Below are 258746 nucleotides of genomic sequence, written 5' to 3'. Positions count from 1 at the left end.
ACCCCCCCGACCCCCCGCCCCTCGCGTTTTCACGGATCCTCCCGAAAGTTTGGGAGCGCGGCGGGGGGAGCGGGGAGGGCCGGCCCGGGGGAGCGGCCCCGTGCGGGGCTGGGCGGGCCGGGGGTCCCCGAGGGTCCCCGAGGGTCCCCTCTGCGGGCGAAACGCTGCGTTTCATTGTTACGGTGCTGCTTTTTGTTGGCTTTTAAACCTTATTTTTCATGTTCTGTTGGTCGCGGCTCTTTGCCCTCGGTGCCCTTTATTTCCCTTCCTTTCATTTTTATTTATTTGATTTTTTGCCCTGCTCCAGCCTCCCCTCCGCAGCGGTGCCGCGGTGCTGACGTGGAGCTGGAGAGGAATGATTCCCAAAAGGAATTTTTGCAGTGCTGGCTGTGTCTCGTGCCCTTCCCCGGCGGTTTTCCAGCCCTGTCCCGGTGCAGGTTTGGGCTCATTTCACCCCATTTTCCAGCAGCCCCGCACGCGTCCCGGCGTTTCTCCCAGGCCCCTCTATCCCAGTCTCTCCAGAGGCTTTGGCGGCTCCCGGGACTCGCGGTGGGCTCTGGCAGAGCTGGAAAAGCCCAGTTTGCTGCTGGGGAGGCGGCTGTGCCAGCCGGCTACGCCCCAGCCGCTGCCTCCAGTGGGACAGGTGAACGTGAGGGTTACCAGCAATCCCAGAATTCCAGAATCATGGAATGGCTTGGGAGGGACCTTAAAGCCCATCCAGTTCCAGCCGTGCTGAGGGCAGCGATGCCAGATCAGTACAGAGGCAAAGCAAGGCAGACCTGAGGAATAAAAATAAACCTGGAATTGCAGGAATTTGCTGTGGGGCTGCAGGAGCAGAGAGCATCCTTTGGATGTATTTTCAGTTTGGGATCTCTGGGTAAACACCTCGGGAAGGTTTCCTTGGCTTCCTGTCAGTCAGAGCTCAGCCTGGGGCATTGCAGCTTGGGAGCACATTAGGATTTTATTGCATTTAATTTCTCCACCCTCACCTCTGCAAAAGAAACATGATTATTATTGTTTTATTTCTGCTGTTCCTGACAGCAGTCCAGGGTCAAATCTCAGACCTACCTCTCTGCTTCTGGGATAATCTGATCAGGGGGTTCACAGTGGGTGTTTTTAAGGCGATTCTCTCTGGCTGCACAGATTATTTTAAAAACAACTGAAATCTTCTATTAAAAAAAGCCAGGGCAGTAACCAAAGTGTTTTTTTCCAGGACACGTGTGTAGGGAGGACTGTGTCCTGGTTTGGCCTCCCTCAGGATGCTCTCTGGAGCCTGGCATGAGGCCTGGCAGAGCTGGGAGGGGGTTTGGGAGGTGCTGGCTCTCACTTCAAGGTGGCCAAACCTGACCACCCTGGAGACGAGAAATCTGGGAAGCTGCAGGGCTGGGATCGAGGAGGTGCCGGGGTCAGACCTGCCTGTCCTAGGGATTCTAGCCAAGGGAGATGTGTGGTTTTCCTGCTCTGGTGAGCTGGTACATTTAAGCGACATTTTGGTCGCTGGATTTTGGAATGGAGGGAGAGCTTGGAGGCTGCTCCAGCTGGTGATGGAGCCCTGAGCCCCCGGTGCCTTCAGCTCTGCCCCTTCCGCTGCCGTGTCCTCACTGTGCCCTCTCCCTGTGCCCAGGTCGGCGGTGATGTGTCCATCCCTGCGCCCCGCGCGCCGCGCTCCCAAAGCCGCTTCCAGCTAGATCCAGGGCCGCCCGCTGCCATGGAAACGGGCAGCCCGGAGGAGCGGGACGGAGGGGACCAGCGGCGGCAGGAGGGCGGGGACGCCCCTCCCGACAGCGCCAACGGCTCCGTGGTGGCCGCCGAGCCGCAGCAGCCGCCCCCCGGCAAGCTGAGGAAAACGGCCTTCAAGCTGTTCGGGGGCAAGCGGAGCATCTGCACCCTGCCCAGCTTCTTCGGCGGCCGCGGCAAGAAGGGGCTCAGCAAGTGCAAGACCCACGACGGGCTGAGCAGCGCCGCCTGTGACAGGGGCGGTGCCGCACGGCCGGACAGCCCCGCGGAGGGCGGCAGGGATGGGCAGCCCGGCCCCCTGCCCGGCTCCCGCAGCGCCCAGCTGGCCGTGGACACCGGCGCCAGGGGGGATTTGGGCCAGCAGGATGGCTCTCCCCCCGGGAGCATCGAGGGCTGTGACAAAAAGCCCAACGGGGAGAAATCCTCCGTCCCCAGACCCAAGAAAGGGCTGAAAGGGTTTTTCAACAGCATCCGGCGCCACCGGAAGAGCAAGGCTGCCGAGAGTGAGAAGGCAGAGCTCCCCGAGTGGAGTGGGGACACGGAGGAGGCTGGGAATGCTCCTGGAGTGGCAGTGGAGAGCCAAGGGGCCGTGGAGGGCAGGGGAGCAGGGCCAGTCCCTGAGGCCACAGCCGGCCCAGGGGACTCAGGGGTTGACTCCAGCTGTGGGGAGGCCACCGAGCCCACGGGCTCCGCAGCTGATGGAGGCACCTCCGAGGGCGACACGGTGGCCGTGCCGGGGAACGGGGACGTTCCAGATACAAAATCAGAGGCTGAGGCTGCTGCCTGCGCTGAGTTTGACCGTGAGAGTTTGCTGCTGGCCTTCCACCCTGACTTCATGGACGGTGAGCCTCCCTGCCTGCACTCCGGGGAGCTGCTGAGCCTCATGCTGGGGGACGTCACCTCCCTGAAGAGCTTCGACTCGCTGACGGGCTGTGGGGACGACATCGCCGAGCCCGACATCGCCGAGAGCAGCATCTCGGTGGAGCGCAGCCGCGACGCCGCCAAGCGCAGCTCCTGCCTCGTCACCTACCAGGGCGGCGGCGAGGAGATGGCCATCCCTGAGGAGGCTGAGGAGTACCTGCAGCAGGTGTGGGACAGCGGCGTGCCGGGGGACAGGAGCTACGGGGCCCAGGTGTCCAGCAGCAGCCTGGAGACGCACGCCTCTCACGAGGCCGACGCCCACCCCTACATGGGGGATGCCATGGATGGTGTTGACCTCCTGACGCCCCAGAGTGACCAGCAGGAGTCTGCCCCAAACAGTGACGAAGGGTATTATGATTCTACCACGCCAGGGCCGGAGGATGAGACTGGAGAGGAGCTCAAGAAGGACCGGCTGCCCCGGGATAGCTACAGCGGCGATGCACTTTACGAGTTTGACGCCCTGATGAGCCCCTCTCACGGGGAGGAATCCCTGTTCGAGGGCAAAGTCCCACGCCAGGGCATCTTCAGCTACTTCATGGACTTCTGCCTCCCTGCGGAGAAGAGCCTGATCCAGCAGATGATGGATCAGAAAAGAGGGCTGATGGAAACTGAAGAAGAGGGGATTGCAGCCATTCAGAAAGAGCTGCTGTACTGGGAGCTGCAGAGGGAGCCGCTCCTGAAACGCCTGGATGTCTCCAGCAAGGAGAAGTGTCCCCGGGAAAAGCAGTGCAATGAATGTAAAACCAGAGCAGCCAGCTCCATTGGCAAGAGTCAGAGCGGCCTTGGGGGTGAGCAGGTGGCCTCGCACACCCCAGGCCGGGCTGTCAATGGTGGGGTTGCAGTGGCTAGGGCTGAAAATCCAGAGTGGAGGGATTTTCCAGGGACTCTGTGTCTGGAAAACTGTTACAACAGCCAAAAAGCCCCCGGAAGTTGCCTTATTCAGCTCACAAAGAACAACCCGGGGTTCGATGCAGACCTGGACTGTGGGATGTTTGGGGACTCCCTCCACGGCAGCGCGGCCCCAGCCAAGGCAGGGATGTTCCCTGGGTTCCGGCTGCCGGAGCAGGAGCACGGCGGCGGAGCAGAGCCCAGCCCCGGCGAGCCCCAGGTGGGCAGCGAGCCCGAGCATGCCGTGAGCTTCTCGCAGGCTCTGGTGGAGTTCGCCAGCAGCGGGACCCTCTTCTCCAGCCTCTCTGAGAGCCTGGGGAGCTCGGCCTCCAGCTCGTCCTTCACCCAGAACCTCCCCGCCCTCCCCACCATGGTCACCTTTGACGTGGTGGACGTGGAGCAGGACGGGGAAGGGGAGTGTGAGCAGCACGCGGAGCTGACCGCGGGCGAGGACATCGCCGAGGCCTTTGAAGATGGCTACGGACAGAAAGAGTCCTTAGCTGAATGTGACGAGAGAATGTCCCTTGGCTTCTCCCCGGGCTCCTTCCAGAGCTGCAACTGGGGGGTGGCCAGCCTGCCCCGCCACCTGCGCCTGCACGGGCTGAGCCCCTCCATGCCCGCGCCGCTCTCCGTGGACCGGAGGAGCCGCTCGCTGGACACGGAGAGCCTGGAGTTCGAGCTGGCCGAGCCGCAGCGGGCCCGGAGCGGCCCCCAGCCCTGCCGGCTCTGGGCCAGGCACGAAGCTGGCAGGAAGGACTCTGCTGGAGCCAGGAGGAGCAGGAGCAAGGAGGAGGGTGAGCTGGTGGCTCCCGAGGGTGGCTTGAGCTGGCCGGGCCTGCGGCACCTCCAGCACGGCCCCGACGCGGCTCCCGGCGGGATGGAGCTCTGGGACTTTGCCCCGGCGGGCGCTGTCGAGAGCGTCTGGGAGCCATCGGAGCTGCCAGACACCGTGACCCCTTTCCTGCCCGTCTCCCGCGGCACCGGGGAGGCTCCGGAGCGGCGGCCCCAGGAGCCAGAGCTGAGCAGGCACGCGCTCCGGCCCTCCAACCTCCCCCTGCAGCCCGAGGCCAGGCGCGCCCGGGAGCCGGCCGCCTCCTTCCGCTACCACGGGGACGTCCCCAAGCTGTCCCGCCTGGTACCCCTGGGAGAAGCAGAGCTGCCCCCGAGCTTTGGCTTCGCCTGCTCCCCGGAGCACCGCGCCAGGGGCAAACCTGTGGGCATCGCCCAGGGTGTGCCACAGCATCCCGGGAATGGCAGCGGGGACAGCGAGAGCCCGGAGCGCTGCACCGAGCCCCTCAAGGGCAGGGCCACCCCGGGGCACGGCGCCTGCCGTGGCACCGGGTGCAGTGTCACTGACGCTGAGTAGCTGCAGGAATGTCACCGTGTCACCCGGCTGGGGGGCTGCAGGAACGTCACCGTGTCACCCGGCTGGGGGGCTGCAGGAATGTCACCGTGTCACCGAGGCGAAGCTATCTGCAAGAATGTCACTGTCACCAAGCCAAAAGGCTGCAGGAATGTCACCGTGCTGAGGCTGCTCTGGGCAGGGCTGAAAGGGGAGCAAAGGGAGGAAGAAAGCCAGGAGCAGTCTGGGGAGGACTTGAGTTTGAGCTGGGCTGATGCTCCTCTCCTGCAGCCATCCGTGGCCTTGCCCTGTGGATGCTCTGGAGGCAGCTTGGAGCTGCCTCCAGGATTCCTTCATCACCACTGAGGCACTTTCTGGTTTTCCAGCCCTCTCCAACACCAGGTGCAGCAGCAGCCCCTGGCAGAAGCTGGGGATGGACCCGTTGCTGGTGTGGCAGGTTGGGGTTTGTGCAGGACTGGGGCTGGGGGAACAGGCCTTGGGCAGAGTTTTGAGGGAAATGGGGCTGTTTTCCTCTTCTGGGTGAAAGGTTTTGGTTCAGACTCGCTTTGAATGTCTTCCAGCCCGGGCTCGGTGTGGGGAGCTGGGAGGAAGGGTGCTGCTTGTTCCAGAGCAAGGATGGGGCAAGGCAGCTGGAAAGGGGAACTTAGCAGCAACGTTTTTATTTATTTGATTTGTCCTTGCCCCAAAGGAAAGCAGGAGCTTTTGTGTGCGTGCTGATAATGTTCTCCAGGTCTAGTTTCAGTTTGCTCAGAGAGATGTGCTGTCCATGGTGTCCCTTTGAAGAACAAAGTGTTGGTCCCTTCTTTGTTGTGGTCTGTTCACGGTGCAGAATTCCTGGTGGAAACCTTTCCCGTGCTTTGTCCTGGGCTCCTGGCCTCTCCAGGGCCGTGGGGACAGGGATGAGGCCTTTGAAATAAGCTAAATTTGCATCATGCCTGTAGCTGTGAAGTGGCAGATGATGTTACTTTCTCAAAAGGAAGCTTTGTGGCTTTTTAATTTAATTTTATTATTTTAAGGTTGTTTTCTTTGCATAAGCCCACAGGAGGAAGGTTTTGTGATCCTTGGAATTTGGGATGGACCGCAGCTACATTGGGCTTCACTCCTCCTGTCTGGAGGGAACAGAAAGCCTGGAAGCTGCTGGAAGTTGGGGATTTTATGTCTCTTTGAAGGAACATGGAGGAGGGACACAGGCTGAGGGCACAGACTTTGTCCTGTGAGCTCCTGTGACATCTGTTCCAGGCTCCTGGTCCCCTCTGTGATCCCAAACCCTCTCTGCTCTGGTCCAAACCCCCATCCCATGACACAAAGCTGCTTCCCTGTCCTAGCTGTGTGTTCTGAGTTAATTCCATTACCAGTGATTTTTGTTTTCCCCCACCTCATTGCCCTTTCTCTGTTTTTCTTTGCAGCAGAGTTTGTAGCATAAAAAAAAAAATCCCGATGTGGAATTTTGGAGTTCTACCACATTTGTGGAGTGAGGGATGGCTCTGCTTGGGCCAGACTGGGTTTTCCTGTGAGCCCTGCCCTGCTGGGTCACCCTCCTGCTGCTCTCCTGCTCCACAAGGATGTGGCTCCATCAGCTGCTCCCTGCATCCCTGGATCTCCGGGCACAAGGAGCTGCTTTGGGTTTGATGGGTTTTTCCCCCCAAGCAAAATGAGATCTTCATATTCCTTTTGAGAAAAGGTTCCTCCTGCCCTGTCCTTGGCTGGCTGGGGAGGAGCAGGGAGAGGCAGGGCAGCCTTGGTTCAGCCCCTGTGTGTGATGTGATTTTCCTGCCGAGGCAGAGCAGATCCATCTGTGCATCCATGGGCTCAAACTTGAATTTTTCCATATTTTCCTGCCAGCCCTGCTGCAGGGAGTTCACAGGAACCTGCTGTGCCATGGTTCTTTCTCCTCATCCCTCTGGGACACCAGAGAGGATTTCCTGGGACCCCCCTGGCTCTTGGTGCCACTGCCACTCCCAGAAGGGACAATGTGAGCCAGGGGAAGGTGCCCTGGCTGGGGGTTGTCTCCCCTTGTTAGCACAGCTGCTAATGAACGTGGGGTATCCCTCCCTGGAGCAGGGCCAGGGCAGCTCTGTGCCCATCTCACCCCACTCCCAGCACACAAACCACGGGCACACCCTGCTGGGGACCCTGCAGGGACATTGCCACCCCCTCGTGCCCCTGGCTGGGTTCAGTCCCTGTTCCCTTTCCTTTCAGCGTCTCACCAAAGGCATCTCAGGGGTTCCAGGCTCTGGAGCTTTGTTCAGCCAAAGCTGGGAATGTCTTGGTGCTAAATGAATGTTCCAGGTGTCCCTGGGATCCTGGGGCTGGCTGCAGGTACGAGGTGGGGACGTTCAGTGGGAGCAATACAGCCAAGGCTTGCTAATCTGACTTTATACCAAAGGTTTCTCCTCTTAATTCGATGGGAATTCAATGAGGCAAATATCTCTGGAATTCAAATGAGTTTTCCTAATGCAGTTTAGTCACTAATTTGCTGGATTATTGGCAGATTCTGCCCCATTAACCAAAAGAAATTGGAATTTCTAGTGCAGTAATTCAGCCTGTAAATGATCACTGCAGTAGGGATTGGATTTCACTGCCTGCTGAGCCACTCTTCCCAAAAAAACCCCACTTGTGATCCATGGGAACAAAGCTGGGCTGGAGCTGGGTCAGTCCAACACTGCCTTACCTGAGGAGCTCACATCTGGGGCTGGTCACTGGGGCTTCTTGTGCAAAAGGGCTTCCCAACCAGAAACCAGTCAGAAAAGTCAGGAACAGCAGAATGTTCAGAATATTTAGGAAAAACGTGAGGAATTCACCTGTTCCTTGCAGGGGAGGGAGGGGCTGGGGCTGTGCAGCTGTGATGGAACCACTGCCACTGGGGTCAGCTGTGTTGCATTCTGGGGACTTGGGGGTTTTCTTTCGTTTATTTGTTTTTATACACATAAGGAAATGGTCGATTTTCTCTATTTTTGTATAGTTTTGCATTTTATAATCATGGGGAAGTTTTACAGACTGTTCTTTTACTCGTGTCTTGTCTTTCCAAGTGGTGTGGTTTGCTTTTGCCATGGATAAAAGGCATTCCTGCTGCTGCCCACATCCCACCCTGCTCCCTGGGAATGTGCTGGGGGCTCTTCCCACCCCCCAGCCCCTCACAAACACACTTTGCACACACTTGAGACGTCCTTAACCCTCCTCTGTCACACTCAGCTGTCTGCTTTTCAGCGTTGTTTTTAATCTGAATGTGTGGATTTTGGTGATTTCTCCCTCCAAGTGTTGTAAAAAGCCCACAGCTTTCAGCTGAGGCTTTTCCTGCTGTCTGCTGATGTTATTTTATCTCAGACTGGGGCTTTTCTTCAGTCCTGTGCAGGAGATGCTGTTGGCTGGTGCATGGAAATGCTCTTGGACAGGTTTCCTGTCCCCTTGGTGCTCCCTGGCTGGGATGGGAGCTGGAATTTCACCCTGGTGCCTGAGGATTGCTCCTGAAATAATCCTGGGATTACCAGGGCTCCCCACCTTCTCCTCATTCCCTTCTCCAGGGAGCTCAGCCCTGTGCTCTGCATCACTAAAACATCTCCCTGGAGTGACACTGCCTTGAACTTCAGGATCAGAGGAGAGGAGAGCTTCTGGAATGCTAAAATCCAGCCCAAAGCAGATTTTCCTCCCCTTTTTCCCCAGCAGAGGTGGCAATTGTCACTGATTTGGCTCTGCAGAGATTTTTTTGGTTTTTTTTGTCTTCTAATTAATAACTTGTCACCTGATGGTGCTTTTCAGAGTTTCTCTGGGTTGGGTTTGCCCCATTCCCCACAGGGATGGACGGGAAGGTTTTTCACTGAACATTCCTGGGGCACTCAGACCCACCTTCCACATTCCCTCTGCCCTGGAATTCTGGGCTTCCTCCTCTCCAGCTGGGGCCTCCTGCTCATCTCACCCACACTGAGTCACCCCAAAGCTCCATTTGGGTGAAGTGAGGAATTCAAATCCCAAAAAGCCTCTCAGCTGTAAGGAAATAATGAATTAGCCCTTGTATTGGCTGCCCCGCCCTGCTGCCAGGCTGGCAGCTCCTCCCAGGTGACCAACCTGGCTGAATTTGGGGTTTTTTGTTTCCTTCCTGCTCTCATTGCTACTAGTCCTTTCAAGTTTTTAATGTATTGATTGTGTTTTAAAATGAATGTTCCTTTCACTGAATTCTAATGAATAAAGTGCAGATTTTTAGAGAACATTGGATTGCACTGGTGCTTTGGTGTTTTGGTGCTTATTTTATCCTTGATTTAGTGTTTTTCTTTCCCTTCCTCTTTGTTGGTTATTTGCCAGTGAGGTGGAATTTTCCACGGGAGAGGGCAACAGAGACCCTTTGGAACAGGATAAGGCTCCTCGAACCCTCATGACATGAACCCTGGAAATTATCCATCCTTTAAGGCTCCAAGGCAGATTTTCCCTCTTCTCTGGGCTCCTGGACAGGGAGCAGAGATTCCCTGGCTGGGACATGCCTGGGATGCCAGGGAAGGGCTGGCAGGGATGGTTTTACCTTGGATCCTGCTCAATATGTTCCTCAGGTGCTTCTCAGCATTTCCAAACGCATTGGAAGACCCAGGAGAGGATTCCTGCCCTCCCCTCCTGCTCTCCCCGGGCAGAGATGGAATTTGTGAGAAGCTGTAATTATCTGGAGAGCCTGATGAGCCTGATGAGCCTGGGTGAGGCTGTGTCCTTTCCCTCTGCCCCCTGGTGATCCCGGCCATCCCCAGGCTGGAGGAGGGCAGAGCTGTGCCCTGAGCCTTGCCAGCCTCTCCTGCTGCCCTCCCTCCCAAACCTTCCACTTTCCCAAAGCCTCTGGAAATCCCGATTTTCCATCAGGGCTCCCTCTCTGCTCCCTCTCCATCCCCGGTGCTGCACCGTGGGGGATTTTCCCCTTCCCAGCCTGGTTCATTTTGGAATCAGGCCCTGCCATGGTTCTGCTCCTGCACCAGCTGTGGCTGAGCAGCTGCAGGAAAACCTCCCTTGAGGGCCTGCAGACACTCCTGGGGCACCCAAGGAGCTTCCCACACCCCAGGGCCAGCCTCCCCCTGTGACCCCACAGAGGGCTCAGGGCTGCCCCCGCCCAGCTCTCCCCTCCAGCAGAGCTGCTGCTTAATAGATTTTAGTATTTATTGATGAATATATAACCAGTATGTAATTTATAATATATAAAATATAATCAACATTATATAGAATATAATCAGTATACATATGAGAATCAATATCTTATTTATATTTATAAATAATACTATTTCTAATATATAATCAATATATGTATTTATAATTACATATATTTATATATGTACGTTTAAAATATTTTAATATTTATACATAATAAATATTTATATAAAAATATAAAATTATATATAACTATATATTTTTATTTATATATATATTTTTAATATTTAAATATATATGCTTTTAAGTATATTTTAATGTTTATTTCACTATATTGTTTTCTGCTGCATTTCAGCTGTGAATAACCCCCCTCATGGCCCTGGAAAAGCCTCCAGCAGCTCCCAAAGCTCTGGTGCAGAGGGTGTGGCTTCTCCTTTGGGGTTAAACGAGGTTGGCGTGGCCCAGGAGCAGCTTGGACTGTGACACTCGTGTTTGTCACAGCTCTGGTGGCTTTTACCCGACCGGGGCTGGGGGGTGGCAGCTCCATCCCTGCTGTGTCCCCAAGAGCCCTCCCAGGGGAGCTCTGCTGTCACCTCCGCAGCGTGGGGACAGCGAGGGACAAATGATCCCGTGGGATGGGGCTCCGAACAGCCCTGGCTGGGCTGAGGGAGGAGAGAGCTGCCCAGGCAGGAGCTGGGGGAGCAGCTCCGCCGATTTCTTCATTTGGGGGAAGAGTCTGGGGGCAATCAGCTGGGAAAATGACACCTGGGGCTGGGTCAGCACTGCCAAGGCTGGAAAACTCTGCCAGAGGAGCCAAAAAAGCTGTGGGAAGGGGTGAGCGTGGTGTGCCTGGGTCATGAGCTCAGAATTCAGGCTTCAAACTCCCCCTCCGGAGCTGTGATCCCATCCAGCCTCCCTGCAGCCTGCCGGGCTGTTATTCCAGGCATCCCAAACGCCTCCTGGCTGGAAGAACACTCCCCACGGCCCCGAGGTTCCCTTTCCACATCCACGCTGGGGGCTGAGCCCGCAAGAGCTGCACGGGCGCTTTGTCCCGAGGGGATGGCACAGCCGGGATTCCCTGCCAGGGCCGGGCTTACCCGGGGATGCTGGCTCATGCCAGGCCGTGGGTAATGCCCTGTTTTCCGTGGTGCCACAGGAATATCCCCTTGGCTGCACCCCAGCTCTGGCAGGGATGGATGCAGGGAATACAGGAGATGGATTTCACCTTATTTGTCACCCTGGAGTGTTTTCTCCTTCCCCCAGCACCTCCCCACTGCTGCACGTGGCAGTGGGGCGTTGATAATGATGAGGACAGCGGGATCAGCTCTTGGGATGGCCCGTCCCGCAGGGAACGCTTCAAACCCCAGCTCTAATTGCCTCCTTGTAAACACAAATTGACTCGTTTGCTGCAAACTAATTCCTGCAGACAAAACCTGGCTGGAAGTCACTTGTCATCGCAGGAATGTATCTCACACTTTGAAGTGTTGCTTTTTTTCTCCCCTTTTTTTCTCCAAAGTGATTTGAAAAGCGCCGACACAACAGCTCTGCTCTGTGAGGGAACACGAGGGGTTTGTGGCACTGCCAGGGTCCTCAGGCTGCCATGGCCCGGGGACCTTTGTGTCACCTGCCACCCCTGGGGCAACTGGTTTGGTTCCTTCCCTATTCCCATGGATCGAGTGGAGCTTGTCCATCCCATCCCATCCCATCCCATCCCATCCCATCCCATCCCATCCCATCCCATCCCATATTTATGGTGTCAGTTCCCAGCTGGTGGCTCCCACTGGCTCAGGACAGTCTGGGACACTGTCCTGGGGACACAGCAATGTCCCCCCCTCCCCGTTTTTTGGGGTTCCTGTGTCCCCCAGCTCAGCCCCAAGGTCCAAGCCCAGGGCAGGCACCAGCCCCGGGTGCCACATCCCCACAGTGGCTCCATGCTGGAGGATTATTTCTAATCCCTCTATTTTTAGAACAATGCTGAAATCTGTTTAATGCTGGAGGGATTTGGGAGAGAAAAAGACAAACAACAAAGAAAGAAGAGTAATTTTCTTTCTGATGCAGGAGCTGTCAGTGAAGGGGGTTTGGGGTTTTTTGTTTTGTTTTTTGGGACGATGTCTCTTTGCTGAGTCTTACCTGTCTGCCAGAAGGGAGGAGGGAAGGAGGAATTGAGCCTTAAGGAAAAGCTCTGAGGGGTCGTCCTGGCTGTTGTGGGCATGGAAAATTTCACAGCAGCAGTAGCAGCAGGGCCAGGTCATCCTGCTCCCCAAAACCTGGAGCTGGCCAGGCTTTCCCCGGGCAGGGGATCCCCGGGTGGGGCAGGCACAGAGCTCAGAGCTCCTCTGCTCCATGCATGGAAAGGAGCAGGAGAGGACCCGGGCGAGCTCAGCTTTTGGGAATATCCTTGGGGAACACCGAGGGGAGGGGCTGCCGGGGCTGGGACCGTCCCCTGCCCACCCTGAGGGCCTGGTGACCAAACCCCAGCTCTCCGGGGATCTCCCGGGGATCATCCATCCATCTGCGGAATCCGGGGCCAGCTTTGGTGCTGGGCTGACCTCTAAGGGAGAGCTCCCATATTGCAGCTCGTGGAATCCAGAATCTCAGAAGGGCTGGGATGAGAAAGCTTTATTAAAGCTTTATTAAAGCCCATCCAAGGGCAGGGACACCTTCCCCTGTCCCAGGTGCTCCCAGCCCCATCCAGCCTGGCCTTGGGCACTGCCAGGATCCAGGGGCAGCCACAGCTGCTCTGGGAAACCTGTGCCAGGGCCTGCCCACCCTGCCAGGGAACAATTCCTGCCCAAGAGCCCGTCTAAATCTCTCCTCTTTTAGTTTAAAACTGTTCCACTTTGTTCTGTTACTATGTCCAGTGCTGAGCTGGGTCTCCCCAAAATTCCCCTGGGGCAGCCGGGGCCCCTGGAGCACTTTTTGGGGACATGACAGGGGAAAACACAGAGATGAGCCAGAGCTCCACATCCCCTCAGTGCCCTGAGCCTTCAGCATCAACAGCTCCAAATCACAACCCAGGGTGAGGGTTGTGACACCCTGGGGACACGCTGAGAGGACAGGAGCTGCCAGAGGGCAGGGCTGGATGGGATACTGGGAATTAGGAATTGTTCCCTGGCAGGGTGGGCAGCCCTGGCACAGGTGCCCAGAGCAGCTGGGGCTGCCCCTGGCTCCCTGGCAGTGCCCAAGGCCAGGCTGGACACTGGGAGCAGCCTGGGACAGTGGGAGGTGTCCCTGCCATGGCAGGGGTGGCACTGGATGGGCTTTGAGGTCCTCCCAACCCAAATCAGTCATTCTGTGACCCTGGAGGGGTTTGGTGCCACCTGAATTGGCACCTGGGTGTGAGGGGACTGCAGGTGCTGGGAGCTGTGGGGGTTTGTGGGGTCCCACACCATGAGGGGACCCTGGGTGCCAAATCTTTGTGACTCCACAGGGCCTGGGAGCAGCAGGCACAGCCAGCACGGCAGCATGCCCAGCTCCTGTGCCCCAGGGATGTGTGCAAGGGGTAACAGTGGGCTTGTTAGCTAAGGAGACAGAAGAGGCTGAGAAGGAAGAAGCAGCTGATAAGGAGTGTTCTCTAAGGTTGTAATTAAGGAGACTAAGAGAAGTGGGGAATTAAAGAAAGATAAGAGAACTTTGCAGCTGGGTGAAGTATTTTTAGAAAGTTAGCTGAAGTTACTTTTTTATTTTATTAATGGTGTTATGTTCATTTATTGTGGCTAACAGTTAAGGTAGAAGTAGTATAAACAATTAGTGTATAAAAAGCCAGCTATGTTTGATAATAAAGAGTTGTTATCTGAGACTGCTTGTGCTCTACAACAGGGGTGGGCACTTTGGGTCACTGCCTTTGGGGGAGAGCTGCAACCTGCGCTGTGTCACAGCCCCCGACAGCCCCAGACAGGGACACTGCTGACCCTGCCCCCAGCACAGCTGCTTTGTGCTCTTGGGCGTGGTTCACGGTTATTGTGGTTTTATCCCCTCTGGAGCCAGGTTGGTTCTGATGCAGAGCCGGTGGCAGGTCCCATGGGGATGGGGAATGTCATCCCACCCCAAAGCCCCGGGGTGGGCACCACAGCCCCGCCGAGCCCCCTCCCCTGCTGCCAGCCCCCAGTGTGGAACTGGGAGTGTGCAAACAGCCACAGCCCAGGGTCAGGCAGGGAACTTTGGGCTCCTGGTGCCCGGCACAGCCCGCAGTGGAAGCGGGGCAGGAGCTGCCCCTGCCGGCACCGCCTTCCCGGGTGTTTCCTCCCTGCAAAAGAGAAAATCCTGTTTTCCAAAGGAGGGCGGGCTGGGACACGGAGTGCCCGAGGCAGGGCGGGCTCGCACCGACGGGAGGGAGCTCCGAGGGGCTGGAAAATCCCAGCCGGGATTTGGTGTCCGGGCACTGCCCGTGGGTAATGAGGGATGGTTCCATGCAGAAACTTGCCAAAAAAACCCCACAAGTAAATGAGGGGCTGTGTTCCTCAAGGAACTGCTGGAAAAGGCCACGGAACCCCCTGGAGCCGGGCTGGGAGAGCTGGGGGTGCTCACCTGGACAGGAGAAGCTCCAGGGAGAGCTCAGAGCCCTGCCAGGCCTGAAGGGCTCCAGGACAGCTGGAGAGGGATTTGGGGGTTTAAGCACTGGTTCCAGAGCAGGAAGCAGTGATGGAAATCTCCCTGGGCTCTCCAGGGCTGGACAGGTCACTGTGTGAAGGTCAGGATGGTCTGGGTGGGACCTGGAGCCTCCCTGGAAGCCCTGGCAGTGATTTATGGGGAGCACTTTGAAATTAAGGAATGCCAAAGGCAAAAGAGACAAATCTGATTAAAAAGTGATTGAGGCTGAGTCTGAAAAACAGGACTAGAGGAAAGAATTCCTACAAAGAGACTTTCCTGCAGGGTCAGCCTGGGGAAAGGGCTTGGGCCCCTGTGAGGGCTGGGGAGAGCCACAGTGACCCCAACAGTGGCCAGGCTCTCCGTGAGCCCCATCTTGCATCATCTCATCCTTTCCTTGGTCATGGCATCTCTCCCTCCTTCCCCACAGGATGCCTTTGGAGCCAGCAGCCCCTGGGGCACGGAGAGCCCTGAGCAGCCTCACCTGGGAGCACACCCAGGGACCCGAGCACATCTCAGGCCAGCCTGGCTCTCCAGCCCTCCCTGGGCTCCAGACTCATGGATGAGTTAATTCCCAGCCTCATCCTCTCTGCTGTGCCCTGCGTGCCCTGGGCCACCTTCCCTGTCCTGCTCAGGTACCGTGGGGCCAGTGCTGGGGGAGTCAGCCCTGCTGCCCTCCAGTGACCCTTGGTGTCAGCCCTGCTGCCCTCAGATGTCCCCAAAGCCCCTGGGGGCTGTCCTGGGGCCAGGCCGGGCTGCAGCAGGGATGCACAAGGGCAGGAGGGTGCCAGGGATGCCCCAACCTCTCCCAGGGGCCCCGAGCCTGGCTCCTGGCCGAGGAGGGCTCTCTCCTGTTCCTCACCCTTTGGGCAAGCACAGGAGCATTCCTGGGCACTACCTGGCATCTCCCAAAGGTGGGCACTGATTTTCCACCACCCTTTCCCTGCTCCCCTCTGCTCCCTGTGGGATTTCTCCTTCAGTTCCTTTTCAGAAGTTTGGCTCTGCTCTGATTTGTTTGGGTTTGGTTTTTTTTTTTCCCACCTTGGGAATACCCCACCCACCACAGAGGGGCTTTGGAAGCTGCTCCCTCTGGAGCTGTGCTGGGACCCTCTCCAGTCCTCTGGGAGCTGGGACAGATCCTGCTGGGACAGATCCTGCTGGGACAAATCCTGCTGGGACAATCCCACCGGGGCAAACCTCACCTGGGGTCCATGCTGAGGCCTCGGTGCTGGGAAGAGCTGGTGTTTCCTCCCACAGACCCAGGTGGGATTTGGCACAACTCCTGTGGCAGCTCCCACACGTTTCCAGCACCTCTGAGGACCTTCCTCCTCCTCCTCCTCCTCCTCCTCCTCCTCCTCCTCCTGCTCTCGGTCACTGCCGTGGGACAGTGACGTGTGAGGCTGTTCTAGCTTTGATCTGGAGGTTTGTTCTGTTTGATCTGAGCTGTTTGATCTGATTCCTCCCCCCACACTCTGCTGCAGCTTTCCCTGAGCTTTTGTGCAAGCCAGGGAAGTTATTCCATGTGCCAAGGATGTGCTGTTATCTCCCATCTCCTTTTGGATAAACGATTTGTTTATAATAATAAGGTGCCTCTTGGTGTGAAACCAGGGGGAAAAAGTAAAATCTGGAAGTGAGCCAGGCCCAGGGAAGGAGGAGTGCTGCTTTCTGTTGTTGTTCTTCCAGAGCAGCCCCAAGAGCCAGCCTAGAACAGAAACTCCCCGGCGTGTGCCTGTAGATTTTCATCAAGGTGACACTTGGAGCTGGGAAGTGCCAATGTTGGGGTGCCTGGAGCAGAGCTGGGCTGTGCTGCTCCTATTCCACATCCCAAATGTGCCTCCTGCCCCCTGCTCAGGTGCCTGGGGAGGATGGCACAGCTCAGCTTCCCTGGCCCAGCTCTGAGGCCCCTCTGGCATGGGGTTGTTGCACTTTGCTGAGCTCCATTTGAGAAAATCCCCCAGTTTTGACCCAAAGCAGCATCAGCTCAGGCATTTCTGGAGGCTGGAGCAAGCTGCAGCTCTGCAGGGCCCTTCCCTGGCTGAGCAAGGATGGATTTGGGATTGGGCACGGTGCCCTGGGTGTTTTAGTGGCACACCTCACCTGTCAGCCCCTGTGCAGCCCATTCTCCTCCTCCTGAATCCTCTTATACCCTTGAATACCCTGGGAATGTTTTTTGCTTTCACACACATCTTCAGCTCCTTGTTTTGGGAGTTCTGAGGCTCGTGAGACACCTGTGCCCTGAGGGAAGGGTATGCACTGAGACCTGGAACGCTGGTTCATCCAGGGGAGGCTCACCTCTGCTTTTCCACTGAACAAAACCTGCCCCACCATTTTCTGGGACCTGGGACTGGGGGACACTGAGCTCTGTGAGCAGGAGAGCTGCAGTGGCCACAGAACAGAGGCTGTGACCAGGAGATTTTGGGACCAGGCTGATTTATGGACATGACAGCACAGCAGGGAATGGTGAAGCCAAGGTTCCCAGGGGTGTTCTTTGTGCCTCGGGGTGTGTCACCACCACAGCTCCACACTGGGGGCTGCATCTCCCCCTGCCTGGGGTGAGAGGGAGCTGGGGATGGTTCCTGAGAGGAGCCCCTGAGGGAGCTGGGGGTGCTCACCTGGAGAAAAGGAGACCCAGGGGTGCCCTCCTCACTGTGCACAGCTCCTGGAAGGTGCCTGTGCTCAGCTGGGGCTGGGCTCTGTCTGCAGCAGCACTGACACAGCCAGAGCACACAGCCTGCAGCTGTGCCAGGGGAAATAGGGGCTGGATATCAGGGAAAAGTTTTTCACATAAAGGGTGATAAAGTTCTGGAATGGCTGCCCGGGGAGGTGGTGCAGTCCCCATCCCTGGGTGTGTGTAACAAAGCCTGGATGTGGCACTGGGGGCCAGGGTTTAGCTGAGGTGCTGGGGCTGGGCTGGACTGGATGATCTCAAAGGTCTCTTCCAACCCAGTGGTTCTGTGAATTCTGGGGATGGGATGGGACAGGATAACCATCCTGCTGGATGAGGGAGCTCCATCCATCCCCTGCAGCCACCCTGGATGCTCCTGGAGCAGCTTAGCAGGTCCTTCCCTCCACAAGGCTTTCCTGGGGATTGTGGCTCCGTTTCCCATTCCAGGAGGAGCTGTCAGGGCTCCAGGAAACCCTTCCAAGGTCTGGCTGGGAGTGGTCGTGCTGCTGCTGTGGTGTTTGAGTTTGCTCAGGGGAGAGCCAGGGCTGGAAGCTGTGGGGCAGGAACCTCCCCAAACACGAGGTGCAGGATTTGCAGAGGGTATTTGGCAGCTGAGGGTGCTTTCCAGGGTGGCTGGGAGACTCCCCATTGCTCTGAAGGCTTTTATTTGAAATTAGGTGTTTTCTGCATTGTGGGTTTTACCTCCAGCAGAATCTCCAGAGCAGTAGTAGGTGAAACTCTGTAGTTTCAGAGTAGGCTGGATAAATAAAATTATTTATTTCATGCTTAAAACCAGCTGCAATATATTTCAGGGTGCTGGGACCCTCCATTCTCCCCTCTTTTCCCTGCTGGAGCCGCACCACTGCAGAGCCCCCGGAGGAGATGGATCCTTGGGGGATATTTCGGGGATCCGGAGGTGAAAGGGCTCTTTGCCAGCATTCCGGTGTGTTTGCCACCTCTCTGCAGCTCCCCGGAGCTGGCCGTGCCCGTGTCCCTGGCCGGGCAGGGCTGTCCCGGTGCTGCTGCAGAGGCAGAGCGTGAGTCAGGCTGCAGAAATCCGCCCCGGGCAGCTCCCGCTCCTCCTCGGCAGCCCGTGCCCATCTGCAGCGGGCACGCCGGGACTGGTTCGGGCAGAGCTGGGTCAGGGCTTGGCACCCCCGGCTCGGGGAGCGGGGCTGCGGAGAGCCCGGGGGGCTCTGCTCGGGCTCCCCCCGCTGCTTCCAGCTCCAAGCCCAGCCCGGCTCGGGGGGATCCCACAAACGCCATCCCCTGTGCCTGGAGGCTTTGGGATGAGCGTGCCAGGAGGGTGTCCCTGGAGAAACGTGTCCTCACAGGGAGGGCAGCGAAGATGGACACCGAGGTGGGGAAATGGGGATTTGGGTCCCCCCGAGGTGGGGAAATGGGGATTTGCGTCCCCTCGAGGTGGGGAAATGGGGATTTGGGTCCCCCCGAGGTGGGGAAATGGGGATTTGGGTCCCCCCGTGTCACCAGGGGTGACTTTGCTGCCTCCTCTGTGCTCCTTCTGCCCTTCTGGGTGCCAGCACCGTTTGCTCTGCAAACTCAGGAGAGCACAGCTCCCTCCTCCCCAGAGAGAAATGAGCTCGCTCGCAGGAGGTTTGATGTGAAAAGTGCCAGCACCCCGGGCTGGGGGAGCAGGGAGGGCGTGGGTGTTCCCCTGCTCTTCCTCAGGGCTGGTTCCTGAGCTGCCTGCAGGGCAGCCGCAGGGATGTGGCTCAGAGAGCAGATCCCACCAGGACCAGCCCTCCCGGACACGGAGGGGTGTCAGGGCAGGCCCGGGCTCCCGCAGCCCCGGGCACAGCCCTCACCCACCCTGTGCTATTAATAACCCCGTGAGGCTGCCGGGCCGGAGCACAGGGAGGAAATGAAGTTAATACATGGAAATGTTTCCTTGTTTTCCCACTTGCTGCTCGGGGCTGGCCTGCTGCTCCCTGTCACTCTGGGGCTGGGCGCTGCTTCTGGGAGAGCCCAGCTGGGGAAGCTGTGCCGAAGAACGGGGATGCCGGGGGCACAGGAGGGAAAAGGACTGTTGGGTGTTAGAAACAGGGAGAGGGCTGTTCCTTGGGGTGAAGGGGGGAAAGGCGCCTTTCCTTGTGGATGTGGGGCCAGTCCCGTGCGGGATGTGGAGCCGGAGAAGGAGCCGGGCTGTGCGGGGCCGGGCGATGCTCCGTGACAGCCCCGCCGCCTTCCCGGCCGGCAAATCCCTTCCTGCAGCCAGGGGCACGGCTGGGCCCTGCTCCGGCCCGGCCAAACCCCCGCAGCCCCCTCCCGGGCTATTCCTGCCCTTCTCCAGGTGCACGCTCTCCCGGGGATGCCGCTGTCCCGGGGGATGTCCCTGTCCCGGGGGATGTTTTCCCGGGGGATGCCGCTGTCCTGAGGGATGCTGTCCCGGGGGATGCTGGCCCGGGGGATGCCGCTGGCCCGGGGATGCCGCTGGCCCGGGGATGCCGCTGTCCCGGGGATGCCGCTGGCCCGGGGGATGCTGGCCCGGGGGATGCCGCTGTCCCGGCGGCTCGGGGCTCAGCCCCAGCTCTGCCCCCAGGCACACCTCGAGGCTCCACCTCGGCAAGGAGCAGCTTCTCCCGCAAATCCCAAAGCCCTCGGCGTGGGGCGGGTTCGGGGATGCGCTGACTCCCGGGCTGTTTGTTGTCTGCTCCTCTGCCGGCTGGTTTCTCGTTAAGGCAAGATCCTCCTCAGCGTGTTCCTGGCTGGAGCAGAGCCAAAGGACGGAGCTGGAGCCGAGGACCCGCTCTGGGCTGGAAGGAGACCCCTGCAGTGGGGGCACACCTGAAGAAACCCCCACAGATGGAGCAGCACATCGGTCCTGCAAAGCCGGGCACGAGAAACGGGGACACCAGGGAACACATCCTGCAAACTCCCTGCTGAGTTACGGAGAACCAGCAGGAATTGCAGCAGGAAGGATCTCCTGGAAGCAGAGCAGCCCCAGGGCTGTGCCCCACGCTCAGCTCTCCCCCTTTCCCCCAGGTTTCCCTCCTGAGCTGATTTCCTGCCGCGGTTTGCGGTGTGGGCGCTGCTGAGGCTCCTGCTGGTGCAGGGATGCGCTCCCAGGCTCCTTCCCCTCCCGAAACCATTACCCCTGCACAGGAGGAACAAGCAAAGCCCAGGGCAGGGACAGGAGCCACCCCTGGATTGATCCTGGCTGGGTGCAGGAGCACAATGAGCCCTCATTACAGCACCCATTAATGAGCGGGTTTGCTAATGAGCTGAGCTTTTCTCTGCCCCATCCTGCGGCCACTAAAACGTTAAAAGGAGGAAAAACCAGTCTCTATCTCCTGCTGTGGGTGGGCCTGCCTTGCCTTATGTCATTTCGGGAAACCGAGCCCTGGGTGATGGTGCCAGTGCCGGGTGAGGGCAGCATCCCCTGCACCCCCTCCCCGGGGCTGGAGCCACGGGGCTGAGCTTTATTTAAAACCGGTACTAAATCTGCTCCTGGGCCCTGAGATGTGTGTGCATCCCTGTCCCCCAGCTGGCCTCACACCCTGGTGCCTAAAGCTGGCCCCCGAGCTCATCAGGGCCAGCACACGCAGCCCGTGGGCCACTCAATGAATTAATTGGGGGCTCGGAAGGTGGGTGCTGGGCTAATCCACGCCGTGCCTGTCTCCTTTGAGCCCACTCACCACCAGCACCTGAATTTAGGCCTCCCGTGCCCAGTTACAGGCGTTTGTCCATGCTGAGAGCCGGGGGAGCACCCGAAACACGGCGAGCTGGGACATGGGCCGGTTTGGGAGGTGCTTTTTGGGTTGGACTCCCTAGGGGGGGTCAGAGGGAGTTCCTGGGATTCCCTGCCTGGATCAGGGTGTGGCATCCAAGCAAAACTCAGCCTGTGCCCACCTGGGAGTTGGGTTTGATGCCCAGCTGAGGTGGGTGGTGCTGGGCCCAGCTGTCCTGCCTGAGCTAAAACGATTTGAACTGAATGTAATAGAAAAGGAAAGAGACAAGAAACTGCTGGGACCTAATGAAGGTGAGAACTAAGGAATATATTGGGAGTGTGGAAGTGCTGAGCCCTTCTGGGCAGGGACAGGAGCCTGCAGCACCTGGTCTGAATTAAAAATGAGGATGAAGGCGTCCCTGAGCTGGTGTTTTCATGGATTTCAGGGCACACACCCTGTATGGAGAGGTGTGAGAGTGAGTTGGGAGTGGCAGGGGCTGCAGTGGATGGGATGGGATGGCACTGTGGGTCCCTGCCCTGGGCACCCACCAGCAGAAGCTCATCAAGAGCCATTTTTATCAGCCTGGGTGTTTTGCGAGCCACTCCTGACTGGACCCAGCTGTGAATCTGCACCCCTGCCGAGGTCTCCTGGCCAAGGCAGCTGCAGCTCTGCAGGGCTGAGCTCCTCCCAGGCACCCCGGCAGAGAGTGTGGGGGTGTTTTAATCACATTTAATCACATTTTCTGACTCCTCCATCACTGCAGAAACGTTGTTTGGGTTTCCAAGAGGCTGCTAATTCCTAATCACCCTTGTTTTGTGTTTTTTGCGCTTCAGAGATATTTCAGGAGCCGTGTTGGGATGGCCTTGGGTGGGGGGGTTATGTCCTTGGATGGCTCTGGAAGCAAAACGTCTGCTGGGGGAGAGGTGGGGAGGGAGGAAGGGGCAGTGGCTGGGAGGGCACCCCAAGGGCTGTGGGCCTGTCTGCTGGGTCATGTTTAAAACTTCAGGCTTGGTGCATCATCAAAGCTGGGGTTTGGGGGAAGAAAGGGCTGGGGGTTGTGAGGTGTTACCCTCAGCCATCTGGGCACGTCAGTGTTGCTGCCCCTGGATTTTGTGCTAATTGTGATTTTTCTTTTTCTTTCTTTTTTAAAAAATGTATCCAGAGGTTTTCTTCAAGCCCAGCTTAGGCAGCTGTGTGACCCCCTCAGATTCTCAGCTTTCCTGGAAAAGGGAGCTTTTAGCTACTTCCCCTGAGGAGGAAAACAGGAGATGACACCACTGAATGATGTTCCAAGTGGGAATATTAAACGCAGTGTGGAGCAGAGCCCCCGTTTCCCCAGTCCCAGGTGTCTGACCCCAGGACAGCAGCTCTGGGGGTGCTTCCCGTGGTGCCAGGTGTTTTTGGGATGGGAAGGGGGCTGGATGTGCCCCCTGTGTGCCCCAGCAGGGCTGAGCTGTCCCTGGGACACCCCTGAGCCTCGAACGCTGCCCTGCCTCGACGCTGCTCCATCAGATGCTGGGTCCTGGGAGGAGCTGGGATGGAAGTTTGCCCCTCAGATGAACTCCCCATCAGTGGGTAATGGCACAGAAAGTTAAGGAGTTTCTTGCTGCCCCTGATGAATTTAAAGTGTTTTCTTTGGCTTTGATGCCAAACCGTTGAAACCAGCAGAAAAGCAGGAGGAAAACTCTGCACTCGTGTTGCTCCAAGGAATGATTGATTTGATGCTCCCAATTACACTTAATTGTGGTTATCCCATTAACAACAGCCTCGTTCTGTGGCACACACCTGCCTCTCCATGGGAAACACTGTTAACATCCCTTAAAACACCAATTACACGTGATGGAAAAGCAGCAATTAAATCCACTAAGCCTTGTCCAAATAATTATTTCATTTCCCTGTAATATTTTTAATGTTACAAAGGCAGTTTCTTCAAAGCAATTCTTTTATTTGTGTGATCTCCTATTTATCCATGTGGGAACATGGGTGGAGAGCAGGCCTGGGTTTGCAGGGGTTTGTGGAGAGGGGGATGCATGGTTAGGGTGGCAAAACTCTCATTTTAAGTTTTCACTGTTCAAAAAATGCGTGGATGTGGCATTTGGGGACATGGGTAAGTGGTGGCCTTGGCAGTGCTGGGGGAATGTTGCACACAGTGGTCTGAGAGGGCTTTTGCAGCCTTCGGGATCCCATGGCTCCGTGGGGAAGGGGCTGGAACGTTCTCAGGTGTTTCTGCTTTCAAGCCGTGATCTGAAGCACCTGGCCAGCCCCAAACGAGCTGGGTTTGCAGGTGGGTCTGTGGCTGGGTAGAAGGTCTCCTCTCCAGCAGGGGAAAGAAAGGATCTTCCTCCCCAAGACAGGGAACAAGAGAAGCTTGAAAAAAGATAATGGAGTTAGAGGAACTCCATTTGGGAATCAGAACTCTGGATAAAATCGAGGTAAATTTAATTCCCGCCATGTGAGCTGCTCAGTAGCGATGGAAGAGCCGCTGTTGGGTGCCCCGAGTGTGCCTGAGCAAGGCAAGGTGTCCTCTTGTCCCCGTGGAAGGGACCTCGGGGATGCTGTGGTTCCAGCCCCGGGCCCTCGGTGCCGGGGCCGCGTGGGACGGGCCGGGGCCGCGCTTCCTCCGATTGTTCTCCCCGCCGGAGCGGGGCGGGGACACGGCGGGGACACAGCGGGGACAGCGACCCCCGAGCGCTGCGTGCGGGCATCGCCCCCAGCCCCGCGCAGCTCCGGCGGGACAGCGCGGCCGGGCCGGGCCTGCCGGGGCTCCCGGGCCGGGGCCGGCGGGGAGCGCCCGGCGCGGCCGGGAGGGCGGCGGGAGCGGCTCCCGGAGCGGGGCTGCTCTCTGCCTTTGCCTTTCAACTCGAGTCCCTCTCAGGAGCGCGCACCTTCGGGCGCTTTTACTTTTTTATTTTATTATTCTTTCTGGTATTTTAAAACTTTTTTTTTTTATTTTTTAAGATTTTGGGTTTTTTTAAACATTTCAACTTTCCGACGCCAGCGCGGAGTTTTGCCCTGATCGCCGGGACCGCGTGAGCGTGCGGTGCCGAGGCCATGCGGTGAGCCAGGTAAGAGCGGGGCTGGCCCCGGGACCCCCGACCCCCGTCCCGGGCTGGGGCTGCCCCCGGAGCCGCGGCTTCCATGAGAGTGAAGGGTCGCATCCCTCCTCTTTGTGCTCCGACCCCATAAACACGTCCCACCCTCGCGCAGGTACCTGCAGGACAAACCCTCCTGTCCCCCAGAACGGTCCCAAAGCCGCGAAGTTCGGATTAGTTTCGCAAAACCTCCCTTTTTTTATAGAACATCACGTGGGAATCTTTTCTTTGTTGGGGCTTTTGGGCTGTGTTGGAGCTGCTGAGGAAGCACCAGCTCGAAGCTGAGCGGGGCAGTTCCTGCCGCGGGCCCGGCGCTGGGTTTGTTTTCCGCCGCGTGTGTCGGAATGGAGCGGTCTGAGCCGGGGCTGCAGCCGTGTGAGCTCCCCAGGAGCTGGGTCGCTGCTCGCCCAGGGTGATTCCGGGCGCGTTTGAGTCCGGGGGAACATTTCTGTGGGCTCTGGTGGGAGTTCCGCAATTGGGAGCGTTCCCTTATTGCTGGTTTTAGTGCTCTTGGAGACGCTGACGGAGAGAAAGTCTCACTCAGCTGTTCACGGAGCCTGGCCGCAGGGTCCCTGCTCCCACCTCCACCTTGGTGGCTTGGTTTTACACCTGAACATTTATGAGATGCGAGATTTCAAAATGCGGGGATTAATGGCTGATACCACCTCCCTGCTCCTCCCTCGGGTTTCGTTATAGAACAAGGCACGGCTCCTTCCCCGAGTGACGCCAGATCCCGGCTCCGGCTCCGTGCTCCGGCGGGACGGGTGCGGTGCCCGGCACAGCCCGGAGCCCACGGGGCTGCCTGCCCGCAGCCCATTCACCCTCGCTCTGCCGGCTCCAAACCTGCTGCAGCTGTTGAAATCAAGTATTTGTGGAATGCTGCTCACTCCCTGCTCGGTATCGTCTCTGATTGGCTTTGGGGAAAGTAAAATTGCCAAATTTAGGTCTGTTACAGTAAGTGCTGGAGCAGGTGCTTTGCTGGAGCTCCTGCCCAGAGGGTTTGGGTGCCCTGCTCCAGTGCTGGCAGGACGGCTCGTTCCAGTGGCTTTTGGTGCCTCATTGTCTGGATAGGGACTGGGAGTGAATTTCTGCTGTGCCGCCTCGTTTTCCTGGAATTAATGTGATTTCTGTACATTGAAAGGAGAGCTGACCAGGTGTTAGTGCTGGGGGGAGAGGGGACACCGTGCTGCCCCTCATCCGTGGTGTCCAGGGAAGTTACAGACTCAGAGCCACCCTGTGTCCCCACGTGTGACACTGAGGTGCCCACTGTGGCCTCAGCGAGGGCTCTGTCCTTCAGAGGGGTGACAGTGACCTCGCTGCCTTGCTCTCCTGCTGCACAGGGAGTTGTGCCAGAGCTCAGGAGCTTGTCCAGGTGGGACTCCCAGGGGCTCTGCGTGGTGCCATCACGGGCACAGGTGCAGAGGGATGGTCCCAGAGAAGAAGCCGCTGGTGGGGAGGAGGAAGAGGCAGGTGCATCATCACAGGGGGAGGAAAAATGCATCCCCTCCTTGGGATGCAGCTGGAAGTGCTGCAGAAAGGTCTGCTTTGGAAAGATGAACTAAAAGCCACAGGTGAAACAAGTTTCTGGTCTTTTGCTCCATTTTTGGTGCATCCCACACTTGTTTTAAAGGTTATTTCTTCCATCCTTGTTCCCAAGCTCTGGAGGCTCCTGCCCGCTGTTACTGCTCCTTTTCCTGAGTGCTCGTTGCTCTCAGCCATCCTGCTCAGTGGGTTTTTGTTCTCTCCAGCTTGCAAGCTCCTCTGAAACTTCCAGGTGAAGTTCGAGTTTGCTTTTCCATTTACCTTACTAAGCCTCAGCAATAGTCTGGGACATGCCAATGATCCGAGCTGGGGAGCTGAAAACCCCACAGTTAATTACTGGAGCCCAGTGGCACTTGGAAGTTTTTTCTCCCTGTATTCCTGCTCCTTTGTTTGTGTGTGGTGATCCCAAAGACTTCCCCATTTTTTGCACTGATATCAGCTGATTTAATAAAATTCCTTTGCCTCAGGATGGGTGGGAGCAGCTCCCATCCCCACCCCTCATGGGCCAGGTTCCTGCTGGCACCATGAGCCAGCGATGGCACCACGTGTGCTGCCCGTGGCCCCCTGCCAGCCTTGTTTCAGGGCAGGAGTGTCACCAACTCGCATTTTTGTGGGGTGTTTTTTATAAAAAGTTTGTTGTATTTGGCCTTCTTGCTCCCAGCACGCAATAGCTGTGGGAAGGAGGTTATTTCTGGGTTGGTGCTGACATTGGGACACAGTATTAATTTTCCGTTAAATGACAGATTTATTGGAGTTTTCTTCATCTGCACGGTCTGACCTGAAAACCTGAGTTGGAATTTGCCAGAAGGGGGCATTTTGCAAACATCACAAAGGATTTTGGTGGCAGGGAGATGGGCAGGGTGAGCTTGGCTGGAGGATTAGGCAGCGATGCGTGTCTGGGAACTGCGGAGTTTTGGGGAAAATTCTTGTGCAAATAAACACTAAGAAATGAATTTTGGGTCATGTAGGGCTGAGGGCTGAGTCCCAGTGCAGGCCAGCTCCCAGTCCCAGTGCAGGCCAGCTCCCAGTGCAGCCTGCTGGCTCCAAGTAGTTGGTAAAATAAGAAATTGTGGAGTAGCCTTAGATTTTTTTCCGCCCAAGGAAGCTCTTTAAAAATGTCTTTTCCAGTTATCTCCCAGTAATTGTTTCGTGCTGTAGGTTGAGCTCTGAGAGCTCTGGTGTTCTTGCATGAGGTTTCCCTGCTGTTCCTCTCTGGAGAGAGGGTGTGGAGCTCACAGCTCTGCGTTCCCTCTGCTGGAAGTGATGCTGAGCTGCCCACTGCTCGTCCTGCCCAGTAAAGCCAGTCCTTCTCTGTGGCACACCAGGAGCTGTGCTGGGCTCTGGGGTTGGGTTTTGTGGGGGTATGTGTTGGATTTGGGGTCCCAGGCAGTGTGTGCTTTCCAGCCTCACCAGCTCTGTCCTTGCCTCTTCTGTCCCCACCCCAAACCCAGAGCCCTTCTTAATCCTGGCATCGGGGCTTGGCTTTCTCTGCCCTTCAACATTTCCCTGCTGCAGGGGGCATTGTAAAGGCTGCTTGGGGTCAGCCCTGCCCTGGTGCCCACAGCCTTGGCTGGTGGGAGCTGCTGCGTGGGTGGGATCCTTGTCCTCTCTTCAGCCCTGGGGAGACAGGGCAGAGGCAAATTAGGGGAGCTGATGGAAGAAATGGGGTGAAAACCTTGTTTCTGTTTCCGTGGTTCCCTCTTTGATGTGCCAGTTGCTGGATTCCAGTTTGTGTGCTAAATCCAGCAGGAAGGGACTGAATTTGGGCACTTGAGTTCGTTTCAGGAGGTCTTATGGAGGTGCTGGAGCATCCCCAGTTCAGGATTTTGCTAAACCAGGCTCAGGTGCCATCGCCCATTTCCTGAGCTTTTTCCTTCTGCAGTAAATGCTGATCTCTCTGCACATTGAGAGCGATGGGCTTCCTGGGGTGCCGGGGAAGGTGTGCAGAAATAAAACCAAATCTTAAAAACACCTTCCTGCTACTCCTTCCTTCTTCCCAGGCTTGATTTCTCTCCCAGTTTCTTCCCTTTCTCCTCCTCGGAGATGCAGGGAGATGGAGAGTGGTGGCTGTGGCCTGCTCATCACACCTTGGCTCTGCCCCTCCTTCCTTCTCAGGGTGTTCCTTGCACTCTCCCCGTGCTCCAGCCTGGGATCACCCACCATTCCTGCTGTGCTGTAGGAGCTTGTCCTTGGCTTTTCTCAGGGTTTGGGGCTGTGCTGATCCCTCGTTCCAGATAGAAGCTCCAACACTGGAGCATTTTGGCTGCCGTTGCTGCCTCTTGTGCTCGATGCCATCAGCAGCTCTGTCTTTGCTACACCTGTGCCATCTTTCCAGGAGAGATGGAGACATTTCCATGAGCCTCCCAAACCCCAGCCTGCTCTGTGCTGCTTTCCCAGGCACTGCAGGATAAGAAACATCCATGAGAGAAAAGCCAGGTCCAGATGTTGCAAGAGGCTGCTGTGGTAATGGATTATCCCAGCCATTCCCGGCCTGCATGGCTCCCGTTCCAAGCCACCCGTGTGGTTTTTTCCCTTCTTCCCAGGCTGGGCTCTGTTGTGGTGCTTTCCCTGTGGCCAGAGGAGCATCCCAGCACGGGCAGGAGCCTGGAGGAGCTGCCGTGACGCCGCGTTCCCGTGGCAGAGCTTTCCCAGGGTGTTTTCTGCCGGGAGCTGGCGCGCGCCGCCGCACAGGAAATTCTGGTTGCACCATTATTGCAGAGCCTATTGTTTGGGGCAAGGGCAGGATTCGGGCTTGCTCACATCCTCCAGTGTCTCGCTGTGCTGAAAGGATGTGGTGGGGTAGCCAGGGCTGCAGGAGGAGCATAAAGCTCCGAGCTGGGTTTGTGCAGGGTTCATGCTTAGCCCAGATCCCTGTGTTTCTGACCAAACCCGCCCCTCTGCTTTTCCATGGGGAACCTCGGGCTTAAGGAAGACTTGGAGTGAGGATTTAGCAGGACACAGTCCCTTGTTGCAGCTGGCAGCGTGTCACTGCTCAGCCTGTCTGTGCATGGTGTGTGGTGGACACCTTGTGTAGCCAGGTGGGGTGGAGCGGGCGCACTCTGAGGTTGTCACATCAGGAGTTGGGGGTACAGAACCCACCGAGCGTGCCTTGGGGATGGCAGCACGCGTGGGCTGGCTCTGGGGTGTGTGCAGGCAGGCAGAGCACGTGGCAGCTCTGTTTTCACCTGCCACAGCCTCGTGGTGTGACCGGGGCCGCCTGTTCACCTGGCCGTGCCTCAGTTCTTATCGGGGTGTTGGGGTGAGCTGCTCTGCCCGTGTGTGCTTTCGCTTTGCCTTTCCCCCTGCACCAATCCTTGTGGCTTAGATGGTTGGCAGTGATAGCTGCCTTTCCCAGGCTGGGCTCTGCGGGTTGCAGAAGCGGCTCCTCACTCACCCGTGTGAGCCACAGCTCCTTTCAGGCTGCCTGGGATGTTTTGGCTGCCGGCAGGAGCAGGAGGATCCCAAAGCTTTGTTGTCCAGGCTGTGCAGGGATGGCTGCTCACCCTCCTCGGGTTTTTCATTCCCTTTTGGCTGCCATCCCAGAAGAGGAAAGGCACCAAAGCAGGGCGGGTGTAAAGAGCCAAGCTGCACGTGTGACATTCCTGCCCTGCTGCACGCCGGGGCAGAATTCAGCGTGGAGGTTCCCAGTGCTTGTCCTGAGGCAGAATTCAGCTTGGAGGTTCCCAGTGCTTGTGCTGAGGCAGAATTCAGCGTGGAGGTTCCCAGTGCTTGTCCTGAGGCAGAATTCAGTGTGGAGGTTCCCAGGGCTTTGTCCTGAGCTTCTCCTGCCCCAGTGGAGGCCTGGGCAGGCTGTGCTGGGTTTGTGGAGGAGGGTGGCTGAGCTGGCACAGAAAGGGACCCAAGCAGCCTCTGTGCCGTGCCCGTGCTGCCACGTGCCTGGCAGAGGGACGGGGAGCCTGGCAGCAGCTGTCCTGTGTCCCCCAGCTGAACAAGCCACGCTGGCAGGGGCTGCAGCTCATCTGCTGCTGCTGCTGCTCTCACGCTGGCACAGGGCAGCAGCTGATGCCGTCCTGCTGCCACTGGGCTGGCATTGTCTGCCAGGGCCTCCTGCACACTCGGGGCTTGTTTGAGAGAGCCGTTAATCAGTTTAAAGCTGCCCCGTGTCACTCGTGGCTGGGAGAAGTGCCTATTGTGTGAGGGAACAGCAGCGCCGTGTGCGCGGCTGTCCCGGCACGGGAGCTGTGTCACTGGGGGGAGGTCACATCTCCTGCTGGCCCATGGTGGCACAGAACCTCCAGAGAGGGGCTTTGGCCGGGCACTTGGGCTCCACCACAACACCCTCTGGCCCCCTTTGGCAAGGCTGGGGCAGGGGTGGCATGGAGGTGCTGGAGCATCCCCAGTTCAGGATTGTGCTAAACTGTGCTTAGGGTCCTGCCTGAGCTCGGCTCTGCAGCTGAGAGTGGGAGGAGGAGGAGGAGAGCATTCACCAGGTCTTTGAGCAGTGAGAGGTGTTGGGTTTGCACTGCATGGGTGCTTCTCATCAGGCAACCCCAGGGGCTGTTACCATCTTCCCATCCCTCCCGTGCATTGTAGGGAGCTGGACAACGTTCCTGGGTGCAGAGCACATCCTAAAGTGGGTTTCCAGCCCGTGTGCTGGAGCTGGGAAAGGCTGTGGCAGCTGTGACAGCAGGAGAGCAGCACAGCCCGTGTCCCTCTGCTGTCACCCTGGGAGCATCCATCTGCAGATAACAGGGAAAGCTGGGACAAGCAGCTCAGGGAGATGTCCTGGCATTCCACAGAGTGCCCTGTGCTGCATGGTGTGGGTGATGGCAGCAGGGTGAGCATGGCCCCATGGTGTGGGTGATGGCAGCAGCGTCAGTGTTGCCCCAGGGTGTGGGTGATGGCCCCAGTGGGTGATGGCAGCAGGGTCAGTGTTGCCTCAGGGTGTGGGTGATGGCCCCATGGTGTCCGTGATGGCAGCAGGGTCAGTGTTGCCCCATGGTGTGGGAATGCTGAGCGTGGCTGGGGTGGGTGCCTGGGAGCCCAGCTGAGCCTGGGGGATGCTCTCTGCACCCTGTGCTCGCTCTCTCTCTGTGTTTTCCAGGGAAATTTCACACACCACTGGCTGATGAGTTGACTTTATGTGGTGTAAGTCCTGCCAAAACAATTTCTTCCTGTTATTGCTGCTCCAGTTTTAGAGAAGTGATAAGAGCCTTTTGCAGGGACCTGGTTTCTCCCAGGGGCTCTGTTGCTCTGGGCTGGGAGCTTTGAGCAGCAGTTGCTGGGGTGACTTTCCCTCAGTCCTTCAGTTAAATTTCAGAGTTAGATTTAGTTAAATGATTTAAGGAATGCCTGAGTATAGTCTGTGTAGGATCTCTCCACAGCCAGATGGATCTGGTTCATTTTGGGTGATGTTTCCTATGAATTATCTCTTCAGTTGCTCATGGAGGTGGTTAATGAAGGGCAAAACCTTGGAGACAAGGCTTGTGCTCAAATGAGAGCTGAGACAGTGTGAGGCTGTGTTTGGATCTGGATTGGAGTCGTGGGACCATGCCAGGTTGCAGCCCTGGTGCCTTCAGCTGACAGTTCCTCTTGGCACACCATTTTGTTTCCAGTCCTGCAAAGGCAGATTTTTAAGGCCAGACCTTAAATATTCCAATGGGAATGGGGGTGTATCTTAAACCCCCTTCTGTTCAGTTTTTAATTTGTTTTGAGTGAACAAATTGAATATAAAGCCACCAGAAATACAGAATCCTAGAATGGTTTGGGTTGGAAGGGACCTTAAAGAACATCTTGTTCCAGGCCCTGGATGGGCAGGAACGCCTTCCTCTGCAAGGTTTGGAGGGCTGCAGCGTGGGCCTGTGCCAGGCAGTGCTGGATCAGCTGTGGTGACTCAAGATAAAGGAATAATTCCGGGTTTCCCAGTGGCAAACAGAGCTGGGAGGGCTCCGGCCGCCGCGGCGCAATCGGGAGTGAGCAGGCTGCACTCCTGTTCCTGAGAGAGGTGCTGGGAGAAGGGAAAACAGGAAAAAAGGCACTTAGTCATGGGCTGAGGTGCTGCCCCTCTCTCAGGGCGGCAGGGCTGTCCCAGCACCTCAGGTGTAGGGGGTGAGGGAAATGGGGGCCACAAAAGCCCCTTGTGAATTTGAGCCTCAAGGATTCTGCCAGGAGGGAGGGAGCTGAACTCTTCAGCTGGGCTGTCCACAGGAGCCTCTGGCCAGGTCTGATGCTGGGAACTGTGTAAATGAGTTGGTGCTTGCAAACAGGGATCCTGCAGAAGGGATCTGCTGCAGCAAGAGCCAAATCTTCACTTCTGACCCTTCAGGGATTGATGTTTTCCTGCCTTGGGATCAGCAGCAGTGCCTTGGAAAAATTCTCCAAGGGCAGGAACTGCTCTGTGGCCTCTCTCTGGTCTAGAACTGGTCCCTGTGACTTCTTGCCATAAAAATTAAAGCCAAGTATTTAAATAAACTCTTGTAAAGATAATTAGTTGCATTAGGTAGAAATATTTGTATAAAATGGAAGTAAATAAATGACATAACCCAGCCCATGTTTGACACAGCTAGAAGCAATTTTTTCCAAGACACAGATTATTCCATAATTATTCCTTAATGAAATTCTTGCCTCTTTTCTCTGAAAGATTTGCCCTTGTCCAGGGCACAGGAGGAAGCAGCAGGTCATACAGAAGTTACATGATGCAGGCTGGCATGTTCATACTCCTTGAAGCTCCTCTGTGATCAGTGGGTTCTGCACCCATAAAGGATGAGGGCAATGCCACAAAAATGCCTGTAGGGAATACAGGGAGTCCATTCCTGTGATTTCAGGCTGGAACGTTGTGTGTGATAATTACTCTGTAATCTTTCCAGGCACCTTGCTTTGATTCCTGGAGAGTCTCACCTTTATTTACAGCTACAGCATGTGTTAATTAAGACAGTCGAACAAGAAGAATTTTATTTTGGGAAGAGCTTTACTGCAGAGTGCTGCAGGACAACTCCATGGAATGTGGATTGATGCCGGATGCTCCTTGAGGCACTGCTCAGAAGATCCCAAGCATTGCCCATCTTCCCTCAAACACACAAAAGGAGGTGGAACTTTGTCTGGAAGCAGGAAGGAGCCATGGATTTAGGTTGGAGGGCCTTCCCTGGTTCTTTCTGTCCCCTCTGCTGAATGAGGATAACGCACACGGCAAGAAGGAATACTGAGATCCCTAATCTGAGTTTAGTTTAGGCACCTAAATACATGCTGGCATGTGTCAGTGGGAAATCTGATTTTGGTGTTAAAGGTACAACTTTCCCTCTGGTCATGCCTCAGGCTTTAGCGTTTCTATTTTTCAGATTCTGAGCTGCTTTAGTGTGTGGGTCTGGGCTTCACATTAGGGGATGGTGAGCTCTGCACAGAGCAGGGAGACAAAACAATTCCTGCTCTAGCTGGGGACCAAGGACAAATGATCCAAATTCAGGCCCAAGAGCACAAACAATGTGGACCGAAGAGAGAAAAAGAGCAAGGATGGGACTTCATAACCTAAAGCTGTAACTGAACAATTAACTGCAATCTGCAAATGGAGCAGAACTGATAAAAGTGAGAAATGCTGTGACCGATCAGGGATTTTTGTGCCCATTTTGGTTCATCTTGGGTGCAGCCCTGGCTGGGCTCTTGTGCTGCCCAAGGTGCATCCATTGAGCCTTTTAATAAATCCCTGCTTTATTCTTTAGCTCCATGTAGTCTGTGTTGTAGGGCAGCCTGCACAAGGCATCACTGGGAGGGGATGGGTTAGTGGTGTCTGGGAGCATTTCCTGAGCGTGCAGGAGGGTTTCTAGAGTAGCATCAGTCTGGGACAGGATCTTCTGCAGAGTGCAGCCAAGTAGCCTTCAGAGCCTGCTGTTAATCTGCTCTTTTGCTGCTGGTAGAGGGTTGGGGTTCAGCCTCACATGGCTTAAATTGAGATTTCTAATTGTGGAGGTGTGGGGACACCTCATTTGAAGCTGGATAAATAACAGTTGGGTTTGGTCTGGTGGCTGTGGAGCTGCATTGCTGTAGAGATGGGTCAGAACTTTGTGTTCCTGAGATGGAATTGACCCACAAGGATCACTCCTGGTCCTGCACAGGACAACCCTCAAAATCACCAATGAATTTCTCTCTTCCTTTGCTCCTTCTCTGCTTGTACCCCTAGTGGAGGGGCAGCTTGGGAGGGAAGTTCAGCACAGGCTTCTGCCAGGGTTGGAACAAATGAAACAAGGGTGGTGCCCTGGATGTGAGGTCACAGAGGTTTCAGTGGAATTCATTGATTTTTGTTTGGTACTTCATTCCTGCCCTCCTGGAGCTGTCCTGTCACCCCTGGGGGCTGTGGGGCAGAGGGTCACTGCCTGCCCTGTGTTTCTGTGTCCACAGGCAGGACTGAAGCAGCCACCTGCCCTTTGCCAGGGATGGCTCCTTGCAGCCCTCCCAGCTGCTCTGTCTTTCAGGGAGATTATTTGTGGCACGCTCAGTCAGGTTTCTTGATTTTCTTGCTGCAGGTAGTTGTGAAACAGCAGCTGTTCTGCAAGTGCCACTGCTGGGCTGGCACTCGCTTGCCTGCTCCTGTGGGGAGGAGGGAGAGTGAATTAAGGGCAGACAAGAAAAAGAGGGATTAAAGTCAATAGAAGATCCCTCTTCTTCTGTGGGAATTGAGTTTTCTCAGGTTTTCTGCTGGACATGCCCTTTAATGTTTTTTGTTGTTGTTGAAGCATGTCTGTTGTTTCCTCTGAAGGAAGAAGGGGTCACTTTTTCCACACTGCTGACGTGAGCTGTGAATCACAGTGGTTTTGGGAAGGTGCTGTCACTGGGACCAGTCACCTGTCAGAATATTTGCTGCCTTCACCCCGACGTCCTGAGGCATTTTGCAGCCCGTGTGCCAAAGGGTTGGGTATGAGCACAGCTCAGAATGCACTTCTGATGCCTCTCCAGGGGGATGGGCAGGAAGGATTGGCTCCTTAAAGGTTTGGGTTTTCAGGCAGTGCTGTAGCCTGTGGATGGGAGGTGATTTTACTACAGGAAGGAAATGTGTCAGCACGTAGCGAAGATCCAGCACAAGGCCTGGAAGCCAAGGGGGTTTTGCCTTGGTGCTCCAGCCACAAGAAAGGCACAACTCTGGAGGGACATGCAGAGCTGAGCAGGTTTTTTGGATGCTGACAGTGCTGGGGAGCTCCTGACAGTGCTGCCCTGCCTGTGCAGGCACGTGGAGCTGCGTGGGAGTTCCTGCAGCAGCTGAGCAGGGTTTGAAACCCAGCACTGAGGAAACACCAGCTGGGGTGCCCTGGCTCACTGCACCCTCCACAGGGTGCACATCCCTGCAGAACTCATGTTCTTGTCTTTTCTGTGGATTTGCAGCCTCGTGCCTGGCTGCTGTGGAGCTCCAGGGCTTTCCAGAGCTGGGGAAGTGTATTGCTGCTGCTCAGCATTGGCTGAACACTGTCTGCTATAAAGAATTTAGGTTTGTGTGACATGAGCTGGCAAATGAAGATGTTGTTTTTTGCTTGGTGGCAATGTTTGGATATCCACGCTGTGCAATTTCCTGCAGAAACTAGATATTGCCTGCACGTGTTCCCAGACTCTTTGTGTTTAAAGCCTGGCTGAAGCTGCAGGTGTGCTGGGTTCATTCCTGGATGTGCACCTCAGAGGGGATGGGCACTTTCAGGGTGACTGGTCCTGTCCTCCCCTGCCTATAGCTTTTGTACAGACCTTTGCCACACAGGACAATAAATTTGTTTGCTGTTGAAAAGGAGTTGTTGGAGGGACTATAGAATATACAGAATACAGAAAAGGTGCCTCATTCTCAGAACACAGCCCCCAGCTCCTTGTAAAAGGATTCAGGGTTTGTTCCATAAACAGCTCCAGGGCTTTCCAGAGCTGGGGAAGTGTATTGCTGCTGCTCAGCATTGGCTGAACACTGTCTGCTATAAAGAATTTAGGTTTGTGTGACATGAGCTGGCAAATGAAGATGTTGTTTTTTGCTTGGTGGCAATGTTTGGATATCCACGCTGTGCAATTTCCTGCAGAAACTAGATATTGCCTGCACGTGTTCCCAGACTCTTTGTGTTTAAAGCCTGGCTGAAGCTGCAGGTGTGCTGGGTTCATTCCTGGATGTGCACCTCAGAGGGGATGGGCACTTTCAGGGTGACTGGTCCTGTCCTCCCCTGCCTATAGCTTTTGTACAGACCTTTGCCACACAGGACAATAAATTTGTTTGCTGTTGAAAAGGAGTTGTTGGAGGGACTATAGAATATACAGAATACAGAAAAGGGTGAAATAGAAAGGTGCCTAATTCTCAGAACACAGTCCCCAGCTCCTTGTAAAAAGAAACGGGGACAAAGGGAACCTTTAGCTGCTCCTGCTCTGCTGAGTTCTGATCCCTGATGAAATGGGGTGAGCCCCCTTGGGGAGAGCAGGGTGGGCAGGCAGGGGGGACACGGCTGTGTGGCCACCTGTGCCTGCTCAGCCCCATCCCTGGGCAGGGCAGGAGGTGAGAAGCTCATCAGCAGTGATGCTAATTGGGTGCATTGCTGGCTCCCTGCGTGGCTGGAGTGTGGCTGGCTCTGAGCAGGGAGCAGGCCCTGGAGGGTGAGCAATGGGAGCTGAGAGCCCCTTTGGCAGGACAGAGCCCTGCTGGGGACACGGGCACGGCCAGCAGGGGCTGTGCTCCCGTCCCTTCCCCTCAGCTGCTCTAGTGTCCCTGTGGGATGGTCCTGGTGGGCTGGCCTTGGTCAGCTCTGGATTTGAAGCCTTGGGCTGGGAGATGAACAGCTGGGCCAGGCTGGGATGCACAAATGCAGGATAACTCAGCGACAGCAGCATTCCCACCAAGGCATTGCCCACCCACCCAGCTGTAGTTCCTGCAGGGCATCGCTGTGTGCCAGCCTGGGCTCAGTGGGTGCTGCTGGCTGCTGTGCAGTGCCTCTGGGTACAGATAAGAGTGAGTTCTGGTTGTTGCTGTTGAGGAGGAGAGCAGCAGAAAGGTGTCAGCCTGTCTAGGAGGCACCTTGTGACTTTGGAGTGTTCGGCACCAAACCTTGTGAGGAAAAAGTAAGGTACAGGCAGGTGTCAAACTACTAAAAGTTGTCTGTTGGACCCCTAAAAGGGCTTTTCTGGGGTGAAAAGCTCCAGCCTGAGAGTAGGCCAGGCATATGGCAGTCACTGTGGTTTTCTAGAAACACCAGAGCAGTTTTTTCCTGTGCCTAAAGGCAGTTTAGTGCAAGGCCACCAGGCTTCCTGAGCTGGACATCCCAGAGTGCTGCGATGGACAGAGGCACAGCAGGTGTCATTGGCCTCTTTGGGGCATCACGCCTTCCAACAGCCAGAAACTGGGCTGATTTTATGGAAAAACAGTGCAGAAGACTCTTCAAGGAATTGTTTGCTGCCGAGGGCAAAGACACTTGTACACTTGGTACCTGGGCTCTAAAGTGAGACTTGTCACCAGTTTCAAAGCAGGGCAGGGAGATACCTCACCAGTACTCCAAAGGCTGTGCTGGATGAGATGGGTTTTCCACAATGAGGTGCCTGGGGAGCTGAGAGCCAAGCAGCACCTGCCCACCCCTGTGCTTGTGTGGTTGTGTCCAGCTGCTCTGAGGGAAAGGGGAAAGGGGGACAAGGGTAAATTCCACCCATGCAGCTGCCTGAGAGGAACAGGTCACTTGGGATCTGTTTGGAGGTAGAAAGAGGGCTGGAAATGAGACAATGAAGTGGAGGTAAGGTGTTCTTTGACATCACCAGGGCCACATCAGGGAGTTGCTGAGTAACCTGCTGAAATAATCCCTGAAAATGTTTGAGCAGAGCGGGTTGCTGCCTGTGCTCCGAGTCTGTGCATGTGAATTTGGGGCTGGCGTTGGCACCCAGCTCTTTGTTTCTAATCCCGAGCTGAATGTGCTGAACCTACATTAGCACAGAATCCCAGACTGGGAGGTCTGTAACTATGGCAGTGTTCTCCAAACGTGACCCTCTGCTCCTCATCTCAGCGCTGGCATCGACGGGTGCCGTGGAAGGTGGCACTCCTTTCTTCCAGTAGTAATTCCATGTCAGAGAGGAAATATAAATAAACTCCCCAAACAAAAGGAGCAAGGAAAAAATAATTCTTTCAAACATTTGAGCAGGAACAATAGGGTAGGATATGCACTCTCTGGGGAGGGCTAGTGGCTGAAACCGATAGGAGCACAGTGCTGCCTTGGTCTGTGCCTAGCTGGGCTCAGCGAGGATTATTTATAGCAAATGTTATGGCAGAAGCATGTGTGACCTGCAGGCTCCCAGCGAGGGGAAGAGCTTTCCTGTGCTGTCTCTGGGATACAATAGACAATTATTTAGACACTATCTTTGTCTCAAGATATAAACAATTAAACGCTGGCTACTGATTTCTGCTCTGATGTTCAGACCGTGCTTTCTTGCTTAGGGGTTTGTGGAGAAGGCAAGGACTTCTCCACAAGCAAGAAATGTCACAGCTGTAAAATTCCTGAAGCATCTCTACCAAACTGACTAATTGGGAATGCAGAGTAGTGTCACAAGCACCACGAAGTTGTTGCTTCCCAAAGGATGGCAGCCAGTGGTTCAGTGTTGTTCAGCTGACATTAATGGGGTGTGGATGGGTGTAGACCCTTGAATCTGCCTGTTCCATTGTGTTTTGGCTCATCACTATGGTATTAAAGTACCTACAGCTGCTGCTGGATAGTAATTAAATGTTCTTACATGTAATTAACTACTTTCAACTGACTACTGAACAGCTTAAATAATCTACATGTAATGGCCGATATTTTGGTGTTAGAATGGTGACAGTTGGTGCCAAAGAGCTGGAGAGGTTGGGAAAACTGTTATTGTGCATCAAAACAACCTTGTGCTGGCAGGCGACTTCTTCAGGCTCCCTCCTTTTCCTGGCTGCCAGAATCAGTAGGGTCCTTTTGGATCCCTTCAGGACTCACCTCGGGTTTATTTTCTGTAGAGCAGAAGAATTTAGAATTGCGAAAAAGGGAAAATGTGTAGGGTGCTGCTGCTGTGGCTCAGTGGGCAGAGGGTGAATCTGGATCAGCAGTGGGGATCTGGAGGAACATTTAGCACAGGTGCAGTGCCAGAGGTGTGTGGGCTTTTTGAGAGGCTTGGTCTGAAATCCACCTTTAGCAAGAGCAGATCTCTTATGTTCATGATTTAATTCCAGTTGTACTCCAGGGATTTTATATTTCTGTGTTTTTATCTGGAGCTTCTGCTCAGCTTTGCAGAGGAGCTAGCTGCTGGCTCTCTCCTTCCCTGTGTGTGTAAAGCTGATCCTGGCTTGGTGTAAGGTTTTATTTAGTGCTCTGTGTGCTGCAGAGGTGCCCTGTTCAGCTGCCTGGCACCTCCCTGCAGTGCCAGCCCATCTCCAGTGTGGAGCTGTGGTGTTTGCAGTGAGCTGCTCCCTGCCTGGCAGCGCCAGCACCGGCCCAGCTTGTCTGACAGATGCAGTGGAGCAGCTCTCTCTCCCCCTCGGCCGCAGGCAAAATGAGTCTCCTGCTCTAATTTCATTGTGTTTAGCCATCTCACAAACTCTAAAGCTCCCTGAAATGGGAAGGAAGTAATGTTTAAATTATACATGAGTGAACTGATTTACTCAGCCTGAAGTTTTGAGTTCCGTCCTTATAAATACAGGGCTGGAGCTATCAGTCTGTGCATCCATCCGTCTGCCTGGTGAAGATTGAATTAGCAGGAGCACAAATGCAGATCCAGGCCTGTAAAAGCTTTGGCTTAAACCAGTGCAAACCATGTGGGGCAGATGCTGCTGCCACAGGGAACGTGTCGTGTTTTCCTGGGGTTATCTTGTCTGGTAGTCTGCCCTCAGTGATACAGGAGACTATTGCTGCAGGGTCCCTTCTGCCACTGGCAAGTGGTTGCCCCTGGAAATATTTAAAAAGTGTGTGGATGTGACACTTAAGGACATGGTTTAGTGGTCACCATGGTGGTGGTGCTGGGTTGATGGTTGGAATCAATCTTGGAGGTTTTATCAACTTTAATGATTCTATGATTCTAAAACTCAGTGTTTTGATAATGTCTGTCCACTCCTGACTGGGAAGGGATTCAGACTGCTCCTCTGTCTGTCTCCTGCTCCTAGTGGAGGGTTTAGCTTCCTGTGGAAGGGATTTTGCAGAGCATGTGAAACGCTGGTTCAATTCTCTGGTCGCTTCCTATGGCCACCAGCCCCACTCCTTGGGGAGCCCAGTGCCGGAAAGTCGTAACTGCGCTCGCTGATGGCCTGGAGATCCCTTTTGCAGATGTTTCACCCAGGTCTCTCCTTCCACCTCGACTGAAATAAATGAACAATCAAGCTGCAGTGCTGCCATGCCTGGCCGGGGCCCAGCAGCACACCGTCCTCCTTGACCCAGAAACAGAGAATGCTGGATTTTTGTAGGGGCTGCATTGGTTTGTGGGATGGGGATCTGCTGGCAGGGATCTGCAAGGTGGGCAGGGACTTGATCATCAGGCTGCATCCTCAGGGTGGGCTCTGTGACCAAACACAGCTCTGCCCTTGGTCCTTGGATATGGCACCCAGCAAGTCTGAAATATCTGTGGAGACAAACAGAAAGGGGGAGAAGTCATGATTCTCTCCCTATTTGTTTGACCTAAATACACTGAAGTAACTGTACCCCCATGAAAGAGATAATTTCCTGACGCTGGAGAGCTTAACATCTGTTTCCTCCCATTTTTTTTCAGTGGTAGAACATGGTAACGGAAGAACTGGCGGGGTTTTCTTTCCTCTTTTTCTTTTGTATAGCAAGAGGCGCTGCATGCTTGGGCTAAATACGCTCTCCGAGAGCAGACAGGTTTCTCTCAAGGGTTATATGATCATTTGTTCTCTATTTTCTCTCCTTCCTGCCTCCCCCCGCCCCTCCTGGAGAGGAGCGGATACAGCGAAGCCCAGGCAGGACTTCCTTAGCTCAGCCATGCCTTCTGGCAGGCTGCGCCGCGTGCCCTCTCCCTGTCACCCCCCTTCCCCGAGAAACAATGGCCAAAGGCTCCTTCTTGTTTGTTATTTTGGATCCTGCAGAGGAAGAGCCGAGTGGAAGATCGTGTCCCCGGGGGCCCTCGGTGCATTCCAGCTCTGGCAGCGCCCGGCGAGGCTGTCGGCGCCTGGGCCGGGCCAGGCCGGGCCTTTCGCTCCGGCCCTGTGGGGCTGGGAGGGACCCTGCGTTTGGGAGCAAATGTAGCACTGCTGAGAGGTGACAGGAGAGGGATGGAGAGCCTTGCTGGGGTGTCTGGGGTTGCTGCTCCACAGTGAGTGCAGATCCTGTCCTTGGAACATCCAGCACAGTGCGGTTTGTCACAGTGCCAGGAGGAGCTGGGCTTTTCTACTGCCTGCTTTGAACCCCTCAGCCTCTCCTTTGCACATGGGGGCAGTGAGCCTCAGACCCTCTCTGCCTCTGGCTCCAGGATGACCTTGGGTCTCTCCAGGTGCTCTGAGCCGGTGGCTCTGTGGAGGAGAGCACAGCGTCTGGCACGTGATCCTGTCTAGGCTGCCCCAAGGGCAACCTCACCACCAATTTCCTCTTTCTTCCCTTCAAAGGTTTATTGTTTCTCAGGGCCCCAGTCAAAATAAAATCTTTCAGGTCACTTGATAGAAGGGATTTACCATTTGCCTAGAACCTGGAATATGCATGCTCCAGAATCCCACAGCACCAGGGGATCCTGGAAGCACAGAACCTTTCTGGGTTGGAAGGAACCTTTGAAACCATCTCGTTCCACCCCCTGCCATGGGCAGGGACATCTTCCATTATCCCAGGCTGCTCCAAGCCCAGTCCAGCTTGGCCTTGGACACTGCCAGGGATTCAGGGGCGGCCACAGCTTCTCTGAGCAGCCTTTGCCAGTGCCCTTCTAGTGCTTCAGAGCACTAAATATATTTTTTAAAAAAGTTACTTCTGCTTGTTGCTCCAAACCTGCAGAGATCTGAAGAAGATTTCAGGGATTATGTGAATATCGCCTGGCAAACAGCCTGAACTGTGTGCTGTTAAATGAGCAGTTTCTTTCCATCATTCAGGCCTCTTGAGGAAACTCAGCCTGGATCATGCTAATCCTAATTTCCTAATTGATGCTTCTTTTCTAGTAGGTCTTGCCACCCTGCTGCCTTTGGACCTGGTGTCGTGGTTTAACCTGGTTAAACAGCCTGGTTTTGCTCTGCTTGTGGATAACTTGTGTAGGGCAGCTCAGCAGCAGGAGATTGCCCATGGAAAGTGTCACTCCCTGAGGGGTGGCTTGTGACAGCCCTGATTGCTTGGGCCTGATTCAGTGTCCTTCAAGTCTCTGAGAGCTGTCACCTTCAGTGGGTGTTCCCTGGGCCTGTACTGTTATTTCTGCTATCTGCTAAATCACAGACACTGAGAAGGAGCAAAATTGCTCTTACTCCCACCTGTATCACGCAGGAAGAGCCTGTTGCCAAGGGAATGTTGTGCAACCACGAGTGAGATACAGAGCACCTATTTCTTTCTTAGAGATTGGGATAGCGCAAAAAATATGGAAAGAATTTGGAGGGGGAACCATGGCTGTAGATACAGATGTTTGTGTAACACACCTGGTGCCCTTGGCTGGGGACTTTATTAATCTCAGTTTATTCACCCCCCTCAGTGACCTGGGAAAGGAAAGTGAATTTTCAGAATGAAGGCTGCTGCTTTTGTGATGAGAAGAGCAGGGCAAGGCAGGGACCCACACAGCCCCTGTGCACTGGAGCTGTTGGCAGTGTTTGCTTGATAGCTGGAGTTTTATAAAAACATTTCCCCCTCCAGGTGAGATTCTGTGTGTTTTGGAGAGCAAACACACGAGCCTTTGGTCTCCAAACCTGGCTGAGCCACCGTCCTTAGGCTCAGGTAATCTGAGGGCAGTGGAAAAGGCGGGAGGGAATTGTTTTCTGTGGTTAAAGCCCTGCTTTAAGTGATGGTAGTCCCAGCTCAGCTGCTGGGTGGTGACTTGCTACAACTTGACATCTGCAACTGGAGCTCAAGGAAGGGAAAAATAAACATGTGGTTGACAAGTGGTGTAGTTTTCTGACTAATAGCTGTTCCCACAGCATTTCTTCAAAACCTCTTTCCCCTGCACTCCAGAAAGGTGAGCTGTGGTTCATCAGACACTCTCAGGGCTGCTTTCCTCTGTACTCAAATTTTATTTTGTCATGATGGGCCTAAATTCCCCCAAGGCCGTGTGATTTGGTTGGAAAAGCCACCTTTGGCCTGCTTGGCTGGTGGGAAGCACAGGTTGCCCCAGGCAGCTGCTGCAGGTGTTTGCACAGCGGTGGGTGCTGCTTCAGCAGGCAGTACAGCAGAGCAGATTTTGGCTCCTGCTCAGGGAAGACTGAAGGAAGCTGGCTGAAATTTGCCTCGCGGGTGGGAGGTTTGCTCTGGGTGAGGCAGTGCCAGTCCTGGGGCTGGAGCTGGCTTGGGGCAGTGCTGGACTGTGGGCACTGAGGAGGCTCTGCTGGGACTTGGCTCCTGCCAAGGTCAGCCTGTGGTTTTGATGCCTGAAGTTTTAGCTTTCATGTTTTCCAGATTCTGTACTGCATTAGGATAGAACTCTGAACTTCATATAAAGTGTCAGCAAGTTCTCCTCACTGTTCAGTCAGACAAAACAATCCTTTTCCAGCCCCAGAACCAAGGACACCATTGCAGCTTCAGCCCCAAAAAGTATGAACAGCAGGGAATTGAGGAGAGCAAATTGGGAGGGTGAGACTGCATCACCTGGAGCTGGAATTGAACAATTAACCCCAACATGGAAATGGACCAAAACTTACAAAAGTGTGAAAAGTCATTACTTAGGGTCCATCTTGGGTGTAGCCCTGGCTGGGCTCTTGCACTGCCCAGGGTGTATCCTGTGAAGGCCTTTTAATAAATCCCTTTTAATAAATTTCTTTAACACCGTCCAGCCTCTGCTCTAGGAGCCTCTCAAGGCATCAGTTTCAGTGTGTGCAGTCCTTCAGGTGTGACTGGGGGGAATTCAAACATCAACAAGGTGATTTTGAAGATGAGGAGAGGTTCAGGTGAGGCTGTGGTGGGAGATGGAGAGGAGGAACCAAACACTGGTCACAGAATGGGTCTCTTCCCTGCTTAGAGTGCTCGGGTCTGGCTTCATGGTGGCAGCTCTGATTTACATCTGCTTTAAACCTGCTTAAAAAAAAATACAACCCCCACATATTTAATTTTAAAGCCACCGATGTGCCCTGTGATTCTGGATTCTGTTGCTTCTCTGGGGAGGGCTGTGCAGGATCTGTCCCTTCTTATGAGCTCTCTTGCCTGCCACATGAGGAACAGCCTGTCTCCTCTGTGCTAGCATCCCTCCAAAGACTTCACAGGCAAGCCTCTTCCCTTTGAATCTTCTTTCCTCATGCAGGATCCACCCAGCCAAAAACAATAAAACATAAAACTGGAAAGAGAAAACAAACAAAAAATGAGGACCATTTGTGATTTCTGTCTTTTGCTGCCAGTTGCCAGTTGGCTGCACAACTTGAAACGACTGAAGTGCTTTTTTTTTTTTTCCGCCCCCACCACTCCTTCCATCCCATTCCAGCGTGTTAGTCTTTAAGTTGCAGCAGGAATGTCTGGGAATAACTCACATCTCAAAGCAACAGCCTGAGAAGTGAGGAGCTGGTCTCCTCCTCAGGCACCAGATGGAGGAACTGTCCTGCTCAACCCTTGGTTTTTGGGAACAAAGGCTTCTGTGGTCTCTGCAGGGACCCATGGCAACACAGCTCCAGCATGAATTTCTGCTGCAGGCTTTAAATGGAGGCAGGTGCTGAGGCCCAGAAGTGCCTGGGGAAGGCAGTGCCTGTATTAAAACCTCCATGGTGGTGGGTACAGGAGGCTGGGTAAAGAGACAGCTAGAGCAGAGCAGGGCAGCGTGTGGAGCATCAGCTCTGAGCTGGGCTGGGTAACTGGGGTGTGACTGCGGGTGCCCTCTGAGCTCTGGGGCTGCACGGGGTGTGGGGCAGTGGTGGCTGGGCTGGGGAGCTGCGGGGTGTATCTGGCAGTGGGCATTTAGGGTGTGTAATTGTAGGGTGTGTTTGGCTGTATCCAGTGATGCTGTGCAGCTGAGGGGTGTATTTGGCAATGCACATTTAGGCTATGTCACTGTGGGGTGTATTTAGCAGTGTTCCATCAGGATGTGTAACTGTGGGGTATATTTGGCTGTATCCAGTGATGTTGTGTTGCTCTGGGATGTATTTGGCAGTGCACATTTAGGTTGTGTCATTGAGGGGTGTATTTGACTCCATACACTCAGGTTGTGTGATTGTGGGGTGTACTTGGTTGTATTCCATCAGGAAATGTAACTGTGGGGTGTGTTTGGCAGTGCCCATTTAGGCTGTGTCACTGTGGGGTGTGTTTGGCAGTGCCCATTTAGGCTGTGTCACTGTGGGGTGTGTTTGGCAGTGCCCATTTAGGCTGTGTCACTGTGGGGTGTGTTTGGCAGTGCCCATTTAGGCTGTGCCACCATGGGATGTGTTTGGCAGTGCCCATTTAGGCTGTGTCACCGTGGGGTGTGTTGGGCACAGGCAGTGCCACTAGGGTCTTCACCACAGCCCTGAGCAGAGCCAGCAGCACCTCACATGGTTAATAAACGGCAAAAATGGCCAGGAGGAGTGAAGAGGGGATGAAAAGCAGGTGAGAAGCAGCTCTGTGAGCTCTGAGGCTGGTGCAGATGGTGAGGATGAGGTGCTGGACAGGAGGGTGATCCCTGGCAGGAGCTGTGGCCTGTGCAGGCCCCACGCAGCACCAGGTTCTCCTGATGGGAGTGGGCCCTGTGATGGCTCCACAAGGCAGGAATGGGACCTCTGGAGGCTCTGCACAGGAGCAGGGGGATGTGCCCAGTAGGAATTGTAGCCTGTGGAGCTGATCCCTGGCAAAAATTGTAGCGAGTGGAGGCCCCATGGGAGCAGGTGCTGCTGACAGGAGCCGTGGCCTGTGAAGGCCCCACGGGAGCCTGGGATAAGCGTGAGAAGGAAGGACAACTGTTGTGTCCCAACCATACCTGTCCCAGTTCCCAATCCGCCTGCACCCCTTGGTGGGAGGTAGATCCCTCGGAAGATGGGGAAGTTGAGCCTTGGTGGGTGGGGGTAAGACACTGTGTCAGTCTAATCTTTGTTTCTCATGATCCAGATCACTTGGCGATTCATCAGACTGCCAGGGATTGGAAAGAGGTCACTGTATTTTTATAGCAGCCCATCAGCTTTTTCATCTTATTTCCCCCCTTGCCTCAGGTGGACAGCACAGTGAGTGGACGTCTGGCAGCCCACCACAGCAGCAAACACTCATTTCTGCTACCCTAAGCACAGCTGCTGCCAAAAATGCTTGGCACAAGCCCTGTGGAAGGGCTCATGGAAAGCCAGATGACTGTTGTCCATAAAATAGAGGGGTGCTGGTTGTTTCTCTTGGCTGTGCTCTGCTCCTGTGGTGCCTCTGCCATCCCGGGGGGTCTCACAGGTTGTCCCTTGTTAGAGGCAGACATGGTGGCAAGTAGAAACAGACTTGTTTGACTGAATGCAGGGGTCATGAGATGCCCAGGGCAGTAGCTGCTGCATTAGTAACCTTAGTTTTACCAGGAATAGCAAGTTTAAATGTTAAACTGTTCACAGTGCTAGTGTGGCTCTCCTGCTGCCTGGGGGAAAGTGGAGAGTTTCTCCATTGTCAAGCCCTTGTCTTGGGGACTCTCTATTTCTGTCTTCTTCCTCCAAAGAGTAGGATTGGAAATGGAGGGAATTTTACCCCGTTGTGTGCCTGACGTGTAGTTCTGCTTTCTAGACACCAAACCCAGGACCAGCAGATGCAGCCCCAGGAAGCTGTAATACTGAGACAGGGCAGATGTGTTCCAGGGGAAGGGAAGCTTTAGGAGCTGAGCAGGAGTTCAGCTGTATTCCCACAGCTGCTTCATAGTGGTTCCCATTGCTGCTCCAGATGGGGGAACTGGATTTTTAATCCTGTCCACTGGAACTCACTTGAGGGGAACACGTTTTTTGTAGTATTGAGTGGTGGCCAAGCAGCTTTCATTGAGCAGACTAGTGCCAGGAGGGATTCCCAGGCTGGTGCCATCATGACAGTATGAAAAACCTGGCTTGGATATTCCATGAGTTTTCTGACGTTGTGGTATTTTAGAGTCGCTTTGCTTCCAGGAGAAAGCGCATCCTGACTTTTCTTTGAATGGCTGCCTGGAGAGACTGGGCTGTTGGGAGCATGGTGCCAGTTCCTGGCAGATGGGGATGGTGGAGGTGATAGTGACATGTGCAGGGGCACTGACTGGAATTTCCTCTCTCCTCTCTGCCATGAATCTCCTCTCTGCATTTCGAGTCTCCTCAGCTTGCAAAATGAAGATGTGATTCACGGGATTCTGAGCATACTTTGTGGTAACTTTATTAGTGCAGGAAGTTTATTTGTGGTCACTGAATGTTCAGTCATTGAAAGCAGAATTAAGTAGCTTTAAAATTTATATGGTTTGGAAGCAAAATTTCAGCCTCCCTGGAATCAATGGGGAAAACCACCAGCACCACCACTGGGATAAGGTTTGACTTGTGATGCTTTAAGAAATGTGTCTTCTAAAAGTTTTCTGCTCTAATTGCATTCCTTTGTTCTTTTCCCTCAAAGTCTTGTGAAGAAAGCAATCTGAGGACCATGCATCCATGACTCCTGGAACCAGCCTGTGAGCCAGGGCGATGGAAGTTCTAGAGGGCCTCCAGCGTACTGCTTCCGTGAGCATTCCCAATGGATGTGCCAACAGGATTTTCCAAGGAAACATGGAGGGAGGGAGCACTGATGCCTTGGAGGCCTGTGGTGCCGAGCACTGCACCTCTGGCGACGCAATCCCCAGTGAGCAGGAGGAAACACACAGGTATAAGAAGACAACCAAGGGCAGCCGGATCTGGAATTTCGTCAGACGAAGGAAAGGACTCTCTACGAATAAAGACAGGCCCCAGTCCATGATTCTGCTGGGAGTTGCCTCTGAGGCATCAGAATTAAAAAAGCCATCCTTCATGGACAGGGTACGCTCATCAAAAAAGGGAAGATCCTCCAGGACACCCAAGAACGTGGATGTGAGAGCATCCAGAGTGCAGGATGTGTGTGACCCCGAGGAGGACCTGCACGGCAGTGGGCAGAGAGCTGTGTACAGGGTTAGGAAGCTGGGCGATGGCCGGAGGCCCTCCCGCCACTCGTACGCGGGGTACATCGAGGATTTGGACTCTTCTTTTGAGGACATAGAGCTGAACATCAGCATTCCTGAACTCGATGCCACTGAAAGTAAATGTCTCAGGGATGTCAGTGGCAGATTACACGGCGAGGATAATGATGGTAACTGCCACAGAACACCGGCCAGGAAGAGCGAGTCTTTGAATTTTGAACACGTTAAGAGTCCTGCAATTACAGAAGGGGACAATCAAAAGAGGTGTGCTGTGCTCCCACAGGAGAGCAGGAGAGGAAGGAGCTCTGATGTCTGGAGCTATCTGAAAGGAATTTCATTAGCTAGCAAAGATAATTCAAAGCTCCCAGATCAAAGGGCTGAAACCAATTTCCAGAACTTAGAAAATACAACTGATCATTCTGCTTCTTACTTTGACTTTGATACGAGATGTGAGGAAAATCTCAGCCAGCGAAAAAAATCAAACGGTGCTGCCAAAGCCACTCACTTTGGGGGTGTTGTGAGGTTCTTAACCAGCGTGGCCGAGGCAGCGAGGCGGCTGCGAGGTTCTTCGAGGGCGTTTTCCCCCGATGAGAAGAGGCCTCAGCGCAGTTTCCGGGGCCGCAGGCAGGATGTGGCCTCCCCCAAAGAGGGCTTGGTTATTGAGAATGAGAACGCGAAGGCCTTCTGCACGGTGGGAGCCTGTCTGCAGTCCCCAGATTCAGGCACGTGGGAGAACCTGAGCTTTGAGAGTTTGGCAGGGAAGGAGCCTGTGCAGCCCTGCAAAACTGCAGATGGGCTGAAAGGCGTTGGTTCCTCTGGCCTGGACAGTGGCCACGACAGGCTTAATGAAACCTCACCTTCTCCCTTTGGGCCAGAACCATCCATGTCCCACCTGTTGGAGCTTGCAGATGGCTCCTTCACTGAGATGAACAGCAAAGACCTCTCTGAGGATCTGGTTGAACTTCCACAGACGACTCTGGCTGAACCAATTGAGGACTTGGGCATTACTCCAGAGAAGACCCAGGTCATGGTCGGGGACTTGCCACCTTCTCATGATCTTCCCATGAATAGTCTGGATACTGTGGACCTGAGCTGTTCTCCAGCTGCCAGTGGGGACTTTGCTGCAGAAACTGAAGTGCAGACTCACCTTCCACAGGCATCACCGACTAAATTTGATTCTGGGGATGTGGCTTGTGCCCCAGTGATTGCTAAAGACACGGATCCATCTCCAGCAGTTGCTCAGGAGCTTTCAGAGATAGAACTGGATAATCAGGACTTGAGCAATCCTGAGCTGCCTTTGCCAAACTTGTCTGGAAGTGAGCTGGAGTTTCAAGACACTGGCAGTGCCCTGGAGAGGGTCGTGGGCAGGGACCTGGCACCTTCTCCTGATCTTCCTGTCAGTAATCTGGATGCTGCAGGCCTGGGCCGCTCTCCAGCTGCTCATGGTGCCTTTCCTGCAGTGACTGAGGCTCAGGCCCACCTTCCACAGGCATCACTGACTAAACTTGTTACTGAGGACATGGCTTGTGCCCCAGTGGTTGCTAAAGACATGGATCCATCTCCAGCTGCAGCTCAGGAAATTTCAAGGACAGAACTGGATAATCAGGACTTGAGAAACCCTGAGCTGCCTTTGCAGGACTTGTTGGGAGGTGAGCTGGGGATTCAGGACTCGGGCAGTACTCCAGAGACATCACAGGTTGTGGGCAGCGATGTGCCACCTTCTCCTGATCTTCCTGTGAATAAGCTGGATACTGTGGATTTGGACCATTCCCCAGCTGCCAGTGGTGACTTCTCTGCAGCACCTGAGGCTCTGATCCACCTTCCCCAGGCAGCTGTGACTGAGGAGATCCAAGACACTGTCACGGGCAGGGACCTGACACCTTCTCACGACATTCCTGAGAATATTCTGGATGCTGCGGACATGGGCTGTTCCGCAGTTGCCGACGTGGACTTTTCTGTAGTGACTTTTTTAAAGTGTTCCACAGTGAAAAGGCAGGGTTTGGAACAGCCTGGTGGCCGCATTAAAAAGCGGGGAACCGCTTCATTTGTGGAACAGAACTCTGTGGAGGTCATGGACCGAGTGGATGAGTTTGACTGCAGCACGGAGTGCAGGCCCTTCCAGGTGCATGTCTCGAGGATTGTCTCTTCTGGACGCCTCAAAAATGGAAAGGTAAGAGCAGCTTTGTAAGGTTTGCAAAATGACCATGCTGTTGTACATCTCAAAAAGCTGGTTTGCACTGGAAAGCATTTTTTTACATCCCTAATTGGGATTTGCAGCTACAGAAGGTTGTTCTGTGGATAGTGGACACAGCTCTTAGATCAGTCTGAGTCTGACCTCTTAAACCTCCAGCTCCTAAGACTCTTCATGTGCATCCGTGTCTCTTGAAGAGGGTGTAGCAGTTTATGTATTCCTAGACACTAGCTTTAGTTTTTTTCTTCTATTCATTTAGGTTGATTTGAAGTAGAAGCTCCTAAGAAGAGGGATTTTAGCAAACTGAGAGTTTTTAAGCGTGCTGTGGGCAGACAGAACTCAGCAGTTGCTCTTCGACCTCTGTGTTTTCTTACCTTAAAGAGTTGTGGGAGTGATGGGGTGGGTGATGAATGAGAGGTGGGCAATTCTAGCGGCTCCAGTCATGGCAGGATGTTCCTGTCTGGTACAAGCAAGTCTTTAAAAGCTCTTAAAATCCTCAAAACATGTAAGTATTTTCAACTAGGTTCTGGGTGTTAAAAGTCTGTCTTGTCCAGCTTATTGCTACGAAACCTCAGAAGTCCTGTGGAGCCAGTGTGAAGCCCAGCTTTAGGGTTCTTTTGGATACCTGCTGGTTAGCTGAGACTGAAATGAGGACTTTTTCTTTTTTCAAGGTGCCAGGTAGAAAAATAAGGTTGATTTGTGAAGAAACTTTCTCTTTTCCTATTGGGTTTTGAGAGACAAGAGATATTCCAGAGGTGGTGACACTGTTGGCTGTTGGAAAAGGAGTTGCAGTAACTTCTGAGCCAAGAGGGGAAGTGTTTGAAAATTGGCAGCAGATTAGAAATGCTGGGGGAAAAAATCTGAACTTCTGACTCGCAGCTAAAACAGGCAGCAGTATTGTTAGTTATTCCTGGTTTTGTTTTACTGCTGTTTCTGTGTGATACAAAGAGTTACTGAAGCTCTCTGTGTAATCCCAGGCACTCCAGAGAAGTGAGTAGTGGTTGGTCACTTCTTGGGGTTTCTGGAAGAAACATTTTTAGGAGGAGTTTGAGAGGGCTGTGGTTTGATATCCCTTCCCAGGGACCAAGCTGAAAGTATTCTGGACAGGAGCAAGATGAGAGTGGCACGAAAGGATGGAGTGGAGCAGAGGGGAATACCAGCACTCTTCTCCTGGAGCAGCCACAATGCTGCTGGGAGGGCAGGGCCTGCCTGGCTGGCCCCAGCGCTCTCAGGGCACAACCCCAGCGCTCTCCCAGCTCAGCTGTGTGAACAGGAGATGCCCTAAGTCCCAGCTCAGCTGTTGCAGCTTACTAACCAAGAAATTTAAATATGGTACTTGAGATAACTGGACAGGAAGCCTCCCCCGAGTTCCCGTGGAGGGTGGCGATAGCACACGGCCTCGTGGCTTCCTCTGCCAGGGAGGGCTGGCTGCCTCCTGGGCAAGGGGGAGGGAAAGCACACAGCCCAGCTGGGTTCTGGACACCTCCTGCACGCCAGGAACTCCTGCTGCAGGTTTGGCAGTGCGCAGATCCCGGGTGGTGGCACCAAACCCAGAGCAATGGGAGGCTGAAGGAGGGATCTCCTGGGCAGGAACAGCCCTGGAGAGTCTGCCAGCAGCTCCAGTAACAAATGACCTGAGATACCCCAGGGATTTGCTCGCCTGTCTCCCATCAGGGAGCGGCACTCGGAAACACTTTACCAAAAATAAACATGGAAGAGGAGTAACTTCAGCCTGAGCGTGACAGCAGCAGCAAACTCCAGCCTCTTATTGTTTTAGGGCTCAGTCCATCTCTTTGCTGGCACCTGTTTCTCAGGACAGACACTGGCCCTGCTGCCTCCACTCCAGGCTGCTCTGATTAACTGCAGGATTTATATTTCAAGGGAAGTGCTCAACCACAGGCAGGAGAAGGTGCTGCCAGGACGGGGTGGCTTGGCCAGGCCAGCTGCTCTGAGCAAGTTCCCAGCAGTTTTACAGTGTGTGAGCAGAGTAGGGCAGAAAGCATTTCCCAAACAACTTAAACATTATCCCAAGAAAAGCATAAAAGTGCCTGTTCCCACAGAGGCTCTTGTGGGGAGATGGTGTGAGAAACAGGCTGGTGTAGCACAAGGGATGCTGGAGTGGGATTTAGGGGATGATCTGTACATTGGTTCTGTCAGTAAGTAAATCTGTTTAGTTGTATCTGCAATTAATACACCTGGTTTTTGCTTTCCTGGTGTTGTCTTTTAAAATTCTAATGTCTTTGGGCAGGAGCTGAGTGATGATATGGTCAAGTAGTTTGGTAGGATTTGATCCTGGTGCTTTAAAGGAAATAGCATTGCAGCAGCATTTAATAAAAGCAGATGCAGAAAAGTAGAAAAGCACATCCCTGATAGTTGCTTTCAGATCCCATCCCAAATTCTCATGTGTTCTGAGAACTTGTGAAACAGTGGAGATAAAATGTGTTGAAGAATTGGAAGAACAGTAAAGGTCAAAACAAATTGTCCATGGGAAATGCATTACTCCATTCACACTGCTGCAGCTCTGGAGTCACAGTGCCATCCTTACTCTGAGACATGGAGTAAAAGATGGCATGGAGGTTTCACTAGTTCTTGGACAGAGTTTCCATTTTCCATGACTCTGCTGAAGTGAATTATCCTCCTCCAACCTCTAAAAACACCACAGCATCCCAGCAGGGAAACTGCTGCTGCAGGAAGTCAGGCATAGCCCCAGGAGTTGTCTTTGAGCATTTCCAGTAGCTTGAGATGATGTTTGGATGGAAAGCAGCTTTGATACCATGTATTTTGCAATTCCAGCCTTCCATCAGGGTTCCAGACTGGCTGGTGTGTCCATGGACAGGGTTTGTGGGTGATTTGATACCTCCTTTGCAGTGACATGAGGCAAGAATGCAAAATAGGCATCTGAATTCATATTTCAGGTATCAGTTTGGAGTTTTTAGGACATAGAAACAAGTGTCAGGTTTATTTCTGGCAGAGAGGTCTGCCATAGAGTGAGGTCCCTGCTTGTCCCAGGGCCGTGACCAGGAGCATCTCGGAGCCTCCGGGCTCGTGTCACCCTCGCAGTGGCAGAGCTGAGGCTTTCACCGCAGTCTTTCTGTGCCCTCTGCTGGCTTGCTTGGGAAATAAGAGGTTATTTGGATGGACCAGAAAGTCGAATCTTTTCCTTGGGATTCAGAATTTTATCTCCAAGGGGTTTGCAGGCTGCAGCTTGCTTCTGGCTGTTCTGCACCAGCCCCCAGTTGGGTTTGTGAGGCCGTTTCTGGGGGAAGTGGGATTGCCAGAAGTGTGAAAATGAGATTTCTACAGGCTTGTCAGCCTTGGCAAAAGCTGTGTGTCCCATAGGATGAGGTGCCGTGCTGATGGGGTGCTGGGTTTGGTTTCAGAGCTCTGTAAGGGGCCGTGTGCTCAAACTCCTGCGTCACTGCAGATGTTTCCCCAGAACAGTGTTGAGGGTATTCCTCTGAGTCCTGGCCTCGGATCCAAACTGTCCCCGTGGCACAAAGGCTGTTCCTGGTGCAGTGTGCTGCTGCTCCAAGTGGCCCACACGGATATGGGTGCTGTCAGGGCCGTAGGAGGTTGTGGGGGTTCCCATGCCATAGCTGCTCCGTGTGGGAACGCGGGAGCCTCTCGCTGCGGTGGGTCCGACTGGAAGCGCAGCGTTGCTGATTCGCCTGAGTGTGCGCACGCCAGGGGATGGGTTTGCAGATCTGCTGCCTGATAGCTGGGGCAGAGCTCAGATCCTCCCACAGCTTTGGGTTTGGCTGTAGTGCAGCTCCAAGTGCCTTTTCACAAGAGGAAGATCCAGCAAAGTTCCCTTTTCTGTCTGTGTTTGAGGAGAAATTGCAGGTGATGCCCATAGTGACTTTTAGCTTGAGATTGGTTTATTGTGGGAGCAGCTGCAGAGATAGGATTGCTGAGGGGATTTTTCCCTTTCCTCCCACTGCTGAATGGCACTGACCAGGAAGCAGTATCTGGGAGAGTTGATCTTCAGAACTTTCTTCATCTCCTGGTTATTCAGCTCCTGGGTTGTGTCTTAGCCTGCTGTAACAAAAGACTTAATAGTCCTTCCAGATTAAGAAATAGTACTTCACTTTCTATATCCTGCTGTTGCCAAAAGAGTGCTGTATTCCTGTCTGCAGTGAGGTGCAATTTACTTGCAGAATGAAGATTTTGGGTATTTATGGCTTTTAATATGGTTGTGTCTGACAATCATTTTATTTTTAGAGGAGACAAAACCTCTAAAGCCTATCTGCAAGCTGTGCAGATTCTTGTATTCATAATAACCAGGAGGTGCTAGCAAAATCTTGAATTAAAGCCTATATTTAGTGCTATCTATAGTGGGGTAGGGTTTTTTGGGAAGCGTATTTTTAACATTGTCAGGGAAAGGCAGGTTGAGTTTGCAAAGCTGATAGGCTTTGCATGTATATAGAACCAGCATGGAACACATGGATAATTCAGTTTTCCACATGCTTTCTTTAAACACATGGTGTGCCTTTCCTTTATCCCATTCCTGGCCTCAAAAATTAAACCAGGGCATCAGAGTAGGGATGGGAAGGAGCACCTCTAGGCAGTATGCTAAAGGGACTCTGTGTTGAAAATTCCCTGGATGGAAGGTTTTCTTTGCCTTTTACCTCCTCCCAGCTGCTTTCCAGCCAAGAGAAGTGTACTGCCTCACTGGCTGTGATGCTGGTGCTGGGGGATGGAGCCTTAATTCATCCACAGCTTTCTTCTGGGGTAATTACAGCCTGTCTGCTTTGTTCTTCATCTGTAAATGAAAATAACAGCACATAAGTGAAAATGAGCTGCTGGAGTCTTGAGGATGGATCCACCAAACCATCCCAGGCACTCAGTTATTAGCAGGCTCCTGGAAGTGTGACAAATACACATCTGTGATTGAGCCTGGAAACCTCTTAGAGAGGAACACCTCCTGTTTGCTGCCCTTGACCGTTGTCAAATGATTTTTCTTCTGATTTCTTGACTCTAAGATTATACACAAGACTTCCATGGTGTCACATGTCACAGAGAATAAAATGAAAAATAGGAGTTTGAATTGTGATGTTTTTAAAAAGAACATTCCATTCTGCAAAATGTCATGGTACAGTTGTCATTTTCAGGAACTTTTCATCCTGGAATAGAATAATAAAAGTTGGAGTGGGGAAAACACCAACATTTTCCTCCACTTAGCTGTAAATGCCAATTCTTTGGATTAGTGTTAGCAAACATTAAGGTATAACTGAGGTATTTAACCATTTTTTGGGTGCCTCAATCAATTGCAGCTGTTCTAGTCAAGTAAATATTTTGTAGGCTATAGATGCAAGGACATGTCTGGTTAGCTGTTGCTATCAGTGAGCTGCCAACCTGTTTGGCTGCTCTTTGCTGTTCCTTGGAAGCCGCCAGCCCTTGCTGGTACAGGGTCCTCAGCACCAGCTAATCCTTTTCTGTGTATGCTCCTGCTGGGGCTTGGGAATGGGAGGGCAGCCTTGCTCCCAAAATGCAGAGCAGCGAGGGGGTCTCCATCAGGATCACTCCCAGAAGTTCCTGGGACACTCAGTGCCACTGGAAGCGTTGGGCCCAAAGCTGTACAAGGTCTGAGCCCCTTGCAATGGGGGCTACACACCAGGGCCAGCAGGTCCTGACCTTGCAGTCAGAAATGCACCGAGTGCAGACTGCAGCGGGCTGTGCCGTGGTCATTCTGTGTATTATTGTATGTCCTGCGCTTGCTTTGCCTGAGATTTGAGTGCTGTTAGTGAAATCGTTCTGTGGCCCTTCTCTTGGCAGCCGACGTCTCACCGCGCGCAGCCGTGCCCCCAGGCAGAGCCCTTCAAGGCGCTGGTGGAGCGCTGCCGCTCGGAGCCGCTCTCGCAGAGCACCCCCATGGGGCTGGACCAGCTGGGAGGGCGCATGCAGCACCTGCTCCGCAGACGTGGTGAGTGCTTCTTCTCTGCCACCTTGGCTTCTTGGTGTCACCCATGCTCCAGAGCTGTGGTGAGTGCTTCTTCTCTGCCACCTTGGCTTTTTGGGGTCACCCATGCTGCAGAGCCATGGTGAGAGCCTCTTCTCTGCCAGCTTGGCTTTTTGGTGTCACCCATGCTGCAGAGCCATGGTGAGAGCCTCTTCTCTGCCAGCTTTGCTTTTTGGTGTCACCCATGCTGCACAGCCATGGTGAGAGCCTCTTCTCTGCCAGCTTGGCTTTTTGGGGTCACCCATGCTCCAGAGCTGTGGTGAGTGCTTCTTCTCTGCCACCTTGGCTTTTTGGGGTCACCCATGCTCCAGAGCTATGGTGAGTGCCTATTCTCTGCCACCTTGGCTTTTTGGGGTCACCCATGCTCCAGAGCCGTGGTGAGTGCCTCTTCTCTGTCACCTTGGCTTTTTGGGGTCACCCATGCTGCAGAGCCATGGTGAGAGCCTCTTCTCTGCCAGCTTGGCTTTTTGGGGTCACCCATGCTGCAGAGCCATGGTGAGAGCCTATTCTCTGTCACCTTGGCTTTTCGGTGTCACCGATGCTGCAGAGCCGTGGTGAGTGCCTCTTCTCTGCCAGCTTTGCTTCTTGGTGTCACCCATGCTCCACAGCCATGGTGAGAGCCTCTTCTCTGCCACCTTGGCTTTTTGGTGTCACCCATGCTGCAGAGCCATGGTGAGAGCCTCTTCTCTGCCAGCTTTGCTTTCTGAGTGTCACCCATGCTGCAGAGGCAGCCAAGGGCAGCAGGGGTGGAAGAGTCAGGAATGTGGTTTGCATCTGTGCTGGTTACATCCCTGATGCCAGGTGAGGGAGCTCTGAGAGCCGCATGCTGAGGAGTTCCTTGCTGGCTAACAGGATCTTCTTGTGGACGGTGTGTTTGTGAAATAAGGCTGTTTTCTCTCTCTGATGTCTCTGAACACATTCCTGTAATCTGATTATAAGAGGATGAACAGGGGTAGGCACATGAGGTGTAAAAGCTGTTCAGTAACTGCTGTGTGAGTTTATGTTTGGTGGTTTTCTCCTGAATTTCTGTCCTCTAAGAATCCTCCGTGGTGAGTATTCACTGAGTACTCACTGTTTGGAGGTGGTGAGTGATGATGAATACTGAGATCACAGCTCAAGTCTGATGTTTGTTTGGAAACACAAGAAGTGAACGGTGTTTTCCTCTTGTGCTTGGGTACTTTTAATGATGAAGGAGGGAGTCTCATGAGCCAAAGACTGGGATGACCTCTCTGCATTTGTCCTGCTCACAGTGACACCAGAGAGAGCACTGTGGAATGCATTTGCTGGCAGGGTCTCGTGCTGGCAGGTAAATTGGCTGATGGCTGAATAGATGACATCATTTTATGAACCTCCTAATTAAAAAGATTGATAATGAGAGAAGGGAAATGATTTCCTGAAGGGCCACTGCTGGCACGAAGGGTCCTGTGATTTAGTGATGGGCGAGCACGGAAGCGCTGCCAGGTTGTGCTGGCATCGCTTGGGAGCACTCCGGGGATCCGGGCGGCTGATGGATGGTGGCAGCACATCAGGGTTCAGAAGAGCTGGGCAGGATAAGGCCAATTAGCTGCCTGTGCTGTTAATTGATGGCTCTGCTGCTGGGGTGCAATGGTTCCCAGCACAGGGGGTCACACAGCCCCTCACAGTGAGCATTCCCTGTTTGCATGCTGCTCCATCCATCGCCTCCTCCTGCTGGAACCAGCCCCGTGCTGCAGCCTGGCTCTCCAAGAGTCTCCAAAGTGAAACGTGGGCTGCTAAAAATAGCAGCAGGCTGCCTGCATCAGCATTGAGGAAATAGGTCTCAGTGCAATCTCTCTCCCAACAACGCTGGAGGAAAACCAGGATGGCTGCCCAGCCAGCCTGCAGCTGCATCCCAGCCCTGCAGCTGCATCCCAGCCCTGCAGCTGCATCCCAGCCCTGCAGCTGCATCCCAGCCCTGCTGCTGCATCCCAGCCCTGCAGCTGCATCCCAGCCCTGCTGCGCTCCAGCCTGGGCAGGGCAGAGCCCCCACCTGTTTGGTTTGGGGGTCTCCTCTCTCCCAAAGCATGGAACCATTTAGTCTGGTCTCAAACCCCTCAGGACTGACACAGCCTGAAACCTCTGCCTGGTGGGAGGTGCGTCAGGAGATAGAAATTGAGCGTTTTGCATCTTTCAGGGAAGAATTCCAGAATGTGGCTTTTTTCTGTAGATCTTTGCTCCGTGACTGGGATGAGGAGCTCCAGGTGGTGGGAGCAGCTGTGGGGATGCATGTACCACATATGTGCACTGCCTGGATCACATGTACCTGTGCTAGCAGCTGCTCTGGGGGCACCAGTGGTGCTCAGCTCTGTTTCCTTCCCTCCAGCCCAGGGGATGTGAAGAGCCTGATGGAAGAAGGGATTAAAATTTAAGCTTGCTAAATGTGGGAGGGAAAACTCTGGTCTCATACATAATGGCAGCTTCACCCCAAAAAGAGACAGATAGGATGTGGAGCTGAACATTTCGGTTGACTGGAAAAGTAGAGCTCATTTGCCTCTTTTTCACAAGCTGCTGTGTGCCTGGGTAGTGCCATCTGCAAGGCCAGCCTGGGGTCTGCTGTGAGTGGTATCACTCAAAGCTAGACCAAAACTGCATCTCTGAGGGCTTGGTCTGAAATGCTGGGGGTGAGAACCAGCCCAGTTTCCTTAAAAAAACAGCTTTTATGGCCTTACCCATTTCTGGTTTGCGTGTAAATTGGAGGAGCTGTTTCATTTCCAAGGCCTGGAAAGGTCCAAGATCCACTCACCTATGGACCATGGAGAGTGTGCAGCTGGGATTGCTGCAGGTGCTGCTGCTGGAGCAGTTGGGACCCAGGGAGCTGCTGCCCTGGGCACAGTGCTGCGGGCTGGTGAGGGTCTCCTGCTCCTGGAGCTCCTGGCAGAGCATCCTGGCTCCACACCCAGTTGGGCTGACCCCACGCTGGGATGTGGCTCCCGGCTCTGCCTTTTCGTAGTATCCAAGCTGCACTATTTCTCTTGCATCCCAAGAGCACTGAATAAAGCACCTAAATATACTCTGTGCTCTCTTTTTCTAAAGGAGAGGTTGAATGAGTCTCTTGCAAACAATTTTGTTTCTTTCATTTAAAAGAACAGCCTCCGCCCCCAGCCTGAGCTAAAGCACAGCATTTATCTTTTGTCATTCCTTTTTATTTTTTTGTTCCCGTGGATTTTCTCCTGGCAGCTGAGAACGAGCAGGCTTCAAAGACCCTGAAGGTGCGCGGGAACTGCAGGAACGGTGGCCGTCGGTGGAACCTCTTCAAGCCTGGAGCTGAGAAGCTGCAGATCGGTCGGGTAAGGAGCTGTGTGCAACGTGCCCTTGCCTGCTTCAGGGCTGGCATTTGCCTGCACTGGGCTTTGTGTTTATAGCAATATGCCTGACTAACAGCTTCCTCAATCCCTGGGTCCTTCAGCCACAGATGGGGATGGTTTTGGTTTGGTATTATTTGGTAGCAATAAAAGCTCAGGTGCACTGTGTTTTCCCCAAATCAGTGTCCCTTCCATGTGTAGCAGAGGCTGTTGGACTGGCACTGGGCCTCCTGTGGCTGAGTGCTCCTTGCAGGTGGAGGGAACTGTGACGTTTCCCATCGCCTTCAGATCTGCTCCGTGGTTTTGATGGGTTTATTTTTTCTCCTTCCTTTTTTAGCCCTGTGTCCTTTGGGTTTGGTGCTGCTCCCAGCACCATCTCGGTAACAAATTCATGTCACTGCTTCTTTCCCAAAGTGTTTTGCAGGTATAGGCACAATCCACTTGGTTCTTTTTTTGGTGAATGATGCTTCTAGTGGGGGAAGTAAAAACTGTTGTGGGCCTGGGGATGTTCGTGTTTTCCTCTGGGAAAAATTCAGAAAAGATGGCAAAAATGGTATAATTTAATATGTTTTCTTGCTTGGGTGGGGGTTGGTATTTTTGCTGTGCCCTGTATTTGAAGTCTGGAGGCTTTGGTTATTTCATGGTCTTGTTTGGGATTTGTAGTACTCATGTCTGGTTTCAGTGGTACCCAACAGATCTGGGTTGTCCCCAAACCCAACAGATTTCCCATCCTGCAGTGTGATGCAGGCAGAGTTTTCCTCTGAGTATGGCAGAAGAGGTTTAGCCCTTGTAGTTCTTGTAGGGCACAGGAACAAAGGATGGTGTGGGAGCCAGGAATTTCCCTGCTGGAGTGGAGAGGGGAGCTGACCTTTTCTTGTGTCTCTGTGGCTCTTTCCTGCCCCACTGCTGTTCTTCCTCACCAGACCTTTCTTGTATCCCTTTCCCCTTTGATATTTGATGAGCTGCCTTCCTGAAATGTGATTTCCAGGGGGTCCCTGGCCTCTGTGTGTGCTGTTCCATCACAGTAAGTTGGCAGTGAGTGATGCTGACTTCGCCCTCCTCCTTGTGCTGGGTGTTGCTTTCCAGGGAACACATGCAGGGATGGACTGCTGGATTTTTGGTCACTTGTGACTTTCTGGAATTCCATCTTGCATCACTTCTGTTTTCTTTGCTGAGTTGTTATGGGCTGAGGTACAAAGGCAGAGGAGAGATAGACAAGGAGTTCAGCTCTTCTTTTTCTCCTCCTTCCCTTTGGGTCCTGCCTCACTGCCGAGACATGAGCTGCTCCTTTCAACTCAGGAAAGCTGTTCTGGTTTCAGACAAGCTGAACATCTAAAGCTTTGAACAAAGTTTTCCTGGAAGATGAAATGATCCCTCAATAAAGCTGTTTGTCCTTGGGGCCAGGATAAAGGCAGGTGACTGCAGAGCAGCAGGGCAGTGAAATATCCTGTTGTGCAGTGTGCAAGCCCTGCCTTGGAGTGTCTCAGGTGTGTTATCCATGAGCTGGGTCCCTGTTCAGGGTCTGCTACTGACCAGTGCATGGATGGATTTGGTCCCTAATTAATCACTTTATTACACCTTAGTTAACCACTTTATTAATTCTTTAAGAGGAGCCTTTGCAGCTTTCGTAGCTGTCCTGGAGGCCCTCCTGGAAGCCAAGGTGCTGTTTTAACACAAAATTGCTCCTAAATTATCTGTGCCCTGAGCATCCTAAAGCCAGGCCTGTTTCAGATTGCAAACAGAGCCCAGATTGCATCAGAGACCCTTAGAGAAGCTGTGAAAAACTGAAACCTCAGCAAACAAGCACCCTGCTGAAGTTTGGGAAAGGGTAGCCAAGAAAGTGCTTCTCGTGTGGTGATAGCTGGGAAGGATGTGGAGCTGGAAAGGGAAGTGAGCTGCTCGTGACCCCAGGGATCTGTGGGTGCTGTTTGACTCACGGCCGTGCCAAAGACCTGTGGCCCCCTGAGGCAGAGAATTGGGTTTGGGGAGGTCTGTTCAGCTGGTTTTTAAATCATGGCAAGCAGGCAGCTCTGAAACCTTTGGTTTATAAATCAGAGGTGCTGTGCAAGTGCTGCAGGAGCAGGATACAGAAATGTGGCTCACAACAGCAGTGCTGGAAAACTCATCTGTCACCTCTGCTCCTAGCTCAGTGAAGATCTACAGGGCTGCACTTCACCTCTTGGCCAGAAAGATGTTTCTGCTCTGGCAAGATGTGTACATTTGGGGTGAGATTTGTGGGCCTGGGTGTCTTTTGTCAGGTGCTTTCATTGACAGCTGACACCAGTGAGGTGGCAGAGCAGTGCAGAAAGGAGGGATTTATCCTTACGAGAAGGAGTATCTGAAATCTGGGCACAAGCTGAAGAAGTTTTTTATGGAGTAGATAAGTTTATTGTTCTACTTTGAAGGTGGGAATAGGAAACTGAAGCACTGGAGAGTGGTACATGTGGAGCCATACAGTGCTTTTTTTTAAGTTTATCTCCTAATTTAAGAATCAAGTAAAAATAAATAAGGTCAGACTTCTAAAAGTTTTCAGTCTTTAATTTTTTTCCAGGGTACACTCTTCAGCCTGGAGAAAACTCTGTGTTGAAGCAGTTCATGTGCAGAGCATTTTGATTTAGCACTTAGATCACTTAGAGCCATTTGCTTTTATGGGAGCAGTTTGGCACAATCAAGACCAACTTGCAGGAGACCTCAAGGTGCCCTGAACTGCAGGCTTTGTTGCAGCAGAGATCACAGAGTGCCCTGAAAGGCTGCCCTGACAGCACCCTCAGCATCTCTCCTGCCTCTGATTTACCCTCCGGCAGGTCCTGCCAGCTGGGATGTGGCTGATCCTGGAGCAGGGGGAGCAGTGAGCTCCTTCCTGCAGCTCCAGAGCAGTGCTGGGAGATGTCTGATGGATGTCAGAAACAGAGGGTGACAGTCGCACCCTGACCCAAATCACTGGCCTCTGCTGCCCCTTGTGAGGGAACTTTTTGCTTCTTGTTAGCTGCCCAGTTAAAATCATCTCAGCCTTTTCCAGACAGATGCTCTGGGGATGTGCTCCAGGAGGAATCACAGAGCCACCAGGCTGGAAAAGACCTTTAACATTGAGTCCAACCCATGCCCCAACATCTCAACTGAACCATGGCACTGAGTGCCACATCCAACCTTTTTTTTTAAAGAAGGAAGATTCAGGCCTTCCTGAAATGGGAAGCCTCCTCTCAATGTGTGTTAATTCTCTCTGTCTGTAATTTCCATCCTTTAGAGATGACTGCAGCCATTCCTGTCCTCTGCTCCTTCCCTCCCTTCCTGCCCTGTGTACTTGTGTACCAGGGACTAAAGCCCAAATTTATATGCTGGAGGAAGCCAGTGTTAATTAGCTAGACTGGAAACTTTGCATGAGAGGAGCTTCTTTGACATCCCCTATACTAATAATAGGCAGGCCTGCTGTGCAGAGGTGTTGAATATTCACAAAAGCCACCCCCCAGCCTGTCCTTTCTCCTCTGGACGTCAGGAGCTCTTTCCAGAGCCTGGTGGGGGGTTGCCAGAGCGATGATGGTGGATGTGCCAGTCTGCAGCTCCCCAGAGCTAAATCCCCACTGGCTGTGTTTATGAGGAATAGGAAATTCAGGCAACGTGCAGCCTGCAGGAGAACAGAGTGAAGGGGAAGTTGATTTGGGTGAGAGTGCTGTTTGATATTCAGGGCCAGCTCTCCTGCCTGCTATTTTTATCCTCTCACATAGTGCTGAGTGGGCAGTTTGGGCAGAGGGGGGATTTTTTTCCCTTTGCCAAGTGTTCTGCTCTGTGTTCCTGTGTACTTGGGCAGGAAGGGGGTTGTGCTGGGGCTCCTGGGCTGCAGCATCCTGGGACGTGAGTGGGATGTGATCTCAGCCAGATTTTGGAGCCCCCTGTGTCCCCGGGAACAGGCTGGGAGAAAAGCACAGTCCTAAGGCTTTCCTGGTGCTAATTAGTTTAAATATCAGTGTGGTGCTACAAGAGGTTTATGTGCATGTATGGAGGGCTGCCAGGAAAACAAACCCTCACTGAATCTCTCTTCCCTCATCTTAAACATTGAGTATTTCTGCTGGCAGGGTATGTCTGAGCCATATATTTTATATCTTGATAAACCTATTCTGTTGCTCTACTTAGCAGTGCTCTGAAGTCTTTATGGAGTTGGTTGTTTTTAATATATTTAGCCATTTATAAATGTTTTTTACAAGTTCTGAAAAACTCACTGTGCTGTTGCTCAAATAAATCAAAATTGGCTTGCTCATTCGAGGTGGAGACAGGGATTGAGCTGCAGAATATTGCAGTGCTGTGATCCAGCTCCATCTGTCTGCACGAGGAGTGCCCAGGCAGGGTCCCTGCACCCCTGGCTGCAGCACTTCAGCCTTTTCAGCACCTGAGCTGTGTCTGATCTGCTGGGTCTGGGAGCTGAGTGTGAGCTGCAGGTCAGCCCTGAGCCCATCTGCATCCCTCTGGCATGAACGGGCCTGCTCTGGGCTCCCTCCCCAGGGACTGCCATGTGGAGCACTGCAAAGCACACAGTGGGAAGCCTGGAACCAGAAATGAGTGCTATTTCCAACCTTACCATGCTCTGGGTATTTAGAAAAGCATTCAGAATGCTGTGGTTTTGTGCATAACCCCTGGTGACTTAGGTGTTCCTCCAGCAGTGCCATAACCCAGGTGTTCCCCAGCACTCCTGGGGACAAACAGGGCCTCAGTGACTCTGAACCTTGCAGGAAGGAGAAGTTTGAAATGACAAACAGTCACCTTTGAGTTGTGGGTTTATGTGCTGGGCAGCACAAGAGAGATTTGAAGTTCCAGACTCCTCAGCCCTTCAGCAGTTATGTATAAGTCTATATTAAGAAGAATCTCAGCTTCCAGTTCGTGATGGTTTTTATAGTGCCATTGAACCTCGGGGTGTCTCTGTGCAGCTGCAGGTGGTAGGTACTGCATCCTACATGGCATTAACTGTGTGCAGTGGTGACTGTACATAATCACTTCTATACTTCAAATGGAGCTCTCAGCCTAACTTTAAATAGCACTTTGGAATGGCTCCTTTTTCCTATTGCTCAGTAGTTCCACCTTGATTGCTCTGCTCCAACTCATTACTCAGCTCTGTCGCCGTGTTTCACTCTGGGATATGGTTTATACAAAAGAAGCTTTAATGTAAACTCAATTTGTGTTGCATTGCTAAAACCTTAATGACATTTTGCTTGGCAGCACTATAGACTCTGTGGTTTGCCCTTCCCCAGTGCACTGTGTTCCCAATAAACGAAAGGCCGTGGTAGGTGTAGCATGAAAAATCCCTGAGTAAATATTGGAACAAATGCTTTTGTAGTGCTTCCTAAGCCCTGGCTGTGCTTGTGATTCCAGGCCACTGTGGTGTCACCTGTGTTTAGCTGAAAAGGAGCTAAATTTGGGAAGGACAGGCAAAAGCACAGGTCAGAGCTCCAAAATGTCTTCTGTAGCTGCTGAGATTGGGTTTTGAGATGCATCAGGTTTGAGATGCATGCCAGAAGTGCTGCGGGAGTCACAAGGTGGATGGATACACCCCGGAGGTCACCAGGGATGGTGGGGAGTGGTTGTGTGTGGCTCCCTGGACTCAGAGATGAGCTCTGGGTGCTTCACTGCATCACCAGCCTGACACAGCCCAGGGCAATTCCCTCGGGATCCTGGAGAGGCAGGAGCAGCATCCAGCTCCTGTGAGGAGCTCTGTGGTCCCACAGTGTCCAGAGCACTGCTTTGGCTCTGTTGATGACCTGGAAGGAACATCTGGGACCATCCCCTTTGGTGTTCACCCCAAGCTGTTCAATGGGATGATCCTCATGCAGCTTGGAGGGGGTGTGTTCATAAACCCAAATCCAGAGCACCTGCACACACTGCTGAGGTGCTGGCACTTGGAAATTTGGGCTCACAGAGAAACTGCAGCTGCTCTGAGTTTTGCTCTGCCCTTGGCATTCAAGAAGTTGAAGTGGATTTGGTAACACGCTGTCCCTAGTACCAAAGGTAGGAATAAAGGGTCTAATTTTGTCCCTGGTTTTGTTCTGCAGATTTATGGAGGTTTTCACATGTGAATTGAACTGGGATATTGACCCAACACTGTGCTTGTACTTGGAGGAGTATGAAATGAACAGGATAAGAGGCTGCAGAGGGGACTTGGGTATTATCAGTGCAGTCACACGGCCTGCAGTGAGCTCCTCGATGGGGCAGGGAAAGCTTCATCTCTTAATGGACTGCACAGAATACAGAGAATAATTCCCCTCATAAATCTCTTTCAGTCTCTAATATCTAGGGAAATAAATTATCCTGTTGTCCAAAAACCTTGAGAGATCAGTCTTTTCTGGACAAGAACAGCCATTTCATGGTAGCTCTGCTGTGCTAGGTTCAGGGATTGACTGGAAAGGAGAGGGAATAACAACTGGCTGCAGTGCTGCTGTTCCCAGTGTGAAATCCCATTTGCCACCCAGGACCAAGACAGGCTGTGCAGCAGCACGTGCAGGGAGCATCCTCTGGGGACTGGAAGGCTGCAGGGATTGCACCTCTGTGAAGCACACAGACACAGCACAGCTCTTGTGGCCAGTAGGGACCACTTTTGGGGGGCCTTTGGCTCCTGGCCTTGGAGCACTCTTGCCCTCAGCAGTGGGTTTAACCCCCGAGTGTGGAGAGCTGCTTGGGCACAGGTTGCTTCCCAGGTGAAGCTGATTTTCCTGCAAATCTCTGAGCTCAGCCAGTGCTGTCTTTGCCCCAGCTTGCTGGCACTCCTGGTGTTGGGGTCCCCTGCAGGGCTGTCCCCAGGGATGCTGTGTGTCATCTGGGGAGAGACAGGGAAGCAGAACAATTGCTGCAAGCCAGCAAGGGGCTGCTGCAAGCTGCAGCTGGAGTGGGATGCCCAGGAAGAAGCTTCAAGAGGGATGAGTCCCCATGGGATGAGTCCCTTTCCACCCCTCCTTGTGCAAGGACTTCACCTAAAAGCAGGAGTGACTCCAGTGCTTGGTGTGGTGGGTGCTCCTTAGCTCTGCTTCTTGACACCTTTCCAAATTTTGAGGTGGGTTTAACCTTGCCTGCAGAAACAAACATGCCCCACTCCAGTCAGGAAGGGATTTGTCTGTCTTTTAGAGGGGACTTGCTGTGCTCTGGGGGTACTTGGTGTGTCTGAGGTGCTCAGATGTGACAGCAGATGTGTCAAATCAGTGTCACCATGGTGCTGGGAGGGGACTGAGTTGGGCAGTGAGCAGCACAGTGCAAGCAGGGCCAGGTGTCTTCCAGGCACCTGAACAGGCTGCAGGCAGGAGAAGTCCTCCAGCAAGCAGGAGAACGGACAAAGGTAAATGGAAGTGTTTGGAGCCTTCTGAATGGCAGTGATGCCATGGGGTGCCCTGGCCATGCTGGGTGTTCTGGACTGCTGACCTAGAACAGAGACTGGACAGAGTTAAATAATAAAGTAGGGATTTATTAGGAGGCTTCAATAGATCTGCTTTGAGCAGCACAAGAGCCCAGCCAGGGCTACACCCAAGATTAACCAAAGTGGTCACAAAATAGATGACTGGTTACAGGGTCTCACACTTGTGTAAGTTTTGGTCTATTAATATATTGGAGGTAATTGTCCAATTACAGCTGTAGCTCATGAAGTTTTATCTTTCTTGTTTTTCTCTCTTTGGTCTACTGTTTGTGTTTTTGGGCTTGAGATGTGGATCAGTTGTGTTTGGGTTTCTAGCTAGAGCAGGAATTGTTTTGTCTCCCTGCTCTGTGCAGAGAGCTCTCCATCCCCTAATATGAAGCCCAAACCCACACACTAAAGCAGCACAGAATCTGAAAAATGTAAAAGCTCAGACCTGAGGCATCAGTGGCACAGGCAGTGCTGGCAGCAGCTGTGCTGGGGCATTGCCTTTGCCTTGGGAGTGGAAGCTGTGTGTACCACTGCTGGCTCCAGCAGCTCTGGAGATTCCCCAGGACAGGCCTGGGCTCGGCACTGGGGGCCTCCATCCCACAGTGACCCCCTGGAAGGTTGAGACACCAAAGCAGAGCTCTGTGAACATTCGTTTGGCATTTTGTTGCCATCAGAGCTGCTGCATCGTGTGCTGTTGGGTGTTTGCCTGGTGCTTGCTCTGTGATTCCCTGCTGGAACACAGCACAGCACAAAGCTGTCCTTCCAGTGCAGGCTAAGAAAGATATTCCTGGCCTCTCCTCCCATCCCTGGCAGCTCAGGGATTTGTGCAGGTGAGAAATTCCTGCCTAGCAATGAGGAGGGAGAGCTCACAGGCTCTGTCCCTGCCCTTCACTGTGGCTGGGCTCTCAGGGGTGAGCTGCTCGTGTCACTTCCCCCCTTAGCCATGACCTTGGGACTCCACACCTTCATTGCTCTGGGGCTTCCCTGGAGTCACTGAGTGTGGGAAGTGGGAAATGAAATGCCTCAAGCCCTCTTCATGTTGGATGGAGGGGTGGCTGAGGCGGAGGGATGAGGGGGGACCGCAAAGGGAGATGTCCCAAGTGGACCTGAGCAATCATCCTGCCCAAATGTGGAGTTCTTGCTTGGGCAGCACCATCCTGGGAGTGAAGGAAGAACCTGGTACTTTCCAAACATCATCTGCTAAAACTAACATGGCTAATTCCTCTGGCTCATTTGGCTCTGCAGACTAGGACAGTGTTCATCCCACCTTTACAGTGTTTTGCAGTGACAAAGTTCTTGTAGAAATGGATTTTGTCCCTCTTTTCCCAGGAGTTGGGACTTGGACAAGAAGAACCAGCAGTTGGAACCTTCTGTTTGCAGGATTTATTTCCATCCATGCTTTATTTGAGCCATCTCTTTCTTTTCTAAGATATCTCACATTTTATTTTTAATACTGGACAAATACCAAATATTCCTCAAGAGAGATCTGTGATTGCAGCTCAGTTCTGACAGTTGAGAATAGTCCAACCAACGTACTTGCCTCATCTGAAATGCTGCTATTTTGAGCTGTGCTTTTGTTTTTAGCCATCAGTGATAAGTTTGCATTTCCTGTGGATGATATTTTGGGTTGACGTGAATTGTTAAGGCCCCACTGTGTAAAATGGTTTTCTTCCTGTGTGACTTCAGGCTTGTCTTTTCTGGTTTGATACCCTCATCCAAACCAGAAGCAGAATTAAATCCTCACATCCCAGCTGGTCATCACTAAATAATTTGTATTACATCTTGCTGAAGCATTTTATAAGTGATGCTGCAGGAAGGCTTATTTCCTGTATGAGTATCTCACATTTTATTTTTAATACTGGACAAATACCAAATATTCCTCAAGAGAGATCTGTGATTGCAGCTCAGTTCTGACAGTTGAGAATAGTCCAACCAACGTACTTGCCTCATCTGAAATGCTGCTATTTTGAGCTGTGCTTTTGTTTTTAGCCATCAGTGATAAGTTTGCATTTCCTGTGGATGATATTTTGGGTTGACGTGAATTGTTAAGGCCCCACTGTGTAAAATGGTTTTCTTCCTGTGTGACTTCAGGCTTGTCTTTTCTGGTTTGATACCCTCATCCAAACCAGAAGCAGAATTAAATCCTCACATCCCAGCTGGTCATCACTAAATAATTTGTATTACATCTTGCTGAAGCATTTTATAAGTGATGCTGCAGGAAGGCTTAATTCCTGTTTTGGGGTTTTTTTGGGTTTTTTTTTTCTTTTCCTTTATTTTGGACTTAAGATAAAGACAAACTGAACTTTGCAGGCACTTATTTGGAATCAGACATTTTCCAGCAATTATTTTGCAAACTATTAGAGCGGCAGATCATGAGGTGGGAACCCAGTTATGCAAACAAAGCCACGTCACTCTTGGCCAAAAATAGCTTCAGTACATGTGCAATAAGGTGGAAACGAAGGCCTTTGGTGTACACAGAGCAAACAGTGAGCGAGGCAAGAGGGGAAGCTGCAGCTTTATGTTTAGAGCCTCTCATGTTTAGAGCAAAGTGTGTTTTCCAGAGACAAGCAGAGTGTTGGTGCTTGTAATGTCAGTGGGGTGGGAGTTATTCCCTTCCTTACAGATGAAGGGAATGAGGGTTTGGGAGATGGCACTCTGGTCCCAGGGGTGTTGGTAATTTTAATATCCATGTCCCAGGCAGAGCATGAAGAAATGCTGAAGGAAAGTTAAAAAATGTTCCCTTTCCTTCCTCTGCTCAGGCCATCCCCAGCACGGGGAAAACCTGGTCCTTGCTGTGTTCCCCTGGGATTCTGCCTTCACATCTCATGCAGAGATGCTGCCTGGCCTTGAGTCTTCATCTCCTTTCATTTCAGCCTCCTCCAGCACTGCAGTGCCCTAAATAATTTTGAGATCACCCCAGTGGCTGTTTGCTGTGTACAGGGATTTGCTGCCTGGGAGTTTTCTGGGTGTTTGCAGCAGGGCTGGGGTCTGGCTTCCTTTACAGTGCTGCAAGTTCCTCTCTACCAGGCTTAACATAATCTTGTACCATGAGCACCCCAGCTCCCTTTGCAGTGATGTGGTTAATTGCAGTTTGTTATCAAGCTGTTAGGAGATGGTTTTGGGCCAAGAGAGGAGATACAGCAGGAGCTTGGCTATGGAAAATGCAGCTGTAGGTGTGCAGATGTAGCTTCCATTGGATTAAAGCCTCCTTTTTATGAAGACTTGCAATTTCTTATCTCCCAATACTTTTCTGGGATGAGGCAGAAGGGGGCTGTAAAGTTGAGCAGAGGCTTGATGCCTTCTGTAATGGGCAGAGTGATTCCCAGGCTCATTCCCTATTCTTCACTCACAGTTTTTGTCTCAATTAGAAATTGTGTTCAAATTATCTCTGTATTCATCCAGAACTGCAAGTGCCTATCAGAACATCTTAGTGCCTTCAGCTGGGATTCTCTACTGCTGCTCCCCCTCTTTCCAAAGGTGTACACAAAGCTTTACTCCTGCCACAATTCCCAAACACAGGATTTTATTGCTCAGGTCTCCCCTCCAAGTTTTGTTACAGGTTTCAAGGTTTGCCTGGAGTGTTTTCCACACAGGATTCCCGTGCATGTTGCTGCTTAGGTTGTGCCCGTGGAATGTTGCTGAATTCCAAAATAGCTGAACATCAGCATGCACAGCTACACAGAGAGGGGAGATTAGTGCTGATTTATTGGCCTGTCAATTAAAGAGGAGCATGAGGATTGTCACTGCATGGCTGAGATGAAGTGTTGTGGTGGCAGCAAAAGATCAGCTTTCTTCAACCTAGCTGCTGGTTCCTATACATTTCTGTTTAATTAAAGTGTTCCTGCATCCTGCACTCCTCAACATTAATTCGGAGATGTATTTTGAACCAGTGCCAGGGGAATACATTGTTATGGCATCCTCTTTCCACATCTATTAGCAGGAAGGGGATAATTGAGGAAATCTCACACAGATTTAATTGGGGACTCGGGGCAGGAGTGGGGAGGGGGAGAAACACAAGGCAGAAGTAGGTCAGAAGTTGGGTAACTCTGCCTTGGCACGGAGCAGTGAGCAGAGCTGCTGGAGGCACCGTGGGGCTGCTGCTGCTGGGGGTGCCCAGGGAGTGCAGGGGTGCCACAGGAGCTGCCCCCCAAATGAGTCTGTAGTGTCCTGCAGGTCTGGGCAGCTCTGCCAGGGGCGCTGATCCCTCAGGGATTTGTGTGGGATGGGTAAGGAATGGCGGCTGGGGCAGCATTTTGCAGTTTTAAACTCTGATCTGGAAGGGGAACTGCTGCCTGTGCCGAGGTGGGGAGCAGGGTCCTGGCAGGAATGAGCTGGGGGAAGCAGAGTTCTGTCAGGGATGAGCCCAGGGGAGCAGGGTCCTGTCAGGGATGAGCCCAGGGAAGCAGGGTCCTGTCAGGGATGAGCCCAGGGGAGCAGGGTCCTGTCAGGGATGAGCCCTGGGGAGCAGGGTCCTGTCAGGGATGAGCCCTGGGAAGCCGGGTCCTGTCAGGGATGAGCCCTGGGAAGCAGGGTCCTGTCAGGGATGAGCCCAGGGGCGCAGGGTCCTGGCAGGGATGAGCTGGGGGAAGCAGGGTCCTGGCAGGGCCGAGCATCCTTGAGGGGGTGTGGAAGCTTGGTGTGGGAAGTGGCAGGAAGGCAGCAGGGGGGAAGCAGCCCAGCCTGGAGAGTGGCAGGCTCTGGTGACTCTAGCAGCTCGTTTCTGGTGTTTGCCAGCCCGCCCTGCAGCAGGCTGGGTGTGGGCAGGGCTGGGTTAGAGCCCCACAAACAGCAGACAGTCACAGCAAATGGGGCTGGTTTTTAAATGTAATTTTGCTGACTCACTGTGTGGCACAGGAAAACTCCCAACTGCACTTGGGCATTCCCATCCCTGGCAGGGACAGCTCAGCACAGCCTCCGCTCATCCCAGTTTCTCACACAGAGCTGCTGGGTACAAGATGTTTTTGGTTTGTGCCCTTGGGGTTGTGCTGCTCAAGGCATCCGTGTCCCTTGGGGATTTCTGGTGGCTAGAGGGAAGCCCAGCACTGCTGGGAGGTGAGCTCTGGCCCTGCTGGCTGGGATTACTGTGCCCAGGGGTGCTCCAGGAGCAGGAAGAGGCTGCTGCAGGGTGCTCTGGGAGCAGAGGATGGCCAGGAGCAGAACTGGTCTCGGGAAGAGGCAAGAGGAGGGGATTTTGTCAGTCTGTCCCTGAGTGCAGGGAGAGCTCGGAGCTGGGCCCAGCAGTGGCACCAGAGGAACGGGCAGGGAGTGATCCCAGAGAGTTCCACCTGGACACAAGCAAGAAATTCTCCCCTCTGCAGGTGCTGGAGCCCTGACTGCCCAGAGAGTTTCCTCCCTGGGGATGCTCCAGTGCAGTGCTGTGCTCTGGGATGGCCCTGCTGGAGCAGGGAGTGGGAGCAGAGCCCTCTGTGGTCCCTTTGAGCCTGACCCACGTTGAGATGCCATGAACCAGGAGCACTTTGCCATTGTCCCCATAACTGGAGCTGGGTAATTCCATGCTGGTGCCTTCTGCAGGCCTGGCCCTGGGGTTTTGCTGCAGGCTGGAGGCAGAGCAGCCCATGGAGGAGTGTCCATGCTGAGTGTTGGGTTGAACAAAGCTTGTGGCACCACTTGGGGTTGGCTCTGTTTTGAGCTTGTGCAAACAATGAGAAGCAGCATTTGCCCTCAAGAGCCCACAATGCAAACACAAACACTTTCTAACAGACAAAACATGAGGAAAAAAGAGTTTTAATTACAAATCTTGACGTTGAATATTTTTACTGGCTTTCCTGAAAGCCTCTTCCATCAGCATTGCCAAGCTGAAGCATCAACAAATACAGTTCTGGCTTAGAAATTGGTGTAATTAGGAACTGCAAACACACAGAAAAGGGTGGGGGCTATTTACCTCTGTTTTTTGAGCTTGAGGGAGGCTCTTCTCAAGCTTTTACATCCAGTCACACAGAGCAGAAATATTTTCAGCTTGTATTAAGGTTAATAAAAAAAGAAAAATGATTCTCACAATAGCAGCAGGTCAGAGGCTGTTTCTCAGGCTGCACCGTGGGGCAAAGCCCTTGTGCCACTCAGGGCTGTGGCTGCCATGCTTCCCTGCCAAGTTTTTGGGTTTATTCCCTCCTTCCTGCTTTCTAGGATTGTCCCCCGCTGCAGGGTGCTGCTGGGATGGGTAACCTGTGCATTTTCTCTGGCATGAGTTTTCCTCTCCTGTTGTAAAACCCACTGGGGCTGCAGATGTGCCGGCTTGTGCTGGAACAGAATGTACAAAATATCCACTCCTCAAGGACTTGGCTTTGTGTACTCCAGTGGCTGATGTCAGAGCATGGAAAAGGTCTTGTTTTCTCCACAAATCTTTATTCTTAATGTGCATTCGAGACAGAGAAGCAGAAAAGTGTGTTCTTCTAAACCTAAGTTAAGAAGCTTGTTCAATTTTTAAACAGTTACATAAAGCCATCAAAGTCTGACAGGAGAGAGATGCAAGTTGGTGCAAAAGAAAATGGGAAAAAGAAGCTGAAATGGAGTGTTAAACTAATTCCCCCAGGCTTATACCTAAAACAGCCTTAACTCATCAATGAACCTGCTCTTGTGCTTTCATTTTTTCCCTTCCTTTCTCATTTTTTCCTCTTTCTTGCCAGCTGTGGTCTTCATGTTGCTGAACCCTGGCTAAGTGTGAATGCTTCTTGAGCCAACACTGCTGCTTTTACCAGCCAGTTCTGGGTCCAGATGAGCATTTCTGTGCTGCTCTCGAGGACACAAACCTGTGGACATGAGTGGTGGGAATGGGGCCTGGCTGAAGCACAGGAAGGGGTCCTGGGCTCCTGACTGCTCAGCAGCCAGGCCTGGGTGAGATTCCCTGGTTTTGCTGCTGCTCAGTGAACATTTGGGATACTCAAGCCTTGGTGGGGAGCAAGTGCTGCCTAGACCCATGGCTCAAAGCCAGCTGAGCCTTCCCCAAAAGATCTGCCAGTTCCTGATGGAGGCTTTTTGTCAGTGGAAGAGGAATTTGGAGGGTTAGCACACTGAGCTTGATGCAGGGATCTCTCTGAGCGCTGGTGAGGAGGAGTTTGGGGCCCATTCATGGGAGTCACATTTCCCCTTCCCAAGGGAAGAAGGAGGGATGGCCTGGAGGGACAGCACTGCAGTCACACTGTATGAGTCCCTCAATCAAATCTACCTGGGAGAGAGCACAAGGAACAGCAATCACACAAAGCCTGGGTGCTGTTCCTGCCCTCAGTAGTTTGGATGCAGCTGGAGTTGAGTCCCTTTGGCTCTGTGCTGTCCATGGACCTACACTGGGCATTCCCAGGGGCTCTGGGCACAGCAGCCTGCACTGGCACGGGGGGAGATGCTGGAGGAGCTCAGCTCATGCCTTGGCTGGGCTGTCACAGGATGGGAAGAAGAATTTCTTTGGAGTTCAGAGTCAGGAGTTCACCTGCTGCCTGTGAGGGTTCTGAAGCACAGCCGTGGGCATCAGACCCAGGTCTGACCTCACACCTGGTTTTCTTGGCCACTGATTCGACTGGAGCACTGAGGTTCCTCTCTGACTCAGAGGATGGAAGGGCTCTTTGCCTGCATTCTCTGGATTCCATTTCCTCATCTTTAAAGTTTAATGAGCTTCAGTTCTGTTGTTGGCTCTGATAGTGTTTGTCACTGCCTTTACCAGAGCAGGATTGGAGTCTGAGCAGCTCCCCGGCACCCCTTGACCATTTTCTCCCAGATACTTCCATAGAATCCCAGAATGGTTTGGGTTGGAAGGGGCCTTAAAGATTCCACCCTCTGCCCTGGTCAGGGCCACCTTCCTCTGTCCCAGGCTGCTCCAAGCCCCAGTGTCCAACCTGGCCTTGAGCGCTTCAGGGATCCAGGGGCAGCCACAGCTCCTCAGGGAGTTCTATCCCAGCACCTCCCCACCTTCTCAGGGAACAGTTTCTTCACTCTTCATTAGACAGAAGATATTCATGAAGGGCTACAGGATCACACCTCTCTGGATAATGCATAAAGACGTTGCAGGTCCTTGAGTAATATTAATCTATTTATATCTACTACCCTGATCCTAGAAATCCATTATAGCAGGTCCTGTCTAGACATGATCAAGGACATACTTTCAACTGCCATTATTTTTTGATAGCATTAATATTCAAGCAGGTCTTTGTCTTAAGAAATGTCTTCTGAAAGCTGCAGTCATTGAGGAAATTCATGGAGAATACAAAGCAGTCCTGTGACAGAAAGGATCTCACCTCCCAGAAGGATCCACACAGGGTGCCTGGAACAGCTGCTCTCGCAGAGCTTTTCACCCCAGTGACTCTGAGCCATCATTCCTGTGAGGCTCAAGAGGCAAATGAAACTCAGAAAAGCCTGATGATTTCCTTCAGGTCATGGAGGAAATGAATTGGAGGAAATGAATTACCTGCTCTCCACTGCTGCCCTCTCTGTAGGTTATGAGCCTTTTTATTCAGGCCTTGGCATTTCTGAGGTCGCATTCAATCTGGAGAACCTGGCTTTGGTTAACCCCAGCCACTCACCTCCCTCACACCTGCTGAGAAGGAGCTGCTCAGCTGAAAATAGCTCCCACAGCGTGGTTGTGCCACTGAATCTTCAGGGAGCCACAGTTCAGTGGTGCTTGGCTGGAACTGGGAGCTCTGGTTTGCTGCTCTTGGGAGAGGGGAGCACAGGTGGGAGCCAGGAATCTCTGAGAGAATCTTCCTTACATGAAGAAGCTTTTGTCAGAGTGGATGCAGGATGCATCACCTTTCTCATGCACAACAATGCTGTGGTCTCTGAGAAGGATTCCTAGAGAAAGCAGCCGGGAAAAAAAATGCTTAAAATTCAAGGTTTGCATCAGAAGCCTGTCCTTTAAAGAATGAGTAGCGTTGGAGACTCCCAAGTGCTCTCTGTAAATTGCAGTGTTTCCTTCCTGTGTTTGAGCAGTGCCTGCACCTCCTCTGAGCATTCCCCAAGCTGCAGGACATCAGTGTTTACTTTAGGGTCCCTGACTCTGTGGCTCCAGCCTCAAGGTCTGACAAAAAAATTAAAAAAAAAAAATCTGTTTTCAGCACATTCAGAGCACGAAAGCTTCTGTGTTTTCTGTGCTTGTGAAGAGCTACCCCTGTGTCTGCATGGCAGGGTCCCAAAGGCACTGCCTGGGGTGGGAGGACTGTGCTGAAGGTCTCAGTGGTGAAAAACAAGCTGTAAGAATTTTTTTTCTCTTGCCTTCTCGTCACAGGTTGGGAAAACTTCCCTCCTCTCATGCCCAGGTCACTGTGTTGTGTTAGAGCTGCCACCTTGCACTGCTGAGGTGGCTGCAGTTCAGGGATAAATAAAGTGCTTTTCACAGTTCTGGGGGATTCTTTGGCATGCCAGTATGGAAACACAAGGAATTGTCATTAGAAAAGCTCAAAATATTTCTGCTCACACGGCCTCAGGTAAAGGACTAATAAGGAAGATGGGTCACAAGGGAGCCAGTTTTGGTATAATTAAATCCAGTGGTGTTTGCTGACACATGAAACAGAAATATTTTATCTACTCAATGTGGGTGCATTCGCTGCTCAGTCAAAAATCATGGAATCCTGCCGGGTCTGCCTCACAGCCTGTCCTGCTTTCAAACACCACAGGTGTTCCTCATGCTGCTCCTGGGATCTCCATTTGTCTCCTCCTTTCTTTTTCTTGATGTTAAGAGGAAAAGGAGAAGTGTCGGGACACAGTTTTGTGGTCCCAGTAATTGTTGAAGCATCAGCAGTCATAAAGAAGAAGAGTCTAAATGAAATGTGTTTCCTTTCCTGCTGGGGCTCAGCTTATCCACTTTGTCACCTGAACTTCCAAGTATCCATCAGTTAAGAGGATGGAGATTTGCATAATTAGTGTTTTTGAGGTACCTTCTGAAATGCAGGAGAAGAACTCTTAGGTGTCTCAGCTCTTATCTAATGAGGTGCTGACAAAGAGGTATCCATGGAGACATCCATTATGAGGCACTGCTCTGAAATTGGTTCTTTCCAATGCCTGTTAAAATGCCAAAGGGTTTTCTTGAGCATAATTTATACCATTTCTTTGCTTCATTTGCAAACAAAAACTGTTATGCCTGAATATGATGAGAACCGTAATTTTTAAAATTAGGTTTGCAAGCTGTAATTAAGAAGCAGGGATAGGAGTTGATTGGGAGGAAGATGCTGAGGATTTTAAGGTATCCTACACTGTATTGATCTTGGAGATCTGCAAAGGGCCAGGCCAGGAAGTCTGCAGCCCTTTTGGTGAGGAGAGGTGCTGAGCATCCCCTGCAGCCTCGTGGAGCTGCGGGTGAGCAAATTCCACTCCTCCAAACGGGTCCATCCAAGCTTGGTTTGAAAAGCCAGGTGTCTGCTAAGGAAGGCAGGAGCCTCCTCTGAAATGGAAAATGTAAACCCCTTTGCTCTGAATTATTATAATTTTGAAATTAAGGGGCTCTCTGGCAAAGATATGGGAGCAGGAATAACAGTTCTTTATTAGGGAAGAAAAGTAAAATTAAATAAATAATGCAGTAATATAAAATACCACTGCCAGAGTCAGACCAGGCCCTGAGCCCCTGTGGGTCAGGGTGGTGGCTCAGCCCCATCCCATGGGGGCTCAGCCCTCCTGCAGTGCCAGCTGTGCTTCTGCTGGAGCAGGGATCCTGCACAAGGGGGGAGTTTTCCTCTGCAGCTCCAGGGCTGCTGGAGATGGGCCTGGTGCTCCTCTGGGAATGCAGGGCAGGAGAAAGCTGCTCCTGTGGGAATGCAGGGCAGGAGAAAGCTGCTCCTCTGGGAATGCAGGGCAGGAGAAAGCTGCTCCTCTGGGAATGCAGGGGGCAGAGGCTGCTGTGCTGTCCCAGGCTCAGATTGTATCCAGGTAGGAATGCTTGGCTCCTGCCCTGGGCGGAGCATCTCCCCATGGGATGCTGGAATTTGATCAGCCCTGCAGGGACACTCCCTGGCCATGGACAGCAGAGATCTGCTGGAGGGAGGATTGGCTGTGGAGAGAGAAAGAAAACTGCCCCATGAACAACAGATAACTGCCCTGTCAGATAGGAACAGAATACACACCCCCAATTCCAACCTAAGACATGCATGCAGATGTTTTCCTGTGAGGAGGGCCCCCAAACATCCTCCAGGGACTCCATGGCCCTTCCTGAGGGGCTGGAGTGGTGTGGCTTCAGTCATTGGCTCCTGGGGCATGCCAGCGTGGTGGGAATGAGGGAATTGTTCAGGTGGGGAAATAATCCCTGTTTCTGCAAGCTTGGCAAAGTGGAGAGCCAGGGGATCACAGCAGTGTTGCAGAGCTGTATTTTCTTGAATTTCTTCTCTCTACTCCCCTCTCTGCCATTGCTCCACTCAGCACTTTGCACTTCCACAGCTCCTTCCAGGCTTGGAAAAAATGTTTGAGGAAATCTGTGGGCTGTGGCTTTCCTGCTGCAAGCCTGGAGTTCCAACCTTCGTGTGTCAGACACCATTCCAGGCTTTCCCAGTGTGGGGTTTGGGATCCTGACACTGCACAGGATTTGTGTAGATCTCTTATCTGTTGTTACAGCAATATGCTGTTAAAAAAAAAAAAAGGCTCCAACTCCACCCTTTCTCCTTGCCTTTCCTGTTTTCTTGGAGGGTGAAAATAGGAGCTTATAGAATCCTGCATGTCTGACTTGGTTATTTATAGCTTGAAGCTGTTGGGGTTTATTTTTGAGTTCAGCTAATGGGTTATTCTTTGTTGGAGCTGTGAAAAGGATTGAAAAAATCTACAAAATATTAGAAAACAGACTGAAGTGCTGATTAAGGTATGTGCACACTCCTTCTCTGATCCCTGATTCTGTGTCCATATGAATACCTGAAGTTGTGTGTTCATTAAAGAATAAATCTCAGTCCCTAAAGCAGGAGGATTCTCCCAAAGGGAAATCTGGCCCGTGGTTTAGGCAGCATTAACTGCTGTGTGCAGCTCACACTGTGCTGCTTGCTTATGTAAGGAATCTAATTGTCAGCACACCCTTTGAAGGCTTTCACTGGAATTTGGGGCTGGAATTGTGCTCCTGGCAGCTCAGGCAGGGCAGGGCAGCCCCATCACCTCTACGTGGCTGCTGCAGATCCACATTCCACCAAACCCAGCAGGAGGAGTGGCTGAGATGGTCCTGCAGGGGTCTGGAGAAGGTGCGATGGGTTGTTCAGCATGGAGTTGCAGCATCTCAGTATTTGCACAGAAGGAAGATGGGTTCCTCATGGACACCTGGATAGGTTCTTTCCCCAGGGATTCAGGGCACTCCTGGATAACTGAGCTGAGAATGAGGAGATAACGGATTGACAATTAGGATATTGGCTCAAAGAGAGGTCACAGCCTAAAACTTCACCTTTCTCTGTCACCTCAGCATTCCCTCCCTCTCCCTCCTGAAGTTGAGGTTTGCTGGGCAGCCCTCAAACCCTGGAAATTTGCCAGGCTCCAGGAACTGGTGCCTCAGGTGAATCATTTCAGGCTGTGGTTGATGAACTGTGCTCTCTGTGCTGCCTTGGAGGGGTCCCTAAACAATAACCAAGAGAAGCGAGTCTAAATAATGGGCAGCTTAAATTCATCTTGGAGTGATCTGTTGCCCTGTGTTTCTCTGTTTCTCTCTGTGGAAATTTGCTGGGGCTCTACCAGCTAATTTGGCTGGATAGCATGAGGTGAGGCACCTGGAATTGAGCTGCCTGCTCAGGCATGGCCGTTGTGGAGCAGTCCAGCAGCTGGAAAGATCTGGAGAAAATTAAGTGAACAGCTGCACGCCTCTGGCAACGGGAGCTGTGGGGAGAGTGGCACCGGGATCAGGGAAGAGACAACTCCAGCACCTTTTCTGCATAAAGTGATTGCAAGGGTTGTTCAGAGAGTGTTTGCTGGTGAAATTAATACCCACAAGCCAAGTTATTTATTTATTTTGGTGTTCATGTCAAAGGAGTGGGAAGTGGGGCCAGGGGAAAAAGGCACTTGGCTGTTGAGGAAAACCAGAAAAGATCTGAGCATTTTGGGGCATTTGGAAGAGCTGGGCTTTTCTTTTCTGGCAGTCCCCTTTCAGCACAGACTGGAGCATCCGTTCTGTTATCTGAGCTATCAGAATATTCAAGTTGCTGTGGGTAACACAGACTTAAGTGGAAAAACAAAACTGCAAAACCAGCCACTTCTGCCAGTAGATTTCAGCCTGACATCAGTCTGAGGCTGGCACTTTGGATACTGAGCAGGGAGAGGGAGGAGGGCTGGTGGAGCTGGTTTTGTGCTGAGCAGGAATTCTGGAAGCTTGGAGGAACTGCAGCATCCCAGATCTTTAAATACAGTCTGACAAAATTCTCAGTGGGGAGCTCCCCCTACGCCAAAGCAGAGCCGGTGTCACCTCTGCTGTGCTCCTTCCCTCTCCATCCCTGCGGATGCTGTGGCTGCGAGGGCTTTGATGTGCAGATCCAGTGACGCATGTTTCAGTCCCTAATCACAGCCTGCATGGTTTTGGAATAGGGTGAATATTCAGGGTGAATATTCAGGGCTCTCCGGATTGTACTCCAAAGGCAGCAGGAGGGAGGGAAAGGGGGCACTGGAGTGGGTGGGAGAGTTTGGGTGAGGGGGAGCAGCAGAATGTCACTGGAGACCCCTCTGGGGTGGTCCCTTGCTGTTCTGCAGCTCTGCAGTTGTCTGGTTGCAGGAATACTCTGCAGAGTTGAGAAAAAGGACATTTCATGGTGGTTTCCCCATCCCTGCAGCACTGCCAGCCTCAAGCATTCGTGAGTCCTGAGTCAGCCCTCACCACCTACCCCCAAATTATAACACTGAGGGGGAAAATTGCATCTTTGTTCTGAGAGGAAATAAAAGGAATATGTTAGTTTGGGGTTCTTTCTCCACAGTGGCCTTTGGGCTGGAGTTGTGTTGGTTTGGCTCATGTGTCTCAGTCCTGTGCTTCCCTGCCTTGGGTTTTGTTCACATCAGGTTCGTGCAGGCTGGTGGCACTTGAGCGAAAGGAATTAAAAATCAGCACTTGGGAAATACAGGAGTTTTAGGGGATCCATGACTTGAGCCAGGCTTCAAAACCTGTCATACCCTGAGACCCCCAGGCAGAGTCAGGTGCTGGCAGAGCTCTGCTGGGAGCACCCTGTGCTGGTAAAAGACTCAAATAACCAGACTGAGATTTCGACTGCGAGGCAGAGAATAACTGAAGATCTGTGGGTTTGCTTGAGGCCCTTGATATCTTCTATGGATTAGTCAGACAGAAGTGTCAGGACTAGATGTACCACAAGGCAAGGTGCTGTGTTCATCACAGGAGAGATCCCTCTGCCTGCCTTCAGCTCCAATCTGCAGCCACTATTATTTTTTGACCCTGAGGAGTGTGCCACTATTATTTTTTAACCCCAAGGAGTGTGGCAGAAGTGCTGGTTTGGCACTGGGCTGTGGAGCACCTTGCAGGGGTAAGATAGCTCCCTGTTGTCCTGCAAATCTGTCCACAAAGACAGCAGATAGCAGATTTTTTGACCCTTAGTGCTGCTTGTTGCCTGAGCTCACATTTTCCACAGGACTGGCACAGCAGGGGCTGAGCAGATTCTTGTTGCCAACATCCCAGAGTGTGTGGCTTTGCTCCCCCAGCTCCAGTGGCACGGGAAAAGGGATTTTCCTTCCCTGCTCAGTGCCCTTCTGCAGCACCAGCTGATGGCTCATCTGTCTCTCACCAGCTCGGCAGCACTGAGTGGGGTTTATGTCCCACTTGTGGCTAATGTTAATTTAGAACCTCTTTTCTCTCTCTGGCAGCTTCTGATTTGGAAATGAAGCTAATAGCATTTCAGGTAATTTAAAGACTCTGTATGGGAGTGCATGCCTGGTGGGAATGTGCAGCAGGTAGTTTCCCACATAAAGAAGGTGAAAGGCCTTTGTGAAGGCTGGAAATTTCCTCTGCTTTCAAAACAAGCTTCTCATCCAAAAATAGCAGCGAGCTGATAGCTTGGCTTCTCCTTATTTATTAGCAGCAGATACTGCTGATAGATGCAGAGAGTTGTTTGGAGGAGTGATGTGCACCAGGGCACCGAGGTACCTTGCTGATTGCTGATCCAAATCAGACACTCATCACAGGATCAGATCCACGCATCTCTTGTGGGATTCCCAGGCCTGCTCCCATTGCAGGGAGAATGCAGCAGTGACAAGCTGTTACTGCTCTCAGCTGTCCAAATCAGCAAGGGAAAAATCCACCCAAAAAGCTCCTTTCTTGTGTAATAGTGATTAGCTCCCAGACCCAGGCAGGCAGATGTTCCCTGTCTGCATGGGAGGGTTGTGCAGGAATTGGGCCAGGGGCAAATCAGCAAGGGAAAAATCCACCCAAAAAGCTCCTTTCTTGTGTAATAGTGATTAGCTCCCAGACCCTGTCTGCATGGGAGGGTTGTACAGGAATTGGGCCAGGGGGTGGATTTTGAGTTTTGGGGCCCATTCGGGAAAATCTACATCCTTCCACTGCAGAATTGTGCAGTTTGTAGGAGTATAAAAGTGAGTGAAACCAGGCTTGTGTTCTGAACAAAGGTGCCTTTCCCCAGTGCCAGCACTGCCTGTGTAGCCTCTGCTGTTCCTGGGGCTGAGGTCAGGGCAGCATCCCAGAGCTGGTGTGCTGTTATCTCCATGGACAAACACTGAAGCACTGGAAGTGCTGCTGTGCTTCCTCGGGGGTTTTTTTGGGGTGATATCCACGTTTTGCTGTGGGGTGTTGCCTTCCTTGGCTGCTTTTGGGGGAATGAGGGACACAGCACTGAGAAATTCAGAATGTGGTGTGGAGTGAGCCCACCCTGCTCACAGTGTGGTAGAACTTCCTCTCCTGGCTCCCTGTGCATGGATATGGGATAGAGTGTGGCCATGGATACAGGATATGGCCATGGATATAGCAGGGAGCAGGGCCATGGATACAGGATACGGCCATGGATATAGGAGGGAGCAGGGCCATGGATATAGGATGGAGCAGGGCCATGGATATAGGGTATGGCCATGCATATAGGGTAGGGCCATGGATATAGGGTATGGCCATGGATACAGGAGAGAGCAGGGCCATGGATATAGGGTATGGCCATGCATATAGGGTATGGCCATGGATATAGGATATGGCCATGGATACAGGAGAGAGCTGGACTCTGCAGACAAAGGGACAGATCCTGTCTGCGTGCCAAGCCAAGAGCACACCTCCCATCTAATGGGATCCCCAAATATTCCTTCTACCCCTGTTGGATGTCCTGTGGTTAATGACTGTTTTTGTCATCGTTAACATCATCCCTTTCCACAAACAGCAATTCCTCACACTCTCTCATGTGGCTCCTGGAAAAGTTCTTTGTGTCTAGTGGTCTTTTATTTTCCATTTCCTCTAGCTCCCTGTTTTTTTAGCTGATAAAACAAAGCACCCTCCTAAATTCCTGTAATTACAGTCATCCAAGCAGGCACATTCAGGATGGGCTTAATAAGGCCACAATGTGTCAAGTCTTTCATGGAATCATTCAGGTTAGAAAAAGCCTCCAGGTTCATCAAGTCCAACTTTTGTTTCTGAGAAAGAGGGAAATAAAGTCCTTTAGTAGTTCAGTACACTTTATGACTATTTCTGTGTAATTTGCAAAGCATTAAAGCCAGGCCTGGTGGCGGCCCAAAAAGGCAGAATGCAGTCATGAAAATGGAACCAAATTATGCAATTATGCAGTTCCCTACTGTTATCCAGCTCCTTGAAAATGAAGCATCCAGGAGGAAATTTAACTCGTGGTTTTTGATGCTCTAACCTAGTTGTAGCAGGACTTTTGCAAAGCAGGAGTTGACTCACTTCATTTCCATTTGTTGTGGAGTTGGGTCTTTGCCTCTCCTGGCCAAGGTGAACCAAGAGTGAACACTGAACCATCAGGTGATTTATAGTTTAGAAATTAAAGAAATGGCTGTACAGAAAGGGTAGCAGTAATTTCATCCCAGGGATCCCACGTTCAGGACTGTGTGGTGGGAGCAGAAAAGGGGATGGCAGGAGCCAAACACACCTGGTAGCCCAGAGATGACACTGGAGCTCAGGGTTCCACTGCAGGGCTGCTGGGCTTTGGGTCGAACCCACCTTTGTCTCTTTGGGCAGCAGAAAATCTGCAAATGCCCCCTCAGTTCCCTGAACCCCCTGGGGATGTGCAGTGAGGGGAACGCAGAGAGTTCCACCCCACTGCTCCCCCCGGGCCTGCAGTGCTGTGTGCTCAGGAAGGTGAGTTAGGAGGAGCCACTTGAGCTGGCCAGAGCTTCTTCCTGCCTTATCTAATTCGGAGAAGGCCCAAAGCCAGCCGAGTATCAGCTTTGGCTGATGTGCATCACTGCTGTCCCCTCTGCCAGTGGGTGTCACAGCTGACCCAAGGGCTCTGCCCAGGCCCTCCAGCAAGGGACAGCTGGAGGCTCCTGAAGCCAACAACAGACAGGCTGGAGGAATAAAACCTGCAGCTGCACAGACAGGCTGTTTCATCACCTTTGTTCTCTTTTTAGCCACCTAACTATTCCTGGAAGAGCTAATATTAGCTCCCCCATCTATTTCTTAGAAGCTGGGAAAACATGAATCCGATTGCATGTCCTGGTTTCCAGGTGAACTGCTGGCTGCTCGGTGCAGTGGGCTCTGAAAACCCTCACAAGCTCTTGCATCACCAGCTCTTGGTGTGGGGAGCCATTGAAATCTGTGCTTGTGGAAGTGGCAGCATGAGAAGGATGAAAATTGTTGAGCACTGTGTTTAATCCTAGCAGTACTGTTTGGGAGGCACGTCCCATGCCAGCCCCAGCCGGGCACAGAGAGCTGTGGAACACGCTGGTTTCATCCTGCTGCACACAAGCAGGTCCTGAGATGCTTTTAGTCAAGGCTTGGTGCTAAAAGTCAGAGTTTTGGCAGGGTATTTAATCAGGATTTGCCAGCTTGTCTTGTCATAAAGCTCCTGTGCCGTGCCTTTGTGTTGGGATGCTAAAGGGCAGATCAGAGACAGGGAAGGCAGAGTGGGAATGTCTTGCAGAGGTTGGGGTTTGTTCCCTGAGTGCCATCCATGCTGATTGCAGGGAAGGGATGATCCTGCTCCCTGCTCCCTGCCCCTGCAGGCTCTGCGTGGGGCCTGGCAGGTGTGTGTGCTCCTGCTGCTTGTGCACGTCACAGTTAAAAAAAGCCTTTTTGTCAGGCAGACCCAGGTCAAGATGAACTGTGCTGTGCTCCCGAGCTGTCGTGTTGCTGGGGAGAGAGGGGAGTGAGCAGACCTTTGCCTCTGCATCCCTCTGGCTCCTGGGGAGGTGGAAGGACTCCGTGTGGAAGGGGGGATGTGTTGTTCTGGGGTTGAGGGAAGGAAGCGAGGGCTGATGACACTTCCCCAGAACCCATGGGCTGTGACTGGGGCTGCCCTGGGTGCAGAGGGACTGCTGGGACTGCAGCAGCAGCACAGCCTGGCCATGTCTCTGCCCCTGGGCTGGCCGTGGCTCCATCAGGATGTGTCTGTGCTGGCAGCAGCGCTGGAATGCTCAGGGAATATTCAGGGAGCCCCCACTGCATGCAGAGAGCACCAAACCCAGGGCAGGCATGGACAGAGCCATCCTTGCTGCCTGAAGAAAGGCTGGGCTTCTCCCAGGAGGGTGTGAGCTCAGGGGAAGGAAGGTGCTTCTCCTAATGAGTGAATCACCAGTGGCAGTCAGGAGCAGAGGTTTTAATTAAACAGCTCCTGAGAGCTGCACCTTGAAAAACACCGTGTGTGGCATCCCTTGGTGAGCAGTTGGCATCAGAGCCACCTGAGGCACGGGGATCCATTCTCAAGGACTCTGTAAAACCAGCTAAATAATTAAAACTAATAATAATAATGAAAAAAAAAAACCCCTGACAACTCCAATGTTTAAAAATTCAACGTTTTGATGAAATATTAAATGCTAATTATTTCCTTGCACTTGTGCTGGCACTGCTTCTCTTGATGTTGGCAGTTTAGCATCACATAGCAGTAATTGGAGTGTATTGTCAGCTTTTGTGTTACATTTACCACCCAGGCCCCAAACCCAACACTCCTAAAGCCTCTGTTTGATTTTAAGTGTTGAATACTTTGAAGTCTGCTTTAGTGGATTGGTCCTACTGCTGTGAATACCAGAGCCAGCTGGCTAAATGGCTGTTGAAAAATGCCCTGTGCTCCCTGTGAGGAGCTGCCAGTGTGATTTCAGTAGTGAGCACAGAGAGATGGGCTCAATCCATACACCAGGCACTAAATGAAATGCAAAATGAGAGGGCAAAAGGATATTTGGAAAGCATTTTATGGCTTTCATGTTTTATGTGTCATTTTAATTTCTACTCAGTGTGGTTGGATTAATTATTTGATATAAAAAAAAGGTGTTGAACTTGGCTCAAGGTGGGCAGATGGAAGACATGACTGGCAAGGGAAACTGCTGCATAAATTCCTTTGTTTACCTGCTTTCCTTTCTGTGCAAGGATATATCAGTGCCTTGGCTTTTTGGAATGTGGAGGGGGCACAAGGTGTGGATAGAATCAGTAGAATCATAAAATCACAGAACTGCTGAGCTTGGAAGGTGATGCAGTCCAACCTGTTGTTTGAAGACTCCAGTTTTTTGAAACTGGAGAAATGGTTGCATTTGAGGTATTTGTCCTGCTGTTTTATTGTCTCAGAGATATTCAGGCAGCTTTCATGGACAAAGAAAGCTTTTTTTCCCTCCCACCATATGAGTTTATGAATATTCTGTTCTGGCAGGCAGTTCCAGCTGGGATTTCCAAAGCAGGCAGGAGATGCACATGAATGCACATCTGGGAATAAGAGCAAGAGCCTCGTTGAAGGAGAAGGATTTGTTGCTTTGTTGGGATGTGCCTTGTTAAAGGCACCTCTCAGCTCTGGAGGAGCAGCTCCAGAAGACACCACAGAGTGGGAGAGGCATGGGAGCCCAGGTGCTTTGGGATTCCCAAAGCTTGGCTCAGAGTTTGGATTGTGGGACATGTTTTCAGCCTGGAAGTTGAACATTGAAGGTTGACACTAAATCTGAGCTCTTGGGGAGGCAGCAGAGGCTCTGGGTGAGGATTCACAGTCAGCTCTTGCCACTGTGCCCAGCACACCAGGAGCAGCAGCCCCAGCTGGTGTCACTGCACCAGGCAGGGGGAATGGGGTGTGCTGCTCTCCACATTGATGGGGAAAATGCTTCTCAAAGGGTGAAGAAGCAGTGGTTTATTCTGGGAACCCTCAGTGGGGATGGCACAGGCAGGGCAGATGGCAGCCTCTCTCTGATGGGAGTGGTGGTGCCTCCTGTGCAGATGCCCCAGTGCCAATACCTGTGCCCAGGTGGGACTGGGAGAGCTCCGGGGGCACATCTGCATGTGCAGGAGCACTGCAGCTGCCGTGCTGGGTTCCTGAGGAGGGGTGTGCCCTCAGGAGGGGTGGGCTCCTGCCATGGCTGGGGGTCTCTGGGATGGCAGGGGTGAGGAATGGCCTGGCTTTGCTGCTCCTGGGGTTGGTCTCTCACAGCCCTGACCATGAAGAGTGCAGGGAGGCTTCTGCTGGGGGGCTTATCCAGTACCTGCTTTGGAGTCTGGGAGTGATTAAATTAGCATCTCTAGCCAACTCTAAATTCACTGGTAACTTCTAAAAGCACAGACAATTAGCAGACTCAGTGGGAGAAGCAATTTAATGTGCTGCCAGCCTGTGTTTCAGTGGACTGTATGAATATAGCAGAGGTGCTTTCCCAGCAAGCTTCACATACCCTGAGTTTGCAGGGTTCAGTAATCCTCCTGAACTCCAGAAAGCACTAACCTCCTTCAGGGAACAAATAAAGCAGGTGGGCAAAAAAAAAAAAAGGGAATTTTATCAAGGATAAATGGCCCTGTTGTTCCTGCCAGTGTGCTCAGAGCAGCTCCAGTCACTGATCCTCAGGGAGCTTTGCGGGTACCTTGGTGGGTCAGACCCACAAACCTCTGGGACTGGCACTGCCAGGAGTCCTGCTGGATGTATTCCCTAGGGAATGTCCCTGCTGGCACCATTGCCCATCCTGGATTGCTGAACCAAGAGCCACTGGGTGGGCAATGCAGCGTTTTGGGGGTTTGCAGTAAATCCAAATGTAAAACTGCTGCTGGAGGCAGTGGCACCACAGTGTCCAACAAGACATCTGCCCATTTTCTCCTCTTTACTCATCATTAACCCTGCAGGGACAGGCCAATGGTCATCCAGGCTTTTGCTGAATGATTTCCTTAAGGGCTGTTTGGGCATTTTCCATTGTGGTTTTTGGTCAGAAAGTCAGATTTCCAATGAATTTTTGTTTTCATTCTGCTATCTGGAAGTTTCTCCCTTCTTTTTGAGAGTGAAAGCTCAAATAGAAAAATCAGAAAGTTATAAAGCTCTGAACTGTAATCAAGTCTCCACACTTCGCTTTCAGGTGAAAATTTTCTTCAGAAAGCTCATTTAAAAAAATAAACAAAAGAAACCCTCCACAAACAAAGGCAGCTTTAATATATGTGAATGTTTTGTGCAAAAGCCACAATTTAGTGATCAGCTCTGTGCTGGCTGGGGCACAATGGATGTTTGAGTGCTCTTTACTTTGGGGCTTAACCTATTGTAGGGTTTTCTGTGGGCTGCCATGAATGGCAGCCCTCAACAGCCAGCTCTGTTTCAGTGAAAGAGAAAGGGGATATTGTAATTTCTGCAAATGAGTGGAAAATGACTGGAGTGCAAAATCTCTTGCAGGATTGAGCATTAAAATTATTACAAAGAAGTGAATGCTTGAAGAGCACTAAAGCTCAGCCCCTCTGCCTGGGCTGGTTTGTGTGGGCTCAGAGTTAATGGGGGCAGAGAACTCCTGGGGTGTCCCGGGGGTTGGCCCCATCAGGGGTGGGGAAGCAGAGCTGTTAATGGTGTTAAAAATAACACTGAAATACAAGAGAAGTGAAGGGCAGGGGAGAACAGAAAAAGAAAAAAACTCTTTCTGGAGGGAGAGCTCATAATGAGCCATTTTCCCTCTCCATGCATTTGTTGGGTTTTTTTAGCCATCAAGTCCAAAATATTCTGGGAAGTTTATGTATCACCAGGAAACAGAGGCTGAGCATCCAGTAAAGAATGAAAGAATGTGGCTGTGAATGGAACAACAACTGGCAGGCCACGAGGACTGAGCCTAAATATCAAATCCAGGCTTGCTGTTCTGATTGTGAGGTGTACAGGGAAAGCTGGAGGAGTTTTCTGTGCCTTTATGACAGAAATGCCCGTGCATTAGTGAGGGATTAGAGTAATTCAGAGGCACAGAGGAAGCTCCACCCTCCTTCCTCTCCATGGACTGCATGGGAGTGATGGCTGCAGGCTGCCCTGGAGCAGAGGCTGGACAGAGCTAAAGAATAAAGCAAGGATTTATTAAAAGGATCTCCTCCATGGATGCACCTTGGGCAGCACAAGAGCCCAGCCAGGGCTGCACCCAAGGTGAACCAAAATGGTCCCAAAATCCTCGACCGTTCATGGGGTCTCTCACTTTGATCAGTTCTGCTCCATTTGCAGATTGGGGTTAATTGTCCAATTCCAGCTCCAGCCCCTGCAGTCCCATCCTTCTTGTTTTTCTCTCTTCAGTCCACATTGTTTGTGCTCTTGGGCCTGAATTTGGATCATTTGTCCTTGGTCCCCAGCTGGAGCAGGAATTGTTTTGTCTCCCTGCTCTGTGCAGAGAGCTCACCATCCCATAATATGAAGCCCAGACCCTTAAGCAGCACAGAATCTGAAAAATATACAAACTAAACCCTGAGGCATCAGGATCAGTGTGTTCTTAATGCAGGAGACTCCATCAAATTCCCTTTCTGGCAGAGCTGACACCTGAGGCATTCCTATAAATCGGAGGTACCAGCATCAAGGATTCCTGATCCCAAAGTTGTGCTCAGCCAGACACCAAGTGGGACATTAATATAAATAACTGAGGTTATTAATAGAACCCAGCAGCCAACATATGGCTGTGTAGTGGAAGCAGAGTATAGCATAAGCCACACATCCCTTTTTAAGAACATGCATTCACACCTTTCCCTTCACACAGGATATTTTTGGGATGCCTCCACAGTTAGTCTGCTCTCCCCAACAGGCTATTTTTATCTCCTCACAACATGGCTTAGTTAAGAAAAATGGTGTTTTAGCAACAATTCTGTACATTTCCAACCCACTCCTTTCCAAAATAACCCCACCCCAGCAGATGCAGGTGGGAAATGGCAGTGGAGTGCTTGGATCAGCACCAGGCAGGGGAATTTTCTGGCTGCATTTCCAGCCTCGGGCACAGCTCAGCTGAGCCGTGTTGTGCTTTTCATGGATTTCAAATGCCATTATAGGGCCCATCTGGCAGAGTGCAAGCAGGCAAGGGCCACACTCCCATCATTTATCTCAGCATCTCTTGAATTCTGGCTTGGTTTTTTCACAGCTGAGACTTGAAGGAGTCTCGGGGATTGTCTTTAGCCATGTGAGCTGCTTGTGTTTCCATCAGCTTGAGCTTTGGGGGAGAATCTCAGCACCTGATCTTGTAGCCTTACCTGGCTTACACAAAAAACCTTGATTTCTTTGTTGAGGGACTGTACGTCCATCTGTATTTTGTGCAAATTGAGGGTAAACCACAAAATCTGTTCTTGTAGGTGGAAGGCAGGGAAATTTCCAGTGGCTGCCTGTATCACTTATTTTTCATGCCACATTCTTAACGTGGTTCAGATTGGCAGTTTACAGGAATTGCAGGCTCAGGGGCGTGAGGACACTCATCCTGCCTGCCAGCATCCCTTTCTAAGAGCCTGGGAAGATTAGTGCAGCGTGGATTTTTCCCATGTTGAAGTTTATAAGGATGAAAAGCTCCGTGTGGAATATATCTGTGCAACTTCAGTGGCAAAAATTGCTAAGCATGTTATATATAGATAGAAAAGTGCCTTCTTCAGGGACTGCCACAGACGGCTCCTGAGATAGCTAAGCAGACAAGTAAATAGTAAAATATGGGTATATTTAGCACTCCAGAAGGCGATGGATGGTGTTCAGGCTTCACATCACACACGGGCTCTTAAAGACTTTACCTCTTTGTAATCCCTTGTAGTCAGCACTGATGTGGTGGTACATTTGGGACCTAATTACAAGCTCCACTGCCAATCCAAGTACCAAATGGTGAAGGACAGTTTTGGAAGGAAAAACCAGAGGCATCCTGACTCATGGATCATGAGTAGCAGGGAAGGAGAGACAGGAAAAGGCCGACACGGTTTAATGGGATTTGGATTAAATGTGGTTTAATGGGATTTGGGTGTAATTGTGGGTTTGAATCCCTGCCTGCCTCTCTGGTTCATGCAGGCACTGCTTGGGTGGATGTATCCTGATTTGCATCCACTTCAAAAATCACACTGGAGTGCCTGTGGTCAAACTGGGGATCTGATTTCACAGAGGCCCCTGCCAGGCTTGTCACAGCACATCCCCCTGGGGTAGTGGGAGAGCAGTGCCTGAAACCATGGCCGGAGAGCCACAGGGGTTGTGGGAGGCTCTGGTAACCTTTCCCACGTGAATTCAGAACCAGGTTTTCCTTCTGGATGTTTTTTTTTTTTCTTCTGAATGTATTTTCCTTATGGAATTTTTTTCCTGTTTGTGTCAAGTTTGAGGCCTTCCCACTTCAAACTCCCCCTCTTTTCCTGAGGCTGTTGAAAAGATTCAGGTGTGTTTCTGTCTGCCATGCCAGCCTGGAAAAAACTGCAGAGAATATTTGCAAGTGTTATCTTTGAATCAAACCCACCACCTCGCTTGGATAGCATCCATCTCCTCTTTCTTCCCTTCTTCCTGGCCTTTTGTAAGAAGGTTTCTGTTGTTGTTGAGGATATTCATCCACGTTCATACCCACACACAAATTCTGTGGTGATGTAATGGTGCATTATTGACAGAGAGCCTTGGGATTTTTAGCTAAAATACATGAAATGGCAGAGCTGTATTGCAGGTAGTGGAAAGGAGCTGTGTTGAACTCGTTTTGATGTTGCTGTCTTCCTTCCAGGGATGCTGTTCTCCTAAAACCAGCACTTGTTATTGCAGATTAAGGTCCTGGACCCTGCTAGCTGTCCTTAGAAGAAAGCTTATGTGGGAACAAGTCCCACCATTACCATAGCTGGGGTAACCACAGCACCAAATCTGGGAAGCTCAGGTGTGGTGCAGAGCTTGGTGTTTCTTTAAAATCCTTCACAAACCATTTATTGGGGAGCTTTTCGTCCTGTGTCAAACTGAGTTACGCCTTGGTTTGTCTCACTGGTGTCTCCGTGCCTCTCTGGGTGCCTTTTTGTGTCTCGTGCTTCCCCACAAGCTCGGAGCGTTGTAAGGAATGAGCAGAGCTGGCAGCCTGGCTGCTTGGGGTGGCACGGTGACAGTAATTCCGAGTAGCTCTCGGGTGTTCCTGGCAGTGGGGCAGGAACGAGGAGCAGCCTGGTGAAGCGGGGACACCGCCGGGGATGCAGACGGGCAGGGAGTGGTGCAGTAACCCACAGGAGCCTGCTGGAAGCGGGGCAACCCCGGCCCCTCACAGTGCTCAGGGCAGTCACCACGGCACAGGGCTTGTCCCTTTTCTGGGCTGGCTCCCTGGGGCTCTGGGGGACAGGCAGCCCAGCACAACCCCCTTGTTCCCACAGATTGCAGGGTCATGTTCCGTCCCCTTCATTTCCAAGCCGCCAGCCACTAGAGGGAGAGAATGCCACATATTTATGGCTTCGTTTGAGCCTAAGGATGTGTTTGATGAAGGAATTCACCACGGCTTGCCAGGCACCCCAAAGCTGGGTTTAACCCCTTCATTTCCCCGGGGTAGTTTTATAACTGCTCCTGAGACCTCGGCTGGTGCACGACCTCAGGCTGATACACTCTGGGAGCTGTTGGGTGATTCCCTGGCCGTGTTTTACACCGTGTATTTGTGTTTTACACCGTGTATTTGTGTTTTACGCCGTGTATTTGTGTTTTACACCCTGTGTTTGTGTTTTACACCGTGTATTTGTGTTTTACGCCCTGTATTTGTGTTTTACACCGTGTATTTGTGTTTTACACCCTGTATTTGTGTTTTACACCGTATATTTGTGTTTTGCACCCTGTATTTGTGTTTTACACCCTGTATTTGTGTTCTACGCCCTATATTTGTGTCGAGCACACCTGCTGTGAGATGGCTTGGTGGGGACACCTGTGGCTGTGCTGGGTGTGCTGCCTGCCCGTGTTCCCCAGCACACAAATCCCTTCCCTTCACCCAGCAGACCTCAGCCCATGGCCTCTTCCTCTGCTGGAATCCAGCAGGCCCAAGGGGCATCTGCCTTCATTTGGAATGAAAGCATCCAGGCAGTAATTGTTGTAGGCAGATGAGTTGTACCAATTTGAAAGGACACCAGCAAGGAGCTGTGGGCTGAGCGGAGGGAGCAGGGCTGGGAGCTTTAAGAAGGCAGTGTCAGAAAGTGAATTTTATACTCTTTAAAAGAGAGGCAAGATTGAAACTTTCCTTTGTAGATTGAGCCCAGTGGGGAGGACCTGTGGAAGTCTGAGGAGGGGACAGTGGGATTTGGAGGGGTCTGGAAAAGTAGCTGGGAGTGAAAGCAGCACATTGAGTGGTTTGGAGAGCCACAGCCCTGGGTCTGCAGTGCTGTGTGTCAGGGGAATTCACATCCCTCTGCACATGGTGCGTGGGAAAGAGAAAATCTCTTTGCTTTGCTTTTGATTCCACAGGGTGACTCAAGGCAAGGCTCTCTCAGAAGGGAAGCCTCACGATGCTTTAGCAGCCTGAAGTACTGAAAGAGAGCATTTCTTTGGGAAATGTTCCTGGCCCTAAAGTGAATAGTTCCAGTTAATAGAGAGGCTCAGCAAAGAGGTTTCCTTAGGCTGATGGAGCATCCATGCAGATGATGCCCCGGCTCAAGAAGCTCTCCTGGTGAGGTTGGGGCTGGTCTCAGCTGCTCCTTTCCCCTCCTGTTTGTCTTGGGCAGATGTGCCCTGGCTGGCACAGCTGAGGGCAGGCACAGCGGAGCAGGGAGGGAAATGCACAGGAGGGCACTAGAAACCTTGAGATTGACCTGACCCAGGCACACTGGAAAAATGGGCACGTAGGGACTAAATGTACATCACCCTGGTGAAAACACTCCTCATTGTCCTGGGTGTCCATCCCTGGCCAGCCCCCACTTGGAGCTGAGGTTGGGCTGCTCCAGGAGCCCTCCCTGCTCTACTCTGTGCTCCTCCCTGCCCCCCTGGGGCTCCCACACATCCTGGTAACTCAGACTGACTGAGGCCATGAAAACAGGGCTGCGAGCTGAGCTGCTTCAGCGCAGCATCCAGGGCCAGGGGTCACAGCTTGAATTAAATAACAGAGCGAGAGGAGTGCTGAGTGAATGTGAAAGGCTCCTCGATGGCTCCCTGCATTCCAATCCACTGTGGCCATAAATACCAGCTGCTTGTTAAGCCCTCACCTGCCTGGTGGAGATGGGAGGTCGTGGGGGACCAGCCTCCTTGCCTTGTGCTTTGCTGCTGGAGAGCCAAGCTGTAAGGTTGGTTTTGAGGCAGGAATCTTGTGAGTTTGAGTGGGAGCTGTGCCGTGCCTGGATCAGGCTGTGCCAGTTCACTGCTGTGCTTTCCATGGCAGGAAAACCTCTTCTGTCCAGGGCTTTGTGTGGATGTGTGGGTGTAGGACCAGGCAGCTCAGGTGTGGGTCTGGCTGTTGGTTTGGGACCGGCAGGAGCTCAGGTGTGGGTCTGGCTGTTGGTTTGGGACCGGCAGGAGCTCAGGTGTGGGTCTGGCTGTTGGTTTGGGAAGAGGGCAGGAGCTCAGGTGTGGGTCTGGCTGTTGGTTTGGGACAGGCAGGAGCTCAGCTGTGGGTCTGGCTGTTGGTTTTGGAAGAGGGCAGGAGCTCAGGTGTGGGTCTGGCTGTTGGTTTGGGACCAGCTGGAGCTCAGGTGTGGGTCTGGCTGTTGGTTTGGGACCGGCAGGAGCTCAGGTGTGGGTCTGGCTGTTGGTTTTGGAAGAGGGCAGGAGCTCAGGTGTGGGTCTGGCTGTTGGTTTTGGAAGAGGGCAGGGCTCTGAGAGCCCCCAGGCCATGAGACAGGGCCGTGCTGAGGGCCCTGCAGGCTCCACCCTGGGCTCCTGCATGGAGTGTCCCTCTAGGCACCAGGGAGGAGCACAGCCTCAGGGTTTATGGATTTGCCAGTCCCTTGTGACCTCAAAATGCATGACCCAGGGCAGCATTTATTGTTTCCCGTCAATCTTCTCACAAACAGCAATGCTAAGCTCTAGTTTTCTTTAAAAATATGTATCTTTTTTGGCTGCAGATCTCTTAGTAGACAAATGAAATGAATTTATATATGAGCATTGTGCTGCTTGTAAAGCCCTTTCAGTTTCAAATTTAGTTTTATTCCTTTTTTAATCTCCATAGGATTTTCCCTAAATAAGCAGAACTAGGGCAGTGCTAGTGACAGATGGATATAAAGAAGACTTGGATGCTGGAGAGACTGTACTGGGCTTGGGGATCTGAACTGGGGTGCTTTCCTCATCACCCAAGCAGTTTAATTTGTCTGCAGGCTGTTAATTTTCACCTCTAAAGCAGAGGGCATGGCAACAGAGAGTGTTCCTTGGCAACAGACTCCTCGGGTTCATTAAAGCAGAGGTGGGAGGTTTGCAAATGGAAAAAGTTGAAGGATATTAGCAAATCAAATGGGTTGAGGCATGAGGAGTCTTGTCAGTCAGGCGGGGGTGACAGGAGAAGGAATAGTAAACAACATGCAAACCATCTTGAAGGAGGTATTTTGGAAGGAGGCAGATCCAGGATTTGCCTGTTTTCCAGCCTTCCCAAGGGCAGGATGGACTGGAGAGGGCTGGGAGGAACCTCTGTGTGTCTGGCAGACTGTGGGCAGTGAACTGAAGAGGTTCCTTCATTAAAAAATTGCTTTTTACAAACAGGTTTCCAAACTGTGGTTTCCCAGTTGGAAAGGGCTTTTATAAAAGTTCCAGTTTGTTTTGATCCTCTCCAAAACTGAAGCTGGCATTTTGTTGGTAAAATCCCACAAGAAGCCCTTTGAGGGGAGTCTGTGGGAGCGTGGCCATGCCCAATCCATGCCCAATCCATGCCCTCCCTCCTTCCCCGTGGAGCAGGCTTTGTGTGCCACACACCTCTGCCTGGAGCCAGATGGGGGCTGTTTGCACTGTGACTGCTAAATATAAATATTGCAATTAATTAATAATGCCCGATGCACATCATTAAATTAGAAATAACTCGAGTTTGTACCAGAATACAGAGTGTGCATACAACTGATCAGACTGGAGAGGGGTTTGGAGCAGGGGGAGACAGCTTTGGGCCGCCCTGCCTGTCCCTGCCAGTGGCCACTGAGTCCCCTTGGGAGGTCAGGGGAAGCCCCTGGCTCTCAGGTAGTGATGTCTCTCCCTTGCCGTGGTAAACAGCCAGGTCCCAGTCACATCCATCAGAGCAAAGCATTCCAGGCACTTGTTCCAGTCCTGTGGTTCCATGATTCTATAATTTATGACTGAAACTATCTTTGTGTCAGAGTTAGTTCAGGAGGACACTCGTATCTGGGCTTCTGAATATGTCATCTCCTATTAAAGAACAAACAAACTCCCTTGTAATGTACCATAAATAATAATAATACTTTGCAAGAGCCCGAAGCGCTGTGTTATTGCTGTGCTAATCAGGGAGGCACTGGGCCATTAGGAGAGCATTCCATGGGGTTTGGGCTTTTTTTCCTGCAGGAAGGTACGTGTTTCATAGCTGTGTAGCGTGGCTGATTGGTTTATAAAGCCAGGCTGGATAATTCCTAGTAGAGGTTAGACAAATTCCCCTCCTTTCTCATTAATTAACCTGTAGGATTTGGTGCCTGTTCTTTGCAGTTCAATAGAGACAATGACTGCAGGAACATATTTGTGCTCTCTGATATGGAATGAAGAACATCTGCCTTGTGCAGCAGTGAAATACCAGCGTGTGGCAGGGCTCTCCAAAGGGCACTGCCAGCCTCTCCTGCCTCAGCGAGGAAATTCCTGAGCTGAAATTTCAGTGGGGAGGTGCTGGCTGGGGGATGTTGTCCAGTGCAGCATCGTAGCTGGGGAGGGAAGGCAGAGGGTGAAACGCAAAAGAAGGGAAATCCCCTCATGAAAACAGCAGCAGGGTGGAGGAAAAAGCATTTTGGCAAAAGTTCCCACATCCAGAGAGTGCTTTAGAGCAAAACTCCTCCAGTGGGATTAAGGAAGGGAGGCCTTGAAGATCTAAAGGAGATTTCAGTGGTGATGTGGTAACACAATAGCAGGAAGAGAAAAGGAGAGGCAGGTGAAATCCTGCAGTGCTGCTCTCAGACTGCAGGAAAAGGAACCTTCATGTTTGGGATCCCAGGGCTGTGTTGTGGGTGTCTCAAAGCAGGGCTCTGCTCCCTAAAGCTGCCCTGCAATACTGAGAATAGTGGTGGGAGAGCAGGGCGGGTTCTGGGAGGATTGGACTGGAGATTGGATTGCAGTGGGAATGTTGGTAAAGTCTCCTGTGCGGCATTGCCATGACTCCAGATGTGTTGCATGAGGCACAAGGATGGAGGTTATTTTTGCTGTTTCACTGGGATGTGATACTGAGTGTCCTCCTGCTCATACCCAGTTGCTTGGCTTTTGAGTGGCTCTCCAGCTGCAGGGAATGAGGAGAAAATAAGGCCCACGTGGAAAAGTGGCATGAATCTGATAATTTAGGCAGTCACTGCTACTGCAGAGATATTCACTGCCCCTTCACTTCTCTGCTCCCCTGGGAGGTTCTTGCTCCATTTTTGGTGTCACTGGCAGTCACAGGGAGACTCCAGACTGGACTGGGCAGTCTTAGGGTGGAGCACACCAGCTGATTTTGGTCCTTATTCTGGAGAGAGAAATTTTTGGAGGCTGTGACAGGTCAAATATGACCAGCCCACTGCTCTGCTGAGACTGACTGGGACATTGTGTTATTGATGAACAATCCTGGAGTTCTTCCCAGGGATTTCCTCCTGAGTGATCCCCCGGACAAACCACCTGAGCAAAGCCTCATCCCTGCCAGCCCAGTGGGATGTGCTCACACACGTGGCAGAAATCCCATTTGTTTGCAGCCTAAATCTCAGGTCAGGAGCCTGCAGTGCAAGCTCTGTGCCCAAGCACCACACACTGAAAGCTGCCTCTGTTTCCCTGTGGGCAGTGTGGGTTTTCCTACCAGAGCAGTGCCCGTGGCACAATCCCACAGTGCTCTGTGACTCACACCCAGCTCGGGGGTGTTCCTGGCACTATTCCATGGCTGGTGTGTGCTGGGTGGGCACACAGCCCACTGTGCCCTCAGTTGTGCTGGGCTGCGGCATCCCCTGGCACACCTGGCACAGGAGCCACCACATGGTGCCCTTCCCTGGAAGATGCTTTCTTCCACTGTGGGGAAGTGGAGAATCAGAGAGTCACTGAATATCCTGAGCTGGAAGGAGCCCACAGGGATCACCAGAGCCCAGCTCCTGGCCCTGCACAGGACCCAGAAGAAGCTCACAGGTGGCTTTTCCCTGCTCCCCCTGCTCTGGCAGGGACTCTGGGCTTGGTCCCCTGCCCGCTGGCTGCCTGCAGAGCACTTTGCATTGACAATGAGGCAGCAGAGGTGCATTTTCTTGGCAGGGAAATGCAGCTGGGTTCTCTCTGAGGTTCCCTGTGCCAGAGAGAACGGCTGCCCCAGTGCTCTGGGCAGGATGGGGACTGTGTGCAGCCTGCTGCCCATTCAGAGATTTGGCTGATCTTGGGGCATTCTTGCCTTTCAGCACCTTTGCAGGGAGAAAGAACCAACCTGGCAGCTCTTGGTTTGCTTCTCAAATCAGCTTGGTGTAAACAAGGAAACAGTGGAATATGAGCCTTACTGACAGGGCTGACCAGCAGGAGAGAAACTGGGATCATTCTGCTCGTGTGTAACAGTCCTCCACAGAAATTGTCCTCCTCCTCCTCCAGATCCACACTCCCAGTTAGAGCAACAGGGTGGGATGTGCCAGACAAATCCCTTTCCCTTGGCACTGCCGGTGTAACTTTGACCTAAGTCAGTGGAGTTACTGGGAGGATGCAGAGCATGGTTTAAAGCTGATCTTGTGCTTCAGAGGGTCCTTGTTGTATTCTCTGTGTGTGTGGTGACAACAGGGCAGATCTCATTTGGTATTTCCTGGTAGAAAAATATTTACCCTTCAGTTAGAGAAAGCCTGATCATTGCTTTGTTTTCAGTGCAAGTTTCTGAGGGAAGCAATGTCCACACAGGATGTCTGTCTGTCTGTCTGTCTGTCAGTCAGTTCTGCTGTCCCAGCTCTCCCAGGCCCTGCAGGTTTTGAATCGGTTGGTGAGGCTGTGCTGGCTGTGTCTGACATCCCAAACAGGTGAGGTGCCTGTGAGATCTGAATTCCAGGCTGCACAAAGCCATGGCCATCACCTGCTGCAGGAGATGGGGCTCTCCCCAGAGAGGTCCCTGATTGACAACACACTCCAGAGTGGCTGTCAGAGGTGGGATTTTCCAACCAGAGCCCTCCTGTGGATGTAAATAACTTTTCTGGTGTTTCTGTCACTCGAAACTTAGGCAGAATTCCAAAGTTTGGACAGCTATAAGCATTTGCCTCCTGACTCCTTCTTTTGTCAGCCATCTCTGGGAATAATGATGGCTGTCAGTGCCTGTGCAAAAGGTGATGGGATATGGCTTGATGGAACTGGAGCAGGCTGGGTGGGGCCCCAGCAGTGCAGAGATGCTGGGCAGCATCCCTTCAGTCCTGCCTGCACTTCTGGTCTGTCCTATTTCAATAAATAAGTGAAGACACCTAAGCTCTGATCCTGCTGAGTGGCACAGGACCAGCAGAAAGTGGCAGTCACGAGGAGCTGCGTGTTGTTCCCTGACTCAAAATCTCCAGCTGCAGGAAAAATGTTGACTCCTCCAGAGGCCAGGAGCGGGAGATCCAAATGCCCTTCTGCCCTTGAGGCGTGGAGAAAAAACCCTTGCAAACACAACCCTAAATCCTCTGCAGATGTAACTAAGGAGATTGGAGCTCGTGCACAGATTCTGCAGCATCCTGTGTGTGGATCCAGCATGTCCAGTGTCCCCAGTGTCCTGCCCGTGCCCAGAGCACGCTGCCAGCCATTCCCCACGTTGTCTCCACTGTTCCTACCTGCCCTCTCCTGTCCCTGAAGCCAGCTGCACACTCAGCTGCCAAAGAGGGGATTTTGGGAATATTGGCGGGGCATTTTCCTGTACTCAGGGGTGTGTCAGTCCTTCTGCGGGCTGCCCCTTCCTGTGGGCACCGAGCCCCGGGATGGCGGCAGGGGCTGCGCCACGGGCGCCGTGAGCGGCCTCGGCCGGGCGCTGGCAGCGCCGTGTCTGTCCCACCATGGGCAGAACCATGTCGACGTGCGTGTCCCAGCTGGAGGATCCGCCAGGATTCAGCCCCGTTCCCAGTTGGCTCTACACATCCCATATGCTGCCGCCGCCTCTTCTAACCAGCGCCAGACACCGCGAGCTCCTCTCCCTCGACGTGGTGGGTGGCCGGATCGATGAGCAACGCTTAACGAGTGTGTTTGCTTTCCTAACTGTGCAGCTGTGGCCAGAAAGTGGGGGAAATCCGGGGCAGCAGGCAGGGGATGAGCAGGCGGAGAGGGGAGCAGGGTGCGGGTGCTGGGGGAGGATCACCCCGGGCAGGTGCAGCGCTGCGTTGGGCTGGGCTGGGCCGGGAGCTTTGCTTTCAGTGGGAAGGGGACTCATCCTTCTTCGTGTGCAGAGCAGAATGAGAACCTGCTGCCCTTTGAACGTCAGCAAAATCCCCAGCCCTTGCTGAGCGTGGAGCATGTGCTGGCTCTGCAGAGCTGGCGTCCTGCAGCGCTGGGGCCGAGGGTGACCGGCCACCGGCAGGAGGGCACGGGGTGCCCGGGGCGCTGGGTGCCTGCGGGGACCCTCCCCAAGTTCGCATGGCTCCCCCCTCCCTCCCCTCCCTTCCACTCCCCTCCCCTCCTGCAGAGTTTCAAAGCACGGCAGGAAAAAAAAAAGAAAAAGGACATCCCCCTCCCCTCAAATCCCTCGGTCCGTGACTGAAATAAATAAGCACAATCCCAGGTAGTGAGGAGGCTGCTAATAACGTGCTCCTGACAGGCACGGGATTGCCGGGCTGAGGGATGGCTGACTGAAAGCTCCAGGCTAGGGTGGGGGTGGGGGGCTTCTTTTTTTTCCTGCCAGCTCTCGCCAGGCAGTAGGGATTTTTTTTCTTCCCCTCCCTGATAATAAGGACATCATCAGAAGCAAGATGCAGTGGCTAAGGGATGGAACAGGAATGGTGAGTTCAGGTAGCTATGTCTTTCTCTTTTCCTCTTATTGCAGTACTTTGGCAGGGAAATGATCCTCCGTCCTATCTCCTGACTCCTCCTTTACTCCCTGTCCTTGAAACCATTGATCACTCTGTAGCCATTTTATAGACTCCGCATTCCCAAACTGCTGAGCAAAAGAAGGAATTAAAGGGAAGGAAGGAAGGAGGGTGGGCATGCCTCGGGGCGTGGGAGGGGGCTCCGCAGGGCGAGCCGGTGGGTTCGGGGGGGGAAGCAGAGGGTTTGCCCGGTTGCCCGGCTGTGGGGTGTGCGGTGGGAGAGCCCTGGAGGAGAGGAGTGCCGGCCCAGGGCTGGCTGCTGCCGGGGCAGCCGGCACCTGTCAGCCGTGCCCCCGCCGGATGATGAGTTGCGGTGCGGGGGGAGCCCGGTGTGCCGAGCCCTGGCCGCGCCTGCAGCAGCCTGGCAGACACTCCTCGGGCTCGGCAGAGCCACCGAGCACCGCCAGCCCCGCCAGGGCAGCTCCTGCCGCCCTGCGAGCCGAGCCGAGCCGAGCCGGCTCGGAGCGCTGCGGGTGCCGGGGGAAGCGGGGAAGTTCCCCAGCGCAGCAGGGCCCCCCCGTCTCATTGAGAAACTTGCCCGGGAAGCGCTGCGGGTGTTCTGAGCCGCTCCTCCCGCCCCAGCTCTCCCCCTTGCCCAGCCCGCCTTGCACTGGCATTTCCCGCACGCACCGAGCGGGGCTGGGCTCTGCAGGCGCTGTTGGATTTGCCCTTGCCGGCGCTCCCCGTGCTGCGGGAGGCTCGGGCATCCCTGCGGGTGCTCCCGCCCCGGCTCCGCTCGGGCTCGGGCCGAGCTGGCGTCACCCGGCTCAGCCCCCGCGTTCCGGCTCCGGGGGCACCGGCAGATGCTGCTGGCAGCGGGGAGCCTTTGGGAGGGATCGCTGCCCGCTCTCCTGCTGCCCTCCCTCCATCCCCTCCCCGCTCCTCACACACACCGGCCCGGGGCTTTGTGCTCCCGGGGCTCCGCGGTGCTGGCAGTGCCATGTGCTGTGTTTGTTTGGGGTCCTGTTTAAGGCTTGTCTGCCACCCAGCAGCACCTCGGGGGCTTTGCATCCGGAGGGATGGGAGTCCTTCCTCTGTCCTCCTTGTCCCGCACTGTGCCCCTCTCCGCCCCCCGTGTCAGGGATAAAAAGTGGTGTCGGGGAGCCGGGTGAGGCTCCTGCCTCCCTTTCCCTCTTTTCCCAGGGGGCCGCTGAGCCCCGCCGGGCAGGGGCTGGGCATGCTGCAGGACGAAGTGTTTTTTAATTGATACAGCACAGGACTTGACACTTTCTTGCCCTCGTCTTCCCAGATCCCTTCCTTGCTGCCGGCTGTGTTACTCTCTTCTCATTAGTCTAATCTTTGCTTTCTCTTTGAGAGAAATTACAGTGGTTACTGTAGGATGTAATAGAAGATATTTTTTGGGGAAAGTAAAACTCCATTAGTTGATTTTGAAGCAGGAATTTCCCAATATTGCTCCTTCTAACAAGGGAAAAATAAAAGAGCTGTGCTTTCTGTATTTCATACAGCAGTTCAGCAGCCTCAGCAGTGTTTGGAGATACTCCACATATCTCCAGATACCTGAAAATAAAAAATTATTTCAAAGCAGCAAAGTGAAGCTGAACCAAATAAGAGAAATCCAGCAGAGATGTTTGCAGTCCCTGGTGGTGAGGAGTCTGTTTCCCTGGGCATGGGTGGCCCGAGGGTTCAGGGGCTCCTGCCCTTGGAGCACAGGGGTATTGGGAGCACCTAAAGCCAAGGTCCTGCCAATGCTTGGTCCCTACAAGTTCTGCTCCTTTAGCAAGACAAGATGTGGTGGTCCAGATGTGCTGGCCAAGTGCCAGTGTGGATAGCAGTATTCCCTCCAATGCAGATTTTTCTTGCTGTCCCCACTGGTAAGTTATTTGAAATTCTAGTACTTCAGATGTTGATCATTTGGTGGACTGTGCTAAACAAGTGAGTTATTCCACACCAGGAGTAGCTGAATTTAAGTAATTCAGTGGGAATATCATCACCTCAGTCTGCTGGCTAAAACGTACCGTGGAACCAGCTCTGCTCCTGAGTGAAGGTTGGCTGCTGTGTTCACACAGCCTCCCGTGCCCTGCACAACCTCAGCCTTTCATCCAGAGCATCACTGGACCCATTTCCATGGGCACTGAGTCTCTGTTACGGTTTTTCACCCCTCTTTTTTTACTCCAATATTATTTTCTCTGTGCTGCTAAATTCCAGCAACATACATCTATTCTGGCAGCATCCCTGGACTTTGTTCTGCTCAGGCACATTGGTCAAACCTGGATTTATCCTGGTTTCTCCCAAATTCTGCACAGCACTGATTTATTCCAAATGCTGTTTTCTGTTGTTCTCAGCTTGGCTTCAAGACTCAGATCTGCTCCATTTCAGAGTTACTCATCTTTAAGAAGCGTGTCACTAATGCTTTACAAGTGATAGTACCTTTTGTTCTTGTGGCAGGTGTTTTTTTCCCCAAATCAGCCCCTAAACCCAAGCTACTATTCCATAATATTAAGCTGTCGGAGCTTCTTTTTTCCCCGCTTTGCATGTGCTGCTTCCCATTTTTTAAACAATTAATCTTTTGCCAATTATGCTGGCATCCCACGGGGGTGTTTTCCATGCTTCACTGGTACCACGTTGCTAAACTCTCTAGTATCTGTTCCTAACCTAGAAAAATTCAACTAATTGTCATTGGTAGTGATGAGAATCAATCTGCACATCTGAGCAGTGTGTGAGTGCAATGATTATTTGGTCTGGCATTCTTCAGAGGGTATTGATCCTGCATGGTAATCAAATGAGTTGGATTAAATCAGGACAAAATACAGCCTCTTCTGGAACAGTTTTTTATCTGACAAGGGCAGAGTTTTTTTCCCCAAGTCTTTTACTGTATTGCAAGTAACACAAGTGTGAATCTTCCATGGTATTTCCTCACAAAGGGTCTCTTTTTGGTTTAATGTTGTGCCTGTGACAGTCCAGGTGAGTGCAGCCATCACCTTCAATAGGTGCAGTCCCAGCTTTTTTCTTTTACAGCCATAATAGTGATATTTTTACACTGCCTGTTGTTGAAATACTTAAAATCAAACCGCTGTTGATATTTATTTTCAATTTCTCTTGTAAGCAAAAAGTAAACTCTTGTAAATCATCATAACCTAAAATATGGTGAAAATGAATTCAGTGAATCAAAGGGCCAAATGCTGCAAGTGGTGGAGATGCCCTGAGTGGGGAGGTCAGCAGCATTTTTCCTCACTGATTGTGAGGAAAAAGTGGATTCTTTTCCACTTGTCAGTCTGAGAATCACAGGGTATTGGAGGCACAAAGTACTCTTTGCACTCTGTAATACTAAAAATCTCAATGCGAAGTCTGGAAAAGAGAAGTAGGAAAAAAACAGTTTGGGTTTGACTTTCGTTTTTGAAAGTTTGGATAAGCAAAAGCAGCTGCTGGAGATCAGCCAGGCTGGGGCAGGATGGAAAGAAGAGCTTGTGGTATCCAGGCCTTAGGGAAAAACGGGAGTGAAGAGGCCCAGAGCAGTTTTCCAGCAGAGATCAAAGGGAACAGGGAGTGCTGGCTGCTGCTGGAGCAGTCCCAGGCAAGCTCCTGAGTGCTGTGGGTGTCCTGCAGAGGATGCTGCCTGCTCTCCATGCCCTGTGGCCTCAGCACGGAGGGCTTTTCCAGCAGACTGGGAAGTTTGGAAGTTTGTTCCTGTTCATGCAGGTCTCCTGTCACTGGAAGTTGGTGCTTGGCTTGCCTGAGCTCTGCATGCAGTGGAGAATTCTGTGGGTGCTGCACGGCCATGGAGCCCTCAAAGCCCCAGGTCCATCCCACCAAATGCAATTCTTTGTGGCATTTTTCTTACATAGTTGCTGTTCACTTTTCCATTTCTCTCCCACTCTGGGGCTGCTTTAACCTTTCAGTTGCAGCTCCTGCTAGTGCTGCTATACCAAATGTCCAGGTTAAGAAGGAGCTGATGTTGTGGTAAATAAAAATGTTTGATAAATCCGTGCTCCATGCTGATGATTGTCCTTGTGTCAGTCCCAGGAGGGGCTGGGAGGAGGCCTGGCTCCATTTCCATGGAGTTCCCACCTGCTGGATAAGGGACACACCGATAACTGCTCTGTCTCTTGACATACATCAGGGATGTCTGGAAAACCCTGGGAGGGTGCCATAGGCATAGGAAGCAGGATTTCGTGGAGCTCTGAGCAGGCTGTGCTTGCTGGGAAGCCACACACCCCATGTGGTCACCATGTCCATCTGTCCCTCCTGCTCAGGGTTTGTGTTTGAGCACCGCAGCCTTTGCAAACCACAACGGTTTTTAACTGCTGAGAACCTGATTTCCTTGTATCTCATCAAAGGGTTTTTCTTTTTTTGAACACTTCTTGAAAAATCTCTGAAATGCTTCAAGCTGACATCTTAATGTATTTATGACATTAGCTGCTTCTGCTCTGGAATGGTTGCTCTGAATCTCTTTGAGCCTGGCTGTTATTTTGAACATGACTAATTCCCTGAGTGACTAAGCTCTTAGATAATAGGAAAAATTCATCAAGTTATCTCGGGCTCCAATAGATTCTATTGTTATGAAAAGACAACTTATGAAAAAAAAAATAAAGATGCTTATTATGTAATATGGGCAGGGAGAGGAAAGGCGAGTGTTGGTAGGGACTGGCCCAAGTGCCGTGTTTGGGAAAGGCAGGAGTGCAGGCTCAGGCTGTGGCATCTCCAGCTTAACCTGGATGAGAAGTAAAGAACTCCTTGACTGGAGCTCTGGTGACTCCCACTGAAGCCAAGGAGTTGTGCTCTTGCACAGAAATGTGTTCAGTGTTATCCCAAACCCTTCCTCCCCGTTCTGCCACGCTGCAGAATTCCTTGGATGTGACCCAGGATAATGCTGGGCACGCAGTGAATTGCACCACACCTTCTCTGCCAGGTTGTTTCAGACAGCACCTGAAGCACTCAGCACTCCTGCAGGGCCGTGTTCCAGGCAGCACAGCAAACCTCAGCTCCATCCCACTGGATTTTCCCCTTGGTGCTGCTGATCCCCAGCACAGAACTGCCCGAGTGCTGCTTGGAGCAGCCAGCAAAGTACCAGGCACCTTCTTGTGCCTGTTGTGTGCAGCTGTGTCCCACACAGGGGGGATTGTCCCTGTGATCCCTCACAGCCGGGGTCCCTCTGGCCCAGCCAGTGTCCCCGTGGCTGTCACACATTGTCACGAGCTGCAGGAGGGCAGCGCTGCCCGTTCCTGGAAGGCAGCAGCCTGTGCTCACTCTCACTGCAAAGAATCCCACTGAGCTGGGAGAGGGAATGGAGCCTACTGGCATCCACCTGCCTCACTTGGAGAAAGGAAAAAAAAAGTACAGAAAGGCTCTAAAGTTCATTTTAATGCTGATATTGCTGATAAAAACGAGTGCGCTATGTTCTATTCATACACCTACTGCTATCCATCTGGAATTCCTACTTCATTAGGTTGGCTTGCACTGTTTGCTTCATTAAAGGAGTGCCAGATTCAATAGGCTGTTCCCTCTCCTTTTTTTGGGAGGCAGAGCGAGGGGGAGAAAACGATTTATATGAAACACATCCAATTCTCTGGGTTAATTTGTGTGAAGAACATGAGACCCATGGGTCAGCTTCTTAATGAGATGGTTTTTCCTTTTCTCAGTGGCTTGACAAGGAGAAACCCAGGGAAGCCAGAGGCAGGTGTCACCAGAGGGGGGTGAGGAGGCTGCAGGGAGCTCTGGCCGATTGCTTTTTGTCCTCATTCCCTTGCAGGTGCTGAAATGCACCTTTGATTTTCATGCCAAAGAGATTCCCTGTGCCTGTGCAGCTGAATTTCTCTGGGTGACACTGACCCTGAATTCAGAATTTACTTTCTAGCATGTAATATTTTTTTTTTCACACAGCACTTTGCTCAGACATGTGCTGATGTGAAGATTCTGCAGTTTAATGTCAGAGTGCCTGGAGGGAGCACTTGTCTTCCCCCAAGAAATGGACCTGGCTTGCATTTTTCTGCAGTTTGGGCTTTGCTTTCTTTGCCTTTTTCCAGGCTCAACAGTGAGCCCAAAAGCTGAGAAACAAAATTAAGGAGTAAAGGTCTCTGTGTTCCTTTAGGCCAGGGGCTGAGGTTTTTTCAGAGAGCTTACATAAGGTTGAGCATCTGAATTGGATGGGTCCTTTTCAACAGAACTTGCTCGGCCCCTGAAGTCTTTCTCTGTGACCAGGGTAATTGGTGTTACCACATCTGATTTCTGCAGAATTTGAGGGGGGTTTATTTTCCTTTTCACCATTGGGAATCTGAAGATGCTTCTGGAGTGTGCAGTAGATGCAAAGAGAGCAGAAAGCACTCGCAACACCATTGCCAGGGGCAGGAGATTTTAGTCTGCCTTAATGCTTTAAGTTCAAGTCAACTTAAAAATAGAAGATTTGTTGTTGTCAGTGCAATCCAGAGGAGCACAATGGAGTCAGCCCCCCCAGCCAGGCTCTCTGTGCCATTTCAGCATGGTCTGTGTAGTGTCCCAGGAGCTGTGGCACTGGTTCCATGGGGACATCGCTGCTGTGGCTCAGCTGCTGCCTGTCTCTGGGTGAAATTCTTGTGGGTTTTTTTTCATGGAATGCTTGGAGCAGTGACCTGGAGATGCTCAGGTCCTTCCCCATGGTCTCTGAGCTTTGTGCAGCTCTTGGCCAGGTGGTCATGCAGGTGCAGCTGAATTCAACCTCCAGCAGTGCTCTGTGTGCTCTAAACATTGCAGAAGGGGGTTTAGAAACTTAATTCCTTCTATTTCCAGCACTCCCAGCCTTGCCACGAGGGCATCTTCCCTGCTCTCTCCCACATCCACCTTCTCTCCCACTTTGTTGCTTTGCTGGCTCTCAGCTTATGCAGTCCTTTAGAGAGAGGAAATTACTGGAAAAAAGTCCCAAGTTCATGTGGACAGTGAGGAAGCTTTCCATTTGAGGGATGGAGTGGACAGGCAAGGAACTGAGGGTGACTGGAAAGTTGATTTTTCACAGTCAAAATCAGGCCCAAGTCCAAGTCTTTACAAGTATTGCTCCATTTTGTGGTTTGAGTAAGGAATTTTAAGTGTTTGGGGATTTTTAAAGCTTCCCATGAAGCCATTCCGTAAACATACAAGATTGTGGAGATTCCTGAGGGAAAAATCTGCCCTTTGCAGCAGCTCTGCAGCTCACAGGCTGGTGCCTCCCATCTGGCCTAGGATGGAAAAGAGGGCTCTGTCAGGCAGTCCGTGAAGAGAAAGGAAAAAGAGGCAACTCCCAGATTAAGGAAATCCTCCTTTTTGGAACAGCAAATCATAATCTCACTGGCCTTTAATCTCTGAAACCCCAAGCTTAATTCCTGCCTAGATTTAGAAAAAAAAAATAATTTAATGGTTTTCTTATAATCTCTGCTGGAGTCTGTGAGTCACCCCCATGGTATCCAGTGCCACAGCAGCGTTTGTGAGCACCCAGTGTGGGACACTGGGAATGGAGGAGCAGGAGCCCCCACATCCCTGGGAACCATCCCTGGGTGCCATCCCTGTGTGCCATCCCTGGGTACCATCCCTGGGTACCATCCCTGGGTGCCATCCCTGTGTGCCATCCCTGGGTACCATCCCTGGGTGCCATCCCTGGGTGCCATCCCTGGGTGCCATCCCTGGGTGCCATCTCTGGGAACCATCCCTGGGAATGGAGGAGCAGGAGCCCCCACATCCCTGGGACCCATCCCTGGGAATGGAGGAGCAGGAGCCCCCACATCCCTGGGAACCATCCCTGGGTGCCATCCCTGGGTGCCATCCCTGTGTGCCATCCCTGGGTGCCATTTCTGGGAACCATCCCTGGGAATGGAGGAGCAGGTGCTCACACATCCCTGGGTACCACGGCTGCCTGTTCTTTCTTGGGGGCAGGATTAATTCAGATGGAAAGTTTAAATTTCCCTCCTGGTGCCACAGAGCTCTGGGGTGGGGCCTGTCCTCTAGGTGGGAGCACAAAGGAGCTGAAGCAGTTTGGGGCTGACAGTCACCAGCAGTGTTTTCCCCTTGGCCATGGATTTCATCCATCCAGACCAATTTTATTCCTGCTCAGAATCATGAGCCACACTGCTTTGTGTGAAATTTCCCCCAGTTCACTGAAACCTATCTCCTTTGGCCAAATGGTAGCAGATTTGGGCTCCTCTTGTTCCATCCCAGAGCCCTGCCACACCGTTTCCTACAGTGGCATGGCCAGAATTTTCTGGTTAGTTAAGGTTAAGAGTTTTGTGGCTTGTTTTCCCAGTTAATAGAAAGTGGAGCTGGTGTGTTGGGACAGGACCCTGCTTCTCACAGTCAATTGGAATTGTTTGTGATGGACTAGAGCCCTGACCAGTCTAAAGCAAACCCAGCAGGGTACAAGTCCTTGCTACAGGAGCATCTGAGTGCCTCTCAGGAGTCTGTCTGATTTACATCGTGTGTGTGATTTTACATTTCTTCCTGTCAAGCTTCAGTTAGTTTTAACAGTAGGAAACACAACACAGTGAAAACATGATCTTCCTTTTTAATTATGACACAATCTTTAGTCTGAGTTTCCTCTTCCAAGGTTAGGCATCTAAAATAAGATACTCCACTCTGCCTGTCCAGGATTGGAGGCCGTTACTGCACAGGGATCGACAGCAGGACAGGGAGTTGGAGCTGACACCGTGCACAGCCCCTCGCCCCTGCGCTGTCCTGGCACCTCATGATGGGGGCACCCGGGCCGTGTCCCTTCACGGGGGAGCTGTAAACATTCCAGCCCCTAATCCTGGCTGCCGAGTGCGAGCCGTGTTTGCCGAGCTGCGAGGAGTGGGATGTGCTAATTACTGGAGCCATCCATTGGAGGGAGACGTGCTCCCGAGGCTGAGCGCGGTGCGTTCCGCACGGGAGCGTTCGGCATCATCCGTTGCCTTGGCTCGCTCCGAAATTGCTGTCCTGTGATTAATGCCAGTGTAGGGCCGCTCTGTTTGCTGTTCGGGTGTCCAGAATCCCCTGTCCCGTGGCCGTGTCCATCGGAGGGGTGCGGGTGCGAGGCGGGATGGGAGCGGAGCCCCGGCTCCTCCCCGGCTGCTGTCCCTCGGCAGCGGTGCTGAAATTCCAGCCTCCCTCCTCGTCCTCGCTGTTCTGCATCGCCAACCGTGCTCCCCAGAGCTCCCGAAGCCCTCCCTGTGCACCGAGGGATGCGTGTTTTATGTAACTGGTACAAATCTCCCCCTTCCTCGTTTCGCTCTGTGCAGAACCTTACACCAAACTTCCAGGAAGAATTCCATGAAGTTCAACTTCCCCGTGGTTTTATGTAAAACCCTGCTGTGTAGGTGTGCTTTATCAGGAAGGCTTCTGAGAGAAGGTACCATCCATTTTCGTAGTAAAATTAACATTTAGTGCACGCAGAAGGCATGGGAAATTATATAAAGCAGCAAGTACTGTTGGGAATACTGCGAATATGATTTAAATAGAAGCTTCTCTGCAGTAAATGTGTGCTGCTGTTACACACAGAGAGCCTCCTCTGGAGCCCCAAATCTGTCTTTGGGTGAGGTGAGGCACCCGGGGCTTTGCTGCCTGGTCGTTTAGGGGGCGTTGGACCTGGGGAGGGGATGCTGCGGCTGAGCCTCCCGGGGTGCAGCATTCCCGGGGTGCAGCATCCCCGAGGTGCAGCATCCCCCGGGTTCCCGTGCAGCATCCCCGAGGTGCAGTATTCCCGGGGTGCAGCATCCCCTGGGTGCAGCATTCCCGGGGTGCAGCATTCCCGGGGTGCAGCATCCCCGAGGTGCAGTATTCCCGGGGTGCAGCATCCCCTGGGTGCAGCATTCCCGGGGTGCATAATTCCCGGGGTGCAGCATCCCCTGGGTGCAGCATTCCCGGGGTGCATCATTCCCGGGGTGCAGCATTCCCGGGGTGCAGCATCCCCGAGGTGCAGTATTCCCGGGGTGCAGCATCCCCTGGGTGCAGCATTCCCGGGGTGCAGCATCCCCGAGGTGCAGCATCCCCCGGGTTCCCCAGGGCAGGCAGCACAGCAGTGGGGTCCCCACAGCCCCCCGTGGCTCCCCTGGTGGGTTTCGGGGCCGGCAGCTCAGGAGGGGCTGGCTGCGTGGCTGTGTGGCTCTGTTTGCAATCCGTGCCCTCCCCCGCGCTCTGAGTGGCTCGGCTCTTGCAGAATGCCAGCCCCAGCGCTGCCAGGCTTGGTGCTGGCGGTGAAACGCTCCCGTTGGGCTCCGGAAGTGGTTAGTGAGCATGTGTGAGGTGTGCACCTTTGTTCTGGAGGTTTCCCAGCCTCTGCTGCTCCCCCTGCCCAGCTTTGGCTCCCCTGGCTCCGTGCAAAGCCCCCGGGCTTCTGCCTTGAAACCTCGCTGGCACTTCCAGGAGACAGAGCCAGGGATGGGCTGTGCCTGCTGAGGGTCCCCAGGCTCTGGGCGGGTGTGGAGCAGCAGAACATCTCCACTGGGCTGCTTCTAACATTTCCTCTGGGCTCCACACCCGTGCTCCCTCTGTGCTCACTGCAGTTTAGAGGAAAAGATAAACTGGCCATAAAATCCCTCTGAATTCAGGCTGGTTGTGTGTTTTGGGGAAGTCGTTGCTGCTTCTGAGATTGAAACTGGAATTTCCTGGCTGTTTTTGTAAGTTCAGGTTTATGTTTTGGAAAATTGCCTGTGTTGTTTTGGGAAAGGATGGTAGCAATAATAATAAATATTCCACATCTATTACGTGTTGGAACTAAACGATCTCCAAGGTCCCTTCCAACCCGCATCACTCATTCTATGTTTGCTATTCTGATTAGTCTAAAATTACATCAGACAGACTGGCTATCCTAAAAATGGATCCTTGATAGAAAATGCAGGTTTGGAAGCTGGGGATGAGGCAGATCCATCACCTGGATCCAGGCATGTGTGCTAACAGGGCAGCCTGGGGCAGCTTTAAAGCAGCTTCCTGTGATTTTAGAGGTGAAAAAGGGCTTTTCACTGCCCTCCTGAATGAGAAACTCCCTTCCTGGATGGAGCAGTGGCCTCAGATGCTGGACGGAGCCTCTGGCTGGGACTTACCACCCAAAATAAAGCACCTAAGGAACCCAAACTGTTCTTGTTGCTTATGCTGCTCAACACAACCCAGCCTCTGCGTCTGCAAATGCATCACAGCCTGCGTGTGCTCAGAGCTGGTCAGAAGTGAGCAGGATGGTGCTGCCTGAGTGTTGGTCTGGCACAAACCACTGGGTCTGAGTGGATGGTGTCTTCTTTGATGGTGGTTGGGGTGGATACAGGACCCTGCTGTTTTTGAGGGAGCCCTCTTGGCAAAGAAAGGAAATGAAACCAAGCCTTGCATGAAACAGCTGGGTTTGGTGTTGGTGCGAGTGCTGAGCTGGGGCAGCAGCATCACCCCCTGCCCTTCCCAGGGAGGACCCTGCAGGACAGGCTGCCCCTTGGTGGTGGGGCTGAGCTTCAAGCATGAAGCTGGCCAGGTTTGGACATGAAAGTGCTCCCCAGCTCTCCCCGTGTGCTGCAGGAGAACAAACCAGGTGCTGTGTGGTGCCTGTTGGCCTCATGTCTGTGTGGGAGCGTTCGGAGGCGCAGCTTTCCTGGAAGGTGCTGTGCTCAGCCCCCGGATGCACATTTTAGTGCATTATGCATATGCATTGGCAGCATTTCTATATTTGTCTTTGTCTGGAAAATCATTTGCTTTTTCCAGCTGAGTGTATCTGGTCTGTGTGCATTGTGATGGCTCTCTGAGGTACCTGCTGGTTCTGGGAGCTAAGATTGGGGTTTGGGATAGCACCTGGCACCTGGACCATAAACCCTGAGTGTGTGTGTGTGTGATTTTAATGTAGGAATAAGCATTTCTGCCTGCTGCAGAAGGAATAAAGGTCCTCCATCTGTCGTCCCCCCCTTTTATAGATCTCTGTCTGTAGAGTCAGAATTCAGTTTAACTCTTAGCTGGAGACAGTGCTGAGGGGAGAGCTTACAGGATTCGTGATGGCAGAACGATTGCACAGACCTAAACCGTGATTCCCCCTGCCCAACTCCCACATTTCAGGCTCACAGCGAATTCCCAGGTTACCACGAGTTGCCTTTTTGTTCTTTTGGCCGCTTTGCTCCTGCTCCCTTCCCCTCTCCGAGCGGCTCCCAGCAGCAGCGGCTCTCGGGCTGTGTTTTCCAGGGAAGCTGGGCGCTTCCAGGGCAGCCGCATCCCGGGGCGGTGCGGTGCGGAGCGGAGCGGGATGTGCGCGGCTCGGAGCGCTCGGAGCCGCCTCGGAGCCGCCTGGGAGCCGCCTCGGAGCCGCCTCGGAGCCGCCTCGGAGCCGCCTCGGAGCCGGAGCATCCGCGCCGGCTCGGGATTGCGGGCAGAGCCGCGGCTGCGTGGCGCTCGCTGTCACGGCGGGCGGAAGCCTCGCGTATTTATGGAGCCAGCGCTTCCTTCTGCGTTTGAGTGACAGCCAGGATGCCGTCGCTGCCTGGTCACCGGAGCTGATTAGTATGCGCCAGGGTCCGCCTCGCTCCGAGGGATGCAGCCGCAGCAGCTTGCAGAGCTGTCACACTCACACGGGCTCCGTATCTGCACTGGCTTGACGAATTAAAAAGCGAGCCAGCCAGCGAGAGAGAGACCCGGAGAGAGAGGGGGGACGAGACAGAGAGAGAAGCTTGCAGACAGCGCTCGCTCTTTTCCTAAAGGAAGGATTTTGCATCCCGAGTGCTCACTGGTTGTGATGATGCTTCACTTAGCGGGCTCAGAATGAGCTAGAGACAGCAGATAGGGGAGAAACTAAAGGCAGAGCACAAAGCATTACGAACCAACCCAAAACCAGGAACAGTTTTCTCCTCTATTCTAGCATGGTGGATGTATGGACAGTCTTACAGAGCAGAGGTTGACTTCTCCAAATCTGCCAGCCCCACACCTCGAACACTACAGTGTTCTGCATTGCACCATGACCTTGGATGTTCAAACGGTGGTCGTTTTTGCAGTGATTGTGGTGCTATTGCTTGTGAATGTCATACTCATGTTCTTCCTGGGCACTCGTTAAATGGATTTTTTCTCCTGAGCTGTTGGGGGCTACTACTACCACTAGCAATTCAACAAGAGAGCACGAGCGGGAGAGAGAGAGAGAGAAAGGCGAGAGAGAGAGAGAAAGAGAGAGAGAGAATTTCTTACTGAGGGGGGAATCGCGTTGAGCTTCAACATGGCCTCGCTGTGATATGTATGACGTTGGTATTATTATCTCTCCCTAAATCTTTTGTCATGTCTTGTCTTTTAAGTATGCCTGTAAGTGTAGCTGCTTTTGCCGGGGTTTTAAATGTGATAAATAATAATAGCGATGATCCAGCGCTCCGTGGTTCTGTGCTAGCGAGACAGAGCTGTGCTTCTTTAGGCAGCAGCAAAGTGAAAATGATCTGTCTGTGGTGAGCACTGGCTGTGTTGTTTTGCTTTCCTTTGAAATAGAGGCTCAAGTTAATAATAAGTCATTTTGTGTGCGATTTCTAGCAAGCAGTTAATGTGCAATGTCTGTGAGAGTAACCATGTAGGTGCCAGGTGAGAGGTGCTGCTGTGTGCAATGGAATCGAGCTGTGGGCATTTTTTGGGGGGGGGAGGGTGGTGTTTGAGAAATCCTATTAAAGGATTAAATCTTTGCTAAAATAACATTCAGCCACAAAAAAAAAAAAAAAAAAAAAAAGAAAAAAGAAAAATTCTACTTAATTCTACTTACTGTATTTATCTGTGTTGCCTTGATGATCTGATTTGATTTCTGAAGATTCATCTCCAAAGCCTCCAAATTCTATGTCCACACTGATGTAACCCAGCTCCTTTCTTTAGAGATGTGAGAGGCACCAAAACATAACCTGCTGGGTTTTTATCCTGGTTGTACGTGGTTTCTGTCTCTGCAAATTGGGAAGGAAAGATCAAAGGGAGAAAGGGCAATGCAAGCTTTGTTTTTCTTTGCTAAAGCAACAGATACGGAGGGGTTGGGTTTTGCTTTGATTTTCTAGAGATCTGATTTTTGCTTGCTTTTCTTTTTTTCATGTGTGTGTGTATTTATAAAATTTTGGGGAATGTATCTAAGAAAAATCTCTGCCCACCTCAAGGATAACGAGCTTTTGAGATGGGTTGCTTCGGGTGACTTTATTTACATTGATTTTCTGGAAAATGAAGTGCTAAGTTGTGTATTATGGGCTTGCTGGAAAGGTGTCCAGCAGTTAGAGGTGCTTCTAGCCCGAAAATGCAATGTTTACAGCTTGGAAGCAGGGCTGGCTGGGGGCTCCAGTGGCAGCACGAGAAGTTTGGAGAGAATACGAAGGGAATGTCTGGAAAGAGTAATGCCTTTGCCTCTGGAAAATATGTCTCTGTTTTGTGCTTCTGTTAGAGGTCTTAGGGATTTTTTAAATATATTATTTCACCCTCCATAAAAATCAGAATAGCTTAAAACAAAGAAAAATATCAGTTTGAAAATGTTTTAATCTTTGCTGATGGTCACTGGAATTTTATTGCCTTGATAATGTGATTAGTTGATGCTTATTCCAGCTGTCTATTATTTATTTGATGTCCTCTGAAAAAAAAATAATAATGTAACTGGTAGATAAAGACAAAGCTGGAGGTTACAGATGGAGACATGGAGTTATTTCCCAGAGGGGGTTTGTGTGCTGGGAGTTAAATGCTGAGCAGGGCTCGGGAGCCAATGGCTTTTCCATGGTGCCGTGACTGGAAACGGAATTAAATCCTGCAAATTTGGCACTTTCAAAGAGCTTTTAGCTCTAAATAAAAGAGAAAAAGGATTTCCCCTGCGTTCCAGGGTGGGAACAATCGTCCCCAAAAGTGTTAGGGGGCAGGAGCCTGTTTTAGTGGAGAGGAAGGGCAGGAGCCAGGGATCCAAGCCCAGGAAGATGCTCCTGTGCCTGCTGGCTCCGTTCGCTCCCTTCACTTGTAGCTATCTGCAAGAGGTACCTGCTTCACTTCGCAGGAGACTGAGTCAATCTTCTTCCCTAAAATAACTGGTGAATTAAATTGATGCTGACGATGGTTTGGGTTGTTAAACAGCTCCAATTTGCTCTATTTGCCTGTTGGCCATCCTGTATCATTAGTTTTATAGGTTGCAGAATCTCCTGGAAAGGTAATAAATGAGCTGAGATCACCATGGAGAGGGGATTGATCAAACAGCAGCCAAAATCATCCTTTCAGGGGAACAGCCGTGAGCAACAAAGGGATTTGGAGGAGAAAGGGTGGAAAAATGAGCAAAAACCCAACCCCAAAACTGACCAGCGAGTTACAGTGGGCCATGGCTGTGCCTGAATGTTTATTTTCTCAGGGCTCTCTGGCACTAAGGTTTACCTTTCAATATGATTTCTACGAGGAATGCCCAGTGCCTGCCGCAGTTTCCTGGGCGCATTCCTTGATCCAGAGCTCGTACTCCTGTGGAGATATTTGGGAATTGTGCATGTTGGGTGCTGGATGTTCCTGCTGTGCCCCCCGGCTCCTTCTGCAGTGCCCCTGTGCTTCCATCCCTGGGGGGCTCTGCTGGGGCTGCATGGGGAGGACGGGGATTGTGCACGCTCAGCTGGGAGGGAGCGCCGGGAGCCGAGTTCTTCCCGGCACGGAACGTGCTTGGGAGAATTCCTGTGATTTTATTACAACTTTTTGCCTTTTATCCTCCTGAAGGCTGGTGGAGTTAAAGCAGGAAAGTTAATGCAGAGCAATAGGAAAGTTGGCAGCAGCAAACTTTGTTATTGTAGCAGCTCCGTTCTCGTTATCTCGGGCTTCCTCCTGGAATTTTGGGGGAAAAGAGAGGAAATGAGAGGTGAAATAGTGAGCGCGGGCTGCTTGTTTCGCTTGGTCTCTGTCTCCCACCCCAGGCCTCAGTGGCCACCTCTCCAGCCCTGCCCCAGCCCCAGCTGTGTATTTTGGCAGCTGCAGTTTGGCATTTCCAGGCGTGCAGGAGCCCCTCTGTCCTGCCGAGCTGGGCACAGCGGCTCAGCCCACGGTGGGCACCGGAGCACTGCCAGTCCCTGCTGGATCCCTGTGCCCCTAAGGGACAGTGCCTGCAGCGTTCTGGGTGGCATTTGCCTGCTGTGAAATTCCCTGGGATTGGAGCTTTCCATGTCCCGGAGCTCCGTGGGACCATCGGGGTCACGCTCGGGTCTCAGGGGGTGCTTCAGCCCCCTGGCTACCCCGGGTTTCTTCACCTTCCTGGGGATGCTCAGACCCAGGGATGAGGCAGAGGGATCATTCCTTTAGAGGAATCAAAGTGCTGACGCTCTGGAAAATACAGCCCCAAAGGAAAAAAATACAAATTTGTCTGCAGAAAGCTTATTTGTGATGCATATAATCTGTTTCAGTGCTTCTGCTGCGTGTTTGCTGAGGCTGGGTGATGGGAGACCTGCCTTGCTGTTGTCTGCTTAAGCAGGATTCAATGTTATTTGCCACAGGATTCATGAAAATGCCTCTGCCTGTATCATAGCAACCCCGTTTCCCACAGTCCATAAAAAGTCCATTCCTCCCGAGCAGCAATCCGCCGTGTTAAAGATTCAGGCACCCTCCTCGGCATGGGGAAAGGGCGATGTGCCCCTCTCCGGGTGCTTCCCTGAGAGCTTAAGTGTGGGGATGATCCCGGCTTGTCCTGCCTGCGCGGCTCTTTAATGCTCTTGCTTTAAGGCAGATAAAGTGCTTTCCTTTGGGGTTTCTAAAGGCTTCCTCCCCCACCCTGGCTAACCCACCTCTGTTTAAAACCTCACATGACAAGTTGGAGGGGATGGGACAGCTCCGAGGTCCGTGACGCGGTGGCTCTGCCCTGTCCTGCCATTTGGCTTTTCCCCCGGGATGGCAGCAGCGCAGCCCCGGCTCTGGCTGGGTAGGGAGTGAAGATCTGCCCCGATGCCAGCCCTTCTGTGGGAATGCAGAGGTGCTTTCTCAGCCCTAGATGACTGTTATTAAGAGCTGCATGTTCACCTGACTCCTGCCCCCATCTGTTTGCATAATGTGGTTATATTTCTTTTTGGATCAGGTATTCAGTACACAGCCCAGCTGCTGTGTATAATGTCTGAAGGAAAATTGCCAAAAATCCATGTAAGTTTTTTGGTTGGCTTTTTTTTTTTTTTTTGTAGTTGTTTAGTTTTGGTTTTTTTGGGGGGTTTTTTTTTGGTTGCTTTAGTTTCAATTTGTGACTAGAACCCCTGTTCTGTGTTGTCATTTCATTTTGCTGTTGGTTTGTGTGTTCAGCTGGAGTGCTCCGTGTGCCGTGCCTGCCTGCATGTGTGTCCGTGTGCTCCGTGTTGGAATGATGATCTCTCTCCTGTGTGTTACATTTCCTCTGTGCATTTTCTCTGCTGGGTGTGTGCTCAGTATGTCTCTCCCAGTGAAATGTTGGGAGAGATATTCTGGTAAAACGCAAGGATTTGTCTCGGAGCTGCGGAGTCTCCAATGAGGAGAAGTTGGGAAGCTTGAGGAAAACTCCCAAATGTTAATAATTGTGTAAGAATTGTCCTGTTTGAGGAGGATGCTTGTGCAGGGGTTCCAGGGCTGGCAGAGGATAGTTCTGCCGGCTCCTGGCTTTGCCACTGATTTACTGTATGGCCTTGGGCGCGTTCCTTTGTTCCTTTGTTGCCTTGTGGCTTCTCTTTTCCATCTGGGATAGAGGAATATCACACAGCACTGAGGTGTAGCCATGCCTGATGCTCTCCTGTGTGTCCCCATTCTGGCTGGGGGACAGTGCAGTGCAGGTAGGGGACGTGTGTGTGTGCCCATGTCAGCCCAGCTCTGCCTACCTGGCTTTTCCCTGTTGGAGCTGTTGTAGACAGCAGGAGCTGTGGTGATTGATGCTTCCCACTAAAAATAGATGCTCCTGGAGGAAGAGCTGCTGGAGGAACCGTGATTTATTGTCTTTATTTTATTAGTTGTGGTTGAATTTCTTTCCTGAGTGGAAATGAGTCTTAATCTGCAAGCACCGACAGACGGCTGGGGTGGTTTTAACCAGCAAAGGGCCCTGTGGCCTCTGCTCCTTATTCCTGGTTTTCCTGGGAGTTACTCTGGCATTGTCAGAAACCCCACCTTGATAATGGGCAGGAAGCCCCCAGAGCTGTGCTGGTGGGGACTCTGCTGGGCAGCCTGAGAGCTTCACCACCTGAATTAAAGAGAATTTTGGGGGATGAAGGGAGTGCACGCATGCAAGGATTTAAAGAATTAGGTCTGGATCTCAATTGACTCTAGTTTATCCGCAGGGATATAATTTCATAGGAGTGTGCTGCTTTGGGGAGCTCCCCCTCGTGCTATCACAGAGCTGGGGAAACTGAGGCACACAGTGATTGCAGAATGGCACATTTTGGGATGGGGGTTAGTGGGGCTGGGATCTGGAGCAGGATGCAGGGCTGTCAGTGGGGGAGGGTGTTGGGCACCGTGTTTGGGTCTGCCTTGTTCGTTTTTCTGCAGACCTTGCCGTGGGGCAGTGTCGGGGCCAGGCTGGTGCCGGGCGCTGTGGGCTGAGGCTGCGTTTGGGGGCTTTTGGAGCCGGGAGCAGCCGAGAGTGGCCGTGCCCATGTGAAGGGCCATGTGGCTCAGCGCCTGCCCCTTCCTTTGCATCAGCTGAGACATATATAACACAACGTATGGGCTGCTGGCAGCCGGCGTGCGGCTATTTTCGGCTGCATCCGCGCCTCGGCGGGGCCGGGGCCGCGCTCAGTCTCCAGGGACGAGCTGTTCCCCTGGCCCTTCCCCTCCTGCAGGACCTGTCCGGGCTGTGCAGGGCAGGCACTGAGCCTTGTGGGCGCTGGGGACAGCCGGCAGCGTGCCCTGGGTGCCAGGGAGGCAGAGCAGGCTCAATAAGTAGCATCACCCCGGTTAAAGCAGCCCGGCTCTTTGTTCTCCCTTTTTGTCCCTGGATAAAGGTGGATTTCTAGGCTGGGCTCTGTGGTGAGATGAGCCGTGTGTGCTCCAGTGTCCTCCTGTCCTTCTGGAGCGGGGCTGTCACCGCCCGGGGCTCTGTGCCGTGCCGGGGGGACTGAGGCTGGAATGTCCTTCCCGCTGCTCCTGCTTGGGCAAGCAGCGAGCCTGGCTGTCCTGTTGTCTGCCAGGGCTCTGTCCCCAGCCCTGCTCCCCTCTGTCCCGCCGGGAGTGCTGGGGACAGTGTCTGCTTTGCAGGGATGTAGAGAGCCCGCAGCCTCGCCGGGTATCCCGCAAACCCCTGGGTGCTACTGGCTGGGTTTGTTCACTCCCGCTACTCGGGATGTCTGCCCCAAAGTTTCCGAAATGTTAAGCTGCTGCTGGTGCCGGTTTTGGGGGTTCTGAGCCCCTGCACGGGAGCTCAGAGCTGTGAGAGTGGCTGCAGCTCACGCTGAGATGCGGGAAAAGGAATCAGCCCAGCTCCGAGGGCTTGGAAAGCAGGAAGGAAGGAATTGTGGATGGAACTGTTCCCTTGTCACCGAGCAAATGCAGTCTGGCCTCAGCTACACGAGCAGGAGTGCACAGCAAACCCCTAAGGATCCGTCTTCTATCCCAATAGGAGCGGGTTAATTTGCTGGGCATTTCTGGGGAAAAGTTTTGCCAGATTAAATTGTTCCATTTGACAAAAGCATCAGCTCTTGCTGGCTTTACCAGAAAACAAGGTTTTTTCAAAGCATTTCTGTGGACCTCATTCCCCTGCTATTTCTGCAGCCCCACTCCCCTGTATTGTGTTCAGTAAATCTGACAAGGTTCTCTCAGTACGTCGTGCACTGAAGTTTCTGTTCTGATACCAAATTTAGGGAAGGCTTGTTATCTACAGTTCTTTTTTCCTGGCTTGATAAGGTGCTGATTAATTTAATGCAACTCTCTTTCCTTATCTAGTTGAGCTTCAGTCAGTTTTAGTATAATCTTGAAAAAGCGTGATCAATCTTTAATGTTTGTTTTTAAGGTTTATTCCAAAGCCTTTTAGGCGTGCTGGATGTTCGTTCTTTTGTGAAGTTGTACGAGAATTAAGTTAAAAAGTAACAATTATAAAACCAGTTTTGAATGCAGATGAAACATTTTAAAGTTGCTCTAAAACAAGAAAGAGCAGTTGGCTGTGATGAAGTTTCGGGTGTTAAAATAGAATTGTTTTAATGCTGGTGCTGGCTGCGTAAGGCAGGGAATATCAACAGAGCCCTTGTATGGGGATGAGGATGATGCAGGCCTGAAGGAGACGGCCTGTACCCTCTCCAGAGGTGTGTGTAAGGTGAGGAGGGACTGGGGCACTGTCCCCTGTCCCTGTGTGGGGAATTGCCCCTGAGCACACAGGCACGAGGCGCAGGCAGTGCATGAAACGGGGCTGTCATCGGTGCAGAGCTTCTGCCGTGATGTGGTGATCAGGGGCTGACACCTGCATAGATTTTCAGTCTCCTCTGGTCCAGGGGAGATGGATTTCTGTTCCAATGCCCAGCAGCAGATCGATCCAATCTCCTGGATACTGAGAGTTTTGCAGAATTGTCAAAAAGTCTTTCCTAAGGAATTAAAAGTGCACCCAGGCATGAAGCAGAGGAGCTAAACCTCCCAAACCTGCAGGCTGGCAACAAATTTGCTTAAGACTAACGGGCTGCCTTAGATTTAGAAATATTCAGGCAGGAGAAGCCTGGCTTCTTCAGTGCACACACAGAGCCTGGAAAGTGTGTTCCCAGGCACTAACAGGAGCCAGGCTGTAGATTTATGGAATCCAGGAGCACTGGCCCTGCTGCCCCCAGCACCCCTCTGCAGGGGTGGGTGCTGCTGAGCCGCGTGCTGAGGCCAGCCCTGCTGTCCCTCGCAGCCCACTGCCATTTGCAGATTGTCACCGTGCCCCAGCTGCCACAGAGCCCATGTTCCCAGCTGATTTGCAGCTCAGTACGAGTCTGTGTCTGGTCCCCAGAGCCCAGGTTTGGCTGGAGGTTGTCGGCAGCGCGTGCTCGGTGCTTCTCCCTTTGCTGTCTCCCTCCCTGGCTTCCCTGTCCCTGGTCCCTCCTGCTCTGTGGTAGAGTTGCTGTGCTTTGCCCCAGAAAGCAGTGCTGCTTTAATCTGTGTTTTCCAGCAGCTGCCAGGCTGTCCCTGTCCCTCCTCCCCACACATGTCGGGGCACACACATGTGAACACGCATGTGCAGGCAGTGCTGCACCTCCCTGTGGGTCACTCTGGACATGGGCAGGGAAACCTATGGATTAAAACACATGTGCATATGTTTTCCTTCCCAGATATATTTTGGAAAATATGAGTCAGCAGCAGCAGCAGCAGCAGCAGCAGCCGGCAAGAACATATTACATAATCTCTGGGAGCCAAGAAAGCCTTGCAGTTTATTAGGAGGGAGGCTTTCTGCAAGCAGCAGCTTTCACCATCATTTTGGGGCCACACATTGGCCCGGGCCCCTCGGTCAGTGGCCTCATTTCTATAGTATCCTCTTGTGTGCAATGCAAGGAAGCAATCCAAGCAGCCTTGGGTTTTGTTATATTTTTAAACCCCCCAGTACTGGTAGAATCTCAGGGCTGTGCTGTTGGTAACGACTTCTCGTTCCTTAACATGTTCTCCTGCACAGAGTCTGTGATTTTCCTTTTTGGTTCCCCCCACTCCCCACCTCCTGCTGTTTTCTCTCAAATCTCAGCACTGAGAGAAATGGCACATGAGTGCAGCTGGAAATAGCTGCTGCCCCCTCCACCTCCCCTCTGCTCACGGCCACCCACCTCCTCCACCTACTCCCAAATGGGAGAGTGAAGTCAACAGCCACTTTTAGCCCCGGGCTGCTGCTCCTCGGCTCTCCTCCTCTCCCTCGCCCTGCGTGCCCTGCCCACACAGGATTCAGAAGGGCTTCGTCACCGTTTGAAGGCTCCTGCAGCTGGATGAGCACTTGTCTGGTCCCGTTGGCACGGGGGGATCTGTGCTGGAGCATCAAGGATGACAGGGATGTGCAGTTTGCTCCGTGCTGGCCGGGCAGGGAGGGGGAGCAGGAGGAGGTATGGACACGCAGGGGAGCACAAAGGAAAATCCAAGGAAGTCAGACAGCAGGAATGTCAGGGGTTTGAATCCTGGGCACACCCGTGTGAGCCTTGGCACGGGCAGGGATGGGAGCAGCAGGCATGGAGCCCTGCACGGCGGGCGGGTGCTCTCAGCTCTCCACGGTGCTGCATCCTTGCTCCTCCATCTCTAATGCCAGCCTTAATTCCAGGCTGCTCATGGAATCCCTGTATTCCTGCAGGATGCCTGGGAAGCCTGGGAGGGGAATGGGCGTTAGCAGAGTGAAAGGAAAGGAAGGAAAGGCCTTGTTTGTTTTTAATTTGCCCGATGAAAGCAATAGGTTTTGAGCCACTTTGATCTCTCAGGGCAGTGCAAACGCTTTTGCAGTGGCTGAGCCAGTGGGTGCCTTTCAAGCAAAGAGAAAGCTCAGTTGTGGTTTTCTGATATCAAAGCCTTCCCAAGGAGGCTGAAAATTGCCGTGCTGGCTGGGAGCAGGAGTGCAGGCAGCTCCGTGCCCTGGCTGGGACAGTGTGTGAGCCACTGGCTGCAGAGCACCTCGAGAGGCACAGCAGTTGGTGTGACAGAATAATCTGTTTATCCAGAGCACTCTGTCTTCACCCCCATTAGCTCTTGAGTTTCTGGTGTTTGGAGACAAAAGTATGTAAATCTTCTGTATTTTTAAAACCACAAAAGTCTGTGTTACAATCAGAAATTCTAACGAGCTTAGCAGAGGGGATGGGCTTTTCTGTCCACCATCCATCAGGTGGTGGACCATATTTTATTGAAAAGCCTGGTTTGAGCTGTGTCTGCCTGGTGTTTGGAGCAACTGGGGAATGATGGGGCCCTCCAAGGGCTGGGGTCTGGGGGAACTGCCCCCCATTCCCCACCTCTTGCTGCCAGGGTGATGCTGCAGGGGCTGTTTCATCTTTCTACGTCTTTGTTTCTCTTTCTGTAAAATGCACAGAAGGAAATTGCCCTTTCCTGTTCAAGGGTTTGGCAAGTGAGGATGAAAAGTGCTGTGTTGGAGGCAGGTGGGATTGGAGCAGATGGATGAAAAATGCCTCTCACCCTCTGGGGCTTTGCGGGGGCCCCTGGCAGAGCAGAGCTCCCATCCAGGAGCTCCCTGCTTTAATTTAAAGCAACATCTTGAATTCCACCCGAGATCCCAACAGTGATGTCAGCAGGGCTCCACCAAAGATTCATTTGGCCTCAAATATTTTGCATGTGCAGCGTCAGAGCTCAGCCTTCTGTTTTTGCAGCTAGAGAAGAGCTCTGCACCTCGTTAGAGCCTTCAATAATAATACACTTGCTCTCTGTTATTAATTCATCTAAATGAGGCTTTTTTGTTTCTCTAAGCCTTTTGTGGTATTTCTGTGCTGTCAAGAAATTAATCTGCATTAAGCAGAAATACCTCAGTAAAACCAGGAGCTTTGGAGTAGCTGTTCAGCCTCTTGTGGCTAAGCTCTGGGGCAGAACCACTTGGGGTATCCACAATTCCCACCCCAAAGCCAGCAAGAGGAGCCAGGAGAGGCTCATGGTGCACAAAAGAATGGCACAAAAGGCACCCAAGGCAGCCCAGCCATGCTCTGGATGCTGGCATGGCCTGGAAGTGCTGTCTCTGACTGAGTGACACGAGCTCACATCTTAATTCCCAAATCTCTTTGAGCTTCTGGGTTTGGCCATCCTCTCCCAAAAGGAGGATTGTTCCCTGGGGCATTTTCCCTCCTGTTCTGTCAGGACAGGCAGGACATGTCTGTAGTGATTGTCTCAGCTGGTCAGGGAAGACTTCTGCTTCTCCTTTGAACAGGTATCCCACAGCTGGAAACATCTCCCCATCCCTGCAGTGGGTTTTGCTGCCCTTTCTGCCTCTTTGTTTCTCCTGCAGACAGTTTTACCTTTGCAGGGTTTTTCCAACTCAGGTTGAAACTCAAGCGATAATAACACTTGACATTCTTCATCCCGGCATCTTAAAAATCTTTTCTGAAGTTTTAAAGCCTTTAAAGCCTTTGTGCTGTATAAATACTTGAGTACTTCTTCTATTTTTAAATGAAAATGGTGCCTGAAAACCCTCAAAAGTCAAATGAAGATCAAAGGCTTGGGAATACCAGCAGCTCTCTGTATTATTCACAGCAGCTCAGGACTGAGGTTGTGTTGGCTAAGTGCAAAGGGACTGCCGTGCTCATAATGATGCAATCATGGAATTATGGAATGGTTTGGGGTGGAATGGACCTTAAAGCTCATCCCATTCCAGCCCCTGCCCGGGCAGGGACACCTCCTGCTATCCCAGGTTGCTCTAAGCCCCATCCCAGTGAGCATTTCTAGGGATCCAGGGGCAGCCACAGCTTCTTTGGGCACCCTGTGCCAGAGCCTGCCCACCTTGCAGGGAAAGATTTAGGATTTCTTCCCAATATCCCATCTAAACCTGCTCTCTTTCATTGGTCTCTAGTTAATCTGTCCCACCTACTCTGTAGAACTCAGCCTTGGTGTTCAGGAGAGCTGGGCTTGGTGTCTGACATTGCTGCTGCTGCCTGGATGGAAATCCCATGTTCTGTCATCTTGTTTGAAAACTAGAGAAATCTAGAGAGACCTAGAGGAGGGCTCTGCACCTCGTCCATGCCAGTGCAGGAATGGCCAGCAAAGGGCTGGAGCAGGGATAATGGCAGCTCTGCCCTTTTCAGGGCAGCTGGCCTGGCTTTACAAGGTTTTCAGCAAAGTAAATCTCTTTTCCTGCAGCCCAGCCTTCCTCACCGTTTTCCTCCCTCCCTGTGGCTTCTGAGCAGGAATCAGGACAATAGATGGAAATTGGTGTCCTGGAGGCATGTGACAAGGGGATCCTGTGGGCTCAGGGCAGCTTACAAAAGAATTGCCTCTGATAAATGCTCCGAGATTTCTGTGGGTTTGCTCAGCAGCTGCAGTCGGGGCTCACAGTGGGGATTTTTACCACTGCCCAGGGAATTGTTCCAGGGCTGTGTGAGCCACCAGCAGCAGCATCCTTGCTGGAATAAAAGGTAAAAATGGATGCAGAGCAATTTGGCCAGAAGAAGAGTGGAAAGAAAAAAAAGTTAAGATCCAAGGAGTGGCTGTTGAAATGCAAAAGGATCTAGAAAGCAAAGATGCAAAAATGAAATCAGAAGCGGAAATGAATGATGTTTTTCCAGTATTGTGTAACTCATTTTAATTGCAATCCATCTAGAAATCTATTTGAGGCAAGAAATCAATGCAGAATTGTAGAGCAAAGCATTGGCCTTCCAGATGTTTGCAGCTTTCTGGATTGTTATTTTCAGCTTCCTCCCACAGTTTATTTGAGTCCCTCCTTCCTGGCAGTGGCCAGGGGAAGATGTCTCCTGTTGTGTGGCAGGTGGGCAGTGAGGGCTGTCCTGGGGCTTCCTGCTCTGAGTTTGCCTCTTGTTGTGTCTTGAGGAACACTCTGGAGTGGTTTTGGTGCTGGGAACAGGGTGTTGGAATGTGGAAGCCCCAGGTGTCTGTAGGATCACCCCAAATCTCCCAGGCATGCCTGAGGGGTCAGGGCAGGCTGTTGTCCCCTCACAGGGAGTTTCCCTGGGCAGGAATTCTGTGTGAGTGGTGGAGCTGGGGCCATGCTGTGCTTTTCTCTCTGACCAGCTCCTTTAACTGCACAGGATGAGGTCCTGTAACACAGGCATGGGAGCTGCCTCATCTTCTGGAAGTTCCTTTCACTGAACGGATTTTCCCAGTTTAAGAGACTGGTGAAAGTCCATCAGCACTCAAGGCTTCTGCTAATTCGGCAGAATTAAGTCCTGACTTTCACAGATGTCATCCATGTCATTCCCAGCAGTCTCCTGAAAGGCCAGCATGACATTTCTCTTGGATTTGGTGGCATTTGTGAGGGGTGTTGTACCTTGTCTCTGGTCCATCCTCAGCGTTGGGGGCTGCTGAGGATGCCTTGCTTTGAATCCAGTTTTGCTAGGGCCTTGTGGAGACTGCCCAGGGATGTGTCTGGGCAGAGATGGGGCTGCAGGAGGATCCCTGTGCTCCTGGAGGGAGGGAGGCTGTGCTGCCATGGCCTTTGGAGTGTCCCTTTGCTCTGCTCCTGCCTCTTGTCCTGCCTGGAGATGGAGTCGGGCAGTGAGGCAAGGACAGAGTTCCCCAGGAGGCAGCCAGGCTCCTCAAAGATCACACAGCAGCTTCACAGCCAGGTGAGACAGCAATCCAGGGAGCAGCTGAGCTTCCTGACAGCCAGACACTCGCATTCCCCACAGGATGGCCCAAAAGCAGTGGAGTCCAGGTGTGGAATTCATCTTCACCTCCCTCCTGGCTTCCAAGCGTGTCCCCCTCACCGTGCCACTCCCAGGCTGTCACTGCAGGGTGTTAAATGTGTTTGTGTTTAGAATACTGGCTTGGAGCAGCAGAGAGAAATGGGAACAGAGTTTGGAGCAGGTTAGGATGAGTTGGGATGAATCTGAGGGGATTGCATCCAAAGGAACCATCCTCAGTCTGGGAGGAAGGCAGGGAAAGGGAAGATACAGATTTTCCAAATCGAGAGTGCAGCTGGAAGAGGGCAAAGGATACAATGCAGGAGGTAAAACTAAGAATAGAGGAGTGTGTTATAAAGGGAAATCTGGGGCTGGAGGTCAGGACAAATTAGAACATGCAGAAAATGTACTCCACTAGGCCATGAATTTGTATTTCTGGAAAATAACTGAAGTATCTTCACGTGGGACAGTTCTCATGGGATGAGAGAAAATATCAGAACAGGTTTTCAAAGAGACAGTCTTTCTTTGGCCTGTGAGCGGAACAGAGGGTTCAGATCTGTTTTTTGCAGCCCAGAGCCCCTTGAATTCTGAGAGGCACAGCTTTTCTGCAGGCACCTCTGGCAGCACAGCTTGATGGAGGGGCAGCACCAGCAGGATATGCCCAAAATAGAGTTTATTCTGATGATAATTGCAGAGAGGGGCAGCAAATCTCCCCAGGACAGATGGAGTCAGGAGTAGAAGGGCTCTGGGAATGGGCTGTGGGTGAGCTCTAGCAGGGGAAGGCAGTGTTTTGTTGTTATTACCTGGAGTGGATCTAAGCCTTTAACAGATGGGGGGATTTGTCAGTTTGGCTGTGCTGGAAAACTGGGCAGTGGAGCCATCCATCCATCCATCCATCGATCCATCCACCCATCCATCATCCATCCATGCATCATCCATCCATCCATCATCCTTCCATCCATCCATCCATCCATCGATCCATCCACCCATCCATCATCCATCCATGCATCATCCATCCATCCATCATCCTTCCATCCATCCATCCATCCATCGATCCATCCACCCATCCATCATCCATCCATGCATCATCCATCCATCCATCATCCTTCCATCCATCCATCCATCCATCGATCCATCCACCCATCCATCATCCATCCATGCATCATCCATCCATCCATCATCCTTCCATCCATCCATCCATCCATCGATCCATCCACCCATCCATCATCCATCCATGCATCATCCATCCATCCATCATCCTTCCATCCATCCATCCATCCATCGATCCATCCACCCATCCATCATCCATCCATGCATCATCCATCCATCCATCATCCTTCCATCCATCCATCCATCCATCGATCCATCCACCCATCCATCATCCATCCATGCATCATCCATCCATCCATCATCCTTCCATCCATCCATCCATCCATCGATCCATCCACCCATCCATCATCCATCCATGCATCATCCATCCATCCATCATCCTTCCATCCATCCATCCATCCATCGATCCATCCACCCATCCATCATCCATCCATGCATCATCCATCCATCCATCATCCTTCCATCCATCCATCCATCCATCGATCCATCCACCCATCCATCATCCATCCATGCATCATCCATCCATCCATCATCCTTCCATCCATCCATCCATCCATCGATCCATCCACCCATCCATCATCCATCCATGCATCATCCATCCATCCATCATCCTTCCATCCATCCATCCATCCATCGATCCATCCACCCATCCATCATCCATCCATGCATCATCCATCCATCCATCCTCCATCCATCATCCATCCATCCATCCTGGCTGCAGTGTCCCGTGGCCAGCAGTGCTTTGGGGACCTGCTGGACTGCAGGTCAGGGTTTGCTTTGCTGGTGCTTTGGTGCAGACTGTGGTTAGAGGTGCCAGGACCTGCACATAAGTCTTGGGTTTGGCACTGGTCCTAGAGAAGGAGAAACGAGTGAGATCCTGCAGATGAGTGTGTGGATTATTCCTTTGAGAAGATGGACAGAGGTGGATTGGCTGCAGGAGCAGGGTTTGTCTTGGCAGTCAGCGGCTGCCCCAAGCCCTCCTGGTGTGTGTGGTGTGGCCAGAAGTGCTCCGGATTTATGGATGACCTTAGGAAGCACAGGCAGCGCTGGGGAAGCTGGGGTGCTGCAGAGACAAGGCCACAGAGTCTTATCTGTGTCCAGCAGCTTCAAGGTCTGATTTTTTAAAAGGCTCCTGAATTTATTACCAAGAGCACTGAATTCTTCTTCTGACATAAAATAGGCCTTAATTCTTAGATAATTCTGTTGCATCCTGTGCTACTTATTCAGAGCCTCTCCCCACCTGGTGTTGGTGCATAAATACAGAACAGACTTCCCCCCCATTTTCTCTCCCTGCAGTAGCTCCAGCCATTTTAAATCTGTGAGCTGGAACTCCAGGGATCTTGCTCATCCTGATGGACCTAAAAGTGGAGCACACAAGGGACATTCTGGGAGTTTGGCCATGAGCCCAAGACCTTTAAAATCATGAACCAGATTCTTGGTTAACTAAGACTTCAGTGCTTTCCAATGTGTTAGGAAGTCACAAGATTTTTTCAGCCATCAGGTTTTAATTTTTTTAAAAATTAAAATTAACAGTCCTACACTGTCCTGCATTGACATAAGATATACAAATAATGTCAATTACTCCACTTTCAGGAGAATCCTTTTGAAATAAAATTAAATATGTAGCCAGCTTGTGGAGACAAACATAAAGGTTTAGTTTCTTTGGAGTCTGTATTAATGAATATGGCCAGGCATTTGTAAGCTGCTTTCTACACACACTTGCTATCCATCCACCCCAAGAAAAGGCTGGTTTTTACTACCTGATGTATTTATAAGCTAAAAGTATAAAAATTCTACAGGCTGTTACGTGTTGCAAACACACACAGTGTGAGCACAACATTGGGGGTCCCAGGGCAGTAAAGGTGACCCTCTGCGCATGCAGGCAGTGGGTTTGGACCCCAAATCAGTGGTTTGGACACCTGGGCTCTCGGGTGGCTCCTTTGGGCAGGTTTGTTGCACGTCCAGACGGAGCTGGCTGCTCCCAGATTCCCACGGAGATGCTCGCATCCACTCTGACTCACATCCATGGCATTTTATTGTTGGGTTGAAGACTGTCTAAAAATTCCCTGGCATTTCTCCAGAGAGAGTGCCAGCAGCCCTTAAACTCAACTCATTTCCTTTCCATCAAACCACGGAGCTCATCAATAGCAATCCCAGGCTCCAGCAGGGAACTCGGAGGTGGGTGGGATTTGCCACCCTCCACAGCCTGGTGGTAAATAGGTCATTACCAACACAACAGCAGGAATAAAGCACAGAGGAGCAATTTGGAGAGGGAGAAATGATGGTCCTTTCCCTTTGGTAGCAGGTATTTTTTGCTGGTGCCAGCAGAATAATTTAGGGAATTTTTGCAGTTTATGGAATCAATGAACAGCATCTTATCGTAGGTTTGTTTCTGGGGATTGACAAATGCTCAGGTGCTTTTGCACCTCTGTGGTTGCTGTTATTAACTAATGGGAGCTTAAAAAAAAAGTTGAAGCCCAGGAGCTCTCTGCAGACTGGAACTCTTACCAGCTCATTGGGGCCTTTTCCCAGCAAGTTGCCCTCCCTTTTTTTCCATCAGGAATGTCACATATGATAGAGGGACTCAAAGGGGCCAGTTTTACCTTTAAAGTCTAGGTTTAATTTTTTTTTCTGTTAAAAAAAATGTGTTTCGACAGTTTGTCACATCGGCTCAGCCTGCCACGTCGTGGGCAGTGAAGTGTTAGGAAGGAAGAGCAGAAAGTATTTTGATGAAGGATCAAGTCAGCTCACTAATGTTTTTTGAACATCTCCTGTGTTGACCTTGGTCCGCACAGACACCCGCCCGCTCCTGCAGCTCTCCTGGCTCTGGGAGAGCTTCTGGAGGTGCTGAGGAATTGCCAGGCAGGGCTTGGGGAGATGGCAGGAAAAGTTCTTGCTTTGCAGCAGAGGCATTTGCCAGCTTCTCCCGAAGCCTCCATCCTGTGTTTATTTTGGAGCTGAGGAGGAGGGAAGGAGGGAGGGAGGCATCATCATCCTTTTGGTAGCTATGGAGAGTGGGGAGGGCAAAATCTTGGAGCACAAGAGCCCCCAGATCTCCACGCTCAGCTTCCAGAAAAGCCCAGCCCAGTCCCTCCTGTTGGGCTTGTTTTTATCACCAGACAAACATTTAATTATTTTACCTTCACACTGCCGCTGAATCAACTGAGAGAACTACAAAAGATAATGCACTTCTATTTTTACATCTTACACTAATGAAGCTCAGGCTGGAATTTTCCCCTGCACGATTGGCTGGAACGGGAGAGGAAAAATTCCGAGGGAGAGGAGGAGGGAGCGAGACGCTCAGCATTTAGCAGCGAGCATGGCTGTGGTTGGAGCAAACCTGCAGCACTCCAAACAGCGCTGGGAAGTGAGGAGAGCAGCATTTTATCCCTCTGCAAGGATCACAGAGGATGCTTCTCCGTGGTGAGGGATGGATGGAGGCAGTGACACTCCAGGACAGCGCTGCTGGCTCTGCTTTCTTGGCAGGGCTGAGCACCAGGGCTGGGCTGCCCCCCTTCCCCCAGCCCCCAGCCTGGGCTCACTTGCTCCCTGGAAAACATCCCCTGGGACTTGGCAGGAGCCGGGTGCTCCATCAGAAGTTCATGAATATGTTGGGTTGGAGCCACACGGCTGTGTGCTGCCTGCTGGGAGCACCAGCACTGGGACAGGGTGGAGCAGGCTACATCAGAGAGAGTGAAAAATGTGCGGGGGCTGTAACATCAGTGGGAGGCAGGTGCTTGGGGCTGGCCTGTGGTGACACGTTCATCTGAGGTGGCACGATGGCTGTGACCCATGGCCCCTGAGCTGGACGGCTGTCTCTGGAGAGCTCGGCTTACCCAGAGCTGGTGTGTGCAGCTCAGCATCAAGATGAAAATCCAGCCTAAAGTCTCCATATCTGATAAGAATTTCAGTGCCAGGCAGCAGAGATTTGGCCTCGCTGCTGGCAGGATTTGGATTGCAGCTCTGCTGGGATCAGCAGTGGCATCTGGGGCTGTGTGAAGCAGCCCTTGTGAGCCCCTTTCCGAGGTGAGAAACTGCTCCTGAACTGCTCAAAGGCTCCTGAAAGAGTCAAATGAAAGGATTTGACATTTTCTTTCATAAAAAAAGAGAAGGAGTAATCAAGGCACAGTTGTGCATGGGTTTGGTAATTTGCTGAACCGCAGCGGTGTCAGTCAGTGGGAAATGAGACATTGGGTTTTATTTGGGAAACCTGAGGGGGGAAAGTCAAGTAGAAATCCCAAAGAAACAGCATTTACATAGGTTTACCAGCAGCGGATTTGATCTGACCTGGAGGACCTGAAGGCCACGGCTCCTGAGCACCCTTGTGTGCATTTTGGGGGTGGTAATGTTCAATATCTGCACCCTAGAGAAAGCAGCTGCAGTATTTCTTTACTGACTGGGTGTGTCACAGGTCAGACTTCCTTGAAGGGGACAAAGAGGATGTGATCCAGTGAGGAAAACCAGGAATGGGCTTGAAGAGTCACCCTCAGATCCCAGAAGGTCCCTGCTTTATAGTGCCCATAAAAAGAGCTGTTAATGTAATTAATCTGGGAGGGAAGGGCAGCACAGAAAGAAAGATGAAGTTTTACAGCCCCAGCATTGAGTAGATGAAAAGTGTAAATGCAGTGGTGGTGCCTGGAAAGGCACTGTTTGACCCCAGGGAATGTCACAGCTTCATTCCTTCTGGACAAGTGCCAGCAGCACCATCACTGCCATAACTGTGTCCCTGTGTGCAGATCTTTGTCAAGGCCAGGGATGGAGCTGCCTTGAGCCCAGGGATTGCCTTTGGTGTCCATCAGCACATTGGTGGCACAGCCTTGGGCTGGGCTTCAGGCTGCCAGGGGAGAACAGTGAGGCCATGAGGGCAGGAGGAGGGAGAAGAAAATAAACCATTTTAATCCATTCATGGGAAATAGGGACCTACATGGAGGAGATTTAGGGAAACTGTACAGCCAAGGAAGGTGGGCACCATGGTTCCCTAGGATGCTGAGGTTCATCATCTGATGCTGTTCAGCCTGAAGGTCCCATGACAGGTGATTTCAGATTTTTATTAAGTTCTATCTCAAAAATACAAAAAGAGCTTCAGACATTTGGAGCACTAGGTTTAAGAGCAGCTGTGGCTGCCCCTGGATCCCTGGAGGTGTCCAAGGCCAGGCTGGAGCACTCTGGGGTGGTGGAAAGTGTCCCTGCCCATGGCCTGAGCAAAATGAGCATTAAGGTCCCTTCCAACCCAAACCATTCTTTGCAGCCCTCCTTCCTTTGATGACACAGCAGACCAGCTGGGTGCTGCCACACCATTCCATGATTCTGTGCTGAGGAAAGCTGGGAAAAGTAAATGGCAGCAGGTTAACATGGGAACCAACTCCTGTGCACTGGAGGACAAACCCTGGGAGCTGGGAAGGGCAGCTGGGTCTGTGATGGAAGCTGATGGCTGAGGCTGCCCTGGCTCACAGGAACAGTTTGTGCCTCTGGCCTTTTAAAAATTGAACCTTGAAAATCTGGAGGAAATAGACTTTTTATCTGGTTAGTGGTTTGGACCTATAAAACTGGAAGTCATAATACCCTGTAAAACATTTGAGGCAATTTGGGAATATGGCATTCCTTATTAAACTCCGTGGGTTTTAGAGACTTCTTAGGTTTTCACAGTGGTGCAGGCTGTGACCTCTCTAATGTTCAACAGGATCCTTGAAAAATTGAGACCAATTTAACAAGAATAGCTGCTGCTTTGGTGCTCCAGCTCTTCCATTTCTTTCCTGCCTGGAGTTAAGTTCATAATGGTTTAGCAGAACCTTTTAAGTTGCTAAAAAGATTATTGTGGTCTGGGCATAGGGGACTGCTTTGTGACAGATATTTTAGCAGAACCATTTGTCCATGGCTGGAATAACAAAGTGAAATGTCTCAAGTACAATATTTTGAAGGTCAGGAATCATAACTCTTTGCATATTTTCAAGGTTATTTTTGGCCATTGTAACAAAATATACTGTTATTTGGGAGTTTGAGGGAATATAAACTTCTGTGGATAAAGAGGAGACCTGGCAGTTGTTTACAGCTGATGTTTCCTGATGTCTGGGGGGTGGCAGAGTGTTTGTAGCAGACCTAGAGAGAAGTCCCAAAATGCAGCAGCAGGGATGTTTTTCTGTAGCTGGAATTTTACTCTGTGTCTGAAAATCCAAAGCTCCTGATGGTTTAAACTGAGAGCTGGTGCAGATCAGAATTCTGTGGCACTGTGATGTTTCCTCCTCTGGGATGCCAGGCTTGTCTTTTATCTCCTTTTCTCCTCATTCCTGAATGAACTGTGCCCAGCTGGCTGCGCCAGGCAGAGGATGTGGGTGCTGTGCTCTCTGCAGGTGGGATGCTCTGTGCCCTGCAGTCTTCTCTGGAATTCTGCTCCCAAATCTCTGTGTTCTTACAGGGTGAGCAGCATCCCTTCTCTGTACCTGTCCCTGGCGCTTGGGAAGAGCAGGCAGAATAAATATTCTTGTATTTCCTTCACACACCAAATTCCCTGAGGTGGTTATCGTGAGCATGTGGCTGCATTTCTCCTGCAGGAAGCTCACATGAGCTCTCAGAGGCTGCAGGACACTGTGCCACAGCAGCTTTTGGTCTTTAACCTTCCTCTAATTGATGAATAACTTGTTGCTCTTCCATGCAGATGTGAGGTTTTTTAGGGATCTCATAGCGCCTCCCTTTTTTCGGTATTGGCTAATGAGGAGACTGAGCTGAGAATTCTTTGCTCCAAGACTTTCTTGCTCCAAACCCTCCATCCCTGAGGCTGGTCCCTTGCAAAGGCAGAGAGTGAGCAGCCTTCACCCTCTAGTAGTAGCTCCTCAGGGCTGGTGTGTGTTTAGAGCATAGAAATCAGTAGGAATATGTGAGAAGGGAGAGTGATTTCACTCAGGTCTGCCTGTGTTACCCCAGAGCTGTTCCCAGGAATGCCACAGGGCTGCCCACAGAAGGACATGGGTAGGAAATGCAACGGAAAATGAAATGCAAATGCAGAAACTGCTCACCTTATCTCTTAGTTTAGATCCCATCCTCTCCTGACATCAACGATCCTGGGTGTCAAGGTTTGGAAGAAAGGATCAGAGGAGTGCCTTGGGCTGAAGGCTGCTGGAGCAGAGAGGCTTTTCTGGGAGGAGTGGATCTGCCAGCCTGGGAAGGGATGGATGCTGGTGCTGCTGCACACCCCAGTGTCTTCCTTTCCAGTTGTTAACTCACCTGCACGGGCTGTGGAATCATCCACGTGCTCTGGAGTCAGGGTGGCAGTCCCAGCTTGGCCCAGGGAGCTGAGCTTTGCTTTGCAAGCAGGGATTGAATGGTGTCTATTAACACTTGACCAGCCAAGGAAAACCTGCTGGCCAGGTTGTTTGGGGGAGAGGGGCCTGAGCATGGTGAGCTGCTCTGAGGTGAATTGCTCTTCCACTGCGTGGGTGCTGCACCCTGTGAGATCCCATGCTGGTGGAAAATGGGAAGGATCAGTCCAAGACTGCAGGGAGCCCTGGCCAGGCTGCTGTGCATCCCTGGTGTAGGATGTGCCCTCTCAGCCTGGCCTGGTGCTCACCACAACCACCAGAACTCCAACATTTTTGGCTGGTTTTCCATCCACCTGCACATCTCCTTGTCCTTGTGTCTCGCAGCTGGATCTGAGTGTGGTTTCCTCTGAGTTTAGTGATGGGTGAGGCAGCTCTGCTCCCCTCACCAGGCTTGTGGCTGATGTGTGTGGCTGCTGCAGGGAAAGGCAGTGTCCTTCCTGTGGCAGCAGCACAGCTCTGAGAGGGTAGATCCTGGTGGCACAGAGGTTTTGGAGGTGTGTGCACCCTTTCTTTGGGCTCTCAGTGTATTCTGTGCCAAACTCTCAAGCAGTGAATGGAAGCTGAGTGGGAATTGCTGTTGTGGGACCTTCATCCCACTTGTGGTCCTTCAGAACCAAGGCACACACGGACACAAAGTCTTCTATCAGTGTTTTCAAATTTCAGCAGACAGGAGCTTACAAGCTCAAGCAAATTTCTGTTGCTGATTTTCCAGAGGCACCACTGAAAGAAAGAGAATTTCATGCAGGACACTAAAAAAACACTCAAAAAAGCCAAAATAAAGGAAAGTCCCTCCAGCTTTCAGTTCCAGAATTACCCTGATGTACCAGCTGCCCACAGTTTTCTCTGCAGAATGTCCCTTGGGTCCCTCTGAGTCTGGAATTCTTTCCAGCACTGAGGATGGGGAGTGGAGGAAAGCAAGGAAAGCTCCTTTTCATCCCAAGCTGTGCCACAGGAGGCTGAGCATCCCCACGGCTCCAGGCATGGCTCTGGTGCCTTCCCACGGGCACCATCCCAGCTGCCAGCTGGTCTGCAAAGGTTGGCATCTGTAAGGTCTCCAGTTTAAAAATAACAAAGAGAAATCTCCCTTCTGCAAGGCCCAAACAAAAAGAGGATGGTTGAGGTAACAGTGATTTAAAACCTCCTGGTACTGCCTGGGGCACTGCAGGGAGGGAATTGCAGGGCCATGACAGCTTTTCCCATGGACACCAGGTGCTTTCCTTGTTGTCCAGCTGGGGGAACCCAGTTTTCAGTTTCATTTTTCTTCAGGTTTTCTTCAGTTTCTGTATTTTTCTTTAGAATTCTTAGGCTCACTCTGTGGTTGTCAGCCCCGCTGCACCGAGTTTGCAGTGGGGAAAAACAAGTTTAGGAGGGTGTGGGAGAAGGTGTACTGTGTTGAGCTTAATTTCTGTTAAAAATCCAAGGTGCTGGAGAAGAGGACTTTCTGTGCTGGTTGAAGCAAGGAATTTGGGATGAGATGCTGTGAAGTGCTCAGAAGCTGAAAATGCAGGGCTGGTAGATGCTCGTGTATCTGTGACGTGCTCAGCTGTGTACCTGCAGCACCTTTGAGGAGAAATTTGGTGGATTTTGGGGTTGGAACTATGGATAAATAATGCCATGTGATGCTTTGCAGCCCTGAGGCAGGCCAGACACAGGCACAGTGCTGCTGCCTCGTGGCTGGGATGTTCTCTGGGAGCCTGGAAGATCTGGGGGAGGGATGGAGGGAGGGATGATGGAGGGATGGATGGATGGATGGATGATGGATGGATGGATGGATGATGGACGGATGGATGGATGGATGGATGGATGGATGATGGATGATGGATGGATGATGGATGGAGGGATGATGGATGGATGGATGGATGATGGACGGATGGATGGATGGATGGATGGATGGATGATGGATGATGGATGGATGATGGATGGAGGGATGATGGATGGATGGATGGATGATGGACGGATGGATGGATGGATGGATGGATGGATGATGGATGATGGATGGATGATGGATGGAGGGATGATGGATGGATGGATGGATGATGGACGGATGGATGGATGGATGGATGGATGGATGATGGATGATGGATGGATGATGGATGGAGGGATGATGGATGGATGGATGGATGATGGACGGATGGATGGATGGATGGATGGATGGATGGACAAAGGCATCCATGGATGTATGGATGGATGATGGATGGATGGATGATGGATGGATGGACAAAGGCATCCGTGGATGTATGGATGGATGGATGGATGACGGATGGATGACTCTGTGAGTGTTTTCACCCAGGTGGAGGAAGCATTGCACATACCTTGATGGCCTTGGGAATGAGGAGGTGGTGGAGGCCCCTTCGGATCCTGCACAGTGACATTTCCAGAGCAGCCTCGCACTGCAAACTCCCGGCTCTGTCCGAAGCAAGTTCCTGCACGCTGGCATCATTTGCATGCATCAGGATAAATCTGCCTTGGCCAGGAAAGCTCTGAAAACAAGTGCACTGCAGCTCCCAGTGCAGGGCAATGCTCAGATGAAAGCTGCTGGAGAGAAGATGTGGGAAGAGCAGTGAGGGGAGATGAGGGGGGAGCCTGAGCTGGCAGCACACAGCCCCACCTTGGGGGGCTCACAGCTGTGCCCGCCCAACATGGGGGGCTTGGAGGGGGGCACTGACTGGCAGAGCACCCAATCTGGCCAAATAAAAGGCATTAACTCCTGGAGGGAAGGATCAGGGGGTGTTCCATCTCTTACCCAGGAGGTTTGCAGTGGAGGTTGACAGCCACGTTCGGTAGCTCTGAGAGGCACTGAAGCAGCAGTAATGGTGGAGGCAGAGCTGAGGAGCTGCAGGGAAGGGTTGTGGGCATGTGGCTGGTTCTGCTGTGCTGCTTCTTGGTGCTCCCTCCCCAAGCATGTCCTTTGTCTCCTTGAGCTGCTTTTGGTGGCATCCAGTGTTCCCAGGTTAGACACCAGAGCAAGAATCACTCCTGGAGATTGGCAGGCCAAGAGCTTCCCACATTTCCACGTGTTCCAGAGCTGCAGGAGCCCGGGCACAGCATCACTCCTCAGCTGTTCAGTGGCTTACAGGAGGGAAGAGGCTTCTCTCGGGAGGCAGATCCTTGGATGTGTGCTGAGGACCCAGAGCAGCTGTGCTGTGTCAGGTCACTGGATCTGAGCGCTGGTGAGCCGCCAGTGACGGCGCCTCCAGCTCCTCACATCGTGTCCCTCTGCTTTAACCTCTGCCTGCCTGTCCCCAGCCCTTCCCTGGGGCAGGTCCTGGCCTCAGTGACAGCAGCTCCATCTGGGGTGAGAGCCCCACGGGTGAGACACGGCTCTGGCTCCAAGGGTGGCAGGGAAGCGTCCAGAGCAGGGCCCTGTGCTCGTCCAGGGTTGGCTCTGACAGGCAGAACTGCACACCCACACCCACTGGGCAGTTCACAGGGTTTTTGGGTTCTCTCTGTAATAAAGGCATAGAAAGTCCATAAGCCCCACTTTGTACAAGGAATTATGGCCTGAAGCAGCTGGAATCAGATCATGGCATTACTGTGTGTGGGCTGTACCTGCACCTCTGCATGTACAGGGCTGGTAGTGCATGGCTGTGGCCCTTGGGGCTGTGTGCATGTTTACTATTTTTCCTGGATTTTTTTGGCTTGGATACTCACAAAATGCCTGGGAATTATCCAAGTATAGTCATATCTTGTTGCAAATTTGGATGACCTGTCTACTTTCTTCTTTCCCCTTAATTCTTGATCTCCCTTGTTATTCTTCCCTTTACCAGGAATCCTGCAGGAGTAGGTAACCCAATCCTACCCTGGCACAAGAAGACCCAGTCCTGATCTCGTTCACTCTCCTAAAACCCAAAAATTAAATCTACTGGATTTAGCATATTGACATTGATTTCCCAGCCCTGCTGGTGCTTTCTGGATTCCCATCTGCTTGAAACTGGACGGAGAACTGTTAATTCAGGCAACAGCAATTTGGGCTTGATGGGGATGTACTGACCTTAAGCCTTCATTAATACAATTAGTGCCCTTGGTTTGAGGAGGGCTCTCTCCTCTTGGACTGTGTGACATGAAAGCTCTGAGTCCCTCTGACCCGAGGTGGAGCAGCAGGCACGGGGGCGTGGCAGATGCTCTGTGCTGTCAAAAAGTTGTTTTTCCAGAAGCTGAGTCTCTCTTGTTTTAGGTTTCCCATTCAGCTGGGCTTTGGAGACCAGCCTTGGTTTAGCTTTTCTGTTCCTCACTGTTTGTGTCTTTTTTGGGCCCTTGATTTATGTAAGAGGAAAGCGAGTCACTGCAGAAACACCAGCCTGTGAAGGAAAGTTTCTGGAGCTTTTAGCACAAGGCACAAATGTTTTTCTTCAGAGTTTGGAGGGTATTTTGAGGAGGGATTTGAGCTTGATGGAGATGCCAGAGAAGGTTTGAAAGCATAGAAAATGTTTTCATCTTCCCTTAGGTGCAAAAATGACTATTTATTCAAGATGAGAAAAACTCCTGCGGGTGGATTGCTAGAAAATTATATGAAGGGCTGGAGAGACTTGGCAGTGGGGATCTTTCTCAGCTTGATTTCTTTAATGGCTTGATGAAATTAAATTTTCTTAATGTGGATTCTCCTGGAGAAGCTGAGCTTGCCCACATAACTTGCTCTGGTGAACCTGAGCATCCCTTTCTTTCCCTTAAAATCCAGAGGTGTGTGGGCTGGTTCTCATTACACAGCTGTGCTGAGCTGTGGCATGCCTGGTGCTGCGGTGTGAGGGAGGAGGATCTGCTGAGTGGGAAGCAGTCCTGGAGTGGGAGGAGGTGTTTGGAGGTGGGGTTATGTGGGAATCCACCACACCTTCTGCAGGGACATGTTCAGGGCTGGCCCCCTGGTCCTTCTTCAAGATTTAGCACAAGCCATGTGCATCCTTCTGCAGAGAAAGAAAGGGAAAAGGGTTAAAAATGTCACATCTGGCTCCTCCTTCCTAGTGAAGTGTTTGTAGGTGCAGGGGGAAGGTGGTTGCCCTCAGCAGGGAGGGCTCTGCCCGGGGTCTCTGCTGTTTCACATGATGGAAAAGCCAAAATTCTTTCTCTTCCTGTAAGTGGAGGAGAGGAGAATCTGCCTTGACCCAGTGAGCACCTGGCCTTGCCTTCCTCAGGAGCTGGCTCAGCAAAGTGCAGGCAAATCCCTGCTTTATTTCAGGTTTTGTTGGGTGGAGGATGCTGGGATCTTCTGAAATACCTTCCTTATTACAGTGCTGAGATTTGGGTTTAATTTTACCCAGATAGTGAAAGTGGACTATTTAGAGAGCTGGTTGAAGCCTTAAATGTTCCTGCAGAGGAGGATGTGGAATATTCCCAGGGTTCCAGCTCAGCAGGCAGCACAGGGCAGCAGCGTGAGGCTCCCAGGGACAGCCGTGCCTGCTGCAGCTTCCAGCCCGTGCCCAGGACAAAACCTTGGCCTCCAGCAGGGGATCAAAGGCTCACAGGGAGCTGACAGTGTGACATGGCCAGGAAAAAGCAAGGTATGATTCAAGGATGGATTAGGAAATGGATTTCCAGGAGAGATGAATGCCCTGTGCCAGCCGGGGGTGCAGCCTTGCTCAGACTGGGCAGGCTGATGGGCAGCATTGCACAGGAGTGGAATTCCACGGGGACAAGGACAGGGCACTGAAGGATGTGTCTGTGCAGGTGAGCACAGAGAGCCTTGAGGAGCAGGAGCTGCTCTGGGAGCGCTCTGAGGGCAGAGCTGCTTCAGGGGAAGGAACCAGCAAAATCCAGATTCTTAGGAGGAGCGTCTGACCACCAGGCAGGAATGTGATGATGGACAAACCTCCCTTGGGGTACCACAGGGCTGCAAATCAAGAAGGGCAGAGGCTTGGGAGTGGAGATCCCTCCAGGCAAGGAGTGCTTGGGACTCTCCAGAGCAGCCTGGTCACTGCTGTGGCTCACCCTGCTGCCAGCAGCAGTTTGTGCCACAGGCTTTGAGCTGGAAAAAGGTTTATTGGTAATTATTGATAACTATTTGCAGTGAGTGCCTGAGGCTGGGCACATGCCTGAGCTTTTTCCATACACTCTCAGCTTAACCTGTTTTGCTTCACTTTGATTCCTGCCAGGGTCCTAAATTGTATTTGTTAAAACATCAGGAAAATGGAGCCTGACTCTCACAGTAACTGGTCCTGATGTCACAGAGTCCCAGAAGGATTTGGATGGGAAGGGACGTTAAAGCCCATGCAGTGTCACCCCTTGCCATGGGCAGGGACACCTTCCACCATCCCAGGCTGCTCCCAGCCCTGTGCAGCCTGGCCTTGGGCACTGCCAGGGACCCAGGGGCAGCCACAGCTGCTCTGGGCACCTGTGCCCCACCACCCTCACAGGAAAGAATTTCTTCTCAATATTCCCTTTAAATCCACTTCCCTTCAGCTTAAAGCCATTCCCCCTTGTCCCATCACCACAGATCCTTGCAATATCCAGGTTTTTGGAAGTTTTTCCAAGTTACACTGAGCAGAGAGACGTCAGAGCCTCCATCAGAGAGCCAATCTGGCTGCAGCACGTCCCCAGCTCTGGCACTGTTGCTGCTGGTGCGGGGCTCTTGCCCACGTTCACTTCCAGCATGGTGAGTTCTGTGGTGCTAACGAGTGTTGCTGGGTTCCCATGGCAACCCTTGCGCTAATTAACGCACAGTAGCCAGGGAAAAAAAAAAATCTGTCCTTACTGATGAATTAATTTGACAGGATTGATCTGGGAGGAAGAGTTGGGAATGGCCACTCCAAAGGTGTGTGTGGGGATGGAGCTCTCACTGCTTCAAATCACACAAACCTGTGTTACCCTGACCTTGCAGCTTTCAGACTGAAACCTTGCTCACCATTTGGAAAGGGTTTGTGTTTTGGAAGGAATAAAATTATCCTGACAAATGTCTGAGAGCATAACTCAAGCAGTTACGCTTTCTTGTTCCTTTTTTTTCCTTGTTACGACATTTTAACTCAGGGTTTGTTTTTTTTTTTTGTGTTTAAAAGATTAAATGAAACCCAAGTCAATTTTAGAAGTTAAATGCTCGAAAGAATCAACAAATGCAGATTTAAAGACTACATTATTTTATGGCAGGACAAAACCTCTGGTTCCTGAGGACTCCTCCCAAATTCCAGCCCCTCTGCTGGCTCTGGCTGTTAGAGATGGGCCCAAAGGGAAACCATGGATCCAGCCTGGTGTCCTGAAATGCAGAGGACATTGGCCCTTCCCAGTGTGGTCCTGCTGGTGGAGTGGTGGCCTTGGGAGTAAATCAGGAGTGGGAAAAGCAGCCCCTGTGTGCTGGGATGAGTCACTGAGTGGGCTCCCATCAGTGGTGACAATTAAACTCCTTCAGCACTTTGTGCACAAAGCACTGGGCTAAGTCACAGTGTCCTGGCAAAATTCTTCCTTGGGTAATTGTGCTCAGACCTGCTGAATGCTCTGCTCCTGCAGTTTTAATTAGCTGGAGCTGTGGCTCACCAGCTCCTGCGTGGTGATGGCCACGACCTCACAAACCTTGGTGGAGACTTGTGATCCACGGCTGCCTGCCTCGGTCCTGTTGTGCCTGCAGCAATTACCAGCAGCCAAAAGGAGCCTTGGGAAATAATGACTGCACTTCAGGGCTCTTAATGAGATTTCCAGACTCTCTGCTGCCTTCAGCACCGAGAGCTCCTGGAGTCTCAGCTGTTGGCACTTGGGGGGTCAGACGTTTGCAGGCAGGGAACCGAGGGGCTTTCCCTGGGGCTGTGGCTCCAGGATGGAGTGGTTGTTACACTGGGGCTGCTGCAGGAGAGTTTGGGGTGTCATCAGCAGGAAGAGCTTTGGTTTTGGCTGCTTGGTTATGGATGTGGCTGCTCTGGTGCATGTCCCTGGCTGGAGAGCAGGGGCTGAGTGGGGACAGTGCTGCCACCCCGAGCAGCTCTGAGGATCCACCTTTCCTTTCCCCACGTGTGCAGCAGGACTAACAGGATAAGGACTGAAGGAGGCTCCCCCATGAGACTTCAGCCTCTCCTGATCAAGGTGCCTTTCCTTGTGCCAGATCTGTGCTCCCCTGGGAAGTCTGTCCTTAGGTCCCTGTGCCAGGTGACAGCGTGCACAGGTCCCCTTTGCTAGCCACAGGTGCCCCAGCCTGTGGATGGAGGCAGGAGCCCCTGGGAAATGTGTTCCCAGTGTCCAGAGCTCACAGAAAAGTAGGTGCTTTTATTTTCTCTTTCCACGGTTGCCCCTGTGAAGCAGGAATGCTGCATCCAGGAAAACCTTCCTTTCCCCTGGATAGCTGCTGCTCCCTGAATACACCTGTGCCAAAGCCTGATTCAGCACCTGATCTGATTTCAATTCCTCCAGCTCTAAGTGCAAAAAATATTCCCAGCTCTTCCTCTGAGTGACCCCAGGGGCTTTGTCCAGTGCAACAGTGCTCTAAGGTGGCACTCGTGATAATGCAGACATCTTTATTGCAATATTCTGTGGTATTTATATATCTGTTCTTACTTAATTAAGATTATTTTGGGCACTCAAGTGCTTTGAAACATAGACAAATGTCCTCTGAATTTACTGGCTGGTGATCTGAGTTGTTAAAAGTTGTCTGAGGAGCTACATTTCCAAGGAGTGTAATAAATAACAGAGATGGGATTATTTTTGCCTTTTTAAGGAGAGAAAGAGGATGTGTCCAGGTACTTAGATACCTTTCAGGGCAAGTGAATTCCCAGAAGGGTGGAAAAGGTGAGGCTGAACACCAAACAGCTACAGACTGTTGGCATGGAAGGATTTGAAGGAATTGCCTCAAGTTTTTGGCAGCACTGTGTTCCTTCCAGGAGGGAGGCTGGGGCTGCTGGGGGTAGGTGGATCCAAAGCTCTCATGGTTTGGAGAGTTCTGGTTCCTGGTGCAGAGAGGAGCTTTCCCCTGGCTCTGCTCCCTCCAGCCTTCCTGGACTGCCTTGGGAAAATTCCTTAATTGATTTTATATTTCTCACCTTGCAGATCCTCTGTTTGAAATCCTTTGTTGGTGTTTTCCTTTCAGATGGTTAAAATGGAGCCTTTCTCCATTTCAGACTCCCAGCTCTCCCCATTATACATAACTAATACCTCTCTGGAACTATTGAAGCAGTGTTAGCAGGCTCTGAAATGGGAGTTTAGCTGAGCTTTTAAAGGGTTTAATCTTTTCCTGGGTATTAATCCTTCCAGAACCTCTGATAAAATTTGTTGCTTTTTCTCTGAATGCCTCCCACGCTGTCGATATCTGTCTGGAATGAGTTGCTTGGTGCAGAACAAGCCATGGAGGAGGGAATGTTACAGCCTCCCATGGATCTTGCTCTCATTTCAGTGCATTCCCAGCTCCTCTCTGACTCCCTGCCACCGCTGCTCCTGTGATTCCTGGCCCTGGGAGCATCTCTCCCATTAAATATGGGGTTGGAATGAGTTAGCTTCCTGTTTATCAGATGTTTCTCAGTTCTCAGATGCATTCCCAAGGTTTGCCTGTTTGATATCAGCAGAGGATGTCAGGGAAGAGAATCACCTCTTCCACACTGCCGTGGAGATGGAAAGCTATCAAAGACCACAACAAATGTCGGCTTTGGTTTTCTGCACTTGTTTTTTATTGCTTTGTGCTGCATCAGAGGATCCTAAACCTGTGTGACAGCAGACTCAGGCTGTGATCCATGTTATCAAAGACTGCAGCTGAACTGGACGGGAAATTATCCTTTTTTCCATCATGTCAATGTGGAAACGATGCCATCTCTTGTGGGGTAGCAGCAGACTTGGGACAGCCTCTCCCACCTGTGCCAGCTCTGGGAAGCACAGGATCTGAGCCAGGAAACCAGCCCAGCAAACACAAATCCAAGGAAGAACAACCTCTGCATGCTTTTGAGATGTCCAGGGTCTCCCTGACTCCAGCTATTACAGATGAAATAGGAAGGAGAAGGGGTTTTTCCGTGGAGGCACTGGCCCAGCTGCTCACCCCACCCCTTGGCCATGTCTATTGCCACTGGCCACATGTCTCCAATTTCTCTTTTCCGTAGTTCTTCCTTTGGGTGCACACCCTGGCTGCCCCAGCTGTGCAGTTCCAGGAAGGCAGCTCCTTTCTTGAGCAGCACTGCCCATAAAAATGATTGTGCAAATTTGTGAGAGTAGGGTAATTTATCGTTTCCATGGCAGTGCTGGAGGAGAGAAGAGCACTGAGGAGTGAGGTATGGAATAGCAACAGAAACCTGGGAGACACAGATCACATTCCATCTTCCCTGTTTCTTTTTTTCTGAGTGGGTCATAAAACAAAAGCAAATGAGGCAATTGGAACTCCCTGTCCACTTTCCTGGGGCTTGTTTAAATGAGGATTTACTTCAACTAAAAGCTCCTTAGAGCCACTTAATTCTTCCAGGTGAAGTAAATATCTAGGCCAGTAGTAAAAATTCCTTACAGATGTCTTCAGGAGGGTACTTAGCAAGCACTTTCCTGAAGAGAACATCTTGGATGCCTTTAAAGAGCAGAATCAGTTCTTAATGATGGTACATTTGATCGTGGGGCAGGACTTGGCATAGCCTTGGGAATGTTTGGAAATTGCTCCAGTGATAGAGAGAGGAATGAAATGGGCTGCAGAGCAGTGAGGGTACATGCTCTGATTTTCAGCAATTAGTCAAAATAACTGTAGCTAAAGTTTCATTTCAGAGATCTGGGCATATTTCACTACCAATGAATGTAATCTGTGGTACTGCATTGCAAAATCCTGGTGAATTCCCTGGGTGGATCCCTTTGCCATGCTTGTCCCTTCCAAAGTGTGGTTGGTATGACCTGCCCACCACATGGAACATCTGAGGGAAGCTCACATACTCAACTTCTGCTTTTAACTGGAAAAAAAAATCACCCTGAGAAGAGCTGGAGATTTCCCATTAGGTCAGAATCTCCCACCTTTGTTATTTGGTCTCTTCTCTGGATATTCCTGTCCTAGAATTACCAATCCTTTAAGGCATCCTTTCCATGTTCTGCGTTGAGAAAACCTGTGTCTGAAAGGAATAATAATTATGTACTGGATATAATTGAGTGTAGACTGCTTGCCAGGCAAATAATATATGGAACAGCTGAGGCTGAGCCTGAGTGGGTCCTTGGATGGGAATTCCTTGGACTCAGCCTTGACAGCTCCATTTGGGTGTGTTTCAATCCAGATCCAAGCTCTGTGTGCTCTTAAATCTCTCTGTACCTGTGTGTGCCAACCTCCTGGGCTGCCATTCATGCTTTACTCCAGTTCTGCTCTAGAAGTGGAAAGCAGCACTGGAATTGTCCATCAGCCACCAGGGTTGTGTGTTCCTTGAAGGAAGAACCTGAGGTGTTTGATGCACGTGGGCTCCCAGGCGTTCCCATGGACTTTGGTGTCACTCCTCAGTAAGGACAAAGCCTCACATGAGGCTGGCTGTGCTCAGCTGGGTGCAGGAGGATTGCAGGGAAATCCCATCCTCTCCCAGCCCTGTCCAAGCAGGGAACAGCAAGAACCTCTTGCAATTTGGGCAGTGTGGGGGTGGATCAGATGCCCACTGCTCCAGCCCAGGAATGCAGCACCTCCATCCAAGAGCTGCTCCTGGAGGCTCCCTTCCACCAGAGGCAAAGCCGAAATGTTTTGGAGGTTTGACTGAGAGAGAACTTGGTTGCTTTTCTTCAGAGTAGGAGCCCAACTGTCTGTGAGGCTCCTGGATCATTTCTGAACTGAAGCCAGAGCAGCACTTGCATTTACCCTGCTCCTTCCTGGCACTCCATGGTGTGGTGGCGTCTGGTCAAAGGTTGGGTTTGATGACCTTGGAGTTGTTTTCCAGTTGTTTTCCTTAATGATTTGGTAACTCTGTGACTGGGCGTGCTCCTGGGTCGAGGGCTGTCCAGCTATTTACTGCCAGTGGTTATCCCAAACATGCAGGAGGAGAGAGCCCAGGCCAGGCAGGAGCTCGGCACAGGGCGCCAGGGAGGATGAGCAGAGCCCTGCTGTTCTCATGGAAACCACTGCAGGGTTCTGTAGAGCAGGCAGTGGGACAGGCCAGGGAAAGGACACATCTTCCATGTCAGCACAGCCATGGGTTAGCTTCACATGGGCTCTGCTGCTGCCAGTTCTCCTGGGGTGAATCACGTCCCAGAGGAGCTGCTTTCCACCCGAGGCTGCTGGGGATTTTATACACACTCCATTTGCCTTTCTCCTCAGCTTGCACAGTTGAGTTTTTTTTCACGTTTAGGGGTTTTTTAAGCTTAGGTGTTTTGAAGGCAACATTTTGGTTCACCTTTGGAGTTGCCATTTGACTTCTGTGTAGCACGTTGTGATTAGTGATTAATTGCACAGGACATGTTGTGACTCCAGCCCGTGTCCCGGGGTGCTTGTCGCAGCAATGATGCACTGGGTGATTACTCACTCCCCTTAACCTGACAGCTGTATTTCTTCCCCTGACTGCTTAATGACCTTGGCCAGGTACGTGCCTTGTGTTTTGTTGGAGGGCGTTGGGGATGTGCAAATTTTTCTTTCCCTTGCGTGACCTTCATCCTGCCTTGGTAAGAGAAGGGAACTGTTCCATGAACAGATGGAGCGTTATTTCTAGAGGAAGGTGGATAACACAGGAAATTATTCATTCAAAACCCCTTCAGACAACTCAGATGTTTGCCCCGAGAGAGTGTTGCAAATCCTAGTGCAAATACCTGCTCACACAAACTATCCAAGTACCTTGAAAATTGCTTGTGAATGTGGGAGTCATCCAGTCCCAGAGCAGAACAGCGCCGGGGACTTAATTGAGCCATTAAGGAAATTAGGAATAAGCAGGATTTTAAGCAGTAGTTACAGCAGAGATATTTTGTAAGCCATGTGTAGGCAGGTTAGACTAAAAAAGGTTGTCAAGTCATAGCAGGTAAAAAAGAACAGTGTGCAAACCAGTCTGGGAATGGATAATTCACTGTAAAAGCAGCAAGGTTTGCTGCAAGTGGTGCTTGGCTCTTGTTACTCCTTAATGAATCGAATCTATTAGCCAGGGAAAACATCACGTTGTCTTGAAAAACAAATCATATTTGGATGCCTCTTCCCCTGCATTTGTACCCATTTTAACACGAGCACACTAATTATGCTGTGGAGATGATTTTGTTATGGCAGAAATGGAGCTGAGTTTGCAGCTGTAACTGTGGAGCTCTGGAGTGCTGGAATAGGTACATGGGGAGAGATGCCTTTTAATTCCATTGCCTTTCTCTTTAGTATTTGTCTCCCTGTGCTTCACAGAGTCTTTCTGCTCCCCTGGGTGCAGAGGCAAAGGCCCAACTGTGGGGGCTCAGCAGCCTCCAGGCTCCCGTGGATGCCAGAGGAGTGGTTTGAGGAATCATAGGAATCATGTCCACGGCCCAGTTTCTACACAGATGGCAATGGGCTCACAAATTCCCAGGCTTCCTGACATGTTTCCCAGTGCACAGGGAGCTGCATGAGTCATATTGCTCCAGCTCTGGTCCTTTTGGATGGAAATTATACTTTTAAATACATTCTGTGATTACATGCAGGGCGATGGGCTCGTTTGGAGGAGCTGGAATTCGAGCCATTAAGTTGAGTGGCTGCCATTACGTCCCGTGTTTGCCAACAGATAATACACAGACATACTTCATCTGTGACAGCTTTGCCCTCTAGACTTTGAATAGAATTATCTTGGTACAGAGCTGATCTCTCCAGCACCATCCAGGTGCTCTTTCCGTGCACCAGGCAGCAAATGTGGCCTCCTGTGGGACAGGAAGGGACAGCACTTGCTCGTGTCCTGTGTAGCATAACCTCGAGAGAGGGGAAAGGGACAATTACACAATGGATGAGGTGACACTGATGTGCCCTGGTGGAGTCCCTGCCCATCCCACCCCTCTTTCAGGGTTTTCAGGGTTCCTGCCAGAGCTCTGAGCTCCCAGGGTGTGGGGCTGGGAGATGGGAGCAGGAAGATGGGGATGCTCATGGCTGTTCTCACCGTGCCTGGATTGCTGCTGGCTCCCTGGGCAGCTCAGGGGGCAGGGGGGAACTCCTGAGTCAGAATGTGGTGATGGCTTGGAAAAACACCCGATCTTACCTTTCCATCTGTGGCAGTGCCATCCAGGCCGTGGCCCAGCCGAGGTAGGCTGTAGCCAGTGGCTGCCTTGAGTTACTCCTGTTGAAGGGACATCGTGGCTCTGGCAGCTGTCCATGAAAACTGAGAAGCCACCAGCCAGGGACTTCCATTCATGGCTAGGCTGAGCAGAGCAGAGCAGCTTAGAGGTGGAAGGCTGCACATCCCTGAGCTGATCTGGCCAATCCCTGTGACGGGCTCCAGGATCCCATGGAATCTGCAGGACAATCCCGTGCCTCTAACGAGCACCCAGTCACTGCCTCCCTGACGAGACAGCCTTCCCAGCCAGCGCTGCCCCTCGGCTTTTAGGAGGCAGAAGAGATGGGAATAAGAACATGATGTCAGATCCCAGCTGGATTGTCACTGATGGAACCCAGGGACAAAGGTGGGGTGTGACACAGCCCTGCAGTGCCACCCCCGTGCTCTCCACTGCCCCAGGTGCTGCTGCCCAGAAGCAGCAGGAAGGCAGGGTTTGCTCTGGAGTGTTCAGTGCTGTCCAGCTCTGGGTGAGGCAGGGAGTGGGGCAGAGTGTTCTGGGCCCGTGCAGGAGCTGGGGGAGCCAGAGGACGCCACAGGCTTTGGTTCAACAACAGTCTCAAGGGGAGAAGCTGCTTTGCTCTCGTCTCCTGGCTTCATCCCTTTGAAGTCCTGCCTGTTTGCCCTCTCAGGAGCTGGGGAATGGTGGGTGTGAGACGTGGGTGCTGTGAGCACCTGAGCTGTGCCTGGCTGGGTTTGCTGTGCTCGTGCTGCCAGCACGGGGGTGCTGGATGGCAGGGACTGCTCATCCCTGTGTTCCCTCAGGATGCCCATGGCTGCTTTTAGGTGCTGGAATCCTGGAAAACCTGAGGAAGACTTGTGGTTTTGCTGGAGTAATTCTCATGAATATCATCATTTTGGTGGCAAAAAGCTTTGTCTGGCCGTTTCTTATTCTGGGTGCTCATCCTGGTTTTTCCTTTTGCTGGTGGAAGTGGAAGCAGTGGGATTTTTCATTGGGTGGCTCTTGGTTTGCACAAGAGCAGCTGGATGGGCTCTGCTTCCCCCTGGCTTGGGAGAAAAGGCTTTCAGTGCCCCTGCAGTCACCCAAAGCCCAGGCTGGTTCCTGGGCAGGTGTTGCTTCTCCAGCCATTGCTCCTTTTGTGCTTCCTTTAATTAAATTTCTGTGAGCTCAGGGTCTGTGAAACAGTTTGTAGATGTCATTCCCCTCCTCTGCCAACAAATCCCTCCTAGACTGTGTTAGATGGGAGCTGCAGGGACTTACCCTGAGAAACCAGGAGATGAGAACAGCAAATAAGGAGCCCAGGTGGTGAATTTAATCAGTGTAATACATTCATCTGGACTTTAATCCAGCCTAGCCATTGATTTGCACTAATAAGAGCCATCACTTTTTAAGTTCCAAGTTCTCAGTACTAAAAATACCATTTTTTTAATATTACTGTGTTGGCCTCTTACTACAATACCAATATATGCATTACTGAGGATTCCTGGGGATGTGTTTAATACATTGTGGTCCAACATGACACAATCCAGGCTCTGCTTCATTACTAAATGGGGTTTTAGAGCACATGGCAGTGACTCAGTCACGAGGGGGCTCTTCCTGCTGCTTCCCTGTTCCTGGCCATCCAGGAGTGATGTTCCTGGTTTGTATTCCTAGCCCTGCATTTGAATTCATTTCCTTCCATGATTTTTAAACCTGGCCAACTGTGTCGGCTCTAAAGAGGCCAAAATATCCACACAGAGTTTTGTGAGTTCTGCTCCTTTCTCTTTCTTCATTTCCCTGGAGTTCCTGGGTCTGGGTGAGGGAAGTGGCTGCTCTGGGTGCCCCTGGTGTGTGTCTCTGTGCCATCACTCCTGCTGGGGACAGCTGCACGGCTTAGCTGTGTGTGACCAGCTTTGGGCTGGCTGCTGGCACTGCTGCAGCTGCAGGGACACAGATCCCACGTCTGGGATGAGCAGATCTGTTTGTAAGGAATTGTGTTCAATAATTCAATCCACTGGGAGTCGTTTGTGTGATTTTCTCCTTAATTCCTTTCTGCTTTGGAAACTTCCACGTCCAGAGTAACAGGTGATGTACATTTTAACATAAATATCCTTTAAAAGGAGGGTTACTCTTGCTTTCCTCAAAGCAATGACAATTTTATCTCCTCTCCTTGCAAAAACCATTTGGTCGCTCAGATGAACTGTTTTCCCACAGTCTGCTCCATGGCAGGGAAGTTGTTTGCTTTCCAGTGTGAATAAGGACAGGCTTTTGGTATAAAGTGAGCCTGGATTTGGCATTGCTGACATTTCCAGTCAAGTCTTGGTCATCCCTGGAGGGGTTTTGAGGCTGTGGATTGGCTGCACCACAGGCACAGGGGTGCTCAGGATGCTGTTGATGCTGTTGGTCCGTGCTGTGTCCCTTAGCCCTGGGCTCAGCATTTCCCAGAAGCATCTTGTCCTTCTCTGTACATTCCCAGAGCTGAATTTATAGCTATTTAGTAATATTTCTATTTATTTAGCAATGATCTGATTGCTTATCTGCCTTACTCTGCCCCTTGGGTGACTGAGAGAGCACCAGGTCCCTCCTGGTTCAGCCGTGGGCTGTTCATGATGTTCATGATGCCTCAATGTTACTGGGCCCAGTGCTTGCTGGGCTGGGGCTTTTAGGAACTGGGAGCACACCCTGGGAATCCTGAGTGCTCCCCATCCAGGCAGCAGCCTGCAGGCTCAGCCACTGGGGCTGGGCTGCGTGTAAATCAAAGCCCCAGCTTTGGTTGCAGTACAACTCCAGGTCTTTGAGGCTGCTGTGGCCTTGCCTTGGGAATGTCAGGAGTCCCTTCTGGGGGCAGGAGGCTGGGATTTGTGTGAGTATCTTAGGTTTGGCTCTTGGAGGGTGTTTATTGTTTGTCACTGAGTGCTGCAGTGAGGGATCTGCACTGACAGCCCCTTCCAGCCCCGAGCCCACAGCCCTGGCAGCTGCCCTGGCTCTGCTTGCTGAAGGTGCTGCTTTGCCCTGGAGCAGTTCAAACTTGGACTTCCAGCCCCAGTCTCATCATTTATCTGAGTTAAAAGATGATGGCAAGTGGTTATTTGTAATTACTCTACGTGAAAGATATGTCATGAGGCAAAGGGAGGCTTGGTGTGCCCCATCCAAGGAGGGGCTGGGGAGCAATTAGGGGGACATATGCTCCATCCAAACACCTCACACTGCGTGGGCTCTGCTTCACTGGGGTCCCTCTGCCTCATTGCCACCTTCCATTCTCCTCACTGCTGCCAGGGTTTTACTCAGCTCTCCATCCATGGCCCTGCCTTGTGGCTGCTGTTATTAATAGGAATGACACGGGCAATAATCAAAATAAGGTGGAAAATGAGACTAATTCCATCCCCTGGGCTCTGCTGCTGCAGCCTGGCTGAGGCCAGGTGATTTCCTATCTGCCAGGTGAGATCTTCTCAAGAAAGTGGAAATCAATGAAAAACAGAACAACCCAGTCCTAAGGAACCTTTCTGTCTGTACTGACTCTCCACATAACATATAGATAAATGAAAGATAGATAAAGCTTCCAACCGAGTGTGGCAGCCTTCCCAGAATCTGGGATGTGGGAGACTCTCACTCCAATCAGCCTCTTTCAGCTGAAATCCAGTCATTAGTTAAATTCATCAAGGGGCTTGAAAGCAGAAAGGGAAATTCTTTGACTTGTGCTTAACCTTTGGGTGATTGCACCTCTTGAGAGAATGAGCAAATCAAGTGGAGCTGCCCTCCCCTGTGTTTGGTGAATGAGCCGTGGGGCCATTCACTGAGATTGGGCATTATTCACTTTGTATAATTCCTGACGAGAGGTTTAAAAATAAACACAGCACCAAAGGGACTCTGGGGAGATTATGCAAGAGCAGGAGTGCTGGGTGATGCTCTCTGTGCTCTGCTCCATCAGCTGAGCTGTCCTGGCTGGAGGAGCAGCAGGATGTGGGGCTGAAACATGGGATGCACTGCTCCCCTCCTCACTCCTGGGCTCGGCTGTGCTGGGAATTGATGGCAGTGAGTCCCAGCAGAGCTGGGGGGCTCTGGGAGGTGCACTGAGGCAGTGTGAGTGCCTCCCCTCCGGGATCCCCGCGAGCAGAGCCGTGCTCTCCCTTGCCTGGGCTCTGTGCAGCTCTGCTGGGTCCTGTCCTTCCCCCCAGCAGTGACTGCTTTGAACACCAGCTCTGTGTATCCTTCTTTGAAGCTGTTTTGGCTGCCTCCATTGTGGAAGGGCCGGTGAACACAGTGTGGGAAATGCTATTGTGGTTTTACAGGGCTTTTATGTTGTCTGAACAAAGGGCAGCTCTGTACAAGAACAATTTGAGCAAATGGCATCCACTCACCACACTTCTCCCTCCTCCCCTCACAGCCTGCTCCTATTCCTGCATCCTGCTCCTGTGGAGGAGGACAGAGTTTATGTAACACAGATTTGAAAGGGAACTACCCAGAGCTCTCATTTTTTTACTGTTACAACTCTACTGATGCAGTAATAAATGATCTAATAGAGAAACACTTTCCTGCCTTAAAGATTATTCATATTCCCAGAGACCATGGTGCTGGAAACTTTGAGGTCCTTGAAGTTTTCTAAGGAGATGGTGAATGATGATATTTAGGGTTTTTTGTGAATGTGGCTCTTCACAAAGTGCTTTTTGGATTCGTGAGAAGCTCTGTGCTGAAAAGGATCTTGGAATCTTGTGGGCTTGCAGTGATTATTTATCCCTGAAAGAGGAGTGGACAGGTGAGAGTGGTTTGAATGGCCCTTTTGTGCACATTTCAGTCTCCATGGACCACTAAGCCCCTGACTTCTTCTTCAGGTTGGCCCATAAGAAGGCAGTAAGTGTTGGGAATATTTAGCAAAATGTTGCAGTAGTGGCTGATTTCACTCAAAGATGTTTAATCCTCGACTGCCTCACTGCAGGCAGGGGCTGAGGTGGAGCAGATGTCTTGTCCAATTGTGCATCCTGGCTTGGGAAGTGAGCAGAGCCAGGGAAAATGCACCAGATTGGAGGCAGGGGCTCACCCATTCCCCAGAATAATTTTCCAGTTGGTGCTGTCATGTGGAGCTGGAGCAAAGTCCCTGTGCAGGGACACAGCAGGATCATGGCTCAGAGATTTAAACCCTGCAGTGGCCTGGGAGGAGCTGTAACCCCTGGCTCAGAGGTCACTCTGTAAATGTGCTTTGGGAAGCCATCCTAGGTGGTGTTCCTGGGCTTTTTTCCTCAGGATGTGCTGTGGATACAGGCTGTGAGAGGCATTCCCCTTCCCTTCCTCTTCTTTGGCTTGTGTGGATTTGCTCCAGAGCTGCTCCAGTAACAGGGTCAGACAGATCCCACCAGCTCCTGTGACAGGGAGCTGTTCCTGTTACTCCTTTTATTCTTTATTTTCCTGCTTACTTTGATGGGGACATTTGTTTAATCTTGCTAAAGGTGCCACAAAGGCATGGCTGGAAAAGAAAGTTGTAAAATCTGGAGTCAAACTCCTGCTTTTGAGCACCTCCTTTTTATTCCTTGGAAGCTCCTGTGTGGCATTAATGACCAGCACCTCCTTTTTATTCCTTGGAAGCTCCATTAATGACACCTTAAAGCCCTTTGGCTTTGGAAAGTGCAAGGGGAGAGGGGGGCAGTGGGGATCTTTGGCCAAAGGGACTTTTCTGAGCTTTCCCAGCACTGGTGAGGACAGAGTTCAGCATCCTTGGCACGTGCTGTCAGAGGTGGGGCCTTGCAGAGTCCCCTGAAACCCTTTTTTACAGTTTGTTGTTGTTGTCATTTTATTTTGGCAGCATCTCTGATGTAATTCTGTATTTCCAGTGGCCACATTCCATCCTGGAAATGCCACCAGACAGGAAGAGAAAGCAAAATCCTCCCAGCCCTTCAGCAGGAATGGTTTCACTCCTTTCCTCTGGCTTTGCTCACTGTTGTAAAGCACTCACCTGTTGTGCTGGGGTGCTGGAAGTGTCTTGTAGGAGCATCTCTAGAGGGAGGTTTGTGACTGAATTCTTGGAGGTTTGCTGTGGAAACCTGTGGGGGAAATCTCTGGGAAGGCTGAGCTGGTCCTGGTGGTTCAGGGATCATAACCCCTGTTCTTAGGGTGCTCAAGCTGTGCATGGAGTTAGACAGAGCCTTGTCTCTTTGCCCTTTTTCTTCTCCTCGTTAAATCCATTGGTTTGTGCTGCTGGGATGTGGAAGTGGCCCCTCCTCTCTGTGCCCTGGAATTTCCCTTGGCCCATGGTGTTTGTTGGGCCAGTGCCCACACAACAGCCCAAGAGTTCATCTTCTCTTCTGCCCACTGAGGAAGTTTTTCCTCCACCCCACAAAGTGCTCTGCAGGCTCCTGTAAAGCAGCAATCATTATTCTCAGGTCTGTAGCTCCCAAATGCTCCTGGGCATTGCTGCACTCATGTCACCGGGTGAAAGCAATGAGGAATTTCCTCTTTGGGCTCTTTACTTTGAACAAGCAACTGACAGGAATAATTGACTTTAAGAGGAAGTAGGACTTGCACCTGGCAGACAGGCAGTGTTCAGGGGATGTCACACTGAATGTCCTTGTCACCTGCTGCATCTCTCACTGCTTCTCCTTTCCTAAGGGTAGGACACTTTCCCAAATATCTAAGTTCTTGTTTTTGTAAATTTACAAGGCTAAGATTTTGTGAATTCCTCTGGTGGGCACAGGGAACATAACTTTATTTCCATCAACCTTCACCCTACAGAAATGGCTGTGTCTTGGAGAGTGTGCTTTAATATTTCACTATTACTATAGTGATTATTATTCTTAAATTCCATTCTTTGGTTTTGGTAATGGCCAAATTGTTGATGGGATGAACATTAAGATGTGGGAAATGCAAACTTCTGCCTCAGCCAGTTAAACACAGAGTGAATTCTAGGGCATGATTCACCTGGCTGGAAGGTAAATTGCTGAAATAGCCAGGATGAATCACACTCCAGATGTGTCTCTTTCTCTTCACTGGCTATCAGGAAGTCCAGATGACTCCCTCAGCTGCAGTGTGGGAGAATCTGACTTTATGGCAGAGAAGTTCTTTCCAAGGTCTTTGGCTGAATATCTCTTACCAAAGCACTAAGCTTAGCCTTGAAGCTGAGAGACGTGAACTTTCTGGAGTGAAGAGCTCCTGTGTTGAATTTTCTGAGAAAATAATATTTCATGCTGACCTTTCTGCAGTTTGTCATCTCCTGCTGCTGCAGATGTCAGGTTCTGTCTCCATAACCCTGCCCTGAGAGAGCTGGACGGCTCCATGGATGCAGCAAGATGTCTTGCAAGATAAATTAAACTGCATCTTTTCATTTTAGGCCCTGACATTCTCTCAATGGGCTCAGCACGTGGGATGGCTGGAGCTCCAGTTCTCAACGTCCTTTTGGTACAGGCTGAGCTGGATTTGTGTTCCAAAAGGGCAAGGCTTGCTTGCAGGATTCCTGGGATGTGGATCCCTTCCTTGAGCTGAGAGCAAGGGCCAGGGCTGTGCAGGACCAGCTGCTGCTGGCACTGATCAGTGAGAGCCAAGGGCTTGGACTCTGTCTCCTTGAGATCAAGAAGCACCTTGCAAAGCCCCCCCAGCTCCTGACATCCCCTGAAAGCACCTTCCAGACCTGTGTGTGTGTGTTAACAGCACAAAAAGGCCAAGGTGTCCCTCTGTCTGTCCCTCTGTGTCCCTTGGCAGTCCCTGCCTGCTCCTCAGAGCTGGGATTTGTGCCTCGGGCTCGGGGATGGATTTTTGCAAAGTAGGCTGGGAGGGTTTGAAGCACAGTCCCTCTGAAGTTTGGGCTCAGTGACGTTTCTGTGGCAGTTTGTGCCCAGAACTGGCTGTGTGTGAAGTGACAGCAGAGTCTCTGTCAGCTGAAGCAGAAGCAGCAGGAACACGGCTCCTGCGTAATAGCTCTGTTCCTGGTTCCTCATCAGTGCAAAAGGGACTAAAATACCCAATGGCATTAACAAAAGGAACAAGTGTCAGGCCAACCCGATTCATTTTTTGACAAGAAAACTGATTTTCCAGCCAAAGAGAACGTACTCTACAGCATTTACTGAGAGGAGCTGAGTGCTGGATCTCTGTGAGCCACGGCTGGGAGGTGGCCGTGGGGAAAGGGGGACGTGTGAGCTATTACTGGGAGATCTTGGTGACACTGCAATAAATATTTCATGCTGTTCCACAAATCTCTGGTAAGGTCCCTTTGGGAATAGTATTTGCAATTCTGGTCATCTGTGTTCCAGAAGAATGCAGGCAGGGTACGTGGAAGCCTGAAAGGGCTGGGGAAGTGCCTGGGGGAAGGAAAAGCTGGGGGCTGCAAGGGCAGAACTTCCTTACCTGGAGGAAGGTACGTCCTTACAGGAGACCACACCTGGACAGCATCCATAAATATGGCAGAGGGGAAGCCCTGGTGAAGGAGAAGAGCTCAGTCCTGGCAGAAGAACAGATAAGTGGTACCTGGGGTTTCTTCAGCTCTGAAGTCTCATCCCCTCCAGATCTGTCCTGGGGGGTCTCTGTTTATGGGAGCATCCAGGAACCCTGCCTGGGAGCAGAGCAAGGGGTTGTGAGGAGCCACTGAAACCCCTCTGAGCATCCAGCTGCTGTACTGGGATCAGAAATCAGTCTCTATAATTGATACTTCTCCAGATGTGGCTTCACTGCTTTGCTGAGCCCAGCTCTGGTGCGAGCTGGGGGTCACCTCCATCTGACTGCAGGTGCTGCTGGTTTGGGTGGGACCCTCTGGTGCCCAGCTCCCTCCAGCTGTGTCTCAAAAGCCCAGATGTGGGATGACCCCTCAGTGAAGCAGGAGGTGCCCTCAGCCACGAGTTCAGCCATCCCCTGAGGGCTTGTTGTGTGCCTTGGTTTTCTGCCTGGTGTCCAGGACCGTGTGAGGCTCATGTGGACAGTCCCCTGTAGGACACACCAAGGGGACAGGTTTCTTCTACAGCTGATTTTGAATTAGAAGGGACAATTTGTCAGAGTAGAAGCGGGAGGAGCACAGCTTTACTTTGCTGCCCACTGACTGGATCTGTCTGGGTTTTGAGGATGAAAGGCACTGCCAGGTTAAGCCTTGTAGGTCTTGCTGCTTTGTGCGACTGACTCCACAACTGCAGGGCTGGGACTGCAGCTCTGGCTGTCCCAAACCCAAGGAGATCAGATTTGTAAAGGAGAGCCAGTCCAAGGCAAATGGTAAATCAGGCCCTTTAATCTGTTGTCTGGATTGTCTGGATGACTTTGGTGTTCTCTGTTGATGCTGGGGACCTGGAGCTGTGCTGGAAGGTCTCCTTCAAGCTCTCCCTGTGCAGGCAGTGATTAACAGGGTTTGGGGATGCCAGACTTGCATTAAGAGCTTCCACACTTGCACACCCACAGCGAGGGGTTATTGTCTGTGCCTTGTGTTCCTCCCGCAGCTGAGGGGACACTGTGGCTCTCAGAGCCTCGCCACAACAAGGTCTGGAATGGCCACAGGCTTGAGCTCCATCCCTGTGAGCTCAAACTGGGGCTTGGAGGGAGCCCAAGAGCGTGCTCAGGGTGTCTCAGTGGCAGAACTAATGAGCCCAGGATGGCTCTGACAGGCTGATTAGCACATGGGGAAAATCTGTGTTTGCTGGGGCAGCCTCAGTGCTCAGCACAGAATTCCTGCGCTGGGCAACACATAAACACAATTTATTGCTCTGTCAAAAACACACAGCTGCCCGTCAGAGGGCAGGGGTGTGCTGGGCATGGCTGGATGGCTGGTGGTGTGGAAGGCACCAGGGCTGGGGTGCTCCCTCCTGCCAGCACGGAGCAGGAGTTTCATGGCTGTCACAGAGGAGACCTGGCTGTGCTGGTGCACTCTGAGGCTGCATGAGCTCCTCAGGCAGAGGTGTTCCTGAGGGCCTGTCACACACCAGGCTGGCCTCATCCAGTGTCCAGGGTCCAGGACCTGCTCCATGCAGCCTGTCCCCCCGGCCAGGAGCAGCAGGATTGCCCTGGGCTGTGCTGCAGGCCAGGGCTGGGGCAGGTCAGCAGCGTGTCACAAGTGAGGGGTGTCAGTACATCACCAGCACTGAAACAGGCAGCCTCCAGTTTCAAAAAAAGCCTTTTAAATACATGCACTAACTTTGCTTGGATCTGCATGGAAAGCTTCCCCAAGCTTCTGACATTTCAACCAAAGTGAAAATTCCTCTGCGGGACACCATCACTTGTTTTTGCTGGTTTTGGGAAGTTCACAGTGTGTCAGTGGAATTGTCCCTGACAGATGTGCCTGTATGGAGTGCCAGGGGAGGTGCCAGGGCGGGGGGGACAGGGGACACAGCACCTGGAGCTTGCCTGGCACGGCTGGGAGCAGGATGGGGACAGTGGGAGGGCAGGGTGGAGCTGAAATGGAGATGTGGTTTGGCTGCGAGCTGTGCTGCTGTGCATGCGAGGGGCTGGGGCTGCAGGCATTCCCTGACTGTGCCTTTCTCTCCCCAAGCTGATCAGTGGTGGTTCCATTGTCAGTGCTGAGGCAGTATGGGATCACGTCACCATGGCCAACCGGGAGTTGGCGTTTAAAGCAGGAGACGTCATCAAGGTCCTGGATGCTTCCAACAAGGACTGGTGGTGGGGTCAGATCGACGATGAGGAAGGATGGTTTCCCGCCAGCTTCGTGAGGGTGAGTGACTTTCTGCTTTTTACTGCCCTGGGGAATCACTGCCCATGCTCAGGACATCAAGAACTAAGCTCTTGCTCAGTTTTTACTGTGTTTGTTCTCACTGATGCTGATTCCCTCTTCTTTGCCTGTTTTCTGTCCAAAAAATGGGCAGCAAAGAAGGTTTCTGCTTGCTGCTGCCTCCCCAGCACACAATTCCTCTCTGGTGCAGCTCTTGTGTCTCCCCCAGGTGTGGCCAGTGCCAAGAGGGAGAGATCCATGACTGGAACTGGAGCTGGGCAGCCCAAAAAAAGTTCATGCTGTTACTCTGGCCTGGGATAATAAATTGTGTTTGGTATTTTGGGATTTTAGTATTTTGGGATAACAAATTGTGTTTGGTATTTTGGGATAACAAATTGTGTTTGGGATTTTGGGATAACAAATTGTGTTTGTATTTTGAATCTGACCCTGCAGCCAATGGTGGCAACAAGTCTGGAGAATGGATTTGTGTCAGGTGTGATTGAGGTGAAAACCTTTTTGCAGAAACTCTCTCACCTGTGTCACTAACACCTCTCCTCTGGGCTGCAGCTGGAAAGGCTGAATAGAACAATCTCATTTTGTTTGCTTAATTTAAACACTGAAATATTCTGGGCCAGTTGAACCTCTCAGTGCACTGACCAGTGCTGATTTCTTTGTGGTTCTGGGGAAAAGATTTAACAGCCCTTTGGTGTGGTGTCACAAAGGAATTGTCTACAGGAGGCTTAAGAATAATCTGGAAAGCACTGTTCTGTTTATTTGAAAACACGCCAAAAAACCAAATGAACCAGTGTGTTTGGGGCCCCAGCACACGGATCATGGTCTTGCTGAACTCCCCATTTCTCCCTTCACTTTTCAAAGGCTGGGAGGATGGTTTTAGAAACTGGGGAACAAAGGAGAGTGGAATCAGTGAATCTCAGACAAATGTCTGGAACACATCCTGGATCCCCATCCTTTGTGCTGGGGGTCACAACAGCCTGACCAGGCAGGTTTCTTGCCTGTTCTGTGCAGTGTCCCAGTGAGAGCAGTCCTTCCCTCAGCTCTGCAAGAGGCTGGCTTGGCTGTTCCATCTGGGAATCACTTGTTGAGGGCAGGCAGGAACCAGACACCTGCCCTTTCCCCTTCCAGAGGGGAGCACTGCCTGGCTCTGCTGCCTTAGTGGGAATTCATATTTAAAAACGACAGTTCTGGCCCATTTTGTCTGCAGGTCTTGAAGGGAGGCTGGAGGGAAGGATTTGCCCCTCAGGTTTCCAAAGCAGCTGAATAAGGAATGAAAGAACTGCGAGAAGAGCAGATGATCACTCACATCATGAGCAGGCTGCGTTTTTCTCTGTTGTACTTTGAGCCCTGCTTTTTTAAGATGATGCCAGAAAACTGCCTGATTTAGCCTGGGTGGTTCTAGTTTTACTTGCAAAATAATTGCTTTTCTTTATATCTGTATTTCTCTTCTGCAAGCACAGAAGGAAAAGAGAACAATGTGTTGCATAGAATATGAATAGTATTCAAGTGAGGGATGTCAGACAGACCAGACAGGTATAAAGCCAAATAGGATTAATTTCAGGGTATTTCAGACTTCAGGCCTCTTGTAAGTAGTAACAGCAGTGCAGGAGAAGATCACTGCACAGTTGGGTTCCTCTCAAAGTCCTTTGAATCACTTCTGAGGACAAAACTGGGCTGGGAACCCAGTTTGCAATGAGATGTCTGACGCTTCTTGCTCTCCAGCCAGATCATCTGAAAACCTTTGGCAAAGCATTTGGCACTCACAAAATCTCATAGCAGGGAACTTCACATTTGCAAGTGGAGAGGAAAACAGGAACCTGCTGATTCCCTTGGCCTCCTTTACATGACAGCCAGGGGGGGCAAACAGAAAGGCTCCTGAATTCCCTGCACACATAGCAATTGTTGTCTCCCTGCTCACACCTGCACTAATCCTCTTAGCAGCTTGGGACGTGGGTAGAAGGAATGTGGGGAGAGGAAACCACAGAGGTTTGGGAGCTCACAACCTTTCAAGGAGAAACTGGATGGATAAAGCAATGTTTTTTGGGGGAAAGAGAAGAGAAAGCACAGTGTAGGAGAAGTAAAATTTGGAGCCAGCAGGGAATGGTGAATCAGCAGGGGCTGCTGCACTCAGAGAGGTCATGAAAACCCCCAAGTCAGAAAGGTGAATAAGAACTCCAGAATTAAATTTAAGACCCCGCAACAAGCTGGGTTTAGACAGGTGAAGGTGTCTGTGGTGTATTTTAGCCTGTTCTGAGCACACTGGGCACCCACAGGGCGCAGCTCTGGTGGCTGCATGGTGTCTTTGAACATCCTGTCAGCTTCCAGTGGTCTGACAGGTTGGGAGGTACAGCTGAGAAAAACCAGCAGGAATTTCAAAAAAGAATTCACATTCCTGTGGTGGAAATGCGACTTTTTTCTCCTCTGTGGATGACAGAGCCTTGGGCTGTCTGTACATTGTGGGCTACAGATGAGTTTGTGCATAACCAGCACATTGACACTGGCTCAGAAAAACAGGCTCAGCGTTGGTAGGGAGGGATTTACAGCACACAATAACAGTCCAGGGCTGCCCATGGACCCATTGTTGTACCTTGAGCTCTCCTTCAGAAAGCACAGCAAGCCTCAAAAGAAAGTTTGATTGCAGAGCTCCTCATCAAGGCTCCAAAATAGCCCAGGTGAGACGCTCCAAACACAGGAAATCAAATGGCTTAATGTTTGGGCTCTGACATATTTCCACTGCAAGAGAAATAAAAAGAGTAAAGCTTATGGATGCTGTGCAGTGGAATCTCTCCTCAGGGACATGGCAGACTGCCCCTGTCCTGGGCAGAGAGGGGGATTTATTCCTGTGTAAAGCTCTCTTTAGTCTCTTTGGATACCAGACTGAGCTTGCAGAATATATTTCTTCTCACCTCAGCAGTGCTGAGTCTCCCTTCCTTATGTTACTAAGCCAAGGTAAAGAGCAGAACTGGGGCTGAGGAGCTTTTACTGCAGCTTCTTGTAGTGCCTGGTGACTGGAGAAGGGAAGAAATGGTCCTGCCAAGGAGCAAGGAGGGGCTGTAAAATCCTCATGGTCTCCTCTTCCAGGAGAAGGTGCAGGGGTGGAGAAGTGCAGGGGTGGCAGTGCTCCATGTTCTCTCTCACCACTGCCTTGGTTCCCCCAAGTGTTGTAATTTTAGATTGATTTTCCTGCTGAAAAGCTGCCTTTGACCCACTTTATTTTCTGCTGCTGAAGGAGAAGTGCTGGATAAATTGGAGTGAGCTTTTAAGGCACTGTGGAGAAGGAGAGTGAACCCAGAGCCTGGTCCCAGTGCCTGGCAACTCGTGCCTTTGCTGGGCAGGTGGGTTTCATTTTCAGCTCTGCCTGCTCTGTATTGCAGGTGTAATTCCCCGTTTTGCTGCCCCATCTGCTTCTTTTTGCCTGTGAAATCTGATTGTATCTTGTTGAGCTCATCACTCACCTGCTTTCCCCCACTGCAGCCCTTGCATTAGCATTCCCTGAGCCAGGGGCATCAGATTTCCACAGAAAGAGGATGGAGCTGCAGTCAGAGCCTTCTAAAGGAGATTTGATTCTGCTGTGGCAAATCCAGCTTACAAATAGCTGTGCTGGAGGTAGGGCCCAGCACGGGCAGCACTGCTGGGCTCGGGCTGAGCTGCAGTTTGGGGGTTCCAAGGCAAGGAGCATTTCAGCACCCCAGGGCTCCCTGTGCCACCTGCAGCCAGACAGGTCCCCCAAAGGGTCACACACTGCCACTGTGCCCTTCCTTGGACAAGCTGGTCTGGAGGGCCAAAAACAGAGTTTGGAGGCCTTTCTTTGAGTCAGGCAAACAGGCAGGAATCTCCACAGCCCCTTCAGGCACAAACCTGCAGAGCCCCTTCCTGGGCCTGCCCTTCCTCAGCCTGCAGGGCTCTGCAGTGAGCTCTGTCCTTGTGAGTGTCCACTGGAAGCAGGTTCATCATCCAGCTGGCTGGTAAAGTGTTTGCTTTGTTGTGGTTTCTGATCATTATGAGGTGATCAGGCCTTGGTGCCTCTCCATCCAATGCCTGCCCTGGGCAGGTAAATCTGCAATAATTCCAGGTCAGTGCTGCTGGCCCAGTGCCATTGGTGGGTTTGTGCACCATTTGGGTAGAGCTGCAAGCTGATAAATTGTATTGATAGAAATTGTATATCATAGAATCACAGACTGGTTTGGGCTGAAAGGACCTTGAAGCCCACCCAGTGCCACCCCTGCCCTGGCAGGGACACCTCCCACTGTCCCAGGCTGCTCCAGCCCCAGTGTCCAGCCTGGCCTTGGGCACTGCCAGGGAGCCAGGGGCAGCCCCTGCTGCTCTGGGCACCTGTGCCAGCCCTGCCCACCCTCCCAGGGAACAATTCCTAATTCCCAATCTCCCATCCAGCCCTGCCCTCTGGCACTGGGAGCCATTCCCTGTGTCCTGTCCCTCCATCCTTGTCCCCAGTCCCTCTCCAGCTCTCCTGGAGCCCTTCAGGCCCTGCCAGGGCTCTGGAAGCACCTGGCACAGGTCCCTGAATGTGCCAGGCACGCTCTGCCCTCAGGGAAGCTCTGGTGGCTCTCCCCAGTCCCCTCCTTGTCTTCCATGTGCCTGAAGATATTTTCCAGGAATCTGCTCCGTGCTGGGCACTGAGGTGAGCCTGCCTGGCCTGTGCTTCCCTGGCTCTTCCTTTTTTCCCTTTCTAAAAGGATATCAGCCATGGAGAACATGAATTAGCACTATGCAGCCATCAGCTCTCCATGGCTCCCAGAAGTGGTCCTTAGGGAAAAGGGCCTTTTTTTGTGTGATTATTTTACTTTTATCAGCCTCTGCAAGTTCTTGCATTACACAAGAGCTGGTCATGACTTCCCAGTTAGGGGTGGATTTTGGAACAGGACTGGGAGCCTCACCATAAGTCTGTTCCTCTCCACATGGAGGGGCCTTTCAATGGGAAACATCGTGTAGGACCAGCATTATACAACTTGCTTTTTTTCCCTGTAGTTTTTACTGATTTCTTTTAATTATGTCTTGATACAAAGTGCTCAAAAGGGCTTGGTGGTTTGGTTGCTGGGTGTTTTTCATGGCCTGGGGGAAGCCCTCCCAGTGCTTATTTTACAGCCCCTGATGTTTTCCATTGCAGCGGTGTTTAAGGAGACCCTGGATTTATTATTGTAGGGTTCCCTAGAAATCCCCACAGGGATGGCAGCCACCCATCCTGAGCTGGGAGTGCTGGAGAGGTGGGATGAAACTGGGAGAAAACAAGAGTTGTGAAGTTTCTTTTCTAAAATGGAGATACTTGGTCTGAGAGGGAGGGGCAGCTGTGCCTTTGTGTCCCTTTGGAGAGGTGGGGAGCAGACAGACCTTTCTCCAGGAGTGTGAGCTCAGCTCCCCACAGCAAGGAGGAAAGTTCAGGTACTTTTGGGTGCCCATGTGTGTGAAACAGAGGGATCACCCTGTTAGAGGTGCTGGGTTGAAACAGGAGCGTTTGCAGCTTTGTCCCAATCACTCAGTTTGGCATTTCAGAAGTTTTGGGCAAGGCCAGCATTTCCCCAGTGTGGCTGTGCCACCTCGCTGTCACCTGCAGCTCCATCACTGTCAGTGAGGCACAAGGATCCAGCCTGGGCTGGTGGCACTGGGACGGAGGGCACAGTTAACCCTTCAAGTGCCACCTTCCCTTGGCCCAGCTCCTCTCCAGTCCTGAGAGTTGGAGATGCAAACCTAACCCTAGGCCTGTGTCACCAGAGTGCTGCTCACGGGTGGGACCAAGAGTCTGGTGATGCATTTCAGCCCATATTTCAACAGTTTTTTCATGATTATCCCTGGGTTTGGGTGAGGAAAGCTCCTCCAGCTGCAGGGACTGGCCCAAGGTCAGTGCCAGAGCTGCCACTGCACCTCAGCTTTTATTAGTCATGGTCCCAACTTCAAAAGATGCCCTGGAAGAAGGATCCTTGCTGGAATTTCAGAGAACTTCAGAGGTTTAGATGGAAACAGGAGTGTTTGAACAACACAGTGGGATTTATCCTTCCAGCAGCAGAGGCTGGAGAGCACAGGGTGGAAACACCTCCAGCTTCCTCTGGAGCTGATAAAATTGTTGCATTTGTTTTTAATCTAAGCAGAAGTCATCTAGACTAGAACTGTATTTTTTTTTCCCTTTGGGAACATGAATCCTAGCAGGAAGGAGCAAAAATTTCATTAAGCAGGAAAGCAGGACTCCTGAGATTCGCAGATGAGGAAGGAGGGAGTGTTCCTGCTGTGCACAAAAGGCAGCCTGAATTTGAGGAATCATGGAAGTTTGTTAGTTTGCTATCTGCCTTGGAGTTTCAAAGCCTTTAGGATTCATGACTCAGGCTTACACACACATGCCTTGTAATGATTAGATCTTTCTGGCTTTTTTTCAAGTGAAAATCAAATTTTTTCTCCTGATCACCTGACTCCAGGAGGTAGAGCTTTGAAAATGTGCTCTGCTGCCAAACTGGCAGGGATGTCAGCAAACTTGGTAACAGGCTGTTCCCGTTGGGTTTGGGAAGGCTGCAAAATCCCTTTCTGTAGGAGAAGAAAAGCAGGGTGGAAAGTTATTTTAAACTTCAGCCAGCAGGGTTTAATCCCCACACTGGTGCTGCTGGATTTTCCACATCTGTTTGTTGGAATGCCAGTGAAGCTGCCACCAGGACGTGTCCCTTGCAGGACTCCCTGGGCCATCCTGTCCTTCCCAGGACCCATTTTCCCTTCTCAGGGTGCCCCCAGGTTTTCCCAGCACTGAAATTGGTGGCACTGGTGTCAGTAGTTGACCCCGAGGTCCCTTACCCCAACAGGGACATTGCTCAGCAGCAGCACTTCTTTTGTTTATTTAATTTTTATTTATTTTTAATTTATTTTTCGTCATAAACCACTGCTCATGTTCATGGGGTGTGGCTCTGCCTCAGTGGACCCCAAACCTCTTCCAGAGGAGGGTGGGTTTGCTGAAAGAGAGACTTTGCTAGCCAGCTTTTGGGTTGTTTTTCTGAACAAAAAACATCTGTTTCAGAGTGCCAGGAGAGCTGTTCCATGCTGGATTCCACTCTATTTGGTGGGCTTGGATCACCAGCTCCCTACTTTTCCCTCACAGTGACCCAGGGCTCAGCCAGGCCTCCCAGTGCTGATAGAAATCCTACAAAACCCCTTTTTGATCCCCCAGATTTGCAGCATTGTGAACATCCTGCTAAAGAAGAGATGGGTTTGGGTTTTTTGGTGTTTGTTTTGGGTTTTTTTGTTTTTTGGGTTTTTTCTTGGCCTTTACAACTCCCTGTGGGAGGGCAGAACGTGGGAGCTGCAAGAGGTGATTTAGCAGAACAGCTGCTGGTTGGGAATGCAGGGAGGGAGCAGGGGCAGGTTTGGAGGTTTTTTACTTTCCTAATTTACAGGAACGCTGCCCTTTACAATCTGTGCAAAGCCCAGTTTAAACCGAATAATGGGGAAGCAGGAAACACTATTAACATTGAAAGGAAGCCTGAAGATCAGGTTAATGATGCTGCCTGGTTTGCTTGTACTCTGTGTGTGGACAGTTCCACTGCTCACAGGAAAATCTATTTTTAGTTTGAAAGTCCCCAGGATTTGGGAACTTCAAACACTGAGGAGAGAAGTTGCTTCATTTCCATCACAGCTGAGGTGGTCTGTGAAAGACAGGGGTATTTCTGTCAGCTCTAAGCTTTATTTAATGTTTGTTTACAAACTACCTTTAGCCCAATTTGAGTCAATCAGAGTTATTTTAAGCAGGTTTTGTGGGAAAAGGTAACAGAAGGAGCCCTTGATCCGTCTGGTGTGCGCAGAGCACAGGCTGGTTCAGACACACAGGGGAGAGGTGGAATTTGCAATTTCTGTGGATGTTTTTTATTTGATATTGGAAAGAAGCTTCAGTGTGCTGAGAGCACACTTTCTCACTGCTTTTGGTAATTTTCAGTGCCCAGTGCACCTGTCCAAAGCTGCCCTCACCCCCAGGTTTAGGAGACTTGCTCAGGGGTGTCTATTGTGTGTGCTTTGGGGATGCCAGTGCTGAGATGGGGGATTTGCCTGAGCCAGGAAGGCTGTCCCTGTGAGCTGATGAGGAAAGCTGCTGAGAAATGGAATCAGGGCTCCTTCAGACCCCTGGCCTGGGAGGCTACAGAGCTCCAGAAACACAGCCCAGAGCTGATGTGCACTTCAGAGATTCTGAACCAGCCACATCTCCACCTGGAATCAGTCCCCTGGGAAGGGCTTCCCCTGCTCCCAGAGGGTCCTGTGTTCAGAGGGACCCCAGCTGGGGGTGGCAGGAGCTGGGACAGTGTGCCTGCCACCAGCACTGCAGTTTTCCTCAGGCTGCTCTGTCTCACTCGTGTCTGTCTCAGTCGGGAGCTCTTGGCAGCATTCATTCATTCATTCGGGGGGATTTTACATTTGGGGCCAAAGCAGCCAGCCCTGGCAATCCCCAGGAGATGGGGAGTGTGTGTGGGGCATTTGGGGCTGGCTGCACCAGTATGGAACTGGGCAGTGTGGGCTGGGAGCTCTGTGCACAGCCCACGGGCTGAGGAGGGGTGGATCCAACATCTCCCAGAGCCGTGAGCCCTGAGCCAGCCCTGCTGCTGGAGTAACCCCGTGCCGTGCTCTGTCCTGCAGCTATGGGTGAACCAGGAGGATGGCGTGGAGGAGGGAACCAGCGAGGTGCAGAACGGCCACCTGGACCCCAGCGCCGACTGCCTGTGCCTGGGCAGGACCGTGCAGAACCGCGACCAGATGAGAGCCAACGTCATCAACGAGATCATGAGCACCGAGCGCCACTACATCAAACACCTCAAGGACATCTGTGAGGTACCTGGGCTGGGAGCAGGGCATGGGGGCTGGCCTGGGTCTGTAACTACTGCATCAAACACCTCCAGGATATCTGTGAGGTACCTGGGGCTGGAAACAGGACATGGGGGCTGGCCTGGGTCTGTAACTACTGCATCAAACACCTCAAAGACATCTATGAGGTACCTGGGCTGGGGCACCCTTTGGGGGTGGCCTGTTCCTACTGCATCAAACACCTTCAGAACGGCCACCTGGACCCCAGCGCCGACTGCCTGTGCCTGGGCAGGACCGTGCAGAACCGCGACCAGATGAGAGCCAACGTCATCAACGAGATCATGAGCACCGAGCGCCACTACATCAAACACCTCAAGGACATCTGTGAGGTACCTGGGCTGGGAGCAGGGCATGGGGGCTGGCCTGGGTCTGTAACTACTGCATCAAACACCTCAAAGACATCTGTGAGGTGCCTGGGTCTGGGGCACCCCTTGGGGCTGGCCTGTCTCTGTCCCCACTACATCAAACACCTCAGGACATCTGTGGGGAACCTGGGGCTGGCACACCTGGGGGCTGGCCTGTCTCTGTCCCCACTACATCAAACACCTCAGGACATCTGTGGGGTACCTGGGGCTGGCACACCTGGGGGCTGGCCTGTCTCTGTCCCCACTACATCAAACACCTCAGGACATCTGTGGGGTACCTGGGGCTGGCACACCTGCCCATGGTGGGGGACTGGCAAGGGCTGAGCCTGGGTTTGTCCCTGGGTGATTTGGGAACAAGCTGAAGTGTGTGAGGACTGTGTCTAATGGAGGAGCAGCATCTGTCAATAAGTATTGACAGTTCTGAGAATTTCCTGCTGGATCTGATAATTCCTTTAGTTTGTATTAACCAAAAGTGCAATTTCCTGACCTTTATTCCATAGCTCTTTGACTAAAACATGATGAGGTTGAGATCCTCCAAGCAGCCCTCTTAATTAAAACCCAATGCCATCTACTTTTGAACTTGTGATTGAGGAAATTAGGTTGTAATTAAACCAATCAGTTACCCATGTCATCTGTGCCTTTCATGTCGGGTTCACAATTTCCCCTGGCTCAGGATGGGCCCCATTTGCCTTTTTTATGGCAAGACTGAGGGCAAAATGTTTCCACCATGGGAAAGGAGGAAGGGACCCAGCAAGCAATGGACTTTAGTGACTGACCCCACAAATCCCCAGCTTGGTTCTTGTTCATCAGGTTACAGTTAACCTCTACAACCCCTTAAGTTCAGGATTAGTGCCCTGAGCTGAGCCCAGAGTGCAGAGCCTGTGGTGCTGGTGTTAGGGAAGAGAGCACGTGGCTGTGCCAGAGAGGTTGGGCACTGTGTGTGGAGATGTCCTTATCACTGAGAGGCAGAAGTTTGTTAGCCCTGAAATCAAAGTCTGGGGATGGCTTTCAGCTCATCCCTCGCAATGTTTAGGATTTAGTGAGCCTGTGCCCAGTCAATGTGGTGAAGTCCCTTGGGAACTGTGCTTAGAGTAATGTCTTCCTCCCTTCATCCTTGCTGCTTTTCTCCCAGCAAGGCAGAGCAGCCATCCAAAAAGCATCTATGACACTTTTCAAATATGGAAGAGCCTTGGGATTTCAATTTGGAAACAAATGAGCTTAATTTCAATGTGCTATTTTGGTCAGAGAGCTTTGCATTGGAGAAGGGAAGACTGCAGACACTTCTCCACATATTGTTTCTTTTCCTGCATTTGTGCTTTTCTGTTGGAAACGAAAATAAAAGAAGTGAAAATAAACCTTAACTTACATCTCCAGCCATGTCACCATGTTTCTGCCAATTGGGATTCTCAGGAGGTGCAGACAGGTTCAGCTGCAGTGGGAGAACACTGATTTACTGCCCCTAATGATGTATCCCAGACAGGAGAGATCCAGAAAGCTCTCTCTTTGCTCTGTGTGATGCAGGCTGGGATTGAGGGGATAAATCTTACCTGCAGGTAGAGCACCAGGAAATGATTCAGCTAAGCAGGGAGGAGGACTGAAACGGGCATTCTCATCGGTGCAGCATGGGCTGTGCCTTGCTGGAGAGGCTCATTATGCTCAGTTTAATCCCAGCAATCCCTTTGCTGGGGAAGGCTCCCAGAGCTCTGTCAGCCGGGGGCTGGCACAGTGGGATGTGAGTGGGGCTGGACTGGGGGAGCTGGGCTGGACTGGGGGAGCTGGGGCTGGACTGGGAGAGCTGGGGCTGGACTGGGGGAGCTAGGACTGGACTGGGGGAGCTGGGCTGGACTGGGGGAGATGGGCTGGACTGGGGGAGCTGGGGCTGGACTGGGCTCCCCGTTCCCCTGGTGGGGTGGCAGGGCTGTTGTTTGTGCCACAGCATGAGCAGACAGCCCCTGATGAACTGCTCTGACACTGGCACATTCCCCTCTTCCCAGGGCTCTTTATTTGGTGTGAGAGGGGATGGCAGAGCATCTGTGGCTGGGCTGAGCCTGGTTTAGTGCTGAGTTTAGCAGTGTGTGGTTATTGTTTCTGAGCTGCAGTGAATAACAAATCCAGATGCCAGTGAGGCACCTGAGGATGGGAGGTTGTTCCTGGAGAGTGGTGCTCCCCACTGCTCCCCTCTGCTTCAGGATTTTCCAGTGTCATTGCACACCCTGTTATGACTCCCAACACCCATGGCACGAGTCTGGCCAGGCAGGGAGCTCAGGAGCTGGCCAGCACCAGGATGAAAATCCCCTGTGCCAGCCAAGGCCTGTGGGAAGCAGCTGGGTTGGAGGGAATTCCTTACCACAGCAAAGCCCCACTGCTCCCCTGGCTTGCTGTGAACCAGGATCCCAGCCCTGGCTGCCTGTGACCAGCTCTGGCTCTGGTTTGCCTTTCCAGTTCAAACAGTCTGAGCTTTGCTCTTGTGCTGGTTCTGGCTGTGTGCCCTTCAGCACCACCCTCACCTGTGTGCTGGGAGCCCTGCACAGAGAGCACTGGGTGACAGCCCAGCTGGTGCTGGGCATGCCTTGGGCATGGTTCCAGGGGCTGGGACAGCCCAGCTGGCTCAGAGAGGAAAAACTCTGGAATATCCTCACAGCTGCCTTTGAAGTTCCAGCCTGCAGCCACCTTCTTCTCTCCTTCACCCTGATGTCAGCCAGACAGGATGGATGGATGGATGGATGGATGGATGGATGGATGGATGGATGGATGGACTGACCACCTCTCCTGGCTGTCTCTAAGCCCACTGTGGGGTGAAGAAAACTTAGCACATAACCTCCTGCAAATACTGCCCAACTTTGGCCTATTCTTCAGGGACTACATGGAAAAGTACTTTAAAGACAGACAGTTTGGCAGCTATTTTTAGGTATTCATTGAGCAAAACACTCTCCAACATCTGCTCATCAGTCAGCTATCCCTTCTCTGAGCAAACCTGACGGGATGAGCAGAAGGGAGATGACATTGTTTTATGTAACAGAACTAAATTTACTGGAAAAACTCTGCAGCAGCCTCCTCTGCTGCGTGTTATGGATGAATCTTCAGTCTCCTTTTCCTGCCTTGTGCTGGAAACCACCTTCAAACACACAGAGAGGATGAGGCTTGGGAACTCCTCACATTCCTTTATTCTCCCTGTGCTTTCAGAGGTGCCTGCACAGAAATGTGCTACTTCAGCTCCTCCAGACACGTGATTCCAGCGAAATGATGAAGCAGCACAGGGAGGGTGGGAATACTGAGGATGGGAATCACAGCCAATGGCAGCCCTGGGGCTGGGAGACATTCCTGTGTTCGGGAGGGAGGGATGTCACAGAGCACAGTGAGGGGACACTGCCCTGTGGGCACAGGGAGGGCTTTGTCCTGGCTTTTTCCTTGGCTTTTTCCTTGATTTTTTTTCCCCAGGCTGTTCTGAGATCATCAGGTAAACAGGAAAATCTGCATGGAGAGATGCTCTGTGTCATTTCTCCCCAGTTTGGATTTCAGTTTGCCCTGTGACCATCCCACAGTGTGGGAAGCAGCCTGCTCCCATTCCTCGTGGCCTTGGAAAATCAGAGGGGGAAACCCAGGGAAATGAGTCATCAAGGAGCTCCTGGGGGAAGAGAGACCTAGATTAGGAAGTGTAGAAGGTGTTCCATAACCCAAAGTTCTCAGCTGAAAAAGCCAGGAAATTCAGGGTGATGGCATCTCCCGAGCTGAGCTGCACGTGGCAGAGGTTGGGTCCAGGCCAGGTCGGCCAAAGTTGCATTTCTCATTCATGTCTGAAGTTCTCCCTGCCAGGAACCACATGGTGAGGCTGAAGGACAGTTCATTGCAGGATTCCAATGTTCATTGTGGCCCAGCAGCTGCATGTCACCAGCTGGCAGTGTGACTAAGCATCCTGAGTTCCCAAATTTAGCCATTCCACTGGAGCTGCTGGCATTTTCTTCCCTTCATTTTTTCCCCTTCCTATATAATAAAGGCAAGCAAAGTAAGCAGAGTCATCTCCTGATGACCCCTGTGTTGTTCCCTTCCAGTCAGGACGCTGCAAAATGGACCAGGCCAGTTGCAACATCTGAGATTTGGCCTTGCAAAGTTTCTAGTCTAAATCATTCTGGTTGGACTTGGTGATCCCAAAGGTCTTTTCCAGCATTTACAATTCTGTGATTCAGTGATGATCATCCTGACAGGTGAAGTGTGGGAGGATGAGAGGATTTGCTCAGAACCTTCCCACCCTCCAGCACATCAGCTGCAGACTTGTCGGGGGTACACTCCATCCCCTCATCCAGGTGGTTGATAAAGATATTAAACAGAACTTGATATTGGTATTAAGCAGCTTCCTTCTCCTGATTACTGGGCTGAAAGGAGAAATCAGAGCAGGCTCCAACAGCCCCTCACACCTTTCTGTGGAAGCTGTGCCACTGGAAGGACAGGGAAGCAGCAGTGCTTGTAGGAGAGGGGTTTGAGGTGTTGGGGGCAGTGGGGTGAGCAGGAGCAGGCACCCAGCACTGAGCACCCCTGGTGTCGCTGCTCTCTGCAAACCCTTCTTTCTCGCTCTCACAGGGTTACTTAAAGCAGTGCCGGAAGAGGAGGGACATGTTCAGTGACGAGCAGCTGAAAATCATCTTTGGGAACATTGAAGACATCTACAGGTTTCAGATGGGGTTTGTGCGGGACCTGGAGAAGCAGTACAACAACGAGGACCCCCATCTCAGCGAGATCGGACCGTGCTTCCTGGAACACGTGAGTCCAGGGCCACTGCCCCTCAGGCCTGGGGAGGGACAGGGAAACTCCAAAGGCAGCAGCCTCCTCTGCAACAGCTCAGGGACTGCTCCAGGGGTCTCCGTGTGCTTTGGAAGATGCAGAGGAGGGAGAACTTGCACGAGTCCAGGGCCACTGCCCCTCAGGCCTGGGGAGGGACAGGGAAACTCCAAAGGCAGCAGCCTCTTGTGCAACAGCTCAGGGTCTGCTCCAGGGGTCTCCGTGGAGAGGGAGAACTTGCATATGCAGTCGGATAACCCCCGGCACATCTAGTCACATGGATGACAAGATACTGGAGGTGGAGGATTTTCCCTAACCCATCCTACTGTCCCATAAACCACCTCCTGCAGGAGCTGATAAATTGGCCAGTGTTGTAAATGTGGCAGGAAATGTCAAACAAATGCCAGCCCTGGAGCTGGAGGCTTTCCTGGAGGGAGAGTGGAGCAGGGTATCAGAGCTCCTGTGCTGTGTCAGGGCAACAGTTCACTGCTTATCAGGGAAACTCCTGCTAAACATTCCTGAAACTTCAGCAGGACATCCCTAAAGAGTTTCACAGCATCTTTTAAACATCCCTGTGTCTCTCATTGGGGTTTCCTCTGGGAAGGTGCATGAGGTGTTAACATGGCTGGTTCTTATCAGAGCCTGCAAAAAGCAGCATCACATTCCACCTCTGTGCTGGGAAAATGTAGGAAATCTTGCTGAGAATCAGTAACTCAGATGTCATGACTTGAGGCTGTGCTGTCAATTCATTGATAGTGACAATAGCAAGAATTGCTGCTGCGATTCGAAGGAAGATCTGACACTTGCCTGTCACCAGACAGGGCTGAGAGCTGGCTGATAAACTCCTGATAAATTGTCCCTGCTTAGCCATTTGGGAAAGTGAGGGGTGAGGATGTTTAGATCCTGTTTAGAGATCTCCGAAGCATCTTGTTCCTCATTTTCTTCAGGAAGAGAGAGCTGTCAGTGCGTGGCTTGGTCAGCTGTGGGATGGGAAGGACACTGGATCTCTGTTCCCAGAGAAGCAGCTTGTTTGCACCCTCAGGGATTCAGAAGTAATTGCTGGGCAGGCACGTCTTGGCTAAATAGAATCTGTCCTTTTTTCAGAAGTCATTGACCACAGCTTGGTGGAACTGGCTGGTTTGCAACACCTGACTTTGACCTGGGCTGTCCCACAGTTAATTTGTGGTGCTGGGCTGTGCCCATCTCCTTCCCAGTGAAATCTTCTCTGCCCTTTCATTGCTTTGTCTGCATGGCCCAGACGAATCAAGCCCAAGTTAAAGGTGACAGTCTGTGGTCAGTGAAGGCAGAAAAAGGACATTCCAACAAAATAGACACCAGAAAACTTGTTAGACCAGTTCAAAAGGTGGAGGAGCATGTGTGAGTGGGTTTTTTGTTAGTTTTTAGTGTTTTCTGGGGCTCTGTTCCCAGGGAAATCCATGCAGTACCTTGGGTTCCCCACTGTTAAAGGGAATTTCAAACATACCCAGCCCCCAAACACTTGCCAGGTGCTTCAGGTTCTTTCAGGAAAGACTTCTAGAAATGACAAGGTTGTCCACTTGTCTTGCCAAAAGCCAGAGCTCTGCTGGGTTGTGCCTTTCAAACCTTCCCTGCACGATTTAAGTGAGAGCAAGCACAGCTCTGTGCAGGGCTCACAGTAACACACCTGTACCTGCAGAGACCTCGGCCTTGTGTCAGAGTGCAGGTCCCTCTCTGCAGTCCCTCCTTGCCCAGCACCTCTTCCAAACAGGAGGAGCACGGTAGGATCTGTCCTTCCTCCTGCTTGGTCTGTGCTTTCTTGGAAATCAGACTGGTTTGGGTTGGAAGGCTGGGTTGGGACGATCATTTTGTTCCAGACCCTGCTGTGGGCAGGACACCTTTATAGACTTACGAGACTCCACGCTCATCCTTGAACACTTCCAGGGATGGGGCAGCCACAGGTTCTCTGGGAATTCTGTCCCAGGGCGTCCCCTCCCTCCCAGGAGGAGTTTCTCCCAGTATCCCCATTGTGGTGGGCATTGTTCAGGGTGCTGTGACCTTCCTAACGAAGCATCCTGCAAAAGACACCTGGGGGGCACAGGCACATCTGTGCTCAGGCCAGGTGATTTCAGCTCTTCTGGGATCTGGGCAATGCAGAAGGAGAGATGGGGTCTTTGTGTGGGGTTCCAAGGAGAGCTTTATTGTTCTCCTTCCTTGAAGGGTTCAGTGATGAAGGAGCCACTCAGGCAGGGAAAGCAGGGGTTTGTGTAGGGATCTTGAGGGGCAGGACAGAACACTGGGGCCAGTGGGATCCATTGAATCTGCATGTCACAGCAAGGCATGCTGGGAGAAGCCTTTTTCTCACCCTGTTGAGAGGCTGTCTCCTGCAGGATTGTCCCTCCAGGGGAGAGTTGTTGGCCCAGTCCCTGTTGGCCCACCATGGAACAGACCCCACAGAACCCTGCCCTTCCCAGCCCTGGTGTTGATCAGCCAGGTCTCTGCCTGACCCATCCTCCTCCTTTCTGCCCTCACAGCAAGACGGCTTCTGGATCTATTCTGAGTACTGTAACAACCACCTGGATGCGTGCATGGAGCTCTCCAAGCTGATGAAGGACAGCAGGTACCAGCACTTCTTCGAGGCGTGCCGCCTGCTGCAGCAGATGATCGACATCGCCATCGACGGCTTCCTGCTGACGCCCGTGCAGAAGATCTGCAAGTACCCCCTGCAGCTGGCAGAGCTGCTCAAGTACACGGCCCAGGAGCACAGGTACTCAGCAGGCACGGGGGCAGGGCTGCTTCCCACCAGGCCTTGGGGGTTTCTGTCCAGTGCTCCTTCCCTACAGAGCTTGGGGTTTTCTGTCCGGTGCTGCTTCTCTAAACGGGGTTTGGGGTTTCTGCCCAGGGCTCCTTCCCTACACAGGGGTTGGAGTTTTCTACCCAGTGCTCCTTCCCGCCCAAGGGTTTGGGTTTTCTCTCCAGGGCTCCTTCCCTACACAAGGGTTGGGGGTTTCTGTCCAGTGCTCCTTCCCAAGAGAGCTTGGGGTTTCCTGCTCAGGGCTCCTTCCTTCCCAGGGCTTGGGGTTTTCTGTCCACTGCTCCATCCCCCCCACGGCTTGGGGGTTTTGTCCAGCTCTTGTCCCTGTGACATCCTGCATAAACAGGAGCAGGACAAAGGGTTAGCAGACAGCTGAGTCTCCTCAAAGCAGCAATTCTCGATGGAGACACACTCAACTCTGTTCTAATCAGACATGTGAACTAATTACCCTTGGATGTACTTTCTGATGCTACCAGTTACACTGGAAGAATTACCTAATTAGCATTCAGTGGTCTGAGAGGCTCCTTCCCTGCTCCTGGGGAGACCCTGGGCACACAGTGAGTACAGGGCCGGGGTCTGCAGCTGGAGCCTGATGTGGGGAGGGCTCCAAACCTGCTCAGCTTTTCAGCCCAGTCCCATCTCTGGTTTTGCCATGGAGTTCAGGTTCAGAGGAGCCCCTGCAGCTTGATTGCTTCCCAAAATTTCCAGGATCTCTTTTGCTGCTGCTGAGGACAATCAGCCTGGCTGCCTGACAGTGTGAATCAGGAGCAGTGCCTGTGATACCACTTGGGATTTACTGCTGTGAAAATAAGGTGAAAGAAAAATCAGGCCCTGTAAGAGCAGATTTGTTCCTGCCCTGCCAATTTTCTTGCTTTTTCTAAAACAAGTGAGAACACAAAAGACCAGTGATGTTTCAGAAACTTCTGCAAGTGTTTGATGCCTTGTTTTTCCCAGGCCCAGAGCAGAAGTGTGGTGGAAGCAGAGATGCATTGATCTGCTTCGACCTGACCCACAAGTCTGAGTGACTCAGGGTAGCCAAATGTCCCAAATCACCAATTTGGACGAGCCTTTGGCTTCAGATCCAGTTCCTGCTTTTCCAAAAAGCAAATCAAACTTGGAATGGACTCATGGGAACCTCGGGGAATCAGAAAGCAGCTCTGGGATCCCACAGGCTGTGGGTTTTCCCTTCAGCAGCCACAGGAGGACCCACAGCACTGGCTGGGAGCTCAGATGTGGCTTCCCAACAGGAGGGTGTTTAAAATGACCCTCTGTGAGTTATTTGGGAGCCACAGCAAAGGGGATGTGGGCAGTGTGATAACACCAGGGTTGGGTTATTTTGGGAGCACATTCCTGTTCCCTTTGGGATGTTCTAAACTCACCATGTTGGTAAGGAATCACACGGAGTTGTGTTCTGAGGAGCCTTGGGAGCTCTCCCGTGGTCAGCAGCACTTGGATGACTCAGCCTGAGGGCTCTGTGGCACTGGATTGCCATGGACACTCATTTCTCCTATTCCTCCATGCTCTGGGAAGGGAAGGCAGGGTGAGGTTTGCTCACCTTGCATTAGGAGGAGTAACCCTAAAGCTCTGATAGCACAGGGAGGAAACCTGTGACTGCACAGTGGTGCCACATGCCAGCCCTGGAGTGAGGCAAAACATGGGAAAACACAGGACTGCCAGGGAAAGCAGGGATGTGAGCTTCATCTGACAGAGGAACACAATCCTCTTTTTCTTTTTTCCTTCCTTTTCACTGCCACCACCCCTGCAGAGCTGTGGATTTTCCCTGCACCAGGTCAGGACAATGCTGAAACCAGAATCCAGACCACACTCCCCAGAGGTAGCACGTGATGCTTGGCAAGGATCTAGACTTGGATTCTGATGGAGCACTGGGAAGTGGCCACTGTAGCCTCAATAGAATTGACAAACCATTTATTTACCTTCATCTCATGGTTAATGGGATCCTGTTATTACCTCCTGGCCAAATGCTCTGCTCCTGTTGTTTTTTCCTTCTAAGTTTTTGCCAGCTCTGCCACAGACATGGGCTGGGAGCCCAAAAAGTTTAGTCCTGAGCCTTTTCTTCATTACAGCGTGACAGGAAAACATTGCTGGGGTTTTCTCCCTGGAATTAGGGAATTAGCATTCCCAAGATGAAGGGCTGGCACCGTCCCACTCTGCATGGAGGCAGAATGGAGGTGAGCTCAGAGCCTGCCTCACTCCCTCCCTGCCTGTCTGCAGCCTGGTTCCTTTGAATTTTTCACAAAGCCACATCTGTTCACCTCAAAGATCTACTCCAGCTTAATATTAATTAAATATAGGAAGGTCCTAAGTGCAGCTTGCTGGAATCCTGAGCATTCCCAGAGCAGAAGAGAGCTGGAGTTGGGAATGTAGAACAGTTTTACATGAGGAGACTCTGCCAGGGAGTGCCCTCCCTGCTGAGCATGAGCATCACTGCTGGGAGATCATTGGTGACCTCTCCCTGCCTCTCCAGATCCTTCCTGGCTGTAGGGACTTCCCTGTTTCCCTCATGGATGTTCCCCAGGTCACCAGGTCATCCTGATGTCCCCCTGGCACCTCTCCTTTCCTGCCTGACACAACCAACACTCCTTCACACAGATGCTCACACAAAGGGAGGCACACGAATTTCTTCATTGTGTAGCACGATCCCTTCCATCCCTGGAAGTGTCCAAGGTGGGGTTGGATGGGACTTGGAGCAGCCTGGGACATTGGAAGGTGTTCCTGCCCATGGCAGGCAGTGGAGCTGGATGGGCTTTAAGGTCCCTCCCCACCCAGACCTCCCTGTGATGGTTATATCAGGCAGCCCATCCTCTATTTTCCTTTATTTTGCTGAAGGCCCAGTCCTGCTCTCTTGGAATTTGTGGCATTGCTTTTAACCACACCTAGAATTTTGACATAAGAATTTAAGAAAAAATGAAAACTCAGCTCAAGATTTCATCTGAGCAAGGATGCCAAAAGAGCAAATACTATTTTTTGTATATCACAGTGTGTTTCTTAGTATTTATCCTGTTGGGAACACATGGAGAGGAGATCTAATTCCCAGTATTCACCCCTCTTTTAGCTGTCACCAGCACAATCCTTAGCAATAATCAATAAAGCCATTCCCCCTGCAGCTGCCCAAGATGGCAGTTTTTCTCATTAGTCAGCAATCAATAGCAGCCCTTAAGTTAATAATACATTGTGGTGGTGTTGTGGCAGCTGGCCTTGCCTGTCTTCCCAATGGAAATGAACGGTACAGCTCCTTGGAATGGAAAAGCAGGCACAGGGCAAGGAATCAATGGCATTGATTTCAGCATCACTTTTTGAAAAGACTGATCATCATCCTCAGTGGCCCTGGCAGGAGCCTGTTCTCACTCTGTGTTACTGCACTCACAGGGCCATGCAGGGTAAAAAAAAAGAGTTGCTTGATTTGCTCACCTGAAATCTGCAGTGAGAGTGAATTCCATGGGGTGACTGCTCTGGGAGTGGCTTGGAAGGTGCTCTGGCCTTTGTCTAAGTGAACCGTTTACTAAATGTTCATTTTAAAACCACAAAAATCCAGGTCCAAAGGCTGTAAAAGTGCTCAGCCTTTCTTTAGAATGCTCTTCAGCTGGGCTCCTTGAGGCTGTAAAGGGCTCACCAGTGCTGGGCTGGTAGAGGCCAGACTGGGCTCCCAGCTCCAGTTTCCATCGCGCTGCTCCAGACAATCCAGATGAAAAATCCCATTGTAGCACTGAGGGGTCACCCCTGCCCGCGTCCCTGTGGGCTGGAGAGGTTGTGACAGACTCCTGGGCATGTCGTGCTGCCTTTGATGGCCTTTCCCTCCCTCTGTGTGCAGTGACTACAGGTACGTGGCCGCTGCCCTCGCCGTCATGAGGAACGTCACGCTCCAGATCAACGAGCGCAAGCGGAGGCTGGAGAACATCGACAAGATCGCTCAGTGGCAGGCCTCTGTCCTGGACTGGGAGGTACAGTGAGCCTGGCCTGGCAAAGTCCACGCTGTTCTTGGCTTATCTAAGACCCTGTAGTTCGTTTCCCACAGTTCAGGATGAAGCCTGGGGTGGTGAAGGCACAGTTGTGACTTCAGGGTGGTGCTTAAACATTAATGGTGTGCTAAAGAAAACCCAGTTCCAATTTCATCACTAGCAACCTGGAGTGACTTCTGTGGTTGCAGTGCTGGTAGTAGGTGAGACTTGGAGCAAACCCCACGTGCATTCTGCCTCTGTGCTGTGTCACTGGGGAGGAGGGAGGGAAAGACGTAGGAAAAAGCCCTGGAAATTGCAAGAGGTTAAGAAAATGGAGAAAATCCTTCTGGTGATTGCTTTATGACTGGAAGCCAAACTGTTAAACTGGAGTTAGAGATGTTATTTGCATTTTATAAATGACATCCCACTTAAAGATATTTCTGAACCAGCCCTGTGTGTAGTGATGGTGTAATTAAGGAGCTGAGAGGCACAGGGAAGGCAGAGTCAGCAGAAGGATTCCTCACCAGCAGGCCTTCAGTCTCTACATTTCTGCCATGTGTTTGGAAGAAAAGCCATACTAAAATTATGTTCTCCCTTTCTTTTCGTCCCTGATTTTTTAAAAATCATTGTATGGAAGTAATCCATAAATAGGGTTTTGCAGCAGATTGAGGACAAACGTTTTTGTAAATCCTCTCGCTGTTGTCATCAGCCCATGTGTTCAGCAAGGAGATAATCAGAGTGATGGAGCAGCCTTTCTGCTTCCTCACTTGTGAAGTCTGAAATAACTCCACATTCCAGTCATGGGGATCATACTGTGGAAATGAGTGTATGGGAAAGAGGCGTTCATCCTTTAATTATTTTATTTCTGGCAAAGATCTGCGAAGGCTGGGAGGAGAGAGAGAGAAATACAGGTGCATCACCTGTGTCCTCCTTGGCTGAACTAGTTTCATTGCTGTGATGGAGGATGGAGGTTTATCACCCTGCATCTGGTGATAAAACACACAATAAAACCCATAAATGCAGCAATCAGAGCTGGGATTGTGGCTGGCTGGGAGAGCAGAGAGCACAGACAATGTGTCTGATTGTTTTACTGCTCAGGAACATCTCTCACTGCCACGCAGACTCATTTCCAGAATGAGGAAACTGCTCTGCAGGAGGCACAGGACCATCAGCTCCCTGCTCAGCCCTGGAGTGTGCCATGGGATGAGCTAATGGGGGTCATTTGTGAGGAGCTCCCAGACCCTCACTGTAAATAAATCTTGATTAAGGACAGATCCATTCCAAGCCAGTGAATATTCATGTGTGAGAGGGAAGCCAAGGTGACCTCCACACAGGATCTATGGAATAGCAGTTGCTTTTTCTCTTCCATTAGCTCAGTTGATAATTCATTTTTATTTAGCCCTGTCCTTGATAATTCATTCCTGCTTAGCAGTACCCATTCTTTATCTCCATCCCATCCTCAGGCACTTGCCAAATTATTCTTCCAGGCTTTTTTCAGCTATTCCAGATTTTGAGCACATTATTGCAGCAACATTCTTCAGCTTCTCATAACATAGCAAAGCCTGCTGCTGGTGCACTCAGAAATCCCATGGGAACACAGCTCCTGGTCAAAGGAAAACGCCTTCCTTGCCCTTTTTATTCTGGATTTCAGATCAAGAAGAGTCACAGAGTTTTGATGAGAAAGTAGAGTGTGAGAGGTGGACCCAGCAGAGGATTTCACTGCTTGATTCTTCCCTCTAAAGCAGTTCTGAATCACCAGATCCAGCCCCCACTGCACAGCTGTCCATGGAACAGCCAGAAGGATGCACAGAAACCCAAAATACCCAGGAGTGAGGCACAGTGTAATGCAGGAAGAGAGTGGGAGAAATGAAAAGATTGGATCTTTGGGAAGTGCTTGGATGTGCTGAGATGTGTGCAGGTGTTCCTTAGGCACTGCAGACCCCAAATCCCACTGGGAGGCTGCAGGGATGTCCCCAGGACATGGAGGGCTCAGAGCTTTGTCTCCTGTGCAGTTTTGGGGTACAGCAGGGACCTCCTGGTGTGTCCCCAGCCTCTCCAGACTGTGGGGAAGGACAGTTCTGCTTTGAGGAGATGCTGTCAGTGCTGTGCTGCCACAAGGCCTGTCCAGCCTGTGTGAAGTTCCCTGAGCAGAGAGAGGAGCCCCCAGCTGTAATTCCCAGCTTTCCTGGCCCTGCTCCTGCTCTAATCTTTCTGTACCTGTTCTGTCCATCCCAGTGGCTCCAGAGCACAGGCACAGCCTTCCTGAGACCCCCTGGAAACAGCACTGACCCCAGGAAAACAGAAACCAGGTGTAAAAAATTACCAGTTCAGTCTTTTTCCACCCAAAATGCAGGCAGGGCACAAGATAGAGCTAATCCCAAATTCCCCCTGCGTCGGCACTTCAGGAATGATTTCAGTGGCTGAATGTTGCAGCACGTGGAGATATTTCATTTGGAAGAATGTCTGGTTTTCCTTAGCATCTTGAGACTGATGATGCTGATTCTGTGCTCTGAAGTTGTGTTTTCATTTCTAAATTTACCCATGTTTTGTCAGGAGATGGTGGGAAAAGATTTTTTAAAGAAGAAGGAAAAATTTCCAACCAAATAAAAAATACCTAGTGAGGGAATATCTGAAATGTTCTTTATATATAAAATGGGTGCACAGTTTCTTGCAAGGAGAGGTGTTGTTGGGAATGCTGATCCTAAAACAAATAGGAAAAGTAAGGGTGTGTCCAAGCTGCTTTAAGCAGAGGGGTTTTACTGAATCTTATTTTTTAGGAATAATTTTTATCCCTCCATGGGATAAAAATCTGTCACATGTGTGGCCCATAGTGGTGAATTTCAGGGTGAGTATTTGAAAACTGCAAATATCCTTGAGTTAAGCAAAGCCAGAGGTTCTCTCCAAGAAATCCTGCAAGCAGGATCTGATTGTTAAAATTGCCAGTGGGACCAGGAAAGGGTGACCTGGCACGGGGGACAGCCAGGCCTGAAGCCTTAAGGAATTCTTGGCAGCTTTGGCATCTTCAGACAAGTAATGACTGAGCAGAATTGTAAGGGAAGATTCTGATCTCACTGGCTGCTGTAAATCAGGAATAATCCCAGTGACTCTGAGATGAGTTCCTGTGTAATTTGTGGCAATGTGGGCTTGACTGAGAAGCCTGCCTTGGTCTGCTGCCACGTGTGACTCACTTATTTATTTTGTAACCTGAATTCCCAGCATATAAACAGACCCAGAGAGGTGCTGCCCACACCAGTCCTCCAGTCCTTTCAGTTGGTAATGGCTCAGAATTTGGGGCTTCCACCACCTCCCAGCGTGCCCTTTCAGTGCCTTTCAGTTCTGAAGGGTTCCCTGATGTTCCAGCTCCATTTCCCCTGCTCAGCATCGTCCCCTTGCTCAGTGACACACCCTCAGATCAGAGCAGTGACATTTAAAGGCAGCAAGGCAAGCCACCACACAGAGCTGCCTTCAAAGGGGGCAGCCAGAGCGTCCTGGGCAGCCTTTGCTGCTCTCTCCCTTCCCTGTTCCTGCCCTCTGAGGGAGCTCCAGCCCTCAAAGCTTGGTGGGAATAGCTCCACACACACAGAGAGCAGAATTTAAAGAGTTTGCCACAAAGCCCATCATCATTTCCAAGTCCTTGCCAGCCCCAGGGCTGTGTTTACACCCCTCAGAGGCACATCCCTGCCTTCCCCTCTGCTCCTGGTCCCTCTCTCCTGCCCCACAGATGGATCCTGTGAGCCTGAGGAGCCCTGTGCCACCTGTGCCACTGTGCCCAGCTTGCTGGGCTCTGCTCCTGGGCAGGATCTGGGCTGTGTTCCCATGGGCAGGGCTCAGCACAGCCTCCCTGAGTGCCCTGTATGGATGATGTGGGGATGGAGAGCAGGTCTGTGCCTCAGCACACCTGGAATTGCTCAATTTTATGCCTTTTCACACAGCTCTTGAACTGCATCAAAACAAAATGAAGCAGCAATCACTGCAGCAGTTCAGGCTCCCTCTCCAGCTCTCCAGCAGCACTTTCCTCCCTTTCAGCCCAGGTTTTTCTCAGAGGAGGGAGGAGGTCTGTGGAGGTTCCTGGTCCAACAGGGGACAGTTAACCAGGTTTGGCAGAGGACAGAGCCTTGCTCATCAGCCTGGATGGATTTGAACTTGCTATTTAAACAGATTACTTTGGTTTGTGTAGATATTTAGATATTTCTACCAAAGATTCCCATGGGTTGCCACTATGGCAGCTTTCAAGGATATTAAATTTCCTTGAAGAGAGAAATATATATAAATTTGAGAAATTTAATGAGCATTGTCCTTTTAAATTTTTTCTCATTCCTGTTATTTACGGGTCCTTTAAATCAAGACTTGCTGCCCTTAATTATGTAATCTATAATCACTGGCCTCAGCCTGATACTGCGTTAGTGAATCCCAGAGTGCCACGAAAGAAAGCTGCCTGGAACCACCAAAGTGAGGACAGCCTGATGAGAAATTCTCCTGGAAAAAAACCACAACAGGGACTGAACTGGAGCCTTCTTTTTCCTCCTTCTTTTGTTTTGTTCCCCCCAGCAACAGAAGGTATCAAAATGAGCTTGGTGAAAAGGACAGCATTTCGCTGGCGTTCCTTTTTGTGATCTCAGCGTAGCCCCGGGTGCTAATCAGCCTGTCAGTCTCTAATTGCAGAACAGCAGTGTCAGGCACGAGAGAGCCCTGCTGGCTCCCTGGGAGCTGGAAAGGGCACAAATGCCCTCCTGGTGCCCAGCAGGGCCAGCACAGGGCTGGGCTGGGGGCAGGGGCAGCTCCGGTGGGCTCTGGGCATTCCCAAGCCCAGGGAGGTGTCTGGGAGGGGCAGCAGCTCTCAGTGCCAGCCCTGCCTTGCTACCCTGGTGCTCCCATTTATTTCATGACACTTTTAAAGCTCTGTGGTTCCTGCCAGCTGCCCATCACAGAGCAGGGTCAGTGGGGAGCTGGGCATCCACATCCTCCCAGGCAGCAGCAGCAGCAGAGCTGACCCTGAGCTGTCACAGGCAGGAGTGGCCTGGAGACTCAGTGTGTCACTGAGGGCTCGAGGGAGCTCACATCCAGCCCAGAGCTGGGGCCTTCTGCTCCCATTGCTGCCCACAGGGACTGGGGCTGTGCCTGGCATGGAGAGAGGAGTCAGCTTTCCTTGGCTGCCCTCTGGGTGCTGCAGGATGAGCACTGAAAACCCTGGATGCATCTGGGGAGGGCTGAGGGGTTTCTTGGAGGCTTATGGGACAAAAGTCAGGTTGGAAAAGGCATCAGGAGTCAGGGCTTCTCTTGGCCACTCTGCTGCTGTGCTCTGCTGAACGTCTGTCAGTTCAGAGCAACTAGAAGTTCAGCCTCTTCCTTTTTCAGCAGGGTTTGCCTTAACTTACAGAAGGATACAGATGATCCAGCCTCTGTGGGAGTTGGAAAAAATGGAGAAGAAAAAGGAAATTTTTTCCTGGTACAGATTTGGAGGCATGGGACTGGGACAGACATTTGGGGAAGTCTGCCTGGAGCAGGGATCGAGGTGTGCTGGGGGTGCCAATGTCCTTCTTTGCCCCCACCCTGCAACTGCCCCCTGAGCCCCTCAGTGGGGACCAGGAGAAGACAATTTGTGCTCTTCAGAGAGGTACAACTGTGTCAGGACAAGAAAAGCCTTTGGAGGTTCAGAGGTTGTGCCCTGAGGCTCTACTGTGGGAACTGGCACAGCAGCCCAGGCTGGAGGAGCAGGGCAGGACCATGGGCACACTGCTCCTGACAGCCACGTGCCAGTCCCAAGCTCTTTGCAATCTGTATTTCCCAATTTGCTCACCCCAAGTGGGAAATCAGCTATTTCTGGCCTAGACACTGGATATAGAAATTGTTTTCCCCACATAAGAAATGCAATACAAATCCCATCATTTCAGATCTGGATGTCTTTGGGTTATGTTGCTTGCAGGGACTACACAGTTTGGATTCAGCTAATCAAGTAGAAGTGTTTACAGAGCCCTCTGTGTGTCCTCAGGCTTCAGATGCTACCACAGGAGTAAAAGACAAAGCTGACTTTCTATTTTTAGCAGCCAGCCTCTCCTAAGCTCGCCCCCTCTCCTAAAGCTCCCATCCATAGGCTTGTGGGAATTTTCTTCATGTGAGCTCATGTGTAGCCAGGAAATCTCACAGTTTCTGGGGCTGGTGTGTTTTCTTCAGAGGCTTCTTCTTCTGGGGCTCGTGTCCCCTGAGCTGTGGCAGCAGCGCTGGCTCCCTGGGCTCTGGCCAGGCTGAAGTGGGAGCCTGCTGAGCGCTGGGGGATCACAGCCCATCCCTGTGGGCACTGACCCTCTGTGTCCCTGGGAAGTCATCCCTCGTTAGCCCCTGGGACAGCAGAGGCACGGGAGGGAGGCAGGGAGGTGGATAAAGCCCTGGCTAAGGCCATTTGGAAGTCTGTGCTGCAGCTTGGTGATGCAGTGACTTAATGAAGCTGCTGCTGTCACAGGGCCCGGGGACACAGGCGGTCGCTCCCAATCAATGCTGAGAGGTTAATTACACATTTACCTGAGCAGCAGTTTGAAATCCTCACCACGGAACCAGGAAGGGGGGGAACTCCTGGCTGCCTTGGCACCTGCAAGTGCGAGCAGCACCAGAAGTGTGTGTCTAGCTAGATGCCCCCCATAGCTGGCTGAACCTCGACAAGCTGTTTGCTGGGATTTTTGGGATGCTCTCGTCCCAGAAATCAGTTCCAGCTTGGCATCAAAGCCAGAACTGCAGAAGTTCACAGCCAAAAAGAAAAAAAACCTCTTCTCTGTCTTGCTCCTGAGTGCTGCTCCTGAGTGCTGCTCCTGAATGCTGCCTTACCTTTCAGCTGGAGCCATCCCGCCTCCTTCCGCCGTGCTCCACCGAGATGCCCACAGGGCAGGTGGTGGTGAATTCACCCATTTTTAATAAATAGATTTTAATTAACTTTTTAAAAAGTCCAGCTCATTCCAATTAGTGGAGGGTGACTGCATTTGTTCTCTCAGAGAGTGGGAGAGAGAGCACTGTGTTTTCAAGACCATCTGCTCATGAATCCTTAAAAAAAACTCGGGAGAGGAAAACAAGCGTTAGCCGGAGGCAGGGAAGGGTGAGGGCACTCTGGCAGCCTGCAGGGAGGCCTGGCCAGCCGGGGGGGGCCAGGGCTGCCACAGGAGGCAGGGTGGTCCTGACAGGATTTTGGAAGTGGGGAGCTCTAATGAGCTGTGGGAGAAGGGACTGGCAGTGCCTGGATGAGTGAGAAGAGAGGCAGCAATCCAGAGGGCTGAGTTCTGGCAGCCTCAGAGATGGGGAACTGCTGCCCCAGTGTGTCCCAGGCTTTTGTAGCTGGCTGGAGATTTCAGGAAAAGTGCTTTAGGATTCTCTCCTAGAGAAGGCATGCAGGGAGTTTGGTGCCCTGAATTCAAAGTGCCTCTGGGGTGAGCAGGAGGAAGGGGCTTTGTTTTCCTGGTGCCACCAGCAGCTGCAGCAAGATCCAAGGGTCTAGGACTACCTGGAGAGGGGAGTGGGGGCAGTGTCTGGGCCAGCTCTTTTCCCATTGCAGTGTGAGCTGTGGTAACCATGTTTCAAGCATCCACACCTCATTCATTTATTCCCCTTCCTTCAGAATTATCCCTTGTCCCAGTTTCTGGTCTGAGCTCAGATGGGGTGGCTTGGAGAGCTGCAGAAGGGCCAAAATCTTACTCTGCCCGTCATGCAAAAAGCTTGTCAGTGCAGTTGACTCAGGCTGGTTCCCTGTGCCCTCCAGGGAGATGATATCTTGGACCGCAGCTCGGAGCTGATCTACACGGGAGAGATGTCCTGGATTTACCAGCCTTATGGACGGAACCAGCAGCGAGTTTTCTTTCTCTTTGATCACCAGATGGTTCTCTGCAAGAAGGTAAGGACACAGCTAAGGGCATGCTGTGGGCAGGCTTGCCAGTCCAAAGTGGTTTTCAGGGCACGGTGGCTGTTGGCTGCACGTGCAGAAGAGGATGTGGAGAGCCCTGAGGAAGGACAATCCACATGCTCGGGGTGGGGAGCTCTCTGATAGAGGGATTTTTGTGCTCATAGCAAATCCAGCCTCCACTTGCTCTTTTCATGCCTTTATCTCATGTGCCCCTGGTTTGGCTCGTTGCCTCCCTTCTCGTTTTAGGTTTTGGCTGCAGTGTATGATCTGGGATTAGATAGCCCTGCAATTCCTGTATGAACTACAAAACCTGGCACTGGGGCTGACAGCCCAATTGCTGCATTGAGATGGTGATGAGCAGCAGCCAGGCTGTGCTGGGTGTCTGTGCTGGTGCTCGGGGAGAGGCTTTTCAAGCCTCATCCTCCTGTCTCTGCTGTGCAGGGTTTTTACAGAGCCCCTCCCTGGAGGAGCCCGTGGGGAAGGAGGGAGGGCAGTGCAGGATGCTGGTGCTGGTGTGCTGTGGTGTTCACAGCAGCAGGTGAGCTGTGATCCACAGAAACTCTGTCCAGCAGCAGCTCTGCTGTCCCACTGAGGTGACCCCAGCTCACTGCCACCATGCCTGTGTGACAGGAAGGGACAGAGCTCCTCAGTGCTGGCTGTGACAGGTCAGGATTTGCTGTCACTCCCTGCAGCCACACGGAACTGTGCAGGGAGCTGTCCCTGGGACAGCACAGGGCTGTTCCTGTCACAGCTTCTGGGCTCAGGACAGGCTGAGCCTGGCACCCTGAGGAGGCCCTGGCACCATGGGAAGGGCGTGGGTGGCTCCTGACTCAGCGTGGCATCACTGCCCCCTCCGCGGCCCGGGCACTGCAGTGGGTGGCACTCTCTCCTCCTGAGTCATGGCTGACTGAAGTTCTGCCTTCTGGAATGCCTGTGCTTGCTTTCCCCCCTCGTTCTGTGCCTTTCCCTCCTGGCCCAGCCCCGTGCAGGAGCAGCCAGAGCAGCAGTGAGAGCTGCAGTGAGCCTGGAGAGCTGATTTCCTTAGTGCTGACCTCCTGCTCTTTGACTGTGACCCTGAATTTCCAGTTCAGAAGGCAGCGCCCAGCCTGGCTTGCACTGGGTCTGGTCCAGAGAAGTATTGAGCATTCCCTTAACTCTGGGAAAATCCGGCTGGGATTGCTGTGGTCATCAGCACGAGTGGAGAGTGGTCAGCAGTTCACAGCTGGGGCCTGCAGGGCTCACCCGAGTTCAGCCAGTGCCAGTGTTCCACTGTCCTCCTCCCTCCTGCATGGAAAAGGCATTTCGGGGGGTGTGAGGTGCTGCATGGAAGCCCCTGGGGGTTGTGAGGGGGTCTGGGCCTTCCTGGCAGCACCACTGGCTCCGTGTCAGGACCTGCCAGGGCCTTGTGGCAGTGTGTGCCCACCCAGCCCTGGGGTGACAGGGCACAGGGGACACCCCTCTGGTGGCCTGTGGGCACAGGGCTCGCCCCACTGCAGTTCTGCATCAAACTGCAGCTGCTGCTTTTCAGCCTTGGGGTAGGAGGGGAGGTGAGGCTCCAGCTGGGCTCTCCCATCCTGATTACACTTTATTCAGAATGAGTGTCCAAGTTTGGAGTTCAGAGGAGTTTTAGCTCCATTTTGGGACCACACAACCCATGTATAAAATAAATGTGGGTGGTGTGTAGTCTGTGCTGTCTTGACCCCCCTGACAGATCCCAAGAGACAGGATCAGCTCTGCTTCAGGGCTGGGGGCCCTCAGGGAGGCACCATTTACCTCGAGGTTTGGGAAGCTGGGGCCAGCCTTCCTTACCCCCTGCTCTAAAATTGATGGAATATGATCCACACACTGCTGAGAGCAGCTTTGGAACTACTTAGGATGGCACATCTCAGTGAATCTTCAGAAAATCTGCATTTGTGGGTTTTCTTCAGGTGTAATAAATTAATAGGTATCATACATCCCTCATCATGACACAGTCTATAAGAAAATACTTTTAAAAAATTATTATGGTGTTTTTTATATTGTGTTGGCCTAAAGAGATTTTTAATAGAAATAAGGAGCTAATTCCTTATTTAGATATATCACAGCTGCTTCAGTTTGATGAAGGCATGGGAGGTATTCTGAGTGGTTTAGAAGGCAACCACACATTTCAGACAGGATCCCTCTCTCCAGATCTTCACTGCAGTTACCTGCACATCCTCCTCTCCTCCTGACCTGTGAAGGTGTTTGCATCCCCTGGTAACTCAGGTGTGTCCTGTGGTTGGAGAGGTGATACAGGAGTTCCATTGTGAGCTCCATTGTCTCCAAACCTTTTCCCCTGTGGGCTCACCCTGCAGGTTCCTGCTCACAGTCCATGCAGTGGGAGATGAGGGTTCTCCCTGCTGGCCCATCCAGTGTTCCCTGGGTGAGGAACACTGTTGGCTGTGCAGGTATTTCCAGTGTCCAGCTGCCTGCTTTCAGCAGCAGGTAACACATTTCCAGACAAAGCCCATCTGCTCTGCTCAGGTCCTCCTCTCCAGAGGCTTTGCCACCCCTTTCTCTTGGTGTCTGAAAACGTTGCAAGGTTTCAGGGCTTTTTTTTGTTGGACGCCTGGCCAGGGCATTTCTGTGAGGGAGAATAACTCTCAGGGAGGTCATTCCTGACATTATCACCTGGCTGTTGCCTGCTTTTGACACCTGCTGCAAGACTGGGAATTCCTGAATGCATTTCCATGAGCAGCCTTCAGACAGAGACCTGGCTTGGGAAGTGAGTGATCACCCAGGCTGCACTCAGATGTGCTTGGCAGATGTTATTTCCACCGCTGTGGGTGTACTGAAGCCTTCCTTCCAAGCAGGAAAGCTGCACTGAGGTTTCCAAGGGCTGCAGCAAGTGGAGAAGCTGACGCTGTGGCAGGCACCTCTTCCTGCTGGCAAACACCTTGCAGAGCAACTTGTGTGGGATAATTTTCACAAAAATAGTTCCCAAGCTTTACAGATAAGTCTCTTTGGCTTAGGTTTTGCCACCAGAGCCAGTAGTGGTCACTTCCTAACACCACCACTGAATGCTTTCCTGGTGCCAGGCTGTGAGGAGTTTGATCAGGTGAAATGGCCTTGTCAGCTATTCCAGGGTTCCACAAACTGAATGCTGAAACACCAGTTTGGATGTAGCTGTTCCTGATCCAGAGCCACTGGGAGAGCTCAGGATCCAGGTTTTCCTTGCAAAGCCAGGTAACTTTCAGCTGTTGGATCGATGTGAAGCTCTCCCAGTGAAGGTTTCCTGAAGCACAGGCTGGGGCACTGCCGTGGGCATGAGGACAAGGTGGTGCCTTTTCCAAAGAGCTGCTTGGAGACCCTACTTCAGAACCCCTGATGGGAAGGCAGAAGGGAATAGGCTGGGCAGGAACAAGCAGTGCCTCAGTGTGCCTTGCCATATGTGTATAATCAGGACAAAATGCCTATTTTGGGATGCTGGCCATAATTACCAAGGAATGAAGGCAATCCTGGATGATGGTAACACTAAAAGATATTGCCTTAAAGGCACAGGGTCCACTTTCCTTATCACCCTGAAGTTGAGAGAGTTTGACAACGAGATGCTTTAGATTTGCAAATCATGGTACTTAATATCCAGGCCTGTGACACACAGCATTAATTATGGTCACTTTGGGGATGCTCGAGGTTCTTAGCAGATGAGGATCTTCTTTTTTCTGTTCTGGGTAATAATTTGAATTCCCCCAATGGGCTCCAGGGCACTATGGCATGAGGCTGGGGATGACAGTGTGAAGTAGGAAGGGTTAACAGAGTTACTGCTCTAAATTCCACTTTTCTTTCACCAATAGCTGAGCAGTCCTTGATGGGGCCCCGTGTTTAGTGTTTTCTGACAGCGCAGAAAGATCAGTGACTGCATGAAACACATTTAGTTTTCATTTGTGCTTTTTATGTGTCTCTTGTAATCAGGAGGCAATGCAAGCTCCAGCTTGTGGTTTATTGCTGTTGCTGTCTTCCCTTGAGCTGCCTGAGCAAAGCAGGTTGGATGGGAAGCAAAATGAGACCAGTTTAATAGCAGTAGCCAGACAGCCAGCCAGAAATAGCGGTGCTACAGGAGATGGAGTAAATAAAATAATCCTGTCAGACTCCATTGCAGTCCAGGTTTCCAAATGGGAAGATAAAAGAGACATTTCTGAGTCCTTTCAGAGGAAGGTTTAGCTCCCATGTAGCTTCTGTTGGAAGCACCGAGGTGATCTTTGTACCAAAACAATGGCCCTGCTTTTATTTCAGGCTAAAGAGGGCCTGTGGGAGCAGCCAAAAATCTTGTTTGCAAACACACAGCAGCCCTGGGACAGTTCTTATTACTTTAAGTGGGTTTTTTACTTCATCAGCACCTCCCAGCTCTACTCTTTGTCTCCCAGTAATACAGATCTCCACAAAATGCCATGTTTTGGGTCAGGCCTGGGCCCAGCCTGCAGCAGGTGGGGAAATGGGTCAGGCTGGGCTGCAGCAGCTCAGGAGAGACTCAGTGCTGCCCTGACAGGCAGAGCCTGCTGCTGGAGCTGGGGTGATTCCTGGGGTGTCCTGTGCAGGGCCCGGAGTTGGGCTCTGAGGATCCTTGTGGGTCCCTTCCAACCCAGGACATTCCACGATTCCATGAGGTGGGCAGGGAGATGACCAAAGAGAGCACAGTGCCTTGGTCACAAAGTGTGAAATGACGTTTTTAGAGAGCAGGGTTGCCCCAGCCCTGCTGGCAGACCCCTGTGCTCTTGCCCAGCTGGTGCTGTCTGCAGGCAGGAGGTTTCTGTGGGACCACAGGGCATGGAAGGGAATTTGGAGATGCTTCAGCAGTCCCTTGGCCAGCAGACAGCCAAGGAAGGCAAGTCCAGCAGTTAAAACCAATTATGAAACAGCACTGCAGCTTTCAGGCAGGGGTACTCCAGGGAAGAAAACATTCCTGTGAATGGTCCCACAGCATGGAATGTTCAGTGAGCCTTTGCAGGGCTGTGCAGGTGACATGCCCTGAGCAGTGTCACAGGGGCCCATGACACGGTGTCCCAGGGCCTCATGTCACAGTGCCACAGGGCCTCATGTCACAGTGCCACAGGGGGCTCATGCTGACCTGGACCTGCTGCCCTTCCTCTGCCTTGGGGGAGCAGAGAGGGAAGAGCAGGCTCTGGTCCCTGCTCCCCCAGAGAGGGACTGGAGGAGCCAGCAGGAGGAGTGCTAAAATCCAGAAAGGGCTGAATTTGGAGTTCCCCACCTCTGTGTGGTTGTCTGGGCAGGGATCAGGTTTACAGAATTGACAGAACTCACAGAATGGCTGTGCTGGAAGAGACCTTAAAGATCATCTAGTCCAGCCCATGCCCTAACACCTCCACTAAACCCTGGCACCGAGTGCCACATCCAGGCTTTGTTTTTAGCCTCCTGTGACCATACAGATTTGCAGGACACTGCAAAACACTCTGTGCCACACTTACCCCTCCTGGAATTGCAGTGGGTGTAAGTTTGGCCCACAGGCAAACCTGCAGGGCTGAAAACTTGCCCCTGCTGCTGTAGCCTTTCATCAGCACCTTGTGAAGCCCCTGGGAGCAGCTGGGGAGGCCAGCAGAGCAGTGACGTGGCTGCACAAGGTTTCCCATCTCTGATGCAGGGGTCTCCTCCTGCCAGGTCTTAGGAGCTCTTGGAGATCTGTATCACACCTGAGATAGCTCAGCTACCTCAGATGGCATAAAATCACCAGGTTGGCTCCTGTGGTAGTATTAGAAACAGAAAAGTTTTAATAAAAGGCGAAATAACAAAGCTCTTTACAGAGAAAGGCTGAGCCAGGGGCAAGAGGTTCTTGCTCCTGGTAAAGCACCTCACAAAAGCAATTAGTTCTTTTGTTCTCTTCTTTTTCTAGTAAATTGCTTAAGCAGGACTTTTTGGCTCCTATCCAATTGGCTATCCTTAAGTTTGAGGTAAAGTCCCCAAGTTCCTATGAGGTGTCTTTTCACCTAATTGAGGAGAGAAAGATCTGGGCTTTTTACCTTTTTAAGGAGACAAAGTATAGTTTGGTCACTCAGTCAACAAGGGGCCCATTCCTACACATCTCCTCCTGCCATCAGTCCTTTGGAAAGGCCCTCGCCAGGCTGCTTTTCAGCCAAAGGGATGGAACAAGGAGGGAAGAGGGCATCAGAATGGCAGTGCTGTTCCACTGAATCCATGGAGTGAGAATAGCACTGCCACAGAAACTCCCTCAGCCCCAGCCCTCCCCCCTTGGATCGCACAGTGCAGCTCCACAGAGCTGCCCAGGGTGAGTCCAACGTCTCCTCCCCTCTCAGGAGCCAGACAGTGCTGAGGAATTGGGCAGGGATGTGCTGAAGAATTGGGCAGGGGTGTGCTGAAGAATTGGGCAGGGATGTGCTGAAGAATTGGGCAGGGATGTGCTGAGGAATTGGGCAGGGATGTGCTGAAGAATTGGGCAGGGGTGTGCTGAAGAATTGGGCAGGGATGTGCCGGCCTCCCTGCACAGCTACCCTCGTGCAGGAGGAGTTACATAAACCTAGAGCAGCAGCTCTGCTCCCCAGGGACACTCCTGGCAGGCTTGGGGTGGGAAAGGAGTGGCTGAGAGGGTTTTGGGGAGGTGGTGGTGGCTTCCCCCTGTCCCTGATAGGATCCATCCTTCAGCTCATTCCTGGCTGGGCTGAGCAGACCCCATTTCCCTCAGCCCTGCTGCTGTGTCTGAGGGCTCAGAGCAAAGCTCACAGGCTCTGGCATCCAAACTCTTAGCAGAGCTTGGACTTATTTTCTGATATCAAGAATATTGAGGACAAAAACACTCCAAAGGGTTCATTGAGCTTTAGGCCTCGTTTGGACTGAGGCCTGTTGTGGTGTCTGCACTGAGCTCCACCATGTGTCACTGTTACTGTCCCATCTGAGCACTCAGCCTCTGCAGGGTTAAATTAAATGTACAAATGCTACAGAAAACTGTCCCCTTGGTGTTCATGAAAGCAGGCTAGGCTGCTTTTGTCAGAAGGTCTCTGTAAGGTAAATTAGACTTTAAAAATGTAAGCTTGGAATCTTTTTTTTAAAAGTCAAAGAACGTTGAAAGCCTTCATGACTAAAGATACCCAAAGACATGGCAAAGTGGCAGCGTGCCATGCTCTCATTGCTCACGGCAGGCTGGGCAGAGGGAAGAGACAGAGCAGGCTAGCAGGAAAATCAGGACAAATTTCAGGAGTACGCTGGGAAACTGTGCTCCTCTGCTCTGCAGTCAGTGCCCAGGTGGGAAATCACAGAGGGGTCTGAGACCCAGCCACAACTCAGTGCAAAAGGCAGCTCAGCCTCTTCCCAACCTCTGCCTTTCCCAAAGCATGAGCTGGTGTTTGGGTGCAGTTGCTGTGAGCCCTGGCTTAGTCTTTGCCTAATTCCAGCTGTTCACTGGCCATCACCCTTTCCATGCAGCTGCTCCCCAGGGGCAGGGCTGGCCAGGGTGGGTCTGTGTCCTCATCCTTGGCTGCCTGTTCTCCCCTGGACACTGGGGACACTCACCTCTGCTGAGGTGATCTGCAGGGATTGCTGCTTTTCATCCCTGCCCAGACCCCCCAGCAATCCCTGGGCAGCCCTGGCAGCGCTGTCCAAACTCTCCTGGAGCTCTGGCAGCCTCAGGGCTGTGCCCATTCCCTGGGGAGCCTGGGCAGTGCCAGCACCCTCTGGGGGCAGAACCTTTCCTGAGATCCAGCCTAAACCTGCCCTGGCACAGCTCCAGGCCATCCCTGGGTGCTGTCACTGGTCACAAGTGAAGAGATCAGAGCTGGCCCTGTGCTGCCCCTTGGGACGATGTCAAAGGCCTCACTGAGGTCTCCCCTCAGTCTCCTTCAGTGAACAAACCAAGTGCCCTCAGCTGCTCCTCCAGGCCCCTCAGGGCCTTCCCCATCCTCGTGGCCTCCTTTGGATGCTCTCCAATGGCTAAATGTCTTTTTTATATTGTGGTGCCCAAAACTGCCCCAGCACTGGAGGTGAGGCCACCCCAGCCCAGGGCAGAGCAGGACAGTGCCCTCCCTGGCCCAGGACAGGGATGTCGTTCCTCATGGCTCCAGGGCACTGCTGATGCTCTGGAAAGCTGGTGGGGATGGAGTGATGATCCCTGTTGGAAGAGCCACAGAGTTGCCTGTACCTCCTCCTCCCTGTGCCTCTCAGGGCTGGAGGGCTGTGCTGTGCTGCCCACAGGCCTCCTCTGCTTCCCTGGGCTCTGTCAGCTCTGATCCCAAGGCATGGGAAATGCTGAGCTGTTCCCACACAGCTTTGAGCTGTTGGAGATCCACCATGAGAGCCCTCCAGTGTGTGTCTCACTGAGAGCTCCCCATTATCTGTACAATAAATAAATGTCATTATCCCATGGTAGAGATGGGGAAGGGCTGAGGCACAAATGTCATTTCACCTGGAGCCCCAGGAGCTGCCCTCACAGGGCCTGGCTGCATCCATGCCCTCAGAGCACATAATTCCTCCCCGAGTCATTCTGAGCCTCCTTTGGCACTGGAATATGCAGGGTTTGATAAACGGGAGCACCAATAACCTACATATGCAGTGAGGAACTTGTAATGGATGATTCTGTGGCTGGCATCTCCTGTCCTGGCAGCTCCTGAGAGGGATCTAATGACTCAGGCTGGAAATGGCTCTTTCCCCGTTTGTGCTTCACGGATGATTTGTTCTACGCATGAGAAGTCGAGTGTGACCTAGCACAGATAAACCACAGCTCCTGAGAAAAGGCACCATCCCAAATCCAAACCCTTGCCTGAGGCCTCCCCATCCACCCCTGCACAGCACACACCCAGGAGTCAGTGGGGGAATATGGAGCTCTGGAGTGCTGCACACATGGGATGAAGCTCTGGGACCAGCCCAGGTCCTCTCAGTTGCTCGTTTCCTCCTTGGGTGCCCTGTGCTGCTGAACCCCTGAATGGCTTTTGCTGATGCCATTTTGCACTGGTGACTGCAGATTGCCCTCTTTGTCATTACTGTTCTTTTTCCCCTGGAAAAAAGAGAGAACTGACCTTTCCTCTCCCACAGGCAGTGGGAATTGACCCAGAGGGATTTTACCTTTCCTCTCCCACAGGCAGTGCCAGGCACAAGGAGCTGTGCTCTGGACTAGTGGGGCAGACAAAAGTTAGAGATGAAAATTAGAGAGCAGGAGAAGCAGTACAGAAGACAAGTAGGACTCAAAGAGCTACTGAACAGTGATTTACAGGTGCAATCCTTCCTGAGGTGTCTAAATCCACTCCAACAGGAGCATAATTCATTGTGGGAGCCCATCCCAGTGTCCAGGTTTTGCAATAAAGCTCAGCCTTGCTTTCCTCATGATGGCCACCAAGATTTCTTTCCTTCCAAGCCCAGTTACATGAAGTGACCTTCCCCCTTCCAGGAGGGGACAGTGATGGGGGTGGGGGCAGAGGGGGTGGCCCAGGCAGGTCCCAGGGCAGGGCCAGCCCCAGGCATGGCCACAAAGCCCAGCCCAGCACCGGGAGAGCAGAGCTGTGGGGGGCTTATGTAACCTGTCAGAACTTCGCTTTGTGCTCCCGTCAAACCACTTTTTTTGGCTTCATCTTTTCCCTGTGAATCCTCAGTACAGATTACGTGAACAGACTGCAGAGCATTATTCAGAAGAGCTTAATTAACCTCAGTGAGGGGAAGAAAAGGAAATGGGAGAAGCTGTAGGGTAAAAAAAGATCATATTTAGACAAATAAGTGCAAATGACCCAGATGCATCAATTTCCTTTAGAGGCAGGCAGGCAGGCTGGATGCTGTGCAGAGGCTGCAGGTCTGTGCCACTGCTCTCCTGCTGCTGGCCCCACACTGCCCCAGGTCCTGCTCATCCTACCTGCTCCAGCCCTGCTCCACCTGGCACCTCCTCTCACACCATCCAGCTGCAGCGCTGGGGAGGAGCCCGGGAGAGCAGCTGTTCCCTCTGCAGGACTGAGCACACTCACATCATCTCTGATGGATGTGTGTCTAACCTTCTTCTGAAAATCCCCCAGGAATGCCGTCCCAACACTTCCCTCTTTTGTCTCTTCTAGGGTTTAACTACTCTTCTAGATAGAAACATTTTTTCCCAAGTTTCTAATCCTGTTCTCCCTTGTGGTAAATTAAGACAAGCCACAGTCAAAATGGAGAATAACTGATCACCAGCCTCCTTAAAGAGGAGCAGCTTTCACATACTGGAACACCAACAGCACGTTTCATTTTAGTTGTGGCCTTTCTAGATTAAACAGCTCAATTTCTTTGGCCTTTCCCCACTGATAAGGTTTTGAGAGTCTTTTTTGTGTTTTTTATATTTTCTTGGTCTTGCCTGATTTAACTACAAGAAGTAATCTTGTGTGATATTCAGAAGTGGCCAGTGCAGAGCAGCCCATGGCCACCCTGGCTGAGCCATGGGCAGGATAATACACAGGACCAAAGGAACAGAGCCAGCCTGCGAACAAAGCTATATCCTAGAGATTAAGAATTTCTTCATTTCCCTCATTCTAATTCTCTCATTTATCCCTGGATAAATTGGAACTGTTGGAACCCTGGATGCTGAGAATTTTAAACTTTCTGTGCTGAAAGGCACAGACCCCCAAGAGAATACTATTGACCTGAGGCTGTGGAGAAGGTTTCCAAAATTGATTGATAGAACTGGGATTGTGGGTGTGGAGTTTGAATAGAAGTGTGTGATATCACAGGGTGGAAAACTTAGAGTTTAAGGATTTAGAATATAGCAATATATAATGCAAGATGGAGGTTTTAGGGCAGAGGCAGGCTGTTCTTCTTCACCTTTCTCCATGGGTTTGGGTGGTTTTGTGCAATTAGACAGAAAAGTCTGCATTGTGGGACATGAGTGATTGGTTATTGGGTTAAAAGTGAAAATAATTTAAGTGTCATTTCTTAATTGGACTGTTTAGCCTTAAAAGACCTTGTAGAGAAAGATAGTGAGCTGTTTTGTAGCTTGTTAGTAGAATGCTGTAGGACTCAACTTGTAGGATTGTAATACACAAAACCATCTGAGTCTGAACACCAAACACCGTCTCGAGCGCTTCAATCCTGGCCTTGACAGAGGTGGAAAAGAAGTTAAAGAATTGACATTTGGTGGTGGCCTGTGTGAGGATTGAACTGATGACCTTCAGAGATAACCAGGAGCAGGAGCAGCATTCCTGTCCTCACAAAGCCAGAGCTCCTCTCAGCTTCTGCAGCAGATAAATCTCCATTTTTGTGCACAGATCTGCTTTGTCCTCCTGCCACGCAGTGCTTACACCAGGCTGGTGGAACAATCCATTTCCCTCTTCAGCCTCACAGTGCTTTCCTTAATCTCATATTTTCTTTGGCTCCATGGATATGCTGGGAAAAGGACAGAACTGTGCTGGACAAAGTGGTGTGAGGAGCAGCAGGTTCCTGTCTGCACCTGGCAGAGCACACCAGCAGCATCCCTTCGTGGCCTCTGTGCTCTCTCAGTTTCCTCTTGTCCATGTGCGTAAAAAGCTCCTTAAAACAAGGGTTTGGCCTTGTTTGCTGGCTGCTGTAGGCCTGATGAGTACCTGCATTTTCCTGAGCTCAGTTGCACTGCAAGGTGTTTGAAGAGGGCCATGCTTCACTAAGAGGCTGAGTAGTGTCTTTTATTGTTTAAAAGCTGTGATAAAATAGCCACGGATCAAATAATTACTGTGCTTCCCATATTATGGGTGTTAAAATTTAGTCAGTTGGGAAATAATATCCATTCACTGAGTGTTGGCAAGAAGAAGGGAGAATGATAATAGGAAATGCTGAGCCCATTAAAAATGAAAATATCCAGTTACAGTTGTTAATCTGTGGACTGAACTTCTGGAACCAGCTGTGGACAAAGTCCTGCATGTCCAGGCACGTGCTGCTCATGAGATGTTTGTGTGGGGAATAAAGTCTCTTATAAATTCAGTGTACCAGTGTGGAGTTCATGGCCAACAAGTGAGGATTGGTCCTTCTTTTGAAGGAAAGCGTTGGGAGAAAAGATGATCCATTTCTTCTGGAGTCATTATTGAATTCCTCCTCCCAGTGACAGTGGAAGTCAGACAGGAGCTTTGTGCTGTTGCCTTTCCCTTGCTCAGCTCAAGGCCAAAGCACGGCGTTTCCTCCTCTGCAGCTGAGCTGCTGCTTCCTCCCTCCTGCATTTCCCCAGCAATGACCTGTGGGGCCATTTCAGCTCCAGAGGCACTTGTAGGATTGCATTATCTCCCTGCTGCTCCTTCAGGAACTCCTGGGCAGCACCTTTATCTTCACATCCAGTACTCAGCAACACAGGAACCTCCCTGGAGACAGGGACAGCTCCTGCTGCATCCCAGGAGAAATGTGTGGACCAGCTCAGACAGAAATGTCCAAACCCATGGATTGTCCTCTGGAAGCACAAAGCTGGTACAGCATTCCCTTGGCAGTAGCTATTAAAAATAGCTCATAATGTTTTCTGAGCCAAAATTGGGGAGATAAGAGGGGAGAAATGTATTTGGTGTGTGTAAGGAAAGAATACACATTATTTATTTATTTATTTATTGTTTATATTTGAAAACCTTAAACTCTAAGTTTTCCATGCTGTGATATTACAAACTTCTATTCCAACTGCACATGTAGTTTGTAGAACTTTCCACAATCCCAGTTCTATCAATCAATTTTGGAAGTCTTCTCCACAGCCTCAGGTCAATGCAGTGTTCTCTTGGGGGTCTGTGCCTTTCAGTACAGAAAGTTTAAAATTCTCAGCTTCCAGGGTTCCAGCAGTTCCAATTTATCCAGGGATAAATGAGATAATTAGAATGAGAGAAATTATTAATCTGTAGGATTAGAGGTGTGTTCACAGGTTTGTTCACAGGCTGGCTCTGTTCCTTTGGTCCTGTGTATTATCCTGCCCAGTCAGTGCACAGAGCCTGGGATGTTCAAGAAATAAATGGGCAGGAGATCTTTCTCCTTTTTAATGCCTTTATTAAGAAGAATCAGCTCAGGTGGGGAGAAATGGATGGGTCGCGCCCACGCCGCCGCTGCTCCCAGGCGTGGCACGGAGGAGGAGGATGATGGTGCAGTTTTGTCCCCTGGTCTGCAGGCAGAGCTGGGGATTCCTCCTCACGGGAGAGTAGCACATTCCTGGCTTGTTTGTGTAACACCCCGGGGTGTCTCTTTAATCAGCATCTTTTCAGGTTAGGGTGAGAAGCAAAAAGGATCCAAGCAGGTACGGGACTGCGCTCCCATCCTTAGACGTCACTTAGGTCACTTGTTGGCTCGTAATTTTAGGGGTTTTCCTGGGGAAAACTGTAAAAATTCGGGGCGCAATGCATTTCTCATCTGCACACTGGCTCTGATGGCACTGCTCTTCTCTTCACTTGGAGGGTCTGTCCCCGTGTCCCTCCCTGGCAAGCGGCCAGCATCAGGGGGACAATGGTTAATCACCAGCCATTAACAGGTAATTGAAGAACTCTTCTTTGGCAGTGAAACTAACTTACAACAACTGGTCTGACTTGTTTTTAACTCTGCAACCTAAAAAAAATATAGATAGCTTTATATTCATAACATTCAGAGCTTGTGATTGTTGATTCTTGCATACCTTATGAACAGATCTCTCCACAATCATGACAGTTGCCTGGAAAGGTTGACTGGATCCATGCTCACAGGGGCTGGTGCTGGAGGTTCTCAGCAGCAGTGGGAAGGGGAGCAGCTGATGTGAGGAGCACATCCTTGCTGCTGAGAGGTTTGCTGTGAGGTGTTCTTGAGAACGTGGTGCAGATGAATGTTCTCTGTGAGAACAAGCCCCAGCCTCCCATTAAACACCGTGTGTGGCACTGACTGATTGATCAGGCTCCGTGTGGCCCTTGCAGCCCTTCCACAGCACTGAGGGAAAGAAACAATTGCCTGAGTTAGAACAAGACTGAAAATATTTTCTGTTGCCTATTCAGCCTGAAATACCTTTTTTCTTATGTTCTGGACTATCACTATTTCAGGTCTACACCAGAGGAAGGTTTTTGTACAAGATATTTGTTAATGGAATTCCTCCCCCTGCCCGGAGCATTCCAGAGGAAGGAGTCAGGATTTAAAGCCTGTGAGCTTCTGGCCAGTCTTGTGATAGTTAATACTGTCTGGCAGATTCATGAGCAAGTTTGCTAAATCATTATGATGTGGAGTTTATTTTCCAAGATTAATTTGTTTAAAATAATACCTACTGCTTATCTTGAAAAAGCCTCACTGCTAAATATTATTTCAATAAATAAATGTTGTATATTGCCTTCATTTTTCCTCTCAAATGAATCCTTTGACATAGCATTTATCTTTAGGACACTGAAAAATCCAAAGGTATTTAGGTTAAATTGATTTAATATACCTAAATATTAAGAGACTTTTGAGAGTGGTTAGAGAAAGGAAATCTTAATTGTGTGTTGCTGAATTTGGTTTAAAATAAATTGAATCACCTTGTGTGGCCATGACTAGAGAATTAACATTCTGTTTTCTGATGACCATCCTCTGTTATCAGAGATAACAGGCACAGGGCTGTGGGGCCAGTGGGGAATTTACTTTTCCCTTCCTAACACAGAAAAATAAGCTGTTGCTGAAAAAACAGGGAATACCCAACTGAGAAAGGAGGTGAACGTGAACAGGTTTGGTTGAAAAGGTTATAATTACCAAGGAGAGAAAAAGAAAAAAAAACTAAGCTGGATCAAGAGGTTGAATCCAGGGTGGGATGAGACCAGTGGTGGGCTGGGAGTGCTCTGAGCTGGGAATGAGGGTGGCTTCTCACCAGTGAGCTGTGTGTGAATGGGAGATGGGCCCCAAGGAGAAGGGGCAGGGAGCAGTCCCGATGGCAGTGGGGATGTGTGTGGAAAACACATCTGGACTGTGCTGCCAGAGCAGTGAGGCTCCAGGTGTGTGCACAGCCTGCTGGGCCTCACATTTCTCCCCCTGTGGAGCAGAACCTCCCATATGGAAATGCTGGAACATGGCACCCACTCAGAGGCATTTTTTTGTGCCCACAGACTGAATTTTGCAGCTCAGGGATGTGTTTTGTTCCTCTTTGCCTGTGGTCTTCCCCCTTTGGCCAACAAGAGGTGTGTTCACAGAGGTGAGGCTGGAAGGACCTGACCAGGTTTCACCATCCCTTCTCTCTCTCCCTCAGCTCTCCCAGGAACTGAAGGATCTGACCAGGTTTCACCATCCCTTCTCTCTCTCCCTCAGCTGTCCCTGCTGAGCTCAGGCTCTCCATGAGATCTCACCACGATCCCTGTCTCCTTTTCCCTGTGCAGGATCTGATCCGAAGGGATATCCTGTATTACAAAGGGCGCATAGACATGGATAAATATGAAGTGGTGGATATAGAAGATGGGAGAGATGATGACTTCAATGTCAGCATGAAGAATGCCTTCAAACTGCATAACAAGGAGACTGAGGAAATGCACTTATTCTTTGCCAAGAAACTGGAGGAGAAGTTACGATGGCTTAGAGCTTTCAGAGAAGAAAGGAAGATGGTAAAAGAAGATGAAAAGATAGGTGAGGAATGTGGAAATGAATCTGAAAGGAGGTTGTTGGTAGTTTTTAATTTAGCCCCAATGTGTGGAGGACCTCATATTTTCTTTGTGGTAGAATTACAGTTTAACCTTGTTGAGATGTCCTTGGTTGCTCTCCTAGTCATAAGTAGGTCTCTTTCCAGCTCAGTTACTGTTCTTTTTGGCCCTCAATAAACAAATTCTGCCCATAGCTTAAGCCTGGAGCTCTGTGGGTGTGTGGGAGAGGGAAGTCTTTGGCCATCCACCTTCAGGGCCTCCTGGCTGCATCCTCCTGCTCAGCTTAGGGATGTTTCACTCAAAGGGAGGCAGCAAAGTCAGTGGCAGCCCTTCCCTTGCACCAGCCCCTACACTGACTGTGACCAGTGTCAGTCCAGCCTTGGTTTGTTGCTCAGCTCTAAAGCACCGGGCATATTTATGACACTGTACAAATAAAAATGTCTCTAATCTTACTTTTCATCCGGCCCCTGCACAAGTGAGATTAGAAGGAGGCCAAGGAAGAGTTGATTTTCAGTAGAACACCCAGAGCATTCCATGTTTGCAAACAGTGCAGAGCATCCCCCTCCTCAAAAGGAAATGAGGCTTTGTGAGCAACCTTCTGAATTGTGTTTGCCGTGTTCCCTTTTCCAGGCTTTGAAATTTCTGAGAATCAAAAGCGGCAAGCGGCAATGACAGTAAAGAAAGTCAGTAAGCAAAAAGGTAACCGGCAACACGCTCTGTGCCTGGTGATGTGAGGGTGGAGCGGGCTGGGCTGAATCCTGCTGGGCTGGGATCCAGCATCCCCTCAACTTCCCCTCCCTTCTCTTTTTATATCAAATACCGTTTGTGCTTTGTATCCTTCCTTAATGTATCTGTGGGCCAAATTAATCTCTGGTCGAAGGTGGTTGAAAGCCAGTGGAACTGCACCAGAGATGAATTTGATCTCGTGTCTCCAGTCTGATGTCCAGAAGCTGTCCCTGGGGGCAGAAATCTATCTCAGTTGTTTATCTCAGGCTGAAATGGGAGTGAGTGCGGAGGTGTGTAGAGGTTCTGCTAATTCCCAAAGTCTCCCATTAGCAAAAAAAAAAAAAAAAAAAATTGCTAAAATGCTGGAACTGGGGAGGGAGTACCCCTTTCCTGCTGCTGGAAAGGAAAGGGACACTCTTGTTTCCTGGGGCTGCCTGTAACTTTTTTAAGGCAACACAGTAGCATCAACTCTAGGAAATAAAGAATTTTAGTGAAGACTTTGTACCTCTGGAATGTCAGATTCATTTCCCCAGCCAAGCAGGCTGCAGCCAGCTGAGCAGTGCCCTGCCTGGTGTTAGGCAGAGCCTCAACTGGCCAAAGCCAGCGTTAATTCTCTCTTGCAATAACTGTTGCAGCTACAGGTTTTGAAATACTCAACACAGAGGGAAGGTCTGAGAGCTCATTCCTCAAGTTCTCCAAAGCTTCACACAGTCTTGGATGTATTGATTTATTACCAAAGTACCATAGCACAAGTAGGCCTACAAGTGGGTTTTGAGAGAGCTCCTCAAGGCTTGGCTCAGGTCAGGTGCAGGCAGGTTGGTCCCCGCTCTGTGCAGGTGTTTTGGGGGGTTTTGCAGAAGCTGAAGGAGCTCTTTGCTTTCTGCCTCACCTGTGTGTTGTCTACTGGCTTTGCTGGTCCAGGAGTGGTTTGCCAGGCCAGCTGTGAACTCCTTGGTTTGCTGTGTCTCTCCATTGTCATCAGTCTTCTCCTCTCTACTAATTTCTTCTGTTGTCTCCTGAGATGTTCTCTAAAAACTCTCCTGGCCAGATGTTCTAAGCTCAGAGTGTGCACACCCAGAGCAGGCCCAGGTGCCTCACACTGTCCCCGTGCCCTGCCACAGCCCCTCAGCACCTGCATGTCTGTCCCTCAGCCCTGAGCATCCCCAGGGCTCGTGGAGCTGCACCATGAGAGAGCCTGACTTGCATGACTGCCGTGACAAAACGAGGTTCAATTATTGCTGCTGTTCAGTTCATTATATTATTAATTAATAGAGGTATTAATTAATAATTGTACTGTTCAGCCAGTAAGTGAAACAGTTGGGAGGTGCCTGAGCATGCCTGCCAGTATTCCCACGTAAATTACTGGACTTGCATCCTGACAAATACAATCTGCCTGACAGGACTTGTGTCTTACACAGCAATTGCTCTCTGTCTGCTCTCTTTGTCTTTCTCTCTCTTTCTCTCTGAGATGAAAAAGGAGGGGTTGTTATCTTGGGCTTCTCGGACTATGAAATTCATTAGCTCCTAAAACAGCAGTCAGCATTTCTGTAGTGAAGAACGAGCTTAGGCTGTGGCACTGGCAGTTCTTTTTATGGGATTAAGTCCTCGAGCCAGACAGAAGTTCAGTCACACCCCAGCCCTGAGTTAAGCACAGCTGGTTGGTTTTAGGATGTGAAATCTGAAAAACAACAAATAGGGGTCATTAGAAGGGTAGTTCTGTATGCTTTGCCCTACACTGTGGTGATCATAACCCAGTCTCAGGTTGATTAAATTAAATATTGACACTGAGAACTCTTAGTTTTGTTACTCTGTGGTTTGTCCTGTGCCCAAGACCCAACGAGAGGCACGAGGCTGCCAGAGCAGGGAGCTGCTGGCACTGCTCAGAAGAGAGAGGTAGGAGGAAACTCCTGAGAGCTGGCTTTTGGTGACTGATTTTTAAAATCTTGCCCTATCCATTTTACAGATATTGACAGCATTTTATTGTGCCAAGACCTTGGCAGCACTTGGGGCTGAAGGTGTGCCTGTGCCGGGGGCTGCTGCTGCTGCCTCTGCCCTCCCACAGCACCACCAGAGCCTTGGGAAGGGGCTTGGAGCTGCTTTTGGAGCATCAGTTATACCTGAAAAGCAGGGAAACCCTTCAGCAGGAGGAATAGGTCACTGTATTCAATAGAAGTAGTTATTTATTTAAATGCAGGATGGTCTCAGTGCCTCCAGCAGGGTTTGACAGCTCGAGGTGCCGCCAGCCCGGCTCCTGTGTCACAGGATGCCTATTACAGACTTGTTCCTAGATTATCTCACTTGTTCCCTGCACCTCTTAAATGGGAAACCGTGGTAATTCCCCTGTTACAGAACACTTAAGGAAGAGAGAAAAGCCGTGAAGGAGGTGAAATGGAAAATGCAATCAACTTTGTTAGAGGTGAAGCAGAAAAACATTTTTCAAATAGTATAAACTGCTGCTTATTTCATGCACTGTTGTACCACACCTCCCAGAAGTATTGCTCTGGAGATGGCTGGCATGTGTTTGAGAAGGAGGCATTTAAACCTCTGCTGGCTGCAGCAGGAGAGGGGGAGAGCAGCTGAGAGCAGCAGCAGAAACCTTAAAACTCTGCTTTTTAGACTAACAGGACCTTTATCCAGGTGATTAAGTGTTTTGAGAAGTGTTTGATGCCCAGCTGAGGGTGCTGTGTGGGCCAGCAGCCCCCTGTGGCTCCCAGGTGTGCCCAGCAATGTGTGCAGGGCCAGGCTCCCTGCCAGACCCACTTAATGATGGGCAGTATCCCAGGATTTGCACTCCTTATTGGATTGGGCAGAACATAACCATATTAGACCAGGTGCCTTAAGACAGAATTAAACCAATTTTTGGCCTTCCTGAAGTCCATTAGACATCAGTGGATGGGTGGTGCTGGCTCTGCACCTCAGTGGCAGAGAAAAGGGCTGGTTGCTGCTGTTTGCCTTTGGCATTGATTGTTCAGGGTTTTGCCTCTTGGTTCTGCCCTTCAGTGGCAGTGTGGGAACTGGGAACAGAATTCAGGCTGGTGTCTCCTAGAAATAGTGAAGTAACTGAGAAATTGATTTGTCTTATCTTAGAAAAACAACCCAAGCCCCTCCTGGCAGCCAGGCAGGAGGGAGGTTCTGTGCAGAGCCTGGCTCCCACTGAGGGACAGGGCACCACAAGGGTGGCACTGGCCTCTTCTGCCAGCACCATGCTTGGCACTGACTAAAGGTGTGGAAACTGGCTGGAGAATGATCCCTTGTGGCTCTCCAGTCCATTCTTAATGTAGACAAAGGCTAATTTTTCCATTTCTGAACATTTGAAAACAGAAGCTCGTGCAGTGCCTCCCTCCATGAGGGGCCTCTGTTCCCTGGCCACTTGTGATCCCCCCTCCAAGGGTTGGTGTTTGCAGCCTGCAGGAACACTCAGTTCCCTCTCTGATCCCCAGCTCTGTCCACATCTGGCTCCTTTCAGGACAGCCTGTCCACAGAAGGGATGATGCTATCCTAGCAGCTGCCAGCCAGTGGTGTCAGGGAATTAGAGGTCCTTCCAGGAAGGAGACTTCATTCTTAAAGCACCATTTCCCACTTCTGGAAAAGGAAATGTCTGTTGAGATTTAAATAAGTGACCTTAATGAGAGCTGGGGGTGTGTCCCACAGAGCTCTTGAGCCCCACGCTACCCCCAGCTCCTCTCCCTGCCCTGTGCACCCTTCTCCCAGAAGATGCCTTCAGCCCTGACAGGCCTTTGGGGTGAGATGAGCAGAGATTCAGTCAGCATCACCCAAGATGCTGCCCCTAAACCTGCCCATGAACACTCAGCCATGCAAACCCAGGAGGGGTTAAATCATCAGCCAGCAAGAACTGCCTTGGCCTGTCACCAAACACCCTCTGAATCACTGGATTTTCCTGTTAATTTATTCCTTTCTGATCACTAGAGCTCACAGCCAACTATGTCATAAAAACCCTGACCCAGACATGCAGCAGCTTCTGACTTTCCACACTTCTGCTCCCCCAGCAGCCCTGCACAGCAGAGCTGGGACGGGCAGGGCTGACCAGGGGCCCTCCCGTGCTTCTCTTGGCTGTTTAATCCCATTTTATTGCATCTTCCTTGCTGAGGAGATTGACGTGGCCCTGCCTTGTTTCCCCATCGATTCACACGTGTAGGCACAGCCTCGGGGGATTGCAGGAGTCTGAGCAACCCAGCCCAACTGCTTGAAAACAAAGAGGGGCATTTGCATTTTCGGATAATCAGGGTCACTTCCCTATTTTCGAAGCGCAGGAGGTGAGGGAATGGAGCTGATCATGTTGTCAGTGGTATTTCCCCACAGATTTAGGGCAGTCTCAGAGCTTAGCCCATTTCTTGTAAAGTCCAGACCCTACCAGTGCTGTGGGTCCACAAGCATCACCCCACTGATGGCATCTGGAATTCAGCTGGGATCCTCAGCCTCCCCCAGGAACCAGTCAGATCTATAAGCTAAGGCAAATCAGGAATAAATCCTTGTCTGGGGGGCCTCTGAGGATGGTACTGGTGACACTTGCTGAGCAAGTCCCCCAAGGCAGTTTTTGGTGAGATGTTAATGGCCCTCGTGAGAAGAGCCAAGGTGTTGACATCAATGACATGTTGAAATTCCCACTGAAATAAGACTGTGAGCCCAGATACTCCTGCACCTTGAGTTTGGTGAGGGGTTTTAGGAAGGAGCTGCTCCCCAGAAGCTGCAGCAGCATTCCAGGTGTGAGCTGATCCTTTCCTATCAGTGGAATCCAGGGAGTGAGCTGTGTGATCAGCCTGCAGGGTGCTGGAGAACAGGCAGGCTGTATGGCAGGAATGGCAGGAATTGGTTTTCACCCAGCTCTGATGGATAAAGCCCCAGTATCATTTATTCCATCTTGCCTCGATTAGCTTTTCTTATCACACGAGGAATCATTATCTCAATGGCTGCTATAATGACATCAGGCTGCAGGAGCAGACTTGATAAATAGACTCCAGAAGGTCGGGTTAGCTCAGTGTGTGTAGGTAGATGTTGTGGTTGTCTGGGGAACACCAGGACATGAGATGACTGTTTCCTCCTGCATTTCTCAAACTGCAGCCAGCCACCTCCCTCCTGAACAGAGAAGGGAGATTCATGGTTAGAAAAGGGAGCTAAGGCATGTTCACCATCCCTAGGAATAGCAGGGCCTGGAGAGAAATCCTGGCTGTGTGAAAAGCTGTGGCTGGGGCACCACTGAAATTCCTCTGGACTTGGGCAAGTACAGCAAAGTGAGAGTTGGGTGATTCAGCAGGGAGGTGTAAAGGGAGGAAATCCAGCTGGTCAGGACTGCCTGCAGAGGCAGAGGGTTCCTGTTCCCAGCTCCATCCTCACCTCGGGGACAGCCAGCTCCAGACACATCGTCCTCCGCCAGCCCTGCACTGGCCCAGGCAGTGGTGGGGCAGTGCTTTGAGATCCTCTGTTGAAATGTGCTGAAGAGGGCAAAGGGCTGGACTCACCAGCCAGTTCTGCTCTTTTCTTTAACTTAAACTCATTGCTGCGACAGGAGTAATTAACCATAGAGCAATTAGTGCTCTGGCGGTGTGTCCATGGCTTCCCCGCGTGTGGGGTACGGCATTCAGGAGGAAACTGAATTTGAGGGGTTTTGAGCATTTCCTGAAATAGGCAAGTTGGCTGAGCTGCTGTTGAGCTCTGAGGGAGCTGGAAGGTTCCTTAGGCAGCACTGGCCAGGGCAGAACTGCCAGCAGGGGTGGCGATGTCACTGTCCCCTCCCCAGCTCTGGCTGATGAGCAGCATGGGATGGACAGCAGGGTGGGGGCAAAGCCTGCTAATCAAAGGAGAAGCTAAAATCTGCTAGGTGGAGGATGTGGAGGATGGAGTAAACAGCTTGTACGGCCAGTTTCCATGGTTGTGTGGAGGAGATGTGCGTGTTCTCCGTTTCTGTGTCGTGTGAGCCCGGGGAGGGGCCGTGTCCTGCTGGGTGATCTGTCTGCACGAGTCCCTGTGGATTGCCTGTGGGTTACCAGCATGCTTCACGTGCTGCTGAAATCGTGTTGTAACCTCAAAGAGAAGAGATACTTTGAAAAAAAAATAAAACAAACCACAAAAAAACCCCCCGCCTCAACCTAGAAGGAAAAAACGAGACAGTTTTAAATCTTTTTAATTGTTTCCTTCTGAGCTGAGAAATCCAAAAGGCTCCAAGTGACGTTGCCTGGTGCTATAAAAAGACATGATTTCAAGTGACAGCGCAGCATCTCTCACCAGTTTTGTCTAGCCAAATTATGAATCTGGGAATTTTCTTGTTCTCCTCGTGAGCAGCTCTCCCAGCCCCGCCCTTTGAGCGATCCCTCCGTGCAGCTGCAGCCGCGCTGCAGAATGAGCCACAAACCAGCAGAAGGAGCTCCAGCTCTGCCCGTGGGGTGGAGTTGGCTGCTGTGCCTGGAAGTCGTTCCTTATCCATTGATTCTTCCCTTTGTGCTTTGAATTCTGCTCGCCACGCTGCCCAAAATTGTCTTGGAAAAGAGCTTTGTTCATTTTTTCTGGTGAATTGCAGCGGAGTTTTGGCCTTGCATATTAAAAAAATATCCTTCAAGAGACAATTTTGCGCGATGGCCCCAAGTTCTGATGAGGGAACAAACCACTTCAGAGTAGAACAGAAAAACACCTGCCTGCCAGACCTTTCCCAGAATTGCTCTTTCTTAGGATTCGAAGATGTGCAGATTAGGTGAATCTTGCCCTCCCAGTTTCCGTTTTCCAGAACATGGGTGTGTCCAAAGAAAATGGAGAAGTCATTCCTGGGGCAGCTCAGGCTATGGCAAAGTGCTGTCTCACAGTTCCACAAGGAAATGCGTTCTGGAACGCCCAGAGCACAGTGGTTGTATCTGCATGTCCCACACACGGCGATGGTGCATGTCCTTGAGATCCACAGGTTTGATCCTTCGGGATGAACAAGAGAAATGTGAAACCTTCAGCTGCTTATGCCAGTAGAGCCAGCCAGGACCTTCTGGCATTCATCCAGCCCAGATGTTGATGCCAGTAGCCCAGATCACAGGGCCACACATGCACCTGTGGGCAGGGCTGCTTTACTGAGGGAGGCAGCAGGCTGTGCATGGGTGTGTTTCAGACAAGGACAGACACTTTTCAGGAGTTTTGGGAAATAACTGAATGGGGTTTGGTAGCAATCTGGCCAGGGGAGTCTGCCCTTTTCCCTTTTGGAGAAGACAGACTATGGGTTCCATTCCTTGCAGTAACTCCATCACTGTCAGTGGACATCAGTCAGACCATCCTTTCTCTGCTTCAGCTTTCCAAGTGCACAGCATTTTGCTGATCCAGGAGAATTCCTAGCATTTTGTATCATCATTAAGATACATTAGTTCAACATCCTCAAATTGGTTTAGAGGCAGTAAAGAGCCCAGCCACAGGATGCCAAAGCCAGGGGACCATGTCACTAAAGCAAAGTAGCTTTAAGGACTACCAAAGCTAAAAACAATTTCTGTGTTTCCTCCCCAGTAGCAGCTTTAGATTCACACTCTGCTGTTGTAGAACATGAGTAATTTTAGTGGCATGAGGACTGTTTGAGGTAATTTGTGGTCAGTCTGAGAGGCAAAGCAGATTTATTTCCCAACTGTAGCCATGTAAGGGACCTGTAACAGATCCTAACATTCCCACAGATCCTAAAATCACTCACCAGTCTCTGCTGGGAAAAGTGGTCTCCAGGAGAAGGTTGACACTCCCGGATGGGCTCAGGGCTGGAGTTTGTCCTCTGCAGTTGGTCTCTCTGGCCACACATTGGCCAGCCTGGAGATGGGCAGCTCAGAGCAGGACAGTGCCAGGAGAAGGGATGGGAGAGGTGGGCAGAGAGGAGCTCAGTGCCCTCCCCTTGTGGGTTTCAGTCACACAGTGATTGAAATTCAAACTGTTCCTTGGAGTTCTGTACCAAGGAGGGTGGTGCAGAATTTGTGTCAGGTTTCCTGCACCTGCCCCTGCCCAGGTGTGACCCCAGCACAGCTCTGGGGCTGCCCTTGGGTCTGCAGGTGGGAGACAGGAGCTTGGGAAGACAGAGTAGAAAAGTCCTTGATGAGTAACTATTCCAGCACACAGGTACAGATGCAGAACATCTCCAGGTCAGTCTTTCCGAGTAAGTTTGAACTGCTAATTGTGATGAATTCATTAAAGGTTAATGAGTGTGAATCACAGAGTGGTTTTTGCCCACTGTGAGGAATGATCTTGGTTATTCTCTACAGTGGACAGAGAGCTGCACAAAACACAGTAAAGGAGAAATCAGTTAGATGTACTCAAGACATCTCTCTTTGGTCTGAACCTTTTGAGCATTTTCACCCTCCAATTCCATAGCAGGGAGAAGCGAATCAATTCTCTTCCCTAAAGACATGCCTTAGCTCCTATCCAAAGAGGCCCTGCCATCCCAAGCAGCACCTGGCCCAGCTGTGTGGTGAGCTCTGTGGGTGCCCTGTGAGGCTTTCCCTGTGTGTCAGTGCCCGTCGTGTGCCGCCGTCCGTGCCCGGCCAGCGCTGGTGTGTCTGTGTGTGGTAGGAGCCGCATTGCTGTGCACACCTTGCTCTGGTACTGGGTGCTAATCACCGTATTTTGCCTTCTCCAGCACCTTCCCAGCCGAGGATCTCAAAGTGTTTTACAAACATTTATTAATTTAGCTTCACAACCCTCCTGTGAGGTAGGTGGGGGATGCCATCCCGCTGTCCAGATGAGGACACTGAGCTGCTTGGGGACAGTGGCCTCGCTGCTGTGGTTAAAGCCTGGGGAGGCAACGGCCCCCTCCTGCAGAAGGAAGAGCAGTTCTGCATGATCCAGAGATGGCCAGAGCTTACAGCAAGCTGCTCCACAGCCCTGCTCCTCTCTCCTTCCTGGAGTCATGGTTTCCAGCTGGCCCCGCTGCCCCGAGGCTGAAGGAGGGGTTGTCTTTGTGGGGAAGGACATCCAGATGTGTCACTGTGCCCCGTAGGCTGCGCTTTGGTGGTGACACACCTCCCTTCTGTTCCACTTCAGTCACCCTTTACACACCATCCTTTACAACAGGATGCTGAAGCCCCCTCATTCCATGGGAAAGCTGTAAGGGCAGCATCCCCTCTCCCCATTCCTGCACAGGAGCTGTGCCTCACCTGTGTAGGAATTGAACATCTCAACCCTAAAAGCATAGCCTTGCCAGTCCATCCATTGCTCCCAGTTTGGATTGAGCAGAATCAGCCTTTTCTGCGTTGTGTGCAGCCGATTTTGGGCTGAAACCAGACTGGTGAATTGAGAACAAACCCTATGGAAAAGTCCTAAACTGTTCTAAAGAACGAGTTTCCCTCTGTGTAGGTGCATCCCTGCAGGGCAGGGCTTCTTCCACAGCAGCTCTGCTCCGTTCTGTGCGGGAACCGGAGCGGGGTGGTGCTCGGGGTCGTGCCGGGGCTGGTCAGCGGGGCATGTTGGGGCAAGGCTGTTCTGCAGGGAGAGCCGGGAGGGAGGGTGAGCAGGAGCTTGGAACAGGAGTTGTGAAATCGGAGCGGGATGAGTTGGCCTCGCGGGGCAGGGCCTGTCTGGCTCTCCTGCCTCACACAGGACTTTTCCATGAGGGCGGGCAGAGCTCTGCCCAACAGACGTAAGGGATCCTGTCCCAGCCTTGGAGCTTTGGCATAGGGAGGCAGCCTCGGAGCCGAGAGGTCAGGCAGGCGCTGAGATTGGAGACTGGCCAGGCCTGGCATGTCCTGGCATGTGGGACTGGTTAAGGAGTGATAAGGAGCGATAAGGAGTGATAAGGAGGATAAGGAGCGGTAGCATGACGAAGAACGACTATTGACCCGATTGCTCTTTGACTGATCTGTTTCTTTTTCCCCCCAATCATCGATGCAGGTGTGAGCTACTCCAAGTCGGTTCCTCCAGCCTACCCACCACCCCAGGATCCATTAAATCAGGGACAATACATGGTGACAGATGGCATATCCCAGTCCCAGGTCTTCGAGTTCACCGAACCCAGACGCAGCCAGGCACCATTCTGGCAAAACTTCAGCAGGTTAACACCATTCAAAAAATAATACCTAGAGAGATGGAGAATTTTAACTTAAAAGAACTAAAATTTAAAAAATAAAAATAAATAAAATTATATTTATAGATGGACCTTTTTTCGGAGAAGCACTGTTGCAACTAAATATATATACATATATATATGTATACACACATTTAAAAAATAATAATATATATACATATATGTATATATATAGAAGGACCAAAAACTTTTTTTGTTGTTTTTGGGAAGTAATCTGCTACTAGATACTAGGAAGCACCAATGATTTCTAACCATGTGACCTGTTTTATTTTATTTTACTCCATTGGTTGGACATCTCTTTTTGTTGGATTTTATTTTTCCTGTTTTCCTTCATTTCCATCCGAGTCGTCATTGGCATCCCAGAATGCTTTCTCGCTTGTGTGACTCCGTCATGGAACTTCCTCATGGACTACATTGGTGTAAATTTTGTTTGATTTTATTTATGGGGGGTGTTGTTTGTTTTTTGGAGTGCTGGGAGGTCTCTGCTCCCTGTCCCTCCCTCTCTGTCCCTCCCTGGCTGTCCCCAGTCCCCAGCCCGGGGCGGGCCCGGCGCTGTCCCTGTCCTGCATCCCCGGTCTGACTCGTGCCTGTCTGGATGTGCTCCCTGTGCTCCCGCTCTGCTGCGCAGTATTTCTCTGGCTTTAACTGTTCTCTCGTGGGCAGGTGAAACCCAGCAGAAGGGCAAGCAGCTATATAGGAAGTGAGGGATGGGTTTTCCTCAGTTCATCTTTTGCGTTTTTTTAAGCACTTGTCTTTTTCTCAGTTCGGTGTGATTTGTTCACACACGGAGTAAGACGGAGAAAAGAGAATCAGGGGCTTTTCTTCTTTTTGCTTTGTTTCTGTGGGCTTAACTTTGATTTATTTTCTTTTCAAGCTGAGATACTTGAAAAGCCCACTCCTATCTTTGTTTTCCATGCAAAGATAAAAGCTTAAAAACCGATGGCTTCATGCCTCCATTGCAGAGAGGAAAATTGGCTCTGAGACTCCGACAAGCGGCCAGTTTTCTGTCTTCAGGAACTAAGGTCCCATCCTTTGGCCACACTCAGCCTGCACAGCAGCACCTAACGAAGCACTAATTGCCATTGCAGGAGCAGTGACCCCAAAAGAGAGGCCCGTGGCTGCTCTCAGTGCCCACTCCACACCAGGTCCCCCAGCTCTGCCCCGTTAGCAGAAGGATCCTCGCCCCAGCCCTGGGAGTGCCCACCTGAGGTTGAACCCGAGCTGCAGAGGAGCCGAGAGCTCCTTGCAGCAGCTCTGGCTGTGACTGGGCAGTGTGGCCCTGGTTCTGTGCCAGTCCCAGCTGGTGCTGGTCCAGTCCAGGCCCCTCGGTGTCCCAGGAGGGGTCAGCGCAGTCAGCCTGGGGTGATGGACCAGCCCAACTCTCCAGGTCTCTTTCTCTCTCTTTTTCTCCCTCTGGAGATTCACAGCTCTATTTTTAAAGACCCTTCCTACAATTTCAGCCTTAAGTACATTTATTTGCAAGTGCAGGAGCTTATGGTTAAGCTTGTAAAACAGACCATTGTCAGGAGAAGGATTTTTTTTTTTCCTAGGGCAAATGAGACTGTTTAACCAGATTTAGAAGATGAACTGGAAATCTTTGCAGAGCGATTCTGCAAGCTCCTTTGAAAATATGACATGAAGTGATTGATCAGGGTATTTGTCATTTTCTTTAGAATCTGATTCACATCAGCACCCCAGGACAAAGAGCGTGGAGATGTGGGTCTTTTTGTTTTTTTGGTGGTTTTTTTTTTTGCCCCCAGAAATCCAAGTGAATGGGAAAAGCAGAGAGTGTGATTTCATTGTTTCCATGGAGCCTGTTTTATTTCAGGGCATGTCACAAGGGCGGCATTATTTTTATTTAAATCCAAAAATAATCTCTCTTATACTTTAGAATAATCTAGAAACTATCAATAACCAGCAAAGCCAGATTAGTGTTTGGAAGAGGAGGAGTGGCCCCTCTGTGACAGGCAGCAGGCAAACACCAGGAATCCCAAATAGGAAGCAACCCAATTTTATATTTGAAATTATTTTTATGCTCTTTTGTATCTTTGCATTTTCATTAATAGATTTTAATGTGGGATACGTAGCAAATACTGTTTTGTTTCTTTAACAGAGTGGGTATTTAAAGCAGTGCATGAGATGGGTTCTCATCAGTTAACTGAAATGTTTTACTCTTTCTGAATGGCTGGAGAGAGGCAGAGAGAGAGAGAGAGAAAGAGAGAGATTCCAAAATGTTGTCAACATGATGAAAATTTCACTTACTCCTTTTGCCTTTTTAATTGCTTGGGAAAAAAAAAAAAACAACAACCAAGTAACAATCACATTAGTTAAGCCTGTTCATTTACTGTTTTGTGCCTCAGAGAGTGAGAATGAGACATCCATAATTTTTATGAGAAGATGCTTCCTAAATATTCAGCACTAGGAAAAAAGAAACACCACCGCCACACCATTATTTGCATCATAAATCAAGATCTGACAAGGCCACTTGTTGGACTCGCAGCTTCTTTGTTAAGTGGGCAGCCCGCCCGGGCAGCGCCGCTCGCGCTGGCGCTGGCACAGCGGCCGCAGGGACGAGGGGCTTGGCTCTCGGGCCTTCAAGAAAGCTCTTCCCCTCCATAAATTGCCAAGGTGCTGCAGGAGATGGAGCATTGGCACAAAGAAGAACCAGCACTGGGTCCCACTTGAGCACCTGCTGTGGCTGTCCCAGCAGGGAGCAGGGCTGGAGCGTGTGTGTGACAGCGCTGGGAGCAGCGCCCGCGCAGACGGGGGTGACTTGACTGAGCATCTGGTACAGACTTTTCATTCCAATGCCAGACAGGAGGAACCCACTTCCCATTCCATATGCAGAAACAAGAGAGTTGTAACAAACTTACATGTTTACGGTATTTCTGTGGCTGAAGCTATATATATATATATATATAAAATAAAAAGAAACCCTCTTCCCTAGGTAAATGACATGCATTACCCTTAACCTAGACACTAGAACAGAGGATCTAAATTCAAGACTTTCGCCTCCCCACCCTCTCCAAAAAGTCAAACAAGAACCAACCTAGGTGCATCTAACAGTTGTAAATAGAAAATACTACATAGAGAAATATATTTGAAATTTGTTTCAGTTTCTGGATGGGCACCAGCCGTCCATTGCAATGTTATTGATAGTACACTGTGGTGCTTTGGGTTTCTGGTTTTGTTCTCTTTATGCTCTGTCATCTTTTCATTGCAGCTACATTTCAGGGAACATGTATATTTAGTAGCTATTGTAAGTTCTGCATGGCATCACCAAGCTTATTTTTCCTTAAGAAGGAGAGAAGAGTCTGTAGGAGCTTAAAGGCACTATGACGACAGGGACTTGTAGCAGAGAATTAAAAAAAAAAAAAAGGTTTTTAAAATTCTAGTTTGAAGCCAAATACAGATATTTTAGTGCTTTTGGGGTTTTAACAGTAAGAGCAAAAAAAGAAAAAAAAAAAAAAAAGAAAAAAAGGATTTTGGTAACCCAGCTGATCCGCACTTGCCAGTTTTATTATTTTGTTTATATTGGACTGTTTGACCCTGTCAAACAAGTGTCAAAGTTGTGTGTATAAAACAAAAAAGTGTTTAAAAAAGTGTTGTAAAGACACTGAGCCTTATGAAAATATTTATGGAATTAAATAAAAAGAAGTGAAAAGGCATCTGAAGGCATTTTAAATCATTTTCCTCAGAGCGGGGTCACCCTTCTCCCAAGGCTGAGCACGGGTGGGCTGAGCTCCAGTGGCCACCAAAACAGCCGTGTGCCACCAAAAAGTAGGATTGTCCTGGAAGAATCCCCCTGCCCTTGCTTTGTGCCCTCCCTCTGAACCGAGCAAGTTGATGAGGACAGAATCCCTGGCAGGGGCTGCTCCGAGTGCAGCTCGGATCCAACACAGATTTAAATCTGTTCTGTCCCTGCTTTGCCCAGCTCCCAGCCCCTGGGGGACAGCTGGACAGACATCCCAGGTGTGCTGTGACCATCCCAGGTGTGCTGTGGCCATCCCAGGTGTGCTCTCAGCATCCCAGGTGTTCTGTCAGCATCTCAGGTGTGCTCTGACCATCCCAGGTGTGCTCTCAGCATCCCAGGTGTGCTGTGGCCATCCCAGGTGTGCTGTCAGCATCCCAGGTGTGCTCTGACCATCCCAGGTGTGCTGCAGCATCCCAGGTGTGCTGTGGCCATCCCAGGTGTGCTGTCAGCATCCCAGGTGTGCTCTCAGCATCCCAGGTGTGCTGTGGCCATCCCAGGAGCAGCTCACAGCCTGTGGAATAGAGCAGGGTGGGTTCTGAGGGGAGGGAGCCCAGCCACACCTGGCCCTGCTGCAGAGGGTCCTGTCCCGGGACAAGGAAGGGGGGTTATCCCTGAAAAGCCAGGTGTTCTCTCCAGCTCCAGTGGCATTTCCCAGGTAAGGCAGGTGAGCTGTGTGTTTCTAGACAGCCTAAAAATGCAATTATAACCAGGAGAAGGGGGTTGGGAGCGGTGCTTGTTGTCCCACAGACACGGGCTGTGGTGCTGGAAATAATCCCGGCCAGATTGCTCCTTCTTCAGGGAGGGCTTTCCTCTCATCCCTCTCTGCCCCGAGCTCCCTGTTGGGGTGAGGAGTGACATGGGTTCTGTCACACATCCCGCACAGGTGAGGGAGCCAGACAGGGCAGTAAAACCCCACAAACCCAAGGAACTCTGCTCTGAGAGGGGAGAGGAGGGAGGCAAAGATGCACGAAGGAAGGCTCCTGCAGGGCCGCACTTGGAGCAGCTTCAGGAGCAGACTCGCCCGGACCTCAAACATCGCAGCTTCACATTTGCCTCCTGCTTCAGCAACGCCCCCAGCCGAGCTTTTTTCTCTTGCTTGCCTTGCTTGCAGTGGAGAGGACGCTGGGGCTGTGCTGGGGTCACCCCTCAGGCGATGCTGTTCCCTCAGGCTGTGCCTGAGGGGAGCGGCCGGGCCGGCACACCCGCGCCGCGGCCCCGTGCCCAGCCCTGCCTTGCAGAGCCCCTCTCCCGCTGCCTGTGCCGGCCAGCAGAGCCTCCCAGCGTTTTGCACTCCCGGGTTTGCCGGAGGAGCTGCGGGGAAGGGCCGGGAGCGCAGGATCCGCTGGGACGGGCAGTGCCCCCCAGGCAGGAGCGCAGGCACCCGGCTCCGGGTGTGCTCCGGGAGCGGCAGCACCGCCGAGGCCTCCTCAGCTTCAGAGGAGCCCCGGCCCTGCCCCGAGCCTGCCCCCGGCCCGGCTTGCTTCTCCCGCAGAGGGAAGAGCCCTCCGTGGCCGGGAGCGCTGCTGCCGCCTGTAGCTGATGGCCAAATTCTGCCTTCCGTCTGATCCGTTTGGTTTCAGCTTTTCCAGCCAGCCAGCATTCAGCTACAGCGAACTTTGCTTGCATAAAACAAAAACCAAAACCAAAGAAACCCATTTCAACCCCCTTCTCGTGCGGGGAGGCGGGGGAGTGTTGCAGGGTGACAGCCCCGGGTGTGGCTGTGCCCACCTGGAGCACAGGAGCATTGTGTGGAGCTGGGAGCATCCAGGAGCAGGCTGGCCTGGCTCCCCTTGGGAGCATGGCCAGCAGTGTTTGGGAAGGGCTCTACGGAAAACCCACCTCTGGGCTATCCCTGTGTGTATCCGTGGTGTTACAGAGCAGCTTTTGCTTTTTAACGAATGAGATTTTCAGTCTGAGTGATGCTGCAGGGATGACACATCCCAATCCACCCCAAACAATCCATTTTCTTCTTACTCTGGAGTTAAGAAGCAGCACCAGGTTCTGCACTAAGTGCAGCAGCAGGGCAGCATCCCAAAGCATGTAATGCACCATCTGTGCTGGTTTATAAGGAATGACTGAAATTGCATGTGCTGGGGAGATGGAATGGGGAATAAGTGGCATTTTCAGAGTGTTTCCAAGCCCTGACCACCAAGGGTTCCACAGTCAGCTGCTAAGGAAGGACAGGAGCTGTTAAACTACAAATATAATCCCCAAAGCTGCAGGTACAAATTGTAAAACTTTTCATTTGTCTGCACCTCCCACCTTTGCTACGGGAAAGAGACAGAAAGTATTTCTGAAATGCTTTTAATGTTCACATCCTTTTTTCTTCCAGCTCTCTCCAGGCCAAATTCATCCTGGTGAAGATTTGCACCTTTTCCTGTCAGAGCCACAGGAGTTTGTCACCTCTTGGAGGTTTGACAGATGTCTGTGCTCAGCCTTTCCCGGGCTGGAAATGGCTCCCAAGTTTACCCTGTTTCAAGAGCCCCTCAGGGCACATCCCCAAATTTCCCTCCAGCCCCTCCCTGTCCAAAACTAGGGTGGCCTGTGTGTTGTCTGAGGGACACAGAGCACTTCCTCTTCTGATACCAACAAAACGAGACAGGGAACTCTGGGGAGGATTTATTTTCCATTCAGGAGAGCGTGTTAAAGATGCTACCCTTGCAGGAACACGTGTCTCATAAAGAAATCATCAGTGCTGCAAGCAGCGCCTGGTCTGGGGCACCCTGTCACATGTGACACTGCTGGCTGTCACAGCTCCCAGCTGGGGCGGAGCTGGGAATGACACTGGGGGGGGAGAGGAGGGGGGAACAGAGCTGGGGACACAGGGCTGGACACAGAGCTGGGGACACAGGGCTGGACAGAGCTGGGGACAACACAGGGCTGGACAGAGCTGGGGACACAGGGCTGGACACAGCTGGGGACAAAGGGCTGGACACAGAGCTGGGGACAACATAGGGCTGGACACAGCTGGGGACACAGGGCTGGACACAGCTGGGGACACACACAGGGCTGGACAGAGCTGGGGACACAGGGATGGACACAGAGCTGGGGACACAGGGCTGGACACAGAGCTGGGGACACAGGGATGGACACAGAGCTGGGGACACAGGGCTGGTCAGAGCTGGGGACACACAGGGCTGGACACAGGTCCTGGACAAACAGAGCTGGGGTCACACAGAACTCTGCACACCCAGAGCTCTGCAAAGAAGCAGGTCCTGTTCACACACACAGAGCTCTGCACACACAGACCCATAGCACACACCTAGAGCCTCTCAGGTCTTATTCCTGTTTCACAGCTGGATGGGAACAGCGACACATTTTTGCCAGGATCTGGTTTTTCCACAACAAATCCTGGCACTACATTCACTTATAAATTCACTTATAAATAACCTCTGAGAATCATCTCAAAGACACTCAGGGCTGCCTTCGTGGCCAGCCCTGGAGTTAACTTCAGAAGAGAAATTTCCTTCTCTGTTTTTCATCTGGAGAAGCAATTATGGGATCTATTGGTGTATTTGCTTCTCTTCTTAGCTCACCTTTACAAAAGCTGTACAGCTTTTATTCAGTAAATCCTCAGAGGGTGTGGATGTGCATTCAAACCTCTGCAAGGTCAGAGGAAATCAAAAAGCAGCTGGCCCTTGCCCACAGTGTGGTCTGCCTGGGTGGAAATGGTTTAGGACTTAAGAGGTGCCTCGTCCCAAAGACAGCAGCCTTTGAGTCTGGTTTTACAGAGGCTGGGCTGATACCCTGAGCACTGCAGAAATGTGAGGGGAGCAGCAGGTTTGAACAAAGAAGTAATTTTAGGAGTCAGTCACTGCTGCTGTGTCACAAAGTCCTTTGTCACTGCCGTTCCTCCAGCCTGGCCTCTCCAGATGAATGGGCTGGGCAGAGCTCTGCTGAGCTGCACTGCCCAGGCTGGTTTAATATCAATCTGGTGCTGCTGACCTGGACATTTGATAGCTTTTCCTTCATCAGTCGCTCCTGTGCAGGGAGATTTGAGTCTGAGGGATGGTAGCACGTCTTGGAGTGGAATTGCTTTCCACACATTTGAGCCATCACACGAGTCCTCTGCCCTCTGTTTGGGAGCTGGATAAAGCAAAGTGCCATTTGCCTTGGTTTAACTCCTCAGCAGCCAAACTGTGCTTTTTCTGTGCCAAAAAAAGAACAGCCTGACAGCACCAAAGCTCAGGCAACAGAAAGTGGATGCTTTTTACAGAGCCTGGTTTTTACAGGGCCCTAAATCAGCAAAGGACAAGACAAGCAAATTGCACTGATAGTGCAATTGTCAAAATCTCTGTCACTTGCTGCCTTATCTGTCCTAAACCAGACTGTTTGTATTCTGTGATTTATTTTAGTCGATTTGTGATTTATTTTTTGGCCTGGCTGGAGCCCAGCTCTGCTGTGTTGGTGTCCATGGCCAGTTACAGGGGGCTCTGGCACTCCCAGGGGACACCCAGGTGACAGAAACGCCTGGGACAGTCGCCAGGAGCCCTCCCACCCCCAGAGGTGTTCATTGCTGGGGTGGGGCTGTGTGCACAGGGAACAGGGAGGGTTCTTCCCTGATCCCACCAAGGGAGCTGTCCCCACCCACCTTAACAAAGCCTTGTCCCACAGCTTCTTCAGGGAATATGTGACCATCTCTCTGCTTTCCTCAAAGTTTCACTCCCCCACAGATCCAGGGCAGCACGAGAGGAGTGCCTGGCCAGCCCTGCTGCTGCGGTGGTTTCACGCAATTCAGAGGAAATCCCGACTCTTTGGACCAGGAAAGGAGAATAGGAGCACATACAATAAATACCCATAACTGCTGGCAGCCCGGGGGCCGTGGCCTCTGGCTCTGCCCAGCAGGGACTGCTGCCCTTGCCCAAGGCCTGGGCAGCTCCCCACAGCCCCAGCGTGGCCGCTCCTGCTGCATCTCCTGCTGGAGGCACCTGCTGCTGCTGGGACAGGTGACTGTGGCACTCCAGGTTTGTATCCCAGCCCTGCCCCGGCTGCCGTGCCGTGGCTGCGCCATTCCCAGCCTGCTGGGCAGCTGGGCACAAGGAGAAGGATGGACAGAAGCAGAAATGTTGGCTGGCCCAGGCCGGGCACGTCCTGCTGGCGTTCCCGTGCTGCCAGGGGCCTGCCCTGTTCCTCCTGTCTTTAACTCCATTAAAGAGTTTGATTTTGCTGCCTGCTTACAGCTGAGTGGTTTCAGCCTCCACAGGGCTCCATTAAAGACATCCCTGGCTGTGTGGGGGTTCCAGGTGGGTTTGTGGAGCAGGGGGGTAACGACACTTCCCTGGCAAAGGGAAATGGGCGCTTGGATTCTGCCAGCCCTGCAGCTGGGACGTGCTGACTGCTGGTTTCCAGCACAGGGAAAGCAGGCTGAGTTCTGTCATCTCCTGCAGGGTGCAGAAGAAATCAGAGACTCTTCCCAGAGGCTGCTCCAGCAAAGCCCACCTTCACCCCAGAGCTCATCCCACTCCCCACACAGAGCCCCTGGGAGTGAGGGGTGGAAGCAGGGTCAGTGGGGGTGGCTGGCACTCAGGGAATGACCAGTGCCCAAAAATCCAGACATAACAGCTCTGAGAGGGGGAAAAAACCTGCTCAGCACTGGGCTTTGTCCTGACTCTGTGATTCTCCTGGCTTTTAATAAAAAGGCACATTGGTGACAGGTAAAGGGGGGTGAAGGCCACACTCCTCCTGCAGCAAACACAAACAAAGGCTGATCCAAACTGCTGTAGGAATGCCAGTTTGGATGTTTGAATTCCATCCCCCACCCCAGTTATAATATCTCTGCCATTCTCAGGAGAAATTCCAAGAGGAATTCCAGAAAAAGGGCACTGCCTTCAGTGCCAGGATTATTCATCCCTGCACCAAACCACATCCTGTTAACACCAGGGGCTGTTCACTGGGATCTGCCAGGGGTGCAAAGAATCTGGAAACCAGCAGAAATGTTGTGCTGGGTTCCCTGAGTGCCAGTGCAAACAGATGGTTCCAATGAATAACTGTGGCTGGGAGGGTTTCCATCCAAACCGTGTGGAGGGGATCCTTCAGGTGGAACTGAGCATGGAGAACCTGCCAGCAGAGCCACCAGCAGCTCTGTCCAGCTGTGCTTGGAGCGAGGAGGATCCAGGCTGAGGGGCTGGAAAAAGCCTTAGCAGCCAAGGCAGAATTAATGACACGGGAACACTTGTCTAGGTAAAATAGACGGAATTTTAAAAAAATGGTTCCTCTTGACTTGTAGCTCGTAATGAATTAAAGCTGCTCCGGGAAATCCTCATTTCTGTTTGGCTCTAGTGCTGGAGCTGGGGAGAGCTGGGCTGGGCTGCCAGGCTGAGGTGGCCTTAGGGACATCAGCAGAGGGCTGAGGGCTCCCAAAACCAGCTGTGATCAAAGGCAGCGTGTGCAGAGATCCCAGTGCCACTGCAGGGGACACCTGGGGACACAGCACAGCTGAAAGCCCCTTGGTGCCTCCTTCCCACCTGGCTGGGTGTCTCCAAGGACCACCCCAACTGGGCATTTGTGACAGCACAGCCCCTCTGAGGCATTTCTGGCCACAGAGGCACAGATGGACACAGAGCTGGCTGCACAGGCTCTCTGCAGCCTTTCCCACACCCTGGGAAGGCACCCTGGGCATGCAGGGCTGGAGCAGCTCCCACCTCTGGGTTCAGGCTTCATCCACAGCTGAGCAGTGGGGCAGAGCAGGGGGTGCTTTGCTTGGGCTCCTGAGAGCTGAGGAGCTGGGTCAGGGCTTGCTCTTGATGGACACCCACAGATCCCCAGTTTTAATCGTGGTTATGTTGGCTACTCCCCCTTTATCCTCACTTCTCCAGAGTCACTCAGGGTTTTACTCTGGGCTTCCAGGATTTCAGCCTTTCCCAGGAAATAAAGCTCCAGTCCAAGCACCAAGAGGTTTTCAGTGCAGCTTTGCCACTTCAAATCCCACCCTCCCCTCAATGCTCCAGGAAGAACAAGGCTGCCAGGGAAGGAGGTTGAGAGCTGAGGAGCTGGGTCAGGGCTTGCTCTTGATGGACACCCACAGATCCCCAGTTTTAATCGTGGTTATGTTGGCTACTCCCCCTTTATCCTCACTTCTCCAGAGTCACTCAGGGTTTTACTCTGGGCTTCCAGGATTTCAGCCTTTCCCAGGAAATAAAGCTCCAGTCCAAGCACCAAGAGGTTTTCAGTGCAGCTTTGCCACTTCAAATCCCACCCTCCCCTCAAGTGGGATCTCAAGTGCACTTTATTGAGCTAAAAATAAGTTTATTCAAGGAAAACAAAGCCCACATCCAACAAAGATGCGAGGGGATGATGGCAAAGAGATGATGGCACAACAAGCCAGGAGAAAGTCCCTTTTCCCTTTTCCCAGACTTTGTGCTGAAACCACAGGAGGGGTGAGATTCTGCTGCTGAGAAAGTAAAGGTTGTTGGGAAGCAAGTGTGTTATAAATGATATCCTCAGGAAAGCTGGAGTGCAGCAGAGCTCACATTAACAAGGCAGAATTAAAGAAAGGCTCCATCATATGAGCCTTGCCCATGGTTCTGCTGGCTTCTTACACAATTAAACTCGGAGCTTGGGGCTGCTCCTGTGGCCTGTTCTTTACCAAAGCTGTCCCACTCTTGCCCTGCAAGGCACAGCTAAAATTAGCTGGGCAAGAATTGCACAACCCAGCCACAAATTAGCAGATCCAGAGCGTGATGCTTGACATTGCCCCAAAGTCCTCAGTTCCCACTGAAAAATAAAGCTGGTCTGGAGACTTGGACTTGGCAGGAGAAGGGAAAGCTCAAAATAGATGTGGCTGCCTGCTCTGGGTACGGAGAGTGCTGGCTGGATGGTTTAATGAGCTTGTGTTAATGAAAAGTAAATTTTGAATACTCTCTCCTCCAGATTTTCATCTTGCCAAATGTTCAGATGATGCACTTTCAGATGGTTGAACCTCTCCTAAACCCCAAACAGTTGGAAGCTCCACGGTAGCTCCACAGTCCCAAGGTTCAGCTCGACATTCCTTCCATCCCCACCAGGGCAGGTTGTTCTCAGGCTGGAAAACCATGGGAACAAACTCTCCCTGGTCCAAGGGCTAGGGCTGCCCTTTCCTCTGTGCTCAGCTACAGAGACCCTGAATGCAGCCCCATGTCAGCCCCAAGCTACTGCCCAAAATCAAAGCTGACATGGAGATGACCCAGACTGGTTGGATAGTTTAAAAATGTCCAGCAAAAAATACCTGAGAAGAGCCATGGAAGGCAAATTTAGATTTAATTCAGTGAGGGCAACACCCATTGCCTGGCAGTGCCTGCCCAGCCACCTCTGCTTCCATCAGAAATAAAGGAGGACAAATCCCTTCCCTTCTTTTTTACTAAAGCCCATCTTCACTTAAAACAGGAGAAAAAATAAAATGCTTTCTTTCCAAATGAGCACTCTGCACTTTTATTTTCCTCTTTCTAAGGGCACCATTTTTTACCCTCAGGCTGTGGGTCAGGGGGAGAGCAGGGGAGGAAGGCTCTTCTCCCTGAGAGCAGCAGAGTCTTTGGTTTTAGAAATCCAGGCAAAGCTACTGAGAAACACCAACAATTCCAGGGGTAGCCTTTGAAACCATTCCCTTTGCCTCCTGCATTGCTGGTTTGATTTCTCCACTGTCCATCTGTGCTCAAAAAAACACCTGGAAAAAGTTCCCCATGGAAGCATCCACGCCAGAGAGGACCTGTGCTTGAAATCAATACAAAAACCAAACACCACTGCAAGTGCTTCTGAGAGGAGACAACAACTCCGTTTCACTTCTTTGTCCCCATTCTCTCTGTAGCTCTGATCTCTGACAAAACAGTGATGAGGGGGTTTCTGACAATAAAATAAATCCAGGGAGTTGGGCTGCTCCCTGTCCCTGGGTTCTGACTGCCCCCTAAGTGCTTGTTGGTAATGGGGGGAAAGATCAGCCCTTTTCTTCTCCAGAGTGCTGGAAATGCAGAAAATTTGTATTTTTGATGCATGCCAAATTCAGCAGAACAGGGAAGAATTTGATTTTTGCTTTCAGGCAACGTTTGCTGTATCACTATTTCCATTTATTTGTGCAAGTGTCTTCCCTACTTCTGCTTCTGCTTTGTACTGGCAGTTCAGAAAAAGCAGATAAGAGAAACTGCTTTTAGTGCCTGCAAACTAATTTTGTGAAATCAATTAGCACGTTAATGAATTAAAGAGTGTTACCATTTCCACATTTCTTTTTCTTGATAATGCCAAACAGTGGAATTGGAGGACAAAGATTTGCACAGTTTGTTATTGCTGGGAGCTTTGCTAATTATTTTTTTCCTGCATTTCTGTCCCAGGAAATGCCATCAAACCATGGGGAAAGTACCAGGCAGGGTTTATTCCCCATGTGAAAAACACTTGAGAAAGCTCAGGGAAAAGTTATTCCAGAGGGAAATCAATAAACCACAACCCTTCAGGGCCTTGTTACTCCCAAAATGTGAGAGCAGAGATGGTGCTGGGGAAAGCAGCCGAGGAGCAGGAGGGGAGGAAAGGAAAATATCCCCCAATACATCACTGCCATGCTGGTGAACCTCCTCTGGTCAGTCAGAGGGGAGAAGGGAGCTCAGCACAGCGAGGGCTGAGGAATTCCTGACCCAAACCCAGCTCCTCCCCCTCCTCAGCTTTCTCATGACAAACCTGCAAGTGAATTTTATTTCCCTTCACTTCCCACCTGCCTCTCTGCAGGTGTTTCCCTGTCTGGGGGGAGCAGGCAGCCAGATTCACACACAAAATTATTTATTTGTGCTTCTTACAGACCTGGGGCCTTGAGGTTGCCAAGGAAGAAGGGGGATTTGCCTTCCCATATTTCTAATTTGAAATAATTGAATAAAAACTCTTTCAGAGCTTAGAAAAGAGTTGTTTCCATCCTGCTACCCCAATCAAGCACACCCAGCAGAGCATCCACAAATGTCACTCAGCTGGAAGGAAGATGCAAAGAATCCAGAGGGAATTCACAGGGCAGCATTACTTTCCTTTCAGTGGACACACACATCACATCCATCACACACAGAGGGATCATCCTCTCCTGGCTGGCAGGGAGACAACTCCAAGAGTCCATGGTCCAGGATAAACACCTGCACAGCAACACCAGCACACCTCTGCCAGCCCAGGGTGGAGGACCAGAGCAGACACAAGCAGAGAAGTGTCTGAATTCCCTTCTCCATCCAGGATTCCCCCTCTGCCAAGTGCCAGGCTCAGAGGGAGCCAGGAGCTGAGGTGGGAGGTGGAGCAGGAAAATGTGTGGGGTGAGTGGAGTTCAGTGGTGCTTCATTCCTTCAGCTCTGATTTGGACTCTCCCAGTTTCGGCTGCACTTCTTTGAAATGGTTTGGGAGAGATGAGACTTCCAGGAGCTGCTTCCTAAAAATTGCTGGCTCAGAAGAACTGCCACGGGGGAATTTGGATTGAAAAATCTGCATGACATCATATCTTTCACCCAAACCAACAGAAGAACCCAAATTTTCCAGCAGGCTCAAATGAGACCCTTGATGCTGCAGCCTGTGAGTCAAGGCCAGATCCTGCCCCTCACTCCCAGGAGGAAAATGGGGCAGGAATTCCTGCCAGGAATTCAGGAGTGGGAGCAGCAATGCAAACCCCAGCAGGGTTTGGGGTCCCCAGCCCTGGCAGGAAGCAGGAGCAGCTGGGATTGTTCCCTTGGGCTGAGCAGGGACACATGGGCAGCCCCAGCTCTGCCAGGACACCCCCAAAAAGGAAATCTCATCTGGAGCTCAGAATCATTCAGTTAAATATTTAGCAAATCTCCCAGAGAGGAAGGCTCTGCTGGGAAGGGCCACAAAGGCTCCAGGTGCCCCAGGCACTGCCCACTGAAGAGACAAAAAGGTGCAGGGATTCTCTGGGAGGAGGCTGCAGGGTCAGCTCTGAGGGTTTTTCTTTTTTTCTCTTTTTTTTTTGCCTTTATCTCTCAGAGGGTCCCGTGTTGGGTCAGCCCAGCTCCCACACAGGGGAACAAGGGCAGATCACAGCCCCAAAATTATTGCCCAGAGAAGAAATTTAAGCTCCAATCCAGAGTTCTCCAAACAAGATGAACACTTTGATCTCACCTTTGGAGAGGTTTAATTTCTTTCCAACCCCAAACCACCAACCTGGCGATGAACACTTTGATCTCACCTTTGGAGAGGTTTAATTTCTCTTTCCAACCCCAGACCACCAACCTGGTTTTGCAGCTTTCACTACAGACACCTCAAATCCTGCTTTTTAGCAGGTGAAATGTGCCTTTGGAGGAGGAAGGCTCTGCCTCCACAGCCCAGACTCCACAGGCTCCTGCTCCAGAATTTCCTCTGTAGGGTGCCACATCTCCTGTCCGGGCTCTCAGTCCTGAGCCAGCACTGCTCCAGGGCTGCTCCTTCCCAGCTTTTGTTATCTCACACTCCCTCAGGGCTCATTAAGGGCTGAATTAGACAGTCCATGGCCCTAATTAATCCTTCAGCTCTCTGGGAAGCAGCCAGGGCTTTTTTAACCAGTGCTCCTTCCCCATGGCATCCACTCCCTGCTGGGATCTGGAGCGTGCAATCTGCAAGGCCTTGCAGTGAAAGCCAGACAGGCACCTCTCCCCTGCTGCTCTTAATTGCTGTTAATTGCAGTGGCCAGCACTGGGAGTGCCCCGAGTGAGGGGACACTGCAGGACACGGAGATGCAGCTTGGACTGGGTGTGGAGGCTGCTTTCCCCAAGAGCACAGGGAGGGTTCAGGTACAGCCACCACGGGAGAGATTTCTGAGGGACAGGAAAACTTCACAGAAGGGCAGAGCCATGGGTAAGATCTGAAAGAGTAAAATCAGGAACATCCCAGGCTGAGATATCTGAGGGATGCACAGGGTGGGATTTTTGGGGTCTTTGTGCAGTGTCAGATTTAAGCCCTTTTCTGACCCAGGGATGGGGAAACTGAGAGGCCTTTTAAAAACTTTTATTCCATTTTCAGTCTCAGGAGAAGGGTGAGACAATACAGATGTTATAATTCACACCATCACAATCAGAAGCCAATTATTTCCTAATTACAATACACTGTAAGTGTTTCTTGGCCTATCAGCTTTTGCCACACCATGCTGTAAATACTTTAAAGCCAATCATCTAAAATTACCCCATGTGGGTCCTACTACAGTGCATCTTTCATAGTTCTATTTCTCTGAAGTATCCAGTCTTATTAGTAAGGCCATCCTTTGTGTCCTGGACTGTAAAATAATCAGTTTGTCAGAGCTGGGCAGTTCTCTGCTGTCCATGGGGCAGTTTTCTTTCTCTCTCCACAGCCAATCCTCCCTCCAGGAGATCTCTGCTGTCCATGGCCAGGGAGTGTCCCTGCAGGGCTGATCAAATTCCAGCATCCCATGGGGAGATGCTGTGCCCAGGGCAGGAGCCAAGCATTCCTACCTGGATACAATCTGAGCCTGGAACAGCACAGCAGCCTTTGCCCCCTGCATTCCCAGAGGAGCAGCTTTCTCCTGCCCTGCATTCCCAGAGGAGCAGCTTTCCCCTGCCCTGCATTCCCAGAGGAGCAGCTTTCTCCTGCCCTGCACTCCCAGAGGAGCAGCTTTCTCCTGCCCTGCATTCCCAGAGGAGCAGCTTTCTCCTGCCCTGCATTCCCAGAGGAGCAGCTTTCTCCTGCCCTGCATTCCCACAGGAGCAGCTTTCTCCTGCCCTGCATTCCCACAGGAGCAGCTTTCTCCTGCCCTGCATTCCCACAGGAGCAGCTTTCTCCTGCCCTGCATTCCCACAGGAGCAGCTTTCTCCTGCCCTGCATTCCCACAGGAGCAGCTTTCTCCTGCCCTGCATTCCCACAGGAGCAGCTTTCTCCTGCCCTGCATTCCCACAGGAGCAGCTTTCTCCTGCCCTGCATTCCCACAGGAGCAGCTTTCTCCTGCCCTGCATTCCCACAGGAGCAGCTTTCTCCTGCCCTGCATTCCCACAGGAGCACCAGGCCCATCTCCAGCAGCCCTGGAGCTCCAGAGGAAAACTCCAGCCTTGTGCAGGATCCCTGCTCCAGCAGAGGCACAGCTGGCACTGCAGGAGGCTGAGCCCCCATGGGATGGGACTGTGCCACCACCCTGACACACAGGGGGTCAGGGCCTGGTCTGACTCTGGCAGTGTTTTGTTGTTTTTTGGTTGTGTGTTTTTGTGTTCTGTTTGTTTTTTAGTTTTTTGTTTTTGGTTTTTTGTTTTGTTTTTCTTGGCTTTTTTTTTTGGTTGGTTTTTGGCTTTTATTTTTTGGTTGGTTGGTTGGTTTGGTTTTTTAACTTTTTTTTTTTTTTTTACTATTACATTTGTATTTTTTATTTTTCCTAATAAAGAACTGTTATTCCCGCTCCCATATCTTTGCCTGAAAACCCCTTAATTTCAAAGTTAAAATAATTCAGAGGGAGGAGTTTTACAGTTTACATTTTCCATTTCAGGAGAAGCTGCTGCCTTCCTTAGCAGACACCTGTCTTCTCAAACCAAGACACTTGAAACTTGTTTCTATCAACAACGTCTGTTCTATTCCATGGCATTTCTAAGTCAGCATTTCTTATCTCAAGGTTTGCATACAGGTGCACACTGTGTGAGCTTTCTTCCAGGCTTTGAGAATTCCCTACAAATCCATTGCAGGGCCAGGAGCTGGACTGGGTGATGCTGATGGGTCCCTTCCAACACAGCACACTCTGTCATTCCATGACTCCAACAAACCACAGAACAGCTCTGCCCCGATGGAAAAATGAGGGCAACACCTCCATTGGGATGCACTTTGGGATCCCAAACTGCTGACCCTGGCAGCTGCTCGTTGGCCTTCAGAGGGTGTGGGATGGCTGGGGCCAGAGAAATCCCACAAATAAGACGTGTCCATGCTCTCAGTGCACTCTGACAACCTGGGAACACGCTGACTTCCTCACAAACACATGGCAGTGCAGAGAATCAGAGAGAGAGCTGTGCTGGAGGTGTTCAGGAGCTCGGGGACACTGATCAGATCCCAAGGGATTGGGGTGGCTGGGCTTCACACTGAGCTCAGCCCAAAGCTGTCCCAGGGCTTTGGAAACCATTTTGTAAAAAGGGAACAGCTGGGGGTATCACAACATCTGGACACAGCAGCAGCAGCTGTGCAGGCTCCCTGCAGGACAAATCTGAACGCAGCCACCACAGCAGCAGCAGAATTCCCCTTGGAATGGCCTGGCCTGGAGCTGAGCTGTGGGGTCACCTGAGCTATGGGATCATCTGAGCCATGGGATCATCTGAGCCATGGGGTCACCTGGGCTATAGGATCACCTGAGCTATGAGATCACCTGGGCTATAGGATCGCCTGCATGGCAGGAGGCAGGGGCTGGGTCAGCACTGAGGCTGGGAGCTGCAGGATCCCCTGGGGTCACTTTGGGTGGCTGTCACCCCTGGCTGTGCCACCACCCCTCCCACCAGGGCTGTGGGGACGCAGCCAGGCCAGGCTGCTCTGAGGGCACTGATTAATTTGGCCACAATCCCTTCCCAGCTCCAGCACTGCTGCAGGCAGGGACCTCCCAGCACACTCCAACCCCACAGCTCAGCTGGTGACACCTCCAGGGAAAGGGTGAATCCCGGGGGAAGGATGGGCTGGGAGCTCCAGGAGCCACCCTGTGTCCCCAGCCCTCAGCGACCTCAGGGAAACAAACAGAGCTTTACAAGCTTATTCTTAGGAAAAGTCTTCTCATTCCTCTGGAGTGACAAAATCAGGAAGTGATCCCATTCCACAGCTGCACAGAAAATCAGCTGTGGGCTCTTATTGCTGCAGTGGGAAACCTTGCTGAGCACTGGGCCTGCACTGCCAGACAGCTCAGAAAGCAGGCAAATAATCCATATTTCCACCATCAAATTGAGAAAAGCCCTGATGCAAGTACTGATCAGGGGGAATAAGGCTGGTCCAGACTTGTCTTTTCTTTTTTCCTCTTGACACAAGACCAGAAAAGTTGAACTGTCAGAAGTGTGGTGCAACTTTGGCCCTGCTTACCCACCCAAGAGGCTGTTCAGACCCTGGTGGCTCACCAGAAAGTCTCAGGAGATTTTGTTAATACCGGAAACAAGTTATGAACAGAGACCTGCAAGTGCAGCCCCACTTTCTAAAGCAGCATCAAGAAAAGTTAGGAAATTATCCCAGACCAGAATTTGACTTCCCTTGGCTCTATCACCAGGGTGAAGAAAGCCAAAAACCAGAGGTGCAGACCTTGTCCTGATACTGCTGCTGCCAGGGGCATGAGAGGGTCCCTGCAAATCTGCCTTCACAAGAAAATACCTACTTTGATTTTTGAAAAGAGCCTTGGAGTCAAAGCTTTGTGCCCTGCAGAGGACACATCTAAGGAGCCCTGGATTCTCCAAGCAGAACAGGAGATCCCTTTTCTGTGGATCTTATGGCACCTGTCCCATTTGCCCAGCAATCCCTCTTGGATTTTGACTCACAGCTGCAGATGGGGGCACTGCCAACTAATGCAAATTATCTGTGTTCCTGTTAACCCCACCTTTGGCTCACAAACTCACTGTCTCTCACAGTCACTCTCCAAGACAAGAAGGGAATTTTGGTGCAGGGCTTGCAGGACTCCAGGAGGTCGGGCCCCACCTGCATCCCCAGGAGTGAGGCATTCCTGGGGCCGGGCAGACCTGGGATGCAGCCTGGGGATCAGCAGCCAGGCTCTCATTATGTGAACAGCTCTGATTAGCACCACAGCCAAGGCCTTCTGCAATCAGGCCAGCTTATGGCTTTAGGCTTCCCACTTGAAGTTAAAAATAGTTGGCCTTTGTTTTGCTGCCAGCTCGGGCAGTGGTGACCTTTTGTGTGTGCCCAGCCTCTCCCGTAACGCGCCCCTTAACATTTAGAGGAGCTGCTCCCTGCTCCCCCCATCTCCTCTCCCAGCTCCTGATGTTTTTCCTCAGCACCAGCCCTGCTGGGCAGCACCAGGGAGCTCAGAGAGATTTGGAGATACCAAACCATGCAGCCCCAGGGAAATCCTCCTCTGGCACTTCCAGCACGCACAGGTCTGGGCACAGCACCCTGTTGTCCCTGTGCACACCTCAGGCTGAATCTGGCTCCCACTTTCTTCTTAGAAACTTGACTTTGCACCCTCTGAAATGCGGAATTTCCACACATCCTTGCAGCTCCCTGAGGGATAAGCTGAGGAAGGATTATTGTGTTGGAGCAACTCACACTCCATACTCACCCAACATCCACCCCTCAACCTTCCCCACTGGGAATTTTCAGGCCTTTAAGGGGTGAGCTGCCATGCAGAGGATATTCCTTTATGCAGGTTGGGAATATTTAAGGTTTGGCCAAAAAGGAGCACTGCAGCAGATCAGATTTCATAAGCAAACCCCAAACTTTTGATGGCAGCACCAAAACCAGGTGAGTTATCCCTCAGGCAGGAAAAGCCTCACACTTTGCAGGGAGCCACTGAGGAGTCTGATAAGGAACATGGGCAGGAAGAAATTGAACCAAAATCTAATAATCTGGTATTTTTACTGACCACAGGGAGTGAAAGTCAAAATACAAAAGCATAACAGACAGTGCAGGAAATAGCAGATGCCTTAATTTTGTCACTTTAAAATGTGTCCGTAGGAAGAATTTCCTCAAAGAACCCAAGTGAGAGAAGTATTTATGAGAGCAAAAAATGCAAGTCATCTTCAACTCATCCACCTACAATTTCCCACCAGGCTGGATCTTCTCCAAGCAGTTGGGAGCAGCAGGGACCATGACAAGTGGTGGCTTCGTGCCCCAATCCATGGCTGAAGTTGGTCCTGCTTTGAGCAGGTGAAGCTGCAGAGGCCCCTTCCAACCTGAGAGCCCTCAGTTACCTGGGGAGGCTCTTAGAAACTCCATCTTTTGCTATTTCAGAATGTGGGAAATGAGTTTGTAGGGAATTCTCAAAGCCTGACAGAAGTTTGCATACAGATCCACACAGTATGGATCTGTATGCAAACTTTGAGACAAGAAATTCTGACTTGGAAATGCCAAAGAATAAGACAGATATTGTTGAGAGAAAAATGGACCCAGAAACAAGTTTCAAAGGATGGCCTTGTCAATAAGACTGGATACTTCAGAGAAATAGAAATAGAACTATGCACTGTAGTAGGACCCATGAGGGGTATTTTAGATTTTTGGTTTTAAGGCATTTACAGTATGGTGTGGCAAAGGGCCAAGAAACACTTACAGTGTATTGTAATTAAGAAATAATTGGCTTCTGATTGTGATGATGTGAATTATAACATCTGTATTGTCTCACCCTTCACAGGAGACTGAAAATAGAATAAATTTTTTTAAAATTCCTCTTAGTTGCTCCATCAGAAAAGGGCTTAATCTGACATCAGAATGCTGTTCTTGCCCCACTTTCTTCTGATTTTTCTGCTCTGCCCTAATGGTCACAGCAGGGATTCTGGAATGCTGTTTCCAGTCAGTTTGTCTGCTCCTCCTGCCCTCTGTGGGCTGAGATGTTCCCACCATCAGAGGGAGATGGAAGGCCTGCATCCCTGTCCTTAGGAGATGTAGTAACCAAATTCCTGGGAAATGAGGGATGCAGCCCCAGAACCAAGCTTGCAAAGGCTGCATCCCTGTCTTTTGGAGGGGTTGTAACCAAATTCCTGGGAAATGAGGGATGCAGCCCCAGAGCCAGGGCTCCTGGCAGAGCAGCTGACCCCCCTGTCCCACCCAGCCCCAGCAGCACCTCCAGTGTCCCCAGCTGCTCGAGGCTGCTCTCAGCCCTGGGTCTGGGGTACAAATAAAGAATTAAGGGAAGGGTCCCCCGGGCAGGGCAGTGGGGAGCTGGGATGGAGACAGCCCACACAACATCCTGAGCACAGGATGAGCCTGTGAGTCAAAGGAAGTGGGAATGACTGGGAGAAGGATTAGGAGTGGCTGCAAATGAACTAAATTTGCTGCAGACTGTTGAGTTTCCCTGAGCCATCTTATGTGGGATCGAGTGTGCAGCAGAGCAGTTCACACAATTCTTATTGCAGGTCAAAGCCAAACAATTCTGTGTTATTAAATTATTTTTTTAAATCCCCATATCCTGTCCTTGAATGTGATTCTGACAACAGCAGTGGTGGAAATTTATCAGCCATTTAATATAATTCCTTTCAAGGAAATGAGAGTCACTTCAGTTTCTGAAACAAGCCCAGGAATAATTTTCTGTGGGAGAAAACAGACACTGATTATTTACTGTCATTGACGCAGAAAAATTTCCTCAATTACTCCTGGCTCATGTCAGGCATCAGACAGAGCAGGATGGATCTCAAGAGCATCTCTAGCAGAACTTCTCTGAAGAAAGATCTTCAATTTTTTCCACTCTTAAGTACTGAGAAAATATAAAACCAGGCAATGTATCCACTAGAGAAAAGAAGCAGAACATAATACAAGGAAAAGACACTCGATGATGAAAACAGAAGATGCTGAATTAATTCTGTAATGTACCAGTGCTGCTTTCCAGGAATCAGGGACAGCTCAAGAGATCCCCACTATTAGGACAAAGGTTAATGCATTGCAGAGTTTGCTCACTTTTCCCTCAGCACAATGAACAGTTAGAGATGTGCCTGAAAGGATTTGTGGCCACTGCTGCCCTGACCCATGGAAGTGGCCCGGTGGCTCCCAAAAGTGTCTGGCACTGCTGGGAGAGGAGCAGTGTGTGATCCCACGGGATCCCTGAGGGTGGGAACTGCAGGGATCTGCCCCTCCCAGGGCTGGGATCACACAGGGCATCCTCAGCCTCCTTTGGGGACAGCAGGTGGCACCTGACAGCCCCCCCTGTGCCCCTCTTTGGGAAAATCCCTGCCAGGAGGTTCCCCACCCGCCTGTCCAGGTGCTCTGAGGATGCTCCAATCCTCCCTAATCATCCCAAAAAGCTTCCAAACCTTGAAAGGAGAACTGTGCCACACAGTTTATGCCAGAGTGGAGAACAACACAGGGATTGCAAGAGGAATCACACCCAAGGAAGCAGCAGGTGACAAGAGTTTGATCACTTGTGCAAAGCACTGAAAAGCCCACGTGGCAAAGGAGGAAAATGACCAGGGCTGCAGTTTGGTTGGCTCTCCACCACCCGCCATAACCAGATTAAATCACTTCCACAGGGAGGAAAAGGGAAAAAATAAAAAGATGGGGGGAAAAGGAAATAAAGAGGGAGGGGAAAGGAAAAAAAAAAAATGACCAGGGCTGCAGTTTGGTTGGCTCTCCACCACCCGCCATAACCAGATTAAATCACTTCCACAGGGAGTAAAAGGGAAAAAATAAAAAGATGGGGGAAAAAAGGAAATAAAGAGGGAGGGGAAAGGGAAAAAAGGGTTCTGAATTAGACTGAAATGCTGAGCCTTGCCTGGAGACTGGCCCCAGAGAGTTTCTGAGGGAAGCTGAAGTAACTTCTGGACCACAGCATCCCTGAGCAGCCTCAATCCACCTGGCAGGATTTACCCAGCAAGCTGCACCTGGGCACAGCCCAATCTGAGGGCCAGGCATGAAGTTTTCTAAAGCCAGCTGGCAGTGCCTGCAAAGAGCCAGCCCTGCTGGGTCCCTTCTCGTGCCCCCCTCTCCTGCCCTGCAGGGATGTGTTCTGTGGGAGCAAGGCTGTGGAGCCAGGTTTTGGGGCAGCCCTTCACTCATTGCCCTGTCAGTGAGGAGCTCTGTGGTTTCTTAAATCCTTTTTTAAATCCATTTTTAGCATTGTTTTGGAGAGGAGCAAGCAGTGAACAGCTGGGCTGGGAAAGCTCTGGGTGGACAATACTGCATTAAAACCCAAAATCCTCAGGCTCTGCCACACACCACCAAACTCCACTCTCCATTAAAATGAGCACTTTTAACTATTTCCTTCATCCTTGGCTGCCTTCCAGAACAGCTGATTATATAAATCAGCCCTGGAAACAATGAACCTCCTGCAGCAAACACAAATGTAGGGCTCAAAAGCAGTGAGAGGGGAAAAAAGAAAAATCAAAGCTCTTTACATACATCCTCTGCAAAGTTCTAAGGTCAGTTTTCCCTACAGTTCCTAAAGGGAACAGCCCCAAAGAGAAATATATAATTGTGCTCCTAACAAACCCTTTCTTTCCACTTAAACATTTTTGTTCTATCCACATCCACTCTCAGTTTACAAAGGTTTACTCAGCTTATTCCAATTCCTTCCTTTCCATAGGCATGTGTTGCCTGGTGCCTTGGGAATTCTTGAGCTCTCAGCACACTTTATTTCCCAGAACAGGGCATGAGGACTTTGGGAAATTCACTCATAGGCTGGTAAACAGAATAACTTTTATTTCCAAAGTGACTGATAAACATCCAGTTTGCTGGAAGAATTTCTTAACTCTGATCTGAAAATCTGAAACCATTGCTGGCTGAAAGCAACTCTTGGAATTTTGTCTGCCATTGGTATTTTGCAGGATAAAAGCTGGGCTCCCTCCTGTCCCTCCATGAAATTCTGAGCCAAGCAAGCAAAGAGCACCCATTGTGCTGCAAGGTGATTTCTGATTTACAGCATTTTAATTAAAGCAGAAACTGGTGGATTTAAAATGGCAATGCTGCATTCCTCCAGGAACATCTAGGTGAAGAAGTCTCTTTAATTAATAATATTCTTGGGTCACAAGCTGCTTATCTGTGTTTATCCATGGTCCACTCTGCACTTTATTTAGAGCAACAGATTGAATTTTTTTACCATTGTCCACATTTTTTAAAAATATTTCCCTTTTATGTAGATTAGCTTAAAATATAACTCAGAATCACAGCAGGTCTTTCCATTTTCACCATGGCCTCACCCTCCCTGTCAACTTTCTCTGTAAAACAGGGACAGAGCTGGCCTGAGAGCTGTGGGAGAGGCTGGGCTGTTTGGCTCAGGTGGGTGGCAGTCACCTGCAGAGGTGGCTGCACCCACGCCAGGCCCTGCTCCAGGAGGCACCACGGTGACACTGCCTGGCAATGGCCACTCCAGGGCAGGCCTGCAGCCCCCTCCTCCCAACCACCACAGCCTCCCCACCTGCCCTGGCTCTGCTGTTTGAGGACAGAGGGAAAAAAGGATTTGGGATCTTGTCTCCTTGCCCTCTGCTCTGATCCAGCCCTGAGAAGCAGCACCCCGCTCTGTGCTGCTGAATTTCTCACCATCCATTTTTCTTTTTCTAAAAAGCTTGGAAAAAGCTTGGGCCAGGCTCTGGGTTTGCCCCTGGGCTGTGCAGAAGGTGGGAGCAGCAGCAGCAGGTTCAGCTCTGTGCTGAGCTCCCTGTGGATCCTGACCTGCCTGCCCTGGGCAGAGGGCACGGCTGGGTATCAACCCCCTTCCTTTTGCACATCTTGACTTTGGAAGTTCTCTGAAAACAGGCCTGGCCAGTGAGTCACAGCCACCAATTCTCCTCCTCACCCTCTAAGCAAATCCATTAATCTGAGAGCTGCTGGTTCTGTGCTGAACTCATCTCACCCCATCTTTACTAAAGGAGATTTCTTGGAAAAAATTCTCCAGCACATCACCATGGTTTGGTCTGCAATTTCCAGCATATAAGCACAATAAAAATAGATGGTTCAGAGCATTTCAACCTACAGAGCACTACACTCTGATATTTGTTAACAATTCCATGTCTTTTTCTAGCAGGGACTCCAGAAACTTCCTTGAACACAGCAAACAACCTAAAGCCCAAAGCGAGCAGCCAGGCAGCCCCTAAAGCTGAACCCACTGTTTTGCAGGGACACCTGCACAGGTTTCTTTACACAGACACAGCTGAGCCATCTCTTAACAGTTTTTGCATAAATCTGATTTTGTCTGCTAGAGGAAACCACAGGAAAAAAGAGGAAAGACAGACAAACAGGAGGACAGCAAGTGCAGTGCAGCTGAAGACCTCCAGCAGGGTCTTGAGCAAACTGCCCCAGCCAGAGGTGACCACAAGTCTCAAATCTTTTAAGTTTTTAGAAAAATGTGGCAGAGCCCAGACAAAAACACCTACTGCAGGTTAGTAAAACCCTCAGTGAAGGATGAATGCACCCTGAGCTGCCAGTGAGGAGGGGCTCAGCAAGCACAGCCGTGGTCCCTCAAGGAATTTCAGGGTGATTTGATGTGCACAGCTCCCTCAGGTGCCTCATCTGAGCAGGTGGGAGGATGTGTCCCTCAGTAAAACAACCAGAACCACGTGTCTGCTCACAGCCAGTGCAGAAAAACAGCCAAAGGTTCTGGGAGCTGCATTCCTGCAGGAATTGCAGCATTCCTGCACCGGTCTGGCCCGTGGCAGTGCACAGGTATCCACCAGCACTGGAGCTGTTTGCATTCCCAGGCTGGATTTGTGTCCACCCCACTGTCACACACATCCCCCAGTCGATCACCCCCAAGGGGCTGCTGGAGCTGTTCTGGGGGTGAGGCTTGGAAGGAGAACCCTTGGGTCCCCCAGACTGGCTGTGGTTCTTCCCATGGGCCTCCAAACCCACATCCTCTTGAGCCTGAAGTTTCAGTTTTCATGTCTTCTGGACTCTGTACTGTATGTTAGTGTATAACTCTGAATTTCATATGAAGTGTCAGCAAGTTCTCCTCACTGTTCAGTCAGACAAAACAATCCTTTCCCAGCCCCAGAACCAAGGACACCATTGCAGCTTCAGCCCAAAAAGTGCAAACAGCAGGGAACTGAGGAGAGAAATCTGAGAGGATGGGACTGCATCACCTGGAGCTGGAATTGGACAATTAACCCCAAAATGGAAATGGACCAAAACTTATAAAAGTGTGAAAACTCGTGACCTTCATCCAGCTTGGGTGTAGCCCTGGCTGGGTTCTTGCACTGCCCAAGGTGAATCCTGTGAAGGCCTTTCAATAAATCCCCACTTTATTCCTTTAACTCTGTCCAGCCTCTGTTCCAGGAGCCTCCCAAGGCATCAGTGGCCCACAGGTCCCCTCCAAGGTGTCTGCTCTGACCCTCAGGGCAGGTCCCAGCTCCTGGTGCTGCTCAGCAGCTCCTGCAGCTCCACCCCAGCCCAGCTCCTTCCCAAGCCTCCCCTCGGGGGGGAATTCAAGCTAAAATTGTCCAACACTTTGTTTTTCACAGCCCAAAGGAGAATTTCTCTCCTAAAGCAGTCTGGAGCAGCACCCTGAGTGCTGGTTATTTGTTGACTTTTGAGTCAAACGCTGCAGGCTGAAATGTTCAGCATCTAAATTGGAGAGCAGAGAGTGAGGATTTGGGGAGCAGAGAGTGAGGAATTGGGGTTCAGGGAGTGAGGATTTGGGGTATAGGGAGTGAGGATTTGGGGTACAGAGAGTGAGGATTTGGGGAGCCCCTGTGGAGACACATGGCCCCTGACATTTCCAGGCAGTGGAATGCAGCTGGCATTCCACAAGGAGCCCAGAATAACAGGAGGGAAACCTCCTGAGCTGCAATGTCTCTATTTCAGGTGGAGTTTATCCCCTAAAATCTGGCTGATCCAGCGGTGGGACTCTTCAGGAGCCACAGAGGGTCTGGGGTCTGGGATCATTGGGATGTAAATGGATTTTTGTGCCTGGCAGTGTGATCTGTGCTGAAAGAGAAGGAATGGCAGCAAATCTAAGCAAAATTGTAGAGCTGAGCCCAGACAAAATATAGAGGGTTAGGATGTATTTGCAGCGATGCAAAAATATATTCCAGAGGCTTAAATGTGTCTGCTAAAATTGTATTTTTTTCTTATAGGAAACTTCCTTCAACAAAATGCTGTCTGAGATTTTTGGGGGATTTTTTTCTATTTCAAACAGGACTCATTTCACACAGATATGGATGTCTAAAAAAAAAAATTTTCAATCTAAGTCCAACATCTAAGCTTGCTCTCCAAAAGAAAAGCAAAGTTCTAAGTTGAGACCAGTTTCCAACTACCCCCTCTAAATGTCACTTCAGCTTTTTGTATCCTCTGGTTTTAAAATTAGCACTGGGAGTGTAGTACATCAAATATCTGCCCCAGCAGCCCGAATGGTGCTGAGGTCAATTAATATTTGTACACTTTCCTTTTCAATTAATTTCTGCCCAGTGCTGAAGAGGACGAGGAGATGAGCAGGAATTAGAGGGCATTTGAAGTGGAGTCTGAGCTCACAGTTGTGTATTTGCACTCAGCCAGAGAATGGAAATAGTAATGGGTGACCTAAGCCTCCCCTCAAGATTAGCCACTGCAGCAGAAACTCTAAATATAGAACTGAGCAAGGAAAGGCTGAGAATCACTCATGAAACTTATCTGATGCATACCTGGTACCTCCCAGCGAAGAATGGGGGTGTTGCACAAAATTGGCAGCTGTTTAGGAGCTGCTCAGAAAACTTTTGTGAGCAGAAATGAAGAGGCAAAGTCACCGAGCAAATTATTCCTTTGACTGAGGTTTCATTGTTTGAATCCCTGCAACAGTGGAGCCAGGTTTTAAGGAAATGTTAATTGTGGCCAATTTTGTAGCTTCGCTCTGCGGCTTGCTAAGAAATTAAATGTCACCGTGTGCCTGAATGTGCTTTCTGAGAAATGAAGCTCTCTTGAAGTCATTTAAATTCCTAATCTTACTGAGTTTAAATGTTGTTCCTTGAAGTGAAGGAATAATTTAATGAAGTGCAGAGTATTTCTGCATGGCACATCAGAAATGTCCATCTCACCAATCTTTTATCACATCAGTTTTCCATTCCCACTCTGCTTTGAAATGACCAGGAAATGGTGGAGCTGAGATCCTCAGGGCAGTGAGCTGTTTCTCCTGCACTTCAGGAGAGCAGATCTGGCACAGTCCCATGGGACAGAGCCCGGGGGAAGAGGGGCTGGGATGATCTCCAAGGATCAGCTTCTCCAGGCTCAGGAGTGGCACATCCCAGCAGAGGGACACACAGTGCCCCAGGCACACCCAAAGGCATCAGGGGTTGGGGACAGGAGGGAGAATCTGAGGTTGGAATGTCCAAGGAAGCTGAAGGTCACAAATCCATGGGGCTGGTGAGATGTTCCCATGGCTCCTGAGGGAGCTGGAGCAGCCCAGCCACTTCCCATCCCATCCAGGAATTTTGGCAATCCAGTGAAGTCCCACTGCCTGGAAAAGGGGAACAGGAGCCCACTTAAAGAGGGGAGAAGAGGAGGAGCTGGGGACTCCAGGCCAGTCAGGCTCACCTGTGCCTGGCAAGAGCACAGAGCAGATCCTCCTGGAAACTGCCAAGGGCACGGCACCTTCCACTGGACTGAGCTGCTCAGAGCCCCACCCTGCTCTGCAACATGTCCAGGGATGGGCAAATATTAAACATTAAAAAATATTCAATATATTAAATAAAATTAATTATCTAATGTATTTTATATTCTATTTTATATTAATATTAAACATATATCTATAAAATGGCAAATATTAAATATAATATTAAATATTACATATAAATGTTTAAATATTAATTATACATAATTTAATATAATTATATTAATTAAAATAATTAAATAATAACTAATGTAGTCTATATATATTAATATACAGAAATATATCTTAACTATGTATATGAATATGTATATTATATATTAAAATCCTTATGTTATTTAAAACCCTCACTGTAAACTGCCCACCCGATTACTGGGGATATTTCTGTGTCATTTGTTCAGTGTCACATGGCTCATGATCAAGCTTGATTTGATTAATCGTGTAAGCACTCAAAATTTAAAAAAACCCAAACATTTTCCCTATTTACCTCATTTTTTACATGTTTGTTTAAGTCAGAAAAATGAACCCAAGAAGAATTCTGGGGACTTGCCTGCAGCAACTCATTTTTAGAGTGCAATTTTCCCTCCCCGTCTCCCTCTGCTCCTCGGGAGGGATCATTTGCCTGCAGTGCCAGGGGGACGGGCCAGCAGTGCTCATTTCTCACCCTGAGAGAGCCATTCCCCAGCCTGCTGTGCTCCTCCTGAGCTCTGCAGGTGGCACCAGGTGCTGTGGGGACCCACACGGCACAGGCAGCTCCTGGCGTTTATTCACCAGCTGCTCCAGGTGCTCAGCAAACCTCGGCTTCCCTGCAGCACTTCCAGGGGTTCTGCCCTGGGGAGTTCTGGCAGTTCTGGGCACGGAAGGCTCCAGTCCTGTGGGGTCTCACAGCTGACTGGGGCGAGCTGTGATGCACCTTGTCCTGCTGGCTGGGACACTTCTGGGGCATCGGGATGGACTCTCAATCCCAGCACCACTCAGGAGAAAGCAGGGAAACAGCTGCAGGCTGTGTGCTCTGGCTGTGTCAGTGCTGCTGCAGACAGAGCCCAGCCCCAGCTGAGCACAGGCACCTTCCAGGAGCTGTGCACAGTGAGGAGGGCACCCCTGGGTCTCCTTTTCTCCAGGGGAGCACCCCCAGCTCCCTCAGGGGCTCCTCTCAGGTTTGTGTTCCCAGCCCCTCTCCAGCCTGTGAGGAGTAAAAGAAGAGCTCAGAGCAGTTTGCCAATGATGTGTGTCCTCCCCAGCAGAGAATTTCTGTGTCAGGTACAGGGAAGTCATGAATCCCTGGCACCATGACTGATGCCTCAGGATTTTCACTTTTGTATTTTTCACATATTTGTAATCCTGCAGTTCTTTAATGTATAACTCTAAACTCCATTTGCAGTGTGAGCCGTTACCCCAGCCGTGCCAGCACTGCCCTTCCCACCCCGCTTCCCCGTGGATTCTCCTCAGTTCATCTGTCAAATATTCCATGGATTTTTTGGACCAGTCCTCACGCTGTCCCCGTTTCCTTCCGAGCCCCGCTGGAGCCGTGCTGGCAGCCCTGGAAGGAAACTGGCAGCGTCACAATGGAGCTTTATCAGCCCCAAACCTGGAAATATTTCCTTTAAACGTGACCCCAGGGCAGTTCCCACACCAGGCTGCTCGGGACCGCCCGCTCCTCCTCCAAGTCAGTCCCGAGGTGTTTTGGGGCTGAGAGCCACCAAAAAGGGGCATTTTCCCTAACAAGGCAAAGCTGAGTGAAAAGCACAAGCCTAACAAAAAATCACTGCCCAGGGACTTATCCGGCAAGGAAGGAACAGGGGAATGTTGGGTGGTGAAACCAAGGTGAGATAGATCTTCAATTCATCCCTAGATCCTAAATTAATCCCTAGATCTTTAATTCACCCCTAAGTCCTAAATTCACCCCTAGGTCCTAAATTCATCCCTAGGTCTTCAATTCACCCCTAGATCCTAAATTTATCCCTAGATCCTAAATCCCTAGGTCCTAAATTTATCCCTGTCTCCACAGGCTCCCAGCTGGGTAATAATTAGCCTTGACTCCATGCTTCTCAGAAGGCTGATCAATCACTTTATTTTATTATTCTATACTTATTAAGAAACCCACTGCTTCCAGACAGTCAGGACACAGGTGGATCCCATTGGTGCTTGAATCCAAACACCATCACCACTGGCCAATTAAGAAACCACCCTTTGGCAGACAAATCTCCATAAGACACTCCACATGCTCACAACAACAGGTGCAGCAAGTGAAGGTAAGAATTGTTTATCATTCTTTTCTTTCATCTTCTCACAGCCTTCCCCAGGACACTGCCTGGGAAAGTTATGCATTGCTCTCTGTGGCCAGGGAGCTGCTGCCACACATCCCTAGATCCTAAATCCAGCCCTAGATCCTAAATCCCTGCCCCAATCCTGTGTACAGGAGTGGACACTGCCTGGGAAAGTTATGCATTGCTCTCTGTGGCCAGGGAGCTGCTGCCACACATCCCTAGATCCTAAATTCATCCCTAGATCCTAAATCCCTGCCCAGATCCTGTGCACAGCGGGGAGGGCAGTGCCTTGCTGGCAGCTCTTGGCTGTCCCCCCACCACATCCCCACGTGGAATTCCAGGTCCATCCCTCACCCCTGCCAGGAACAGGAGCACCAAGTTTGCACAAAGCCCACACCAGGCTCCTGTTCCTGCCCTCACCCCTCCCCTCTCTCAGCTGCAGCCAAATCCCAGCTCTAAAGCAGTTTTCCCCTCTGAAAGCAGCACAGACGTGGCAATTTATCCCCAGCTCATTGTTCAGGTGATTTTCTGCCCTGTAAATGAAAGCTGTGGTCCTTGAGCAGCCAATTCCCTCAGACAAGGCTGGCCCTGGTGGGCAGGGATGCTCTGCTAATAGAGGCACAGGGGTGGAAATTGCTACACAAGTGGGAGCAGCTCTCATCTTTTTAATAATCCACGAGCAGCACAGGTAGAGATATTCCTAAACTCTGATTTTATCATGATGGCATCAGTATCAGAGATGTGTTTTTCCTGAGGCTAGACAGGAGAGAAGGGAAGATATTGTGTTTCCTTGACTACCTTTCATCTGCCTTTAAAAACATAATTTCCCTTTATTAGCTGGTTTCTTTGGTTATTGCAAGTAAAATAACACATCCTGAGCCCTGGTAATAACTTGGATGTTGGTGGCCTTCCCCCTTCTCTCTCTGCTCTGCACAGATTTCCTGCTTTCCTCCTCCTCTCCATGCTCCTCTGCCCACCTCTCCCTCCACATTTTGAACCAGGAAAAATGTTTTTGTTAATCATAAATAGGAGGGAGAAAATATTCAACAGGTGATGTGCAGGGACAGATGTTGACTAATTGCCAAATTTCTATAAAAGCAATGATTTTTCAGCTGGAGCTGGGCTGGTCCTGAGGGGAGGTTGAACCTTCCAGGCCAGAGCTCCCTCACAGCCCAAATTGCTGCTCATTGACCATCCCACCCCAAAAATCCCCTCTGTCTCCTCTGTCTTGTGCCTGGGCACAGGAAAAGCATGGAAGAAGTAATGAGCTCTGTCTTGTTGAACACATATTGAGCTAATTCAAATTCAATAATTTTGTCCAGGTTGGAATATAAAGATATCATCTATTTTCTTTTTTGCTGCTGTTTGAAATGCAGTAGTTTGAAATAAACACTGTTATTGCCCTTAAATTCTCATTATCTGGCACAAGACAAATCTCCAGAAGAGTGCAGGAGGCATTTAGGGAGTGAAAATTGGGAAATGAATCCACCTGGAGCTGCTGGGCAGGCCCTGATCCTGTCCTGGCCCAGCCCAGGTGTGCTGGTACCACAGCCGGGACACCAGGTAAACTGTGACAGGGGAAAGAATCCTTTTAATCCTTTTTTTAAGTTTTATTTTTGTCCTTCAGCCCGCAGGAAGACTCCTGCAGGTTCACTGAAAATTACTTTTCAGGCAGTCAGGTCTGTCAGCATTGAAATTCTCCATGTTTGGATAGAGGGAAGCAAACCCTGGGTTTTGTCTGTGCTCTGTTAATCCCAGGCACTCCTCTTCTCTTCTGGCAATCCTGGAAAAATCAATTTCTGTCTGGAAGGATCGTTCCTGCAGCTGCCATCAGCTCCTGCCATATTCCAGGTGGATCAGAGGGGGCTCTCCATGTGTTCCCAGCTCTGTGCACCTCGTGGCCCTGCTCAAACAGGAACTTCTCTAAAAAACCCCCTGATCCCTCATCTCTTGGGCTCCAGGGACTCTCACACCCTCTGGATTTCTGGAAAGAACTAAAAAAAGGTGCTGGTTTTTACACATTGCCTCCAGACTGACCAGGATCACACCAGGGATTCCCAGCTGATTCTGTGACTGATCACTGGGGCTGTGAAGGGCATCCCAGTTTGCACCAGCCTTGGACAAGAATAAATAAATGCAGATTATTTTTATTTTAATTCAAAGATCTTGTAGCAAAGTCACACATTTGTTTTTCTCTTTTTAAGCTTCCTGAAATATTGGTGAGATATTTAAAAATACCATATTATTTATGAACAACATGCAAATGGTTACATTTGTTAAATATTTGTTCCACAATAGTCCAAGATGAATTTGCCACCATTCCTCTTCCAGTGTCTAGATAAGAACATGCTCCTGCTCCTGCTGGATGGAACATCCTTCCTTGGACACTCTCAATTTTAGGATGAGAAATCCCTCTTTTGGGATTGGGCATTCTTACTTTTAGGATGAGAATTCCCACTTTTGGCTCTGGGCTCCTGGCTGGGAAAGATGGATTTTTCCAAAGGAAGGAAAACCTGTCATGTCTTTGGAGACCTCATCTGCTTCCTTATTCTGCCAGGACCCACCCAGAGGGCAGGAAAATTGTTAGGATAATAAAACTGGGGTTTGCTCACGTGAGTGTTACTCTTTAAATTTCATTTAAGAGCCTTGAGCTGGTTCTGCAGAGGTTTTTGTGCCCTGCTAGAGAGCACAGACAATCCTCTGGTGGATGTTCCCCCCAGAAGGAGCAGTGGCTGCACTTTGAGCAGCACCAGGGGCACTCAGCCCAGCTGGGCTCTGTTGGATTAAATCCTTTTCTGACTTAGAGATGGGGCAATGAGAGGTGTTTTAAAAACTTTTATTTTATCTTTAGTCTCATGTGAAGGGTGAGACACTACAGATATTATAATTTATGTTATTACAATTAGAAGTTAGCTATTTCTTAATTACAATAAACTATAAGCATTTCTTGGCCTACCAGCTTTTACTATACTTTACTGCAAATGCCTTGAAGCTAATCATCTATAAAAATTAAATATTAAAAAAACAGCTTAGTACCTTACAGTTAACCAATCCCTAAACAAATACTAAAAAATTTACTTAAAAACCAAAAGATATAAATATATAAAAAACTTTTCTAAACTTTTTCTACAAACTCATTTCCCACAGGGTTGCACAGGGATGTGGGGATGCAGTCACAGCAGGGACAGCCCCTCACTGCAGGTCCCACCTGGGCCAGGTTTGGGGTCCCCAGGACCCTTTGTTCCTGCTCCTGCCCCCTTTACACCACCCAGCTGCCCAGCCTGTGTCACCCCACTGCTCATGTATGCAAGCAGAAAACCTGCAGGAACAATCCAAACCAAAATTTGGGGTGTGGATTTGCTCATCCTCAGCCTGAGAGCGCTTTTCTGCCAGAGGACTCTCCTCCAGGTATTGCTTTGTGCTGCTGTGAGGAGCACTCGATGCTGCTGGGAGTGGCGCTGGGATGATCCCACAGGAATCACTGGATTGGGGAATTTTTCATAATTCAAGACCTGATCGTTGAGAGCAGATGTGATGCAGACACAACTGCAAGTAAACAGAAGCAGAAGTCAAGCCCAAGGTGAAGGCCAAGTACAGGTAGATTTCAAGCCCAAGGAGCTGTCATGGGGTTCTTCTTAACTTTTCCACTCAGGAACTCCTCAGGCATTCTGTGACTGACCACTGGGGTTGTGAAGGGCATCTCAGTTTGCATCAGCCTTGGACGGGAGGTAAATAAATACAGATTATTCTTTTTTCATTCTAAGATCTTTTAGCAAAATCACACATTTGTTTTTCTCTGTTTTAAGCTTCCTGAGAGATTTGTTGAGGCTTTATTGAAATGTTGTTGGGTTACATCTGACCTGCTGTCACTGTACTGCCACAGGAACTGGGGGTGAATCTGACACACAGCGCTGCAGAGCTGCTTCTGCTTCCTGAGCCTGTGATTCCTTTGCAAGGGAAAACCAACACAGGGAATTTGGGAGCCCTCGCCTGGGCTTTCCCGCTCAGCTGTGATGGCTGCAGACTTCCCTGCCCCATGAAAAGTGAGCTTCTGGCACACCCTCCTCTCTGCAGGACACACCCCCAGGCAGACACGGATGATCATGAGACCTTGCACTAAGAGATGCTCAAAGCAATGCTCTTCCCAGAGAGTGCCACACTCAGGGTGTGATGAGCCATTGTCTTGCTTTGAAAAGCCAGGGGTCTGCCGAGGAAGGCAGCAGCTTCTCCTGAAATGGAAAATGTAAAATCCCTCCCTCTGAATTATTATAATTTTGAAATTAAGGGGCTCTCGGGTAAAGATATAGGAGTAGGAACAAGTCCTTTATTAGGGGAAAAAAAAAATCAACAGTAGGCCCTGGCCCCCTGTGTGTCAGGGTGGTGGCACAGCCCCATCCCATGGGGGCTCAGCCCTCCTGCAGTGCCAGCTGTGCTTCTGCTGGAGCAGGGATCCTGCACAAGGGGGGAGTTTTCCTCTGCAGCTCCAGGGCTGCTGGAGATGGGCCTGGTGTTCCTCTGGGAATGCAGGGGGCAAAGGCTGCTGTGCTGTCCCAGGCTCAGATTGTATCCAGGTAGGAATGCTTGGCTCCTGCCCTGGGCACAGCATCTCCCCATGGGATGCTGGAATTTGATCAGCCCTGCAGGGACACTCCCTGGCCATGGACAGCAGAGAACCGCCCAGCTCTGGCAGGTGGGATTGTACACACACCCCCAAACCATATCTGACAACCCAGGACAGCCATGAAAAAAAGCAGAAATGGAGAGGAGAGACCCCTGTGAGGTGTGGTGGGCAGCCAGCTTCATCACTGGCTCTGCAGTTTCCTACAAGCATTTGTAGGGATGGGGTAAATCCCCTCTAATTTGGTGTCTTGCTGCAGCTCTGCCCTGGGCTGGGCTGTTGGCAGCAGGGCCAAGGCTGCTCTGGGAGGCCCTGAAACTTTTTGTAGTTGCTTCAGTGAACCCATTCTCTTCCAAAAGCTCCCCTAAATCATCCTTCCCATGTGTTGCAGAGATAGAGCTTTGCAATCTTGATCTTCTTTGGGATCCCTTTGATTGCAATTTTCTGGCTGGCAGCCTCCCTGCCAATAATCACAGAGGAAAGAATGGTCACAGAAGGAGGAAATTCATTCCTGTGGTGAGTACAGAGGTAACAGAGCCAAAAGTTTTAAGCCCTCCTCCAAACTGTGCTACACATACATTTCCTTTTTGCAGGGCAAACCATTTAACCTCTTTACCTGTTTGTCCTCATCTCCAAAACGAGGAAGGCAGAACTGACCCAGTTCTTATTATAAAGTCAAATGGTTTCAAAGCATTTTGAAGTCATTAAATAAAAGGCCTTGCAGAAGGACGATGCGTTGTTCCTGCTGGAACACATAACAAGAGGTAAAATAGGAAAGCAAGGGAAAGCTGAAATCCCTCCTGAAGCTTTTAAAGGTTCAAGTTCTGCCTTCAGATTGCAGCGTGAGGAGTGTCCTGAACATGCCACACGTATTTAGGATGAAGAAGTAATCGAGCTGACAAAAAAGCAGCTGCCTGTCCCTGCTTGGAGAGGCTTTCACACCTTGAAGCAGCTCTTGCCTTGGTGATGCACAGACACAGGTCTGGGGGAGCTTTGGCTCCTCTCTGAAGGCTGCCTCAGGTGAGGATCTGACTCAAGGTTTTGTTTTGCTTTTTCTTTTTCCTTGTACAGCTGAAATTATTCCACTACAAAGCTGTTCAGGAGGGAAGGGTGGTGCTGAGAAAGCAATCTCGAGGTACAGGGGGTGGAATTCAGCTCTTGGAAACCAGAGCAGAGCTCAATGAACAGCTTTTACAGAGTGCTTGGCTGCTCCATCCTGCCCAGCCTTGCTGGAAAATGAACATTTAATGCTCCCCTTCAGCCTCAGCCACATCTGCCTGCATGTGTCTTAGAACAAGGCATTGCTGCTGGCACTAGAAATTCATTTAGGGATGTGTGGGTGCTGTTGAGGTCAGGATCTGGGTATGAGAGCTTGATTGTGTGTACAGAACACCCTTGGAAGAGCTGGTCAGAATTTCTAACTGGAGGAAGATGGAAGAGCTGGTAGGAACTGGAGAAGCAACCACAAAATCCAGATTTTAGCCTGAGTATGAAATGAAATAAAATCTTGTATGATCAAATCAAGACCCTGAAATTCAAGTGCAGGAGCCACACAGATATTCACTGAAAGCCCTAAGACAGCACAGAGACTTGGTGAAGCTGCTCTGGAGGCATTTGGCAGAGGGAAAATATAATCCTAAGATATGGAAAAGGAACCCAAGCTCTTCTGAATGCCCCAGAGGTAACCTGAGCAGAATTTCCAATGGACACAAGACCCTGATGTCCCCCTCTGGTCTCTGTAGAGCTGATCTATCTGTTTCTCAGTGCATTTATTTTGGTGAGGTTTACATTTTTAATACAGTTCATTGTTCTCCTGGTGGGATTTCCAGTGTTAAAGTGTTTATTGATCCCAAGGAAAACAACTGGCCATGACAGAGGAAAGAAAATTAAATGCAGCATCGATGCTGCTCATCTACAATCCTCCTGGAGGGATTGTGGCTATTTTTCTGTGAGCAGGAGGTGTGCTCTGTATTAATATCCTCCATCCAAGCCCAGGATTTCATTCTTCCACAAGGTGCTCCCTCCTGTCTCACTTCCCCTCTCCCATTATCAGACAGCATCTTGGGCAGGAAAATGTTTTATAGGATTCTCGTTTTTCCTCAGAGGGAGGAGGACAATTATGACTGTCCCTCCAAGATTAAAAGCTTTTCCTGTGTATCCCTGTATTTAGCTGGCTGGAGGCTGCTTTGTTTAGGCTTTGGGGTTTTTTCCAGGATGTTCTGTCTGCCATCAGGGAATCTTGCAGCCCATGGATCACACAGCTTGGGTGCTCTGAAAGCTGACCTGGAGCCACTTGGTTCAGAGCAGGGGAGTTGCTTTATCCGTTGCTGGAAGGATGTGGAATGTATTTATAATCACTGCGTGCAGCAGCATCTCCACCCTCTTCCCATCAGTAAACAAGGACAGGGGCAGTTCACCAAGCAGGGCCTGCCAAAAAGCAGCCACAGCCAGGAGTGACCTCAAGCAGGCTTTTCATGGAATTCTGCACAGGGCAGGGGGTCAGGCTCTGCTGTCACCCCTCTGTTACAAGTTCTGCAGAGCCTCCAGAGGCAGGGCAGTGTTTGGAGCAGGATGGAGAAGCTGGTGGGGTGAGGGGTCCCAGCAGCAAGGAACAGAGCCCAGGCTGGGCTGCAGCCTTGGAGGATTGTTCTGCACCATCTTAACCCATCTTCAAAATCACTTTGATGGACAACACTCTGGGGCGTTTTCAGCCCAAATGATTTTTAAATTGTTGAGCTGAAGTGAGCCAAATACCTCAGATGACATTCCTGGGCAGCTGGAAATTTGGCTTCTTCCAGTTGGTGTCAAAGCCTAATATTTATTTAATGCCAGGCTTTATAGTGCTCGTTATTACATTCAAATATTTTCTTTCCATCTCAGGGAAGCTGCCAGCTCATCTTAGCCAAACGTGACTGCTGCAGCCTGGAGTGATTGCCTGGCCACACGGAGCCCATTTCTGGGGCAGAATGAGGAGCCCCCTGAGTGATTTCTGCACCGCAGAGCCAGCCAAGGCTGAGAGCTGCTCAGGGCAGCAGGTGCTAACAGGATCATCTGTTCCAAAGCCAAAATCAGGCATCCAGGGAGCAGCAGTGGCTTCATCAGCCCCGTGGGAGGTGAGGACTGGCCTGGCTGGCACACAGGGGACACCCATCCAAGTTCCAGGGAGCTTGTCCCAGGAGCCCAGGGAAAAGGAAGGGAGAGATCCAAGCCCCACAGTCCTGCAGAGGAGCTGGGTTATTCCAGCTCTGCTCTCCTGTCTGAACAGCCTTCTGCTGGTTTAGTGCACCTGAGCTGTCATTAATTCCAGGAATTGATCTACTAATCAATAAACAGCACCAGGGATGGTGAACACGTGCTCTTGGGGCTGCTGGGGAACCACCAGAAGACACTGGGGGAGAGACAGTGCCAGTGGATGGGAGGAAACAGCTCTCCATGAGGGATCAGACAGCTCTCCATGAGGGATCAGTCTCCAGGAGGGATCAGTCTCCAGGAGGGATTAATGAGATCTCCATGAGGGTTAAAGAGATCTCCATGAGGATCACACAGCTCTCCAGGAGGGATCAGTCAGTCTCCAGGAGGGATTAATGAGATCTTCATGAAGGATTAAAGAGATCTCCATGAGGGATCAGCAGCTCTCTGTGAGGATCAGACATCTCTCCATGAGGGATTAAAGAATCTCCATGAGGGGTTAAACAGTCTCCATGAGGGGTTAAAGAGATCTCCATGAGGGATCAGATGGTCTCCATGAGGGATCAAACAGTTCTCTATGAGGGATTAATGAGATCTTCATGAAGGATTAAAGAGATCTCCATAAGGGATCAAAGAGCTCTCCATGAGGGATCAGCAGCTCTCTGTGAGGATCAGACAGCTCTCCATGAGGGATTGAAGATATCTCCATGAGGGATAAACCAGCTCTCCATGAGGGAGAGCTCCATGAGGATCACACAGCTCTCCGTGAGGGATCAGACAGCAGCAGAGGTTGGTGGGTGAGGTGTGATGTAGGGGATCCCCCAGAACAGGCCATTCCTGACAGCTGTCAGACCTGCAGATCCTGCCCTAGCAGCAGTGATGAGTTCTTGGATAATTGCTTTATGGTTAATGTGGAATGCCAGGAGAAGTCACCGTGGGGCAGGAAGGGGAGGATGGAACGTAGAAATAAATCTACATTCAGCTCCATACATACAGGCCTTGGAAGTCCTGTGAGCATTACAGACACATTCCGTGTCTGGAAGCAAGCAAACAAAAAGGATGTACTACAGAAATGTCATGGAAACATGATACAGAAATATATAAAAATATTAAATATTAAGTAGATAAAGTACATCCCAGGCCTTGAGAGATGTTCTGGAGTTTTACAGGCCCAGCCCTAAGGCTAGTACAGCCCTAAGGGGTCTCAGCCACCTCCAGACCCTGCACAGAGGCCGGGCTTTGGAGAAGCCCCTCTTGTAACCAGGAGCCAGAGCACTGTGCACAACAGCCCAAAACCTCACCGTGAGGAAGGCCAGAAGGTCTGTGGCTGCTGTCCCAGCTTGAAGAATTCAGTGTTTATTCAGTTTCCTTCTTCCACATCAGTGATAAAATTCTGGTACATCTGGGAAGAAAAGTGATCCCATTTCCCAGCTGCCCCAGACACACAGACATACAAAAGCTGGAATCTGCCTGGAAACAAAGCCAAAAGCCTGACACCAGCACCTGGCACCTCCATGTGATTCCAAGGGCCAGAGTCACCAGCAGGGAGTCAGCTCAGCTCTCACACTCTGGTGGGAGCTCCCCACAAAAATGTGGGAGGCTCCAGCTCTGGGAGCACAAACCCAGCCCTGTCCTTCCCTCATCCTGTGGGACAGCACAGAGGGAAAGGAAAGGAAAGGAAAGGAAAGGAAAGGAAAGGAAAGGAAAGGGAAGGAAAGGAAAGGAAAGGAAAGGAAAGGAAAGGAAAGGAAAGGAAAGGAAAGGAAAGGAAAGGAAAGGAAAGGAAAGGAAAGGAAAAAGGAAAAAGGAAAAACACCTTTATGCCCAGCTGATCTGTGGAACAATGTTATCCCAAAATCTCATCCCAGTCAGGAGCTTGCTCACACCAGGGGCTGCACGGAACTCCATGAAAACCTGGGAATGTTCTGCCCCAAGATGTCCTTCACTGCACATTTGGCTCAGGGAGCAGATGCACCAGCAAAGGCAGAACACTGGGTTTGATCCTGATCTCAGCCCCTGCAAGAATTCCTTTGTTTCTGTGTCTCCACAAGAAGGGCTCTGTGTGTCATTTGAAGAAGATCTGGTTTATTTATTTCCCATCTTTTCATCCCTGCTCTCCATTTTTATAGATCTATTGGCATAGGAGCTGGATACTTCAGCAAATGAGGTTAACCTCTGACCATAAATTACTGCTCCCTCAGGAGGAAGTGGCCATAAAAAAGGAAACAGCCACAACTCCAGCGGAGAGCAGCAAAGGCAGAGAGAGCAAGGGCTGTACAAATTACAAAACCACCAGCCCTGAAACCCTTACCAGGGCTGGCCATGCAAATAATAAAGTGTGACATAAACACACACAAAACTGGACTCAGCCTGGCCAGAACAATCATTCAGATGCCAAGAAAAATAAGCAGCTTTCCCATTTTCCCTGGAGTTTCCTATATAATGGCTCTTGGGGACAACACGTGGCCAAAGACCACAGGCAGCTGAGGAGAGAAATGATCTAATCATCTGTAGCATTGCTTTAACTGTCATAGCATGCAGGAACAGAGACAGCCCGTGGTAACAGTGGCCGGGATAAAACCTGAGGGGTTTTTCCACTCTGATGAGAGTGAAAACCCAGCCAGGTGCACTATCAGGTGTCCATGGCAGAATCGTGGGCTCATCCCTGTGCCTGGGATTCTCCTCTGAGAATTTACATGCTCATCTTGGGAGTGTTTAAAAGAAAGAGAAAGAGATAAACAAGTTTTCTCTTTAACTTATCTCTGAGGCACCTTGGGCTGAGCTTCAGAGCGTGGAGGGACCCTAAAATTGCTGCCACTGGGGTGAGAAGTTGCACAGCTCAGTTGATGGAAGGCAAAGGAGAGAGGATGGAGTCCTGCAGGGCTGTGGCTGGGGAGATGGAGTTTCTGTTTGAGGGGTTCAGGTCTCTGCCTGGGGCTGCCCTGCACAGGTGGCTTCCTCAAGCACCCTGCACAAAGTGTGAGCCTGGGTGAAAATGAAACCTGAGCTCAGCATGGGAATAAACAAACCCAGGCACTTGGGAAATTTGTCTCAGAACCTCTCCCAGATAGCTTCAAGAGTGCTTTCTGCTCTGCTTCTCATTTTCTTGGCTGATGCAGCTCCCTGCAATTCTCTTAGAATATATTATGGGTTTATGGGGGCTAAAACCTTCTCCACTTCACATCCTGGCCAGCTCCACCACTCCTTGGGCTTTTTGTTCCACAGGTGCAAAGGAAGGAATTGCTCATTTTATCAGCATCAAGTTAGAAACTCCATTGGAAAAAGTAAAAAAAAAAAAAAAAAAAAAAAAAAAGTAATAAGGTGAGATGGAACAGCTTCAATACCAGCAATGGCTAAGGAAACTGTGAGTTTCCAGTCCGAGGATGGGAATGATGTAGGTCTTTAAGTTCAAGGAGGTGAAGAGGCGGCAAGAGCTGCACTGAGAGCCCTGAGGAGCAGCAGATGAAAGCAGCAGGTGATGTGCTGGAAAGAAGGCAAAGGAGAGGTTCCTGTGTGCACCTTGCTCTGGAAAACCTTGCTGTGGGTGTTAAAAGCATCACGTGCCCTCAAGAGGAGCATGGGGAAGGTCACAGCAAAGAAATCAGAATTATTAAGCCAAAAGACAGCAGCTCTCTGGAGCTTGTGCCAGATGGTCCCAGGCTGGGAAACCAACCCTGGAAAAGACAATTTCATCACTGCCCTCTTAAAGGCTCCAGTGTGAGCCCCTGGCAGCAGGGTGGTGGAGTGGATGGATCTCTGACAGGATCCACTGTGGCTGATCTTATGTTCTGAAATGGTTTTGTGCTGAAAGGGGACATCACTGGAAGCTGCCTCTCCCTCTCCCATTCCTGGTTCCTTTCCCAGCCGAGCCTTTATTTCCTGCTGTCCTTAGATATTTCCTGCTATCCTTAGATATCCCTTGCTCTCCTTAGATATTTCCAGCTTTCCTTAGATATTTCCTGCTTCTCCACAAGCATCCACAGGCAAAGTTTTTAACCTGCCTGTGCAGAAAGCAGGAGGGATGTGGGAGCCAAAGGGAGAATTGGTGCCTTGTGCTGGGAGCAGCTCTGTCCCTGCAGCCAGGGCTCTGCAGGCACACTGGGAGCTGGCTGCTCCGTGCTCCTGGCTCTCCTCCTGATTTCCAGCTGCTAAACTGCATTAGAAAAAGGTAGGAGTGCAACTGAATAACAGGGCTTGAGTGACTGCCAGAGGGATGTGGCCCTTGGAAAGGAGCCTCGTCCAGGCTAGGGAAGTGTTCAGTCACTATTAAAGTGAGAGCCACGCTTTCCCTCCTTCTCCAAACCATTTTCCCTACCTTGTTCTGTGTTTGGTGGGGGTGGAGGAGTGACATCAGCACTGCTGTGAGATTGAAGCAACAAATAATTCTTTATCACCACAACATTGCAGACCATTGCAAAATCTCTGCAATTGCTGTGCAGGCCAACACTTGTAATAAGCTACTGCCAAACTGGATGGCAAAAAGCAAAAATTAGCAGCTGACCCTGGAATATTTCCTTGTCATCCAGAGGCACTGCTTTCTTGATTCAAGGAAGAGGACAGAGAGCAGTGAAATCACCCAGAACTGAGCTGATACCAGAGCTGTGAGGATGCCATGATGTTACTTGTCAAAGAGACTTCTAAAATCCAGCCTGGCTTTCCGGGGCAAGGAGAAGGGGTCTGAAGGATGCTATTATTTTGTTAAGGATGCTGTTATTGTATTACATGATTTTGTCTCAGCAACAGCGTGGCCAGCAGGGAAGTGATCAATGCCACACATCCAGTCCTGGGGGCAGTTCAGGATTGGCATTTTGGGGATGGAGCGTGTCCAGGGAAGGGAACAGAGCTGGGAAGGGGCTGGAGCCCCAGGAGAGGCTGAGGGAGCTGGGAAGGGGCTGAGCCTGGAGAGGAGCTGGGAAGGGGCTCAGCCTGGAGCAAAGGAGGCTCAGGGGCCCTTGTGGCTCTGCACAGCTCCTGACAGAAGGGGACAGCCGGGGGG

At 51.1% G+C, this 258746-nt stretch overlaps 2 protein-coding genes across 18 annotated transcripts; both read left to right on the top strand.

The window, feature by feature from the left end:
- The first annotated feature begins 109 nt into the window (after positions 1 to 109).
- AMER1 (APC membrane recruitment protein 1) lies at positions 110 to 9118 on the top strand. 3 transcript variants are annotated; one of them, XM_039731222.1, is made up of 2 exons: positions 110 to 437; positions 1625 to 9118. In XM_039731222.1, exon 2 carries the CDS (start codon positions 1709 to 1711, stop codon positions 4910 to 4912), a length of 3204 nt encoding a protein of 1067 aa, XP_039587156.1. In that variant the 5' UTR covers positions 110 to 437; positions 1625 to 1708; the 3' UTR covers positions 4913 to 9118. The 3 variants fall into 3 exon arrangements, with proteins under 3 accessions (XP_039587156.1, XP_039587154.1, XP_039587155.1); XM_039731220.1 differs by lacking the exon at positions 110 to 437 and having other exon boundaries at positions 465 to 4918; positions 4954 to 9118; XM_039731221.1 differs by lacking the exon at positions 110 to 437 and having other exon boundaries at positions 465 to 4935; positions 4971 to 9118.
- Positions 9119 to 23772: 14654 nt separating this feature from the next.
- ARHGEF9 (Cdc42 guanine nucleotide exchange factor 9) lies at positions 23773 to 218500 on the top strand. Of its 15 annotated transcripts, none has more exons than XM_039731056.1 (14): positions 23773 to 24030; positions 47157 to 49858; positions 55655 to 55802; positions 59034 to 59143; positions 159801 to 159980; positions 168606 to 168797; positions 173771 to 173950; positions 176479 to 176711; positions 180589 to 180718; positions 188454 to 188585; positions 203810 to 204053; positions 204698 to 204766; positions 214640 to 214799; positions 217193 to 218500. In XM_039731056.1, exons 2-14 carry the CDS (start codon positions 47225 to 47227, stop codon positions 217197 to 217199), a joined length of 4419 nt encoding a protein of 1472 aa, XP_039586990.1. In that variant the 5' UTR covers positions 23773 to 24030; positions 47157 to 47224; the 3' UTR covers positions 217200 to 218500. The 15 variants fall into 15 exon arrangements, with proteins under 15 accessions (XP_039586990.1, XP_039586993.1, XP_039586992.1 ...); XM_039731059.1 differs by lacking the exon at positions 217193 to 218500 and adding an exon at positions 213390 to 213461 and having other exon boundaries at positions 214640 to 214775; XM_039731058.1 differs by lacking the exon at positions 214640 to 214799.
- Positions 218501 to 258746: the final 40246 nt, after the last annotated feature.

The sequence above is a fragment of the Passer montanus genome, unplaced genomic scaffold (assembly GCF_014805655.1).
Source record: "Passer montanus isolate IOZ18808 unplaced genomic scaffold, ASM1480565v1 scaffold76, whole genome shotgun sequence".
Classification (NCBI taxonomy): domain Eukaryota; kingdom Metazoa; phylum Chordata; class Aves; order Passeriformes; family Passeridae; genus Passer; species Passer montanus.
The sequence above is the reverse complement of the archived record's forward strand: the minus strand, read 5'-3'. Positions and strand labels throughout refer to the sequence as shown.

Bases quoted from the DNA above. Each gene is read 5' to 3' on its own strand.
- ARHGEF9 (XM_039731055.1), top strand. From the start codon at position 47,225: ATGGAAGTTCTAGAGGGCCTCCAGCGTACTGCTTCCGTGAGCATTCCC. The intron at 168,798-173,770 runs GTACCTGGGCTG...TCGCTCTCACAG, and splicing joins ACCTCAAGGACATCTGTGAG to GGTTACTTAAAGCAGTGCCG. The intron at 204,767-214,639 runs GTAACCGGCAAC...TCATCGATGCAG, and splicing joins GAAAGTCAGTAAGCAAAAAG to GTGTGAGCTACTCCAAGTCG.
- AMER1 (XM_039731222.1), top strand. From the start codon at position 1,709: ATGGAAACGGGCAGCCCGGAGGAGCGGGACGGAGGGGACCAGCGGCGG.